The 288,358-nt window shown below is 39.4% G+C and overlaps 1 protein-coding gene across 6 annotated transcripts; it reads right to left on the reverse strand.

The window, feature by feature from the left end:
* Nucleotides 1-39,812: 39,812 nt before the first annotated feature.
* On the reverse strand, nt 39,813-219,867 carry LOC126035234 (nipped-B-like protein). Of its 6 annotated transcripts, XM_049793480.1 has the most exons (48): nt 219,542-219,867; nt 189,623-189,685; nt 142,438-142,581; nt 139,484-139,649; nt 138,145-138,275; nt 129,754-129,853; nt 128,017-128,168; nt 126,800-126,960; nt 123,451-123,544; nt 111,228-111,860; nt 96,878-98,383; nt 83,784-83,966; nt 79,277-79,474; nt 79,062-79,133; nt 78,887-78,976; nt 77,606-77,709; nt 75,914-76,000; nt 73,284-73,515; nt 72,829-72,980; nt 72,554-72,634; nt 71,386-71,486; nt 69,380-69,518; nt 69,088-69,170; nt 67,922-68,054; nt 66,849-66,992; nt 63,283-63,372; nt 62,849-63,063; nt 62,646-62,748; nt 61,536-61,634; nt 61,286-61,432; nt 59,956-60,090; nt 58,405-58,503; nt 56,453-56,506; nt 55,174-55,282; nt 54,484-54,620; nt 52,705-52,845; nt 52,302-52,395; nt 52,037-52,191; nt 51,683-51,773; nt 48,185-48,358; nt 47,452-47,642; nt 46,633-46,740; nt 45,059-45,259; nt 44,438-44,584; nt 42,675-42,970; nt 42,176-42,350; nt 41,355-41,540; nt 39,813-40,794 (listed from the first exon to the last, which is right to left on the reverse strand). In XM_049793480.1, exons 3-48 carry the CDS (start codon nt 142,499-142,501, stop codon nt 40,429-40,431), a joined length of 8,319 nt encoding a protein of 2,772 aa, XP_049649437.1. In that variant the 5' UTR covers nt 142,502-142,581; nt 189,623-189,685; nt 219,542-219,867; the 3' UTR covers nt 39,813-40,428. The 6 variants fall into 6 exon arrangements, with proteins under 6 accessions (XP_049649437.1, XP_049649436.1, XP_049649438.1 ...); XM_049793479.1 differs by lacking the exon at nt 189,623-189,685; XM_049793481.1 differs by lacking the exons at nt 189,623-189,685; nt 219,542-219,867 and adding an exon at nt 218,798-219,533.
* Between the last annotated feature and the right edge of the window lie 68,491 nt (nt 219,868-288,358).

Consider the following 288,358-nt stretch of genomic DNA (forward strand, 5'->3'; position numbering starts at 1 on the left):
TAGAAAAGGGTACTTTGATTAACTTCGTCCCACCATCCGGCCCCACTGCCTCTCGGAGAGGTACTTGTAAAGCTGTTGAGGTAATTTTCTTCCTAGTATGGTGTATTGGGTCTGGCTGAGATGGAGTTAGTACTCCCTATAGCAGCCCTCATAGCACTGTGCTCTGCAGCTCTGTAGCTAGAAAGGTGTTGATAACACACCAATGTTTTGGCTACTGCTGAGCAGTGCTGGCACAGCATCAAGGCTGTCTCTCCAACATTTTTGCCCTCCCCTCAATGGCAGGCTGGGGCAGGGCAAGATCTTGGGACGGGACATAACCAGGACAGCTGACCTAAACTAACCAAACAGATATTCCATACCATATGACGTCAGCTCAGATATAAAAGCTAAGTGAAGGGAGACGGAGGGGGGGGGGGCATTTTTGTCTTCCGGAGCAAGCACTACGCGTACTGGAGCCCTGCTTCCCAGGAAGTGGCCAGACATCGCCTGCTGATGGGAAGTAGAGAGTAACATCATTTGTTTTTGCTTTGCTTTCGCGCGCAACCTTTGCTATCATTTTATTAAACTGCCCTTATCTTGACCCACGAGCCTTTCGTTATATTTTTCTCTCCCCCGTCCAGCTGAGGAGGGGGAGTGATAGAGCGGCTTTGGTGGGCACCTGGCATCCAGCCAGGGTCAACCCACCACAGTCCTTTTTGGCGCCCAACGTGGGGCACGACAACGGCAGTTTTGCATTAAGCGTTCTATAGCTAGTTATTAAGTGGCAAGCTCCTGTGCAGGTCACAGAGCTTGTTAGCTGCTTGCTTATCTCTAGCTTGCTGAGTTTGGGAACATGTTAATGCAAATAATGGCTGTGTGCTTTGTCCTGGCACTGATGGCTTTGTTGTGCTGTGGGAGTTATCTTGTGTGGAGAATGAAGGAACGTGGGAACGTGCTAATACAAATAGTGTCTATGTGCTTTGTCCTGGCAGTGATGGCTTTGCTGTGTTGTGGGAGCTATCTTGTGGAGGAGATGAGGGAACACATCTCCCTCTCCCTACCAGGCATTGATGTGAATGGTTTTATTATGCAGGCTCCCGAGGTCCTTGTTCACCCTTACGTGAGCTGTTCAATACTAATAATTAATACTGGTGGCATATTATGGGTATTGTGGAACCTGGTCTCTTCCTGGTATAAGAGGAGGCAAGTTTTAGGTGAGGCAATATTGAAATGTGCCCTCAAGCGACCAGTCCCTGGGTGGCAGGGTATATGGAAGGATTTGGGCAGATTCCTAGGACGGTTATCACCTCCCATAATCTGGGATTTTACATCCGAACAGGCAAGTAACCCTGGCAAACTGACACGTCACCTGATAGAAGGGTGCCTTGCCTATCCCAATGAAAACCAGCAGCTTCTCGCACTGTACTGGGGCCTGGCCTATGCCTACCGAGCCACAGTTCAATACTCTCAGAGGACCATGGTTGAGGCAGGGACCCAGACTGCATCTAAGGACACGATGCTCGAGATAAGGACCCAAACAACAACTACAGTAATTGCCCCAGTATTGAAACTGAAACAGTGGACAAGGAGATCAACGTGTCCATACCATCGATTAGTGAGGGAAGAAGAAGAAGAGGAAAGGCTTGATTTAGAAGCTGGTCCTTCGATAAGGAAATTGGAGGAAGGAGTGAGGGAACTTAAACAAGAAGCAGAAACTACCCGGTCCCTGACGTCCTCAGAACTTCGGGACTTGCGGAAAGATTACAGCCGCCAGCCAGGTGAGCGGATTGCTGCCTGGCTGCTCCGATGCTGGGATAACGGGGCTGATAGTCAGCTACTGGAAGGCAAGGAAGCACAACAGCTGGGATCCCTCGCTAGAAACCGGGGAATTGAAAGAGGAATTGGGAAAGAGGCAGCAATTTGCAGTCTCTGGAGCCGGCTCCTCTCAAGTGTGAAGGCAAGATATCCATTCAAGGAAGATCTTGTAAATTCATCAGAAAAGTGGACTACTGCAGATGAAGGCATTCAGTACCTGAGAGAGTTAGCAGTGGTGGAAGTCATCTACAGTGATCTAGATGACGAGGAAGTTTCCAAAGACCCAGAGGATGTCCTGTGCACACGGGCCATGTGGCGAAAGGTGATTCAAGGTGCCCCAGCATCGTATTCTAACAGCTTGGCAGCAATGTATTGTCCAGATATGGAAACACCAACTGTGGAGAAAGTGTCGTCTTGGCTCCAAAACTTTGAGGAAAATCTCTGTGTCTCCTCATCCCTACAGGACAGTGCCTTGGCTGTTAGGGATGCTCCAAGAAATCAGTCCTCCCCTGCCCCGGTGTCCTGGGTTCAGCTGGGATAGAGTTAATTTTTACAGGAACCTGGGAGGTGGGGGGCATAGCCGGGGCAGCTGACCTGAACTATCCAAGGAGCTATTCCATACCATGTGACATCCTGCCCAGTATATAAATGGGGAGCGGGCCGGGGGGTGGTCTCTGTTTTCGGTGGGGGAAGTGGCGGAGCGTCGGGTCCCGGGTGGTGAGCAGTTGCACTGTGCATCACTCTTTTTGTATACTTTTTTTTCATTAGTGCCATTGTTGTTGTTGTAATCTCTTTGTGTTTGTCCCAGTAAACTGTCTTTATCTCAACCCTCGAGGTTCCAGTTTCTTTTTCTTTTATTTCTCTCCTCTGTCTCCTCCCCATCCCACCAGAGGGGGGCGGAGGAGTGAGCGAGCGGCTGCGTGGTCCTTTGTTACCGGCCGGGCTGAAACCACGACACCCGGTCAGAGGGAAAGGGAGCCCAAGGCGTATGCCACGTGGTACACTCTGGTTCTTCCTGCGTGACCAAGGGGAGGACATGAGTAAGTGGGATGGTGAACCCACCTTTAAGCTGGAAGCCCGCGTACGTGAACTGAGAGGGAAGACAGCTGTTAAGAAGGGGTCACCCAAGAAGAAGGCTGTCAGCGTAGTTGCTGTAGAGGCCCAAGAAGGCACTCAGCGATCCTCCAGGCATAGAAGAACTGAAAACACCTCCCTTGATTCTGGTGAGGGGACTTCTGGTCTCGTACCGCAAGGATCGGACAGTGAATATTCTGATGAGGAACAGCAATAGAGGGTCCCTGCCTTCGGCCAGGAGAAGGAAAGGGATGATCGGATATACTGGACTGTGTGGATTCGATGGCCTGGCACATCAGACCCACAGAAGTATAAGGCTTTGGTAGACACTGGTGCACAGTGTACACTGATGCCATCAGGATACAGGGGCACAGAATCCATCTGGATCTCTGGAGTGACAGGGGGATGCCAAGAATTGACTATACTGGAGGCTGAAGTGAGCTTGACAGGGGACAAGTGGGAAAAGCACCCCATTGTGACCGGTCCAGAGGCCCCTTGTATCCTTGGCATAGACTACCTCAAGAGAGGGTACTTCAAGGACCCAAAGGGGTGCCGGTGGGCTTTTGGTGTAGCCACTGTAAATGCAGAGAAGATCAAACAGCTATCTACCCTGCCTGGCCTCTCGGAAGATCCCTTTACTGTGGGATTGCTGCAAGTTGAAGAACAGCAGGTGCCTATCGCTACCAGGACAGTGCACCGTCGGCAATACCGGACAAACCGAGACTCCCTGGCTCCCATCCATGAGCTGATTCATCACCTAGAGAGCCAAGGAGTCATCAGCAAGACTCATTCACCTTTTAATAGTCCTATATGGCCAGTGCAGAAGTCTGATGGAGGATGGAGGTTAACAGTAGATTATCGCGGCCTGAATGAAGTGACACCGCCATTGAGTGCTGCTGTACCAGACATGTTAGAGCTTCAATATGAACTGGCATCAAAGGCAGCCACATGGTATGCTACAATTGATATTGCCAATGCATTTTTCTCCATTCCTTTGGCAGCAGAGTGCAGGCCACAGTTTGCTTTCACATGGAGAGGTGTCCAATACACCTGGAATCGGCTGCCCCAGGGGTGGAAGCACAGCCCTACCATTTGTCACGGATTAATCCAAATGGCACTGGAACAAGGCGATGCCCCTGAACATTTACAATACATAGATGACATCATCGTATGGGGCAACAAGGCAGAAGAAGTGTTTGAGAAGGGAAAAAGAACAATTCAGATTCTTCTGAAAGCTGGTTTCGCCATAAAGAAAAGTAAGGTCAAGGGACCTGCACAGGAGATTCAGTTCTTGGGAATAAAATGGCAGGATGGTCGCCGTCATGTCCCTATGGATGTGGTTAACAAGATAGCAACTATGTCTCCACCAGCTAACAAGAAAGAAACACAAGCTTTCCTAGGCCTTGTGGGGTTCTGGAGAATGCATATTCCAGGTTATAGTCAGCTTGTGAGCCCTCTCTATCGAGTAACGCGGAAAAAGAACTATTTTGAATGGGGCCCTGAACAACAACAAGCCTTTGAGCATATCAGACAGGAAATAGCTCGTGCAGTAGCTCTTGGGCCTGTCCGAACAGGACCAGATGTACAAAATGTACTCTACACTGCAGCTGGGGAACATGGTCTCACCTGGAGCCTGTGGCAGAAAACACCAGGAGAAACCCGAGGTCGACCATTAGGGTTTTGGAGCCGGGAGTACCGAGGATCAGAAGCTCACTATACCCCGACTGAAAAAGAGATATTAGCAGCATATGAGGGGGTTCGAGCCGCTTCAGAAGTTGTTGGTACAGAAACATATCTCCTCTTGGCACCACGATTGCCCGTGCTACACTGGATGTTCAAAGGAAACATCCCCTCTACACATCATGCAACCAGCGCTACATGGAGTAAGTGGATAGCATTGATCACGCAACGGGCTCGACTGGAGAAATCTAACCGCCCAGGAATTCTGGAAGAGATCATGGAATGGCCAGAAGGCAGAGATTTTGGAGCATCACCTGAGGAGGTGACTCGTGCCCAAGAGGCACCACCATATAATGAGTTCTCAGAAGATGAAAGGTGTTATGCTTTGTTTACTGATGGATCCTGTCGTGTGGTAGGGAACCATCGGAAGTGGAAAGCTGCTGTGTGGAGCCCCACACGACAAGTCATTGAGGCCACTGAAGGAGAAGGCGAGTCAAGTCAGTTTGCAGAAGTGAAAGCCATCCAACTGGCTCTAGACATTGCTGAACGAGAAAAGTGGCCGGTACTCTACCTCTATACCGACTCCTGGATGGTGGCTAATGCCCTATGGGGGTGGCTACAGCAGTGGAAGAAGACCAATTGGCAACGGAGGGGTAAACCCATCTGGGCAGCTGCATTGTGGCAGGACATTGCTGCCCGTGTAGAACACATGACTCTAAAGGTACGTCATGTAGATGCTCACGTGCCCAAAAGCCGTGCCACTGAAGAACATCGAAATAATGAACAGGTAGACAAGGCTGCCAAAATAGATATAGCTCAGGTGGACCTGGACTGGGAGCGTAAGGGTGAGCTATTTGTAGCTCGATGGGCCCATGAGACATCAGGACATCTAGGGAGAGATGCAACATATAGGTGGGCTCGTGATCGAGGGGTGGACCTGACCATGGAGGCCATCACACAGGTCACTCATGAATGTGAAACATGTGCTGCAATCAAAAGAGCCACCAGAGTAAAGTCTTCCTGGAACAGAGGGCGGTGGTTGGGCTTTCAATATGGCGAGGCCTGGCAAATTGACTACATTGGACCACTGCCACGAACACGCCAAGGCAAGTGCTACGTACTCACCATGGTGGAAGCAACTACTGGTTGGCTAGAAACATATCCTGTAAACCATGCCACTGCCCGAAACACCATCTTAGGCCTCGAAAGGCAAATTTTATGGCAACACGGTACCCCAGAAAGAATTGAATCAGACAATGGGACTCATTTCCGAAATAACCTTATAAGCTCCTGGGCAAAGAAACATGGCATTGAGTGGGTGTACCACATACCCTATCACCCGCAGGCATCTGGAAAAATTGAGAGATATAATGGACTGTTGAAGAGTATGTTGAGAGCGCTAGGCAATGGGACATGGAAGCATTGGGATGCAAATTTAGCAGAAGCCACTTGGCTAGTTAACTCTAGAGGATCTGCTAACCGTCCTGGTCCTGCCCAAACAAAACCCCTACATACTGTGGGAGGAGATAAGGTCCCCGTGGTGCACATGGGGAAGTGGCTGGGGAAGGCAGTGTGGATTGCACCTCCCATGGGAAAAGGCAAACCCATTCGTGGGATTGTCTTTGCTCAGGGACCTGGGTGTACTTGGTGGGTAATGCGGAAGGATGGGGAGACCCAGTGTGTGCCTCAAGGACGTTTAACCTTGGGGGAAAAATAATCTGTGATGTGAGTTGTATGTTGCAGGAAGTAATGTAGCAGGAATGACCTGAACTGCAGAGGAGTGAACTTCGCAAGGAACCAGACAAGTGCATCGGTGACCCAAACCAAGCCGACGTTGGTGCCCAACGATTGAACGTACTGCTTCTCCTGTCCTGACCACTCATCTTGATGGATGGGGCCCAAGTCATAACCTGTGTGTGAACATCTGAAGGAGTGGAAGAAGCCCCTGGAATATCTATCTCTTAAAGGACAAGGGATAGTAATTAATAAGAATGTATAAATCTGTACGTTGGGTATAAAAGTTGTTTAAGTATGTAGTTGCAGTTGTAAGTGTTGGTAAGAAAGGATTTCAGTAATGAGAATTAAATACAATAGTATGGTTAGAAGATATCTGTATTAAATTATGTGGGACCTGAGCAGGACGCAAATGGTATGGAATAAGGGGTGGAGATTGTATTGGGTCTGGCTGAGATGGAGTTAGTACTCCCTATAGCAGCCCTCATAGCACTGTGCTCTGCAGCTCTGTAGCTAGAAAGGTGTTGATAACACACCAGTGTTTTGGCTACTGCTGAGCAGTGCTGGCACAGCATCAAGGCTGTCTCTCCAACATTTTTGCCCTCCCCTCAATGGCAGGCTGGGACAGGGCAAGATCTTGGGACGGGACATAACCAGGACAGCTGACCTAAACTAACCAAACAGATATTCCATACCATATGACGTCAGCTCAGATATAAAAGCTAAGTGAAGGGAGATGGAGGGGGGGGCATTTTTTGTCTTCCGGAGCAAGCACTACGCGTACTGGAGCCCTGCTTCCCAGGAAGTGGCCAGACATCGCCTGCTGATGGGAAGTAGAGAGTAACATCATTTGTTTTTGCTTTGCTTTCGCGCGCAACCTTTGCTATCATTTTATTAAACTGCCCTTATCTTGACCCACGAGCCTTTCGTTATATTTTTCTCTCCCCCGTCCAGCTGAGGAGGGGGAGTGATAGAGTGGCTTTGGTGGGCACCTGGCATCCAGCCAGGGTCAACCCACCACATATGGGAAGATACAGGACTGCTCAGGGGGGTTGGAGTTCTATCCGAGTCTGCATCCTGTTCCTGTGGTTGAGGGGGAGGCTTAAACAAATCAGTTAGATCTTGTTCTGGTACCTGATGAATTTTATTTGTCTTTGTACATCTTTGTCCAATACTACGTGCCGAACAACACCACCTCAGTTTACCTCTAAGCTCCTTGTTGGTCTCAACTGCGAGCACTATGGGGTCCTGTGGGGGTACCATTCCACAGTCCCTTTGCCACTCTGGATGATTTCAGAGGGTGAAAAACATGTCTGCATATGAAACCTCATCCCATTTTCCCTCTCTCCTTAAAAACAGCATTAGTTGTAATAGAGTATTATAATCTAGTGACCCATTAAGTGGCCACGTAGCATCACCTTCTAACTTATACAATGGCCACCATTGATTGCAGTATTTAATAAGGTTCTTTTTACTTTCCGTACCTCCAGTCCCAACAATATCTTTCGAGAGGGCAATTACACAACCCAGAGGACTCTTCCTCAATACTCCTTCTTGATTGTTTCCCATTTTATAACTCTTCCTAATGATTCTTAAGTTTGATCTTGGCTTCTCCTTTTAATAAGCTTCCATGCAAATTGTTTCTTACACTTCTTTATAGTCTTCCCCCAGTTTTCCTCCCACACGTCCCAAATTTCTGGAATTAAATTTTCCTTTACACACCAATCTCACTATTTTGGATTCTTAGTGAGCTCTTTCCCAATCATAAAAGTGTGGAATTTGGGGAAAACACTCAAGGCAGTCTGGTTTCTGTCTGCTAGATGTACAGTACCACCTTCTCCAACAAGATTTACACTTCAACGAAACCCAAGCTGGATGCCAATTATTATATAGTCCAGTTGCAAGCCCACATACAAAGCAGGGAATCACCCCTATTAATACGTAAAGACATTCACACATTAACAAACATACATACACCTATAAATTTGAACATATCATTTCCACACACCCACACAAAATCTTTAACATAAATTTCCAAACATTCACATCATACAAGCATCGCTCCAGTTGACAACCTTCAGCAGCTGCAAAAATAAACCAAGCGCAATTGCGAGGGGGTGCGCTTACCATTCTCCTGCCCCTTATATACCAGTCATCGACAGGTCCGTCCTGGCTCCCGATACTGGGATGCAGTGGTCACCCTGGATTTGCTTGATCTACCCCCAAGATTTCTGGCGGCCACTCTATCGGTCAGCAAATCCCCCATACAGGGTACCCTCCTCCCATACGGGGACTATGCTGCACGCCAGACATCTCTGTGTGATTTACCAGCTGCCCTGGCATGTACGATTTACAGGGTCCCTCTGAGACACATACTGTTTGGTCCGCGGCTTCAGGAGGTTCTTGTCTGCTCCCGCAGTGAGTGGCTGGCAGCGGAGGGTCCTCCGAGGAAAGCGCTCAGGGCGCGCTTAGGGGCGTCCCACAGCCGAGCAAAGAGTCTCCTGGCTGGCTCGCCAAACTGATGTGCGGAAAACAGACTCCACAATCAGTAAGATTGTAAACTAGGTATGTTCATTCAGTGCTGGGCAGCACAGGGGGTAGTCCCACCAAAGTCGTGCGCACCCAACTCGGCAGTTCGCCTCAAGTTTATACAGTCAAGTATTACATATTCACAATACACCTATACATATGCATGACCTATCCCCGCTTCATATTAAAATTAGCTCCGAGAGGTCATTTCCATAGTCTCTTCTCAACTGCGCCTGCGCAGGGCCTCTTTATGGTGGTCGTCTGGTGGTCGCAGAGATGAAGATAGATGACTTCTGTTCATCACCGCTAGTAACCTCTTTCCTTGCACAGGCTCAGTGATTTCTTGGTATTCACCCAAGCCGCAAGACCAGTCTTGGCTGGCTCTTGGGGCCTGCTCCTGTTTCTTATCAGGAACTGTCTCTACCTCATTGGCTGGTTCTTGGGACCAGCTCTTCTTATCAAGGACTGTCTCTACCTCAGCTAATTTCAACAATGTAAGCACTAAACATCATCTTTCATCCCCCTTTAGTATGTCTACTGAGATTCTTTTGACTCCCCTGTCTCACTCTGATAAAAGACTGCTCTGTGATTCCAATTAACAAGATTCCTTAGAAGAGAGTCTCCCAATGATACATGTGAAAACATCAGCAGCTGCTGTCCATACTTCTTTATGGCTGTTTGTTAGAACAGTTATACAGGGATGGATCTTGAGCAAAGAGCATAAAATTTAAGGTAAGAAAGAGGTTGGGATTGGTGTCAATGAAATCTGTGAATTAGTTATGCCAGTAAAGAAAATCACACACATCTTTTACCTCATAGTTCCATTCTCAATAAAACATGGAATATTGATTAGTAGCCTTCCCTTTAAGGGTTCCTAGGGAAAGAGAAACATCTCAGGAATACTGTTCTGCTGAATGGCGGCATTCCAAGTAAAAACACAGACTCCAGTCTAATATATAAAAGTTAATATGCTTTAATATATATATACACATATATTATAGTAATAATCAAAAAGGAAAGATAAGTAGAGTAGCGATGCATCAGTTTATTACTGTAAAGCAAGGCAGTGATTAAGAAAAGGATACATCACCAATTACCACTTCAAAACCATCATCCGGGTTCACACTTAGGCTGGAAAGCCCCTTGGCAGCTGGCCCCTGGAGATCCTCTGTAATTGGGAAGGTCCTACGCCGTGCATCCACCTGTAGGTGAGGCTTCAAGAGTCAACCCGAGAGTTTCCTGCTTTTTATAGCAAGTAACAAACACCTTACGTAAGTCTTTTTGGCAGTGTGAACGTGCAGACTGTTATGCTTCCCTTATCAATCCCATCTGGAACACTGGCCAGGTGTTCCGGGTGTGACTGAGAAATGAACCATGTCCAGTCAGCACACAATAAAATATTGTCCAGAATGTGATGGGTTGACCCTGGCTGGAGGCCAGGTGCCCACCAAAGCTGTTCTATCACTCCCCCATCCTCAGGTGGACAGGGGAGAGAGAAAATATAACAAAAAGCTTGTGGGTTGAGATAAGGACAGGAGAGATCATTCACTAATTACCGTCACAGGCAAAACAGACTCAGCTTGGGGAAAATTAATTCAATTTATTACAAATCAACCAGAGTAAGGTAATGAGAAATAAAACGAAATCTCAGAACACCTTCCCTCTACCCCTCCCTTCTTCCTGGGCACAACTTCACTCCCGGATTTCACCACCAAGCCCTCCCAGCGGCACAGGGGGACGTGGAATGGGTTTTACGGTCATCACATGTTATTTTCTGCCGCTTCATTATCCTCAGGGGGAGGGCGCATCGCACTCTTCCCCTGCTCCAGCGTGGGGTCCCACCCACAGGAGACAGTCCTCCACAAACTTCTCCAACGTGGGTCCTTCCCACGGGCTGCAGTTCTTCACGAACTGCTCCAGCATGGGTCCTTTCCACGGTGTGCAGTCCTTCAGGAGCACACTGCTCCAGCGTGGGTCCCCCACGGGGTCACAAGTCCTGCCAGAAAACCTGCTCCATGGGCTCCTGTCTCCACAGATCCGCAGGTCCTGCCAGGAGCCTGCTCCAGCGCGGGGTTCCCACGGGGTCACAGCCTCCTTCGGGAACCCACCTGCTCTGGCATGGACCTCCCTGGACTGCAGGGGGACAGCCTGCCTCACCAGGGTCTTCACCATGGGCTGCAGGGGAATCTTTGCTCCGGCGCCTGGAGCATCTCCTCCCCCTCCTTCTTCACTGACTTTGGTGTCTGCAGGGTTGTTTCTCTTACATGTTCTCACTCCTTGCTCCGGTGGCTGTTTCTCCCCGTCTCAACTTTGTTTTTCCTTCTTAAAAATGTTATCACGGAGGCGTTACTACTATCGCTGATTAGCTCGGCCTTGGCCAGCGGTGGGTCCATCTTAGAGCCGGCTGGTATGGGCTCGCTGTCTCTCGAACACAGGGGAAGCTTCCAGCAGCTTCTTACAGAAGCCACCCCTGTAACCCCCCCCACCCCGCTACCAAAAACCTTGCCACACAAAACCAATACACAGATGTTCATGGTGCTATTTACAGAGGTGGGTAATTATAAAAGCAGTAACCAATCACAAGCAGTAATCAACTTATCACAAATACTGGAATTCTGTGTGTAGGAAGACTTTGGTTTGAGATTAAAGTGCTCTTTGCAATTCCTGTTTAAAATCTAACAACTCATTTATCTAGATACCAGATTATTTGAGCAAATGCTTACAAGTTAAATCATTGTGTCTAAAACTAGACATCAACTTTGAAGAAAGCTATATTGGAGATGATAGACTATGGAAAATCAAGACAAAGAACAAAGAAGTAGTTTCTCTGAGGAGACTTGAATTTAGATTTATTTGTCTTTGAGGACAGTACAGATACAGTCTGACTAAAGTATTTAAAGTAGCTGTGGATTGGTGAAAAATAAATTTTGCATTTCCATCTAATACTGTTAGAGTTGGAGAATGTGTGTTAATAGAAAAAAAGAAGATATTTGCCAAAAGAACCCAATGAGTATTGCTTTATTTTATATTTAGGAACAGCTGGATCATTTATCATTTTTAATTAAGTCTACATGAAAGGTTTTTTGGGGGAGTGGGTTGTGGGGGGTTTTCGGTTTTTTTCTTTTGAGAAGGCTTTTCTCCCACATCAAAAGAGATTTTTTTTCTTGGTTTTGGTTTGCATTTTGTTTTTTGACAAGTGCCGCTTGTATTTTAATTACAACTTACTGCCAAAATGTTGTGCGTGCTTCGACCTATGCATGATTATGTATGGGGGTTTTGCCTCTCATAATGTCTTCAGTGATAATAATTTGGAGTAGTTTAATACCAGTTTTGTATTACTGGTGCTGAAGGCCAAATCTTATTGTATATCTTTGTATAGAGTATATTTAATCGTCACATAGCATCAGTGAGAATTGATGCTTAATTGACGCTGACAAATATCTCTTATTTCATGATTCCTTTAGATAATTCAGAGGACCATTGCTTCACAATGCAAAGGGGCAAAACTCAGGAGAGTTTTATTTATCCGGGTGTGACTGAGAAATGAAACTGAGAGTTTTATTTATTTATCTCCATCTCCAGAACGGAGATGGAAATTCCATAACCTAAAGGCATTTGTGACATTTCATCTTCTGCTGCACTAAAGAAACAAAAGATTTTTGGTATTAGTATTCTAAGACATTGGTGTGTGTCTTCTCTGACAATTTTTTTTCCTTTTTTTTTTAAAGGAAGCTTCTGTGAGGGAGATAAATGTATTCTTGACCAGATGATTTTGAAGTTATGGTGCAGTTTATGCCTTCCATTTTCTTTTTGGTAGATTAGGTGTGTTGGTTACATTTTTCTGGAAACAGCCTATCTGAAAGACTGACTATTAATGTCAATAAAATATTACAGATATACAAAAAATAATATTAATCTTGGTATATTGGCTTTGCGTGGCAAGGATTTAGTAGCAGGGGGCTACAGGGATGTCTTCTGTGAGAAGCTGCTAGAAGCTTCCCCTATGTCCGATAGAGCCAATGCCAGCTGGCTGTGGTGGTGCAGCCCCTCTGGGCCACATTGCGATGTCAGGACCAGCCAACATTGTGTTCTTGTGCAGTGAGTTGGGACAACCTGGTACTTTTTTCTTGGCTACGTTACAGTGAGTTAGGATGATTAGGCACTCCCTAACCGTATCTGAAACTCCTGTGCCTGGATCATGGCCCAGCTTTGAGGGTGCCTGACAAGAATTACAGCCAGAATGGAAATACACTGACCAAAGTCAATCACCTTGCGAACTTAGTGATCCTGAGACCCTTTGAGCTCTCCTGGACCGCAGCAGGCTGCGACCAGCAACTCCCTTTGAGTGGGACGCCTCTCAGAGCTTGCGAACTCTCCAGTTAGTTTGTGAAATTTGGAGGACTGTCACTGAAAGCTGATGATGGGACCTGGGCTGAAACCCTTCACTCCTTGAGGCTCAACTTTTGCCCGTTGAGAAATGCCAAGACATTTTTAAGTGAATATTTCACTGAACTCATGGAGTCTTTATATATATATATCTTTGTGTCTGTGTGCGCGTGTGAATTGACCTAGATATCCGATAGCAAGTATAGTAAAAATATTGCCATTTCAAAGCTATAATCAAGTCACCGTTGTGATTGTAGTAAAGTATACTTAATCACTTTGTAAATGTTAAATTAGTCAATGATTAAGTTCTGCTAAATCTTGTGATCCACCTTAAACTGTGAATGAACCTTAGACTGCTGCTAGACACATATAATCCCTTAAGACATAAACCATTGACCAAGTCTGTGACTAGGAGTTGATCCAGCCACACCTAAGCTCCATCAGGAGTTTAGAAAGCAAGGGGGTCTTCTCTGAACCTCACAACTCAACAGGAGGGTCTCCCTTACCCTTTTGTGTCTTCGGTCTCTGTATAAATCATTCTAGTTTTATTCTAACTTGATTTTCCTTTGTACGCTTCATCCATGTATTAAGTAATAGAGTGAACTTTGCCATCGAACTTTGTGAAGTTGTGCTTTTATAAACTCCTGTTAAATCACTTTTGCTAATACCCTTGATGGTGATTCTTTGAGCAGCTCAAACCACTCATTCATGACATGAACTCCAAGATGGACTCGCTGCTGGCCAAAGCTGAGACAATGAGCAACAGTGGTAGTGCCTCTGTGATAACATATTTAGGAAGGGGGAAAAAAAATATTTAAAAATTGCTGTGGAGCAGCAGCCGGAGGAGATGAGTGAGAATATGTGAGAGAAATAACTCTGCAGACACCAAGGTCAGTGAAGGAGGGGGGAAGAGGTGATCCAGGCACCAGAGCAAAGATTCCCCTGCAGCCCGTGGTGAAGACCATGGTGAGGCAGGCTGTCCCCCTGCAGTCCATGGAGGTCCACGGTGGAGCAGATATCCACCTGCAGCCTTTGGAGGACCCCACACAAGAGCAGGTGGATGTGCCTGAAGGAGGCTGTGACCCCATGGAAGCCTGTGCTGGAGCAGGCTCCTGGCAGGACCTGCAGACCTTGTGGAGAGAAGCCCATGCTGGAGCAGGTTTGGTGGCGGGACTTGTGACCCCATGGAAAGGACCCACACTGGAGCAGATCATGAAGAACTGCAGCCCATGGGAAAGACTTACACTGGAGAAGTTCATGGAGAACTGTCTCCCATGGGAGGGACCCCGTGCTGGAGCAGGGGAAGAGTGTGATGGGTCCTGCCCCTGAGGAGGAAGGAGCAGCAGAGACAACATGTGATGAACTGACCGCAACCCCCATTCCCTGTCCCCCTGCGCTGCTTGAGGGGGAGGAGGTAGAGAATTTGGGAGTGAAGTTGAACCTGGGAAGAAGGGAGGGGTGGAGGGAAGGTGGTTTTAAGATTTGGTTTTATTTCTCATTATCCTACTCTGATTTGATTGGTAATAAATTAAATTAATTTTCCCTAAGTCGAGTCTGTTTTGCCCATGACAGTAATTGGCGAATGATCTCTCCCTGTCCTTATCTTGACCCATGAGCCTTTTGTTATACTTTTTCTCCCCTGTCCAGTTGAGGAGGGGGAGCGATAGAGAAGCTTAGTGGGCACCTGGCATCCAGCCAGGGTCAACCCACCACACTTGGTTTAAGTGAAATTTAGAGAGAAAATTTACATGAACATTGATTATATCACAACAGTGTTTATTTTACAGTTACATACTAGCCTGCAATCTGAGAGGAACAGCATACTTAAACTAAAATTCAGATACTTACATTATTTCTACTGTTATCTTTTTTAATTGCAATTACCAGACTGTCTACAAAGTCAAAATATTTTTATAAGAAGGAAATTAATCATGAGAATTATTCTGTACCTCATATGACTGAAGATCTTAATGAAGTGGGACCATTTGTTCAGGAGTTAGACATAACTAACATCAGAAAGTGAAAGTTTGTTTTTATGGTATATCCTTTTACTATGGTCTGATATATAAAACAGTACGAGTTTTGCCTGAATAGGATTATATATCCCTCTATTTAATCAGAAATGGAAATGTTTTCACTGTTCTATTGAAATTATTATTTTATTAATATTGTATCAGTTTTATAAGTAAATTTTATACAATTGCTTTCTCAAGACTTTTTGTGATCATTTTTTCACTTATGTAACTTTGCTATAGAGATAGGACAATGTGTATTAACAAATTACTTCTCTTATTTACTTTCGTTCAAAATATTCATGTGAATGCAATTTGAAAATGGTAAGAGCGAGCTGAGCATACATGGATTAAGTTTATCATATTCATACCATGAAAATAAGCCTTTTTTTTCTTCTGATGCATGCATCATCACTAGTAATAACACAAATTTTGAATTTGCCGAGATCTCTCTCAACCCCTTTCTCCTCGCTAGGGGAAAAAGTGGACTAATATGGCCAGTTGACAGAAATCACATAACAATGCTGTATGTCATGTAGTTTTCTGATTTAGAGTAATTGTGTTTATTTTGTAGAGTTCTTTGAGGAGCTATATGAAGCTCCAGTATCTCTGTCAGGATCAAACCTGTAGAACATCAAAGAGGAAAGGCAAGCTACTATCTTGCATAGAAGTGGCAAATTATTATGCATACTCTTAATATATTTAAGAAATGGAAGACTTAAAACCTTTAGAATTGGTGAAATTGTTTCCCTACTTAAATGAATAATAAAAGTCACAAATAAACAGTAGTAAAGTGAGATCTGCTGTGAGCACTTTTGAAAACTGATTCATTGTAACTAAACGTGTGTATATGCCTATATAAACATTATATATAATTACATTAAATCTATATAATGTATAACACTATAAACATATAAGATCATGCATGCACACACATATACAAAAGCATGTAAATTAAAAAAATACAGATGGTCTTCTGGTTAATAGACCAGATTCTTATGTGTATTTTGTTGTATTAGCAAGCTCTATTAACAACTTTTTTTTCTTTAAAAATGTGTGCTGTCTCTGAAGTTGTCACAGGGTGATTAAGTAAAGACTCTACCACATGTTTGCTTGCTTGTTTTTATACATTTACTTTAAAGATGTTTATTTTGCTCCTGTCTGAAAACTCAATCTGGATCTGTAAATGAGCCTTGTTCTCATGCATCATCTTTGGTTATAAGTCTCCTGTCTTTCAAATTGGCTAAGGGCTATTATGCTGAAATGTGAATTGCAATAGCATTGGTTTGCTTACCTGTAGTACTCTAGATTCAGTGCAGTTAATAATAGGATTAGAAACAATTAGTGTATTGTGCTCTTAATTCTACAATGCATTTTATTATTGTGAATCTCTGGCATGTGTAAAATCATGCATTTGTTTTTAATTTCTTAGTTTGTAAATAGTTTGTGTAAAATAGGGGGGTTTGGGTTGTTTCTACATTTTCATCCTTACCTAGGAGGTGTGAGATTAGCAGAGTATATTTCCAAGGTACTATATGGATATGAATTTGAAAATAAAAACTCATAATAATGACTTAAAAAGATGCTCAGATGAATCATTAGGATATCTCCTTATTTCTGATCTGTAGCTGTCCTCTGAGAAGTATGTAATTTTGACTATTTTTTCAAGTGGCTGATTAATCAAAAAGTATGTTTGCCTTAGGCTAATACAATAATACTTTATTGAAGCAGAAGGGGTATATAAAACTATACAACTTCAGGTGCATCTTTTTATATTCCAGCATGTCTCCATTTTGGATGTAGATAGTCCCCAGGAAGACCAAAAGGTGGAAAAAAACAAAGGAAGGAAAGGCTGAACAGAATGTGAGAGAGACTTTTTGTTGTTTTAATATTTTAACTTTGTTTAAAAATCTAAAGTATTGTTAATTATGGAAACCAGTCCAATCTCAATGGGTTCTTGCTGTTGTTTATAGCAACAAAGTCATAGTTTGAAACAAAATTTAAGTAATCTATTTCACATATACAAAGTGCTGGATGGATGACTGGTTATTTTAGTAATGAGCAAATAAAAGAGGCATGGTTTGTGGGAAGGTGTAGTATTTTATATCTGGGCAAAGGATAGAGAATAAATGGAAAAGCTTTCAGATATACAATTCATTCTCCAGATCTGAAATAGGAGCAGCATCTTCAGGCTAAATACAGGTGGAGAGCTGTTATTCTAGGAAATTTAGCAGTTAATTTGTTACACAATTTAAAAGAAAGAGATTGGTGTCTAGGAAGCAGAAGGCAAGCTAAAAATGGATAGGTTAGTTTCTGAAAGAGGGAGGGACGTATTTTACACAACTTAAGAAATTCAAGAAATTTACTTCATTATGAGTTTTTTTTAATTTCTGTTTTAAAATATATCTTTAAATTTATAATATAATGTATATAAAATTATAGAAAAAGTCCATAAACCTGATTGTCTGTCATGGTTTAATCCCAGCCAGCAACTAAGCACCATGCAGCCACTTGCTCACTCCCCCCCCCCCAGTGGGATGGGGGAGAGAATCGGGGGGGGGGGGGGGGAAGTAGAACTCGTGGGCTGAGATAAGAACAGTTTAATAGGACAGAAAGGAAGAAACTAATAATGATAATAATAACAATAATAAAAACCAATAATAATAGGTTCTATATATATTAAAATATACATATATAAAATGAAAATAAACCACATAAATTATTGTAGTGTTTACAATACTAATTTTTTTCTTTATTTATAGCATGACTGAAGTTGTTACTGGCACCATTTCTCACTTATTCTCTTTAGAACAAGATGCAGAAGTTCCCAGGTAAGATAAACCTATAATGTTTTATACAATAAATAATGGACTACCCCTACTAAATTTTCAGTCTCAAGTAACATAATGTGTAGATCTGAGTACAAAATATTTGCAGGTATAGTATATTGTACCTGCAAACTGTAGTACTAAGTAGCCTTTTCTGAAACCTCTTTGTACTGTAATCCTTGAGGATCATATACTCTTTCTTGCATGTTGTCCAGAATATCACATGAATCAATCAAGTTAATTCAGAGCTACCAGATTTCGAGAGAAGTGATATTCTTGTTCTCTGGTTCCAGACAGAATCATTATAATTATATAATATTATTATAGAAGATGTTATTGGTTTATGTAACAATACATTATAAAATTATATTAATTTTATTTAAAATTAATAAAATGTATATGTCTACCGTAGTTTAAGCCCAGCCGGTAACAAAGCACCACGAAGCCGCTCGCTCACTCACTCCTCCCGGCCCCGGTGGGATGAGGAGAAAATATAAAGGCAGGCTCGTGGGTTGAGATAAGGACTGGGAGGGATCACTCACCACTTATGGTCATGGGCAAGAGACAGGCTCAACTTAGGGAAGAAACAAAATCAATTTACTACAAATCAAATAAAAAACAAGGATATTAGGAAGTAAAACCAAACCTCAGAACACCTTCCCCCACCCCTCCCTCCTTCCCACCTCTACTCCACTCCTGGTTCTCTCCACCTCCTCCCCCCCAGCGGCGCAGGGGGACGGGGGATGGGGTTTGGGGTCAGCTCGCCACACCTTGTCTCTGCCGCTCCTTCCTCCTCAGGGGGAGGACTCCTCACTCGTTCCCTGCTCCACCGTGGGGTCCCTCCCACGGGAGACAGTCCTTCACAAACCGCTCTGGCATGGGTCCTTCCCGTGGGCTGATCTTCAGTCACAGACTGCTCCAGCGAGGGCTTTCCCATGGAGTCACAGCCTTCTTTGGGAGCATCCCCCTGCTCCAGCATGGGCTTCTCCATGGGCTGCAGGTGGGCATCTGCTCCCCTGCTCACCTCCATAGGCGGGGGAACAGTCTGCGTCTCACCATGGGCTGCAGGGGAATCACCTCCTCCAGTGCACCTCCACCTCCTCCTTCTCCGACCTTGGTGTCTGTATAGGCGTTTCTCTCACATGCCAATCTCCTCCCCACTGTAGGTTCCCTGTTGGGAAGTGGCTTGCTGAAAAAGGACATGGGCCTGTGGAAAAGTTGTGCGAGCAGAGTTCTGTGTGAAAGAATGTCAGTTTGAGCAACAAGACTAGGCCTTGGCTGAAAATAGCTGGCTTTGCTGATATCAGGAGAAAAACAACAGCTGGTCTCGCTGTTATCAGGAGAAAGACAGGGACGGTGTGACCTTGGCATAACTTCATAAGTAACTTTTGAAGAAGTTCTCATGAGAAAGTTACTGAACACACATAGCTGCAAACTACAAGTGGGTGTGTTTTAGTAATGAATAAACATTAGCAATGTACCAATCGTATTAGGACTAGTAGGCATAATTATCGCAAACTGTATAAATATGAGCTATCCGTGCAAATAAAGTTGAATCACTTCTATCACTCATATTGGGTCGACTTATATGCATTCCTCCGCCACTCCAACAAATGGCGCCCGAACGGGGACCGAAGAAAGGGGAATTGGAGCGACGGACACTGAGAAGCACCAGTAGCAGCGACCGGGGGCAAAAGATTAACCGAACGCTGATCGTCTTGGTTGGTGTGTTAACTCTCGTGCCTGGACCGTCCAAAAGGGGTTCGCCGTCAGTGAGGGCTACTGGAAAAAGGCTGCAAAGACTTTTTAACCGAGGTGCCTTAATCAAGGTAGCACCCAGGAGTATCAAGAAGCCGGCCGGCAATGGATCAAGAGGTAGCCCTAAAATTATTACAGTGCTTTTTAGAAAAGCGGGGGGTAAATTGCGTTAAGCAAGTTTCGGGATTAGTTGCTTTAGGTCGTGTTAAGGGATGCTTTAAGAATCCGGGTTTATTATTTGAGGAGAGTGAATGGCGTAGATTAGGAGATGTATTATGGGATATGGTAACTGATGATGATAAATCAGCTAAAAAACTAATGAAGCAAGGACAGAAACCTTTCAATTAGTGTGGGTACAGCTTTTGAGCTTAGTACCTGGAATGCTATCGGAACCTCCCTATGGGATGAAATTAGTGACGGGTCTAAAGAAGTTAAAGATCTTGTAACTTTATGGAAATTGATTAAGACAACTCTGTAAGAAATGAAAGCAGATCGTAAAGCGTCTGCGTCTGCTTTTGCTGCTCTCTCTCTCCAACCGCAAGCGAAAGGGAAAAGCGGGGAGAAAAACATAATGCAGCGAGAGAGACTTTTTGGAGCTTGTTCGCCTACTCTCGTGCCCTTGACTTCTGCTCCGCTCCCTGGGACTGCCGATATTAATCAGCCATCTGACAGTTCCCAAGCCTCCCTAACCGTACGATTAAAGGAAACCCTACAGAATCAGGGAGTGAGTAAAAATCTGCCTACGAAAAACCAGCCCTCAGATACCACCGTTCAACATGAACAAATTATACCTAGCATACACCCTGATTCAAATAATGCAAACAAGGACTTGGCTACTCTAATAATAGAACAAAAAGAGACAATGTTAGAATTGTTAAAGGAAATGGGGAAAAGAGACGGGGAAACCAACCGCACCTGTGATAGACGCGGAGCCGCCTGTAATAGCCGCTGCAGAAGAAAGGCAGAGACATTGGAGGGGTGTAATAACAGATGCCATTATAGAAGGGACTATGCTCTAAGCATTCCCAGTTATTGCATCAAATGGACAGAAAAAATGGGAGGTGTTTGACTGGAAGGTCATTGAGAAATTAAGGAATGCTGTGAGTCAGTACGGAATCAAATCTGCGTTAACTCACCAAATACTGCAATTCATTTTTTCTGCTGATACGCTGATACCTCAAGATATTAAACAGCTAGCACAGTTGATTTTGACACCCGCCCAAATGTTAGTGTTTTTCCGGCAGTGGGAGACGTTCTGTGATAGGGAACAAGCAACATCACGACAACAAACAGATCCCTTACGGGGAGTAACCACGCAGATGCCGATGGGTACTGGGCCCTTCGCATCAGGGAACGCTCAGTTACAATGTGTCACTGAGGTTCATCATCTATCACAGATCTTGGCGTATCAAGCTTTTCTTACCATACCAAACAATATGCGCAGCCATGCTTTTACCCAGGTGAAACAGGAGTATAACGAAGTTTTTGCACAGTTTATTAATACACTGCATAGGGCAATCTATGACCATCCTGACATGAACGAGGGCATGAAAGAAAACATGTTCAAAATACTCGCTTTTGAAAATGCTACTGAAAAGACACGCAAAGCATTGTGTAATTTGCCGAAAAATGCAGACGTCGTTGATATGATAGAATACACGGATCGATCAGTGGACTCACAGAAAGTAGCCTATGCTGCCACAGCTCTCCAAGGAGCTACAAAGAAGCACAAGGCCAGTAAGACACCCTTGGTCAAGTGTTTTAACTGTGGCAAACGTGGACACATTAGGAGCAAATGTACAGGTACTGTTAACAGTAAGTGCTGCAACAAGTGTAAGAAAGATAACCATACCACCAAGAATAGAGGAAGAAGGGGAACTTTACACCGACCGCGGAGACCCCTCGCGCGACGACACGAATGCAAGGGGCTTGAGCTGCCAGCCCTCAGGCAGCCTCGCAACCACCAGATCCGCCACCGCAGGAAGCTCCGGAGTGGATGTGGAAACCGCAGTCAACATAAAGGGACCATTGGGGTTTGGACTTAGTGCATTTTTAATGGGGCAATCTTCAACAGCTCTAGAAGGAATTCTGGTGCTCCCAGGGCTTATTGATGCAGATTATTGTGGGACTGTGAAAATTATGATTCATGTTTTAATCCCTCCTGTTTCTATTCCTAAAGGTACCAGAATAGCACAATTAGTTCCATTCAGGTCGTGTGTTCCGAACCCAGGTGAAGTACAACGTGGAGATGGTGGATTCGGCTCCACAGGGAAACCGCAGGTATACTTTGCCATGGACACAACAAGAGGTAAACCAGAAAAGGTAGTGCAATTGGAAGGGCCCGATGGAGTTGTTGTCAAGAAACCGATGACAATCAATACAGGAGCTGATGTTATGATTATTTCACAATGCATATGGCCTCCATCATGGCCATCGATCAATCCAAACTTTGGTATTGCAGGGATAGGGGGCACACAAGCCACCTTAGTAAGTCAGCTACCGATTACATTTGTGTTCCCCGATGGTGAACACATTACGATGTGTCCGTATGTCATGACTACCCCAACTGAATTGTTTGGCCTCGTAGGCCGTGATTTATTGAACCAAATGAAGGCAATGTTAGTGATGCATCCTTTTTAGGAGCGGTCACTGAGGAGTAGCCAATCCTGAAAATTAGCTGGAAAACAGATGACCCTGTTTAGATTGATCAGTAGCTGCTAAATTCTGAAAAACTGCTAAAAATACAAGAGTTAGTTGAGGACCAATTGAGACCGGGACATGTTGTTCCTTCTACTAGTCCATGGAATACATCAATATTTACCATTCCCAAGAAAAGTGGGAAGCGGAGACTGTTACATGATCTCAGAGCTGTGAATGCGGTGATGCACAGTATGGGAGCCCTGCAGCCAGGTTTGCCGTCTCCAGTTATGCTTCCAGAAGAATGGGATTTGTTAATTGTAAATCTAAAAGATTGCACCCAGATGGCGCTGAACGGTTCGCCTTTTCGGTACCATCGATTAACAAGGCAGAACCCTATAACAGATAACATTGGGTCGTGTTACCGCAATGAATGCGCAATTCCCCCACGATGTGTCAGGTGTATGTGGCCTGGGCATCAGAGCCTGTAAGAAAGCAGTTTCCTCAGTAACTTGCCACAGGATGAGATTTTAACTCAATTGCAGGACATCTTAAGCCATCGCGGAGTAATAATCCCTCCTGAAAAGGTGCAAAAGGCAGCACCTTGGAAGTATTTGGGGTGGCACATAAATGCTAGTAATGTTAAACCTCAGAAGGTTCAAATAACATGAGAAATTTCAATGTTACATGATGTCCAGAAGCTTGTGGGAGATATCCAGTGGGTGCGGAATCTTTGCGGTATCACTAATGGCAATATGACCCCTCTGGTAGAACTCTTGGGTATGAGAACACTGTGCAGATGAGAAACGGGAAATGACAGAGTTGACCAATTGGTTGCAGCGCCACGGGAGCCTCCTCCAGGGAATCGTTTTCAACAAAGCACGGCAATCATATGCGTTCTTGCACCAACCCGCTAGGATGTTAACAAAGCAATTTGACTTACCACTTACTGATGCCCAAGGTATCATTAAAGCATGCCCTGATTGTCAAAAGGAAGGGCTGGGCTTGGGCCGTGGGGTTAACCGATGAGGTCTTTTGCCATTGCAGTTGTGGCAAATGGATGTCACCCATGTCACGTGGTTTGGTGCAAAGCGTTCTGTGCACGTGTGTATTGATACCTATCCTGCTGCCATGTGGGCCACGGCATGAACTGGAGAAAAGGCCTTACATATTGAATGACATCTTCATGCTTCTTTTGCAGTACTGGGTGTGCCTAAAGAAATTAAGACGGACAACGGCCCAGCCTACGGTTCTACACGATTTGCTCGATTTTGTAATTTGTGGGGAATTCATCATGGTACCAGTACTCCACATCTTCCCACAGGACAGGCTATTATCGAATGGGCCAACCAAACCCTAAAAGAACATGCTGCAAAAACAAAAAGGGGGAACCCAGGGCTTACTCCCAGAGGAACGATTGGCCAAAGACTTATTTGTGCTAAATTATCTTAGATTGACAGGTGATCACAAAGACCCACCAATGGTAGTGCATCATGTTCTTTTACAGGCAGAAAGGACGCAACAAAGTACAGGAATCATGGTAATGTATAAGGACCCAGAATCCGGGAAATGGTGCGGATCAGCAGAAGTAAAACTTACTGGGAGATCCCGGCCAAGTGGGTCAAGCCATGGCTTCGCACTGATGCTGGACCCGGAATTGTCCCAATGGCGACTGGCACGGCACCGGCGGGTGCTGAAGCCACTGATCCGACAGATTCTAACTAATAGAGTATTACTAGCGGACACTGAGTCCTTCAGAGAGGTTTTTAGAACAGCGTGCCTTATTGTATATAGAACTTGCTTTAGGTAAAAAGTGTGTTAAGCATAATTTGATTAAACATAGTGTGATTACGGGAAGACAGTGTGGGGTAAATGTAAAAGTTAGTTAAAGCCAAAATCAGGGGTAAGATCTATTTCCATTAATAACCTGGGAATGAGGTTGATTGTGTTTCCACAGATACAGGCCCACGACGGACTCCTGTTCGATTTGCACGACCATCATCATCTGGAGCATCATAGATGATGTGGCAATATGAATACCACCTCAGCCAAAAACTAATGTATAGGTCACCTTGGCTAACATAACAGGTCAAGATTCTCTGTGCATCGCAACTGTATCGTAAAGCCCACGAACCAATAGACAAGATGGCTATGACTCGTGCAGCGCGCCTGGCCAGCGAGCGCATGCGTCATAGATTGCAACCGAGGCGGACTTTTGGCACCCGCTGGCCACGTGTGCTAAAACCCGTTCCTCTGCAAATGTATAAATACCGGGATTTTCCGAAGAGCATCGAGCTGGTGTACGGTGAGGCCGTCGTTGCCTCTGTGGGGACGCCCACGGAAAGCTGGCACCTACCGATTGCTGGGCTGAGTTCGTGGAGCAAGATGGCACAAGAATGTATGGATGGTTCATTTTCCTCATAGTCCTCATGGTCTGGGTCATTAGGGGTAACAGGTTGGCTCAAAGAATTATGGGCATTATTGTAGTTACTGTGATTGTAGCTATTGTAATAGTTTTACCTTGTTCAGCTTATTAAGGAAAATGGCATCCCAAGTTATTAAGCAAGCCTGGATTGCTCAAAAACAAAAAGAGGGAGAAAGATTTAAAGGGAGACCTACAGTGGATTCGACCTTATTGTGATATTACAAATACAGACTTACAGCCGCTGCTGGATTTATTGAGGGGCAGCGATAGCCTAACTTCTACAAGACAACTAAGTGCACCGGGATGGCAAGCCTTGACAGCAATTGGACAAAAAATCACATCATCCATGTCTGGCAGATACGTTCCTGATTTACCCATAAATTTGAAACCTTATGCTGAGATTGATATGGAACACACTGACTGTAGTAAGCAGCATGACAGTGACACCGGTGATTGATCCACATCGGTTAACGCCATGGGACAGTAAGAATGTTTGGGTGTCACTAGCTAAAGCTATTAATCAAACCTCTTTTTGTGTGCTTATGTATTTTATTAGGTATAATGTTGTTTTTACTGTGTTTAATTAATTGTGTTCACAGATCTTTGCAAAGGGCAATACAGCAGGTGTTAAAATTTTACCTCAATCTATTCACAAACAGATAAAGTGGCTGAAGAAACATACACAAAGATCCAGCAAGAAACTAGTTGGTTTGATGGGGTGTTAGAGTCAATATTTGGTGGGATAACACCACGGCTAATGTCATTGATTAAGGAAGCCTTACGATGGTTGGGTATATTGATATTAATCTGTGTAATAGTTAAAATTGCGTATGGGTACATGATGAGAGGAGTCTCAAAGCTGACACACCAAGCTCTACTCGCACAAAAAGAAAAAGGGGGAATTGTTGGGAAGTGGCTTGCTGAAAAAGGACATGGGCCTGTGGAAAAGTTGTGCGAGCAGAGTTCTGTGTGAAAGAATGTCAGTTTGAGCAACAAGACTAGGCCTTGGCTGAAAATAGCTGGCTTTACTGATATTGGGAGAAAAACAACAGCTGGTCTCACTGTTATCAGGAGAAAGACAGGGACGGTGTGACCTTGGCATAACTTCACAAGTAACTTTTGAAGAAGTTCTCATGAGAAAGTTACTGAACACGCGTAGCTGCCAACCACAAGTGGGTGTGTTTTAGCAATGAATAAACATTAGCAATGTACCAATCATATTAGGACTAGTAGGCATAATTATCGCAAACTGTATAAATATGAGCTATCCGTGCAAATAAAGTTGAATCACTTCTATCACTCATATTGGGTCGACTTATGTGCATTCCTCCGCCGCTCCAACAGGGCACGAAGAGGTTGTTGCTGTTACCAGGCTGATAGGAAGAAGACTCAAGGGGAAATGTTTTTTGTACCTGTATCTGTGGTTTAAAATGTTGCTATCATCTGGCTGTTTGCTATATACTGTTTGTGAAATGCTTTGCTGGTTACACAATGAAACTTAATAGGTTACTGTCTGCACTGCATATCATCACTGTTAGGAGTAATTTCAAGAAGGGTTACACTCTTTTAATATAATTCAAGATATAAGCTTTGATTCTGAATCCAGTGATCAGCAACATTTCTGCTGAAGGGATATTTTATTTTGTTTTGCTAAGTATGTTATTTGTGACTTTTGAAATTTGATTTATAATTCGTTGATTGCACAAACACTTAAACCAGTTTGTTTAAACTGCATGTATATCTTTGTTCAGTTCTTATATAATGTCAGTAGAGTCCCAATGCTTCACAGATCCATGCTTTCCAGGGAAGAATTAATGGCATCATTGCATCTAGAACAGAACACTTGCTTCTGATTATGATGCTTTTAACTCTGGCAGTTGGAAACAGACTGTAAGATGAGTTTTTCACTTGAAGAAAAACAATTGATACATAAGTAACTGTAACTGGAGTTTAGAATACCTGTTTTGATATTATTGGTTGAAACAATTGAAGATACAATTGTTGTCATAATCTACTTATCAGATATTAAAGAAAATTTGCAACTTTTTAAGTAAAATAGTTAATTAGAAAGTTTCAATGATATCAGAGGTTTGTTTTTTGCTGGAGTATTTCTTATATATTCCTACAGGCATTTTGTGTAGTAATGTGTTTTTTATTATACACAAAATATAGATATGGAATATTATACAGTTTGTAATATTTGATATAAATAAGTTATTAGACTATTAACAGATTTTGGTGTGATTGAATATTTTTATGAGGTCCTGCAACAATTTTAGGTAGATTTCTGGTAGGCAAAAGTAATGTTTTGAACTGATCTGTATGCAACAGTTGTGTTTGTCTTTTCCACTTTTATTTCAGTGTATATTTCTTCATAGTAATATTTCTTAGAAAACAATGATAGATATTTTTATTATTTCAGTGCAGTTCTTATTTTTATTTGTAATTAATATGTTGACAGACAAAAGAGGCATGATAAAAAACAAATGAAAGAGAAGGAGGAAAAGAAGAAACCAAGTGTATCCTTCTGCTCAGATGACTCCATCATCAGTATTAGCAATACAGTGATGGTTGTTGAATCAGAGACTGGGGTATAGAAAAATGTTTTTTTTCTTTGTCTTTTTCCATTCAAATATTAACAGGAAAGAAAGAAGCAGCAAACTATAAACCAAAACAATCATGTAAATCTCTTCCAGGCTCTACCCTAGAAAACAGTATACATCTTTCATTCATATACTTGCATTTCCTGTAAACAAGATTTATTTTTATAAAGTATTCCAAGGTTGCTTTTGTTTTTCCTGGGACATGAACTTGTCTATTTTGATAGGATATTTGTCTCTATGTATGTTTAAAGTAAATATACACACAAACACTAATTGCTAAAAAAAAAAAAAGTTTAGCCTAGCAGTAATTCTAGGACAAATGTCCCAGGTTTTACTCTTTTCACATGAGGCTAGATGATGACAATATAAGAGTGAGGGTGGGGAGCATGAGGTTTCAGTTCTGTCTCAGCCAAGAAACTGAGAAGAGAAACACTTCCTCAAGCTGGGTTTTGATTTATACAAATCTACTGTTTGTTTGTGTCCTGGTTTCAGCCCGGCCGGTAACAAAGGACCACGCAGCCGCTCGCTCACTCCTCCGCCTCCCTCCGGTGGGTTGGGGAGGAGACGGAGGAGAGAAAAAGAAAAAAAAAATAAAATGGAACCTCGAGGGTTGAGATAAAGGCAGTTTACTGGGACAAACACAAAAAAGATTACAACAACAACAACGGCACTAATGAAAAAGTATACAAAAAGAGTGATGCACAGTGCAACTGCTCACCACCCGGCACCCGACGCTCCGTCACTTCCCCCACCGAAAACAGAGACCACCCCCCGGCCCGCTCCCCATTTATATACTGAGCATGATGTCACATGGTATGGAATAGCTCCTTGGCTACTCCAGGTCAGCTGCCCCGGCTATGCCCCCACCTCCCAGGTTCCTGTAAAAATTAACTCTATCCCAGCTGAACCCAGGACAGTTTGTCTAGGCCTTTTTGATATCTTTTAACATCTCTGAGGGTTATCCTTGCAAGTACCAGATTTAAAGCTAGGGTGTTCACTACACAGAACAGCAGGCTCTACTTCTGGTCCATACCGTACCTTCTTTGAGACTTCCTTGTTCAGCACAGCAGCTGGAAAGCCTCACCAGAGCTGAGAGATGTTAATTATGATACAGCACATGCTCAAAGAAGAGTGAGGAATTTGTGTTACTGTCACCTCAGATTTACTGTAGATCCCCCCAAGGTACATACAAGAATGAATGTTACTTAGTAATTCCACTAAGTAGGAATGGATCAGAAGAATTAAAAAAAGGGGTAAGAAAAGTACGTTAAAATTATTTTTTTCAAATCATTACTCAAAGGAGGTATATCGGAAAGTTAACAGCATCAAGAAATCCTTTAATTGGGATTGGAACTATTTTTTAAGATAATTCTTTTTCTCCTTATATTGGGATCAACAAGCAAAATCTACCTCTTACCTTTGAGATGATTTTTTCATTTCAATGGGCAAGTACAAGTATTATTAATGCTTTGAGTGCTGAAATAAAATAAATCAAGGAACAGAAGTTTGTTAGATTTCAAAGGAAAATTCTATAGTAAGACAATTCAACTTGTGTAGTCTTTGGGAAATAGAAGCTACAGCATCATGGCTTATGGGATCTGTCCCCAGAAAATTAGGAAAACCTTTCCAGATGTACAACTGATATTCAGTCCTTTTTTTGGGATAGTCAGTCTTTAGGGTATTAGTGTGGAGAGAGATGCAGGCAAACTTAAGATCTTGTATCAATTATGTGTAAAATCAGAATAATTCTCCTGAAAATTATAGAAGTATTTTAAGATTTCTTAAAAATAAGTTATAATCTTATATTTATGTTTATAAACAATGGACTTCAGGAAATAATGAGAGTATGTTGGGTGAATTTCAGTGACTATGGTTCACAGTGATTTCTGTTCATGAGATTAATCAGAAGAATGCTGTAACCAATGCTTTCAAATTCTAAATCAGTTTTATTTGTTTTTAAAAGATATTCTTCCAATTTTATTTGCCTGCATGTTCTAATGTCATGAAACTTAAGGCTCTTATATTTAAAAGAAACTGAATGTTTACAATATTTCTAGCTTGCAAAATGAAGACCATATATAGACCATATAAAGACTTATTTCTTTCTAGCACGTTAATACAGCACAATATTTAGTCCTACCAGAGGAAAAAAATGCAATCCATTATCCAAAATTTGGCCTTGGAGAAATAATGGAATCCCTTTGGCAGCAGAGTGCAGGCCACAGTTTGCTTTCACTTGGAGGGACGTCCAGTACACCTGGAATCGACTGCCCCAGGGGTGGAACCACAGCCCCACCATTTGCCATGGACTGATCCAGGCTGCACTGGAACAGGGTGAAGCTCTGAAACACCTGCAATACATTGATGACATCATCATATGGGGCAACACAGCAGAAGAAGTCTTTCAGAAAGGGAAGAAAATAATCCGAACCCTTCTGAAAGCCGGTTTTGCCATAAAAGAAAGTAAGGTCAAGGGACCTGTGCAGGAGATCCAGTTTTTAGGAATAAAATGGCAAGATGGACATCATCAGATCCCGATGGATGTGATCAACAAAATAGCAGCTATGTCTCTGCCAACTAGTAAAAAGGAAACACAAGCTTTCTTAGGCATTGTGGGTTTTTGGAGAATGCATATTCCAAATTACAGTCTGATTGTAAGCCCTTTCTATCAAGTGACCTGGAAGAAGGACAATTTCAAATGGGGCCCTGAGCAACAACAAGCTTTTGAATAAATTAAATGGGAGATTGTTCATGCAGTAGCCCTTAGACAAATCCGGGCAGGACAAGCTGTTAAAAATGTGCTCTACACCACAGCTGGGGAGAATGGACCTACCTGGAATCTCTGGCAGAAAGCACCTGGGGAGACCCGAGGTCGACCCTTGGGGTTTTGGATTTGGGGATACAGAGGATCCGAGGCCTGCTATACTCCAACTGAAAAAGAGATCTTGGCAGCATCTGAAGGAGTTCGAGCTGCCTCAGAAGTGGTTGGTACTGAAACACAGCTCCTCTTAGCACCCCAACTGCCAGTGCTGGGCTGGATGTTCAAAGGGAGGGTCTCCTCTACACATCATGCGACTGACGCCACATGGAGTAAGTGGATTGCACTGATCACACAGCGGGCTCGCATAGGAAACCCCAGTGACCCAGGAATGTTAGAAGTGATCACGGACTGGCCAGAAGGCAAAGATTTTGGAATGTTGCCAGAGGAGGAGGTGACAGGGGCTGAAGAGGCCCCGCTGTATAATAAACTGCCAGAAAATGAGAGGCAATATGCCCTGTTCACTGATGGGTCCTGTCGCATTGTGGGAAAACATCGAAGGATCGAAGGTGGAAAGCTGCTGTATGGAGTCCTACAAGACTAGTCGCAGAAACTGCTGAAGGAGAAGGTGAATCGAGTCAGTTTGCAGAGGTGAAAGCCATCCAGCAGGCGTTAGACATTGCTGAAAGAGAAAAGTGGCCAATGCTCTATCTCTATACTGACTCATGGATGGTGGCAAATGCCCTGTGGGGGATGGTTTAAGCAATGGAAGCAGAGCAACTGGCAGCGCAGAGGTAAAGCCATCTGGGCTGCCACACTGTGGCAAGATATTGCATCCCAGCTAGAGACTCTGGTTGCAAAAAGTACATGTGGTGGGTTGACCCTGGCTGGATGCCAGGTGCCCACCAAAGCCATTCTATCACTTCCCCCGCCTCAGCTGGACAGGGGAGAGAAAAATATAACAAAGGGCTCCTGGATCGAGATAAGGACAGGAGAGATCACTCAACCAATTACCATCATGGGGAAAACAGACTTGACTTAGGGAAAATTAACTTAATTTTTGCCAATCAAATCAGAGTAGGATAGTGAGAAATAAAACCATATCTTACTACACCTTCCCCCCACCCCTCCCCTCTTCCCGGGCACAGCTTCACTCCTGGATTCTCTACCTAACTCCCCCAGCGGTGCAGTGGGAAGGGGAATGGGGGTTGCGGTCAGTTCATCACACATTGTTTCTGCTGCTTCATCCTATTCAGGGGCAGGACTCCTCACACTTCCCCTGCTCCAGTGTGGGGTCCCTCCCATGGGAGACAGTCCTCCATGAACTTCTCCAATGTGGGTCCTTTCCATGGGCTGCAGTTCTTCACAAACTGCTCCAGATTGGGTTCCTTCCATGGCGTGCAGTCCTTCAGGAGCACGCTGCTCCAGCATGGGTCCACCGTGGGGTCACAGCCTCCTTCAGGCACCCACCTGCTCTGGCATGGGGTCCTCCACGGTGGATATCTGCTCCACTGTGGTCCTCCATGGGCTACAGGGGGACAACCTGCCTCACCATGGTCTTCCCCACAGGCTGCAGGGGAATCTCTGCTCCGGTGCCTGGAGCACCTTCTCCCCCTCCTTCTTCACTGACCTTGGTGTCTGCAGGGTTGTTTCTCTCACATGTTCTCACTCCTCTCCCTGGCTGTAGTTTCTGTGCCTGCCATAACTTTTTTCCCTTCTTAAACATGTTATCACAGAGGCACTACCACTATTTCTGATTGGCTCAGCCTTGGCCAGTCTTGGAGCCGGCTGGCATTGTCTCCATGGGACATAGGTGAAGCTTCTAGCAGCTTTTCACAGAAGCCACCCTTGTAACCCCTCTGCTACCAAAACCTTGCCACACAAACCCAATATAGTATGTCACATAGATGCTCACGTACCCAAGATTCGGGCCACTGAAGAACATCAAAACAACCAGCAGGTGGACCAGGCTGCCAAGATTGAAGTGTCTCAGGTGGATCTGGACTGGCAACATAAGGGTAAATTATTTATAGCTCAGTGGGCCCATGACACCTCAGGCCACCAGAGAAGAGATGCAACATATAGATGATCTCCTGATCAAGGGGTGAACTTGACTGTGCACACTATTGCACAGGTTATCCATGAATGTGAAACATGCTACAGTCAAGCAAGCCAAGTGTTTAAAGCCTCTTTGGTATGAAGGACTGTATTGGATTTGTGTGGTGGGGTTTTGGTAGCAGGGGACAGGCTACAGGGGTGGCTCCTGTGAGAAGCTGCTAGAAGCTTCCCTGGCTCCAAGTCAGACCCACCTCTGGCCAAGGCTGACCCAATCAGCAATGGTAGTAGCGCCTCTGAGATAACATATTTAAGAAGAGGAAGCCTGCGGGGGGGAGTGGAATGTGAAAGGAACACCTATGCAGATACCAAGGTCAGTGAAGAAGGAGGAGGAGGAGGTGCATCGGAGCAGGTGATTCCCTCTGCAGCCTGTGGTGAGATAGCAGGCTGTCCTCCTGAAGCCCATGGAGGCGAGCAGTGGAGCAGATGCCCACCTGTGGAGGACCCCATGCCAGAGCAGGTGGTTGCCCCCAAAGAAGGCTGTGACTCCATGGGAAAGCCCTCACTAGAGCAGTCTGTGACTGATGGACTGCAGCCCATGGAAAGGACCCACATTGGAGAAGTTCATGGAGGACTGTCTCCCATGGGAGGGACCCTATGCTGGAGCAGGGGAAGAGTGTGAGGAGTCCTCCCCCTGAGGAGGAAGGAGTGGCAGAAACAATGTGTGATGAACTGACCCCAACCCCCATTCCCTGTCCCGCCCTGTGTGCTGGGGGGAGGAAGTACAGAAAATCAGGAGTGGAGTTGAGCCCGGGAAGAAGGGAGGGTTGGGGGAGGAGGAAGGTGTTTTTAAGATTTGGTTTTATTTCTCACTATCCTACTCTGATTTGATTTGTAACAAATTAAATTGATTTTTGGTTTTGGGTTTTTTTTCCCCAAGTCAAGTCTCTTTTGCCTGTGACCATAATTGCTGAGTGATCCCTCCCTGTCCTTGTCTCAACCCATGAGCCTTTCATTGTGTTTTCTCCTTCCCACCCCCCTGGGAGGAGGAGTGAGCGAGCGGTGCTTTGTTGCTGGTTGGGCTTAAACCACGACAAGGACAGTGGCTGAAATATAAATATGGGGAGGCCTGGCAGACTGACTATATCACACTCCCACGAACACGCTAAGGCAAGTGCCATGTGCTTACAATGGTGGAAGCAACCACCGGATGGCTGGAAACATATTCTGTGTCCCATACCACCACCCGAAACACTATCCTGGGCCTTGAAAAGCAAGTCTTGGGGTGACATGGCATGCCAGAAAGAACTGAGTTGGACAACGGGACTCATTTCTGAAATAACCTTATAGACACCTGGGCCAAAGAACATGGCATTGAGTGGGTATATCACATCCCTTATCATGCACCAGCCTCCAGGAAAAATGAAACGATACAGTGGACTGTTAAAGACTACATTGAGAGCAATGGGGATGGGGGGGGACACCTTCAACCATTGGGATACACATTTAGCAAAAGCCACCTGGTTAGTCAACACCAGAGGATCTGCCAATTGGGGTGGTCCTGCCCAATCAGAACTTTTACGTACTGTAGAAGGGGATAAAGCCCCTGTAGTGCGCATAAAAAAAATATGCTAGGGAAGACAGTCTGGGTTACTCTTGCCTCAGTCAAAGGCAAATCCATTCATGGGGTTGCTTTTGCTCAAGGACCTGGGTGCACTTGGTGGGTGATGGGAAAGGATGGGGAAGTCCAATGTGTGCCTCAAGGGGATTTGATTTTAGGTGAGAATAGCCAATGAATTAAATTGTATGATGTTAATTGCTATATAATACTGTATGTCATCACTACTATGGTTGCTATATGCCATATCAACAGTATTACAATAAAAATTACCCAAATTAATGAAGGATGGACTTCAGTGAAACTGGGCAAAGCGCAGTGATGATAGAACTGGAACTGGCTTCAGCATGCAACAGTCCAACACCACACACCATTGCTCCTGCCCTGAAGGACTACTGTGACAGATGGAGCCCAATGTCATGGACTAAATGAACTCATTTTTAGAGGGAAGGCCCATAGACTAAGGGAATGATATCTGTGTGTATATATCAAAAGACAGGAAAGGATGCATTCGAAAAAGTGTGGGACCTGGGCATGATGTAGATGGTGTAGAATAAGGGTTGGATATTGTCCTGGTTTCAGCTGGGATAGAGTTAATTTCTTTCCTAGTAGCTGGTATAGTGCTGTGTTTTGGATTTAGGATGAGAATAATGTTGAAAAAATTCTCATGAATTTGAACCAAATTGATTTTTCTCAAGGATTTATTACACTTTGTTTGCCTGTGCTCACAGAGCATATTTAGTCTAAGCAAGAAGCACAAATCCATTGAATTGCTCCTCTACACATGTATTTCTGGCTTATAGCGATTTAAGTGCGGTTCAGGTTTTGTATTATTTGTGTACAAGCATAAATCCTAACAAGAGAACTAAACAAGTAAAAGAGAAAGACTGTTGTCCAAAGACAGCATAAGTCTTCAGTCTGTGCTTGTGAAGTCAAAATGAGAAACAGATGATTCCTCAAAACTAAATTAATTGTAGTGACAGACTTGGGTTGTTTCCAACAAATTTTGTAGTCCTCTATAATTGGGAAGAGTATTGCAAATAAGGGATAAGTAAAACAAATTCAGAAGTTATTTTGGGGGAAGGGTAAGGAGGAAGTGCTTTGAAAATTAGCTGATTGACAAAAAAAAGCTTTGTGTATGTGTGTGTTACACCCAAACCTATACATGGTTTAGTGCTCATAACTAACAGCTTCCAAAAGACAGAGGCTACATTACAAACACAGAAATAGTATCCTGTTTAATAGTCAATCCCCTGGGGAGGTGGAAATCAGCTAAATCATCATTCTAGCTTTTAGCAACTAGGATACTTGTTTTCAAAAAAAAAAAAAAAAAGAGCCTTTCAACACAGCTTCACTAAGTAAGTACAGTTATGGAGAAAAGCTCTTTTGAAGTCAAAACAAAAAAAAATTATTTTTAATAGTCACTGAAATACTGAGAAATACTTGCCACTCTATGTCACAAACTGTAACTGAGACAGTCAGTTATTTGGTAACATACTTTCACAACTCCAGTGTTGTAGACTCCCTTGCCTGGACAGATGATTGCTGAAATTCATACCACACATTTGTACAACCAGTGCCCTGGTGTTTGGTTGCCCAAGCTATTGCTGTTCTGCACAGGATAAACTTGCCTCTCCCACCCCCTCACTTCCCCCAAAACCAACACTCAGGTTAAGGACTTTTTTGAAGACGATGTTTGGAAGAGACATTTAACATGGTAGCTGCAAGTAGTGTATGCAGTTGCATGTATGGCAATGAAAATTATTCCTTCCTAATATAGAGAAGTCCAAAATTAGGTGGGAAACCACATTTGACTCATGTAGAAGCTAGAAACTACGTAGTTATGTTGGATGGGTTGAACATAGACTGGCAAGAATTCCCTCAGAAGAATTAAAAAATTGGTTCCCTGGATGCCTTATAGGTGCCTCAGGTATAATTTGAGCATTGTGAGGACAATGAGAAAGGAATCAACAAAGTATGCACATTCTAGGATAAAAACTTGCAAGTTTCATTTTGGAAGGATCCAAACTAAGCTCTTACAACATTTATATTAAATAAATGAAATATGAAAATACTGTGAATTTATTTGTATATAACATTAACTTTAATATTTAGTCAAGGAACCATGAAATCTAAAAACTTACTACTTACATTAAGAACTCACCCATTACAACTCAGTACTTTAATGATGACAAATTCTTTGAGGGATATGGAAACACTTGTATGATTATGGTTTGTTTGCTGGTTTTGGCTGGGGTAGAGTTAATTTTCTTCATAGTAGCTAGTATGGGGCTATGTTTTGCATTTGTGCTGGAAACAGTATTGATAATACAGGGATGTTTTCGTTATTGCTGAGCAGTGCTTACACAAAGTCAAGGCCTTTTCTGCTCCTCACCCCACCCCACCAGCAATTAGGCTGGGGCTGCACAAGAAGTTGGGAGGGGACACAGCTGGGACAGCTGACCCCAACTGACCTGAGGGATATTCCAGACCACATGACATCATGCTCAGCATATAAAGCTGGGGGAAAAAGAAGGAAGGGGGGGATGTTTGGAGTGATGGTGTTTGTCTTCCCAAGTAACTGTTACACATGATGGAGCCCTGCTTTCCTGGAGATGGCTGAACACCTGCCTGCTGATGGGAAGCAGTGAATGAATTCCTTGTTTTGCTTTGCTTGTGCACATGGCTTTTGCTTTACTTATTAAACTGTCTTTATCTCAACCCATGAGTTTTTTCACTTTTACTCTTCTGATTCTCTCCCCCATCCAACCGAGGGGGAGTGAGCGAGCGGCTGTGTGGTGCTTAGTTGCCAGCTGGGGTTAAACCCCCAGTGTGGCTCTTTGGTGAGTGGAAGCAAAACTTGTGCCTTGGGCTCTCGCTCTTTCTAGTGCATGAGACTTAGGAGTGTCAGGCACATAACAAAAGCATTAGGTGTTTGTTTGAGTTCAACTCCATTAATATCTGTCTGGGGCTCAGAGTTAAAATGTGTTATCTTTACAGTAAGGATCAATTGACCTGATCCATTCATTACTCTGGAATATTATTAACACCTGCATTTAGGCAGAGCATCTTGCTGTTTAACTAGGACCAGATGAGTCAGACTCAATTACAAATTTTTTTTTTGTCATGAGCCACAAATATATTGAAGAACTATTTCAGTGCTACATGGTATTTCATGTTAGAGCTAATGTTTAGCACAATCCAATTATTTTACAGTAACAATATTCTCACTAGTGGCACAACAGCAAAACAAAGGCTAAAGTTTGGCTTAAATCTTAAATAGCTTTTTAATGGCCACACCTCACTAAAATACTTATGCTGAATATTGCCCATGCCTACCTTTATACATGTTAGAGTTATTAATATAAGCAAGAGAACTTAAAAAAAAATGCATTACTGAATAATTTAAAAAATACTTATTTGTAATTAAAGTTTTGTCAAAAACTATTGTGATCTTTTATAGCTGCAGATAATGAAAATACTCAAGAATTATTCTGCAATTTTACAGTATTGAAGTGGAAGATTAAAAAAATAATTTAATTCTTATTTAAATTGTGGAAGTGTCCGTGTTTTCTTAAAGAGTACAATATGGTTAGTGTTAATTCTAAAAGCTTGACAATATCCCTTTGTTAGGTAAGCTACTGCAACAAGTTTCCATGTACAGAACTTGTACTCAAAGAGAAAAAGCAGTAAGAATAAAAAAAATCAATAATTATAGTTATGTATGTGAAAATCTATAGCCATGCAGTGAAAAAAATACTACAAAGCTATGTCAACATGAAGGAGTAAAATTCTGTTACTGTATCAATTACTGCACTGCAGCACTTTTTTAATTTTTATTTTTTTTTATGTAACCCCCCCCCCTTATCTTGATACATGCAGTTGCCAATAATGTGGTTCATGTTGGTAAACCCACGACTGCTACTCAGAGGCTACTGCACAGATTACAGCTGCAGCCTCAGGCTTTCTATTTCATATCTCTGAAAATCATCAGCCCGTTATATACAGCTAACAGGAATTTGTTTCCCAAAAATGAACTCTGCTACCTTTTTCTTTCATAGTAAGTAATATCTGAATGTTTGTGATAGGCAAAACAAAACTAGATATTACTCTGGGTAGTACAGAAGGGGAAAATTCAACTCTTAACTAGTGAGAATCTTATTCAAATTATTCAATAATCTATAATTAATTTTAGAAATCTATATTATATATTATAGCCAACAGATCCCATCAAGGAGCATGTATGCCCTTTGGCATATTATGCAATATAGTAATGGTCCAAATCCTCTCAACTAAGACAACTTTAGACTTCAGGTTTCTATTGTTTAATTATAATTTCTTTCTAATAATTTTATTCTAATAAATACAAAACAAATTGAAATAAAAACCCCTCTGCTATCGGGAAAGCCACATGATCAGGAAACAATTTGTTTATGAACAAGGAAACATTTGTATTACCTATTAAAAATAAGATTCTTTAATATAAATAGCATCAGAAATGGCTAACAGACTAGTGACAACATTTTAGACTGCATCTGTATGAAATTCTTGTTTTTAACCATTTGGGAGTTTTCTTGTGAAGTACTTTCAACTTTCTACTAGTAACATGTGACATGTCATACAACCCCCTCTATTCTCAAAGTATGAAATTCCCACTATAAAAGCTGCTCCTGGCCCTGAGAAATACAGTATTTCATCATTTGCTACAAAAATGTCCTGCTTCCAGAGCTGCAGGAGTGATTTCTGCTTTTTCTACTTCTCCCTACTTTAACAATACCTATCTTAGCACAAGATGTGGCTTTTTGTACAGTGAAGAAAACACCATGAACAGTGAAAACAAAAAGGTGAGAAAATATTTCTGTTTAGAAAATTCCAGTGGTGAAACAGCAAAAAGGCATTTCCCATGGGAACAATTACTAACTAGATTCTGAGGAGTTATTAATCAATTCAGTTTAATTTTTTTTCTGTACATGAGAATATTTTGGAATACTGTTACTATTCCTCACAAATCGAATAACGCATTAGAATTCTGCAAGCTAGTTTCATAAAAACAGCCTCCTACCATAAATTAAATTCATAAAAGAAAATAAACATAAGAGAAAGATTTACTTATTGAGGAAGACCTGTTTTAGATAAACACATTTGAAAACACAGCAGGGTTTAATACTCCCCTAAAAAGTTTAGTTTTAGATTTTTTTCTGTTTGCAAATCTGCTGCTTTTGTTACTCTCTAGAAAGGCAAACTACTTACGAAAGGCTTGTGGCAACATAGTCAAAACAAATGCTTCTGAAAGCTTTCAATAGCATTTTTTCAATTTACAAAATGTGAAAACATCTTTCAATTAGTAAAATATAGACTAATATACAAACATTTTTTTAAAAATTAATTTGTGAAGGAATGTAGCGTAATTATCTAGATTCATACCCATTCACTCCTCAGATACTGGTAGCTATCTCCTTTTGACACAAACCTCTCTATATTAACCCAGAGAAATGCATACATGGCCAGTTAGCCCAAGCAGAATAGTCATTCAGCTTTCCCCAAATTTAAACTATCATAAATTACCATTTGGACAGCATTAGAAAGAAATTGAAGCATACAAGGAATAAACTATAGTTTCTTTTTATATCAAAATGTACTCTTGAAAATGTGTTTGGCACAGTGCTAAATCATATAGTTAATACTAAATATTGCAGGATACAATAAAACCCTGGAGTTAACTTGTGTTTACACCCTTTAAGGGATAAAAATAAAAAGATACCAATTATTCAGAAGTCAGCCTATACAAACTGTATAAACAATATTTTATGTCTTGTTTTGAAAACCACTAATATAGTAAATTTTACATAAAAGACTGCAAAATAATATAAATGGATTTAAACAGATCTTTACAATAAGAAATTCAAATGGAAACAGACAAGTAACAAAGAGAAGTAAAAAAATTTATTGCAGTATTCGTTCCACCAGATTTGCTGGGGATCCCTTTTCTTGTATTATTTCAGGGTGACCTAATACATCAAAATCTACATTTACAAAAACTCCTCCTGCAGATAGGTCATAGATACTGCATGCTTTTTTTTCTTTTTTTCTTCAACAGAATAAATTATATATCCAGGAGATTCTGCCATTTTACAGTCTGGAAAAACAATGCTTCCCTGGAAACTGGGCTAAGCTAAAGAAAGCCATCCGCTGCTAGGTTAAACTCCAAGAACACTTTATTAAGAACATTAACAGACTACTTTCCAACATTCACTTGTTTATTTTTTTAAACAGAAAGGTTTTTTTCAAGATATAAACAATTTTTTGTTAAACTATAATACAGTGGGAGTAAAAATGAACTGAGAAGTTTCTGCTGCACAACAGCGAAGGAAGCTCCCACATAAATGTTTACCAAACATTTCCTTCTGTTTTCCTGCGTCCCAGGTTCCATTCTTACTCTTCATTTAACCGATTTTTTTTTTTTTTTGCCAGAAAGTTGATATTTCAAGTTTTTCTGTTATTTAAATTTCTGTAAATTTGGCTGCATGTACAAATTCATTAGCTGGAAGTTCCATCCTTGGCAGCATACAGCGATCGTAAAGTCTGAACAACTTTATTAGTCAGCTTATTAGCACTCGTTAGAGCAATTTTTTTGTAAATAATGTCTGACTCTTTAATAGTGTCTACCCAAGGCACCAGTTTGCGGCCATCACGGCGCTTAGCCTCAGTCCAGGAGCCACTGTAGGAGCCTGCCATCCACTGAACACTGAAGCCATTGCTGGTTTTCTGTACTACTCTTGCAATTTGTGGTCGGTCTTTGTACTTTGGACAGCAAATAGCGATGACATCCATGACATCAACACTTTCATTCATCTGTGCTGCCAACTCCGTAGAGTCTGAATTTCGTTTTGACCTTCTCAATGACTAAAACATTGGGGGGGAAAAAAGACCAAGTGTTACACAAGAGAACTTTAGTGAAATTATTGCTTTTATTGCTTTTAATCCCTTGACGCCGGGAGTTGGGATTTCCCGGCACACATTCCATTGCCGGCAATGAGACGCACTGCGACCGCCAGCGCCAAGGGGTTAACATATCCTTGTAAAACCACATACTCTTAATTTGTACCCGTGTCTTTATCTCTTATTGATATATAAAATTATATATACACACGAATCATAAAGCTACATAAAAACTTGGCAACAATAAAAAGGATAACACACAGTACATTCCAAAGGAAAATTAATAAATTTTTATACGGATAAATCTCATTTTCTAGGTTTTTTTTTTTATTGTCTTTTCTGTTAAACTTTCTACAAAAGTTGTATAAACGGTTAAGTAGAGAATCTCTATCTACAAAATGCTTTCTTTCATGTGGATTACATTACTTGGTGTACATTTAATATAATAGACTGACATTTATAAGCACATAAAAATAATTTTACGTAATACGCTGCGAAATACGTTGACTCCTCCTCCGCCTCACCCCTGAAGTGCCTCCTCCTCTATCCTCCCCATCACTTTCATCGTCCTCTGTCTCAGCTGCATTGTTTTTAGGGCTGCCTCCTCCAAGCAGCGAGGTAATTGCTTTGTTCCGAGCATTTGTGCTAGCTGACACCTCTCCATCTTCTTCCTCTTCATCAGGATCCAAATGTTCCATAAGGAGCTTGAACTATAAAAAAACCAAAACAAAACAGATCAGTCCACATTCTAACTTTAAAAATAGACATTCATATCACACTACATTAAATAAAACCAAATGAAAAGATAAAGAAACAGGGTAAAACATGGCAGACAACTTCAAACTTCAACAGCTTGTGGTTTTGTTATACAAACTTTTTAGTTTCATTTTCTAGTAGATATGTAAAAGCTTTCTTTCTGTGTTTCCAAAATTGCAAGTTTTTTCTAGTTAATATTTTAAAGAATTGGGGGAAAAAGAAAAAAAAAAGGTAAATACACTAGAACTAGTCTCTGTTCCTATGATGGAAAGAGTCAGGGATAAAATGAACAAGTTATATGGTAGAGGTATACAAGATGGATACCAGAAATTAGAAAATACTCTGTAAAGATGAATATCCTTTAGTTGAAATTAATTTTTATTGTGTTTAAATTTATTAGAAGACTTTGAAAGATAATCCTGCTAAAAATTCTGAAAGGAAATGGTGAGTTATCAGTATATTGCATAAGATTACCAGGAACTTAACATTTTGAAATGTCCATCCAATACATCAGCATCTACTTTCAAGTTTATACTGTGTTACCTAGTCTGAAAGGATTTCAGATTTTCTGCAAAGCAACTTTACTTACATCTAAGTACTGTTTTACTATACTCCTCTTCACTTCTTCAGTGATCTTGGAATTAGCCATATCACTCCGCAGAAAATCCAGAGTTTGTTTTGGATGGAAATGTACTCCTGTCTTCCTGTTTATTGTTTTATCATAAACTTTTGCAGATTCAGATGGAGAATATTTCTGAATTTTACTGTTTAAAGAAAACAAAAGGGAAGAGCTTTTAAGGAAAGTCCAAAGCAATTTCAAGGAAAAGCTTTTAAAGTCTTCAATGTAAGTAGTTATATTTTAAACATTCTGTATACAAAGGACATCCTGATAAGAAAAGAAATCATTGCTTTTTCTAAGCCAAAGTTTCATTACATTCAACCTATTACATTTATGTTTTTTCTCTTATACAAATCTATTGCTTAAACAATTATTAAAAATCAACTTTAACAAAAAAACAAATTCCAAACTTAATCTTTACAAAAAACTCACTAGATAACAAGATGGCCTATTATCTAAATATCCTTACCTATCAGAGAATCCACAGAGGTTCTTTAAATGCTGTTTCAGCATCAAAAGTAATAATATGCCTTGGGAGACATTTGCAAATTCAATTAAAGGAGCTGAATTTTCTGGCAAACATTTCATCACAGCATTTATATCATTTTCTTCATCAGAATCTGAATCAGAGTCTACTCGTTTCCGTAACTTCCGAGGCTTAGAAGCTTCCTCCTCACTTTCGCTCTCACTACCACTGTTACTGTCACTCTCAGTCTCCTCGTCTGATGAAGGCTTTCTTTCCTTTTTTTTGTCTTTCACCATAGACTGTGAGACAGAGAAGTTAACACACATTCCAAAATTAGGATAAGTAGCATCATGTACGTTTCTAAAAAATCTTTCCAAAATCATTATTGGCTTAAATTAGGAAGAATTCCCTGAACAATGTTATTAATTCATAACTTGACATTCAAAGATTAAAATTATTTATGGCAAAAAGATGCTGAATTATAACCAAAGGCCTCTGAAAAATTGATCTAAAGTCCACATTTTTTTGCAAGGTGGTTACAGAAGGAACTGAAGCAATAAGTACTCCACTGGCATGTTATTCTTAAAAAGACTGCTCAAGTTTGTTAGCGGAGAAGGTAAAATGCAAATAGAAGGCCAAATACAATAAATCAGGAAGAAGATTCCATTTTTGTTTCACCTAAATATAATTTTTGCATGTTACATATATTTCCATATGTACTTTGGTACAAACTAGTCCAAGCTTGTTTTAATCCTTGTCTCTGTTAAAATTTTATGACACTAATTACACTGTTGGCCAGAGAAACTCCCAAGTCATCATATACAGTATTACTAATAATCAGTTTTACTACTTGTAGAGCTACAGAATTTCACACTTGCATTATTACTGCACATAGTATGATTTTTCATAACACAGAACTTAAGATGTCCCAAGTAGGATCTCATCCTCTATGTGCTGGTGCTACACACTGGTCCCCCATCTAAAGAATGTACTGCCTCTTTCTAGCAGATTAAAAATCAACTTTAGTAGGGTGACAATTCAAAGCAGTGTACCTTCCAGGTATCAACTCTGACTTGTACTTGTCAGATTGGAAATTCTAGAAATGTGTTTGTTTCCTGACAGTTTGGACCTTCTACTGTTAAAGTTGTCCAGGAAATGAAGACACTGAAGTCTTTAAGAAAGAGAGGCCTTTTTATTACAGGGTTGTGTATTGCCATAACAACAGATACTATATCATTATTGGGGTTCTTATATGCTACCTTAAGACAAGACATATTGAGCACTCTTTTCTTGCAATAAACAATGTATTTAAAGTCTCCCAGGTGACACACATGCAACTGCCATCAGCTACTTGACAACAAAAGAAACAGCAAACTGGATTTTATTATTAAAATTATAAAAACAACCACAATAAACCAATATTTCATGATGATTCTGGGTTCATGTACTTCCCATATGCATGCAATTAATATTAATTCCAATTAATTCAGCAATATTAGGGAATGATATAGATTTAATATTAAGATCTCAAAAGTTATCATTCTTTTTTAATAACATAAGCAGCAATGTAAGGAAAGTTTTTAACTAGCATCTACCAGATGCAGGCGAGAACAGAAAGGGTTGTTTGTTTTTTAACTACTGGTTACAAAGTAACACTACTGGTCCATATCATAATAATGGTACTGTATTCACTGAAAAACTGACCAAATTATAGAGAAGCTTATGTTGCCACCATAATAAATATACTAAAATATAAATGAACATACCTCTTTAAATGACTGTAGTAGGTTGCTACCAGAAACTGATAGTGTAATGTCTATATGATGCATTATAAACAGTGGCTCTTCCTGCGTTTGATAAGGAAAACAGGCTAGATTGTCTGCTATATACAAGAGCATATTCACCTCTGTTTTCTGGAAGTTTTAAAAAAAAGTACATATAAATATACATACAAATATCTTAGATTTATACACTGTGTTCCTAACAGTCTAGAGCAAAAACATGATCACAAATTTTATTATACTGTCCTGGTTTCAGCTGAGATAGAGTTAACTGTCTTCCTAGTAGCTGGTACGGTGCTACCATGACATCTACATACCCCCCAAACCCACTCTAAACAACATGTATATATGCAAAATTTAGTCATACCTGAAGATACATTATTTCTGATCAATCCAAACTGAGTACAGAAAGGTACAGAATGATGCAAAAGTAACAAATGCATTCTATTATATAGGTAAATACCTTATATTACAAAGCAAAACAAAGTACCTTATGGAAATAAAGTTATCAATAATTATGTCATAAAAATACATTGTAAAAGGAGAATTTAAGCTTGTGTTGCTATATTTTATTTTCATTTTAAGTGAAGGAAATGTGATGCTTACTGCAGTATCATCAAAGAGGTTGAGTAAAGAAATTAGAAACGCTCGTCTGTGTTGACGGTTCCCTCGGATCATGGAGTATAGGTGTGAACACAATGCATTGGATGATTCATCGTGTCTAAAACCTCTTACAGGATCCTTTGGGGTGGTATTGATTGCCTGTTGTACCTGGTAAGACATCTTCATACCAGCCACTGCTTTCATCTGAAATGGAAAAGTATTTATTTTTATTTAAACCATTGCTTTCAAGCAGTAAAACTGAAAGTGGAAAATTAAACAAATGCCTGTCAACAGAAACTGCTAGCTCATTTTTTAGCTTATTTCCTTTTAAGTGGATGCTCATCTGAAGTTTAATTTTCAAACATGCACTGAGGTGCACTACTACCTTTTGAGTTGGCAAACAGATTAAAACAGAATTTGTGGCAGAGATCAAAATGTCTTGTGAACTGCTTTCACCATAAATTCTATGTTAGAAACATACAGCTAATCTGTTTACCCACTGCAGCCAGGTATTCTAATTTAAACAATTTTCAAGAATACTGAAATGTTTTCATACGTGAACAGAATATTTTACCAAATGTGTATGCTTGATGTCACTCTTAGTGAAACCAACAACTGAGTCCATATTAGTACAATAGGACTGTCAAACAGGAAATGAGTTTTTTTGCATATATTCTCTAATTTCCAGCTGATTTTACTTACTTCAAGGCTCCTGCTCTTGTTTCAGAACAAACAATCTCTAGCTAGGCTGCATATCCAGCTCTCCTCATACCACCTCTGCTTCTGTTCAGTGTAGTTGTCTCTTCATCTATACATTGTCTTAAATCTCAGCTGCCTACATATCAAATTTCATCTGCTAGCCTTCACCTACTGGATTAGGTATCTGTTTGGATGCCATGAACAGTGCAATGCTCCAATTTCAGTGGAATACAATCAGATTTGGGAAGTCCCACAATGTAGTACATGCACTGAACCAAGACTGGGGTCTTCCGAAATAAGGAGAGGGTGCTGCAGCTCAATTTCAGATCTTAAGCAGAACTAATGGCACTATGCCACAACTCCACAAGTCCTCACTTAGCCCTCAGATTTTCCTTTCAGCAAGATCCCTCAGTTCTTAACACCTTCCTATGCTCCTTCTGCTTAGATTACAATTTATAAAACCTTGGATGCCTTAACATTCTAATACATATACACTAAGGACCTCTACTTTTACAAGGTGTTCTCTTCCCTAGTCTACTGATACAGGAAAATCATTGCTAAACATTATGAAACAGTTGTCCTTGCCTCTTATCAAATAAATGCTCTTATGTACTATTCAGTGAGGAAAACACTACTGTGAATTATAAATTGAAGGATATTTTAGACTGGAAGAGATGTTTCAAAATATTATATCCTTTCTATTTCTAAGAACAGAAATCTCCAAACAGGAGAAAGAGTTGGGATCTTCTTTATAACTGCTTATAGTTATTGTTTATTTGTTACTTTATATTCTTTTTCTGCAGCTGAGGCCTATTCAAGTGTTAAGTCACCAGAGAACGTAACAGTATTTTGTAAAATGATAAATTAGAATTACTTACGTGAATGAACCCAGCATATTTTTTGTCTATTTCCACCAACTGCTGGTCAGCTTTGTTTCGCATAGAGGGCTCTGGATCTGTGCCCATAGCAATTAAGTATGGCACACACTTGAAAAAACAAATGAAATGAATATTCAGAGTCATTGTACCTCCTCTTTTTCACTCTTTGTTCTTCTATTACACTGTTGTTCTTGTTATATTCTGACTACTGCAGAAACTAGAATAGGAAGCTCTATGCAACTTACTACCTGACTACTTTTTGCAAGCAAATAGTACAAAATACACAAGAGACCAGCATTATAAATGATAGAAGTTGTGTGAGGTTTCAGGTAGTATTTCCATTTCTCTGAAACTCTAAAGTCAATTTACACTAAAAAAAAAAAAGCCATTTTAAAAAAAAGATAACACCACTTATGACTGGACATGCACAATGGCTGTGGTATAAACAAATAATTACAAAAATATTATGTAAGCAAAGAATAATGGAGATGATAACCGAAGTTCTGACATTGACTCTGGAATTCCTTAGTGTTTGGAAGACATAGGGAAATATGCTCCAATGTACATTTCTAAGCGTTCTTTAGGCACTGGCTGGGCTTTTACGTCTTGATCCAAAGACAAGAAAATACAGCATTTGGAATCTCACTGGCTAAACAACATAAAACAGATTTCAAAATATGCTTTCTGTAAAGGCCCCTTGCTACAATAAGAAATTACTGTAACATAGCTGGAAGAGAAAAACTAGAAATGTATCTAGCAAGCATAAAAACCTCTGAAAACCTGAATAACAAAAACTACCATCATAAAAGCCTGCCATACCTGAACAGGATGGATGAGACCCTGGTTTAACGTCAGTGCGATGACATTTAGAGCAAAGTGGCGTACGCTAGACTGGGTATGAAAGAAAGCCTCAAGGACCTGTTTGAGATATAGCTGCATGATGGAACTACTCATCCCTGAGGAAATATCACCCATTTCTTTCAGGTCTTCCTGCTTTGCTACTTTTTTCCCTGTAAAAAGGACAAAAGCAATAGCACACTCACCACAGTATAATCATTTACTTTGCCATTATTTGATGCGTACTGATCTTTAAGCTTTAGAATACATACACATTTCAGCTGTCTTAGAATGGGTTTATGATCTCATGAAACATAGAACAGTCTGATGGCAAATACACTTCGAAAAACTAGAGACATGACTTTAAAGTCTTGTTCCTCAATAAAGGTTTTAATTTTAAATTTTTTTTATTTAATTTATTTTGTATCTGCAAATTAACCTTAGAGAAGATTTTGATAAAAAGTATTACTACCATCATTACAACAATTATGCATTCTGGATTGCTTTCAGGATTTATACATCTTGAAAGTAAATAATAAGCTACACTTCTCAATATACCTATGCACATAATGAATTTTTGAAAATTATTCTAAGATACTTTGTGTACATTATTGATTAGATAACAGTCAAGTGACTCAGTTCATGTATACAGTAATTGTATGCAAGAAAGTTAGGTTTTGCATGCCTCATTAGCATAGAAGAACTCAACACTTACAGTCTCTGTCTGCCTGCTGCATACGTGTATCCTCCTCCTGCAAGTAGGTCTGGAGGTTTTTTAACACCTGGATTTTTAAGTTTACTGAACAGTTCTTGTCTGAAAGAATGCTGTTGTACAGAGTCTTCACTTCCTGTTCGAACATTAAACTTGGGTGTTGTATAAATGCAAATCCTAAGGGTGGAAGAAAAGAGGAAATATTCCATGTTATTATCTAGAAATTGTATTTCTGCTCTTTAAGTCTTTCTTCAAAATAGAGGTATAAAATTTCTATCCTCCCAACAGCATAGCTTTTTCATATGGACACCATTCTAAGCTTATAAGGAGTTCTATTAGCCATGACAGTTCTATTAGCCATGACTCTGATAGATAAAGATGGGGTGCCGACCCAGGACAGTTGCACTAAGAAGAGTTATACAGGTCTGGAAGCACGTCCAGTGTACTGGTCTGCATCTGAATGACTAGGAGGTCTCCCAAGAGCAAGGGAGGAACATTGCTAAAAATTACCCATTGTTTTTCTAATACATTTGGAGAAAAACATTCTGCTGAAACTGTGAAGAGTTATTCATATGGAGGCGGAGCAAATGTGGAAAAATTGATAAATATGAGTATTTAAAAAATAAAATCTTAAAAGAAAAAAAACATAGTGAGAACAGTAAAATAAAATTTATACCTCTCACTGTCCTCACTGTCATTATTCATATACTTATTAAGGTATTCTCTTGAAAACTATCTGAAGCATTCCCATGACTATATCTGTTGGAAGATACACACTATAGAACCGATTTTAGCTGCAGCCCTACTCTTAACAAAGAACTGGTTATTCTTAGTCAGGGAAGTCTTTATTTCATAAAAACTTTGATCTAAATTAGTGACAGTATATATCATTTTAGATCACGTATGTAGATTTAGAAGTGCTGCCAACAAACTCTTACAGAATATCATAAAAAAAAAGTAATGGGAACATAACTTCCCTATTTAACCTATGTTTAACTACTTGATTCTTTTTTTTTAAGACTGTGAGAAAAGCAGACATTAAGTGTATTTTTCATGACCACAGGAAACTAAGATTCTGAATGAACACACAGAAAATATATAAACATAAAAGAAAAATGGGGGAAAAAAATGAAAGTAAATAAAATTATGCAAAAGCAATGTATAAAAGTGGCTGTAACAAAGGGAAGACTGAGTCAGGTTTTTAAAACTGGCTCTGTGCACACAGAAAAAACAGTGTAGGTAAAGGCTAAGTCTAGGACAAGACCTCAGTGTGTTTAAGATCTCATTTCAGTCTCAAAACAGGAAGAGGAGAGAAGGCAGGGGAGACGGAGGGGAAAGAGGTGAAACAAAAAGGAATGATGCCCCTCTTTGGAGTATGTAGTATAATTGTGCACTCTATACAGGTGTATATTGAGGTTTATAACTTGACCACCTCTGAGAAAGTCCAACCCATTTCTTAAGGTTAATTTTAAAAATGAAAAGCACTTGCATGTATGTGTAACAATCCATAACTCTTTCTTTCCTTCATTCACTTACTTAAAAGAGTCTAAAACCACCAGTATTCTCAGGGAAATTCTTATTTTTCCATCCCCTGTAAGCGGGGAAGAAATCTTACTTGGCATAAGAATTTGTCATAGGAGATGTAAAAAGGCATCTGCTGTGTTCCTTTAAGGACTGACTTCATATCTCAGGGCTGCCCTCACACCACTTCTCTCCATACCTTTGTTTTCACTCTGTTATGAGTAAGCACTGGACTTGGCTGAGTAAGACATTATCTGTTAGATACATACAGGTTTAGTTAAAATTACTAACAAAATTTTGTATCTGCCTTGCAAGTACATATCTGGAAGAGAAGCATAACCATAAGCATTAAGCTTATAGTTAGGCTTAATCCCTCAATAGCAGTGACACATCCCAAAGCAAAGGCTAAAACTGTTGAGTGTCCTTACTGAAAGGACACACTAATAATTATCGATAGGAAAGCACACACTCTTCAGGTGATGCCTTCACTGTATATAAATGTTGAATTAGCTTGTTAGTCATTTTCACCTTATTGCTGCACACAAGTGTTGAATGGATTTGACAACTTGGGTCAATTACCAGCCTGTAAGGTAGAACTTTGCACTGCCTACCACGTCTCTGTACATCCAGCAGCTACCCTCAAAACAGAACCAGTACTTAGATGAGATTAATATATCACTGAAAACAGTTGTCTGAGGTTTAATTAAAATAAAGACTGACATTCTTACGGGCAAAGAAAAAAAAATAAAAACCTGAAGAATGCCTACAGATAGCCACCCCTGTTTTCCCCTCTTCCCCCAAGCTGATCACAGTTCAGTCTGTAATTTAGAAACATTTTTGACAAATGCAACATTCTCGGCATCCATGAGTAAAGCAATCATGTCTATGGTTAGGAAGACAGCCCCTATCCCACATGCAATATTCTGTAGAGGACAACTAAATTAGAATGGACTACAGTAAGTGTTGTGCATCTTGATACAATGCCTAGAAAAACCTCCAGCTAGTCCAGAACACTGTAGCATTGCTCCTGCAACAGAGGCAACTCTAAAGCCATTAATCCCACTCAGCTGTCTGAAATGGTTTCCTCACAGAATATCAAATCAAGATTCAGTCCTTATCCTCAGAGTCCTCCCTAGCCTGAACTGAAGCAGGATATCTAAAAAGCCACCTAAACAGCAGCATAAGGAGGCAAATTCTTGTCCACAGTTAAACCATACAATGCAAGCTCACATGCATGGGAGATAACTTTCTTTAGACTAAGCTATAACCATGAACCGAACTCTTCCAGAAACCAAGCCCTATCTGCCCAAACAAGATTCACTCACATGTACAGTTTTGGTCCTTGAGCAGAGGATGAACGTGATACAAACCACTCAATGGCAGTTCATGCACTACTGCATGTCACTGAGATACCATACTAATGCCTTCAGATAAAGAATCTATTTAAAATTGAAATACTGCCAAAATTCCAAACCAAACTGTAATATTTAGACTATGACATCATCTCAATGCTTCGTGAAATCTCACAGAGCATCCCCCAGTTGGTATAAACTGCCAGAGTTCCCTTGACTCCTGCGGAATATCTGCCCCTACACTTAAAATTCTCAAAGTTTTTGCAGCATTTTTTCTAGTTATTCTTTAACCATACCTTGTGGACTGAAAAACAAGATTTGAAGTTACAACATACCTGCATGTGGGAAAAAACCCCCACCTCCATTACTTTGGAAACTTGATGCTTTTTAAGACTTGGTCACACATCAAAAAGGCATTCACTGTCAAAAGCATCCACTCTGCTGCAGAAGTATGCAACTTCAAAGTATCCCTTTGACTACATTTCTATAGCCAGTTCTCAAAAAAAACATGCAGTGAACTTTGATTTTAAACAAACTCCCCTGCCACTACACAAATAAATGAATTCCTGCTGAAATGCATGGATTTTTTTACTATAGCAGAATAATAAAAAGTATTAATATTTCTTACCAAGGCCAATAATGGCTTTTGTCTGTACTTCTTCATCTGAATGCTTTGTAAAATACATCAGCAGTTCAAGTACTTTATCCTTAATGTTAACCTGAGGAAATCAAAACAAAAATAATAGCTATTTGAAGATGAAACATGTTTTTAATCTCTTCTAAAAAGCATAAATATCAAAAAGGAGAAACACAATCTTACTGCACGGCCTTTGCAAAACCATGTATTTACAAACCAAAAAGCTATACTGTATGCATTATGAAAAAATACATAGCTTTGAGGGACTAGGAATACTGTGCTTTCAAATTGAAGTGGAGCATTCAATATATATAAGACACGGAGAGTAAATACAAGTTATTTTACCTTACTGTTGCCCTTAAAATCTTCCTGATCAAAATCAAAATGCCGACATAATGCTCCAACAGTGAAAAGTGATCTAAGGAGTGCTGGTTTATTGGCAGTAAGTATTGTACTGTTGGGGTCTTCCTGGTGTTGACTTTTTAATTTCAAAAGTGCACCTACAGTAAGATAAAAGTTTTGATCACAGTATTTAATCATGGTGTATCCCTGAGACAAGACCTGTAGCCAAACCTGAAGAGTGACAATTACATGTTGTGATTTTACTTACCATAGTATCTATTAAAACAGGCCCACACAAATTTATAGTTCTGGGTGACCTTGTTCACAACAGCCCCAAGGCAGCTCACACAATGCTGAACAACCTAGGATCAAGAAAGAACAAATGAGTTATATATTTAGAAGTTAAAACTGAGATGTTTGTGAAGCTATGTAGAACTAAAACTAACGATAGATACAATGTCCATCTCCTTGACTGCTCTGAAAACCTGCCCAAACTTATAATTGTTAAAATATAGCAACAACACATACAAACACCAGTAAAACAAGAACATTGATTTTTTTCATGGCTCAAAAGTTATCTTCATAATGAAGACAGACCTTTCTTTAAATCAAAACCATGTATTTCACAATGTGAAATGGAATCAACTGAACAGTAGCAATTAAAAGCTTACCGTCATGCCATATTTGATGATGAGTTTCATGAGGTCTTCCTCAATAGTGGCAAGAAAGGTCTCACTTGGGTGCTCCATTAGTGGCACTACAAGTTCTAAGATTTTTGCAACATTGCAGATCACCATGAAATCATTCTGGGTCTGAAACAAGAGTATTTATCACATTTAACATTTCTGGCTGTTACCTATAAGCTAAGTATTATGAATATGTATTATGTAATACATACATATTAACATTACATAATACATATTAATACAATACAATTACATACAAATACATATTAATATAATGCAATTACATAATAGTATAATACAATTATGTATCTTATGTAAGATATTTGCTAAAGATTTAAAAGAAACAAAACAAAACAAAACAAAAAACTGTAGAAGCAGAACTTCACCTCTCATCAAGGCTGTGACAGACCCAAAAACTTTTGGTCCTGATAATTTTTTGGAGTCCTACAACAAATCTAGGAACCCTTCCTGACATATGCACACTAGAGAACACACAGCACCTGGCAACAGGTATTGGCAACAAATGAAGTTGTGCTGTGGCTGAATGTGGCTTAAACAAAATAGATAATAATGCACACAAATATAGAAATCACACTTAAAATGATTACTGCTTTGCATTATCATGACTGTATATATATTGTGAGGAATCTATGGAAAACATTTATATATTAAATATACATCCTGCTAGAAATTGACTTTTTTGACAAATCAAGCTCACTAATCATGATAGGACAATTCCCAAATGCTACTATCAAGCTATTTAACATATTCGAGCTGACGGTGGTAATTCTACAATTCATCTCAACCTGTATAAGTACAAAACTTATGTAACACACTAAAGAGATGTTGCAGCAAGTAAATAATCAGATAACCCTTTCCTATACTGTTTGATCAGAAGCAGCTATAAAAGTCTGTTGTATATGCGCCTAGAGAATGCTCCAGGACTGAACCTGTAAAATGCTAGGCTATACCTACAAGCTAAGCCAATAACAAGTATTCTCAAGCCCACCCTTCCCTGGGCAGCTGACCTAACATAATGGATTGCTGCCACCCACCCAGCCAAGCTCTTCCTTGAGCCATGGCTGCATGATCCTGCCTTGCTCCTTCTGCCAGATCAGGGGTTCAACACAACCTTCACTAAGCCAACTGTGCTAATCAAAATGGCAGAAAGCGACACAATGTTTCAGAGTAGGGGGTCCATTTTACCAGAGTAGGGGGTTCAGCATTATAACTCTCTACCATTTTTGTGAGCTAAACTGTCTTACAGGGGAATACAAAAAAAACAGAGCTAGGGAAGGGAGAGGTGACGTGCTGAAGCAGACAAAGCAGGACATTTTCCTTCTGATATATTTCCTATATGTTAGATCACTCTATCTTATGCACCATACCTTTAGCGTTAAGATTCATATGTTAAATCTTAACTACTTTAAAGACTGTGACTAGAAAACAAAACAATTTTAAGAAATTATATCATAACAGGTGAAAAACTGGGTTTTAGTCCTCAAGGGAAAGAGGCAGCACAGGTTTCAGTTTCATTGGGCTGTAAAATGCAGAGGTAGAGGAACAGCATCTTAGAAGCTACAGAGATCATTAAAAGGACCTACTATCTTCAGAAGATATAATGCTCATGAAATAGAAACACAATTTTTATTTCTCTTTTCCTATCTTCAATTTTATCAAGCATACAAGACAGCCATTAATTTCCATGCTTAATTATCTGGGGGAAAAAAAAAAAAGACTGATTTTCTAATTTTCTCTACTTACACTACATTTAGTGGTCAGGTATGGCTGCATGGTCATGGCATGTTTGACCATTAGCTGGGGCCTGATTTTGCTGAATAAGAACAAAGTGGTTATGCAAGCAACCAAGCGACCAGAATTCACACCTTTGTTGTCAGAATCTGCAAAAAAATTAGAAAATATACAAAGTAATGTTTGAGCAATGGCCAAAACATCATAAGAATATCTTTCATAACATATCTTTCAAGATCAATACAGAATATTCTTATTAGATTAGAGATGAGAACATAATGTGTTAACATTTGTACGTGATCACAAAATATGTGAAATAAGAAGCAAAGATGCTTCAAAGACATCACTAGTTTTTAAACTACTTACTGTACACAGAACACTGGCCCAGCCAATGATTCCTATTACAACTGTAGAACATATTAATGCAAATAAAGCTTGCCACATTTGTTTTGATTTTAGTGATTTAAAAGTTTGAACAAGTTATTTTAAAAGTAGTTCTGTTATTGTGGTTAGCTAGAGAAAATTAGGGAAGCTTTATTATACAGTGCTCAAAAGTTCATAATGAACTTAAATGCAATAATTCATTACCATCAGTTTTGTAATAGGAATTCTGTAACAGTAACTTTTCGCGATAGTAATTTGAACCACCGCTGTTACAGTATCATATAAAATTCAAAGGAGCTACTGGATTGTAGACATTACCTGATAAGGATTCCTCATATTTAAGAATGTGCTCAACCAAATTGTCAACAAGTTGAGTACAGGCTTTCTTCACAGGTTTATATGAGGCATCCTCTTCTGACTTCAACAGCTATAGCAGATGAAATAGAAAATGATTTAGTATTAAGGGTGCATTCATTTATATAGGATACATGCTGGTTTTATAACAATTACTACAGATACACAAGGATTTTGTACTACAAAAGCATTTAACTTCTCCATAAAAGTTATGTGGTGAAGAAAAAAATAAGGGATGTAAAAAAACCCACAAAACCAAAATGCAAAAGAAGTAAAGAAAAATTAACTGCGACAAAAAGACAGAAGACAACAGTTCTACTGATTTTTGCATTGGGATGAAAACTAACTTTATGCTTAATGAAATAATGCAGAAAACAATAATGTAGTCATACTTGCTAGCAGTAACTAAAAGGAGTTAGGTAGCTTTTAAAAATGCTTAGGAAAAAAAAGCAAGTTCAAAAGGAACGTTTTTGACACTAAGCAAAAATATCAAACTAAGATGAAACATAGCTCTATGAATATTTTAATCAGTTAATTTAATTGAGCCCATACTATAGCTTTTTCTTCAGTGCAGGCATTAAGAGGCACTTTGGTTTACTTGGCTACCTATTTTCATGGCACTCCAAGCTAAAGTAAAATCTTTGGAGACCTCTAATTCCCCCATGCGTGCTTTTGTTAATTTTGCTTGAAAATTAACGAGTGCATACAAGTTGTAGAGGAAAAAGATAACACAGGCTAAGAGATATAAACAAAGCAAGCTCATTTCTTAGAAAAATCAGAGTAAAATATAATGTAGAAGTAAGCTATACTCTGAAGGTTCACTGCTTCTATAAACTATGTAACAAATATATTGGATGTGAAAATACACTTATCTACCATTTTAAAAAAATCTATATTACACTAGAGGCCTCATTTCAGAATTAAGTATCTTAGCTGTGGACTTCATGTTATGTCACTCATTATTGAAGAGACCATGAAATTAAAACCAACCAAACAAAAACTGTCCCCAAAACAAAAAGCGAACTATTTTTAAAACAGATCATATGGAAAGAAAGAAACTAATGCTGGAGACAAAAAAAATTACACCAATGAAGATTTTAAAAAAGGTCAGATGTTTAAAGGGCATGAATTGGTCTACTGTAAAGGACTGCTCTTGTAGTCTCCCTTCAATGTGTTTTAATACCAAAAGAAATGTTAAAATCCTTACAATGACTGTGCCATACATTCAAAATTCATTACTTACATTTTGAAGAAGCTGTTCAAACCAATCATACCCTGTATCTCTACAAGCTGCAACCTAAAAGTAGTTTTGAGAATAAACTGGTTAAAAAAGGCATCTGAAGAAAAATTACTTTAATACAGATGTCATCTTAAAAGATCAGTAAACATGCATAGATATATTTTCGTATACATTCAGTACAATATCTTTGGAGATCAGAAACTGTCCTTTGCATTTGAAAAACAGTTCTCACCATTTAAGTGATCCCAGAATTTGTATCCCATACAACACAGGGCCTACACATTTTACTGGAGATTGCTGGCTCTAACGTAAACCAAATTTTGGGTTCGTAGAACAACATTTTGAACAGATTAAAGCACAAATACAAGCCTGACATTAAAAATGAACATATGTGTGTGTATATATATATGCATATACATATTTTTATATAAACAAACTAAGCCTTCACTGGTGTCATATGTCAGGAACAGCTTACAGGTGCTCCAAAATAGAATTGGCAGGAGAACTGAGAATTAAGCTGAAGTCAAATCAACTGACTTCTCAGTCTGGAAAAATGCACACTACAATACCATTTAGTAAAAATATTGAAAAGCAGGATGGAGTTTAAAACCATAATTTTAAGTAGTGAAGGGAGTGCTTTTATTTGATATTTACATCTTGGTATAATTGATTGCCCTGGTTTTGGCTGGGATAGAGTTAATTTTCCTTCTAGTAGCTGGTATAGTGTTATGTCTTGGATTCAGTATGAGAAGAATGTTGATAACACTGATGTTTTCAGTTGTAGCTAAGTAATATTTAGTCTAAAGTCAAGGATTTTTCAGCTTCTGATGCCCAGCCAGCAAGAAGGCTGGAGGGGCACTAGAAGCTGGGAGGGGACACAGCCAGGGCAGCTGACAAACTGGCCAAAGGGGTATTCCATACCATGTGATGTCATGCCCAGTATATAAACTGGGGGGAGTTGGACTAAGGGGGATCACTGCTCGGGAACTAACTGGGCATCGGTCAGTGAGTGGTGAGCAATCCTTTTATTACTACTCTTGTCATTTTATTAGTGTTATCATTATCATTATTAGTTTCTTCTTTTCTGTTCTATTAAACCGTTCTTATCTCAACCCACAAGTTTTACTTCTTTTTCCCGATTTTCTCCCCCATCCCACTGGATGGGGGGGAGTGAGTGAGCGGCTGTGTGGTGCTTAGTTGCTCGCTGGGGTTAAACCACGACATGTGTATTCCAATCCTTTTATTATTGTTGTTTTATTAGTGTTATCATTATCATTATTAGTTTCTTCCTTTCTATCCTATTAAACTGTTCTTATCTCAACCCACGAGTTTTACTTTTTTTTCCCCTGATTCTCTCCCCCATCCCACTGGGTGGAGGGGTTAGTGAGTGGCTGCGTGGTGCTTAGTTGCTGGCTGGGGTTAAACCATGAGACTGATATTAAAATATCTTCTCAGCACAGTGGTTTTACACAACACTTTTTCACTACAAATGTATAAGCATTTTATTTGAAACAGGGATATTTTTTTTTTGAGAAATACTATTTAATTTACTGCTCCTAAAAAGTAGATAAATTTATGCAGATACTAGTTTACCCTGGGTGAGAACATGATCCTGTATTTGTTAAAACAGCTTATTAACCTCTCAAAATAAATGTTATCAATTGAGGAAATTTTTCTTTTAAGAGACAACTTCTTAGTTAGGCTTAACTATATGCTGCTATAATGTGGTCTCAGTTATCACTGCCAGCAGATTAGTGAGCATTCCTACAGCCTGTTCCATCAGATGACTAATTCTAGCATAAATTAAATGTCAGGAGACATATAAAGAAAACCATCAGATAATTAAATTACTTGCATATTTTTTTGTATTCTAAAAGACTAGAGACAATATTTCAAAGATACTAAAAACATAATCAAATTTTGCATGCAACTTAATTCAAATTTGTTTAACGTACCACATCAGTGATGTTTAGTATTTTCCTGGTCATTGCTTCTTTGTCATGGTGTGGAGTTGGAGTAAACCAGAGCTTCTGGAATGTCTCATTTACTAATTTCTGAAGGAAAAAAAAAAATATTAGCAGAAATAAATAAGCTTATCTTGGCATGTAGGTATTATTTCTAATACATCCATACAATAGATTTGTTGACAATACGTGACATTTTGTAAGGAATTATTCAACTTAAGTGAGACTGTTGTAGAGAATGTTATCTGAGACAGACACAGATCTACTATTACAGCTGCTATACCGGCCTCTAAGCAAGCTTCACTAAAATGATCACTGGGAACTGATGCTACAGAAAATGGATTTACTACTTTCCTGCACTAATTTGCATTCCTCGGGAAAACATTGTACCCTGAGAAGCTAACAACCGAACACAAGATTATAATTTCTATAGCAGAATTAGCAGCAATTGTAGATTACTTTGGCATTTTCAGAACAGCTGTGACAAGGTGGGGAAGAGAGAGAAGCCAAGTCTCCCTACCCAAACACAGGAAGTTGGTTCCCTTCCAATGTTTTTGGATGGAGGAAAAGATGGAATAGAATGAAAGTAAACTAATTATTCCCGAATTATATAAAGAATATGGTTGTAAGAAGCATTCCTCATCCATGGAGACATAAAAAAATACATTGCAGATACTGCCTCATCTTTCTGAGATTGTTGGAAAGGCAAGGGAAAGGAGGAAAGAGAACAAGGTCATCCTCCTTTCCTAGCAGCACCTTGGATCCAGCTGTTCATCTACTTCTTGATTAACAGTCTTCTCTGAAAGCCACTTGGCATTAATGTATCTCAAGTGGTTAAAATGTATGCTGCAGCTTTAAAGTTGCAGATTTCAAATCCCACTGAAAGTGTGATACAAAATAATTACAGGTATATTCTTAATTACCCAGAAATTTTAAAATTATTTTTGCCAAATCAAACCAAAACCATCAGTGTCAGGTTTATGATTCAACACATAATCTTAGTTTTATGCCCTTCTGCATATACATTGCACAAAGAGAAGAATATGATCACATAAGTAACGTTTTAGGGGGAATAACTGATTCATTAAACATTCAGAATTAATGCAAAATTAGCACAGATTAATACTTTATAATTTTTATACACAGAACTTACAAGTCTGGCATATACTAACATCAAGTACTTAATTTTGACTTAAAGTTTATTTTGTTTGCAGAAAGGAGTTTCATATGCTAATTTTACTTGTTAGAAAAGAGAAGTACGAGAGACAACACTTGCAAGAAGAAAAAAACCCTCTAGACAATAACTTTTTAAAATCTTTTGATTGTCAGCATGAACTTGAAGAAAATAGAAGAAAGAAAAGAAAGAAAACCAAGTCAGACAACAATATAGAAAGCTAAGATATTTGCTCTTAAAAATTAAAAGTGAATAAAAATCATAAAAATTACAAAGGAGCAATGAAATACTTTTTTTTTTTTTTTTTTGGTCAAAATATAGAAACACATTATGATAATTAAAATCCTGAAGGATATGTTTCATTCTACCTTAATGCCTTCTTCATCATTGACTCTCCGAATCATTTTCACACACATCTCTGTAATTTTGGGAAATGTTGGTTGTTCAATGCAGATATCCCTAAGTATCTTTATGACTCTTTTTCTGACACTGATACCCGTATCCTGTGAGGAGAAAAGCATTGTGCTCTTGAAAACAAATCAGACACATTAATTAATGTATGTATTATATGAATTAATATTTAAAGATCACCCAATCTGACCTGCAAAACGTATTTAGAAAAGGCAGCTAAAATATTCTGGATTGCATTTATACAAAAGGTCAGCATAACTTGTACCACTTTATTTGCAACAATTCTAAAGGTTCTGGCTGAGTCCCCAGAACACTGAAACGCTTCCTCCATTTATACCCTCCCATTTAAGAGCTCATAATGTTGCAAATGTATAATTCCACTTCTTAATTCAAGAGCTTACAAGCTAGATGTGATGATGCTTTAGCTACTTTGTTGGAACACACAAGACCCTTTGTAGATCTGGACTGTAATACTTCAAAAGACTTTGGATAAAGCTTATGAATAAGAGACGTGCAGCAAATAATTTCCATTTTCCTAGGCTTCATCTAAGGAGAAGGATGAGGAGTTTTATTTCATATTACCTTATTCAAAATCTGTTTAATCTGAATGTCAGGATGAACGACTTTATGCACGCTCATATGCACATCTTCAAAACCCTTCGCAAACATGTTTTATCATGTAACTATAGCAAATGAGTAGTATTTGACTAAAAACCTGACATGGATGCTAAAAGCTAGTGGTATCTTACAGTTAAATTAACATTGTATTTTATCTGAACATCCAGACAAAACCCACTTTTTATACAAAAACTCTAATAAGAAGCCTTTTAAAACACTAAAACATAGCATAGAAAAAAAAAATAGTTTTATCTTTTTTTTCTTTTGGATTACAAATAGCAACTTTAGATTACTGTGTTGTAGATCTTTCTTTATCACTCACACTACTGAACTGCCCTCAATAACCCATATCTCAGACTTCAGTGATGTGGCAAAATTCCTCATTTCACCTAATTTGTGCCTTAATAAAGGAATCAAAAGGAATATAATCCTGGTTCTGATGCGGTACAACTTTCTATGTATGTTTACCTTTTGATGTAACAAAGCCTCACTGGAAACAAGTGATGCATTTTACAAGGTTGGTCTTAAAAGTACGATGCTCCCCATTAAAATAATAAGATATAATTTACTCTTGGGATCATAATTCCATATTATTAAACATATAAACTCAGTTGAAAACAAGTTTTCCAATGACACTTATTTTATCATATATATCACAAGTCACCGTACCAATATTCTTTCGATCAGCATGTCATAATACTGCTCAGCAAGCTGAGGACGACAGAGCACAAATCGGCCAAGCAGCTCCACAGCTGCTTCTCGTACACTAGTGGAGTTATCCATTAACCGTCCATGAACACCTCGTTGCATATCCAGCTAAAAAGAACAAATAAAACACAGATCCAAAATAAGAAATAAAGATTTCTTTCAAGTATGACAGAAGACCGCATGTGCATGATGGATATTTCATTTTTTTTACCCTGGCTAGAATACTGGGGTCTACAGCAACAACCTCAGACAAACACTTCATGGCTTTTGTTCGAACAGCAATTGCATTTTCACCAAGTACACGCAGAATCTAAGAGAACAAAAACAAAGATTCAATTGCTTTGGGAAGGTAGCAAACAATGTTTAACAGGCAAAAATGCAGCAGAATAACATGCAAATGATTTAACTAAAATAAGAATATCGGTCTACTAAAAATTGTATATATCTTCTCAGACAGTAAAAAGGTGCATGCAAGTAATGTTCCATGGCACTGATAACTGAGCATGGATATATACTAGGATTTGCTACATCTCTAAGACTGGTCCAAACAGGATTTACACAGGGTCCCTATGTTCACTTTAAGTCCCTTCATTTTAAACTCTACTTTTGCCATTCAGTTGTGGCTTTCACCATGGTTCTTTCAACAGGAGAGTTGGATTTGGGCACTATAATTTTAAGAATGGCTCTGTATGCAGTTCAATATAAGTAACACAACCTAAACTAAACTAAACAATTAAACCAGTACTGGAGTTCAAATATGTCACCATGACAACATGTTAGTGCTCTTCTCCCAGAAAAAGGAAAGAAACCACACTGGTCAAACAGCTTCCAAAGTGACAGTAACATGCACTGCAAGCAATGACCAAGTTGGCTTGTATTTTCAAATCAAATTAAGATAAATTAAAGGAGTTAATATTACCAAATGAGCATGCATCTTACAGAAACTGTAAAAAAGATTTCAACATTTTGTAATTATCCTTTTACTGTGTACATCTAAGATAATAGAATCATAGAATCATTTAGGTTGGAAAAGACCTTCAAGATCATCGAGTCCAACCATTAACCATGCCCACTAATGATTTTGCCATATACATACATGGACAAATAAAATAATGTATGTACAATATGACATATGAAATGTATGCAAGAAAAAGACATATAAGCACTTATGTCATCAATACAGTATATGAAAGCACATGGTGTTATCATGGCCTGTTAAATACCTGTGCTCAGCAATGAACAGATATTGCACACTACCACAAGTGTTTGGAATCAGAAACCAACTGTGTTTCACTGTACTAAGACTTCCAGCACAGTTTACCTGTGTCAAATAAATATCGAAGCTCTGAGCAAATGGCCTCATAGAGGCCAAGTAGCGAACAATCAAACATGCATCTTCATAGTCCACAGTATCAGAATTCATCCTGCAACAAATTCAATGTTTTAATTAGGACATGTTTATAAAAAATTATTAAAAATATCAAATGCATGGTTAGTAAAGAAATCAGTGGTGCTCAAACGTACTTTAATGTACTGAACTGAGATGGAGCAGTTTTAATGATGCTGCGAAGAAACGTTTTGCGACTTTCTGCTCTATGCATGATTTGTCCTGTGGTCTCAACGTCTTTTGCGTGATGAGTTCCTTCAGATGAATCCTCATCCTTCTGAGATTTAATTGCTTTCTCTGTCTCCATAGTTGTATCACGGAACCACTGTGCTATATAAAACTTCCGAGAAAACTGGAGAAATACAGCAGGATACACAGAAAACCAACAGATACAGAAGAGAGAAATTAACACATTTATAATGAGATTAAGTGAGTCTAATGCATCAACCAGTATATGTTAGGGTGACAATTTAATTGAAGCACTAATATGCATGACTGAAAATCATTTTATTCAGTACATGTTACTGAAATTATTTTTATATACACTTGACATCAGAAAGCTGAAATTTACCACTAATGATGCATCAGTTTCTGTGTTCTCATCCAGATAATCTAGCAAAGCCTTTTGCAGCTGTTGAATTTCATCTTCTCCTCCTGAAACCTATCAGAAATATAGTTATAAAATAGAATATTATAGTGATAATTATAATCTGAAAATCTGCATGTCCACATATAAAATACACTGAAGTTAATGTTCTGCAATTACCAATATAACTAACAATTTTTTAATCAATTACTTCTAAACTTTATACAGACTAAACCAAATTAGACTGTGGCTCCAAAGTCTAAAAAAGATTAACAGTATAAGACTGGTTTTAAAACAGACTGACTGATTTGATTGATTTTCCTTCTATGATCTTGTGTGAAGACCCTCTGTCCTTGAGAAAAAAAGAAGGGCTGAAATCACACATAATAGACTGACACAAGGTTTAACCTATAAAATTCATCATTAGCTCTCTCACCAATATTCAATACTGAAACAGTGACTTCTCAGGTGAACAAGGGATAAAAGGCAAAAATGTCAAATGAAAATAAATATGAAACACAGACAACAGTAAAAACATATGGGGAACATCAAAGAAATAAAAATAACTTATCCCTTTGCAAAAATATTTGGTATAACTGTTTTCAGGGATAAAGCATCCATACAGAGAAAGCATACAGAGAAAGCACAGCAAATATGCTCAATCCATCTAGGAAAGAACTTACAGAGGTTGTTCCCAAACACCCCTGAGCTCTAGCACTAAAGAATCATGCTCTCTGAGACTCAACTAAGTTTCTATCAGTGAAAAACCTTGAGAACAAACATACATTTTATAAAAATGCCACCTAGTGCATAAAGCCTATCTACAGAATAGGGTAATATTAATTTTCCTGTGAAGCACTTTTAAGATGCACAAAAAGGATTATATATGAAATATTAATCTGAGAACTAGTGCTAGAGACTATGTATCAGATTTGTAAATATCTAAACTGTATGAATGTTAAAAACAGAATGTATTTTTTCTATTTTATAGGAAATATGTATATCCTGATCTCTTAAATAGTTCTAGCCTATGTAAATTGAACAACGATTTTGTATATGACCATCAGACAATGTACTTCTCCCTATATAGGGGTTACAGAGAATAAATCAGTATCAATTAACTTGTTAATGAATCAGAAACTAACTTTCTCAACACCTACAAGACAGCATAAAACCAAAAACATAAACCACCCATTTTTCCTTAGTATTATACTGAAATTGCTGATGCTACAGCAGAAAAAAGGAATTTTTTTTTTCCAAAATAAATGAGTTCAAGAATTCAAAACATGTCTACAGTGCACATAATACTAATATAGCTTTATTAATATATATTTGACACACTAATATATGTGCAAATTGTGATTTGAAATTCTGGCCTTCAACCAACATTAAATTCTGTGGATAAAAGACGGGGGGGGGGGGGAAGGTTGCTTGATGAACCTTAACTGCCTAACTATTTTCAAACAAGTAAAAAACCCAGAACAAACAAAAAGAAACTGTGAAGTCTGCAACAAATCATATTCAATATTGATAATAAAAGTAGAAGAATAATTTCTGGGTTAAACTTCTTCAGCTACAAAACATTTTTCTTCTTTGGCAATAAAACTTGTAACTTATAACCATCTTAACTTCTGTACGAACAGCATAGATTGAGAATCTTGTCACAAATGCAGCATATAATATAGCTTGCAAACATCAGCAATTGGAAAAAGGTATAGTTACAAGTCCAGAAGATCAGCGTATCAAGAGATAAACTAATGAAAAGCATGCGCAAGTGTTAAAATCAACTTGACAATCTATGACAGATTTCTATGAAAAAAATCTACTGTTTAAAAATGTCAAAACAGAATAGATTTTCTCCTAAATCTAATTCTACAGTTCATGAGTCCAAACCACAGTAGACAGTTATAAGCATTCATCGATCATTGGGGAATATCCTGGTAATGATATCAGAGGGTAGAAGGAAATATTCAACAGTCTAAGTATTCAATTCAGCAGGAAAGAAAAGTCTGTAGACGTATAAGTTTGTTTCTGAATGAAAACAATAATTTAAGATCTTTCTGATAACTAAAGCTGAATATGTCTATCAATGGATCTTATTTTCTTGCCATTTGAACAACAAAGTGAAGCTTATCTGTCATGTACACATTTCCAAGTAGTTATTTGTCTGTATGTTACAAATCATTTATAAACAACACACTGTCTACCCTGACTGATGGTACCATATAGTATACACCTTCCACAATGTATGGATGGTACTAACATCATTGATGTTAAGCTTCTGAAGTAACTGAAAAAATGCTTTTAGCACTCAATTGCCCACAGCAATTTTATTTTCTGTAGATGCCAATGCCTAGTTACTGCCTGATCCTGTAAAAAAACCAAAATAAATAGAAAAATTCAGGTCACCACTCAGGTATGCATCTTTTTAGAATATCTTTCAATACTATTATGTAACTTCTCGAGATAAGGAAAGAGAAAAGGGTTCTTCCAAAATATTTCCCTACGAAGTCTAATGTAGAATTGTCAAAATCACTGCCAATGGAGGAGAACTATAATCCCTTAGCACATAGAAGTATACGTTATATTAAGCCACGGACATAAAGATTTGATGTTATATGTAGTACAATATTCTAATTGACAAAAGTTATGGGAAGTATCAGCCTCATAATGGAGTAGATAAATTTTGATTTCCTATTTGAATGCCTATAAATTGTACAAGTTTTTCCTTCAACATAAATCTGTAACAGTCATTATAAAATAAATATAATAGATCTGGAGTCTTTTCAGGTAACTGAAAGGGAAATGAACTTGATATGACTACTCAATTTTAGATCTAATCATGCTGAGAACAATTAGTAGTTCAGAAAGAAATTTATAGCATCCATAAGAAATGTGCAAGTCCACATTTTTAAAAGGTCACATAAGACCTGAGATTTTCTCATCATACTATGTACTATAGAGAGCCCAAATGCATACATTGCTTTGTTAATTGCTGCCACCCTTGCAGATTTGGAAACATTTTGATAAGCAGCATTAGCAGAAATGCAAATATGCATTCTCTAATGAAAGATATATGCAAGTCCAGTAAAAAAAAACAAAAAAAAACACACAAAAAAAACCCCAATCAATACCAGCTACATCACATAAAAACTAACCTTACAGGCCTAACAGTTTAACTATCTAAAGCCTGTGTATGAGCGCCATAAGCTCAATTACCACTTTGCAATAGCAAATGCACATACATACACACATATATATATTTTTAAGGCCTCTTAAGATAGAATCCAACTGTCACTCCATTATTTCCTCTATATTGTCACAAGAAAACTGTTTTTACCGTTGTAATTAACCACTTAATATGATCACTAGGGAGATGGTTTGAGAAAGACATGAATTAACAAATGTGTACTTATAAATTGAGTATATTTGATTCAGAAATCTGAAAAACAATGAAAACTCCACAATGCCAGTTTTTTTAACATCTTTAAAATGTTCAAATTTTTAAATGGATACATCTCAACCCAGCTGGCACGGGATCTCTCACACACCTGTTTGAGGATTCTGGCTATAGACCCTTGATCCATTTTGCTAGTGACTGCATCTTTCCTGAGTCTTGCAGCTACAGTTCCAAGATAGTCAAGTGATGCAACTCTTAATGCCATTTCTGTAGATTTGTTACTGAACTGGTGAACCTAAGAAAAGCAGAATAAATTGTTATAAAAAATTATTTATTTATGCAACTGAGATTCTTCTCACAAGACATTGCTTGACCTTATTAAAAATTCCACCTAATTTCCATGCTGCATAAAATTATGTAATTTACTTTTACATCACAGATACACTCCTTACTTTCCATTAATGTTTTTCCTTCATTGGGTCTCTCTCTCTCTACAAATATGCCTGTTAGAATTTTTTTTAAAAATATGTATTTTTATAAAATAAAATGGACATCTAGTAGAGTAGATATCCTTTGCAATAGCATAGATCTTAAGCACCATAATGCAACTTCCTCATTATTCACACAAGTATAAAGAAAGCTACATTTTACCAAAAACAGGACCATAAAATATTTTTCCAAGAAACAGCTCAAATTACTGTGTTAATTACATTGTAATACTGAAGAACAACTCTCAAAAACCATGTCAAGGAAAATATTCACATTCTATAAAATGTCACATTCCATAAGGAAACGTACTATTATTGGTAAAAGACCAAACTAAATTTTTTTCAGGTTCTGTGCTAAAGGAATAGCTCAGAGAAGTATATAACTTGAATAATTACAGCTATTAGTCTGAATTTATTCCCAATTAATATCTACACTTATTAGATGCTATAAAATGGCATTTTTTAATGTGGAAAATGTCATGGAATAGTAGAAGTGGACTTCCATGAGAAACTGTATACATATGACCTTTACTAAGTTCCATATCAATGATCTTCTGACCTAAATTTTATTTTCTATGCATTTCATAATAGTGATACATGTAAAGAAAATCCTTAAATGCTGCATGTGTGTGCTAACAATCAGAAAGCATTCCTGTGATAGTTTGAGCTGAAATAAACAAGTTTCATTGTAATAAGAAATAAATTAATATAACAGTTAAAACCAAGAATCCCTTACCAATAGCCTTCCTAATAAGCTAAGTAGCAACTCTGCAGCTGGCCATTCTGGTTTATTGACTGTGGAAAGAAGATCTTGAATGAAGTTCTCAAACAGTGGTCTGTAATCTTCTTCTCCTTGTTTACTGCCACACCTGTTTAAAAGAAAATGCATTTTGTATGTGAATTTAAGAGCCATTTAAGCTTTTCTTCTGATGCAAACAGAAGTAATCCTATGTTTAACCAGAAAACCAGTTTTATGCAATTCTAAAAAAAAAAATCCAAAATATTAGCAGAAAAAATTGTATCCATTTACAGACAAATAGTTTAAACAGTTATCACTCCAAGTTGCACTGCAAGTAAAGCAGCTAATCCAGGATAGTAGAATTTTGTTCCCAAGATTTTTTTATTTATTGTTTTCAGTTAAAGTCTGCATTAACTTGGATGGACAAAGTAAGTAAAATTTTAAAGCTCAAGCTAGAGAGGGGTATTTAAGAGGTGTTGTGTCCTTAAGCCTGGTCTGACTTATCTCACAATGATAAGACATCTCAGCATTACGCTCCACAAAGGTTAAAATCAGAATGTAAAAAATTCAAAAGATAACATACCTGATAGTGTTTCACTTATATGCGGCACCCCTAACTTTAATGATATCGGAAGTATGCAGAGATATGGTTAGATTGCTTGTAAATAGCCTTTCAGCTTAACAGTAGAAATTAACGCGATAAAAACCTCAGGACTTTTTGTTACAAATCCTTTGATTATTCAGGTGGGGGTTTTTTCCCCTGTTGAGCTATTGACATTCCTAACTTTATCTAAATGAAAGTAATTTTAGGTTTTTTATATCTTTGTCATTCTGATGACTGAAAGAATCTGGTTTCATCACTTAAATATTTACTCAGTCTTCTCTTCCATGCTTCAGATGAGTAAAAGACCCCTGATAAAAGGACCCTACATAAACTATCAGACAGATTCTTAAATGTGTAAAGAACTCTCTGCAGAATTTCTGTTCCATAAAAATTTTTGTCCAGACAGGTAGCTCTCTTAGGGATCTATAAAATACATTGTTATAAGTAACTTTATTAGTAGGCATTTAGCATTGTGAAGTGGTTTGGTTTGTCTTAAGGTGTAACAGATTTTATTTGGAGATGGTTTCATCAATACGCTAAAGAATGCAACAGTACTTACTTCTTCAGGAAAACAGAAAGGAAGTTTTGTGCTGTTCTCATGGCTGTTTCATATGAGTTAGTAATAAGCACATCTTGATCCACCTAAAAATAACAAGATTTATTTGTCTAATATTTTAGCATACACAGAAATACGATTTCCAGATCAGCATTTCTCATTCACCAAATAATTATGGCAGACATAAAATTACAATGCTTAATTACTAGAGCACCATCATAAAATATTATACCTACAAAGTTATTCCTGCACAAAAAAAAAATATAATTATGGTTCTCTAAAAAAAAAATCTTACTTTTTTGTTTGATTCCTCCTCTGAATTAGAATCTTTTTCTGTAGATGGCAAATGCACCACACACTGAATAAGCTGCAGAACTAGTGCTGTTACCATCTGAATATACATAGGCTCTCCATCAGTGTCACTGCTGTTTAACCTGTTAATAAGAAAAGAGAGCATTAACACTAAAACTAAACAAAAACCACAAAACAGAACAAAAATTTTTGGTCCTAAATAACATCTTTCTAAAATTATTACCACAGCTAGAAATATGTGTTCTAGACATTTATCTAGTCATTTGCTTCTCTCTTATGCAGTGAAAGATTTGGTCTAACAAAACCAGTAAGTATTCTCAGGCTGAAGAGATGAACTGAAACAGCTCATAGATGGGCTATCAGAGTATCTGTGAAGTTCAGCAGCTGAAAAATCTACAGAAATATTTAATAAATCAAACACCTAAATGCTAAGGCACTTACTAATAGGCTTATTACGTATAATGCCATATCCATTTCCAACGCAACATTAAAAAAAAATAGACCAAACTTGTCCTAATAATTTGTTACTTATATATTATTTAATATATGTGAAATGTGCAGGACTTTTAAACAAGAGAAAATAGTGACCACAACCTGGACTGACTTCTACAAGAGTTACACTTATGGTAATCTCAGGTAGCATAACAGACTATAAACTTCAGCGTACAAGAGTGTCTTTAAGTTGGTATGACCAGTACGAATACACTCCACCTCACATTTCTCCCCTTCCAAGTGATTTAACCTGACAAATAGTACAGTGTTTACTACCCATACGTACATTAACACCACTTAATTCTACCCTTAATGATATGAAAAGGTGATAATCTCTGACATCATTCTCCTCAAATTATCAAAATAATAAGTATGCACAAAACAGATTGCAATTATTGTCTTTATGAAGTTATCTTTGACTACTTGTACAGAGAAAAATCTTTTCACATCAAATTTTAAGTAAGCTGTACCCTTCATGACTGTAGCCACAGACAGGGAATGTCCTTCAACAGATCAGAGCTAGGACTAGAGATAAACAGTGCAGTCATCGTGGCCTTGAGATAGTGACTTCCTTCTAGTAAAGGTCCTAATTCAAAGAGGGTATCTACCATTTATGCTCCTATGCCTACCACCTTCCTATTTGCTAGATCTCTCTGATGTCTATAACCAAACAATAGGAAATACTAGGAACAAGCACTCATGTTAACGTTAGGGTTGCTGAATTCAACTTCAAAGTTTCAGTGAATTTCTTTTCCTGGATATTTCCTGTTCATCCACCCTGGATTGGACAACCTATTTCATTGACAATTTGTCTGTCTCCAGGGAAAAGATGTATGCAAGCAAGGAACAAAATCAATGCCAACAACAAATGTTTTAGAATCATTTAAAGTGTCTAACCTCAATTTTAACAGAAATCCAGTTCAGGTCAGATTCTTTCTCAAGTTGAACCTGAACCTATACTATTATTCAGAAGATGCAATGAAATCCAGCTGAAGTGCTTAAAAGACAGTTGAAGTGAACCGAGAAGTTCCTAAATGAAACTCATTCAAAGGAGTATTAGACTGATTTCCTGGAAAGAGTGCTCTGAGCGTGTCCTCAAAGAAATTCAGCCAGAATTTTCCTATTAAGCTTTAGCAATGAAGAAATTATATAAAATCCATATAAACAGAACCAAAGATTTTCCAACAAAAAACCTTTGAATGCACACTAACATTACACTCATTTACATCCTCAGTGAGACAAATAATAAGATATTTCAATTATTTTTGTAAGCAGGCATAAATATGATGGCATAAGAAACAGTGATTATTACAAAATACATTTGTCAGGCAATTCTGCTCTCACTGTAGAGGTTTTTAAATATCAAACTCTAACAAAGTGCAGCTTGTGAAGTCACAGATTTTTAAAGAATGATTTAATATTGAAAAGCCTAAAATCCTACAGCTACAAAATGTAAATGCTACTGCCTACAAATTATCAATCTATGTCAGAAATTACCTGAAGTTTCTCAAACTCCTCTTGCTAGTTGGTAGTCTCGCAAGGGAAGTGAAAATTTCTTCTAGTATTAACTGTCTATGTTTTTCATACCTGGAGAACACCTATTTAACAGTTACAGGATTGTTAAAAAATTATTTATTGTTACATAAAATATCACTTGTTAAATAGATTGTTAAAAATTATATATAGAAACATACACTTTACATGACATTTAAATAAATTATTTCAAAGCAAGCATTTCTTTATAAAATACATAAAAACTTTTTTAAATATAGATTTTAAAAAATCTTCAAATAGCTTAAATGTGTAATAGCTCTTAAAAATACGGTATGTTTTAAAAATTTCTGCCAATGGTACAATACACTGTATAAGAAAGTCAAAAAGTGTAATGCTAAGCTTTCAGACTCCAGTATAGAGCAAAACTCTATGGTAACATAAATTAACATGAACACATATATGTTTTTAGAGCACATTTGAGAAACCAGTTTTACTTCATATCCTAAGCTTTAGTGTTTGCCTGACACAAAATATTCTTTCAATTTACAGGGTCAGGATTGTAGAGTTTGCCTCTCCTTTTGTTTAGGCAGAATTACTTTTATAAATACTGGAGTACATCATCCTTACAAAGATGGAAAACTTCCACTTGAACAAGCACATCTGTGTTGCACTGCAGTTTTCCTGAAATAATATTTTATCTGCCCCATGAATTTTTCACGTAGCTATCTCTTCTGAGGAAAAGGACTTATTCTATTATATAGAAGTATCCTATAGCAGAAGGATTAAAACACCTATTTAATGGAATAACCCACTGCATAAATTCAAATCTTAACAAAGGAAATAAGGAAAACCACATTGTTAAGATTTCTTAAGACAAGAAAGAACAGGTAAGAGGAAGGGGTTTGTGTTTACACTTTAAACAACATAACCAAAATTAAGTAAATTCTTTGGCTTAAGTAGGCTATTTCTTCCTATAGAGTACTCTGCAAATAGGAGGAGGTCAGATAGATTTAATATTGTTCCTAGATTATGATACCAAACTGCAAAAACATGCAAGAATAAAATTAGTTCTAAACTCCAATTCTCTACCAGCAAAAATACAGCCGATGTAAATGCCTTAATAATTCTCAGAAGTACAGGAACATGAAACTGCAAATTAAAAATTACTTACTGCAGTCACTAATTTGATGGCACATAACTGTAGTTCACTGACATTTTCTACAAAGAAAGGTGTTATTCCCATAGATGATACCTATCAACAGAAAGAAGTTATTGCAAGTATATACTTTTCTTAAGTGTACAATAAAAACCATTAAAGACTTGAGCATTAAATGCTCTTCTCCTGCAGATTACATACTACACAACAAACTAGTCACTGATTTTAATAATTCAAAAGTTTGTACTGATTTCATACTTCATGACAGAAATTCTTCTGATAAAACTTACCTGAAGAATAGTTGTATCGGTAAGAAGCTGTATCTCTAGTAACTCTGACAAACTGCTGACAATGTCACAAACTTTGTTATACAACATCACTATAACTCTTTGCTTGTGGGTGGAACACTTGGCACGTTTTGCTTTTGAACTTAAAACACCACCTAGAAAATAAAAAATATCTTTATTATTTTTTTCAGTGTTTCACATCAAATATTAGAAAGATGATCATCTTTCTCAAAAAATGTCCCCAAAATAACTCCATGACTACAGCTTTGTAAATGCAATTGCTTACAGAAGAAAAACTATTTAGTAGAATCAGCTGGAAAGCAAAAATTTCATATTTTCATAATTGCTCTGACTTCTGGATCCAAGATTTTTAAAATCGTTCTTGAAGTTGGACACCCACATCTGAAGGTATGTATATGACAACAAAATGCTAAATGCAAAATATTTAGCATACTAACCACCATGAGGATCCACTCTATACACAGGATCATACTGAGGATAGAGAGTGTTCTGCAAATGAAATTTTGTGTATTGAATAACTCTTTCTATTACGTCCTCAATATATACAGCTTTAGGCATATTTGGTGATGTCATAATATTGATAGCAGTAAGACAAGCATCAGCAGATTTTGTCACTCTCTCCATAATAAGATCTCTCCATAATCTCTCCTCATCTTCAGTGTCATTGTTCTGTAACAGGCAATAAAAAACAAGATAGTGTGAACAAGAAGTCATATTTTTATCCTTACCAAGTAAAAGATAACATTATTTTAATATACTTAAATACACACACGTACAAAATGATGTATTTCCTTTATGATACAAAAATAGTTTGTTTTAGAAATCAACTAATGTTTTTTTTTTACTAGCAACAGGTTTGTAACCCTAAGTTACAAGTCTTCAATATCTCACTGTATTCTTCTGGTAAAACACAAAGAAGCTTTCTGTGTATTGTCGGGAAGCACTATGAAGGAAGACTGCCACGTTCTCTACTTAAGAATGATGTACCTTAATCAAAATCTAAACTCATTCATCTAGTGTTTTCTTCAGTGGCCTATGCACACCAGTTGCTGCTTTGATCAGTCTAATTTTTGCCACTAGAGGGAATTCTTACACAAAAAGACTGTTAAGTCACACGAAACTCATGAGAATATTACTTTCTCCAAAGACCGACTCATCTATTATCAATGGGTTTAAAACATGTCTTATCAAATATGACCATTTAGATTTATCACAGGGTATAGAAACTCTGTATTTCTGTGTTTGTACAAGTTATAAAAACAAACATACATGAGGTTAATTATGACCACCCAGCACTACTGAAATATTGTAATAACATTATTAATACTAAAACCAGGTGGAATTTTTAATAACTTCTCTGATACAGATAAAAAGAATCTTTCCTGCCTGTATAACAGCACAGTTCAACACTGTTGGCTTTCCTTGTAAAAATAAGGGGTTGGTGAAACCATGTCAACTTTTTCCCTTTGGGGTAAGAGAATCTAAAAATATCACAGTGCATTATATATATGAGAGAGAGCAAGACATTTGAAAAATCAACAGAAATCTGCAAATCAGGAGATCCCTGTAAATTTCTTGCATAGAATGGCTTTAAATCATTTGTTCCTTAGATAAAGGAGGCTTTAAAAAAAACCCCACAAACAAAACCCCACAGAACAAATACCCAAGTGGTTTTAAATCTTTTCTATTTTTTTTTTGCTCATTAATCTTGGAAATAAAACAAATCTGCAAGTGCAATCTGCCTCTGAAAAATATCCTGACACGGAGGTAGGATATTTTCACTGCACTGTAAAAGAAATAAGCTTATTCCTTAGCAGAGGCTTTCTTTGTCATAATGACCTGAATCATTTTTAATGGGTTTTAAGAAAAATCTAAAACTTGTTTGGCTAAAGACTGCTTCTTTTTTAATCCAAGCTTTGTCTCTGAATTGCAATCATTGGACAATTTCATTAACTGCTTAATAATCTTGAGTTTTACTACAAAAAAAATAAAAGAAAAATATCACTTTAAAGGCATTAGCATAAAGACTCAATCATATTGAATTAGAGCTGGTAAACCAGCACCTTCTTTTCACTTATTTTTCATACTGCTAAAGACATTCAGAACCATATACTGAAACTTTGAAAACCCAACAAACTATCTAGATGAAAATATTTAGGTAAAAATAATGTGTCTCTGATTTTCATTTTCAAATTCTTCCTTTCTGATATACATAATTACTATTTCTGCAGCTCCAAAATTTAAAACATCTAGCGACTGCTCATACACAGAAGGTTCCAGGACTGAAAGCTGTTGCTGGCACTCATCTTCTCTTTGCAGCCCTCTCACAGCCCCACTAACACGGGCTCTGCGCTTCCCTAGCCACCAAACAGTCCCCTCTGTCTCACTTTTTTCCCCATAAAAGTCAAGAACTCTATTCTTGCTAGAATATCATTTTGACTAGAAAGTGTAGAAATAAATAAATAAAAATGTGTAATATCACATTTCAGCTTCATAAAAAACTCCGAATCCCCATGTAATTTTAGGTATAGCAGACCCCCCCCCCCCCCCCGTCTTAAATTTCCTGTTAATTTTGTTTATGTTGATAACTTCAACTTTGCAGCACAAGAGCAGACCTAAATAAAGCACTTTCTCAGTTCTTAATGCTCAGAAGAATATGCTCTACATAAAAGCTGTAATACTTTTTCCACTGTGTAAGGGATGTTTTATGGACACATAGAAAAATAGCAAAGAAATGTCCAATGGTGCAAGTTACACCAGTTACCATGAATATTTAAGGATGAAACTATAATATTTAAAATTAAGTCATAAGACAAGTCAATTGCTCCCAATACATCTGTTAGTTATCAGGACTATAGTTAAACATGTTTAGTATTGAAAGAATATAATGAATTGAATTTTACTTCAAATCTTAAAATTTGGCAATCTCTTAATCACATACGTATTAAATCAGAAATTCCTTTCTCTCACACACACACACAGTATTTGAAACTATCACTATATGGGACTCAAGTGAAGAAAACCCTATTCTACACAATGGTGTGAAATGATGTAATTTGAAACTCACATGGTTAAGTAATGTAGAAAGCTTTGATCCATCTTGAATATTCTTCTCCAAAATATTCAGGACTTTTACTGTTTTATCTGTTGAGAGCTAAAACAAGAAACAAAACACATCAAACAACTGTAGGAACATAAAGGCTTCCAAATTGCTGAAAAAAATGTCCATGGATGAAGGATAGAACATGTTATGTAATCTGACAAACTTAAATTAGTAAGTAATCTGAGATAGGGAGTGGATCTTCACTTGTCTGGTTTCAGACACAGCATGATTGAGAATGCTGATAATAGAATTAAACTAGTGAAATATGTTCTAAGACTGCAATCAAACTGCATTTTTAACCAGCAAAATCCATAGAAATGTATTTAAAACTGCATATCTGTAATTAATGTTGTATAGTTATACACTTTTGCTTCTAGAAACAGAAATTTACCAAATCCAAGTATCAATCACAAATTCTAACTGACCATATAGAGCTTTATTAAGAGAAAATCCAAATTCTACGGACAAGCAGAAATAAAATTCCCTGATACTTGAGTGGTAATAAAAAGGAAATGTATTCTTAATAACTGTGTTAACTTTGAAAAACTAGCATGTTGAAAAAAAAGTAACTCAAACTCACTTACTGATGTTCTACAGAATTATAATTAAATAATCTGTAGAATATGCTAAACTCCAGGAAAGTCAGTTTCATTCATCCAGATACTATTGGTGCTCACCTTTAGAAGCAACAAAATTCTGATTTTATGTATACATGTATGTATATATGTATGTATGTGAGAAAAACAGAGAACAGAGGTTAAGGGTGAGAACTATCAGGAAAGAGAAACACTCAGGCTGATAACAGGCTACAAAGGAAGGTAGGGAGATGGAAGAAAAGGCCAGGAAGACTATCTAAATCTTGGATTAAAGAAAACCCTTCAGAGTGACTCATATAATAAGTGGCTTCACAGATACTTCATAAACATAGTAAGTGGTCATGAGCAGGCAGAGTAAGAATTTAACACAAGACTGTCCAAAGCAAAGAGTTCTAGGAAGATAAGGAAAGCAAGAACATTGTTTCTAGAGGTGTGATACCAACAGTTTGTGCCAACAGAAAGTTCCCTCGAACTGAAGTCAGGAAGAGCATGGCAAAGAAACCACAATATGCAGTCTACAGAAAATTGATCTTATTATCACCTGGGGCATTAAATGTTCTAAGTTTGAAAGGACTCTTTGGAAAGAGGAAGGAAGTAGGCAATTCAGTGTGATGCTGGATGGACATCATACATTTACATTGCACTAATGGCATATATCAGAAAGGGTGGGGTTTTTTACTTTGCCAGCAGGTTCTGTTTTACCGTGGTTGCTCAACACTAGCTGTAAGGAGCAAAGTCGATAAGTTGATGTGCTTTTGTGAAAGTAGATTAATTATTTTAGATTTTACTGCTCAGGCATGTGTTACCTCTTGGCATATAGTGCTCTGAGTCAGCGCTAACACAGAAGGACAATTCAACAAAAATGTCTCAGCTTCAGAGACAGTAACAGTTAAGATGTGGTAACTTTTTAAGCACTTCAGCTAAGTCAGCAGAAGCACAACTGTTCACAGTATCTGTCACATACACACCTGAAGAGGGTGGAATATTACAGGGGACACAAGTTTTTGTATGTTTAACAAAATTAAATGTTCAAAAAGAGTTAAATACTATGAAGATGTACCTTGTCCATAATGCCCATTGCCTTGATTTTTGCAGATTCACTACCCAACTCACTAAGCTGATGCTTTCCCAGTAGCAATTCCTGTGGAATCTCATCATCATCGCCTTAAAAAAAAAATAAAAAAATAAAAAAATTAAAAAATTAACAATCATATTTCTAATAAGACTTCAAGGAAACCAGTATTTTACAGCCAATATGAAAAAGCCAACTGAAGAAAAAGAACTGATTTTCCAAATAGCTAGCATCTAATAGTTCCATCTAATGAAGACTGATGATGACAACTTTTGGTTGTGTTAAAATGATGAATTGTTAAATATGACTGAAAGTCATAAATTAAAAATATTTTTAATATAGCAAAATCCATTTATTGCAGCTCTTGTGCCATCACCCTCATTTCAGTAAAACAAATATTAAATGATTGTAGTCCTAATTCTAAAGTTCAAATCTGGGGAAGGGCAATAGATGAAAAACACATAGGAAATTAAGTACCTTGGGATACACTATGTCTTAATCACATTTACCCTTACAAAAAACCCCATGATGTTACAAGACATAGAGAAAGAACCAATTACTTCACTTTTTAATCCAAGGTTGTAGACACCATTGTTGTAGTGATTTGTTTACTATGCTCCTCCCCTTGTTCTAATCTTGTAACAAAGATGGTAGGAAAAAAAATTAACAAATGCTCCATTATCCATTTCAATAGAAAGTCATCTTGGTCAACCTGAACTACTTCATCAGACACTTATGCTAAGCTGGCTTATTTTCCACTGAAATGGATAAGGAGCATACAGTGATTCAGTGCCTCACGCATAAGTGCATAAGCACTCTGCTGCTGAATTGAATAATGAAGCTCTGTTGAGCCAAAGGCCACAACAGATGCAAAATTATGCACCTCAGACATTACTGGCAAGAGAACCATCCCATCTTATATTAGTGTTGTTTACAAAGATATGTTTAACAGAAGATAACACCCTAATGACATCACAAAGAGGTATGTAACCTTTCCACTCCAGGAGACTATTATTTGTCTCACTGTGATTTATATCCCTTTTAGATTCTGCAGGGAGGAAGAAGGAGGATCTTCTTGTAGCAGCAAGTGAAATCGGAAAGGTAAAGGCCCCCACTCAAGGTAGAAGACATATAAATGCAGTATACTGTAGCATGTATCACAGGCAATTAAATCACAAAGAAGGAAGTTTGAAAATACTGAGATGCAAATTTTTTTGTTTCTTGTGTTTATAATTGGGGGAAGCATTTTGAAAATTTCTGACATATTACCAAAAGCTGTAAAATCCATGTCTTCTAAATTTTCCAAAATATTCTCTATCGAAGCAGTAAATCTTTTGAAAGTTGAAGAATCCATCATTTCTGGTGAAAAAAGAAATGTGTATATAATTATTTTCTATACAAACCAGAAAATACAAACTGTAGAAAATAAATCTTCTAACATTACCTTCAGGTGTTAGTTTAGGTTCATAAGCTTTCCTCTTCTTTTGTTTTTCTTTTTTCTTCATTTTTCTAGCCACTAATTAAGAGAATAAATGATTGTTTACATTTTTAAGGCTTATATTCAATACTGCATGTAAAGATGTTTATTTTAAAATGTTTAACATATCCTTTAAAAATGCACTAGTATTATGGAAGAAAATTTTTAAAATACTCATTTACCCTCACTGAGGCTAGGAGGAGGAGAATAATCATCCATATCAGAGTCATCGGGACTGCGATTACGGTAACGGCCACTACCAGAAGTCCTCCTTCCTTCATGATAATAACTACTTCTCCTATGGTCACCAGAACTTCTTCTGTCATGTTCTTCATACTCCCAAGCATCATCTCTATCCTTTTTATGTCTTTTACGAGAAGCTAGAAATGAAATGCATTTTCATTATAAGTACAAAAATTCTACTTTAATAGCTCAAAATTATACATCTGCAAGTTAAACACCATCATATAGATGTTCTGTAAACCAAGTAAACACTCTAAAACTATCATATAAAATTCTGTTATGGCATTATTCTAACAATTTATTTTGAATTACATAAAAACTGTGCCTGAAACTGGCAAAGACACCAGCAAACATTTAAAAATACAAATTTACAGGGCATTTGTCCTTTTAAACAAAGTCAGGAAAGTAGAACAAATCAAAATAATTTTCATCCTTTCATAAGAGAACATTGAGATAATTTCTTCAGTTATCTAAATTGTGACTATTAGTGGGTGTCCATGTTCCAACTCAGTGATTGCTTTGCCCATCTAACACAGCAAGTTCCAATGAGACTTGGCAACCTAGTTGCTTAAAGATACTCTGTTTTGCCAAGACAACTAAAATTTTGTCTTGATATATATTGCAGGAAATTCAGTGTAAAGGAGAAAGCTGGAGTCACAATTCTGGGCCAGGCAGCGAGTATATACCACAGAAGGTTATTAGAACCAGTTTTAAGTCAGGACCAAAAAGCCTTGCAGAACTGAATGTTAAAAAAATTGGGATAAATGTTCTGTACAGAAAACAGAAATTTGGTGGAAATAAAGTATGGGGGGGGGGGGGGGGGAATGGAGAGTTCTTTGTTGTTTTCAAAGACAGTCTTGAAGGGGAGAGGGTGCTAAGATGTAATAGAAAAAGGATATGGAGGAGGAGGTAATTTCATCCATGAAATCAGCCAACTCTCCATTATCTAAGGTAACTGGGCTAGCAAAGAGATGTCAACAGAGACTGTGCTGTGGAGATCAAAATGGCTCCAAAACATTACAGTCTAGACTAGCAGAGTTTATTATTCTTGTGAACTTGCATATAACAGCCCTGACATCTGTGTGTCTCTACCAAAGTCTCCTGAAGTTTAGAGGTATGACTGTATATAGGGTTGTTTCTGAGCAAAATGGCTCCAAGCGTTCAGACAGAACTGGAACAGAACTGACAAGTTCTTTCCACAACCCCAGTTTACTGAGAAGCATAGGAAACATACCAGGATATACTCACACCTGGTATAGTACCAGGATATAGTCAATAGTCAACCCAGGCTCAGAACTAATAAAAGCAACATTGAACCTGTGGTGATACTAATGCTCTGCACTGCACCCTAGAGGGCTCCCACTTCTGAAAACATAGTATGAAATTTCTGCACAGAGGTGGTCCAAGTGTTTAAGGTAATAACTTAGTTCATGCTTTGAGCTGTTCTGCTTATGGGCCAGACTTGCTTCTGGAGGCAGTACAGTCATGTTCACAAGGCCTGAGCTATTAACACTGTAGTTCTAAAATGGTTGAGAGTTAACTGTGAAGAATCGGAGAGATGTCAAGGATACTTGAAGTGAGCATATTGGAGAAGAAAATAGGGGGTTTATGGGAAAAGACTTTACACATCTTAACTGATTCTTTTCCCCCCATGAGATAGTATTTTGTGGAGGTAGATGAAATCTGTCTCCACAGTTTACAAATCATCAGTATCAATTTAAGCTCTGTAGGACAAATTCTGAACCCAGCTACATCTCCATGAGAAAAGTAACTTCCAATATTGCTTTCCAGCAGAAATTTAAATTGACCAGTTTATCAATGCTGCACGACACAACAGAATGTGTTACAGTTGTGTTGGCTCTGCAAGGCAAATAAGATGAACATGGGAACAGCTACTCACAATCAGTCATTGCTCTACAAAGTTTATTTTGAAGTAGATAAAAATTACTAAAAATGTAAGTATTAATAATATTTCAAGAGTTATTATTAATTTTATACATAAACAAAGACTATCTGGAATATAAACACCCAATTTCCTTCTGAATTCTGCCAAACATTTATGCAATAACACATTTAGCACTAATTGTATGAGAATGATTTAATCAATTCTTAATTTCTCATCATTTAACGGACTGCCCCTACTTCATGAGATACTCAAAGAAATTCCTCTTCTATAACAATCACTATTTCATATTTTTTACAGTTCAATTTTAGACAACCAAAAGAATTCTGAAATACATATTTGTAACAGTACAAATCTATTCAGTGTACTTGTCACAAATCTTTCATTCTCTTGATCATTTTGTCTCATTTTAACTCAGTTCAGTTCTACAGTATCCTTTCAGAAATATTATAATTTATTTTTAAACCAGATGTCCTCAATGAATTGTTTAGAATGATGGCCAGATCTCAAGTGGATACAGTGAACCTAGAATCCCTTAAAACATATCATTACTGTGAAAGTTTTCCTTAATTTGCTTTACTTTGTATTTAAGAATTTCAACAGCCACTGTGGCTAATAGGTAGATTAAGATCTCTCTGAAATTCCTGACAATCCTCTCCATTCCCAACCAACTTAAATAATTTTGCTTTACTTATTCTTTTTTTAATTCACTGTTTCAGATTATTAACATCATTAACAGGTGAAATGATACAGTAAACAGAGAATATAGAATCCTGAATGAAGCAAATCATCTGATTACAAGTTACCTCAAGATCTCATACTCATGGACACAGCAGCATTATTCAGTTATATTTTAAATGAAAAACAAACAAACAAAAGGACATTATTTTCTGCTTCTTTCATAAAGATCAGAGGTATCACTATTATAATTTTTACGTGTATGTGTGCATACGTATTGCATATCTGTTGGACAAGAACTTGAAATGTATTAAAAAAACAGGACAAACAAATCTTTCTCTTTTTGACCCTAAGAAAGACTAAGAAGCAAAACATTATGTTTTACAAAAGTTCAGTAAGATGTTTAGATAGGCAAAGGTGAAAAGAGTCTAAACTTGGAAAAAAATCATTATAAGCAAGATGCCTTCTGTCGTGGTTTAACCCCAGCCAGCAACTAAGTACCACGCAGCCGCTCACTCACTCCCCCCCATCCAGTGGGATGGGGAGAAAATTGGGAAAAAGAAGTAAAACTCCTGGGTTGAGATAAGAACGGTTTAATAGAACAGAAAAGAAGAAACTAATAATGATAATGATAACAATAATAAAATGACAACAGTAGTAATAAAAGGATTGGAATGTACAAATGATGCGCAGGGCAATTGCTCACCACCCGCCGACCGACACCCAGCTAGTCCCCCAGCGGCGATTCCCTGCCCCCCACTTCCCAGTTCCTAAACTAGATGGGACGTCTCATGGTATGGAATACACCGTTGGCCACTTTGGGTCAGCTGCCCTGACTGTGTCCTGTGCCAACTTCTCGTGCCCCTCCAGCTTTCCCGCTGGCTGGGCTTGAGAAGCTGAAAAATCCTTGACTTTAGTCTAAACATTACTTGGCAACAACTGAAAACATCAGTGTTTTATCAACATTCTTCCCATACTGAACTCAAAACATAGCACTGTATCAGCTACTAGGAAGACAGGTGAACAGCAATAGGCACTTCTGTAGCCCTACATAGGTAACCGAGCTAAGATGTTACTCAGACTGAACTGATTCATTCCATTTTAACGGAGTTTCTTTTCAGTGTTGGCTAACTGCACTACCATAGAGACAAACTAACTACACTCTTATTTGTAAGTAGGAAATCCCTTCCTAACTTAGAGGCATATAACATGTTTTTGACACTTATGAACTTTACCTGATTGCACAGCATAAGTCTAACTACAAACTTCCTCTTCCTTTGAAATCACTTAATTCAAAAATAGTACCATCAGTAAATGCTATTTTGAGAAACCACTGGCAATAATTCCAGTTTTTCAAGCAGTATAGCATGGAAATAATAGAAGAACAAATATTTTAAGAAACTTCTGGGCACTAACATTCTTAATTTATCATGTCAGAAAAATTCAAGAGGGGATCATTTGCTTTTCTTACCAATGAAACTCAGAATAATTTAAAATGTATTTACTGAAATTTTTCTTTGCATAGCTTTGTGTGCAAGTTTTCTGAGCTGCTTTACAGGATATTTTCTCTGATTGGTTAAAAATGTTTCATTGCACAACTAAAAAAAAATCTAGGCAGTGGCTTCCCATAAGGTAATTAGGGGAAGAAATTTAACAACTAGCTGCTTTTCATCTTGAGTAACAAATTGAAACCAAGTAATTTTTCTTTTAAAAGAAAAAAAGGTTCTTGGCCAAGTAGTTGTCAGGACAGCAAATTTGTGTTCTTATGTTTTAGGGTAGCCAACAAAAAAACCCCAGTATATCTTTTTGTAAAAGCAAAATATTAGCCTTCTTTAGGAGTAGGAACAGAATGATGTACTACTTACATTCAAAAACTTCTTCACCGTCATTGTCTTCATCAGAACTGATTTCAGCATATTTTGGTTTCTCATTAACTGTGCTACGTTTGCGCTTGTTCATTTTCACACGTTCACAAAGCGGCATGGTGGATTCAATCTCTGCCAGGAGCTCAGGAGGCAACTCCTTTAACACTGACTGATCTATGCTACCTATTAATGGAGAGCAAGAAGAGTAAATGTGAACCTGAAGATAATAATAAGGGCCCAACACTACAGTCCTTTCTCAGGAACTGCTTACGGTATACCCACTAATAAATAATACCACAGTTAGATATACTTGGATGTATTTGACAGCCCTTTATAAAGTTGCATTTATTGTTCACACTGCAATTAGAAATTAACATAATAAATTGCATACACATCTTCTTCAATAAAATATTTTGTCAGGCACATAAACAAATTCAAATTGGTGAATTTCCTTTGTAAAAAACCATCCTTGCTCTACTTCCACAAAATTTATTCTTATTTTGGTTCATCCTCTGAATTCACCAGGTTTTCTAACAATGTAGGTAAATTAAGGATTCATTATGCCTCATTAACAGTTCTGTTTATTCTCATTCATATTATTTAGTGTACACAAGACAGTAATCTTCCCTTTTCCAGTAGGTAGAGACAATCTGTGGCAGAATCTCTGGGGCCTTATCCCTAAATACAGACCAAATCACTGACATCCCAACCTCTGCCTCAGATTTTTTTTCTTACCTCCTCCTAGTAGTTTTATAATGCAACCCAAATTTTTGCTTGATTTTGTTACAAAGCATAGTTGAAAGATTTTTATTTAATATAAACAAACAGCAAGCTGAACCACATCAGGTTTCTTTTCCACAGAGGTAAATAGTTAGACATGCCCATATGCAGTCAGTATGAAGGAGATTTACAGTCAAAATATTTTACAAGTGACACAAGGAAACCAAATTAATTTAAAAGTATTTCTTGGGGTTTTGTTTATTTGATGTCTTACCTTTATTTATCAAAGAATCTATTGCACAGATTTTAAGATTATCGGACTAAACTGTTAACCGTTTTCCAACAACAGAACAAATGCCTTTGTCATAAGTGCCTCTCTCTCTTTCCCAAGGCATACTATATTATTTAGACAGAGAAGAAATCACCTGCCAATTTCTATACACACACAAAAAAATCCTCCAAAAAATCATCTTCTGGATGATAATTCACTTTTTTAATTACATTTACTATATCACTAACATAATTTTCTAAAATTTATTTCCATTTTTACACTAATATCCCATCTTCTAATCCAAGCTTAGTCTTCCCCCCCCCCCTTAAACAACTTTAAGTGGAATTAGAAGAGCCTTAATATGAGAAAATAGTTTCCAGCAACAAAATTTTTTTTAAAAGTCTCATATATTGCTGGCTTCACATACCTCTACATCCATAAAAACTGCCTGTAAGCAATGAAACTAATGATGAGAAAATTATTTTTCTATAATTCTCAGGTATGTTCACAGCAAGTCATCCCATTTAAGTGCATTTTAAAAAAAAGATTTAACTTAAAATTCTGGGGTTTTCAAACTGAGGTAGGGAAATATCTATAAAGTAAAACTGATAGCAAAAGTTGTCCCTGCTTCCCCCATGCTGTGGTCACTCTTATTTATTTGCTTTAAGTCGCCATCCTTTGATAATCACCACCTGCCAAAGTTACCCAAATTCTCAATATTGCTTTCAAAAATGCTAGAAAACATTTCACAGTGTGGTTTACCATGGCGCTGTGAAATGATTATTCTTTGCAGGCTGGGCACTTGATTGAAGATAGGCAGAGGTATGACAGCACAGACAGATCATTTCCTCTGTGTGTACCACCAGCTGACTGGATGCCAGCCAGGTCTAATCTGGATGCTGCATAGTCACGTCTCAGCAGTGGTGTCCCTACACTAATACTCCATGTCTCTTTGTACACCTATACAGTGTCTGAAGAGAGTTAGCTTACATTCAGCCCCAGACTGGAGGAAAATTTGCACATATATGTTTTAAGACAATTTGCACAGGTGAAATTGCTAGAGGACCTCAGATCCTGTTTTTTTAACATATTCTCAATTTCATGCACTGTTGGTAATTTCATTGAAATCAGTGGGTCAACACACAGAGCATAAAGCCTACAGCAAATCTGGCCAAGACACTGCAAAAAACAGCTACAAGTAAAGGAACAAAGGTTGCATTAAGATTCATACAGATGCTTAAAAGCTAGATGGGCTAGATGCACTTACACTAACAGGAGTATTTTCTACAAATATATCTTTAAGCCTCTACCAGTCTACAATGAAAAGTAAATTTAAAACCAGAAAAACTAGTAAGATTGCTTGGAGAGGAAATCAGAAAAGGAAACAAATCAGTAATGGATTGTATACCTAGCTTGGCAAGAGTTCCATGACCAAATTGTAATTCTATTTCAAACTCAATTTCAAAACTATGTCTGAGTGTTTCATGATGTAATTTTAAGATTGTGATCATTGCTTTGAGGAACTGTTAGAACAGAATTTGTTCTTTATTTTCCTTATACTGTGCACAAAGAACATCTTAGTAAAATGAAAGGTGATATATTTTAAGTAAGAAAACCCTTAAAAACCAAAAAACTCCGAAACAAGAAACAAAAATCACAGGCTACTTTCTTACCTCCTAGGAATATCTATTCTTGCTTTCCTTACTGATTTTGTTCCTGGGGTAGAACACTACTCAATCTTTAAAAATAAGTCAATTACCACAGTGTTAATTAGACATCAATGAAAATAAAAAAGCAAGTACTTTAAATATTTGGAAAAATAACTTTATTTCCTTCTCAAAAGTTCCAAGTTTTCTATGTTCTCCAATGCTAAATTCAACTAATGCTTAAACTGCACCCTCTCTTGTTACAGATATTTCAGATGACAGTATAAGCTTCCCCCTTTTTCTTTTATTAGGGAATATGAAAAGCTTTCTTTATTCAAGAAGGGAATAGCAGAAAAGAGAACAAATAGAATTACTGTAAAGTGCTCTATAAGCCATCTATAAAGTTTTTGTTTCTGTCACAATGTTCCCTGGAACAAGTCTGCTGCATGCCCAGTTTCCTTAGCTGCTGAGGACTATAAATAACTACTACTGCTACTTCCATAACTATAATGGACAGTTAATACAGTGGAAACAATCCATATCAGTTTGCTTATATGGTTACTTTAAAATACTCATGACATCAAAATGGCCTGTTTGCACATACATCTATTGCAACAAATGAAGAAGTGCTTGAAGAAAAACTGCCCCTGAAGTTAATTTCAAAACTAAGGTTTATGTTAATGAAGTCTTTTGCATAAATTAGCTTCCCATAAATATTGTCTTTTCCATTTCTGTGTGCTAATACTTTGTAATAAGCAAAACTGTAGTTAATACAATTTCATATTTGTAATCTCTCTCTATACCTTGCATTTTAAAATGCAACTTTTTCCAAATATCAAGACATTATAGAAAAGAACACACAAGAGTCTAAGAGGGAACAGTGCCACTCGTTTAGGGTGGGGATATGAATCTTAACTTTGCATTTCTCAGTGTTTAGAAATTTAAGTTTAGCCACTCCCCACATTCTGGAACTTCTACACTAATGAATTGCCACAAATTTTCATTTTGACAATAAAAATAAAAACTTACAGATTACAGCTCAATTTTGCCCCCCCCCCCCCCCCCCCCCTTTTAGACACAGAAGACATTAACTGCCTACTGGACTCTTCTTATTTTGCTGATGACTAGTATATCCAGTCTTGCTGTTATTCCACAGAGGCCAAGCTCACCTTCCTTACATGTCCTCTCTGAGCATTTGATAGAGGATGTTCCAGTGGTTTTGGGTCTACCTCCCTTATGTATCACCAGCTTACTGTCTAACTTTCTCAAGTCATTTTGGGTCACGCTGATAAAACCCCCTGTGTCAGACAAATATACAGGAAGGAAAGCAGTTTCTTTCTGGATTAGCTCAAACAACCTTCAAACTCTGTGCTAAATAAAATATACTCTTACTCCGTAACAAGAGTGCCGCCTTTCTTGTTGGATAGCTGTGTCATTGTAACTACAACAGCACAGACTCACAGCTTAATTCTACTACAACCATTCATGCAGATAAGGTTCTATTTTAGATTAAGAAGTAAAAGAAAAAAGAGGGGATAAAAGTACTTCCCTACTTTATAAAGATGCTTGGAAAATAAACACCCTTTTAAAATAGTTAAGTTCTGTTACAGTATAGCACTCAGGCTCTACAGTGCAAAGGGCCACATGACTACCTGTGATTGATTAACAGCGTACTGGTTAAAGCTGAAAATTTTCAGCTATCCCTTAGTGTACAAATTTAATTATATCCTTTCCACTCTGCTCTCCCTTAAAATGCTCCAGTATGTTCTTTATATCTGAGTCCTTGGTGATCAGAGTCCTTTGCCTAACAGCATCACACTCTTCCAAATAATTCTGTGCCCTGGAGAGTTTTAAGAACAGAAGGGGAAACACAGGGAAATTGCAAACCTTTTCTCAAAGAGGAATTTAAGGTATGAGGAAAGTACATCTGCTCATAAGACAGAAGTTGTGCTTTTATCTCAATACCATATCATCAGTTGAAAAACACACCATCAAGATGAATACTGATGAAAATAATCTGAGTAGTCATCCATTTACTTCAGTGGCTTTCCTCTTTCCTCTCCCATTCTCTTCCTTAAAGTTTGTGGAAGGGTATACAGCTACATCCTATGAACAGGATATAACCCTCTATTGAGCCCTTTACCCTCACCTTTTGACTACATCCATGAAGGGATAACTGCTGAGCTCAGCTCACACACACACGCTTGAAAGAGGGCGGGAGACTGAGATCCCCTCGCCACTGCCCAAGGGACTGCGCCCACAGGATTCTCTGCTGCAATGGATTTGGCAGGAAAGAGAGTAGTGTTAGGAAGAAGTATGTCCTATATCATTCCATAGAACCTGCTTGAACACATCTTTCAAAATCATTTTTCCTCATCTACCCTAATACTGGCACAAAGGGAAGGCTCTCAGCCTTGGGCTAAACAAAAGAAGAGGTTCAGGCTCCCTGGTTATATTCCAGTCCTTGGCTCTGGCCTTGAGAAATGGGACCCAGCCAGGTTGGTGGGTCAGAGAAGAATCTGGACACAGCAACTGAATAATTCCATGATGTAGCAGAGGTCATCGTTGCCCATGGCTAAGCAGCACAGATTCAAAAAGGATTTTACAATAGCACAAAATACTCTTAGAAGCAAGAAACATTTTTTGACAGAGGGAAGAGATCTTCAAAGAGCACCCTGAAGGATCCAAACAGATAGCAAGGAATATACCCAACACACACTCTCCAAAGATGCCAAGAAGCATGAGAACTCACATTACATTGGCATTAATGATTTCCTCAAGCTATCCGATTGCTGCAGCAACTATAGCCACAAGTTATTTTATTCCTTATTGCTATTCACTGACTTCTCGTCTTTATAAAAATCGATAGAAGAAGGCTAGAGCAGTCTAGTTTTGCAAGACACTTCACAAAAAATATAGCAGTACTCAGAGTAAAATGGAGCAAGATCAGCAATTGAAATAAATGCAGTGCTGCACGAAGAACCTCACTTTTATGAATCAGACTGTCAGGGGACTGCTTTTGGATTTCATTGTCATTGCTTTTGAACATATGCATTGAAATTTAAGCCAACACAATTTATTGTATTAAAAAGTTAAGGTGTTTTGTACAGTTGCAAAACACAGCATGTAATTTTCTGTTACTATTAATGTTTGGAATCTGAAATTTATGATTGTTGCATTTTCCCAGCCATGTATTCTGATTAATTTAAAAACTGAGCCATGGGGCCTCACCTAAGAAAAAAGACCTCCATTAAATATAATCAAATTAAACCTCAATTTTTCTTCTCATAAAAAGTCCTATATAATCAATATAATACAACCAAGATCTTTGCAGAGAACAAGCAAAACAAATACCATGATTTATATCTGATTTGTGACTCTAGGCACATCAAGAAGATCTGCATTTACCTCACTCTATCATGGAAAGATTCTCAGCCTTTATCACTGAAATATCACATGAAGCTACTCTTGTTTTGCTTCTTCAAAAAACTTAATTATATTAACAACAAGAATAAAAAATTGTTGATATTTTAGCTTTTAATATAAAATACTACAGGAAAGTTGCTCAGAAGATAATTATACAGTAAGTATATTTAAGGAACCTTTATTTGATGCAAACAACAGTTCAGTAATTTGAAGAACAAAAAAGGTCTCATCCTTTTCTTTTATTGTTCATTGGTAATATTTCCATGGAGCAAAAATAAATTGCAAATTTCAAGTAAATAGTTTAAATTTTCTTACACAAAAACAGTCACCTAAAATGGTTGAAAATGTCAAGCAACAGAAAAGTTCATTTACCAGAAGCAAATGTGAGGCTTTCCCCATTTGTATTTTGCCAAATTTACCCTTTGTCTAGAAGAAAATTCAAACCAAAAATTTTGGTCACATATCCCTGCACATAAGCCAAGAAATAACATCCATATTTAGATACTTAGACACATGAACAGGTCTGCATTGCATATTGTAATGTCAGACAAATTCCTGGCCCACATTTTTACATATTGCAATGCACTGTTGCAAAAATCATTTATGCAAAATAGCTTTAGCTTTTCCCAGAAATAAGAGGAACCTGATCAAGCATCCAAGCCCATGAACCAAAGGCAGTTTCAGACTTTCAACAAATTGCTCTGACAAATTAGGTAATAAATTTCTATCGCTTACATGTGCCAAAGTAATTTTTCAAAAGTGAACTAATTAAACAATGCACTCCTAAATCTGCAAACAGACAAAGCAGCATATTTCGGATGAACCAAAGTACAATGAAACTAGTAGATTTGGTCAAGTTTATTGTTGCTGCTAAGAACTAGATGTGCAACACGTAAAGTTCTCTCTTATTATCCAGAAAAGACTTAACAACTGTGAAAGCAAGAATCAAAATATTTACCTTAATGGCAAAGACAAAAATGGGAAATAACTCAAGCAGCCTCCAGGCAAAGCACTGTGCTAAAAATGTCTCCTATTGTACTGGTAACAGATCAACACAAGAAAGGACTCCAGCGTGCAACTGCTGAATTCCTGCTGTCTACCGATAGCAGTTCATCCAACATCTACTTCTGAAAAACTAACGCCAAAAATTAAGGCCCCAGAGAGTACATACAATGCCCACACACATCCCAACATACTTTTTGGGATAGGACAGACACACCATGCCTAAAAAAAATCCTGCAAGTAGGAACAATCCAGGCTAGAGAACTGAGATCTTCCTAGACTATTGGATTTAACTGGTTATATATAGTTTGGTTTTGGCTTTTGACTAAACAATGCCTGGAATATTTTTAAAACTATGAACCTGTTCAGTCCAGAAAGGAGAAAAAAAAAATAATCAGGGCTAAATGTACAAAGTCTATATTAAAATGGATCCTCAGCAAACACAACATATCTTTAAATACTTCTAAATGTCATGAGGGACAGCCAGTTCCTCTTCTAGACTAGTTAAGTTGAAAAGAGGTAGTCACTACTATCTCAGAAAAGAGGAAAACCAGGAAGACTGTAGAATTCTCATGAAAGTGATGTTTTTTCTACAAATTCAGTTAAATTTAGAGTTTAAGATAAGCTTTGAAGGCTTCAGCTGAGAAGAATCATGATAAACTCCTTGCTGTAAACCATGAAATATATCCTTTACTTCTCTGAAATGTGGCATAATTTACTAGAGAACTTCAGAGAAAGTTATGACATGCTTGATCCACCTGGCCGTTCATGCACATGCAAGATGCTTAGTGGGTTATTACTCGGGCCTTCCCACATGCAAATGCAGTTGCTCCAGGAACTCTAAGACAGTGATTCCAAATTTCAGATTTGTGGAATTACAGACTGTCGTGGTTTAACCCCAGCTAGCAACTAAGCACCACGCAGCCACTCGCTCACCTCCACCCCAAACAGTGGGATGGGGGAGAGAATCTGGGGAAAAAAAAGGTAAAACTTGTGGGTTGAGATAAGAACAGTTCAATAGGATAGAAAAGAAGAAACTAATAATGATAACAATAATAAAATGACAACAGTAGTAATAAAAGGATTGGAATGTACAAATGATGTGCAGGGCAGTTGCTCGCCACCCGCCGACCAACACCCAGCTAGTCCCCAAGCGGCGATTCCCCACCCCCACTTCCCAGTTCCTATACTAGACGGGACGTCACATGGTATGGAATACACCGTTAGCCAGTTTGGGTCAGGTGCCCTGGTTGTGTCCTGTGCCAACTTCTTGTGCCCCTCCAGCTTTCTCGCTGGCTGGGCATGAGAAGCTGAAAAATCCTTGACTTTAGTCTAAACATTGCTTAGCAACAACTGAAAACATCAGCGTGTTATCAACATTCTTCTCATACTAAATCCAAAACATAACACTATACCAGCTACTAGAAAGAAAATTAACTCTATCCCAGCCAAAATCAGGACACAAATTTTCACAATGGTTATCTTTACAAAAGCACAATCTGTAGTAAGCAAGCTGAGTTGTAGCCTTTTCCTTTCCAAAGGAAATATGCTTTTACTCCAGTTATTTCCTTGCAGCATGGCTGTTTGCCCCACTGATTTCAGTGAGTACAAGAGTACGTCTGTTTCAGCATCAAGAGATTGTTATTTTGGAAATAAAATTGAGTTGAACTCTAAACTTTTTTTGATGAATTAATATCCATAAGCTATTTTTCTCAAAGGTTTGCCAATTTTGTCTTTGTAGAAGTCCTATACATGAAGGATTTAAATAAATGTTTAAAATTGATACTCCCTTTTTGTCTACAGTTTTCAGCTGTACCAAAAAGTATTGGTGAGTAGTTCTGCTGTGCTGCCCAGAAGACTGTGAGAAGCATCAGAAGTTGGCTCACTGAGCCAATGCAATCTGGATACAGCTTTTCATCCTGGAATACTCCCTTTCTTGTCACTCCTACCTAGAAGATGAGCACCTAATTGATTACTCTGCTTCACAAGTGAGAATGTTTCCAGCAGTGCTGGAACTCAAAGATGGACCATCATGTTACACAAATGCTGTGGAATTTTACACTGCTACAACCTACCACTGATTACAAATTATAGTTATTATAGGCTCTGAAAAGTCATCTGGAATTAAAAAAAACCCAAACACACAAGCATAGAACACAGAAAAATCTAGAAGCATTGTTTTAACTCTATGACATAAAGATGATTAAGCAGCAGTAAAATTTTTAGTTGCACCTGTAAAAATATGAAGAGGACCTTTGAAGAAATGGCAAATCTTCACTCAAATTTCAGATCATAGCAGCAGAGAACACAGTATATTTAGGAAGACTTGTGTGAGCAACGAAAATCTGCGTTTAAAGTTCTGTGTTGTTATTATAGGACTTCATTATCTGTACAATCTACACAATGAAGTAGCATTCAGCATTAGATTCTGCAGTGAAATTATCACTTCTTTTTTTTTTTTAAACAACAAAGTCTTTTTAGGTGATATTTGAAGACCCAAAAGGCGTTTCTGCACAAGTCTTAAAAAACATGCACTCATCTGTCCTAGAACTAAACACTTGCATTACATATGTGGTGCTTATTTTGGAAAACCAATCCTCCAAATATATTATGAATCAACTCAGACATCTCCTTAACACAGTTACAGTTTCTCTCATTACTTATATCTGTTTCATACTTTAACAAAGTAAAATTTGCCTTGTTCAGAATGCAGTAACTGTAAAACTGGTAACAGCTCCCATCTCAACATAGCTGATCAGTATAGCTATAAGAAGCAGCAGAGAAGGTATTTGCTGAAGCTCTGAAAAGAAAGGATAGCAAACATGACCTCTTCATTGCAGGCACAAACTCGAAGCGAAAAGTTTCATGGATTCCCCAACAACATACATTTGCATTAAAACCAGGATAAAAGGCATTCACAGATGTTAAAACCAGAAGAAAAAAAAGTGTTACAATTCATTCTGACCTGGACAAAACAGGCCACAAAATTTCACCCTTAACAATAATACTATGAAAAAAAACTTCCATAACTTTCCTCTGAGCTAGAGTGCATCTTTCAGAAAAATGCTCAAAGATCAGGAGAGAGAAAAAAATGTTGCTGCTTCCTTGTAAATGCCAAAAGGTACTGTTGGGATGGTTCAGTCTTAACAATCACGTACTATGGCTATCCCATTCATATAATAGCTTAACAAAATTTCAAACCTGTCTATAAAATTTGATTAAAATGTTACTTTTTTTTTCTTCAGTACAATGCAAGGCTTATCCACGTGCACAATAAAGGTATGATTTTCAAATTTAAAGTTTATTGAAACAATGTAAAAAGTTGTATAGACTTTCAGTATACATAACATTAATTTTATATTAAAACAAGTGAATTTTACTGAGTTTTATAATGAATGGGCATTAGTCTCTTAAGACAGAATGACTATCTAAATGGTGTTTTGAACTAGCTGACCTAATCCTATTTTAAACTGGATTTCAGATAAATCACAGCAATGATGTACGTGACAAAGCCAGGAGAAGACATTTTCTTGGGGGAGGGATGGATGAGAAAGGAAAAACAAAGGACAAGAAATACAAGGAGGTAAAAGAAGGAAAGAGAAAGCAAAACATACTAAGCTACATGGAATAAGAGGGATGCGAGAAGTAGAATAACGATGCTAAAAGGCAACACTAGAAAAGATTTGCTACAACCTATTAAGAAATATAGGATGAACTAAATAAAGAATGTTTATGAAAATTACATCTCCTAGTGTATTAAAATGTTTATAACTAAAAATGGCACGGAGTAAAACAGTGAATGCTATTTCTCTCAATTGGAGTGAGGACATTGTGGAAATGACATGAATATTTTCTATATGAGTCAGTTGTTGACAAATAGACTTTGGCTTATGAACAGATATCTTTATGAATTATGAACTTTTTAAAACACAGGAGCTCACCTAATTATTTAGCATAATATATTCTAGGAAGTAGGTTACCAGGAAGTTGGGCAAAAAAAAGTAAAACTAAAAATACACATGAAAAATCTGAAGTTCAAAGACAGTTTCTCCAAAATCTGCCTGGATAAACACTCAAAACTTGATTTGTAAGAGAAACACAGTTACAACGTTATTCTTTCCACTAAACTTATTTCTAGTATCATTGTAAGAATCTTATTCTAGATACAATAGCAGAGACTGATATCAGATTCAAACTTTTTTTTTTCCCCAGGAAAATATGTCCCAAGTTATTTCAGAATATGTAAGAAATATATGTCTTCAGAAAACACAAAATACACAAAAACATGCCAGAAAAGTTATAAACCTGACTTTAAAATGAATGCATTGCTCATGTGTGACACAGCTACTAGAGTCATGCCAATTGGATAAGAGTCATTAAAACCTTTACACATTACTAAAATATACTATATAAATAACCACATACAATACAGACTACAAAAAAGTCTACTTCAGAAACATTTTAGAAAGCATACATGCAGTGTATATGGCTCTGAGGGCTCTCAAAATTACTGATTTTCTGCACATAATTGTGTGAATTCAAAGTCTATACTTTTGAGACTAGAGCTGAATTCCATCAGAAAGTTTTCAGTATTCCCTATCAAGAACATAAAAGTTTAATCTGAAATCTTTAGACTAAGCTGACAGCAAAGATGTCATAATTTTATGTCTGACTCTAGATACCTATTATTGATAGAAATGGAAATTTTGCCTGTTCTGAACCTCAAAAAGGAAGAGGGGAAATTTCATATTTCCAGGATAAAGAGAAAATATTTAACAAGGAGGCTAATATTTTACAAATAAGTAATACTCATCCTGAATTATTAAGTCTTTAAGAGTCAATACAATCAGGTTAGTAGATAAAGAACAGATGTAGCACAATAAATTCATTATACAGATATCAACTCTGTATACATGCACATAAACATTCACAAAGATGATTTCTACATCATTTCTTAGCAGATCAACTTTTTAAGAAAACATTCTCGAATTCATGAGCAATGATATACCTGGAACTGCATTCATAAATAATCCTGTATACAGCTGAAATCCTCTCCCCTGCCACTTTATTTGTCTATTTTTGAGACATGACAGCTCTCTAAACATAACTATGTAAGAAATTTAAATGCTTTAAATGCTAAACATTAAAAAAGAAAGGAACCCTGACCAGTTAGTAACATTGATTTCACAGCGTGAAATGATCTACTTCAGTCTGAAACCAAAGAAGCAAAAATTATAGCACCAAGAAGAAAAGCAATCTTATAAAAAAACCTGTTAAATCTGCAGATGAGACAATCAATCAAATATTAAACCTACAAACTATTCTGAATAATCTCCTGTTCATATTAATAATTTGAAAATGCCAGCCCATTGTTTACAACTTCCTTTCCTCTTTCCACTGGATCATAGAGACAACAATATCTGACTTCTAAAGACAGAACCTTTTTGTAAGCTTATTGTCACACAGCCTAAAGTGTGGAGCCTTCCCAACAGAGTTGTATTTATAGTGTAAAAGAGGCAGATGGGACTTTGTAACTGCCTTCTTATTTCATCATGTCAAAACATCCCTTGGAAAAAACATATTTCGTTTCCAACTAAAAAGATACAAGAATCTTAGGGCTTGTATACGCAGTATTTCCCACCACTCCAGCTACATTGATTTAGTTACAGTAGTACCAGTCCCTTATACAGACACACTTAAACCAGTTTAAATCATTCATATACCAGTTATGCTTAACTAGATAAATTACCAGATTAAACTAATATAGCTGAAGTACAGCTTAAGACTATTTAAGTGTTCCCACATTAGGAACTTGCATTGGAGTAAACAAATCATTTCAGTTACACTGTAGCAAGATTTCCAATAACGACAATCCCATAGACAAGTTTCACTTTGTTCCCCAAAATCACCATATAAGCAAGTATATAAACTATCAAACATTTGTATTTAATTTTTAACCACAGGAGTAGCAAATCTAAAAGAATAGGAGTGTACAAGATATAATGCAATTAACATTAAAAAAATCTTACCTTTATTAGATTTGGATGACTTGTTCTTGTTTGGTTTAAAACAAGAGCCCCTTGATTTATCTTCTCTATCCTTAATAAATTTCTGCACATCATCCAATGAAAGCTTTTGAAGGACAACTACAGGCTTAGCTCCTTTATTCAGATCTTCAACTAGCCCAATCTTCTCTACTTTGTCCTTCTGTTCACCTTTAAATTCAGTTTTCCTTAACTCCTGAGTGGCATTGCCATCTTTATCACGCTTGATTTTTGGAATGACAAAATGTTTCAATGCACCAGATCTTGCCCCCAACAAATAACTGGGAAACTCTGCTTTATTGTCAGCATGTGCTTTATTACTATCTACTTTACTCTTATTACCATCTGTCCTTCGTTCATCCTTGCTGTTGGGTGATTTAAAACCAGGTTTATCAGGTCTTGATTTACTAGAATCTCCTTTACCTTCCTGTTTAATGCGAGGGCTGTCAGGTCTTGATTTCTGATCTCCAGAAGAAAACCTTTCCCTTGATTCACCAGACTCATGTCTATGTTTCCTTTCAAATTTCTCAATCTTTGAACCATCAGATTTAATACTATGCTTAGAATCATGTTCATTTTGTTTTGAGGATCTCAAATATTCAGGCCTTCTAATCTTGGATGGATCTCCTCTGTATCTCTCTGACTCCTCCCTGTCCTCAGATCTTTGTTTAAGGCTATCATGGTCACGCCTCGGTGTATCAGAAACTGAATGCCCATCAGGCCTTTGTTTTGTTGGATCAGATCTACTTTCAGATTTTATCCTTGAAGGATCAGATTTCACATCTAGTTTATGCCTAGATATTTCAATTTTCTTATCTGACAATGGTTTACTCAAGTCCCTCCTGTTATCATGTCTATGTTTTGGTGTTTCGGGCCTGCCTTCACTCTTCTGTTTTGTCATTTCAGGCCTCTGCCTTATTTCCTGCTTGCCATTATTTTGTTTTCCCTCATTTTGTCTCATCTCCATTTGCCTGCTCTCGTTTTGTTTTGATTCTGTCTGTCTGTTCTCATTGTGTTGCACTTCCATTTGTCTGCTTTCATGCTTGCTTTCATGTTTAGCTTCTACCTGTTTGTTCTCATTGTGTTTACTTTCCAACCACCTGCTCACATTTTGCTGAAATTCCATTTGTCTGTTTTCATTTTGCTGTATATCTGTCTTTTGACCCTTGAAGTCTGACGTTTTCCTAAAAATCTCGGGATGGTTTTCAGGTTTAAATTTCAGAACTCCAACAGTGTCTTCTTGGGGAACACACACAAACCCATCATTATACTGCTTAATTTCTTCAGTTTTTTTGATGGTGTCCAAATCCTGAGTTACTGTTGCCTGAGAGTCCGCTCTTCCTGCTTGCTGCAGATCAATACTAACCATCAACGCTGGCCTCGCCCCATTTCCTGCAGAACCTGTCTCCTGAGAAGCTGCTCTATTTCCTCCAGTAGTACCTCCAGCCTCCTGTGGTTTGTTTTCTTGTTTTCGCTTCTTCAGAGGCTTATCTGCAAATTAAAAGAGAAAAATTACAAATGCTGTATGTAGAAACAGGTAAAAGTCCAAGCGAAAATGTCCATTCCCCTCCACCCCCACCAATTAATCCTCCTCAGCATGTATGTGCACATACAACAAAACTCATTGAATTTAAAAGCAAGAATATAACTTCTCTAATACTTTTTAATGTATTCAGACTATCATTTGTTGTCAGTCTACCACATGTGCCAATTAATCATTAAAAAACACCCTCAAAACATATGAAATCAAAGTCCCTGTAAAATTCCAAAGAGAACCATCTAAGAAAGCAGCTGCAATACATAACGACAAAAAAAAAAAATATCAATTTACACTTGAAGCAAGTTTTGAGGAATACTACTATAAAAGATTATCTTTTGCAGATTCAGCCTACTTCATTATACATGAACTAAGCAACGATCTGCAATGACAGAGGTTTTCCCTACTTGGTTCAGTGCATCAGTTGGACTTCACACATATTGTAGCCACAGAACACATGAGCAATGAACAAAAATTATTAAAATAACTCCAATACTCCATGCTTCTCTTTGAAACAAGGAGTATATCAAGAATTGGAATCTATACCATAACACATATGTATTAGGTGGGGGGTCACTACACACTTAAAAGCGTATTTTCCCTTTGCAACCATAATGCTTTTCATGGATGAAAGAAAAAGTTCAGTGATAATTTTAAGTAGTGTCAAGAGCTTGACTCTGCAATAATCCTTTCAGTTTACACTAAAAAAAAAAAATCATTAAGAGTAGAATACAGAAAAATAAAAAGTGAGCCAACCACACACCCTGTAATTTGGTAGAATTCATAAAATGAGAAGCACATGGAAATATCAAAAAGAGTATGTTCTATTAATTTAAAATACAACCTATTTATATTACCAACATGGTACTCTAAAATTAATTTCTGCCATGAAACTAAAAAGCCCTACCTGCACTAAGGCTTATATTCTCATTCCTCAACTATCATTTTGTAATTTGTCAAAAAACCCAATGATTTTCTCCGTAATCAGGGAATATGATTTTAAGTCTAAGTAATGACCAAACACAGGTTGGAAATTCTGTTGTAGATCTGTTGTCAAAATGTCTAGACCACAAATGCAATATAAGAAAAATAACTTATTTTGTGCCTAGATTTGTGGTGCCTTATCACCAGATGCAATGAGACAGCTCTTTTTTTGGGAGCAGGGGAAGGGTAAGGAGGATGCAATCAAGGAAGAGGGAATTAAACTCTAAGGAAAAAAACACCAACCTCTCAAGTTGTAAACCAGAATTATAACATATGACTTCTAATTTCTTCCGTATTTGTAGAAGATTCTTATTCAGAAGAATTAAAACTTTGAAGGATCATCTCCGAAATTAACATTAGAACACAGTAACGAGTAGCAATATGGTCAATTCCAGTGACGTGAACAGGTTTGTGGGGTTTTTTCCATCATTTTCATTCTCAAATCTATTTGTATATCTCTAACTTCCTAAAACTCCAAAATTATGTACTACATTTAATGGCTGGAAGACAGTAAAGACAGATACAATAAACTCCATGCAGAAACTGGTCAACTGCAAATAAGGAATTTTTAAAAGTTCAACAAAAACCTGTAGGAATGCCTGCCAACTTTATGGTAGACATGTGAAGCAAAATAAATTTGCCAAATCGAAGGTGCAGCTTTTTAGCATGGCGATTTTTGCTTTTTCTGTACAACAACTACTGTTGGATTCATATGAGAGCTTATATAGATTAACTTCCCTACACTACTTATTAAAACAAATGTATTTTTTTGAAATCTTCATGCAGTGATAAAAATTCTTTTTCTCCCTGTGACTAAAAGGGCTTTGACCTCACTGAGCTTCATGGCAGGTCTTAGGAATGGCCATGAAGTAGAAGCTTCCAGACTGACAGATTTCAAATTTATTTTTTTTAAAAAAAACATATACATTAATATACATACATACACACACACATATCACTACCTTATTTCTCAATTAAAACTCTTTAAATTTTGAAACACAAATTGAAAAACTTGTGTTCTTAGGAAAAAGTCAGTCAGCTTTTTCATTTTAACCCAGAAATGTCAGCCACACTGAAAAAGTCCTGTAAAGCTCTGATGGTGGATCTAACATTAGCCTTTAAGACATTACTGTTACCAGTTATCTGCCCCGTTCCTTTAACTGAAGTTATCACCTGTAGCAGAAGGGAACACACATTCACATTTCCACAAGTGCATTTCATTGTCCAGTGCATCAGCTTAAGGCACTAGTGAAGATGGTTTGCATTAACCTACCAGACTGAACAAGTCAGTTAAGAGCCAAGTAAACGTTTCTTTCTGCTACCCCTACTGTAGGAGCAAGGCAAATGGCCAGGAGCTGTGATGCCTTAAACTGCTGTAGCTGGATCAACCAAAACTCACCTTTCAGAGCCCTCACGCTGAGGGCTCCAAGATTAAACAACCAAAACAATTCAGGTAGGACCAATTTTCTCTCTTGAACTTCCATAACTGACCAGGCTCAAAATGCTGCTCTTCATCATCATCCAAAATGTCAAATTGTAAGTTGAGGACATATAAATAGATGATCACATCACAACTTGGCATATTCCCTCTAAATACAGAGCTCTTTTGATGCACCTTCTTCATTTCTCTTGACAACTGAGTACTGATGTTTTAGTAAGTTATAACCACAACCTATTGACATCTTATCTGAGAAGAAAGGGATGCCTTCAAAGTTTTCTTTTCCTAAATGACAAGGTAATTGCAGAAGGAGTTACAGATTTCTTCATATTTCCAGTGCATCTTGATGGTGATCCTCAGAACTAGACTTGATCATTACTGTTTTGCCTCTATGAGATTTCTGGATCTAGGACAAAAAAGCTGGCCCAAGTATATGAAAATATCAGGTTGAACTAGGGCATTAAAGGTAGGATGAGTACATAGTACCACTATCTTCATTGAGCATAATGGAAAAACTCCACTGAATGAGCACAAAAACTTTTTAGGTTGCCATCATAGCTGCAGAAATATGAAAGGTGAAAAACACCATTGGGCTTTGAGGGCTTTAACAAATCTTGAACTCACTTTGAACTATATGAGGATAATCAATAGAGTATCAGAGAAATGAGGAGAGAATAATTAACCTCTGAAAACAGATGTCTTCAGGTCTTCTCTTTTACAATCAAATATATGCAAGTTTGCATAAATCTGCCTTGTTAAGGCATGAGTCCCAAGACCCCTTAGGGTCTTAACAAACAGATGAACTTAGGAACTTTTACAATATCCATTCAAATATACTTCATATCCTTCAAGGCATCAGCATCCAAGCTTCGTCCACTTCATTCCAGAGACAGTAGAATTTCTTTTTATTATCAGTATCTAGGACTTTGCCAAAATATCAGACTAATATTTTTCTTTCAAATGCTGCAGACCTAGGTTCAAAGCTTGCCACAGTTCTGAACAGGTAGGCTCGCAAGCTCTTGAGACCAATAAAATGTGATCAGGATCTTTTTGCTTTACTCTTTGTAACAGTTTTCATAATAAAAGGAATATGTAGTAAGCCACAGAAGAGCTTTCTGACTATATTAGAGATCAGGCATCCAAGTTTGTTGTTTTCAGATTCTTTTCTTTTTAGAAACATTATTCACTCCTCTCCCCCAAGAATGTAGATACATCCAAAATGTATCTACATTTTGTCCAACTCCTTGAACAAATTTATGACAGTTCAGAGTACAGTCTGATCCCAGTTATTCTCCTATGTATGCATTCTTTTGGCTTGGCAAATCTGCTTGGATGTTCTCTTTACATTGCAACATGCTCACCAAAAAGCAGTACCTTGGTACTCAAAGCAAGATCATAAGCTACCTTATTCTAAAAAATAGCAGAGATGTTCTGTCAAATTAAATGGGTCACTGTGGTGCAAGAAACAAAATTTTACAGGAACCACAAGTTTGAAATGGAAAAAAAGGTTAGCTGGATTTCCAAGCAGTTATGTCTCACCTGTCCTGTTATGAACAGTATTCCTGGAGACAGGTTGTGGCCTTCATCTTTGGAAACATCTGTGTGTCAAAACAATGAGTACTTTCAGATTTAGAAATTAATTAATTACTGCAGAACCTTTGTGCAAAAACACATTGCACTGGAATAACCACAGATACCTTTGAATACATTTCTGCTGAAACTACAAGTTAATCGTGATTTGAAGAATATCCATCCTGAAAACGGATATACTCGGAAGCTGAGCAAGTATTAGGGACAGCAGCTGGATGAGGGGAGCTGTATTAAAGAAGTATCTCCATTCTTCCATTTAATCTGAAATCTTTCCAAAGCAGCAGCCAGAACACCACTAGTGCTGAAGTCTCCGATGTTACTGCTTTCTTGCAAACCCGATGATTGTCTTAAGTCCCAGATTAAAGTCTTTCAACAAATGAGTATAATGGGATGATAGCCTAAAAACTTCTAGAACTGCTTGTCCTAGCAAACTGAAATGGACCTTTTGTAAATACCTGTGAAAAGGTAACAAGTCTAAATAAGAACCACATGCATAGCTGCTGAGCTTTGTTTTAGCAGAATAGTAATACTCCGCTCTATTAATACTGTTTGGTAGACTTTAAAATCCAGAGATTTCTGAATGATCTTGAATGATCTTGAAGACACGACAGATAAATTACCACTTCCCCATTTATACCTTGTAAGGGATTCAGTTGGAGACTTCATATCCAAGATGGTTAAATGTGAATGTACTCCTCTTCAGAACCACAAAGAAGATTGATCCTCTAATGCTGAATTCTGGATGAACCATTTTGATGACTCCAGTAAAAACTTTCTTTTTTTAAAGCATAACAGTTAAGAGTTTAATATTTTAAAGCTCTAACACTCTTCAGAGATTATTGGGATATGCCTCCACTCATTTGAAATACCACTTATTTGCATTATTTAAATCAGCAATGAATAAATTTATACCAAATATGCCAGTCCTAAGCAGTTATTACTTATTGTCAAACCTTCCATTTTTGAACATCAAAGACAAGTCAGCCAGAGGCCAATTACAAGCTTATCTTATTTAAGCTAACAGTCAAGACTAGGAATTTTCAACCAATAACACATAACCATATGGCTAAATAACAAATCTATGTTTACTGACAGCTGTTTTCTTTTCCTAGTTATTTTTCACAGATCTCTTCAAAGCTGTCCAAGCACCCTGTCCCCCCCAACCAACAGTGTTCTGTAGACAAGAATCTAAACCAATCAATATAATCTGGATATAAGGAAGATTTAAAATTACTTTAATGGTACTGATGGATGACCTATCAATGGAGTGAGGGCAAATATCCATTCTTATCTTTCTACTCTTTCATGAACATTCAGCATTACTGGCTATGAGAGTTTGCTCTCACCTGACTTCCCCCCCAAACCATATTCTAATCAGCAAAGAATTAAACCAAAGAGACCCCTTCCTATCAGTAGAAGAGATTCCCACAGCGCTAGCTCCAACCTTTGAAGGAGAGACTCAGCAAACATAAGTAAAAAATTTTAGTCTCACTGCTTGCTCCCTTACAGAAGAAACTAAGAAAGTACAGTCATGATCCTGGCATAGGAAGCTTTATAGAACAGAATGTAATTCCAAAGGCTCCAAAGTAGAGACCAGAGGGCTTCCAGCTGCTGCAGTTCAAAGGAAGGGATTTCTGAGAATCTGAACAGAAACAGCTGCTAATTTTTAGCAAACTGTTAAGAGACTTTATCAAACTTCTGGTCGCTATGCAAAAAAGAAAGCCCATCAGGAGGGATGTCCAAACTAATTAAGGAAAAAACCCAAACGACCAAAAAAACCACCAAAAAGACTACAGGAGTATCTGACATGCCTTAGGGTGTAGCAGAATTCAGAATCTTCATTTTGGTAAAGTTCTGCTTGTTTTCTTAAATATGACAATAACGTAATCAGCCTAACTGGAGAATGAAATATGATCTTATGAATATTTCTACTTAAGGATGTTTGGTAACTCATTATTCCCTGTCAACTATAGTAATACAAAAGAAATATTACACTAGAAAATAACAAGAATTGAACTACAGCAAATTATAATCAAGCATCTCCACTTGTTTAGAGATTAGAAGCTGTAATTTAACCTCCCTGAATTTAATATTGCTTTTACAAACAATATGATTTCAATGTATTTATGAGATAGATTTTTCTGACACAAATTCTGGGTTTTATCCGTGTGACTGTTTTGTGAAGAATTACAGTTTTGTAAACTCAATTGTTAAAAAACCTGAGCAAAACCTGAAGTGTAATTACTTTTGAAATACATGTAGCACCTAATTTCACAAGAAAAATGCAACACACTAACAGAACACTTAATGAAAACTACTTTTATTTTATGTATCACTTACAGATTAACATATCCAATTAGTTTCAAATTCATTTGTAGGAACAACAAACTTTAGAAATAAGCAAATGAATTTGAAATGTATTGGTGAACACTTTTAATCTACCTTCCAGATGTTGATTTCATTCTGACATCATACCTTGCATTCAAAAATATCTTTAATTAACTAGATCCAGTAACATTTATACAGGATGATAATGAAAAAAAGACTGTGTCATCTTAGGTTGATGCTGGAGTGAACTTAGTGACTATGAACTATAGAAATGCCAGGCTTAAACTGTTAATAAGCTTTATTAATTATACATGCCGTTACTTTATCAAGATTTAAATCCATTATAGAGAAGTGATTGTCCCAGAACAAAATTAAGTCATTACTGGGTAAGTAATATTATAAATCTTCCCATCCATTTAAGAGGTACAATCAAGGGCATATGCTACATGCAAACTGTATTTAATTTTCTAATCTTAGTTTACACTACAGATAAAAATAAAATACACTTCTTACTAAACTTCTGGGTTTTAGTTATTTTCTACACCTGCTTACAAGAGCAGGTTTCTGTGTTACCCCACGTAAAGCACAACCTGGGATAAATGTGGGAATTTGCTTTCATGTTACTCAAGAGCACCAAAAGAAAGTAAATACCATTAAAAAAATGTGCCTCTACTTTTTTTTTAAAAAAAACATATTTTTCACTCAATCAGTATTTCATTCTTTACAAAAATATAAAAGAAAGTAATTTTTCCTAGATAGATGGAAACATTGCAACACTTCATTGCAATTTCTCTAGATAGAAGAAGAATTTCTTCCCTTTACTTTTCTTAAAACACATCTGAACACAAACCAAAAAAAGTCCCTCATCTATAGGAACTGAACGTTGCAAACCTGCTTTTTCTTGGGAAAGCTACATGAGGTGCCAATTTCATCCATTATCTAACACTACAAAATGCAGACCTAATGAAAGTTTATATACACAAAATACAGGATACCTGATTCTCACACTGTCCTACTACATAGAGACACAGTCATTTATATTTTACACTGTCTCATTTCATCTTCTGGTATTAATGACTGTAATCTTCTGCAAGATTACTATACAAATGACTACACTCGTATCTCCATTTTTAAGTAAATAAAACCCCTATAACATATTTTTGGAAATTAATGGTAATATACTGGTTATAATTACACATTCTGTCATTTCATTCATTGGCTACATAAAATTAGATGCAAACAAACTATGAATTCTTAATAGTGTTCTTCTGTTAGTCTCCTCTTTGGGGGACTTTTGGGGGGGGGAGATGGGTAATGGGGAGAAAGGGAGAGGAGCTGGATAAGAACTTAAAAGGTAAGAGAAAAAGTTTACTTACCTGTAACTGTAGTTTTGAGTTTTGCTCCGACAGATTCACACTCTTGGGATGTGTTTGTCTGCTGCTATGGGCTCAGAATGAACTAAAAAAGAAGGGCCCACAGCAAGCATCCAAATGCCCCCTAACTGATCCAATTATTAGAAATAAAGTTATTACAGCTTCACTTCTTCCTAATTCAAAGAATCTACAGTAAGATTCCAAAGTGGGTAAAATGGATCCTCAGAGGTAAAATATACAGGGGAAAAAACCCCACAGAAACAAGTAGGTTTGTCTCGTTTAAAAAAATGCTTCTAATGCTTTTAAGTTAAAAAAACCCAAAACACCAAAACCAGCCTCCCAATGAAACGGTTAGTGATTAATGATTTCATGACTCTTCTCACAAACTCCAGAGAACAGTGCCTTTTACAAGTAAAAGTAGAACTCCTTAATCTGTTAAGACAGCTGCATTATATAAAAGTGTCTTTGAAGTAGCCTAAAATCTAACAGTGAACACACAATACTATGTATGGAAGAGCTAAAACTAAAATTTAGCAAATCTGAATAAAATAAAAAGCTAAAACAATTTGAAAAAGAGTCTCTGAAAAAAGATGGGTTGCTTTCTGTTTTTTTCAAGTAATTTTCAAGGTTATCTTCCCTTTTCCCCTTTCTAGAAGACTCAGAGCTCCTTTTAACATTAATATCTTAAATATTTTTGATTCACAGTATTTGGGGTTTTTAGAAAAGCATGAAAGATCTTGAGGTAGAAACCTTGAACCTGAAAATTAATTCAGTAGCAGGTCTAAGTCTTTATGAACAAGAAGAACTTAATGTAATGTTCTGGGAAAGGTTTAGACTGAAAGTGACTGACTAGCTTTGAAGTACTTGACTATAAACAAAAATAACCCACTTGTATCTGAACAGTAGCAAAGTATGAGTTAATGCAAAGAACTGAGGTTACCAAAATGAAATTTCTCCCTCAACACCTCCCCCCCCCCCCCCCCCCCAAGGAATAAAAGATTCCTGAGAAGAACAGAAATTCCCAGGACATAATTTTCTAAAACTCCACAGGATTCCCTGTACTTTCTTGGTGTAGTTGACTTCAGAATGTGAACTAAGCACAGCTCCAGTTAAGTGAACAAAATAGGTTCAGAACATGGACCTCTGCTTGTTTTGAAAGCATTCAAGAGCACCAAGTAGTACAGGAAATGTGACTACTGGCAGTGATTATAAGAAAGTATGCATGAAGCTTCATTATTTCTACTTTCTTTAGAAAGGTAACCTGATGTGCCTAAGCAGAGGATGCTTCACTTGTTGTCGACTGTTGTGGAAAAAGATAATCCCTTTCTGTATTAACCCTTCTGAATCACTTTTTTTCAATTCAAATAATCTGAGTGTTGATAAACAATAGCTGGATCTATCTGTGATGTTACACATCGTTTCAAAAGAGAAGATATGATCTAGTATTGATTGACAACTTGTACCTGATGAGGGTATAGAGGCCATTGTGAGGGAGGCAATGGGAACTGAAAACCTGAGGCTTGTCATGTTCCATGGACTTATTTATTTGTTCTGAGGCTATTAAACATAATAGATGTATTAGAATGTAACTTTTGGTGCTGAGTGCCTTGATCTCCAAACAAGAGATACAGATACAGACAAATTACTTGCAAAATTAATCCATACAGAGAGACTTTCTTGATAGAAAAAGTAGGAAGAGGGGATGGACTCTTGTCCTTCCACACAGAGGACAAGGACAAAACCAACTTTTTCAAATTTTGCACGTCTCTATCATGATGAAAAGACCATATAATCCACTTAATCCAAGATCCAAATAGACCAAAAGGATAGAACTATAAAAACAGAGCTCTGAAAAGCACTCCGATATGGAGGCAAAAAGTCTATATTATAAAATCTCTCTTTATGTATATCTGATAGACATTAGGTCAAACCTGCCAGATTTTGCATTAGTGATTTTTGCACTAAGAATTCTTTTTTCAGAAAGCAAACGCATGCCAATCAGGTTCCAGAAAGATATGCTGCTTTTCAAAGAAAGCAGCGCTTCTGCAAAACCCTGTGTTAGTTCTACCTCTGGAATGGAGACTGCCTCCTATTTTGAGAGACTTTATTTGGTGGAAGCTAAATATTTTAACAGTTTTGTTAGAATTAGGAATTTATTACAGAAAGTAATATAATTTCCAAAGGATTCCAATCTCCATTTCTCACCTGTACCAAACATTATAAAAGGGCCTCAGCATTAAAAAAAAAAAAAAAAAGACCTTAGCATTGCCTTAGGCAAGTGTAGTAGTTGTATAATTTTTAGCAAGAACCTCCCCAAAAAATATCTCCACCTCTCCTCTGGAATAAACAGTTCCACTGCACTACTGGTTCCCAATCTCAGAAAAAACATGTCATATCCATCCAAAGCCTTATTGTTAAAAAAGAAGCATCTGAAAACCTCTGATGAAGCATAGTACTGTAGAGATTTCATATCTAAAAAAGGACAGAAGAGACCACTAATCTTATATCAAAACTTGTGAGTACAATTCTACTCAAAGTAATTTATGGAAGACAACGTGTGCCTACACAGAGCATGTAGTGTGACTGTAATATGTATTCCCATGCCTCAATTACAAAAGTAGCAAAGATGCTTTCATGCAGATTTTAGCATGTGCTAGCATCTAGAGTAAGATCTCTATAGGGACGCTTGCTACGTACAGCAGCAGCTAGCACTATACATTCCCATTCTAATTAGACTGAGTACATGCTACAATCACACTATTTTCTTGACATAATGTGATCTGAAGTTACAGTATATGTACTAAAATGCACAAATACCAGGTTTTGCATAAATACAGTAAGCAACTTCACAAAAATGAATGACATATTTAGGAGTTACTGGATATATTTCTAACAGACATATTCCCATAGGAACAATAGAGGAAGCTTCCTCCTGCAGTCACACCAAACCAAATGGCTATAACTACAACAATCCCAGAGTGTATCAACTTGCAGACATAGTACAAACTTACAAGCAAGGGCAAAAGCGTTACCAAAAAATAAGAATCATATTTCTCCAAGGTAACAGCTTTTCAGGAAATCTGTCCCAAGACTGCTAAAACTCCTTCTACTCAATACTATTCATTCATGGCTGAAACCTCAGCAGCCAAAGTGAAAAAAGCTGCTGTCTAGCACAGGGGCAACTTACCACCAGTGAATAAATGGTGATCATTTGTCCCAATATAAGGCAGCAACTCTTGCACCTGATCCATAGCAATTGCAGGAACTCAGGAAGAACTGAGACCTGGCAGAGGATGCAGGTAGAAGGGAAGCATAAGGTTGGAATCCTTATTTGGTAAGAGGGTTATTGAGCAGTGGTGAAAGGGAGAGATCACATTCTATAAAAATCATTCCTTTCCCCAAAAGAAACAAATTGAAGCCTGCCCATGGCTATGTAATTATGGTAAACAAACTTCACAACTAATGTTCAACATCTCCTGAAAGCCAGAACAAAAGAGAAAGAGTGTTTTAGTTTTGCTCTAAGTGTTTGAAGGCTGCTGTGCACTATCAAAAATACACTGCATTTTTTGAGATGCTTCTCAGCTAAAATGTGCTGGAGAATCTACTCAGTGTGGGGATATAAAAGTAGCTTTTTAAGTAGTAGGAGATAAACTACAAGCTCTCCATAAATAAATTTAAAATTAGTAGAAGAAATGTAAGCAAAGTAACAAATTCCGCCATTTCATTAAATCAAAATTAAAGGCAGTAGAGATCTCTATTGAGGTGAGCACCCATTTTCTCCATATATTCACAATGTTTTCTAACAAGACTTGATTTAGTTACCAAATAAGAAATACCTTTTAGTAATTGCAACAAAAACATTTACACACACACACAAACACAAAAACCTCTCTCTCTCTCTCCCCAGGCATTTTTAAAAACAAAAAAATTATATCTCTGAAAAGGGAGAAAACTTGTGCTCTCTCTGCTGGTTAAAGACCCAAACCATATGTAAATTTAGTTGCCTGCATGCAAGTATGTCCAAAATCGACCATCTTCACCTATGAACTTTCAAAATCAGAATCTGCGCCGTTTTCTACTCTGCAATATTTTTCTTGGGAGTATCTAATAAATTAGCATTATACTATAAAAGATTTTTTCCTCAGAAGTTAAACACAGTGCAGAGGAAGCTTCTGAAGAATATATATGTTAACCTATCACTATGTACTTTATAAACCACATCTTGTCTTCAAGATTTACATGTGAGTTTTGCATCCACTTTTGATATTTCTGAAGCCTAAGACCTTCAAACCAGTTAACAACGGGGGGGGGGGGGGGGGGGGGGGGGGAGGGGGAAGAAAAGAAATCAAAGAGGATAGATTCAATGAAATCAGTTAAGACAACCAGTACAGCTACTGAAGTGAAGAGCAAACATTTCAGAGGCTCATCTGGTTCTGTGCTAGAGACCATATAGATATATGGTAGTTCTCTAAAACTTGTAATGCCTACATAATAATGAATATCCGGTTGAACAAACATTGGAGACAATACAGTAGTATATATTACTCAATCATTACAGTGCCTTTAAAAGAATAGATGTGATTTTAGTCTAACACTGCCTTCACATTACAGTCAAATTGGGATATGAATAGAAATGGCATAAAAGAGTTTTCCTGTATTTTCTTAAATTAGGCAACATAGAAAATTAATTAATAATTCAACTATCAAAACTTATTACAAATTTTTACTTATGGTACTGCTGGGATTTTAGAAACTATAAACAATGTCAATTGTACTTCATTCACTCTCATGGTTCAAAATAAGTGTAGCTTAAAAAGAATTCTGAAACATAAGAACTTCACTTTCCATCCATTAAGATCCCAAATAAAGAATACCAGATATTAAAAATGTGCATATATGAGAGATTACAGTTCATTGTTGGAGGGGAATGGAGATGAATGTTGTAGAGCTACCTACACTAAGTAAACAGAATTGAACTATGTGACAATGACAGGAAGGTTTTTATATATATATATATATGGGGTTTATATGCATATATATATTTATATTATATATATAGTGTATACACACACACAATCCTTTTACCTTTATCTTGCACTTCTTTTGAAAATCGCTCCCTTTCAATAGCTGATTCACGTTCTATCCGCTCAATTTCAGCCAATGCATCCAATTCTACTTCATCATATGACGTTATAGTTCCTTGTTGCGAAACCTGTTGCTGTGTCTGTACCACAGGAGTTTGAGGTTGTTTTTCAGCAACTGAAGTGTTCTGTTGTAAAACAGGCACTTGTTGTGCCTGAAGGAAAGCTGTCTGTTCATGCTGCGGCAAACACTGAGCAGCGTTTAGTGGGCGGTTAACTTCCTGTGGAGTAACGGGTGTTTTAGAAGTCTGTCCTGGGTACTGCACATTAAAAGGAATATCACCCTCTGACATACTGCTGTTTTCCAAACCAGAAAGCATATCATCCTGCTGGTCCATATCCGAAGATCTTACACGAGAGAGTCTTAATGTAAGCTTAGTGGAGTCCTTGGAAGGAGAACTAATGATATCATACATTGCAGCTTTTTCAGTCTGGTCTTTTTCATCCTTGCCTAACTTCATTTTCTTTTGTTTCTTTTGCTTTCTTTCTGGAGAATCTAACAATATGTCTGGGGGAACATCTCTAGGTGATGAATAAGGTGGAGGCTGAGATTGTTGGATTAAAAGTTGTCTTGATCCTAGAATAATAATTCAGAAAAACTGAACAGTTATGTTGTTCCATGTTTATATCAAAACACACTAAATATGACCTACATAATTTTAATATGTATTTGTACATATATCTGTGTTCACAAAAGGTCTAAGTGAGATTGGTAGGAAGCACATCATTCCTAGATCAAGATGCAATCCAGATAGTTGCAGTGTATTTCCTAGGAATTTTAGCTTTCCAGTGCAGGTAGAGAAGGGATCATTTCAGAGAAGATGGAACAAAAAACCCACCACCAAAAAAAGTATAAATTAAAACAGTACCTGCAGGTTCAGAATATCAACTATTAGAAAACAGTCAATGAAAGCAAGTTGACTAGAGAAAAAGGAAATATCAAAAAGATTCTTAGTAAGGTCCAGTGATAAAGACATAATTATCAGTGTATAGGCATTAGCCATTTCAGCCACACATTTTTAAAGTAATTAAAAAATATATATATTAAAAAATCAAAACATACACAACCTCCTTAACTTTGATTCTGACAGTTCATTTTCAATCTGGTTTTTTTTTTTAAAAAAAAAAAATTTAGTTAAACTCATTCCCGCCTCCCCCACTCATTACTATCTAAAAACCACTAATTGTCTTAGGGCATTTTTCTATCAGTTCCTGCCTCATCTCCCCTCTTTTTTTTTTCTTTTTTTTTAAACGTATGAATTTTTACTTCTACATGCACCCATTTCAGGCTTTGAGTATATCTAGAGAAATTTTTTAAAGAGGACATTTTTTACTAAAAGCATTCTCCAATTAATCACATGAAACCTTTTGTTCCTCAAATTAAACCAGCTCCCCATAAATGTTAGCCCAGAAAAAGCTTTGAAAAACAGATAAGCTTTTCAACCTGTCCCAATTATAATTTTGAGCTATAATTTTTGGCTTAAAAAGGAATACTGGTGTGGGGGAAAAAAAAAAAAGAAAAGCCTACTGGCTGGACCAATAGGGCCAGCCTCCTCTTGTTAAACAAAGCAAACATCTATCTGATCCCATTCATCCACTGGGGAATACTGATCTTCAGAAAGCAGTGACTGAGATTATTATTAGTCATTCTGTTTTAGGTCATCATAGGTCAATACATCTAACAACACTCAAAAACTAATTGGAATACAAGTCCCCATGTGCTTCATTCAAGATACACCACTAAACAAGAAAGCAGCTTTATTCTTAAGTTTAAATTTCTATCAGATATTTCAAGAAATATTAAGGATCATTAAGCAATGTACTGACCTGTAGATGAAAAAAAGAATGGATACCTCTAGCAAAGCTTCAATTCAAATGAAAGATGTGCCTTTACTGATTACTTCTTTGCACAGACTACGATACTTATTTTTTTCTCCCTAGTACATTCCGTGAGAAGTCCTATAACCTCTGTATGTAGAGCAGGGTATAAAATGGGTTTATCTTACCCTTTCTTGACCATCAGCAACAACTCCATATTCTGCCAATAAAATCCACAATGTTGGGAAGCCCTGATTTGACTCATCCTGATTCTCAAGATCTCTCACTACTCCATCTCCCCTCCTCAAATTAGACACCACACTCAATCACTAGTGCTGAAGACCTGGCTACACCCTACGAAGATCTCTCACTTGCCTTCCACCAGAGATTCCTATTCTTGTGATGCCCCCTCCACACACACACTTCTCCTAATTACTGTCTATTTAGACAATAATTTACAAGATTGTCTCAGTGTAATGTATAGCAGAAACTGTTAGCTACTAATTTCTTTTAAGGCAATGACTACCACTCACTGGAAATACAGGCTGCATTTTTATTTCTACAAATATTAGAGGCAGCTCAAAACTTTTCAGAGAGATCTTGCTGACATCTTGCTCTTACACTTTCTCTTAAATGAATACTTCTGAAGTTGCAACAATGGAACATTTACCATTTTTCACAGTTACACTTCAAATAGGGGACAGATTTGATTCTCCCTTGTCCTAAACTTTTAAGTAAATTTGACAAGATTGTTCTGATTTGTATTCATTTGGTATTTCTCATGCTGAAAAATAACACTGCAGCAACAGATAAGGGGTTTCTTTTTATCTTTGGGTAGACTTGAGGAAGTCAGAAGGATTTCAGTGCATTCCATTGAACATACTTAGAATCCATTAAATAATAAAAAACAAAATAAAGTTTTCCCTCTCCTAGGCAGCACTACAAATAGCTATTTGAAAGTATCTTCCTCCTGAAGGAAATTCCTTAAAGGTGTTGATAGTAAGGCCTATAAGTTGCATTTTAAGAGTACATATTCTGGCAATAACTTCACATATTTCTGAAATGTCTAATGATGGCTAAGCCTCTGGCAACAAAGGGGCTTAGAAGCTACAATACTTATGTACTGAGGTGAAAAGAAATTGAAAAAGATGAAGCATTCTGTAACAGTTTCATTCTACCACAGACATTAACAGTTTTGAATAGGTATCACACATTGAACATGTACCACATTCCGTTGGATGCTTAGACTTCAGACAAAACATCACCCATTATACAGAGAGAGTTGTGCCTATTACTGTTGAAGTCAGTCTGGAATATTTCCTACGGGAAAAGGCTTGAGCCATTATACATCTGAGAACAAAGCTCTTACAAGACTTGCTGGTAACAGAAGAAATGTTTTTATGGAAAGAATACACAGACAGACAGGTATGATCTGTTTGCTGAACCAGTCAAGATTCCAAGGTTGAGAAGGTCTGTTCTACAAAATGCTATCAATGTAGTAAATCATATAATGATCTTTGGAAATTATCTTTGGGAATTAAGTGAATTTCAGAATATTCTTTTAAAACAGAGAAATATGTAGGCAGATTTTGAGTCTAAATCTAGGGCTGTGTGGTAATTCAGGAAAAAATAACTGACTTTCTGTAGCTGATCTTCCATAGTATCAGTAAAAGAACTTCGTCCAAACTCTTTTTCTGTGGCAGGAATATGCAAAACTTGTGAGAGAAAAATATTCTCCACTGATTTGGGAAGGTCACTGTATCATTACTGAACAGGAAATAGTGATGGTCATCCAGATAATGCCAAATGTAGCTGCGAAGCAGGTAACATCATCGGAAATAAAAGCCTCTACAGAGATCAAATACACCCATCAACAATACCTCCATATTCTTTCAGTAACAACTATCCTGACTATCCATGATAATCTGGGACTGGTTCTCTGTACTAATTAGTTTTCCTATTGATTCCTAGTGGTAGATGGCACTGAGTATGGAAGAAGTTTTATCAACTGCTGTAGCGATTTGCAAACACTTTTTTTTCTGTGACTCTTGACTGATTTCCTATCACATCCTTTATAATGCAAGCAACTATAATATGCATTGCATTAACAGTAACTTAGCCTTCTTAAAAACATAAAGTTTCAAAAACACTTCTTGTTTGTTTACCATGGAATAGCTTCACTTGCTCATTGTACATCAGTAACTTGGGTAGCAAACAAATAAGTTTCTGTCTAGGGGATTCCACACATCACTGACATCTAAATCTTACAGTTTCTGTCTGCACACTTTCTAATTATGCCACAATACTCTGCACAGAGCTGTAAGAGGAACCCCTCCTTGCCCTCTCAGCTACCTTTACAGAATAGGTATGAGGCTCTGGGTATGGTAGACGAAGCGCACGATGAGATAGATGAGGAGGAACCTATGCGAGTACTCTCACCAAGGTCAGATCAACCAACCCCTCACAACAAGACCTGCATTAAGACCAGCACCGAGATAAAACAATGGTGAGTTATGGTCATCGGTGACTCCCTCCTGAGGGGAACGGAAACACCCATTTGCAGCCCCAACCCTCTTTTCAGGGAAGTTTGCTGCCCGAATCAGGGATGTCACCAGATGACTGATGAGCTTAGTACAGCCTTCAGACTATTATCTACGCCTGCTCTTTCATGTGGACACTAATGACATTGCAACAAGAAGTCCAAGGTCGATTAAAAGAGATTTCAGGGCCCTGGGAAGAATGCTAAAAGATTCAGGAGCGCAGGTAGTGTTTTCCTCAATCCTCCCAGTAATGGGGAGAGACTTTGGAAGAAACAGACAATCCCAGGATATCAATACCTGGCTCCAGGACTGGTGCTTCTGCCAGAACTTTGGGTTTTATAACCATGGAACAGTCTTTGAAACACAAGGTATGCTGGGGCCTGACAGGATCCACCTGTCCTGATGGGGGAAACACTTTGCTTATAAGCTGGCAGGACTGACTGAGAGGGCTTTAAACTAGAATTGATGGGGGAAGGGGATACCATCAGGAGAGCTGAAGGTAAGCCAAGGGATGGCATAGCATCCCCTGAGGGTGGCAATGCTAGTGGGAACATTTACACTGCTCCAGGGAGCACAGAAAGTTCAGGAGCACATCTGAAATGCTTTTATGCCAACACACACAGTATGAGAAACAAACAGGATGAACTGGAAGCATTGGTCAGTTCCCAGGGCTATGATGTCATTGGTATTAGCGAGACTTGGTGGAATGAGTCCCATGACTGGAGTGCTGGGATGGAGGGCTACAGGCTGTTCAGGACGGATAGGCAAGGCAGGCAAGGTGGAGGAGTGCCACTGTATGTAAGAGAGAGGTTTGACTGCACAGCCCTTACAGTTAGCGATGATGTGGTTGAGACCCTCTAGGTGAGGATTAGAGGGATGGAAAACAAAGGAGATGTCATAGTGGGTGCCTACTACTGATTGCCCAGCCAGGATGACAGCACTGATGAGTTATTTTATACGCATGTCCTGGGTTCAGCTACGATAGTTAATTTTCACAAGAAGCTGGGAGGGGGCACAGCCAGGACAGCTGACCCAAACTAGCCAAGGGCATATTCAATACCATATGATGTCATGCTCAGTATATAACTGGGGGAGCTGGACAGGGGGAGGAGGCATCGCAGCTCAGGAATGGGCTGAGCATCGGGTTCTGGGTGGTGAGCAATTGCATTGTGCATCACTCACTTTATATAGTCTTTTATTAGTATATTGTTATTATTATTTCTTCTCTCCTTGTGTTGTCCTATTAAACTGTCCTTATCTCAACCCACAAGGTTTTACCTTTTTCTTCCCATTCTCCTCCCCATCCCACCGGGGAGGGGGGGGGGGGAGAGTGAGCTGGGCTTAAACCACAACAAGGCAATTAGGAGAAATCTCTGGATCAGTAGCCCTTGTCCTTATGGAAGATTTCAACTTCCCAGACATCAACTGGGAATATCATACTGCTGTGACAAGCACAAGCACATCTGGGCAACTGCTGAAGTTTACAGAAGGTAACTTCTTGTCACAAGTACTCAGGGAGCCAACTAGGAAAGATACCCTCCTAGACTTGTTTGTGAATAGAGAAGGACTCATGGGAGATGTGATGGTAGGTGGCTGTCTTGGCCACAGTGATCATGAAATGGCTGAGTTTAAAATGTACAGTGTACTGAGAAAAAAGGTCAGCAGAGTTGCTACCCTGGATTTCAAGAAAGCAAACTTTAAGCTACTCAGGGAGCTACTTAGCAGTGTCCCCTCAGAATCTGCTTTTGAGGGCTTAGGGGTTCATGAGTGCTGGTCAGTTTTTAAGAACCACCTTTTAGAAGCACAGGAGTCAAACATGGATGCAGCATTCCAGACTTTTTACTGAAAAAGTCTTTTGAAAGAGAGGCTTTAATGAATGCATATTTTCTACATGTGGATTATTAGACTTCACATCTGAATAATTATTCTGTAAATAAGTTCTTGAGGGCAGAAGCTGGAGAAGGAAAAGACTAGAGTATCCATATTGCACTCATACTGATGTTTGTTGGAAAAAGCTGAGAACCTGGTGATGACAGATCCTGAGGAACATTTACACACTACTGCCAAATATTTTAAGAGACTGCAAGTTACAATGTGTAAATGGAAAAGTCTCATTTGATTTAATACAATCCTACTGTATTGGGTCTGGCTGAGATGGAGTTAACACTCCCCATAGCAGCCCTCATAGCACTGTGCTCTGCATCAGTAGCTAGAAAGGTGTTGATAGCACACCAGTGTTTTGGCTACTGCTGAGCAGTGCTGGCACAGCATCGAGGCTCTCTCTCCAACATTTTTGCCTCCCCTTCAATGGCAGGCTGGGGCAGGGCAAGATCTTGGGAGGGGACATAACCAGGACAGCTGACCTAAACTAACCAGACAGATATTCCATACCATATGACGTCAGCTCAGATATAAAAGATAAGTAAAGGGAGACGGAAGGGGGGCATTTTGTCTTCCAGAGCAACCACTACGTGTACTGAAGCCCTGCTTCCCAAGAAGTGGCTAGACATCGCCTGCTGATGGGAAGTAGAGAATAACATCATTTGTTTTTGCTTTGCTTTCGCGCGCGCGCGACCTTTGCTATCACTTTATTAAACTGTCCTTATCTTGACCCATGAGCCTTTTGTTATATTTTCTCCCCCCTGTTCAGCTGAGGAGGGGGAGTGATAGAGCGGCTTTGGTGGGCACCTGGCATCCAGCCAGGGTCAACCCACCACACCTATTTACCACCTTCACATAAATGGAGTGTTTTCATGAAAATGGGATCAGACAAATTCACTCTGGAACCCTGGCTAAACCAATCTCAGAATTGATAATAATCATCTTGAGAATTTGTGCCTCCAGCAGATTCAAAAAGGGAAAAACAGTCCCTTCAAAAGGATGGTAAAGGACTGCCCAGAGTATTATATATAGTCTGTATGATTTAAGTACATACTAGAAGAATAATTTCTCTATAAGGATTGAGATAATAATAAAGAGGTAGTATTCCAAAGTAAATTTGTTAAGAATAAGTATCATCAAATCAAAATAATTTTATTCTGTAAAGCAATAGGCCTTGTGGATTAAGGAGAACTGAGTGTCATGCCTGAACTTCAGCATGGCTTTCTATATAGCTTCTCATAACAATTTCACTAACAAGATGAGGAAGTATGGTCTAGACAAAAATACTGCAAAATTGCAGTATACGCTATTGCAAAATTGTGTTCAGAGTATCAGTTGTTCTTGGTAAAAATGGGTGAACAGAATATAGGTGAACAAGTGCAGCTTTCCAGAGCACTGTCTTAAGAATAGTAGTATAAAATATTTGTCATCAATAACTTTTCATGTAACAGAATTAGAGTATTTTATTAATCTAAAGATCATAACAAGCTTTTGGTGTCGAGTGTTTGAGAGAGAGGCCCACAACTGCTTTTAAAAACAGAATCAAAATTTACAGTTTTCTTGACTAATTGCAGCACAAACTTTTTATTCATGTGAGAAAGAGCAATTTTAACAACATGAGAGGAAGATAGATAAGCTCTATGGAAAAACAGCAATATGTTTATAACAGCTTGCAACACGAATCTGAGTTATCACCAAAGAGCAGCTATATTCATATATATCAGTAGTATCATACAAGGTCGTCTACAGTACTTTTCTGACTACTCATCCTTGTAAGTCTTCAAGTAGAGTTGCATCTACGACTTATGGCAGTACAACATCAAGACAAATGCAAACCAATTAGAATTCAGATAAAAACATCAGAGAATTAAAATCTCAGAAATTATTACTTATGTAAAGATGATAGAAAGAAACCACACTGTTCAGTCTGTAGAAGATTAGATTAATGCAAGACACGATAACATTCTTTGATATGTAAATGATTGCTATAAATTAAAAAAAAAAAAAAGGGATGTGAATTGTTTTTCCTTGCCTACTGTAAAGAAGTCAAGAAGTGTCATGCCTAACAGCAATAAAAATTATTCAGGCTAAGCATTAGGAGAAAAGCTTTCTAGCACTAAGAATTTGAACAGGTTGCATGGCAAGAGAAAGGAAACTCCGTTACTGACATTTTCACAAAAAAAAAAGATGGAAGTTATTGGGAGTGATACTGGTACAGCTCATCCAACATGAGGGTAAGAACATGGGAAGCCCCCAAGCCTTTTCCTGCTGTATTTTCTAAAATCACAGAATCTTCCTCTGGAAATCATCCCCAAGTTTTGTACTAGATATAAAGAAATTATTCCTTATTTTGATTAACAGACTATATTGACATTCGTTTTCAAAGAGCATAACTTAATTTAAAATTCAAAATTAAAGGGATAGCATATGACACAAAGAACAACATACATTTGGGAGGTTTTTCGGGACAGATTGTATTCACTTTCCACATACTCTTCCAATAATTTTCAGGGAAGAGTCCCACCACTTTCTCCAGAGCTTCAAATGCCTCATAAAAAAAACTCAGCTTTGGCTGTTCTATCTTAGACCTGCTGTATTCAGAAGCATCCTTGTGTAAAGTTAAGACTTGAAGAAAGAAACAAGAATGAATGTTTATTTTGGCCCTGTCAGAAAATATCTTTGAATAAATTTCTTCCACCTTTCTTTTGAAGGAGAGAGGGTGAGATGATAATTTTTCTTAACAAGTACCTTTGAGTACACCGAAGTCTGTACTACAGATTTGAGAAGATTCCTAATTCTTCTTGCCACCCACTATACATTCAAAGACCAAATATAGAGGAATCTCTCTGGAGAAGTCCTATAAATCCCCAAGAAAGTAAAAGTAATCTTTCCAAATTTTTCAGAAAATAATCAAGTGCCCATTAACAATTTTTGGAGGGAATACAACTTATTTCTGCTAAAGAGTGCAAAATTATATAGTTTCATAAGGGTTGTTGCTATTCCTTACAGATTTTTTTCTCAGGAGTTTAGGAAACTGTATGGAAACAGGACTGTAAATATATGAACTCTTCTCTTTGGAAAGCAATGGACTAAAAACATTGTGGAAGGCTTTCCTTTATACAGATCTTTAGAAGTTGTCTTAAGTAAAAAAAAAAAAAAAAAAAAAATCTTTTCTGAGATTCCAGAGTAGTGGGAAAGTAGACCAAATGGATAAAGGATTTTGCTGAGTAATTGATCTTGAGTAATGGATACCACAGAATATTTTATGAGCTCAACAGAAGGAAAATACTTCATGTTAATTCTTCATAGATGAATTCATAGAAATGAATTTTCTATGAAAGCAGATGTGATAACAGATGACAGCATGAAAGCAGAGCCACTATTCTGTTTGCATAGCTAAAAATATAAAATTTACATAAAAAAGAAAGGATAAAGGCCAGCCTAGAACTTCTGGATAAAACTTCAGCTACCTTTACTGTAGTAGAAGTGAGGCAAAAATTTCTATAACAGAGAAATTCTACTCCATTAAGTGAATACCCAACCAAAAGAACAAATATTACTTCTGCCATCTCTCAAATATTTGCCTGAATTGCAAACAAAACTTCTTCCTCATTCAGATTCTGTCAATCAGACAGCTATCATTCAGTCTAAAAGTAATTCAAGGCCGTACAATCACATTCTCCAAGTCTCCAGAAGTCCTTGCTACTTCTATGTCAGAAGTACAGAAATGCAGTCTGTATACGTACCTTCAGCAATTGCCTCACATTTCTATGTTATATAAGAAAGCTTGGATATTATAACATCTTTGCTGTGATCTTTCTCTGGACTGATGATGTCTAGTGCCATTCCTCCCAAACAAACAATTAAGTATTTTGCTAATTTTCTTTACCAAACTTTCAAGGACTGAGAGTAGCAACAAAAAGCTCAGCGTAGATACTTGCTGTTTGTTCATCACTGGAAAATTTATCAGCATAACCAATCGCTTTTACTCCAAATCACAGACCAAAAACTCACTGTCAGGGATCACATATTCTAAGTAACACTGTAATTATCCACGCCTCTTCAATACATTTCTAAAATGCAAGGTTAGAGGAGGTAAATGTCCAGCAAGATTCTTGCAGCATCAAGAACTGGTTCTCTCAATCAAGGTTCATTAATCTCTTTAAGAAGGCAAAATGGTAGCACCATTATTAACAGTATTTCAGTTGTGTGCTTTATCAATGAGAAAAGTAAAGCTAACATACAGGTAAATAAATCAAAAAGCTCCTCTTGCACTTTTTCAGCCCCTCTAATGCTGAAACATTACAATCTGAACTGTACAATCAGACTGTTTTCAGAAATAATCTGAAAAGGTATCCCTTAAAAATGGGTTCTGAGACAACCAATTGAAACAGCAGCAACTTTAACCAAAAAAATAATTCAAATATTCTTCTGGCTAAGTGGTAATCATATACTTGAGTGGAAGTAGCTTAGATTCACAATGTTGTTAAACTGATCAGCTCAACAAACATTGATTTTGTGTACTGAGTTAAAGAAAAACAACCGCATTTAGTCTTTGCCATTCACACAAGTCTTACAAGTCCTTTAGCACAAGACCTCCTAAAATACTGATGCTGTTGGCATGCTATACAAGTACTTCTCACTTGCATTTGAGCCACATTTCTTCTATCACTGTTTAACACAGTATATGCCTACAGAAGATGAACCACAGAGATCATTTAGCAGTCACAGGATCATAGGATAATTCAGTTAAGAAGGGACCTCAGGAGGTCTTTAGTCGATCCTTGTGCTTAAAGCAGGGTGAGCAAGGCCACATTATGCAGGGCTTTATCCAGCCTGGTCTTGAAAACCTCCAAGGATGGAAAATGCACAGACTCTCTGGGCTTTTCCAATGCTCGACTGTCCTGACAGCTAAAAAGTTTTTCCTTATACCTAGTCAGAACCTCCCTCCCATTTCAATTTAAGTCCATTGTCTCTCATCCTTCCTCCACAACACTGTGAAAAACCTGACTCAAGTCTTCCTGATAATCTCCTCATAGGTATGAGGAGATTGCTCTAAGGTCATGTCTATCCATTGTGTGTCATCCCGTCTGTTCCCCCCATCAGACTTCTCTTATCCAGGCTGCACAAGCCCAATACCCTCACCTTCTCTAGAATCTCCCCCTTCTCCTGTTCTCCCTCTCCACCTAACCTGACCATCCAGAAAGACTTAATTTTGTTTCAGGGCTAGAGAGAAGAAAGCACTGTTGCATCTTTTTACTATTGCCATGTAAATACATAAGCACTGAAAACCTAAATTAGCAAGAATATGCCCAAACCCCTACCTTGCTAAGTCTCATGTATCTCAGTCATTGCTTCTTAGAGATAATATTAAAAACAGCAGTATGCATTCCATATTTTAGCATAAAGAATTATTTTCGCAGCTGACTGACAGTTCACCCTATTCCTTCTCCACAGCTAAGGCTTTCAGGCTTCATTTATGCTATATATATTGCGTTCATTGAACTACTTTTAATTTCACATTCTTAAAATTTGATGATTGCAATCAAGACAAGTGTTGCATGTTAAAACACTTTTGAGCTGGTTAAGAGTTCAATATTCGTAATGCTGCCTTTAAACCATTTCTTATGTAGAGCAACTGAAAACGTTCTTATAAAGAATTTAATCCTCATATTGGAAAGGATTTAAAATTCTTCTGCCCTCCACAAATTTGAGCTTTGTTTTGAAATATGATTAATCAATTTTTGGACCTTCAGAAATTTCTTCTGGATCAGGGCTCAAAATAATTTTGTATCCAAAACTTAATGACGTACTCTTTAGTACTATTGGAATACAGAAGTCGGGAGAACTAACTAAATACCTCTTTAAACTCTCTGTTCTTTAAAATTGGAAAAAAAAAAACATTGATATATATGACTGCTAGACTACCTTTAAGGGTTCCATCACTTCCAGCTGGAGAGCAGACTGACTGTGGTGACCTCAAGGAAAAAGATGCAGCATTCCTTACTGAAGGATCGCCATCCTAAAGTGACAATGATAAAAAATTAACATTATGAACATGAACACTTGATAAAATAAAGACTGAAATTAGTACATATACTGATAAAATGGATTGGATGAAAAAGCATACAACAAATATTAGAAAAATATTTATTTATATAAAAATCTTGTAATTTAGACTGTTATTAGACTACTATATAGGCAACATTCCAGAGCCTTAAGAAGAATCTAGAACCAGAACATGCACACAAAAATAAATCTATGTATATGTTCTAGCTAAATAAGCACTTTTGGGTGACATTAAGATTCCATTTAGAAGTTTTTTGTTATATGCACTCATAGTAAAGAGCTGAAAAGCAGAAAGATGAACTCTATACAATACCAACTGAAATTGAGTATAAAAAGATTTTTTTAAAATCAAACTCACCATTTTTTCACTTAACCTACCCTTAAAGTTTATTAGAATGCCATCTTACTTTTACAGTTAAGCGAACTAACACTTTGTATTTATACCCTCCAGCATACACACATCGGGACTGAACAAAAACTGTAGCACTCCCATTTCAGCAGCTGAGATGGATGGCAACTACACACTCCCTCTGACAATGGCCAAACAGCCAATTTCCACATGCATAGCAGTAGACTAGCCACCATATACACATTACGCCTCGTGAAGGCGTAGTTCACACTGCTTAGGGAAAAGGAAAAAAGTTTGATATTTATGGACTGAAGGTGCTTACAAGGCAAAGAATATAAATCCGTAAGAAACCAGATTTCATCAGTTTCACCATCCATGGGCACTTAAAAAAAAAAAAAAATCTATTCGATTTTTTTTTCCCCCTCCCACAGTAAAATGAAGCTAAAACTCATGCTGTGCTGTTAATTACTTATTTTTGCAACGGTACTTGCAAAAAGACTTGTTGCCTTATATGAGGAAAGCCTCATGTGCAAAGAAATCTAATATTCAGATTCAATGCAATAAAAAGAACTGAACCTAAACTTACATGTGTTTTATTGCAAGTCAAAATGAATTAATTTCCTGATGTATGAGTTACTCATTTATTTAATACATTGAAATTATGGAGCTGATTTTTTTCAAACCTGACTTACCTTTGAATTGTAATAAATCTTAGAAACCCCCAAATATTGGGGGGGGGAAGAAGCTTAGTAACTTTTTAACATATATGTTTTATTAGGACAGGAGAGGTCCTCTACCCATGATTGCCAAGGACACAGGCAAAGGGCAAAGGCACCTTTTATTAAATTAACTAAACAGACTAACTAGGTAGATGACCTTTCAGGTACACATGCCATTCCTACTGTAGCTGACAAATTTTCAGAAGTGCTCATTTACTGTTTCCTAGTTCACAACTTCATCAAATGGTGAAATGTAAGCACAAACTTATATTCTAGGAACATTCTTAAGTTTATCAAAAAATGGTCCTTAAATTGAGTATATGTGCAGTGAGCCTTCAAGGGTATACTTGCTGATTTTGTAAAATCATATATTGCAAATACACAATATCCTGTAACTATTCATAATTTTTAAAGCAACAAAATCCTAAAAATAAGAAAAAGACTAAACAATAATTAAAGTTTTTTAAGTTTTATGATTTAATAATCCTCATTCATAACTATCTGTGCCAAAGGTCACACTGCTTCTGAAAAGGCTGCAACATTATGATTAAGCTTATTATTCATACATAAATGCAAAACTTTAATTAATCCAAATTCTTCAAATTGTTTTCTGCATGATAGCTACTAAAATCAGCTTTTAAAGTTATAATTACTTTTTACCTTTAGTATTTCTCCAATTAAACCAAACAATGATGGTATGTTTTATGTTTTCATAGTCTGTCAGTTCTGAATGAGTTTCATTTCTAAGTTCTCATGAACTAGGATGTGGTTGCATTGCTTGGATCACAAAATTAGGAGTGAATATTTTAAAATACTTCCTCTTTAAATACTGTGAAATAAATTATTCTAATATTAGATTCTCTTGAAAGTGTACTTTTAACATAGTTGGGGAATATACATACACTTAATGCCAAGAACAGCTTCTTATTTTGATGCATTTGCATTGCTGAAGCAGAGACTGAAAAAAACATCTGACGATTGTGTATTATGATAGATTCCTTCATTACAAAACTCTCTTGTTTAAGATACTACTTCTTAGCTAATATTTTTAATCAGCATAATTCTTGCATTAAAAAAATGACTACTAATAAAACTAATAACTCTCTTGGAGTTCTAGTGTATTAATCCTGGTAAGGGATTTAGGGAGCCTGGTGTTAATAGTACACTTGTTGAATACAACACTTTATTTTGCTTTCACAAGCTAATTTAGGAAGACAAGAGTTGCCTACAGTTTTTGTAAGCTAAATAAAACACACACACACACACACACACACACAAAGATAAAAAAAGGCCTGCTTGCTACCAGGTTTTGATGAAGTTTTGTAACTACTGTTATGCCTACTGTTGTAGGCATCACTATGACCAAACTGTTCAAAAAGCTAAAGTCAAAAAATAAAAATGGAACTTAAGTGCTCTCCCCTTAAGAGCTGTTAAGAGACTGTGCCAAACTTGTAAAGAAGAATCCCAACATGTTTCATCCACAAGATGAGATGCTCATTAAGAAGAAAATGAAGAAATTTAAAACACTGTGGGAGAAAGTTGCTTGTTTTTTCCTTTAGATTCAAGATTTCAGCAAGAATTTCTCCCACATGAACTAAAGTCACTATGGGAAAATGTCTTTTAAAGAAACCAGGCCATAAAAGCGCATAATAGACTAGTAAGAAATAGTGTCAAAAGGAATTTCTGCCTTTGACAACACTACTATATTACCCAATAGGTTATTCAAATATGTAAAGTATAATTGACAGTTATGGAAATCTTCAGAAAGACAAGTTAACTATACAACTATTTAAAATCTAGTATTTTTTGCATCAATATATTGCTATAATAATTGCAGAGATACTCTACCATTTCTTTAAAATAAACTCACATATGAGTAAGATTTTTTACTTTTCATAATTTCATCAGAATCAATGTTGCAAACTGATCCAAAGGAAAGAGAGATCTAGAAAAAATTAAAACTCACACATTAAAGTTGCACAGCTGAGTGTACACATCTGAAACTGAAATATATTTTCAGTGGTTTTACTCATCAACAACAACATAGTAAAATATCTGACTTCTAAGGCAGCTAAACACATACTTGCTTTATCATAGTAAATATTTGCTTTATCATAATAAACTGATCTAGGTAACATACATCACTACTTAGCCTGTGCACCATCTGTAGGTAGTCTTCATTTGAGCCATGTCTAGAATTATCAGCATGATGATTAGCTGAATTTCCAGACAATTGACTTGAAACTTTATTTTCATGGAGATTCCTCATCCCAGCTGTGACAATGGGACTGGATACTGAAGCTGAAATACAAAAAAAATATAAATAATTATACTGATATATTCACACAGTCGTTAGCTCTCAAAAATTTCACAGAAAACACCATAATAGCGGATATTAATGAATTGGATGCAAGAGGTCTAGAATCTGAACAAGAATCCATTTTCTTGATTGAATCCTTTTGCCACAAATACCTTGAATAAAATCAGATATCTAAGATTTGAATTTTCAAGAGGATTTAAAACCTAAATTCCATGTACAGATTAGCCAAGCTTCTCTCCACATCTATCCTAATTACAGTCAGTATCATATTCTTATAGGTTATAGAAAACTTTATTTTCTTCTATATCATTTGTATTCACTATCTTTAGTAACTTCCAAGGTATTCATGAGACACACAACATTACATACAGAACAGCTAGATAAATTCTAAGCACGTTGCTAAACTTTAAGAACAGATGATTTAAAAGAATCAAACAAGAATTCTACTTACAAAAAAAAAAAATGCCTAGATACTTAACAGTGTTCATGTTGTTCAAGACTGTTTTTAAAAAGGGAAGCACAAAGAAATCCATTTGTTCTGAAGGTCATCTTTGCCAGTTACTGCATATCTTGAGCATAATTCCAGCCAACTCAGTCTAGTCTACACTACAAAGGTTTGGTAAGGCTAAATAACCTGGCAGCAAAACTTACGTTACACTGGCAAAAATTAGGTTTTTGCTAGTACAGATAAATGATTGCCATAGATAACAAATAAAAGTTTTTTGTTTGTTTTTATTTTTCTGTTGTCATGTATACATGACAACTATACAAAATGGGTGTACATAGAGGAGGAGCAGTGTAACATGAACATGTGTTTGACTATTTCTTCTTCCTTTTTTTAAAAAAATAAAATATACCACTCTGTACAGTCAGGAAAGCAAAGCTTAAACATACCCCCAAAAATTAAAATTCCCTATCAACTCAAAGATTTGCATTAAGCATATGACTCCTTCAAAGAAATTAGAGAGCCATGAAACATGCACATGAAGGTAAAGCTGACATGAGATAGGAGAATAAAACAAACATCACAGACTTACCTTGCTGCATCTGAGGATGTGGTGTATAACTTGGAGGATGTGAATATGGCATGTATCCTGCAGGACTTTGAGGAGCATATGGACTAGGCACTGGACTGTTCTGTTGTGCCAAAAATCTGTTACCAGAGCTTGTCTGTGGTGGCACAAACCGGCTAAAAATAAAATTTAAAAAGTTTTTAAAAGTTGGAAAAGGAAGTTTAGACAAATTTATTATTTCCTTTGGAATATTATAACTTTGGAACATTATAACTTCTGTAAGAGACAAAATTCCAATGCAATCAAGAAACCCCTTCAAAAGCAGTATTTTAAGCTATCAATACCTTCCCAGCTTCAATTACTACTTAAGAGCCACAGCTTGGGTACTGCATTAGTAAAAGTAAAGAATAGAATAAAAAGCATTCATAAGACCTCCACCTAGGGAAAGGAAACAATGACACAAATATTTATTAAAATAAGATCTGCAGATTTACTAAAACAAGATATGCAATTTCCAGAAGTTAGTCCTAGAAGCTTGAATGAAAGTGACAGCTAAGGTTTAATTATCATATAACAACTCGCTAGCTAGGATTAACAAGGAGCCATCTACTCTAAATATGATTTTTCCAGTAAGATTTCAAAGAACTTAATCTAACAGAACTATACTGCCAAGATACAGGAATGTGATAGGCAGTTAGGTAGGAGCTGACCCAAAGTCCACTGAATACAACTTATTCTTTCACTGGCTTTATCTTAGACTCATCCTAAAGATAGGAAGCCATAAAAATAAAATAAGCTTGTAACAATAATACATGTACATTATAACTTATATTCTTATATAAGCTTTTCAAAATAAAAACAAACCAAATAAATACTTCAGAAAGTACAATACATGCTTTCACAACTCTCAGTTCTAGACAGCAACTCTATGAAGGTAAGCTTCCATAGAAAGAAATAGCAAAGTATATAACACAAGGATTTTGCAAGGATTTCGAGAAGACTTAGCACATTGTAATATTCACAATTCAAAACAACTTCTTCAATATCACTTTTAGATATAAAAGTAAAAAAGTGTACTGGTTTTTGTGCAGATACAGAGCATTTAATTTGCCAAAACAATTACATTAACTTGAAGTGAAATAAGTTTATTTTAATAATGATATCTAATAACTGGAGATGAAATCTGTTAAAGCCCAGTAACTGGGTTGAAACTACATACAGAACTCTCTCCTCTAGTCCAGAGTACTTTATTATATTAACAGAGACCTAGAATATAGGTACATGCTACTTGCTGACACTCAAAGTTTGAAAAAGAACCAGAAAGTTGATGAGGAAGCTGTTGGAAGACTGGCCAAACTACTGGGCCTAGCCTCCTCTGAGCAGCCTTTTGCATAACTGTTACAGCAGTACTCTGTGCTTTTACAAGCCTTCTTTCCCACCCTCCTGTCACACTGGTACTGTTATACATGCCAGAACACATAGCCTCTCCTATCCTCCTGCCACCAGTCTCAGCCTCTGCCACAGGTAGAGAATAGCTGGAGAGAGAGTGGGGAATCATGACTAGTCACAATACAAAGATTAGCTCACTAACAAAAAGATGTTTCTTTGCCAGCTGGAAGAAACTCACCCTGCTGTCAGACAAATACAAAATTTGTCTTGACACTGATCATCTTCCATTCACATACTTGCAACAAAAACTGTCACTGTAGGAAGAATTTGCAGTTTGCTGCCCATCCCACCCCATTTAAAAGAAAGCGTTACCTCGAAGGGCTATGTGAGATAGTGGTTTGTTGATAATTGGAAGATGCAGGACTACCTCGCATGGAATTCTGAGAAATATTAAACTGCGACATCATCATCCCTATTAAGAAGAAGAGAGCAGCATTACTTTACATGCATTTCCTTTTTAATCAATGAAGTCTCTGATTTTAGAAATTATTATATACAAAGAGATTCTAAACTTTACAGACATTAACATCTACCTACAACTGTTAGAAAACATTAAAAAAGATTGATTCCATGTAAGATGTCCATTTTACACCGTGACATAAAAAGAGTGTTCCCTAAAGCAGTATTAATTCAATTATAAATATCAATGGTAGTTCCTTCCTCTGTTCCTTAGCCAAAAACCTGCTAGTAAAGAGAAACATTTTATAACAGAATATATGCTCCACACCTCAGACTGGTGTGTACAGTATTCATTGTGCCAATAAATAAAAGATTTGGAAACCTCACAAGTCAGAAGAACACAGAAAAATTATCTCCCATTTTTAGAACAAGTACAGCAAACAATCACCTATGGCTGAGCGGTGCAAGATATTCTCCCTGCTCCCATAATGCCTTAGTGGTTGCTTTCTACCCAGGGACAAAAGCTTTCTATTCCACCTCCACCACACTTATAAGGAACGTTATCAAAGAAGGTGCTGAAATATTTTCAATTGCAAAGAACCACCAATATCCCACCTGTAGACTCCTACAACCTGTAGATTCCCACAGTCACGCTTTGGAAATTCAGGAGTTGTACTAGATGGCAAGCCACAAGTACCAATGTGCTTGAAACTAACTTGCATCTTTATTAGGGAGAATTTAAAGGGATCTTTTTTTCTTCTCCAATACAGGTATAAAGAATTTCCTAACCACCACATGACACTGGAAGTTGAAGTGGTACAGGTACACAAAAACTTATATGACTTTTAACCAAGCGATTTTAATGACAGAATTTAATGTCTTGCAGCTAAAACAGCATCAGAATTCATGTGCACACTGCAGCTAGAGAAGCCACAGCAAGTGATCCACAGCCCTGGGTAAAAACACATCAGTAATGCAAATATTTTAAAACAAAGGTTAGATAGAAGGCTGATAGTAGTCCCCACTCCAGAGTGTTTGGGAGCCATCAATCCTTGAATTATTATCACTGATTTCAATTACTGCAACATTCACACAAGCAAAGCTAGTTTCAGAAATCCTCCCTGTCACCCTCTTTTCTCTTCCCCTCTCCCCAGCAAAGAAGAGATGGGATAATCCCCCAGGAATGCAGCCATTACTACCTCCCAGTAGGTATGAAGTGCTGCATTCCAAGTACATTAGCACAGGCAAACTAGCCCAGAGCAAGAGTGAAAGACCCACATTGTGCTGAAAAAACAAACAAACAGAGACCTCCATACTTCAGTACAGAGAACATTTCATTGTCCCGAGTAACAGAAGGGGACTCCTCAACTCCTGCAAAATTTGTTTAAATGGACATTGGTTGCCTCACACAGAGGCCTGTGAGGAAGAAACTCCAGGGGTTTTGTGTTAGAGGTAGCACCCGGCATGTCCACTGCCTGCTCACCTCTCACAGCCACTCTCACAACTAACTACTAACCCTTAACGTTCATGTACAGAAAGCTGACAGAATGTGCCCGTATGAGTATGAACTATACAGATGAAGCTTCATTTTATGCTTAAAGCAAAGACTGTACTTTTAAAATACTTTAAAAACATATCTATTTGGTTTTTTCTCCCTAAATTTTAAACACATTTTGAACAACAGATGCAGTAGTTTTTACTTTTAGGAAACTCCCTGGTCTGCTTTGGCCCTCTGATTATTATCTGCTATTGGTTATGCAGGTGGGCAGTGAAGAGATTGCAGAGAGAAGTCCAAAAGCAATCAAAAGGGACTTCAGGGCACTGAGACGATTAGTGGAAGGATTGGGAGCACAGGTAGTGTTTTCCTCAATCCCTTCAGTGGCAGGGAAATACACTGAAAGGAACAGGAAAACACACCTGGTTAATATGTGGCTCAGAGGCTGGTGCCATCGGTAGAATTTTGGGGGTTTTGATCATGGGGAGATTTACACGGCACCAGGCCTGCTGGCAACAGATGGTTTCCAGCTATCTCAAAGGGGGAAAAGGATTCTCGCTCATGAGATGGCGGGGCTCATAAAAAGGCCTTTAAACTAGGTTTGAAGAGGGAATGGGATAAAACTAGGCTCACCAGAGATGAGCCTGGAGGCGGCATGCCAATGTTGGGAGTGGAATCGATAGCCCAGCTCAAGTGCATCTATGCCAATGCACACAGCATGGGCAATAAACAGGAGGAGCTGGAAGCCATTGTGCAGCAGGATAGATATAACTTAGTCGCCATCACAGAAACATGGTGGGATGACTCCCATGACTGGAGTGCTGCAATGGATGGCTACAAGCTCTTCAGAAGGGATAGGCAAGGAAGGAGAGGTGATGGGGTGGCTCTCTATGTTAGGGAATGTTTTGACTGTACAGAGCTCCACGATTGTGATGATAAGGTTGAGTGCTTATGGGTAAGGATGAGAGGGAAAGGCCAACAAGCAAATACCATGCTGGAAGTCTGTTATAGACCACCCAGACAGGTTGAAGAGGCAGATGAAACATTCTACAAGCAGCTGGCAGTAGTCTCACAATCGTGTGCCCTTGTTCTCATGGGGGACTTCAACTTTCCGGATGCCTGCTGGAAACATAACAACACGGCAGAGAGCAAACGGTCTAGGAGGTTCCTGGAGTGTGTGGAAGATAACTTCCTGACACAGCTGGTAGGTGAGCCAACCAGGGGAGGAGCCTTGCTAGACCTGCTGTTTACAAACAGAGAAGGACTGGTGGGAGATGTGGTGGTCGAAGGCCATCTTGGGCTTAGTGACCATGAAATGATAGAATTCTTTATTCTTGGTGAGGTAAGGAAGGGGGTCAGCAAAACCACTACGATGGACTTCTGGAAGGCAAACTTTGGCCTCTTCAAGGCACTGGTTGAGAAAGTCCCTTGGGAGACAGTCCTGAAGGGCAAAGGGGTCCAGGAATGCTGGACATTCTTCAAGAAGGAAGTCTTAAAGGCTCAGGACCAGGCAATTGCCATGCGCCGCAAGATGAACTGCCGGGGAAGATGACCAGCCTGGCTGAACAGGGAGCTTCTGCTAGGAGTCAAGAAAAAAAGGAGAGTTTACCATCTTGGAAGAAAGGGCAGGCAACTCGGGAAGAGTACAGGAATCTTGTTAGATCATACAGAGAGGAAATTAGAAAGGCAAAAGCTCAGCTAGAACTCAATCTGGCCACTATTGTAAGGGAAAACAAAAAATGTTTTTACAAATATGTTAACAACAAAAAGAGACCCAAGGAGAATATCTATCCTTTAATGGATACAGAAGGGAACGTAGCCACCAGAGATGAGGAAAAGGCCGAGGTACTTAATGCCTTCTTTGCCTCAGTCTTTAATAGGGACACCAGTTATCCTCAGGGTACTCTGCCCCCTGAGCTGGAAGACAGGGATGGAGAGCAGAATATACCCCCCCCATAATCCAGGAGGAAATAGTGACCTGCTATGCCACCTGGACACTCACAAGTTTATGGGACCAGATGGGATCCATCCAAGAGTACTGAGGGAGCTGGCAGAGGTGCTTGCCAAGCCACTCTCCATCATTAAACAGTGATCCCAGTCAACAGGGGAGGTCCCAGAGGACTGGAGGCTTGCCAATGTGACTCCCATTTACAAGAAGGGTCGGAGGGAGGATCCAGGGAACTACAGGCCTGTCAGCTTGACCTCAGTACTGGGGAAGATTATAGAACAGTTCATCTTGAGTGCGCTCATACGGCATGTGCAGGACAACCAGGGGATCAGGCCCAGTCAGCATGGGTTCATGAAAGGCAGGTCCTGCTTGACCAACCTGATCTCCTTCTATGACCAGGTGACCCACCTAGTGGATGAGGGGAAGGCTGTGGATGTTGTCTACCTGGACTTCAGCAAGGCCTTTGACACTGTCTCTCATGGCATACTCCTTGAGAAGCTGGCGGCTCATGGCTTAGACAAGTGTACTCTTTGCTGGGTAAAAAACTGGATGGCTGGATGAGCCCAGAGGGTTGTGGTGAATGGGGTGAAATCCAGTTGGCGGCCAGTCACAAGTGGTGTTCCCCAGGGCTCAGTATTGGGGCCAGTTCACTTTAATATCTTTATCAATGATCTGGATGAGGGGATTGAGTGCACCCTCAGCAAGTTTGCAGATGACACCAAGTTGGGAGGGAGGGTTGATCTGCTCGAGGGTAGGAAGGCTCTACAGAAGGATCTGGACAGGCTGGATCGATGGGCTGAGGCCAATTGTATGAGGTTCAACAAGGCCAAGTGCTGGGTCCCACATTTTGGTCACGGCAACCCCATGCAACACTACAGGCTTGGGGAAGAGTGGCTGGAAAGCTGCCTGGCAGAAAAGGATCTGGGGGTGCTGGTTGACAGCCGGCTGAATATGAGCCAGCAGTGTGCCCAGGTGGCCAAGAAGGCCAATGGCATCCTGGCCTGTATCAGAAATAGTGTGGCCAGCAGGAGCAGGGAAGTGGTTGTCCCCCTGTACTCGGCACTGGTGAGGCTGCACCTTGAGTACTGTGTTCAGTTTTGGGCCCCTCACTACAGGAAAGACATTGAGGTGCTGGAGCGTGTCCAGAGAAGGGCAACAAAGCTGGTGAGGGGCCTGGGGCACAAGTCTTATGAGGAGCGGCTGAGGGAACTGGGGTTGTTTAGCCTGGAGAAAAGGAGGCTGAGGGGAGACCTTATTGCTCTCTACAACTACCTGAAAGGAGGTTGTAAGTGAGGTGGGTGCTGGTCTCTTCTATCAAGTAACTAGTGACAGGCCTCAAGTTGTGGCAAGGGAGGTTTAGAATGGATATTAGAAAAATTTCTTTACTGAAAGGGTTGTCAGGCATTGGAACAGGCTTGCCCAGGGAAGCGGTGGAGTCACCATCCCTGGAGGTGTTAAAAAAACCACGTAGACGAGGCACTTCAGGACATGGTTTAGTGGGCATGGTAGTGTTGGGTTGACGGTTGGACTCGATGACCTTAAAGGTCTTTTCCAACCTAAACGATTCTATGAGTAAAAGAATGACAGAAAATATATAAATGAATCCATTTTTAATGCCATTTAAAAAACCCTAAAACCTATTCTATGACAAACCTCTCTATCTCTGTTGGGGTAGGGGAAAGGGGTGACATGGGGGACACAATCTAGATAACTTAAAAAAAAAAAGAAAAAAAAACCCAAAACCCCCACAACCCCTCCCCCCCAAAAAAAACCCCAGCCAAACAACAACAACAACAAAGACCAAACAACAAAAAAACACCACAGCAGTGTCTCCAAAGTTTCCAGACAGATAACAAGTCTGCCTAGTAATGATGTAATGAGGAAGGAGTAAAAATAAGCCCCAAACATTTAGTCTAAAAAGGAGTTGAAATTAGTCTGTGGCCATTAACACTAAAATATCTTCTTGTACATTATTTACATTGTTGTCATATGACTAAGCAGCAGATTTATGGCTCTACTGTGCGTTTCCATACCATATAAGAATTTCTTTTAAATGCAACTTTAATTTTGATTGTTGGTAATATTCAGTTTTGAGAAAACATCATCCTAGTAATAAGATTCCTAGAATGAGTTTCCTTGACACATACTCCCAGTCTCGACAATATATATTTTTTTTGCTTGGAAAAAAGTGATGCACACAAATCCATTTTAGCATTCCTACTAAATGCCAAAGAATGCACTATGTAAACACAGCTCAAGATCACAGAAACTGCACCCAGGACACAAAGCAAAAGTGTCCACATAATACACCTTTCTTGCACTATTTGTTCATCATAACTAAGAACAATTCTCACTCTAAACTTAGTGTTGAGCTACAAATCAATATGACCTTGGAAAAAAACATCAGCACAGAATTCTGCTTGTGCTTTACCTTATATTCACAAGTGTTCAAAACATAATATTTAGCTTTCTGAAGATGCCTTTATTTCCTGACAAATTGTACTGAACCAAGAATTTTATTCCATGTTTAATGTATAATTCTTTAGCCAGGTGGTCTTGCTGTTCTTGTGTTAGAAAAGAAGGCTGGGAGAAATGAATTTGAGTTCAGTTTGTCCATACTAACGCTGGAATTGACACTCAAGGAATCATGGTGCAGAGGCCCACCACAGGCTGAGTAAATAGACAGGAAGTCCTACTGCCTTCATTCCTTCTCAGTTCTGGGCAGTACAAATATTGGATCACAGTACCCAGCGCTGACTTCACCGCATGCTGGACTCAACAGAAAGCAGAAGGACAATATTCAGAAGGAAGACAGTAAGGAAAGCAGAAGAGATGAATTTGAAATACTAGAAAAGAGCCTAAATTTCATTCTTCTAGCTGAAAAAATGCATTACATAAGATCTCTAGCAAACCCCCAATTGTTCTACAAATCATGACTCTACAGAGATTACAATATCTGTTTAGAAAGCAAAAGAAAACCCAACCTTTGCTGCCAGAACACATCAGTATATCCTCCTTTGGCCTTGGGGATCAGAATGGGATGTATTAACAGCTAAAATAAGGCTACCACAATTTGCCAGCATCTAGCTTAAAGATCCCCCTATTTCCAGATAAGAGTGTGGCCTTTTTCTATAGAAAATAAAGTCACACTTTGCCTAGCTTTTCCAAACATTCATTCCAGAGCCTTCTTCCTCTCAAAATACTTGGTTTACAGCTATGCTTTTCCCCTCTTCCCCCTTTCTTTCAATTTTTCCTGATTTCACACTGACATTGCAATGTTTGCACTGGTACATTTATTCAGAAATATGTAAAATAAAATTAAATAGTCAAGGAAGTTTTAAAGTCTGATCTCTTCTGGTTCTCTGAAACCACTTTTTTAACTTTATTAAAATAACATCAACTATTCTTTTAAGTTTCATGTTGAATTATTTTTAGTTCTGTACTAGTACCTTCCTTCAAGCATAGGCCAAAGCACGTTTACTAAAGATAGAGGTGCTTTTATTTCATTAAGGATTATTCTTAACCTATTGAATCAAGCTGCAAAATTGTTTCCTTCTCTGAAGCACAGAATTAGCAAAAATTAGAAAGAAATCAACTCACTTTATCTTCTTTCTTTCAAAAGCCTCTGCTAAAACAAATAATTTCAAAAACAACATCTCCCTTTTGCACTGGCAAAAAAATTATTTTACTCTACAAAACTGGTGGAGAACTCTGATTCAAGCATATGTTCTTTGTGGAACCACCCTGCAAAAACTGGCAGGACAGTCACAACTCTTCCCACAGTTGGAAAAATCATACTCTGCCATGGCTACCACCAAACCCAGAATCTGGAGACTGCTTTCAGAGCTTAAATTTTGGGATATATGTATCAATGAGCTACTGAATATTTAGCACTACCTTTCACATTTTCATTCCAGGAAATTTCTGCATTCTTTCAAGGAACATTATGTGTTCTGTCCTTAGCAAGTTCTTTTCAAATACTGTATGGCTTTTTACTCACTAGCCTAGGTGAATGAACTTAATAATCTCATTTTATTATTTTTCCCCTCCAAAAACACCCTACACTTTCTATCCCCTGTGGACTCCAGTAACACTTCTATCTATATCTCTACAGTGCTAGCAAAGCTTTGTCCTCACACTGCAAAAATGAAGAAAAAAAAAAAAGAAAAATTCTCCTACTCATTTCATAGTTTAGTATTTAAAGAAAAGATTTCAGGTGTAAATGAAGAAGTCTCCAGATCTACAAGCAGAATCTGTCCGATTAATCCTTTGCTTGGTCTCTCCCCTTCTCCATCTTTGCTATCCAGCAGTATATCTTACTAAACCTCAGAAAAGAATTAGCTGTCGAAACAGTAAAATCTGTAGGGCATCACAAATTGCTGAGAAGAGGAATGGCAGGGAGGAGCTGTTAAGTATGGGTCATTCAACCTTATTCCTTACCCCAGAACTCTTAAGAACTACCACTACAATGATATACTATAATTGTACAGATTTTCAGTAAGATCAAGGCATATTTTCCCAACTTCAATTATTTACTAAGACAAATATATAAACCTAGCTATAAAGAAATTCAAATAAAATTACTTTAAAATAAAATCCAATCACTCATGCTAGAAATTAAACACTGTAGTGAAATTAAACAGGTTTTTTTACAAAAACACCCAGTAGAGTTTATTTCCATGCTTATTCTAATACAATTGCTCTTAGAAGATGTCAAGATACATAGCTTTATATCACTATCAAATACAAGGTAAGGCATAAATATCACAGTTGTGCTCTCTATATATTTGTGGTTAGTATCAGTCCCCTAAACTTATACAACAACATAAAACACAATCAATAAATAATCAAAAATCCTTACCGCTTTGTACCCCGTATCTGTTTTGCATGCTTTTCTCCCTGAAAACATTAGGATTCCTTGCCAGGATAGCCTGCAGCAAGACTGGTATATCTCCCTCTGGATCATCACTGCCAAGGTTGTCTTTCAATTCTCTGGAATTGGAGAAGTAAGAAAATAAAGAGAATAAAGAGATAAATGCATTTTCAAATTATAAGAAACCATGAGTCAAGTAAAAAAAAAACAACACCAAAAAACCAAAACCCACACAACAAAAAAAACCCAACCAAAACAAAACAAAAGATGATAATTTACTGTTAAAATATAGAAAAAACCCAAGTCTGCAAAGTACTATTCCCTGCCTCTTTTTTTCCCTCTCTTGTTTAAGGAATGGAAGAACAATTATTCCTACTAGCCTTCAAAATTATTTGTTAATAAGCACTTATATATACATGGCTGTCAGTTTCAGACTATTATAAAAAGTTTCTTATGCCCACTTTTGTATCGTGATCTTCTCCGTAAAAGAAGAACACTTTGGCATAACATCAAGAAAGTATTATTGTAAGAGTGAAAATAAGATATGCGTGAATGCATAACATTCAGGTTGCAGCCCAACACTTTGAGAATCTTTTATTTTAAAAAGGAAAATTGGGATATCTTTGACATCACAGGATTCCCTTTGAACCATCAAAAATGTAATGGATTTTCTATAAATGCATCTATGCTTTCACTTACTGTTTGCTTTGAGGACTTTTAAAAGCTACTTCCATTTAATCAAAACAATTGATTGGAACATGTAGGAAAAAGACAGGGCTGTTAACATAAGACAATTCAAAGGACACCAGGGAAAAATGAAAAAAAAAAAAAAAAAAAGCATATTAATAAAAAGAGAATACGTTAGCATACTTGCTGGTTCAATTCTTAAAATATTTAAGTTCAATATCTAATCAGAACTGACATGGGTTTTACATGGGTGTCTCAAAAAAGTATCTTTTTGTGTAATACTGGGTATATAATTTGTCTATGTGCATTATTAACCAAAGTGGAACACAAATGACTATTGCACAATCGATACCACAAAGTCTGCACTCCTAACTAGCAAGAATGGAACAAGCAGCACATCTATTAAAAAAAAATAAATTAAAAAATTAGTTATGCATAAGGGGTGTCGGACAATTACTAACATTCTGATTGACTGAAACAATTGAGACTTATACACAGTGGTAATCTGCTAAACTAGCCTAATAAAAAATGTGCATGTTCTAATTTTCAGATTCTCACAAACACCCTTCTCAATTCAGTTCATTTTAATTTCAAGGAATAAGGATGGTGATCTGATATAGCTGAAGTTCAAAATACATACATGTGATCTGTTGACACCTGATTGAGACTGTGGACAAGCTGTGAAACCAGATTTTCATCCCTGCAAGCCAGAAGGCAGTTCACCTCTTCAGCTATCCGTCCATTGAAAAGCAGGCTTTTTGTTGTTGTAGCAGGTAAAGGTGATGGAAGAGGCAGCTGGTTCAAAACTGTTATCAGGAAACAAAGTAATTCAGAATCATTTCATGAAACACGAGCATACAAAGATAGACACCTTCTTACTCCCTCGTGATTAAGAAAGAAAACCTGACAACGACATTTGAAATATAGGAAAGATTTCTGGATTATTTTTTTTTTTAAATCATGAACACACATGCACAAAGGCTGGACTCCGTTTTAAACAAAGTAATGCAGTCAAATCCATAAGTTATATTACTATATTATTGTAAATATTTAACTGTGCTAAGGCAAGTATTATGAATTAAAACATACTTTTAAACATTCCAGAATATTAAGGTATTTAATGTTATAGCAGTTTTCTCTCGGAGCTGAAAGCATGGATAAAGGGAAGGAAGGAAATGCAAAATCCCTGTAGCTGCATGCAGTACTTTAAGTGCATTGATCATATACTTTTAAGTTTTCTACTCTGACCTTCATATTTAATTAGTGTTCCCACTTTGTATGGTGAGGGTAGATTAAAAAAAAAAAAAAAAACAACCACAAACAAAAAACAACCCAAAAACCCAAACACTCCCTCCAAAAAAAACACCACCAAAAAAGCCTAAACAACCCAACAACCAATTTAAGCCACTAATTAAATTCTCAGTTTATTCTTCTCCTGTTGTATTCATTTTTATGTAAGTAATCTTCTCAAGAAAAGGCTAGTATCGTTGGTTGGAATGATCACCAAAATGTCAATTCAGTCAATACCTATTCACAAATCTTGGTAAAAAGATTTGTTTAATGAAAACACCTATCACAATATTTCAATCAGATTATAAACGAGCATACTATAATTTCAGAGGGCATTCTTAGGTCTACAGGCATAACAAGGAAGTGTACCAAATAAGAAGCCTTGACCAGATGATTTGGCAGGGCTACAGAGATGAGAGTAAGCCAGAAGAGGCCAAAAAGCCTGCTACATAGGAAAGTCACTTTCATGGGTCCACAAAAATAAGCTGACTCTGACCTCAGGTTCCCAGGCTGATTACATTAGAAATAGCTTCAGAAAAACACAACTGTGAGATATACTCTTTTGGCTCTTTTATATTTTGAAATTATTTTTCTTTTTTTTAAAAAAAAAGGGGGGGGGCAGAATTCCAATATTTTTTCCCCCTATACAATGTATAACATTACTGTATTTAGAAATAAACTCCAATACAAATAAAAGCATATAATATATTAAAATAGCTACCTTTCATTACTTGCATTAGATTACCTTGAAACTTGGAAAAATTAGCAAGATCAGCAAAACATATTTATTAAAACAGTATGAATTCAGCTAGTTAACTGAGCCTACTCTACTGCCTCTAGTCATCACGTCCTCCATGTTTTTAGGGCAACAGGACTTGTCCATTCCAGTACCTTCTTTTCACATAGAGAAAAATAAGGTGAAGCAGTGACAAGCCTTTCTTTCACCTACTCCTGAGTTTCTAAACATCAGATAAATACAACAGATGAAGAAGCAAATGCACCTAACACAAGGGCTAATCCCACAAAAGGTAGTTCAGTGTTTCAAGAAACTCTTGCGCCAGGACTCTGGCCAATGACCTCTACCATTTAAGTATTTTGACTCCTTTAGAACCTTACCTGCAAATACTTAGTGCTGGAAAACTGCCCATAGCCCAGAAACTTATGATTTGCATCCTAATGGCCTATTATTAGACACACATAATGATACATATATATATACACATATAAATACATAAACAGCATCTTCCAATTTGATATTTCAGAATATCAGAAAGACATGAAGAAGTGGGTTTTTTACCCTCGAGTACATCTGCTTTTTTTACTGTAGGCAATTAAATTCAATTGCTGCGTATATACTTTCAGCATCTCTTGGAAAGTCTCCAAATTTCAACAGTATAATAATAAAAACAAGAGCTCAGAAGAAGCACTCAGGTCAGTGAGTCCAATTATCCTCAGACAGACAACCGAGCTATAAACTCTTGCTTATACTTTATAAACAAGATGCATCTTTGTCCCAACTTCTCTTATTGGAATGGTTGTTCTAGGAGCTCATTATAGTAATCATAAATCTCCTCTTAGTTTCCACTAGAAATTTATTTTTGGTCAGATTATAACCATTTGGGTTTGCACCAGTATCAGCTTTTAACGTAAATAGTTCTTTTCCTTTCCTTGCATTTGTCTTCCTGATGTATTAAGACAGCACACACACCTCATCTGCTCCTTTTGTAGGCTGAACAGCCAAGAAAGAAGCCTCATAGATTCAGCTGCTTATTTCCATTCTAGCAGCCATTCTTTGCACCTGTTAATTAGAGCAACTTTTTTGTACTTTGTCCAAAACTAAGGAACTAGGTTTCAAGTATATTCAGCATATTCCACAACTCACTCTAGCTGAACATCAGTCTAATCTCTCTCTCTCTCTCTCTTTTCAGTGAAGATGATGAGATGTATGTTTTAGAGAAGTATTTTTTCATGTATATGTTTTTCTTTGTGGGGTACCCAGATATGTTACTGAATGATATTCCAAACAAACAATGAATTCTTATATTTTGTGTTTCGGGTTTACTTAAGGGGTTTTTTTTTAACCTACATTTCATTTCATGTTTAAATTAGCATATTTTGTTTGAACATATTTTTTAAATTCAAGCAATGACAAAATTAACATTTTTAATACCAAATCTGATTTTGAACAGATTTACTTTTAAGAGCTTTAAAAATAAAAGTATTTTTAGTATTTTGAAAATGCAGGTATTTACTGAAGAGGTAGAAGGGAACATAGCAAAGACAAAAAAAGAGAAGAGTACTTACGGTCTGTAAGACTAGCAATCCCTGCAAGAGTAGTGATGGGAACATGAGGCATATCCCCATTCATCCTGAAGTTCTGGGATGGTAGCGCCTACACAGATATTTTAGTTCAGGTGCCAGCTATCATTACTTCCCATCTCCCAAGCACTAAAAAAACAAAAACAAAAACAACAAAAAAAAAAAAACACACCCACAAAACCAAATTAAAATTCTTGGTTTACTTAAAAGAATTTTAAATTCAATAACATAAATGAAACACAGACCATAACCTCAGCTGCACACTAAGTAAATTTTGTCAAAAGTGGGTAGAACAATATAGAATTTAAATATCAAATGGCATTAAGCAATCAAAAGGCAAGCTTTTGGTCTCAGAAGCAGAGCCCTTCACCAAAAAAGATGCAAGATAAGGCAATCAAAAGAAAATTTGCTCAGGTTATTCAGTACCAACTCAAAAATTGGTAACAAAACTTCTATTGGTTCATATTGCAGTGGACAGCACTTAATCCATAACCAGATTAAGTAATTAGCTGCTATATTCACTTCCCAGTTTTGGAGGAGATATTTTTCATATAAGAAGCTAGCAAAACCAAAAAGGATCATTTACAGATGCAAAAGTCAAGTAGTAAACAAAGCAACAAATAAAAAATCTTAGTATATTTTAAAAGTAGTAGCTATTTCAAAACTGATCTGAAAATATCTCTTTAATATTAAACACTCTTTGGTCAAACTACTACCAGGAACTGTTTTAGCCACTCCACAGAAAGAAAAGGTTTAGTCACCACTGAACTAGCTCATTTATTTCCTGTAAAACAGCACAGTTTATATTCAACTACTGAAAAGGAATTTGTTCATCCAGTTTTCACTAACTATAAAGATCCCAATTGTAAGGAAGTCCACACTATTAAACAAACAAACAAACAAACCCACCCTCCAGCATCAACCCCCCACAAAAGATCATCACAATAATTTCAACTACAGTGCCAAAACCAACAAAAATTTACAAAGATCACACGTTACAATCCACTGTTGTTATACTAATGAAATGACAGAAATTGAGCATGATGTTTTCTGAAGCCAAACAAAATAAATTAAAGGAACTTGATATATATACATTTACCTATTATAGACAGGCTCCTATGTTAATAGTTCGTGAAATAGTAAAAAGACTTCTGTCAGCATTTATGTTGTCTACTGAAGATTCTGAAATCGTGATTTGCTTACGCTTACTTTACAAGCCAACATTTTTGCAAATTACATATACAATACATATAAACCAAAAGATCACTGTCATTTCCTTAGTAATTTTTATCTCATTCTTTCTTATGCCACACCAATAACAACATATAAAACACCACTGCTAATACATATGTACAAATTCCAAGCAAGACAAGGAAACTGAATAAGTCTTTTTCCTGCTTAACATTTTCCTGAACCACTGAAGTTAACATTTCAAAGTTTCCCTATCTACACACAATTGAATTCTTCGGGGGAAGGGGGTGGTGGTGATGGGAGACACAACCAACACAAAAAAAAATTCCCACCCAACACTGAGGTTAAACAGAACTGACAATGAGTTGACTTCCTTTGCTGCACCTGCCACAGGCTCATTCCCACCATTAAATTACATTTCTTATAAAAAATATAGTACATTACAGGTGCAGAAATCTAGTTAAGGAAACTGCTGCAGATAGATATGCTGCGTGGGTTGTTGTGTTTTGGGTTTTTTTTAGTCCAGGAGAAAACAGCCTTCAAACACAGAGCAGTTTCAAATACTACTTGATATTGGAGTTTCTTTACCCGAAATGAATACCAATATACACAGAATTTCAGTGGTTTCTTAGTTCCATAAATAAGCAATTCTTAAAGAAAGAAAACAAAACAACAAACAACTAACTTTTCCCACAATGAGTCTGCAACAGCAAACCCACAAGAGCTAACACTTTTAGAATTTAAGTTTTCATTGAAAGGTAAGTAGTTAAAGAACACCTTTCACAGATAAGTTCTATATAGAAGAAAAAGTTCATGTCTGATGATCTCTCCTCTCCTGACTGAAATTGCATCAAAGCTGACTAAGGCCACATCACTAGTCAGTATTATTTGAAATCCTGTATGTAACAGAAACAAGGGGGGCAAATCTGTTCACTTTCCCTTCCTGATCACCTGGAAAAGCTGTAAACATCAGCAGCAGTCACCACTAATGCAAGTTCTTTCCTGTTATTACTGAAACAATAATTAAATTATACAGCTATTCAATGGGAAAAATTCCTCCAAAACTAGACACTTAAATTAGAAACCTTCTCCACAGATACATGATAAGAAACACAAACTGGCAAGATCCAGATCTGAGAGTGGAACAAGTGCAGAGAGCTAGGATAGTCAGGGGAAGAGTAAGCTTTCTAAGAGCAGAGTAGAAGGGGTTGGTTTGTTTAGCTAACAAGAAAAGGTCAAGAGGACATGCAGTTGCTCTCTCTAAGGCAGTCAAAGAAGGTTACGAAGGAAGAATGCTACAGGGCAATGCTAACACAATTAATGGGGGCCATAAATGCAAGCAAGAAGAAAATCGGAATGGAACTTCTCACCATCAGAGCTGCCACTTTCTGGAATAGCCTTCCATTAGGAGTAGTAGCACAGATAAGCAACACCATTACTTTAAAGATGGATCATACAGATGTTACAGAAGGGACAGGATGTGGTTGCCTGCATCTGTTATACAACTGGCAAACAAGGCGGGATTCAATTCCAGAACTAGAGACTGAGGTCCAGTGAAACTAGAACTCAAATTTGATGTCACTGAGAATATTACTAAACTCATTTAGAGAATTCAAAATATCAAGCAGTTAGAGAAAAAAAATTGACAGTGCAAGACAAGATACATTCTTTCATACAAAACATCAGAACAGCATAGAACAATTAATGGCTTGACTGACAGATAAGTTTTGTTGTGTTTTCCTTCTAGTTTTGTTTTTTCATTCCCCAACTGTAACAACAGTTAAAAGTAATATATTTTAGCAGCTTACAATCAGTCAAGAAGAAACAACATTTATTAATATTTAGAAAATTTTACAGTATCAGCTTTGTACAGTAGCTATTACCAGTAGTACAGCATTTCTACCTCTAGATTGAAAAAAATGAAACTGTTAGTTAATATTAGCTGAACTAAGGAAATCAAAGAACTGCTGCATTGGAAAGCTTTGAAACAATGCATCAGAGTGTAGTAGTTCAAACAGAGAAGTAGAAACCCAATTTACATATATGCAAAGGAGGTCTTGCATATTCAGTATATACATATTTAGACTCTTGCTGCTTTATAAGAAACAACACATATTGTAAAAGACATTCCAGGCAGGAAGAAACTACAGTCTACGAAGGAAGTGATACAAATCCCTTAGTGAAAGGAAAACAGTGAAAGAGCAGCATATATGGAGAATAATATCAAAAAAGCTATCATCATAATACACAATTATAAAAGTGAAGCCAAGCCAAGATAGCAAGGAAAGTAATGTTAAAAAAGTTTATGCTATGGATAATAACTGCACATTGAAAGTGCTACTTCTGTATGTTATCTTCTTCCCTTTTTTTTGTCAATTATGTATATTCACTTTTACTGCAAATTAACATTTAAAAGAAAATTGCTATCAAAATGCTAAATTTAAAATGTCACGGGTTGTTCCGTGTTTTGGTGGGGGGTCTTTTTTTTCTTCTTTTTTTTTTTTCTTCTTTTTTTTTTTTTTTAAGTAGAAAGTAAATATGTGTGTTATGGTTTAACCTGGCAGGCAGCTAAACACCACACAGCTGCTCACTCACTCCCCCCACCCAGTGGGATGGGAGAGAGAATCAGAAAAAAGGTAAAACTCATGGATTAAAATAAAGACAGTTTAATAGGACAGAAAAGGAAGGGAAAATAATAATAATAACAACAATAAAAGAATATACAAAACAAGTGATGCACAATGCAACTGCTCACCACCTGCTGACCAATGCCCAGCCAGTCCCCAAGCAGCAGGCCACCACCCTCTGGCCAACTACCCCCCAGTTTTATTGTTCAGCATGACATCATATGGTCTGGAATATCCCTTTGGTCAGTTGGGGTCAGCTGTCCTGGCTGTGTCCCCTCCCAAATTCTTGTGCACCCCCAGCCTCCTCGCTGGCAGAGCAGTATGAGAAACTGAAAAGCCCTTGACTTGGTGTAAGCACTGCTTAGCAACAACTAAAACATCAGTGCGTTATCAACATTATTCTCATCCTAAATCCAAAACACAGCACTATACCAGCTACTAGGAAGAAAACTAACTCTATCCCAGTGGAAACCAGGACAATGTGTTTGGTAAAACAGTCCATAACATGGACGTGGAAAATACTGACTGCCTTCAGTGGCACAAGGTTTGGACCATGTCTTGCAGATCCTCTCAACAACTCATCTCTTTATATACTGCGTTTCTCACTGTAGTGCTGGGTTAATGGCAGAGTAGAAAACTAACATGGGGAAAAAAAAAAAAATCTCGTTAGAGAGAATGGACAGGCATGGGTAAAATTAAGGGAGGAAGAGAGGACAAAAGTAAGTTGTGAACAATTTAGGTAAAGAATCAGTGATCATTCAGTGAAAAGACAGACTACAACCTGGGAAGAAAAACAAGCAAACAAAAAAACACCCCGCACCAAACAAACAAACCACCACCAAACAAAAACAAAAAAACCCACCCACAAAAAAGCCAAGAAAAAAGAAACAAACTGCAATTATTTTTTTTTCAAATATTGCAGCATCTGACTATCAATGGAATGACCAGAGGACTCTGACCACTAGTTACCATATGAAGGTTCAACAAGCTCTGCATTTATGAAACATTCCTCTTAGTTTAAATACATTCTTGTCTCCTCAACAAAAATAACAGTTCTTCCATGGCTTAGCTACGTACATGCATAAGAATGGTGGAAAACAAAATAAAGAGAAAAATCTTTTTATGTGCAGTAATACACAGGCTCAGTAGTAATGCAAAGATAAGTAACACCTCAGGATTCAGAAATGTATTATGTACATATAAATGTTTCATTCCCCATACTCCAGGGTATTCTTTAAGTTATTATATCTTTAGATTTAAAAAATAACTTATATATGACTTACCTAATATATTTCTGAGAAGATTAGAGATAAAATTAGGTGGATTAAAATTAAATTTTAAAGAAGGACTAGGGTATTAGGTCTCTCTAGTTTTCTTTTTTTAAAGCATTCTATTAAAGAGAATACTTTAAATAGTTATGTTTTATTTAGTTTAGATTATGAAATCTTTAGTTAGAATGAAAATACTTTAAAAAGTGGTTTTAATTTTTTATGTTGAGTAGCATTGTATTGATGTAACCACAGCACCATGATCAAATTTGATTTCTGCAGCTGCACAAAGTAAACTAGTACAACTCATTTATTAGCTACTTTATAATTTAGGTGAGCAGTGGAGTTTTCTTTTAAAACAGCAAACATGCTATTATAAATTTAAGAAGGCTTGCCTCATAGCCAGTTTTAAGCTTCCACATTTTGCAATAAACTTTTCTTGTTAGATACTACATGAAGCTCTGCTAGTTATCAGTCCATAAACTGTCCTAAAAAATATAAAAAATAATAGGAAAAAATCACTTAAAGAATGAGGGAGAGAGGCAGAAAGAGAATGAATCAATATCCTCTAGTTCCCATTCAAATAAGATACCACGACTGAGTACATCATACAGGTTTACCCACAAGAGGGCAGATTTCTGGTTTCCATACCAGAGCTACAGTTTGATACAATGACAGTACTTCTGTTACAAGTTTCCAGAACGAAATGCTTTTTAAAATACTTTAAAAAAATACTAAGGATGAAGATATGGTTGCCAAAACATAGTCTAACATTTAAGTTACATGGAAAAAAGTGGCATACACATTCACAATATAAAGCATCTGAACACTAATTCAATCTCAGAAAAAAGTCAGTATTGGAATTGAACAGTAATTAATCACTGATGCAGCTGCCTAACGTTAAAATAATAATGCAAGAAACCTGATACGAACCTGACTTTAACTACCGGGGGGGGGCACGCAGCATGTGGGGAGGAGGCAAAGAGAAAGGGGGGGGGGGGGGGAGGCGGTGTCAGAAATCCAGAAGACTCATTATTAATGATAAATTCCCATGAAAACCCCATTTATAAAATCAGGAAGTTCACAGCATATACAGAATAGTTTCACCTTCTACAATACTGGCTACAAAAAACTAAGTTTGAAAATAGAGATACAGAAATCCCAGAAGCACAAAACCAGATGAAATTCAGTGTACTAGTGAAATCTGTATGCTTGGTTCATAAAGTGGTCAGCCAGCGGAATCTGAGTGATGCTGACAAAGCAAGTAAAAAATTAAAAAGTCTGAGATAAAAATTATTTAGTATCATTTCTAAACCAATATTAGCATAATGTGTTTTCCTAAAACTATGCCAATAGTAGCTGCTCAAATCACTGCAAACTACAACTACTGTAAGAAAAGAAATCTTAGTGAAAAGTACTGTACTGGGCCCAGTGTAAGTTATTTCTGAATATAAAGCAAGCGTTAGAAAAAAAAAATTAGAGCAACCAGCTTCTGCCTCTGTGGCTACTGCCACATTCCTTTGGTCTCTGCTGTTCTATTCAATAACAATGACACTGATGCCTCTGCTGCCCATGTGCTAGTAGTGGCAGTGACACCACAGTAAATGGCAAGAGAAACCCCAGTAAAGGTGGTGGAAGCATACACAGCATAAGAGTCTGTGGATTCAAGGAAAGATGCCCCCTAATGCAAGAGCACATACACAGTTTCTATGAGGGTAAACTAACATAAAACATAATTGTGCTTAGCACCTGTAATAACTCTTCCTGGGGGATGAGAGGAATTGACACAATCAGACCATCACACAAAAAACCCAACCAAACAAATACCACCACCACCACCCCAAAAAAATAGACTAAGCCATGTGCAGAAAGCAGATACCTATGGGTAGTATGCAGCTTCCCTGATCTACACTACGTGAATGGCTAGCAGGAAATGTTTACCCTTCTTGCTACCCTGCAATCACAAAGGGTGAAAATTCATTAGAACACAGTTTCCTGAAAAGAAGGAATAGGTCCCCAACAGCATTAGCACCTTTTTCTGTTAAAGCCATGTCCTTCTTGTAAGCACGGGAAGATTTTCCTTTTTATTCATTTTATTTTATATAAAAATTAAAAAGCACTTATAAACAGTGTTCTCCACTTAATAACATCTCAAATATTTAATTCAGGTGCCTTAGCACCAAGAACTCTTTAAAATGAGCCCATATCAAGTCCTTCATATACAAATAAGACATTTAAGCATCAAGTAAAAGCCTATTCATTAGGGCAACACAACCGTCCCAAAAATTTGCAGAAAACCAAATTATATTCGCAAAGTGTTGTGATGATCAACAAGCGTAGATTATTTCAGCCAAAGAGGAAAATGCAAATCTCAGAATTACTGATTTTCAAGGAAAATACCCAGTGCATTGATGAAGCTATGCAAATAACCAAGAATACTGTTCCTCAGAAAAGCGTATTTCCTGTTATTTCATTAGAGAACTAATGCAAAACAGAATCTGTTTGAAGAGCCTTACTGTTAGGCAGCTCAATTGTCATCTTAAAACATGGGGATTAAATTTAAGTGAATGGAACAGAAATCTTGCACCTGGTTCCAAAATAAGATACTACTGGCTCCTTCTCATTAGAAAAGTGATAGAAGATCGATCAAGTCCTACTGATAAGGTAGCAAAACCTAAACCAAAGAACTGGTATGTTTCAAAAAGTTAAGCTGTATAAAATACACATTATTTTTGCAGGCACAATAACATAAATAGCTATTAGATATGAAATACCTTAGCAGGGTAGTTATGTTCACCAGTTCTGCAAAATAAAGCAGCTAAAACTTCTGTCAGGGAGAATCCAGTTATTCAGGGAGTTTATTACTGCTCCTTTACATCTTTTTAAACAATAAATATCCTCTTTATGAGCCTCTCCACATCAAAGATTCGGACACTACTGAGAGCTACTGAATTCTTTCTGTTCTGCAGAAGCAACCATAGAATTAAACTGTAAAAACCTAACTTTGCTTGGAAGCAGTCATGATATTAAACATAGCTGAGAATTTCAAACATAAAGGGAAAACCCCAAGCTACTTCAGTATTTCCATACATTTATTTCCCATCTGCACTACATATTCCACATGCAACTTTTATTGCAACAAAGAAAGTACACCTGTAACCATGCTCTTTTTGGTGAGCACAGCCCTTTTATTCAGGCACAGAAGCAGCAGCTGATATTAGATACAATTCATTTTATGGAAAGAAAATAGCTGAGATGTGTAGAAGAGCAAGAGCAATTAAAAGGATTTGGTAGGTCAGCTCTGTCAAATGGAGAACACTTTAGGTTGCAACACATCTTTATTAACTGTCCTGGTTTAACCCCAGCCAGCAACTAAGCACCACGCAGCCGCTCACTCACTCCCCCCTCACCCAGTGGGATGGGGGAGAAAATAGGGGGGGAAAAAAGTAAAACTCGTGGGTTAAGATAAGAACTGTTTAATAGAACAGAAAAGAAGAAACTAATAATGATAATGATAACACTAATAAAACGACAACAGTAGTAATAAAAGGATTGGAATGTACAAATGATGCGCAGGGCAATTGCTCACCACCCACCAATCGACACCCAGCTAGTCCCTGAGTAGCGATTCCCTGCCCCCACTTCCCAGTTCCTAAACTAGATGGGACGTCCCATGGTATGGAATACACAGTTGGCCAGTTTGGATCAGGTGCCCTGGCTGTGTCCTGTGCCAACTTCTTGTGCCCCTCCAGCTTTCTCGTTGGCTGGGCATCAGAAGCTGAAAAATCCTTGACTTTAGACTAAACACTACTTAGCAACAACTGAAAACATCAGTGTTATCAACATTCTTCTCATACTGAACTCAAAACATAGCACTGTACCAGCTACTAGGAAGACAATTAACTCTATCCCAGCTGAAACCAGGACATTAACAAAATAGTTGTAACAGGTATGAGAGAGGAAGCAGTAACTGGTTTTTTTCAACTTTTTCTTGAATGTCTCATTTATGTTAGCTGGTAGTAGTGTTACCCTTTTCTAAAAACAACTGTGTATTTACATTATTTATATTTTAAAGACTTTTCTTTCTTTAATTAGGTTGGATCTTAACCAGGCTGAAAACCTAGTGACTAAACACTGGACCAAAAATCTATTTAATTCAGGAGCCTTTTCCAACTTTTAATCTTGCACTTCTGTCCTTGAATTCTCTCAGATGATCTATAACCTTAATAAAACAAAACTGGGAAGAAATATACCTGTTGAGGCAGTAGCTGATTTTGCACAAGTCTTGCAGTAACACCATTTTTGCCTTTTTTTTGTTTTGAAAAAGAATTAAAATACCTCTAAGCTTCTTTAATACACACTAAGAAAACAGATGCACAACGATAACATTTCTTTAGATCCACAATAAATGCCAATGGAAAACTCTATATAAACAGGTTTAGTGTTGCATTTCAAAAGCGGCTCACTGCTTTTTATATTGGAGTTAATATTGACCTGTGATATGTAATTCCCTTTTATCCTAATCTTGTTGCCTGTTGTATTGGCTTTGCGTGGCAAGGATGGGGGGGGGGGGGGGGGGGGGTTACAGGGGTGGCTTCTGTAAGAAGCTGCTGGAAGCTTCCCCTGTGTTCGAGAGACAGCGAGCCCATACCAGCCGGCTCTAAGACGGACCCACCGCTGGCCAAGGCCGAGCCAATCAGCGATAGTAGTAATGCCTCCGTGATAACATTTTTAAGAAGGAAAAACAAAGTTGAGACGGGGAGAAACAGCCACCGGAGCAAGGAGTGAGAACATGTAAGAGAAACAACCCTGCAGACACCAAGGTCAGTGCAGAAGGAGGGGGAGGAGATGCTCCAGGCGCTGGAGCAGAGATTCCCCTGCAGCCCGTGGTGAAGACCCTGGTGAGGCAGGCTGTCCCCCTGCAGTCCAGGGAGGTCCACGGTGGAGCAGATATCCACCTGCAGCCCGTGGACGACCCCACGCTGGAGCAGGTGGGTTCCCAAAGGAGGCTGTGACCCCGTGGGAACCCCGCGCTGGAGCAGGCTCCTGGCAGGACCTGCGGATCTGTGGAGAGAGGAGCCCACGGAGCAGGTTTTCTGGCAGGACTTGTGACCCCGTGGGGGACCCACGCTGGAGCAGATCGTGAAGAACTGCAGCCCGTGGGAAGGACCCACGTTGGAGAAGTTTGTGGAGGACTGTCTCCCGTGGGTGGGACCCCACACTGGAGCAGGGGAAAAGTGTGATGAGTCCTGCCCCTGAGGAGAATGAAGCGGCAGAAAATAATGTGTAATGAACTGACCGTAAACCCCATTCCCCGTCCCCCTGTGCCGCTGGGAGGGTTTGGTAGAGAATCCGGGAGTGAAGTTGTGCCCGGGAAGAAGGGAGGGGTGGAGGGAAGGTGTTCTGAGATTTAGTTTTATTTCTCATTACCCTACTCTGGTTGATTTGTAATAAAGTGAGTTAATTTTCCGCAAGTTGAGTCTGTTTTGCTCATGATGGTAATTGGTGAGTGATCTCTCCTGTCCTTATCTCGACCCACAAACTCTTTGTTATATTTTCTCTCCCCTGTCCAGCTGAGGAGGGGGACTGATAGAGCGGCTTTGGTGGGCACCTGGCATCCAGCCAGGGTCAACCCACCACACTTGTTTTTCAACTTAAACTCCATACACATCTAAGAGAGAGGCTGTACAGCACTGTAGGTGGTTAAGATGCTTTTCTTCTGGATTAGTGTATTATTCCCCCTCATCCCCTCACCACAATGATGCAATTCCTCCATCCAAAGGCTCTACAACAGCCCTTTGTAACACACCCAAGTTTCCTCCCCTCACATCAAATCCACTCCCACATCTCTGAGCTGCTAGATGGAAGAGAGAGGGCACATGCTGCAGCCTCTTCCTCAATGGTATCTCCTCTATCCAACAACCAATTTTCACAAATTAAACTGTCTTAAGACTTTCGCCCCCTGTAAAATATAACTGAAATTAGCTGACGCTTTCCAAAAACTTGCAGATAAACAAGTGCCATGACTGTTAGGCAGAAAATGATTAAATAAATCAGTGTTTTTACCGACTATGTGCAGAACCACACAAAGAGCTTTGGTTGTACTGCCCTATTGTATGCAGTTGCACAATTACTGGTAACACAATTATTTTTGTAATTTTATAGCATTCACTATCCAAAATTTGTTCTGTTTGGTTCATTTTACAAGAGGTAGTTTATATTGCTCATGCAACATATAGATAAGATATACTCTCTCTAAAGTATGCTAACATTATTAAAAAAAATCCCCAAATAATCAATGGAATTTGACATTTTAATTAAGATTACTAATGCCTTGCTAAAACACATTGCTTGGAAAGATTGAATGAGAGCAAAAGTAACTTTGAAAAAAAACCTGCAGTGTTAGTGTCTAATAAATAAAATAATTGTATAAGATATTTCAAACATATAAAAAAATTCAACTCTTGATAACTGATTTTAGTTAGCATTTATATTCTAAAATTCAGGATTACATAAACTTTTTGGCACACAATATCCTATTTAGCAATCCTAAAAACATAGAGCTCCATGATTTTGTGACTACAAAAGTATGATCAGTGTCAGGAGTCCCTGACTCTTTACTTTATGGTATTTATTTTTTTTTATTATCTTCCAGGTAGTCATTCCTATTAACATTATAAATAAAGAGATTATCAACTGCATGTAAAACAATATCACTAGTCAGCCAAGATATTCCTTTTTCCCAACTGCACACGGTCTGGTGACTAAAGGCTTTTCTTCATATGAACATTATAGTCAGCTAAACTTTTGGAGCACAATGAACTCAAAGACATAGCGTAGGAAACAAATGGAGGCTACAGCTAAGAAAGCACACGTATTCGAAGTTGCTAATAAGCCCCGAAGCATACAGCACACAACATCTAGAGGTATTGTGTTACAATTACTGTTAATCAATTAAGTTCAAATGATGACCAGGTCACCATGAGCAACTGGGGTTAGATTGTAACAATCAGGTCTCTCTCAATAGCTAGAAAAATTATTATATTAGGGTATGACATTTGTAGGTCTGGGGAAAGATTCATACAGTTACCTAGGAAAGTGTCCAATGTCATCCTGAACTTCTGCTGCTATTGCTGGTTCTCCTACGTCTGCAGCACAAATGCGATAGAAGTTTCTTAAACTCACAAACCATGCTGAAGAGAGGGATGCAGTTCCAAGAAAAGTATTTCTCTAAAGCAGTGTCTCTTTCACCTTACTGATCATTTCTATATCCTACTCTTGATAGGCTGCAGATGTCACAAATCTAAACCAAAGCTGTTACTGATTGGTTATTGATTATGTTATTGACTAGTTAGTAGCTTTGATTTGTTATTGATTTGGTAGTAGTTAGAATAAATCATGTTTAATAAGAATATAAAATGGTAAGAAGTAGTTTAGCAAAGGTATCTCTATTGTATTTGCACAACCAACAGCTGTTGTGAAACCTTTTGTATAAACCGGTACCAAGGCTGGAGGTATTGGCCAAAATCATTTAACAGGAACATTTAGAACTTAGTTAATAAGTAATAGGAACATATAGAACTAAGGTAACAAGCTTGAGATTTAAGATGATTTTGATATAGTGTTTGTCAGTAGGAGTATATTATAACAACCTAGAAGAATGGAGAAGATGTCAGAATTCTAAATTAATGGGAACTAGTAAGAGTCGAATGAAGCAACTTGTAGTTATTTGCCAAGAAATAGTTAGTTACCTGCCAAAGACCAAACTGCGCAGAATCACCTGAAGGAGGTCAAGAAGCAGACAAGTGAAGAAGACTATGAAAGACCACCAGAGGACTCTAGAAGACCACCAGAGACCTTCAATGCGCATGCGTAAAGGACATTAACATATGCTAATAACTTCCCAGAAATCTAATGGATATGTATAACCTTTCTCGGAAATCTAATGAATATGAATGAATAAGTTCAATATAAGGTGTATGATTTTGGTATTCAGTGTGCGTGGTCTTTTGAGAGGACTCACCCATGCACCCGGCCGTTAATAAATAAGTGTCTGCTTATCTGCACTAAATTGGTGTTGATAAGTTCTTTATTCCGAGGTTTTTCGGCAACAAAGCTACCTGGCAATTGCAGCAATTGGTTTGCAAAGCTGCTCACAGGCTATGATCGCTTCAGTCAAGCTTAAACTTCTCAACTTTCAAATTTTCCAAAATTACCAATGTCACAGCATAAACAAATGTTCCATCAATAACAATCAGGTGGAATCTCAAAATTATGATGGCTGCACACAAAAAGGCTCGGGGATTTTTAATGTTTGACCTGTCCATGTTAAACACTCAGCTCATCTCCAGTGGGTACTGCAGGAATAATTCTACAAGGCATCAAGCCCAGCAGCAAGACAAAGGAATATGAAATAGCTGTTAACAGTGAAAGCATTCTTGTAGAAGTAATAATTTGGAGCAAAACAACAGCTAAATATTTGTGTGAAAAGGACTACCACAAGCCAGTTAGTAGAAAGCAAGTACAATGAAGGACATTATTTTGAAGAAAATATCCTTATGCATAGAAATTCCCAAAAACACTAATCTGATTTTTTTTTTTTTCTTTAACAGATTTAACCAACTCAAACCAGGTGGAAATTTTCTTCAAATTATATAGAGTTCATTCAACACAACTTAATTTTACAGTAAAATAAAAACAACTGAATTCAAGCTACTGAATATCAACTCAAATGTTTAATGTAGCTCAACTAAACCACTTTAATTTCACCTATTAATTTACATTAAAAGCCTTAAGTACCTTTACATAGACAAGGTCTGAGTAATCCCTTTATTTCTAACTACTTGGACAAAGTCACACATCTTGAAATAGTTCAGCTGAACACAAATAATGTCTGTGATCTAGCTTCAATTTTGGTTTCCCAAGAAATAGGGAAAATTCAAAGTATCACACTGGAAATTTCTATCATAACTTCTGGTATAAACTTATCAATCAGAATAAAAGTAGGTAGAACAAATAAAAGAAACCAGGAGATTCATTATGACATTTCAAGATTGATCCATTGTCAATCTAGAGGGAGAACAATGTCAAAACCAAGGCATATCACTGGAGACCAAGTAAAAACACTGCAGGTCATATAAAGAGATTAGACTGTGGGCAATCAATCCTGGATTTTATTTTCACTGAAAAGAGCAAAGCAGGACCATAATCTATGACACAAAAAGCTGAGAAACTTTCCCACTGAGGAACTGTGCTAAAAGTTTTCACTTCATCTGCAGACTACTTTGAAAAACAGAACAGGGCACTTTTATAATAGCTACCTCCTCCTTCTACATCAATTCCAGAAGGCACAAGGCTAGAGGAGACAAAGAAGGCCAAAGAGCTTACAGAATAGTCTATGAAACTTACTGTGATTACCAACCAAACAAGTTATCCTTCACTGCCCTTTTTCCCACCCAAGGTTTTGTTTTGTTTTAATTTCATGTCTTTTTATTCTAGCCTGGTTTTGTTCTGCTCCTTTACGTCTATGTTTCGCCAGCTGTCTTTCACAATTCCCAATTATGAGGCTGAATCACAGAGTTAGAAAGCAGCAGCTCAGTTCCTCAGACAGGTGTGCATGCATACATGCATGTGCACATATAGAGACTGGGGAAGAATGAGTTTAAATACCTGCAATCAGTAACTACAACTGGGATTCCCGTCCTCTTATGGAACAGGGCTTCTGCTGAGTCAATGGACAGCACAAAGACAAATGAGTCAAATGGAAGACAGTTACACTTGCCAAAACTTTTCGAACACAGCCTTTTAGGTGACTGAAGGCACAACACACAGTCTTACTTTTTCCTGACCTGCTTTTCTCCTGCCCCAACTACTTATTTTCCTCATGTCCATGATTTATGTATTAAACCCATTCCTCCATAAAACATGGTCTGCCCATGCAGATATTTCTGTAGAGCTCTCCTTTTCAGCATGCAACACAAGGAACAGCAGAAAACAAGTTACTTCAAATTTGACGGGACTAAAAATTACCATCAAGCTAACACTGCAACTACTCTCCACCGCACTGAACAATGCCTTTTAGTACCAATGAGGTAGATAGTCCATGGCAACAAATACCAAAGACATTGCATATACTCATTTTCCCTTCTCTCTTCCCTCCCCACACACACACACTTTGAGGGGGAAGGAAGGAACAGAGGACTACTAATGTTGCCTCAAGCCTTCGAAAGACTGATTAACAAAGAAGGTGATAATTTAAAGAAAAAAAAAACACTAAAACATGAGAAGTGTGGTATGCTTGCCATTCAAGGACTGTTTAGATTACGTGTACTCAAGGTAAAGCTTATCTAGTTTAAGATTCTGCTTACAATAGAGGATGCTTAAAGAGTCACAGACTTGCTAATTAAGGACATACATCCTCCTTCCGCATTAAGAAACAAAGACCCTGGTGTCCTCCGATGACGCATGACCATAAAAGGACAAAAGGAGCAAAGGTATTCTTCCCCAAACGACCACCAAAGACCACCAGAGACCCCTGCACAGGCGTAGAAGACACTGGGATGATTGCTCAACATGATGAATATGCAACAGTTAGGCGGACCATATGTATTAGATAGGCGTGGTGTTTTAACTGTAATATATAAGTATGGACTGAAAACCTCAGTAGGGGTGCTCCATTTGTGGAAATCTTCCACCTTGCACCCTGCACAGAATAAAGCAGTGTCTCCTCTCTAAACATACTTTGTGTGTTTCGGGAGTTACTTTCTGATCAGGTAACACTAATGTGCACATGCATCCGTGATTTTGTGTATCTCACTGCTTTTTTCCCAAAATCGCAGAATGGTTGAGGTGGGAAATGACCTCTGGATGTCATCTTGTCCAACCTCCTGCTCAAGCAGGGACACCAAAATCAGGTTGCCCAGAAACTGGGGGGGGGGGGGGGAGAAATCTGTGTACTCAAACTGACTACATATTTTATTTTCTTTAGCAGTAATCTTTATTATACATGGCATATAACTACCTGACTTGCTCTATAACAAAATTAATCCAAAAACAATTCAGACATTTATTTAGACAACATATTTTATTAAACTGAGGAAGAAAGTACTTCCCAAAATCTGAGGCTCCCTATTCCAACAATAAAAGTATAAACAAGCCATTGAGCAACATTATATTAACAAAATTAATGTTTTCAACAATTGTAGAACACTTTATTTTTTTCAAATCTTCCTCTAAAAGTAGGCATTTTCTCCATTTTAAAGAAAAACAGTTAGACTTTTAGATTACAAAGGCCCCAAGGAAAGCTGCATCTATCATTTCTAATCTTGACATTGACAGTAACAAGGCAAAAACTTTCCCTGAAGTTCACCACACTAACCTCTTTAGACCGAGTAAGTTACAATTAACACATAACCACACACCAAGAGTGCATACAGCTATAAAAGTCATCACAAGGTAAGAGAGCATCAGTAATCCAGAAATTGCACTAATTCTTTGCAGAATTTAAGTCTACACTTAAGTTTACTCATTTCCCAAAGCTATTCCATGTTGTAGATTTTACTTTTGGCTTTTATTCCTATTTGCGTATTACTTTGATGGAAGGCAGAATCTAAGTTACTTGCTTGAAGAGAGTTGACATGTACACAGAATAGTCGTATTTAAAAAAAAAAAAATCCCTTTTAGTGTAAGAAAGAACAAAACCAAACAAACAAAAAACCCAACACAAACCACCAGAGGCTTTTTAAATGCATCTTGCAAAAAGAAACTAGTAACTCGACATCTCCAACTGGAATGGTCTTTTTAAACAAAATTAGAAGTATCCATAATGACAGAGGCATTTCTTCCTATGTGGTCAGTGGAAGTAACAAAGTCATCACTACTCTATTCACAAATTCATGGAAGTGGAAAAGATTCAGCTTCCAGCTTTAAGTGCCAGTTATATTGAGTATATGAGCCATGGGCTTCCTATTCTTGCTTTGACAAATATGCAGACCTTTGGATAAATAAGCTCTCTGCAACCAGATGAAATGGATGAACTAGAAACACTGGATCCAAGGATCCAACTTTTCTACTTCCTCAATTAGACTGTAGCTATAGTTTAGAACAGCCACTACAATGATTCAACCAGGATGAAAAACAGGTATGTTAATCCCCAAAGAATGTATCTCCAACCAGCAAAGCCACGTCCTTTCTAATGGGAGGAAAAAAAAAAAGGCAGTAAAATAGTTGTGTACTATACTAAATTGTCAGTCTGCATTACAATAGTTTAAATATAAAACTTCTATTTCATTAAATTTTCATTTAATACACCTGCAGAGTCTTACTGATGATAACCTACCCTGAATAGCACTACAAAGCTGAGCCTTAAACTTAAACATAACATGACATTACCATTACAAGATGTTATCAATCACTACCTAATCAAAGCTAACTACTTCATCTGCTATTTCTGATGTACTTTCCTCCTGTTTATCTTCTTTTGGAGAATACGCAATACAGTTTGCGAACATGAAATCATAATAAAAAGGGTAAAATCTTAACTACAATACCTGCAACTTTGTTATGAATGCTAAAAGAAATGAAAAGCTCCAATAAGATCAAACCATTTCCAATAAAGTGCAGTGCTGGATAAAGATGAAAATCTATCTTTTCCTAAGATTTCTCCTTTTCTGGTAACCCTTCTCTAAGATCATAAAAATACAATGCCTTTGATCTGCTGAAGTAACCATTATTAGCACTCAGCATACAGATTCCCAAGCAAAAGGTTTGCTTCCCAAGCCTGGAAGGAACAAAACATCTTTGCCAATTGCTCAATTCTTCCAAAGTACTTTTACTGCATGTGGCACACCTGAAACTTCTTTGCTGGTTTCAAAGCAATGGTCACAGCTTTTGCAACTGTTTTAGAAATGTATATGGCTACTTGTAATGATCATCTGACTTCCCTTTACTGACTTCCCTCAATTCAATTCAGTCTTCCAGCAGGACTTCATGAGTACCTTCTCCCAAAGGAAATTATTGTTATCAGTCACACGAAACTTCACAGTACATCATCCAAAGCTTGAATGATGATGAAAAGCACATCCTAGGTTTAAAAACAAGCAAGCAAACAAACAAACAAAACCACAACACAAAAACCACATACGCAAAAAAAACCTTAAGATATTGGTTCTTAGAAATGCCTTTACTAGACCTCAGTTCCTCATAGAAGAAAGTCCTTCAGAATCACTCCTCACCACAGATTTTGAAACTAGACGGAAAAAGGACTGGGACTTGCTATAGCTCTTGAGCTGATTCCAAATTCTTAGTTCAGAAGGCAATTTTGGTATCCAGCTTTCACAAAGCATGCAAAACCTCTTATACAAGTGTTACTTCAGTATCCAGGATATTATGTGAGACAGGCAATTTTGGAAAGCTGTAAGCAGTCAATCGTTCCCATAAAATTTCCATTATGTTTTTCTACCTCTTTTGAAGTAAATTTAGTAAGAAAGACCTCACTGCTTATTAAATACATAATGGACAAAAAGGAAAGTTGAATTCCATTGCATATCATACAAGAATAAACTCTAGCTGAAAATCAATTTGAGATAATAATTTGAGGAAACTGGAAAGGTGTGAGACTGAAAGAGTTAATGTCTCAAACATTGTGGTGGGGCGTGCCAGAGGGTACACAGCTCCATGTTCTGATATGCTGAGCAGGGCAGCTCACCATACATGGCCAAAGATCAAACAATGGTCATGTCTGCAGGGAAGGAGAAGTTACTCCCCAAACGACCCCCAAGCCCACCAACCCATTTCCCAAAGGTTCTGAAAGCACAAACTGCTCATGACACCTAATTAGCCTAATGAGTTCGAGTACCTGCCCGAAGGAGGGGCAAGGATGATAAAAGGACACAAACTGAAGCCCCATATGGGCACACCCACTGGAACTGGACCTTTCGACTGGACCAATGCTGGACCCAGGACCAGTGAAATCTTTCCTTTTTCTCTCTCTGTCTTGCTCTCTTTTTCTCTCCTTTTTCATAATCCCTACACCTCATCCCTTTAGACATAAACCGTTGACCAAGTCTGGGACTAGGAGTGGATCCAGCTGCCCCTAGGCTCCTCTCTGAAAGGGAGTCTAGAAAGCAAGGGGGTCCACTCTGAACCTCATGACTCAACGGGAGGGATCTCTTTATTCCCTGAATTAATGTATATGGTTACCACGGTTTACTGAGGTAGTTTCATGCCAATTCCTGTTGAGAGAAACCCCACCATCTATCATTATGCTGCCCAAGTTCAGGTTGCTTCTGCCATGAATAAAATGTTTAACTGATCGTTTGGTGTCCTTTCACCTTAATTTAGCCCGAGGGAATTCCGAATTCACCATGACTCATCCCTGGTCTGTCCAGCCCATGTCGTGACAAAAGGTTCACACTACCAAAGTGACAATTCCCTCTGTAGTCATTTAGGGCATAGCTCTACTTTGAAAAGCATTTAGGAGACCTAGCTTAGCTTCTTTTTTTCCCAAATAAAGAATGACTATACATACTATATCAGTAAGTACAAAAATTAGAGAGTATAACCACTTCTAAAGCAGAATTTTCATCAAATGTTAAGCTCCAAAGAAATATAACAAGACCCAAGATAAGTTTCAACAGTTCAATAGCAATGGTTTTTTCAGCACTGTTCATGAGAAACACTGCAACTTTTCTCAGTTTTCATGAGTTATCAGTACCATCTTTTATAACTGTGTTTTCCTTTTAGAATTAATACATCTTCTGCTACAATAAAATCAGACATAAGTCTAAATCCAATTTCTTATGTTTATTACTTATAATGAAGTATCAATACAGACTGCATACATAAGGATGGTAGGATGTGGCCCTTTAAGCTCAAAGCACTGTTTTTCCTCTGTGGCAAAAAGCGGTCATCACAATGTCCACTAACACACCTAAAAAACTTTAAAGCTGATGCTTTAAATCAAAATCCCATTAAAGAAACTTGTGATAGATGCCACTGACTCAGAAGGATCCAATGGAAACAGATGGTCAGCAGCAATTTAGTTATGACGTTAAGAATATTCTTTCTAATAAAGTGGTTTATATTCTCACACTGCACAAGCAGCTCTAAAGCAGGAACACAGACAAAACCAAGCCCCCAGTAACTTATTGAATACTTAATGGATTTCCAAGGAAAAATAAGAGGACTGAAAGAGATATTTTTAATTAGTAAAATTTGCACATGTGAAAAGACATATTTTTAAATAACACCACATCCCATAAAGCTTCCTATATGTTAATGCAAGAGCCTTAAAAGTAAAGGGGTGATAAAGTATCTAGGCAATAAATTGCCATTTCTGAACTATATGTGGGACAAGAAGCAGATTTTGCATTTCCTGGCAGTAAAATATATGTGAAAGATAAGTTACTGAAATCAGGAAGTAATACTATAAAAGAATTCTGTAATAGATAGCTGGCACTTACCAGCTGTGATGACATGCACAATGTGAGTACATTTTTCTGTCTTAAGGGAGTTATGTATCAAAAAAATAAATATCATAGAATGGTTAAGGTTGGAAGGGACCTCTGGAGGCCGTCTAGTCCAATCCCCCTGCTCAGAGGGGGGGTTAGCTACAGCAGGTTGCTAAGGGCTGTGTCCTGTCAGATTTTGAACAACTCCAAGGATGGAAACTCCACAACCCCCCATATTCCAATGTTTAACCAGCCTTAAGAGCCAAACAGTTTCTCATATAAATGGAATTTCTTGTATTTCAGTTTGTGTCCATTGTCTCTTGCCCTGCCACTGGACACCACTGAGAAGGGTCTGGCTCCATTTTTTTTACTGCCTTCCCATCAGGTATCTTATCAACACATTGATAACATTCCCCTGAACCCTCTCTGCCCCAGGCTGAACAGTCCCAGCTCTCTCAGCCTCTCCTCAAATACCTGATGCTCCAATCCCTTAATCTTCATGGCCCTTTGCTGGACTCACTTCAGCATGTCCATGTTTGTCTTTGTGCTGGGGAGCCCAGAACTGAACCCAGCACTCCAGATGTGCCTCACCACTCACGAGTAGAGTGGAAGAATCACCTCCCTTAATCTTTTGGCAACACTCCTCTTAATGAGGCTGTTTGCCCTTCTTTGCCACAGGGAATATTGCTGGCTCACATTCAACCCTGTATCCACCAGGACCCCCAGGTCCTTTTCTGCCAACCTGCTTCTCAGCTGGTTGTCCCCCAGCCTGTACTGTTGCATGGGGTTATCCAACCCCAGGGGCAGAACTTGGCATCTCCCTTTGTTGAACTGACTGATGTTTCTGTCTGCCCAGTTCTCCAGCATGTTGAGGTCCCTCTGAATAGCAGCACACTGATCTGGTGTATCAACCACTCCTCATTTTGTCTGCAAACTTGCTGAGAGTGCACTCTGTCCCATCATCCAGGTCATTAATGAAGATGCTAAACAGTATTGGCCCCATTATCGGTCCCTGGGGTACGCCACTGATGACTGGCTTCCAGCTGCACTTCATGCCACTGTTCACAATGCTTTGAGCCCAGCAGTTCAGCCAGTTTTTGATCCACCTCACTGTCCGTTTATCTAATCTGTACTTCATTGATTTGTCTATGAGGATGTTATGGAACACAGTGTTGAAAGCCTTATTAAAGTAAAAAATGAACGTGCCCTCATCCATGCTGCTAGTCATCTCATCATAGAAGGTTATCAGGCTTATAAAGCACGATCTCCCCTCCATAAATCTATGCTGACTACTCCTGATCACCTTCCTGTGCTTCATGTGTTTGGAAGTAGTTTGCAGGATTAGTTGTTGCATCAACTTTCCAGGGATCGAGGTGAGGTTGACTGGCCTTTAATTTTCCAGATCCTCCCTCTTGCCCTTCTTGAAACATGGGTGACATTTGCTTGCTTTCAGTTCTCCGGTGCCTCCCTCGATCACCTTGATCTTTCAAAGACTATTGACGGTAGTCTCACAATGACATTGGCCAGCTCCCTCAGCATTCATGGATGTATCTCACCAGGTCCCATGGACTTGTGCATGTCCAGTTTGTTTAAATGTTCCCTAGCATGACCGTCCTCCACCAAGGGTAAGTCTTCATTGCTTCAGACTTTCCCACTGGCCTCAGTGCCTGGGATTCCTGCAGGCCAGTCTTAGCAGTTAAGACCAAGGCAAAGAAAACATTGAGTACTTCATCCTTTTTCATGCCCTTTGTCACCAGGTCCCTATTCCCATTCATCAGTGGGTCCTCATTTTCCTTAGTCTTCCTTTTGCTGCTGATGTACCTGTAGAAACCCTTCTTGTTGCCCTTCATGCTTTCACAACACAGGTCCGGATAGGATGTGGCTTCTCTAACCCCATCCCTGCATGCTCTTGGGTCACCTGATCCTGCTTACACTTCTATATTTCCTTTTTACATTTGAGTTTTGTCAGGTCTCCACGCAGACCTCCTGCTACCCTTTGCGTGACTTCCTGCATGTCAGGATGGACCATTTTTGAACTGGGAGAAGGTGATCCTTGAAAAATCAACCACCTTTCCTGGATGTCTCTTCTCTCCAGGGCTGTATCCCAAGAGATTCTTCCAAGCAGACCCCTGAACAGGCCAAAGCCTGCTCTCCTTAAGTCCATGGTTATGATCCTGCTATTTGCCTTGCTCCCTCCTCTTGAGATCCTGAACTCTACCATCTCATATTGCTGCAGCCAAGGCTGCCCTAACCTATATCCCCAATCAGTTCTTCCTTGTTTGTAAGGACAAGGTCCAGCACAGCATCTCACTCATCAGCCAGTCAGTCACCTGTGTCAGGGAGCTGTTAAACTCTAGAAACCTCCTGAATTACTTGTGCCCTACTATGGTGTCCCTCCAACAGATACCAGGGTAGTAAAGTTCTCCATGAGGACCAGGGCCTGGGAATGTGAGGATTCTTCTAGTTGTCTATCCTGGGTTCAGCTGGGATAGAGTTAATTTTTACAGGAACCTGGGAGGTGGGGGCATAGCCGGGGCAGCTGACCTGAACTAGCCAAGGAGCTATTCCATACCATGTGACATCATGCTCAGTATATAAATGGGGAGCGGGCCAGGGGGTGGTCTCTGTTTTCGGTGGGGGAAGTGGCAGAGCGTCGGGTCCTGGGTAGTGAGCAGTTGCACTGTGCATCACTCTTTTTGTATACTTTTTCATTAGTACCGTTGTTGTTGTTGTATTTTTTTTTTCTTTGTGTGTGTCCCAGTAAACTGCCTTTATCTCAACCCTCGAGGTTCCAGCTTCTTTTTCTTTTCTCTCCTCCGTCTCCTCCCCATCCCACCGGAGGGGGGCGGAGGAGTGAGCGAGCAGCTGCGTGGTCCTTTGTTACCAGCTGGGCTGAAACCGCGACATTGTCTAAAGAAGGCCTCAGCTGGTACTTCTTCCTGACTTTCTAAATCCAAGAATTATGTAAACATGAAAAGTATTACTACAGATGGTGCTTTTGAGTGTATAACTTACAACAGATTTCAAATTGTATCTAGAATGACCCGTAAGAGACTTTATAATAGAAACTGGTGATGAAGAAGAGGGAAGCAGTTAAATTAAATCCTCAATTCTATGAATAATATAAGACATCTAAATACATTTATAGCCTTTAGATAACAGCAGCACTGATGAGTCCTGTACAGAAATATCAGGAAATCAAAAACATCTCCAGGTACGGAAGAATTTAGATTACTATATGAATTTCACACCATCATTAGAGTCTCAACAACAACTGTAAGACAGTTTCCCACTTATTAGCACATTTTATTGTCAAATACAGGAGTCCATCCAAAATACAGGAGCTGCTTCAAGCAGTGTGATTAATGACAAGGATTTGGTGGCATTCATCTGAAAGTTTTGAAAGGACTGAAGATCAAAGAACAAACTGAAAAATGCAAATGATCAAGAACAGGTCTCTCAAGGGATGCGTAGTGGTCAAAACTGCATAGCTTTTTCAAAAAGGCACTAAATGACCTTCTGATTTTTATAGTACCAACTCCTACTTTCAGTATCTGAAAAAGTAGTTCAAATGTCCATTAAAACATAAAACTAATAAACATGCAACTATGATACTAAGAAACCAAACTCCACAACTCATGAAGATTCCAAGTCATAGCACTTTAACTGCAAGAATTATGTAAGCATGAGAAGTATGACTACAGATGGTGCTTGTGAATATATAGTTTACGTACAACTGATTTCAAATGGTTTCTAGAACAACCTGTAAGAGACTTTTTAATAGAAACTGGTGACCAAGCAGAGGGAGACAAGTAAATTAAAAGCTGATTAAGGCACAAAAACTGAAGAAAGAGTAAATGATCAGAGCTTAGCATAGACACTTATCAGGAACTCAGCAATACTTTTAAAGGCATTATCAAAATCTGCTACACATTGCTTCCTTATCTTGCTTTAACTACATCATTCAATATTAAATGTATTTCCAAAACTAGAAAACTAGCAGAATGACAGATGGAGATCAATACAAAAGAATAATAAAAATAGTAAAAATCAGAAGAACTCTAAGTTATTTCTATAAACTAATGATTAGGGGGTTAAAGTGAGGAAGAAACAGTCTATCCTTCACTGCTAAAATCTGACATTTCCCTTTTTCATAGTCCACTGCTGAAGAGTGCAGAACTTCCCAGTCTGTCTTTAACTAGTACAAATAAATACAAACTAGGGAAGAGAGATACATCGTTACAAAATGTTCCAAAAAAAGAGCAGGCAGTCAGAAAGTAATCAGTTTTCCTCTGATTACTGCTTCAGTCAGCATTTAAGCTTCTAGCTATAAAAAAGCACATTCCCTAGTTCAACAACTTCTGTTAAGAGCACATTTTTTTATATATTTTATATCAATTCACTGACAGAAATTACCCATCAGCAAAATCTGCACCTTTACTAGGACCACCAAGAAAACATCACACATATATAAATTCATAACAAATGTGTCTGCAAAAGTTTCTAGTGCATACTCCATCTTAGTAAACTACATGACAAATTAATATTGTCTCCTTATCTGAAATACTGCTTTCCATTTAGAAATCTAATTTTACAAAGCAAAGAAAGAAAAAGGCCAAAATAAACAAAGTTATAACCATGAGGACTTTGCAGAGGTAACCACTTAGGTAAAAAGCAAAATGCAGCTGGGAATTGCAATATGCTTATTCCATAACAAGAAAGACAATTAATTAAAAGGGTTAAAAGCTAATAGTGTTGGTTTAATTCTTTATTAAGCTAGAAAAGCAAATGTTACACATTACTGAAGTAAATGAGCTAAGAATGAAAAGGTCATAGTTGCATTTAAATATCTAATTTTTTAGTGTTATTTCACATAATTTAATTTCAAGAATTACCAGATCATAAATTCATTATTAAATGACTGTTAGGGTACAGCAATGTACTACAATAGATTTTTAAAACTTGAAGGATAAATACATACTGAAATATTCTGCCCCCAAAATAGAAACTTCCCCCCAAAAAAATTACTAAAGAAAATGTCTCTTGAACAATCAGCTGCAATAGGAACAGATTTACTGGTCCACAGAACAGTTTTGGCATAGCTACTGGAACTACTAACCACCAGTCAGGACCTTTCATAGCTGTGTAACACAAAATTCAGCAGCAAAGTAGCAAGGGCAGTGCTCTTACAGAGAAGAGCTGGAAAGTAAGTTAAAAAACTGCAAAACAACCCTACAAGAATACCCTGCCATCCATCACCTCTCTATCCACTGTTTTATACTTGCATCCCAAATTGTTTAATATCTTGCTCTACTAATAATTCTCTGTTTCTACAGGTAATATTGTCTGTATGGTAATGCTGTCAGAATGAAATTATGAGACAAACTAAAACAGTACATGGAGTGAATTTTACGTCGCTTCTTCTGAGGTAGACAACCATATTATCATTATAGCTATTGCAGGAGCTAAACTTGATGACTCGGGTAGCCCCCACCAATCCTATATCACCCTAATTTCTTGGGGAAATTACAAGGAGCAAAAGATATTTTTCCTTGACTTATCAAACCAAAACACACTGTCATTATACAAATTAACATTTTAAAGGTAACTTTAAGAATGACTCTGTCCTCTACCCCTGCTTCAAACATGACATTTGTGTACCGTATAATAACAATTTTCCAAACATCCATGAGGGATAGGGAAAGGATTGTGAATGATGACAGCAGCCTGGCAGGACTACATAATACAAAAGGTTATAGGGAACACTGCTGTACCAGGGATTGGAATATGTTCAGAAAAGCACAGGATGCTATGCGGCTCTGTTGGGTGCACACTACAGGACGGCAGTAATAAATTCAGCATTTCCATGTTGCATGCTAAAGATGCATGAAAATCATATTCACGCTTCCCCCCCGCAAAAAAAATAAAAGGTTTTCAACCTCACATTTAAACGGACTGAATTACAAAAATAAACAAATATAGCTGGAATAAATTAAATCACTAACATGTATTTGCAGGTGTAGATGTCAAGAGCTTTAGGTGTTCTATCCCTTCCAGCACAGGATGATTTTTGATGGAGAGGTGAAAGGCTTTATCCAAACATGAGCATTCGAGAGCAGCATTTAAACTGGAATATGTGGCCCATTGTATCTGTGTACTAGACTATTGGAGAATAGATGCTTATACCACCAGCTTGAGGCTTTATTTACACATATTTTCCACAATTCAAAGGGTTTAATTTTGCAGGAAGAGAAATTAAAAAAAAAAAATACTCAGTTCCTTCCTAGTGACCTGAAAGTGCTATGACTCCTCACACAGAGCAATTCACCTAGTATCACCTGAATAGAGGTTTACATGTCTAACCTCCAACCAAAGGGTTAGGTATCTCATTTAAATTGCTAAAGAAGTTGTGTTTCTTCTGTGGATTTAAAAAGAGAAAAAAAATCTAAACTAAAATTAAAAATCTAAACTCTTAGTATAGGTAATATTTTAAACAGTCAAAACAAATCCATAGAAGAAAAAAAAGTGTGAACAGCATCTGGAATAAATAACTTCTCTCTAACTAAATGACTATTAATTAGGAAATGCTTGAAAGACAGTTTCAAATATTGTTAAGGTGAGCTCACGCCTTCTAAACCAGCATCTAATGAAGAGCCTCAAACTGCCTTGTCTTTACTGCCAAAGAAGATGGGTTTGGGGGTTTCTGGCACTGATTTCAGAAATGGAAATGGGTATATGACAAAGGGTAATAGTTTTAAACTAAAAGAGGGTAGATTCAGACTAGATATAAGGAAGAAGTTTTTTTACAATGAGGGTGGTGAAACACTGGAACAGGTTGCCCAGAGAGGTGGTAGAGGCCCGATCCCTAGAAACATTCAAGGTCAGGCTGGACAGGGCTCTGAGCAACCTGATCAAGTTGAAGATGTCCCTGCTCACTACAGGGGGGTTGGACTAGATGACCTTTAAAGGTCCCTTCCAACCCAAATTATTCTATTATTATTATATGGAGATAGTGATGGAAAATGTGCATCCACTATCAGTTTTTCATTTTAATTATTTTTTATTTAGCTTCAGAAGTTAATTGAAATCATGCTAATTCCTTCCTATGTTCTTCTCTCAAAGGTGTTGCAACCTTGTGTTAGATAAAACTGCATAAGAATAAACTAAGTGTAGGCCACGATAAAACACGCATTACCTAAAATATATTCAACTGAAGTTTTTTCTGGCCAATGAGTACAGAGAAAAAACAAGGAGCTCCTTTCCAGAAGCCACTACCATGTCACCACAAACACACTCGCATAGGTCCATGTAAGCCTATTAAAAACATCTCTACACATGCACAGTATAACATCTTCCAGCAGCTATCTTTCTTTTCTTGTGCCTGTACTGCACATCACAGCTCTTCAAAACATCAGCATGAGACAGAGTGAAAATATTCACATACACCTTCTACAGTTCTGATTCAGAAAACATGCTGACTGCAAAGGATTTTTTTTAAAGTAAGACTTTATGCAAAGAGACAAGCAAAAAAATTGCAATAGGTATCACGCAGGAAAGAAATTGGTCTCCTAAATACAATCTAAGGTGTCTTCAAATGCATGTGGTATGTCTTCTAAAAGAAGAAAATCCATTATAAGGTATAGTCTTCTACTTCTCCTATCAGTTCATGAAGTTCTACTTGACTTCAAAGTTCTCACAATTTCCTTTTTTGTTAAAGAATGACATCACAATTACTGGCCATAATCCAGAGGCACCCAGGCTCAGTACGTATGCTTCCTTTGCTCTACACAGGGAAGCAACAATGCAAACTTCATCCAGACAGCAAAGCCATGTATAAAAAGAACATACAGTGAGCAGAAAAACTATCTACAAAGGCTTGCCATAAAGCAGATAGGGGAGGAATGTGTAAAGCAAAAAAGGAATCAAAGCCACTATTTTAAAATTTAACGTCCCTACTTACTCCATCTAAAACAGAGACTTTGGCTTAAATAGAGTTGATATTTAGTTAGTGAACTACTTCAGTTTCTTAATTGTTTAACAACATTTAATAGGTAATCTGAAAGGAAAGAGGTAACACTAACCTTTTGTTCTCTTCAAATGATCTTTAACTCAGAAATTCACTAAAATATTTTCCCACAATAAAATGTAATTTGATGAAAACACTGATTGCCAACAGTTTAGAAAATAAAATTGCTCACTTTAACAGAGCATTAGTTATATTGGCAAATAACAAAATCAAAGATCAGAAACACTGTAGAAAAAGGCAAAGGCTTCTGCAACATGCATGAGATCTCAGGCTTTCATACAGCAAAGATAAAACAAAAACAGAAAGCACTGTGAAAGAAATGCAAAATTCTAATATGCAGAAACACTAATAAGGAATCTCACTGAAGTGTTTGGCTAATGATATTGACTCATTTATAATAATGTGCCTTTCAATAAAGAAGAATCTCTCAGAACTTATTTCATTTTACGAATTACAATACAAAATTATTTTGTCCCATGCTTCACGTTCACTGTTATGTAATAGATACACAATTTCTAATTGCAGGTAAATGCAACTTCTCCAGTAATTCTCGTTGGATATACAAGGCATTTAAAAGTTTCAGGTTAATATTACTATCCTTCTGAACACTGAAATAGAATTAGTAACAATCATGAACAGCCAGGATCTCTTCTGAGATGCTGAATCTCTTATAGCTTTTCCATGCAACTGAAATCTTGTCTTTGAAAACCTCTATGGAATGGATGATAGATCCTTTAATTTTTTATTATCTACTTAAGTTCAATTTCCCACCAAAGCACCAATTGATTCTGTATCTCATCTGATAAAGAATGTCTTATAAGAGGGAAATTAAGTGTCTCCTCAGGTTTGATGCTGATCAACTTATAGTAAGCTTCATTCTACATCTTTCAGGTATCAATTATCTACGGATTAACAAAATGTTAAATCCTTCCATTTTCTGAAGAGATAATCCTCAGGAATCTTGTTTTAATAAATACCTATCCTAAAAATCACAGCACTGGCTCCTTCTCTGGGTATGGGTAAAGCCATCAGATATAGTTTAAATGGGGTTAAAAAAAAAAAAAAAGAGAGAGAAATGTCTGTATATATTAAGTAGTCAAGATAAAAAAAGTTATTAAAATGTTTTAAGTAAACCAGTAACATAACATTTAAAAACAATAAATAATATAATATTTAAAGACAATAATTCAAATAAACTAGATTTAATCCTCTCATCATCTAAACTTATAAATACTACATGCAAAAGGTATACCATCATGGATGATGACAGTCTATATTTTTAATTTTGATAATTTTAAAAATAAAACATTCATTTTGCTTGTTTACTATTTTAAGACCATAATGCATAGGCTACATGTTTAACATCTTATGAAGTTTACACTAATGATAACTCACACAGTTCTAGCTGCCTGATCACAAGTCAAAACCGAGGAAACTAATGCAACTCAAGATTTTACAAGCTGGGAGGAACTTATAGTAGAAAAAAATAAAGACTAAACTTGCATACTTTGACTATACAATTGAAAGTCATTAGCAATGCAAATTTTCAGTGGGTATCCCAGACAAAGTAAAAACCAATGGAAGTTATACACATGATCAATGCAGTTTAGAGTATCAGTAAAACATACAACTTACACAAATTCATGCTATCTAGATTTTTTAAAAAAAAATATAAGATGGTAACATTGTTGCAATTTAAATATTTTAAGATAACTAAAAGATTTCAAGAATATAGTGTAGAATTATCATGTTGGAAATGGAAACACAACGCATCATTTCCAATTCTACCTTACATGACAGCTAAAGCACATTTAAACCATGGATGGCACAGATGATGACAACAGCGGTGAGTACCAATGATTCTTCAAGATTTTTAATGTGAGGGGAACTGCTGTTGGAGAATCCACAGTTAAGTCATCTGCTCCTCCTCAAAGTTAGCTATTGTACTCCTCCATTGCACAGTCAATTCATCTCCCAACCTTCACCTGGCAAGTGCCACAAAATTAATTCTTGCTCAAGCTGAGTGCTGGGAAGTTTTCAACATCATGAAATCCTGAAGCACTTGCTTTTTGTAACAAATGCTACACACAGTAGGAAAGACAGGCAAGTCAAGGCAGTTTACCTTAAAAAATACCCTTTGCTACCAATGAAAACTGATAGTAGTCACAGTTGTAAAGGAGAATGGATTTTTTTTTTTTAATAATTTTAACACCCACTTAAGAGTTTAATGCAAAAAAACCTCATCAAGTTGAGCAGAACTCTGTATGTAAAAAAAGTAACCAGAAAAATGGAAATTAATGTCTTCATAATTTGGGTCAGAAATGTTCCTCCATTATAGACTCAATTTTATTACAGAGTAGAAGGGGTTTTTTTAGATTTTAGAAAGAAAGCATGTAAGAATTTAAAAACTGTATTTCAGCTCTGTAAAACTGCTTCAGGTTGGGGGGGGGGGGGGGGGGGACAAGGGGGGATGGACACGACAGACACAACACAACCAACTGTTTTGATATTTAAGTATACCTCCTGGTAGCAAAGTAGCCTAAAATTGCAAGGTTTGCCCTCTCAAAGTGGTGTCCCAGTATTGCCAGAACAGTTTAAAATCAACTAAGGTTTAAGCCTGTAATCTGAGAATTCTGGCACACTTCATAGAGTCCAAATATTTTGCCAGGGATGGAAAGAAGCAAGGCATTATCATCAGAAGCTCTAGATATGACCCAAGATACTTTCTCTGCTTCTCTCCCTGGTACAGGGAGATACAAAGAACAAAACAAGCTGTTCCACATGCAGCAGAACTAAGGAGAACTTGTTTCATGCAACTTTGTATCGTACCTTCACACTAACTTGAACATCATCCTCTAACCTTTATCTATCTAGATATACTATATATAGACACACAACATCCTACTCCTAATTCAGTGCTACATGGATGCTGGTCAATGCTATAAAGTGATGTTATGACTGATTTTATTCTAAGATAACATGGCAGAGGAGGACTAATTGGGGCTTATACCACATTCAGTCAAGACACTCTTCATGAAGCCTGCAATAACAAATTGTCTTAAAACTTAAGACTTGTACTCCTCTTCCAGATACAGCTGATACTGGCAGAGAAGGTTCAGAATTTGGTACAACTGTGCTTCTTTCTGTAAGAAATCAAGCTAAGGAATCACATAGCACTCACAATCGTAAGAAACATTTATCGATAAGATAGGGAAATACTACAGTAAGTGACTGTCATGGTTTAACCCCAGATGGCAACTAAGCACCACACAGCTGCTCACCCACTCTCCCCCAGCAGGATATGGGAAAGAATTGGAAGAGTAAAAGTGAGAAAACTCGTGGGTTGAGATAAAGACAGTTTAATAAGTAAAGCAAAAGCTGTGCACACAAGCAAAGCAAAACAAGGAATTCATTCACTACTTCTCATCAGCAGGCAGGTGTTCAGCCATCTCCAGGAAAGCAGGGTTCCATCACACGTAATTGTTACTTGGGAAGACAAAATGCCATCACTCCAAACATCCCTATCCTGGTTTTGGCTGGGATAGAGTTAATTTTCTTTCTAGTAGTTGGTATACTGTTATGTCTTGGATTTAGTATGAGAAGAATGTTGATAACACACTGATATTTTCAGTTGCTGCTAAGTAATGTTTAGTCTAAAGTCAAGGATTTTTCAGCTTCTCATGCCCAGCCAGCAAGAAGGCTGGAGGGGCACAAGAAGTTGGGAGGGGACACAGCCAGGGCACCTGACCCAAACTGGCCAACAGGGTATTCCATACTGTGTGACATCATGCCTAGTATATAAACTGGGGGGAGTTGGCCTGGGGGGTGGATCGCTGCTCGGGAACTAACTGGGCATTGGTCAGCAAGTAGTGAGCAATTGCATTGTGCATCACTTGTTTTGTGTATTCCAATCCTTTTATTATTGTCATTTTATTATTATTATTATTTTCTTCTTTTCTGTCCTGTTAAACTGTTCTTATCTCAACCCATGAGTTTTACCTTTTTTTTTTTCCCCCAGATTCTCTTCCCCATCCCACTGGGTGGGGGGGAAATAAGTGAGCGGCTGCGTGGTGCTTAGTTGCTGGCTGGGGTTAAACCACAACAATCCCCCCCTTCCTTCTTCTGCCCCCAGCTTTATATGCTGAGCATGATGTCATATGGTCTGGAATATCTCTTTGGTCAGTTGGGGTCAGCTGTCCTGGCTGTGTCCCCTCCCAACTTCTTGTGCACCCCCAGCCTCCTCACTGTTGGGGTGGTATGAGAAGCAGAAAAGGCCTTGACTCTGGGTAAGCACTGCTCAGCAATAACGAAAACATCCCTGTATTATCAATACTGTTTCCAGCACAAATCCAAAACATCGCCCCATACTAGCTACTATGAAGAAAATTAAGTCTATCCCAGCCAACCAGCACAGTGACATATGATAGTCAGCAAGTTGAACATACCAGCAATTTAAGTCAGAGTTAGAGATGACTTATCAAGTCCCCGATTCAAAAGAACAGGGCTCATGATGAAATGCTGTTGCAATTTGGCAAGTCGTGAAAATGAAGGTGGTATAACCAACAGTAACCTAGAATGTTAAAGTAATATAATCAAAGTCTCATTCAACTCCTATTCATTTGTAGCTTTACTTCACTGATACAACTGAAACTGTGTATGAACTTTTTGCAAACCTAGAAATTTTGTTGTTTCACATGAATTTTATAAACTTCAAGAACGTTAAATATTTATCTTTCTGTAACTGCCAGACTTAAAAGTTTTTCTTCTAAACCAGTTCCAAATAATTGCCAACTACTCAAAAAAACTTATGAGGGATAAAAAAAAAAAAGCATATCAGAAGCAGTTAGTATTTTAAAGTTTTCATGCTTTTTCTACTGCGAGGGACAGAAATTGCATACTGCTGACTACAAGTGGTTCAGACAAAATGAGTAATACTATCTGAAACTTTCATTATATTAACACCGAGTAAAGAATAATGATACAGCCAAGTATCATGATGCTATTCACTCTAGTAAGTTGTTGGGACTGGGGAATTGGAGAAGTGTCTTCCACTCCTCAGCTGAAGAGCTCTGACCTTGCTGAGGAAGGAAGGGAAGATTCATCACCAAGTCCTTTGCCCTTGTTACAGGGTTACAGTCCAAGGTGGTAATAAAACATATGTTCTCTGATTTTCATAGAGTATAGGTTTCTCTATCATAACCAACCCATTCTTTGGCTCCCAGCATTTGGGCTGAAATCAGCAAAACAATGAGGCTCCAAATTGGGCCAGAAAGACTGTGGTTCCTTTTTTGACTATGAATTCATTTGCTATGTGATTTCAACCTCGCCAAATTAACCTCTTGGTGCCTCAATTTTTCTTCTGTCTTTATCCCTTTTGTCTACATTTCTCTTCAAATTTGAAGAGAAACGGAATGGTACACCTGCTCGAGACTCTAAACACTTCAACCATAAGGTAAACAGGAAACAAAAAAAAAAACACCTCCTCAGCCTCCTTCATCCCCTCCACACTCTTACATTTCTAAAATCTATCCAACATGGTCATTCACAAAACCATTCACAAATAAATGTCCATTCTGAAAAGTCATGAGGACAGACTAAAACTATTTTGGACTAGAAATGAAACACACAAGCCTATTCCTTTGAAAAGAAGGAATGTACCTTCTCAAGAAAAATAGTTTTGGTAGAGAGAACAAATAATACAACATGCATTTAGAAAGTAAGCCTTCCAAAACAGGGTCTTGCCACACAGAACCATAGAATGGTTTGGGTTGGAAGGGACCTTAAAGATCATCTAGTTCCAACCCCCCCTGCTATGGGCAGGGACACCTTCCACTAGATCCAGTTGCTCAAAGCGCCATCCAACCTGGCCTTAAACACTTCCAGGGAAGGGGCATCCACAACCTCAATGGGCAACCTGTTCCAGTGCCTCACCACCCTGTCATGGTTTAACCCCAGCCAAAAACTAAGCACCACGCAGCCGCTCACTCACTCCCCCCACACACAGTGGGATGGGGGAGAAAATTGGGAAAAAGAAACAAAACCTGTGGGTTGAGATAAGAATGTTTTAATAGAACAGAAAAGAAGAAACTATTAATGATAACGCTATTAAAATGACAACAGCAATAATGAGAGGATAGGAATGTACAAATGATGCGCAGGGCAATTGCTCACCACCTGCCAACCGACACCCAGCTAGTCCTCGAGCAGTGATTCCCTCCCCCACTTCCCAGTTCCTATACTAAATGGGACGTCACATAGTATGGAATACCCTGTTGGCCAGTTTGGGTCTGCTGCCCTGGTTGTGTCCCCTCACAACTTCTAGTGCCCCTCCAGCTTTCTCCCTGGCTGGGCATGAGAAGCTGAAAAATCCTTGACTATAGTCTAAACACTACTGAGCAACAACTGAAAACATCAGTGTTATCAACATTCTTCGCATGCTGAACTCAAAACATAGCACTGTACCAGCTACTAGGAAGACAGTGAACTCTATCCCAGCTGAAACCAGGACAGTATCCACCCCTTATTCTATACCATTGACCTCATGCTCAGTTCCCATGCCTTTAGTTACATCCTGGTCAATCATCATCACCTTTTCTATCCCTTTGAGACATATGAACAATGAGATATATATATATATATATATGTATACACACACAGAGATATCATTCCTTTAGTTTATGAGTTATGTTCATTAAATGTTTGTTGAGTTCATTTAGTTCCCGACTCTGGGATCCATCTGTCATACCAGTCTTTCTGGGCAGGAGGAATGGTGCAAAGTCCTTTCATTCAGTAGAGGAGAACTGGGCTTCAGTGCGGTGTGACGAGCGGATGACTTCTGACGCTGCAGGAGGATGGTGTGCACCGTTGGATTGTTGCATGCTGGAGTCAGTTCTGGTTCCATCACTACTGCGCTTTGCTCAGTTTTATCACAGTTCTTTCTTGCTTGATCTAAGTGATTCTTACTATAAGTACTATGGATATAGCCTATAACAATTACAGTAATGATAACATACAGCAGCAGGGTTATATAGCAACTAATATACAGTTTAATTCTGGCTATTCTCACCTAAAATCAAATCCCTTTGAGGCACACATAGGACTTCCCCATCATTTCCCATCACCCACCAAGTGCCCCAGGCCTTTGAGCAAAAGGACTCCATACAGCAGCCTTCCACCTCCGATGCTTTCCCACAATGCGACAGGACCCATCAGTGAACAGGGCATATTGCCTCTCATTTTCTGACAGTTTATTATACAGCGGGGGCTCTTCAGCATGTGCCACCTCCTCCTCTGGCGACATTCCAAAATCTTTGCCTTCTGGCCAGTCCATGATCACTTCCAAAATTCCTGGGCGACTGGGGTTTCCTATGCGAGCCCATTGTATGGTAGTGCAATCCACTTACTCCACGTGGCATCAGTTGCATGATGTGTAAAGGGGACCCTCCCTTTGAACATCCAGCCCAGCACTGGCAGTCGGGGTGCTAAGAGGAGCTGTGTTTCAGTACCAACCACTTCTGAGGAAGCTCGAACTCCTTCATATGCTGCCAATATCTCTTTTTCAGTTGGAGTATAGCAAGACTCGGATCCTCTGTATCCCCGACTCCAAAACCCTAGGGGTGGCCTCGGGTCTCCCCAGGTGCTTTCTGCCAGAGATTCCAGGTAGGGCCATTCTCTCCAGCTGCAGCATAGAGCACATTTTTACCACCTTTTCCTGCCCGGACTGGTCCAAGGGCTACTGCATGAACAATCTCCTACTTAATTTGTTCAAAGGCTTGTTGTTGCTCAGGGCCCCATTTAAAATCATTCTTCTTCCATATCACTTGATAGAGAGGGCTTACAATCAAACTGTAATTTGGAATATGCATTCTCCAAAACACCACAACACCTAAGAAGGCCTGTGTGTCCATTTATTAGTAAGTGCAGACATAGCTGCTATTTTATTAATCACATCCATTGGGATCTGATGACGTCCATCTTGCCATTTTATTCCTAAAAACTGGATCTCCTGTGCAGATCCCTTGACCTTACTTTCTTTTATAGCAAAACCGGCTTTTCAGAAGGATTTGGATTATATTCTTCCCTTTCTCAAAAACTTCTTCTGCTGTGTTGCCCCATACGATAATGTCATCAATATATTGCAGGTGTTCCAGAGCTTCACCTTTTTCCAGTCCAGTCTGGATTAGTCCATGGCAAATGGTGGGGCTGTTTCCACCCCTGGGGCAATCAATTCCAGGTGTACTGGACACCCCTCCAAGTAAAGGCAAATTGTGGACGACACTCTGCTGCCAGAGGGATTGAGAAAAACGCATTAGCAATGTCAATTGTGGCATACCACTTGGCTGCCTTTGACTCCAGTTCGTATTGAATTTCTAGCATATCTGGAACGGCAGCACTCAGCGGTGGCATGACTTCATTCAGGCCGCGATAGTCAACTGTTAGTCTCCACTCCCCATTAGATTTCCGCACTGGCCATATGGGACTATTAAAGGGTGAGCGAGTCTTGCTGATCATTCCTTGGCTCTCCAGTTGGCGAATCAACTTGTGGATGGGAATCAGGGAGTCTCGGTTGGTGCGATATTGCCGCTGGTGCACTGTCGTGGTAACAACTGGCACCTGTTGTTCTTCAGTCCTCAGCAACCCCACAATCGAAGGGCTTGAGAAAGACCAGGCAGGGTAGACAGCTGTTTAATTCCCTCCGTCTCCAAGGCAGCTATACCAAAAGCCCATCGATACCCCTTCGGGTCCTTAAAATACCCTCTCCTGAGATAGTCTATGCCAAGGATACACAGAGCCTCTGGGCCAGTCACAATGGGGTGTTTCTGCCACTCATTCCCAGTTAGGCTTACTTCAGCTTCCAATACAGTTAACTCTTGGGATCCCCCTGTCACACCAGAAATACAAATGGGTTCTGCCCCCTTATAACTTGATGGCATTAAAGTGCACTGTGCACCAGTGTCTACTAGAGCCTTATACTCCTGTGGGTCTGACATGCCAGGCCATCGAATGCACACAGTCCAATAGACCCGGTTATCCCTTTCCTCTACCTGGCTGGAGGCAGGGCCCCTCTAATTCTGGTCAGAGTCTCCAGTATTCACTTTTTGTAAAATTGGCTCAGAATTCCCTTCAAGAGGATCAAAAATTAGATCAGCCCTTCTACTCTGTTTGGAAACTGGAGCAGCATTTTTCCTGGTAGAATGCCCTTTTGTGGTGGTTTTTCCTCGCAGCTCATGTACCGGTGCATTTAGGACCGAGGTAGGTTTTCCAACCCATTTCCTCATATCCTCTCCATGATCACATAGGTAAAACCACAGGGCACCTTGCGATGTGTACCTTCTATATTCTCTCTCTTGGGCAGAGGAACGCTCGCTCCTAATAGCTGAGACTTTGGTCCTTACAGGTGGGGAGTAGGACATATCCTCTTTGATTTGTTGGACATCCTGGGACAGCTTCTCCACAGCCGAAATGCAGGCTTGTAGGGAGGAGGAGAGATTTTCTTCCTATTGACGGAGTTGGCGAGCCACTTCATCCACCTTCGGTGCCTCTTTGTCTTTCCAGGTCATTATTGCCAGTGAGTTGACATAGGACGATGGTGCATTCCGTACAAACTTCCGCCACGTGGGTCGTGTGAGTTGGATTTTGTCTGGGTCTTTGGGTAACTGTGCATTTTCTGGGTCATAATAAATTATCTCTAGCAGTGCTAATTCCCTCAGGTACTGGATATCTCTCTCCATGGTGGTCAACTTGCTTGATTGACATATAACATCTTCCTTAAAGGGGTGCCTTTCCTTCACACTTGACAGGAGTCACCTCCAGAGACTGAGGGCTTGTGTCCCTTTTCCAATTGCCTTGTCAATGCCACCTTCCCTGGCAAGCGATCCCAGCTGCTTGGCTTCCCTACCTTCTAATTCCAAGCTATTAGCCCCATTGTCCCAGCATCAGAGGAGCCAGGTGATAATATGCTCACCTATACGGCGGCCAAAATCTTTTTGCATATCCCACAGCTCACTCAAGGATAGGGACCGGGTTATTACCTCTGGTTCTGCCTCTTCCTCCTGTTCCCATGATGACCCTGGTTCACCTTCATCCTTCACTAAGCGAACTGATTTTTTTGTATATTTCTTTTTCTGTACGGGGGCAACTGATACTGGTGCAGGTTGGTCCGCTGGTTCAGTTGCAGTATCGCTCGCCGGGTTTTGGATAACCGCAGTGTCTGTCGCCGAGGTTTGGGTAGCTGCTGTGCTCGTTGCTGGGGCTGGAGGGGCTGCAGTGCCTGTTGCTGAGGTTTGGGTAGCCACAGTTCTCGTTGCTGGGGCTGGAGGGATCACGGTGCCTGTCACCAAGGTCTGGGTGGCCACAGTGCTCGTCACCGAGGCTGGAGGGTCCGCAGCGCCCATTGCCGAGGTTTGGGTGACAGCAGTGCTCATTGTTTTGTTGTTAGGTCCAGAGACATTCTCTTCCCCTTTAGGGTACTGAGTGGTGTCGAACAGGGCTCGATAGGCACGGGCCAGGCCCCAGCACGTTGCAGTGATTTGTATCTCTCTGGAGCTGCCGGGGTGACAGCATACCTTTTCCAAATATTTTACTAGTTCTTCCAGATTCTGCACTTGTTCAGGGGTGAATTTCCAAAACATTGGAGGTGCCCACTTTTCTAGGTACTTGCCCATACTACCCCACACACCCTGCCACTCATAATTATCCAGCCTTGGGGCAGACCTCTGGGTGATCTTCTTAAATAGCTGTTTAACCTTAAACAAGAGCTGAACCACATTCAGAAGCATGCTAATTCCTAGCAGCAGGGCTAGGACCGTGCTGGTCCCAACATCCCAAGAGTATTCAAATTTTTCAAAATTCTCAAACACCATTGTAACTGGACTGAAGGAGAAAGGAGAGGGGAAGAAAGGTACCCCACCCATAGACTGGTTTTCCATGGAGGAAAGGTAAAGGGTGTAATTATTAATAGTGTCCCACAGATGGCTCCCGCAGTATAAAGGTGACAATGCTGAGTGCAAATACTGGATTAATCCCACAGCCGATGACTTTATCATACCATAAACCAGTGTTATACAGTACATCAAAGTGAAAACCTTAATCCACCTCCCACGGATGATAAGCAGCAGAAGAGGGACTACATACAGCAAGCGAGGTGATACATAACACAGCTTTAAAAACCAGAGCAACAACTCTATGAACACATAAATCAACAAAAAGACCAGCGACTATTAGACCAATATAATGAATGCTTATAACAAATTTGTTTTAACGAGTTCTGGTCAGGTTTGTCGTTATCTCAACCCTTCGTGCCCCACGTTGGGCATCAAAATGGACTGTCGTGGTTTAACCCCAGCCAGCAACTAAGCACCATGCAGCCGCTCACTCACTCCCCCCTCACCCAGTGGGATGGGGGAGAAAATCAGGAAAAAGAATCAAAACCTGTGGGTTGAGATAAGAATGTTTTAATAGGACAGAAAAGAAGAAACTAATAATGATAATGATAACACTAATAAAATGACAACAGTAGTAATAAAAGGATTGGAATGTACAAATGATGCGCAGGGCAATTGCTCACCACCCGCCAACCAACACCCAGCTAGTCCCCGAGCGGCAATTCCCCGCCCCCACTTCCCAGTTCCTATACTAAATGGGACATCACATGGTATGGAATACCCCGTTGGCCACTTTGGGTCAGGTGCCCTGGCTGTGTCCTGTGCCAACTTCTCGTGCCCCTCCAGCCTTCTCATGCCCAGCCAGCGAGAAGCTGAAAATCCTTGACTTTAGTCTAAACACTACTTAGCAACAACTGAAAACATCAGTGTGTTATCAACATTCTTCTCATACTAAATCCAAGACATAACACTATACCAGCTACTAGGAAGACAGTTAACTCTATCCCAGCTGAAACTAGGACACACCCTCACAGTAAAGAGTTTCTTCCTGACATCTAATCTAATGCCCTTGTAAAAAGTCCCTCTCCAGCTTTCTTGTAGGCCCCCTTTAGGTACTCAAAGACCACTATAAGGTCTCCCTGGAGTCTTCTCCTCTCCAGGCTGAACAACCCATCTTCAGAACTTGTATTTAATATTAACAATCTTCTAACATTTAACACTGCTTTACAATAAAAGTGCATTCCTTCTTGCACTTACCTACAAAATGAGATCCTATACCAACATATAACTTTTCAGTAGTTAAGAGAATAAAATATGTTCTTTAGAAAAGATCAAATTATATTCTTTAAATATCACAACTGTGAAAGAACACTGAGTTAAAGCTATACAACAGCCTCTATCTATACAAAAAAGTCCATCCATAGGAACAGGAGACAAAGAATAAAAATCTTCTGTAGCAACTGAACTTGTAATTATGATTGCTTTGAGTAACACCCTGTAGAAAACACCACTGCGCAAGATACTTCAGTACAACTATTCCCACTCTTTCTTTCATCATTTAAACACAGAATTTCAGAAACTGGATATGCAAATGCAGTAAGTTAAATACAGAAATTTTAAAAGCTACCTTTTAAATAAGCATCTTAATCTAACTGAAATATTTAATTTCATCAAATCCATGAGAGCTACCATATAACTTATCTTAGACAGGAGAATAACTGCCAAGTATTGTGCTTAAATGAAACTTTATGTTCATGCTTGGATTACATTCAATATGTCATCCAAGTAAGATTCAACTGGTCCAGTATTTTAACACTGCTTTCCCTCAATAACTCCTGTTGCTACACAAGTATAGATAATGATTCTAAACAGAAATTACCACCAAATCTTAGATCTATTTAGGCTTAGAGGGACCTCTGGACCAACCCTCTGCTCAAAGTAGGAGCAACTTCAAAGTTACATCAGGTTTCTAAGGGCCTTCCCAGTCAAGTTCTGAATATCTCCAAGGATGGAGATTCATTGTGAATTTTTTTCCCCTTAAATCCAATCAGTATTTTCCTTACTGCAACAGCAGCTGTTGCCTCTTTTGTTGTGCACCTCAGAGGAGCTTGCCTTCACTGTCTATATAAACACTCATTAGCTAAAGGCAGCATTTCAAGCCCTCTTAGCTTTCTCTTCACCAGGATAAACAAACCCAGCTACCTCAGATTCTTCTACATTTCATGTTCCAGCTCCCTAACCATCTTAGTGGCCCTCTGTTACACTCCCTCCAGTTTGTCAGCATCTTTTTTTTTTTTTTAACTGATCACGTCATTTACATTCTGGTTTCAGACTGTCCTCACAGGCTACAGCATACTTCATTGTTAGAACTGTCTTCTAGGCATTTTGAGTCCACCTTTTCATCTTGTCCCTTCAACCAGCTTCCATTTCTACACCACTATGTTACAGCTACAAGACTTTGCATGGGTTTTTCCCCACTTGATGTTACACATCACTTACACACTGTCTCACAACATGGTCCATTTCACCTCCTCCATGCTGTCAACAAGGCCAGCTCCCTCTACCATTAGCCCCTTTCACACTAACAGCCAAAGGCCTTGTTTTGTCTTCTGTATACAAAATACATTTCCTGGTCACCACAAGTCCTTTGCATTCTCCACCATGAAATCTCTTGTGAACAATATTCTCCTTGAAAAGCATGGAACACTTGTTGATTGTCATACACAAGGTACAACTTATATACCCTATTTATATAAACTTGTAAACATAACTGTATTTCCCCACTTCATATACCCACAAATTACCCCATCTTTCCTGAGACTGAAAGGTTATTGCAGCTTTTAGTTTAGAAGGCAGTTACACAGCAGAGGTAATGAGCTACTCTCTCACCATTTTTTAAAACTGCTTATTTCAGGAACGACTTATTATTTTCCTGATGAACTGCTGAATGAGTTTTAATTTAGTTCAGTACAACAACTGTGGTCATCAAGATTTTGTCTATCCATATATTGTCAGTATTCTAGCTTAGGGCTGCTCTTCAGGCTACTGTGCATCAGCTGAGCTATGGTATTTTGGATTTGTGTGACGGGTTTTGGTAGTGGGGGAGGGGGCTGCAGGGGTGGCTCCTGTGAGAAGCTGCTAGAAGCTTCCCTGGCTCCAAGTTGGACCCACCTCTGGCCAAGGCCAAGCCCATCAGCGACGGTGGCAGTGCCTCTGGGATAACATATTTAAGAAGGAAAACCTGCAGCAGAGGAGGGGAGTGGAATGTGAGAGAAACCCCTCTGCAGACACCATGGTCAATGAAGGAGGAGGGGGAGGAGGTGCACCAGAGGAGGTGATGCCCCTGCAGTTCATGGCAAGACGGCAGGCTGTCCCCCTGCAGCCCATAGAGGTGAACAGTGGGGCAGATGCCCACCTGCAGCCCATAGAGGACCCCACGCCAGAGCAGTTGGATGCCCCCAAAGATGGCCGTGACTCCATGGGAAAGCCTGTGCTGGAGCAGCCTGAGCCTGAAGGACTGTAGCCCACGGAAAGGACCCACGCTGGACCAGCTTGTGAAGAACTGCAGCCTGTGGGAAGGACCCATGCCGGAGAAGTTCATGGAGAACTGTCTCCTGTGGGAGGGACCCCATGCTGGAGCAGGGGAAGAGTGAGGAGTCCTCCCTGAGGTAGAAGGAGCGGCAGAGACAATGTGTGACAAACTGACCACAACCCCTATCCCCCGTCCCCCTGCACCACTTGGGGGGAGGAGGTAGAGAAAATCAGGAGTAAAGTTGTGCCTGGGAAGAACGGAGGGGTGGGAAGAAGGTGTTTTAAGATTTGGTTTTACTTCCCATTATCCTTGTGTGATGGGTTAACCCTGGCTGAACACCAGGTGCCCACCAAAGCCGTTCTATCACTCCCCCATCCTCAGCTGGATAGGGGAGAGAAAATATAACAAAAGGCTCGCGGGTCGAGATAAGGACAGGAGAGATCATTCACTATTACCGTCACGGGCAAAACAGACTCAATTTGCAAAACATACTCAATTTATTACAAAATCAACCAGAGCAAGGTAATGAGAAGTAAAATGAAATCTCAGAACACCTTCCCACCACCCCTCCGTTCTTCCCGGGCACAACTACCCTCCCGGATTTCACCACCAAGCCCCCCCAGCGGCACAGGGGGACAGGGATGGGGTTTATGGTCATCACACGTTATTTTCTGCCGCTTCACCTCCTCAGGACGAGGGCTGATCACACTCTTCCCCTGCTCCAGCGTGGGGTCCCACCCACGGGAGACAGTCCTCCACGAACTCCTCCAACGTGGGCCATTCCCACGGGCTGCAGTTCTTCACGAACTGCTCCAGCATGGGTCCATTCCACGGTGTGCAGTCCTTCAGGAGCACACTGCTCCAGCGCGGGTCCCCCACGGGGTCACAAGTCCTGCCAGAAAACCTGCTCCGTGGGCTCCTCTCTCCACAGATCCGCAGGTCCTGCCAGGAACCTGCTCCAGCGCGGGGTTCCCGCGGGGTCACAGCCTCCCTCGGGAACCCACCTGCTCCGGCGTGGGGTCCTCCACGGGCTACAGGTGGAGATCTGCTCCACCGTGGACCTCCCTGGACTGCAGGGGGACAGCCTGCCTCACCAGGGTCTTCACCACGGGCTGCAGGGGAATCTTCGCTCCGGCGCCTGGAGCATCTCCTCCCCCTCCTTCTTCACTGACCTTGGTGTCCGCAGGCTTGTTTCTCTTACATGTTCTCACTCCTCACTCCGGCGGCAGTTTCTCTCCGTCCCAACTTTTTTTCCTTCTTAAAAATGTTATCACAGAGGCGTTACCACTATCACTGATTGGCTCGGCCTTGGCCGGCGGCGGGTCCGTCTCAGAGCCAGCTAATATGGGCTCGCTCTCTCTCGAACACAGGGGAAGCTTCCAGCAGTTTCTTACAGAAGCCACCCCTGTAAACCGCCCCCGCTACCAAAACCTTGCCAAACAAAACCAATACACCTTGTTTTGATTTGATTGGTAGTAAATTAAATTGATTTTGTTTTTTCCCCCAAGTTGAGTCTGGTTTTTGCCTGTGACCATAATTAGTAGGTGATCCCTCCCTGTCCTTGTCTCAACCCACGAGCTTTTCTTTATATTTTCTCCTCCTCACCCCACTGGGGAAGGAAAGGAGTGAGCAAGTGGCCTTGTGGTGCTTTGTTGCCAGCTGGGCTTAAACCACGACATATGGTAACTGCATGTGACTTCCTGCAGCTTTGCAACTGATATATAGTAAAAGTGTAAAAATGCCTCTGTCAATATACAAAAACATTATGCTATCATACTCTGACAGTGTAAGTTTAGCCCTATAAAACATCTGCTTTATACATCAGGAAGCTTTCCATTTCATTTACTTTTGCATTAGCATGGTAATTTTATCAAAATATCATGGAATATCTTGAGTTGGAAGGGACCCATAAGGATCAAAGTCCAACTCCCTGCTCCCCACAGGACTAACTAAAACTAAATCATGTGACTAAGAGCATTGTCCAGACGCTCCTTGAACTCTGACAGGCTTGGCGCCGTGACCACTTCCCTGGGGAGCCTGTTCCAGTGACCGACCACCCTCTCAGTGAAGAACCTTTTCCTCATGTCCAATCTGAACTTCCCCTGACACAGCTTCATTCCATTTCCTCGTGTCCTATTGCTGGTCACCAGAGAGAGGAGATCAGCACCTCCCCCTCTGCTGCCCCCCTTGAGGAAGTTGTAGACTGTGATGAGGTCACCCCTCAGCCTTCTTTTCTCCAAGCTGAACAAACCAAGTGACCTCAGCAGCTCCTCATAAGTCTTGCCCTCGAGGCCTTTCACCATCTTGGTCACCCTCCTCTGGACACACTCTAATAGTTCGTTGTCCTTCTTATATTGAGGCACCCAAAACTACACACAGTACTTGAGGTGGGGCTGCACCAGTGCAGTGCAGAGTGGGACAATCACCTCCCTCGACCAGCTAGCTATGCTGTGCCTGATGCACCCCAGGACACGGTTGGCCCTTTTGGCTGCCAGGGTACACTGCTGACTTATATTCAACTTGCCATCAACCCAACCCCCCAGACCTCTTTTTACGGGGCTGCTCTCCAGCCTCCCGCCCCCCAATTCGTATGTATAACCAGGATTACGCCATCCCAGGTGAAGAATTCGGCACTTGTTCTTGTTAAATTTCACATGGTTGGTGATTGCCCAGCTCTCTAGTCTATCCAGATCTCTCTGCAAGGCCTCTCTTGCCCTTGAGGGAGTCCACAACTCCTCCAAACATAAATTAACAGAAATTAATATAAAAAACAATAAGTACAGGACAACCTGAGAATCAGAGATGCTGAGTGAAAGTAATAGCACTAAAGGTGCTGACATAAAGCACAGGATAAAGTTCCATGTAACAGCTGAACTGTTTCAGTGGCTTACTGCCACTGAAAGCTACTGCTCTCACAACACTCTCTGATTCGTTATTCATTTCAATGAGAAAGGACAATATAGTAAACAAATAAGAGGGTAAGAATGAGATGACCTAATCTTATCCTGAAAGGTAGTACTCAAGAAGAAATCTTTATTTTAAATTTCTAATGCAATTAAGAGTTGGACTGAGAAATGGGAGAAAAGCACTAATCGTTTATCTCCCTTTGCCTCCTCCTGTGCATTTTCAACCGCTAGAGCAAAACCAAATATGCCTCCTTTCCTACTACTGTTGCTACTGGCAACTCTTCAAAAATACTGTTTTGCAAAAATCTTTCCTCAAATTCAAGTATTCTATGTCTTACTGCTTTCCTATTCTCTCAGTTTTACTCATTAGCCAGGTTTCCTTCCACACTGTCCCCACTGCTTCATAAAACAAAACAAAACAAAAAAAAACCAACCAAACCAAAAAACAAACCAACCAACCAAAAAAAAAAAAAAAAAACCAACCAAAAAAAACCCCAAACTATTACTACTGAAACACCAAGAAAAACTAGGATTAATCCTGCTCCTTTTCTCCCTCAGGACAGTAGAGCAACACTGTAGTGTACTCAATATAAGTATTAATAGAAACAGTGGTGAGAAAGTGATGTAATCTTTGAGAGCACAGATGTGCTGAATTCTTCCGTCCAGTCTGCCAATATTTCCAAATTCTTAAATATTATATGGTAATAATTTAAACTTGAGATGTGTACCTGACCCCTAATATATATGAGCAAAAAGCTACAAAAAAAAAAAAAAAAAGGGGGGGGGGGGGGGAGACAGAGAAAGGTCATGGGAACTTGATCATCAATGATGAAAATGACTGTCTAATGAAAGGCCTCTCATCTCCAAGTACTACAGAGACTATCTGATGATCTAAAGTAGATTATTTTTTTGTTTCACGTGTTGCTACTATCTTATCAAGAGTTGGTCTACACAGGGAAATTGGTCACTTCAAACACTCACATCCAAATGTTCAGTCCACTGTTAAACACCCTACTGGTCCCACGCACCAGACAAAAGTCTTCAGCTATTCTAGCCCAATCCTAGGGTTACCTGTACCTCTAGCAGGATAATTATATAATGACAAGCATCAGTATGTAAAAAATCACATGCAAGAACAATGTAAAATAAGCTGGATTTAAAATAACACCATATACTATATCCACATCAAAATAAATACATACAATCACTATAACATCCACTATTCAAATTGATTTAGGTCATTGAAGAATTTCTAACATGCTGTTCTGCAGAATCCATGAAACCTTACCTTATACCTTCTGCAATACAGCAGCATAACACTGGCAAGCTCTGGCCGTTTTCACTGGTACTACTGTAAAGAAAAGACATCTAAGACTTAACGAAGTTACTACTATTTCTATTTTTATACCGTACAAGAATTACCCATGGTGGTCTCTGGAAAACCAAACTAACAGACTCAAACTCCAGCTGATGTTTTACTTGCCAACAAACCCAACAAATGCCAACTTCAATGGAAGTTTTGGTCTACTGAATAGACTGACTGAAAACAACTCACAGCTGAACTCTAAAACATCTGTATATATGTAGATAGTTAACCCATTGTTGTGGTTTAACCCCAGCCAGCAACTAAGCACCACGCAGCCGCTCACTCACTTCCCCCCCACCCAGTGGGATGGGGAAGAGAATCTGGGAGAGAAAAAAATAATAAAAAATAATAATAATTAAAAAAAGGTAAAACTCATGTGTTGAGATAAGAACAGTTTAACAGGACAGAAAAAACTAATAATGATAATAATAAAATGACAGTAATAATAATAAAAGGATTGGAATATACAAAACAAGTGATGCACAATGCAATTGCTCACTACTTGCTGACCAATGCCCAGTTAGTTCCCGAGCAGCGATCCACCCCCCAGGCCAACTCCCCCCCAGTTTATATACTAGACAGGACATCACATGGTATGGAATACCCTGTTGGCCACTTTGGGTCAGCTGCCCTGGCTGTGTCCCCTCCCAACTTCTAGTGCCCCTCCAGCCTTCTTGCTGGCTGGGCATGAGAAGCTGAAAAATCCTTGACTTAGCATAAACACTACTTAGCAACAACTGAAAACATCAGTGTGTTATCAACATTCTTCTCATACTGAACCCAAAACATAACACTATACTAGCTACTAGAAAGAAAATTAACCCTATCCCAGCTGAAATAAGGACACCCATTATGTAACATTGTGTAGACAGCACTCATGAATATATAGCATACTTCAAATTTAATCCTCACTGTCCACTAAAAATGACTCATTTTGTACAGGTTCCTATTTCAGATATTAAGGGTAAGCTCTTCTCTAACTTGAATTCTATTCAGTGGACAGCCTGACCTTCAACTCCAAATTATGCATACATGCCTTCAAAGCAGTAACAGCTTCTGGGTGAAACTTCAGGAAAACTTTGGCAATGCCTCCAACACTGTCAGGTAATCCTCTTCAAAAAGCTTAATGACCCAAGATGATTTATGATTCACGAATAACAGCACTAATAAATACTAGAAAATAAGTAGTACTTTTATGAAGAGGCCCAGGTTTGAGTAGCAGTATTTCTCAGAAATATTTATGGGTCTTGCAGACTTGTTCACTGGCCTGTCAAGGAGCAGAAAGTTGCCTGGGTTTTAGAAGGTAGTAGGTAAAGATATTTGATCAATAGAAGATGTGGTGGACAGGGAGACACTTGTCCATTATAAACTGCAGGTAGTTCCTTCCAGTTTTTAGCAAAAATTCTTATGCCTGAATTCTGCAAACAAGGAATATGGCTTGTACAATGACAGCATCCTTAAACCTCTCTCTCCTTTCCATCTTTTTGGAAATTACCATCACAAAATTAAACATATGATCAAATTTATTAAGAACAAGCATTTTCAAATTCCATAACTTCTGATATGGTTTGGTTTTGTTGCTTTTCTTCCCCTCGATTACAAAGGGATAATTCTGAACACAACATATGCAATCTGAAAGTTGCAATATTAAAATATGAAAAAACCTTCTCTGATTCTTAGTTTAGGAAAGAAAAAATAGTAAAGAAAAACATTGCACATGAAAATGTTGTGGTGTTAAAAATTCAAAGTACATTTAATAACAGCAAAATATTGGAAACAACTCTTAAAGCAAGGTTCTCCTAAGCCAGTAAGGGGAAGCCTTAGAAGAAATGACATCACCATCTCAATCAGGATAATAAAAGAGAAAAAAAAAAAAACCTGCAAATTTAAACATAACAATGACAGGAAAAGCCAGGGAAATATGCCAAAGAATTAATATAATACATTCATAAAGCTAAATTTAATGTATCAAGGTTTAGGGTTGGTTGTCTGTTTACATTTGTACTTTTTTTTTCTTAACAGAATTTTCCTCATATTCTGTCTAAAATTGTCAAAGCCATAAGCCACACTAGTGTCAGAGGTAAGAATGAGCTATTCTAAGTAAATAATTTATTCCTAGGTTTGCCACTCCACCTAAATTGCTAAGTGATCCCACTTTTAACAAATGACAGCAATCCAAATTGAGTGATCATACCCTAACTTGAAAGACAGCAGCCTGTCCACACCATTAAACTAAAAATTACCATATAATTAATTAAACATCACTAGCAGTTGCCGCTCAAAATAGGCTCACGTTCTGAATAGCAAAAGCACTTCAGCACAAGACTGACAAGCACAGATAGAGCTACAACAATAAATTTATAGAATGCATAATTCTCATCTTCTTACATTCATTCAACGTAGGTCACGTAACAAAAAAGACTGTACCAAATACTTAAAAATGTTACGAACATAACAGAGCAAAACAGGACCTGCCTGTTAAGTAACTTTTTAAATTAAAGATTAATACCTGCAGTTGCTTATATTTTCTGCATTGCTGTTTGTAGCATAACATATTCAAAACAATACTAATCTTTCAGTCGGCATGAGCAGTAAGAAGAAATGGAGGCTTTTGCTTGAGTAGGACCAAAGATACCTCAAACCTATCCAGGCACATATGGCACAGTTTCAGAATTATGACTGCTTTGTGAAACTGCATTAGTCCAGCAAATGATTTAATCATAGGCTGTGTCAGTTGTTATACTACTCACAGTCAGATACAGCTCCACTAGCAACAGAGTTCAATTAAGAATAGATTCCACATGTTAGGTAATGCACAACACAGAAGAAAACACCCTTCTTACCCAAAAGCTTTTCATTAATTTTTTTTTTTTCCAGTTAATTCTTATAATACTTGTTTGTGGTTTTAATACCTCTGAAAAGCAATTTCATTGCCTAGGTCAGCTAAGAAAGATTTCCCTCACTTTTACCAGATTCAGCCTGCATACTCCAGCACCTGATGCTTCTGAGAAATTATGAGCAAGCATTATAAGTCCATCTTTGGTTGTAGAAACTGAGAGAATCTTTGAAACCGCCTAGATCAAGTACCGCTGACAGTTCTGGAGATCAAAGTATACTTTGTATAACCTTACATAGAAATTCAGTGAGACCTACTAAGCAAATGGCAAATTCAAAGTTAAATTCAAAATATATGGTTAAGGCAAAGCTTAACCAACAGACTGTAAGAAAGTGGTTTTTTAAAAATATCAATATGTATGCCATTTTCCAAAAACAGTGTACTGCAATTCGCTGGTGTTGTTTGTTTGGTTTTTTTTAAGTTAACTCTTGGTTAACTTAAAAAAAATTGCTATCCTATTGTCAGGATTTCTGCCACAACGTGACTGAGATCTCTCGACCAGTAGGTGGAAAAGGCATTTCTTTACAATTTAATCTCAGTCATCCAATTTCAAGAGTCATAAGGCACAAGCTGTGTATGATACCTGACTAGATAAAGGGTGCAGAAATGCTCTCTGCTGATAAGGTGCTGGAAACTTTAAAAGTTGCAAGTCTTTAGGTTTTTTTTCTTTTATAATACAACCACCTTCTACATCATCTTACCATGTTTTAGCCACCTGCTCTTCTAGCCAGGAACTTAAAAAGCTAAGAAATTATACTGCACAGGTAACGAAGTACAGAGAAGAGTTATGTGATTACTGTTAATATTAAGGTCTGGTCTTGTACTATCTCAGCGGTTTAATGCATTCAGTCGGATGGACAAATCCTCAAAAGAGTGGAGGGAAGAAAAAAAAAAAAGGTAATTTCCAACACACCAGGACACCTCCTCCACAGTTTCAGAAAACAGACCGAAAGGCAACTGTCATCATACTAAAACAATCAAATATTCTGAAAGACTATTTTTTAGGAATCAAAAGGGACATTTTTTTCTTAGTCACAACTCGACTGCCTGCCAGTTGGGTTTTTTTTTTTTTGGCTGGTACTCAAATTGTTGTTCAAATTATGCATTTGTCAGGTTTTTTTGTATTATATATAGACACACTCATATAACACAAGCAGGATTAATGCTATCAAGTCCATCAAGAAAATTTCTAGCCAGTAACACCTCCCCTGTAACAGTACCTAAATTAACAACCATGTTAGTTTAGGCAAATTAAAGCTGTAGTTACAGGCATGGCTGGACAAGCAATATCAAAATGAGGTTTAAGAGAAGAAACCTTGTAAAACTAGAAAATCATTGGAGGATTTCAGATTCCATGAGTGTTTTTCTCAGTTAAACTCTTGCATATGACAACCTATTTGGTAACATGATTTAAAACAAACATAAAACCCTACATTTTCCACCTCAAACACAAAACAAGGGAAGGGAGAAATATAATCCAGAATGGACTCTTCAATCAATATGTAATGATTGCATGCAGCAACACTATCACAGATTTTTTTAAACTACTTTTTAAAGACTGTCCTTTTCACAGATATAAATTAAACTGCAGTGTTAAGGAGGGTTCTTACCACAAAAAGTAAACAAAACTTGATAGAGAGGTTTTATTAATCAATTTTAAATAAAAGTATTTTTCCTTACTTTTCCAGTTCTAGAGAGTCAGAAGATCATGGCCCTGTATATCAACTATTTCTCATTACAATTCAAAAGCTTTGAATAAACTAGATTTATACAATTTTAATAACTTTCAAAACTCCTACTCTACCTATTGTGGAAAAAGCATTACTGTTCAGGTAAACAAACTAAACTGTTCAATAATTTAGGATAAGGTGTGCACTTGACTAAGCATGGTCACTCCTAATAAGCCCCTATACTCTGAAAACAAGATACCAACTTAACTTTACATTGTCACTGTGCTGGTTTTGGCTGGGAAAGAGTTAAATTTCTTCATAGTAGCTAGTATGAGGCTATGTTTTGGATTTGTGCTGGAAACAGTGTTGATAATACAGGGATGTTTTCATTATTGCTGAGCAGTGCTTACACAGAGTCAAGGCCTTTTCTGCTTCCCACCCCACCCCACCAGCAAGTAGGTTGGAGGTGCACAAAAAGTCAGGAGGGGACACAGCTGGGACAGCTGACCCCAACTGACCCAAGGGATATTCCAGACTATATGACATCATGCTCAGTAATAAAACTAGGCTGGCAGGGGGGGCTGCTGCTCAGGGATGGGCTGTTCATCAGTTGGTTGGTGGTAAGCAATTGTTTTCATTTGCATCACTTGTCTTTCTTGGGTTTTATTTTCCTCTCAGTTTTTTACTCACAATTTTTAAAAAATTATTATTTCTTCTTAATTATTAAACTGTTTTTATCTCAACTCACAAGTTTCTTTCTCACTTTTACCTTTCAATTCTCCCCCCATCGCATGGGGGGGGGGGGGGGGGGAGGGAGTGGCTGTGTGGTGTTTAGTTGCTGGCTGGGGTTAAACCACGACACACACACATTATCCACAAAAGCTTATATTAATGGGTTTTATGCTCTCCAAGTACTACACTATCAAACTTGTATAACTAAACTGCCAATTTTATAATACAAGAAATTAGAAAATTCAGCTATAAAACTATACTTTGTTGGCTACTATAATTTCCCTAGCTGGCCTTGATTTAATCACTGCATGTGTAGTATTTTTTTAAGCTTAAGGAAATTTAGATGTAGCAGTCTTGAAGACAGGAAGCTGTACAACCATGTGACCATTGTCCTATCATACGAACCTGACAAAAAAAGCACAGTAGGTAGGGTTATGGATGAGAGGTGAGAAACTGAACTATAGGCATCTTAACCCTCTGTGTCTTGCATTTTCTAAATTCACATCTGGTAAAAAGAGAAGTTTTGTTTGCTAAAGGAACATCCAAAAAATCCACATTAGTACCAAGACAACTGAACTTCCTCCAAAAGTCCTAGCCATCTCCTGTATCTTCTTAGTATACCTGCTTATTTAGCAAAATTTAAAATAATCCATGAGATCAAAGCTGTCTAAAGCTCTCTGAAGTGGACTGTGGTAGGATCCAGAAAATAACAGGAAAAGCAAGAAGCACATGCAGGATCTGCAAGAGATCTAACAGCTACTATCTTATATATGTACAAAAGAAAAATCATTTGATAGCCAGAAGTTTAAGAACATTATTCAGATTACATTACAGCATATAAGGCCCCTACAAATAAAGTACAAGGAAGAAACACTGGTGAAAATTCCACTTCTTTCACCATTAATGGCTAGAGAGAAAGGATTTATGTGGATCCTTGCCCCCAGATAGCTGTCCATTAAACTGAATGAGAAATTTTTAAATTAGAAAGTTTCACTGTCAAAGTGGACATAGAAAATGCTTCCATTTAAACAGATTTTATTTTAAAATAACAGAACTAAGGTGTTTCTATTTTATACCATTAAAATATTTCTAAAACAAAACAGTTACATTCTAATTTAAGGTTTAGCACACTTTGATTTTATTTTCTTCCACAAATATCACTATGTTGTTTTCAAATGTCAATCTAAATATTTTTACTGACGTAACTTTTCTAGAAATTTGATCAGAGATACCACACATTGTTTTTATTTTCCTTTGGAGTAGAATATCATTGAAAATTGTACAACATACCATACAGAGAGAAGGTTCACACTAGTTCACATTATTGCTAAAACTAAATACAAGTAAGCAAACAAGACAACATATTCATATATGCTAATCCATACTTCCCCAAAAGCCAAGGAAATAAGAGGTATATTGAAACAAAAAGATCCATGCAGAGCTATGTGTTCTATTACACTAACATTTGTAAGTTGTCAACATCTTCCAATCAGCCAAAACATTTCCCAGGACCTATTTTAGTAACACGCTTTGAAAGTCAGTATTCCTAAATAATTTATAAGTATTTTTAATCAAACACTACAATACTGTAAAACAATGAAATTATTGCAAATCAACAAACATTCCTCCTCAGAAAACCCTCAGAAATCAAGTTTTTTCCCACAAACTTACCCAACTCACCCAAGCTGAAACATATCTGTTCATATTTTGCAAGGTGAGAAAGGGACTAAAGCCCTTCATCTTGTTCAAATCACACACTTGCAAAGCTCTCATTTGTTAATCTGTTATAACACACAAACCAGAGAAAGACAGCCACATTCATACTCCACCCAACCAACCTCTTCTGTCAATGCTCCAAAGTAAAACAGGACAAGAATTCCCCCCCCCCCCCCCGAGGTCTTTCATGATGGGGCTTCTTCACTGCCTTATGAGAGTTAGTGATTAAACAGCCAATTTCAAAATTGGGGGGAGGGTAGGAAGGGGGAGAGATGAGTAAGCCTTTACTAATTAAAAAAAAGTAGTTTATCCTTTTTCAAGTAGAATATTAAAAATAACATCAATGAAATGCAAAAATCTAAGTCTCAGTGTAAGAGCGGCTTATTTTGGTTTAGTAACTTGAGTTACTGAAGTTGGAATGTGGTCTTTCCAAAAAGCATATTCAAATTATATCACATATACAAGCTCTCACTTACAAAAGCAAGGAGATAATGAGGTTGACAAAAAATATGGCAAAAAACCTACATAGTAAAAGAAAAAAGCACTCTTAAAATTACTTTTTCAAAGGAGTGACTGGTAAAATCTCAGAGAGGATAAATGCACTACTACTACTTCACTATTCATTAATATATGACAAATATTTTTTCATGATTTACAAGAGTAAGTCACACCTTCCAATATGAGAAAGTTGGCCATCAATTAATGACTGAAACAGCAAAAATTGCATTTTCCCATTTGTGAATTTTCTTTATTTGTATGAGTTGCAGATATCATTTTATTGATTAAATAAAAATCCACATGCATCCTATAAATACATCTCTAAATTCTAAACTGATATGCTAAAATAAAAGAGAAGCAAGTCTTAGGGCTGGGACACAGTTCCAAGTTACTGACTGAACTGCCAAGCTGACTATGTTATGGGCATATGAAGAAGGTCCAAGAACTGTTCCATGAAGTTAGATCAGTCCTCACAGGATCACACCGACAATCCACACTGAATCCTTCCATCTCTGCCTGTATCCAACCTACAGATGTTCTGCTTATCCTCTATGTACTTTATTCTCCAGGCACTTCACTCCAAATGACTACCATCTTCTTTTCTTAAGGATCTAAAACTCACTACTGTGGAAGAGAGGGCTAATTATAGCCCTCCATTTCTCTGAGGCTTTAATACAAAGCTTTCTACTACAGAATTCAAACAGCACTATTGTCCTGGCTGTTGCCAAGGCAAAGGTGGACTGTGGCCCATATGCTAGACACATGAACAGCCACAATTGACCATGCAGATAAATCAAATCAATAAATAAACTGAAGACTAGATTAGTCATGCTTAATTTTTTAGTTTTAATAGAATTTACACAATTGCATGCTGAGCACTTTATTTTCCTAATTTGTTCAACTGCAACAATTTGCAATGAAGTATGCAATGAGGATGGATTTTAAAATGCAGATAAGTTATATTTGAAGTGTCAGTTTTATGTATGTTGAAAAAAACCCCATAAAACCCCCACTGAAATGCAATTATCATCACTATATCTTTTAATTACTTAAAAATTAAACATTTAAAAATATCCTAAGTGTTATGTATTTCAGGTCATCCTGTTATGAGAAAAATAGTTATAGCTGTTTGCCTACCATCATTCGCTGACAAATGAAAATGAGTATGTACAAAGAAAGATGTGAAGCACAGCACTGCTATATATATGTAGGGCAGTACCTGCAAGGGAAAACTAAAGCTGATCTTGGCAGTCTTCCCTGGGATGCAGGTGATATACACCCACCTTTTAGAGAGGTAGCTCAATCTTTCCAGTGTGAAACATTATTTCACAAGTCACAGGCTCATTTTGGAGAAGATTCTCAGTTCTCTACAGCTTTGCTATTGTAGAAGGAATAGAATCAATTTGCTTTTTTTCCAAATTGGAGATTACTTTAGCACAAAGGAGACCCAGAGACTACACATCTTTATAGGAATATTCTGGCAATACAGAAGCATTAAAAATGAAGCATGGTACCCTTCTAGTTTCATTCACGTGCTATTTAAACAGAGACCAGAAGCAGCCAAAATGGATCAGGCCTCAACTACCTTAAACTTGCATCAAGACTGACGTATACACTCAAGTAGCAATAAGGAGTAGCTAGTTCTCAGTTCCCTGTCTTCTTTTCATTTGACACTGAGGCACCTATATGGTTAGGGACACTATCTTTTGCTAGCTATTCACCCAGGCTTTCAAACTACTGAGTTCCTGTCCTGTTTTCCAGTAGTGTAATATCTAACTTGCCACCATCCTCTGTGATAAAACATACAACTGAGAGGAGAGAAGCTAAGAAGTAGCAACAAGGAAAAGATCTGTTCCTGTGACAACAGGCTGTTTACCTCCTCAAAAAAAAAAAATTAAACTCTTGACATTAAACTCACAGGACATGATCCAGGGACACATCTCGGATTCATAAACCTTTTTTCTCTCTTTAACATTTGCCATGGGAGACCATAAATTAAAGCTTGCAGAACCACAAGTGGCCTTCCCAGTCCACATATTTGACATGACTTTCTGCATGCTTTGGCATACATGATAACATTTATATCCGAGACACAAATTTATACTGACAGTAGTATTCTGTATAGTACTAAACTGCTATTTCACATTATCCAATATTCATTTACATTTGTGTTTTCCAGGTTCATATTACAAACAACTTGAGCTCCCCCCACTGCTAATTATTCCTAATGTTTACTCACAGCAAACATACTTTTCTAGATCTTCTAAGACATTTGCTGTCAAGTAGGTGTTTCTTATTTCTAAAAGTTTTAAGGCAAGTTTTCAAACATGACTCTGTCCTTTTCAGTGGAAAAGTATCTGGGTTATTATCCAATCATATATATAAGCCTTTTACACAGGTGATTATAAAAATTCTCTCATTATCTGAAGCTAATTAACATACTGCTGATGAGTATGTTAGTAAGCTACATGAGCATTGAATTTATTAAACTATGTTCAGAATTCAGAAAGTTATTGCAAAGAAATCACAAGTGGGAGCCTACCACTGCATATTAGCAATTAGCATTCCAGGCCACAACCCACTCTACCCCAAAAAAATACAAACATCTTTAACTCACAAAGATTCATAAAATGCTTAACAATAATTTGGGTTTTGTCATAATCAACCACAAGAAAAATGCTAACTATGATAGAATCATTAAAGCTACTGTTGGTCTTAACAGAGTAAATCTAATCTACAAAATTATTATATATTATTTAAAAAAAAAACAAAACAAAAATGCTTCTTAAATAGTCTTGTGTGCACCAATTTATAATCATTGAGTTCAGTGAATAAATATTTTACTATATTTGAATACCCTAAGATTTAGGGACTAGCCTATTTAAAGTCCAACTGAAATTCTAACTTATTTCAGGAAACAAATATGTTGATACATATCAGTTTCAAGTAATTATACCTATGTAAACCCACTGAAGGCAATGCATTTGCAGAAGTATAATTTTAAAGCATTATTTGACACATAACTCCACTAATGAACCTGTATGCAACTTGGTTTACAGAATATTTATTTGTCATAACCATGCACATTAAACTGAATTCTTTCTATCAAGGTGAATGTCATTTTACTAATAAAACCTCTAAGTTCTGTACAGCAAATTTAGCATCTTTTATAACTGATACTATTTCTATAGGGTCACTTTTAAAACTAAACTACATCTATCTTCTAATTTTTCTTCAGTTTTCATTACAAAACAGCATAAGCATGTAAGCTTCATGATCATAAAACAGATGAGGTTTTGTTGTTGTTACTTAAAAGTTATCTGCATATATCTATAACAAGCTTTGTGATATATTCTAACAGGATTTCAAAATTAGTGTATTTTACAATGAGATATTACATCCATTTTTACTGTCCTTCCCAAAACATTTGCTCAAATTTACACCTGTATCAGTAATTAGGTGCAGGTAGGAGACCTTCAACAGTTTTGATTGATTCAGACAAATATCCTTCTCTCCCAAAATTCGCATAGGGTTACACGGAGTCTAAGCCACATTTGGGCAAGTTGATTAGCCCAGACTCTCAAGTTACTGTGCATCAGCTGACTTTCAATAATTGTGCATATACACTTAGCCCATGAAAAACACAAACTAATTCAACCTTCCTTAGCCAGCAATGAAACAGGGTTAAATTAAATCAAGTTATGTGCAATTGCCACAGGCCACATATATACAACTGAACATTCACTGTAACTGAGCATGCAATAACTTCAAATTGCCAGGACTTAACTAGTTATGTTGAATCCTCAGAAGTCCATCTACAGAGCTTTTTATAAGACTTCATTGGCTAATTATTTATCAAGATGTGATTAAAAATTTGCTTAATCCCATGACATCATATGTCTACTCTGAGCCTAGAAAAAAGGATTTGTCAGAAATAAACACAAACATTTACAGAAAAAGAGAGAATTCCTGAAGTCTACCAATTCAATATAATTAACATGTCACTAAATAAAATAAGTAGCTTTCATTATTCTTCCTCCAGGTTGTAAGCCAAGATTACAGTGTAATGTGAAAACTGAAAATGTTTACCTTGCAGTATTATGATGGATCGTTTGTGTAATGATATTGAGAGAATTACAGACAAAACAGTTTTTTTAAACTATACCATTTTTACTTCAATTCCTAAAATATTTTAGTGATATTTTCCATGGTAAAAATAAATGACCTATTTCTGTAAATAACACGACTAAACTTTACATCATGCTAGACAGAACCAGAGGGAATTGCTACTACTCTAAATAATCTTTTATAATAGTGACCTTAGAGTGTACAGTGTGTCCCTACAACTCTCTAAGCCATTAGTCACCTAAATTATCACAAGGAAAGTTCACCTACAGGTTTGCTTCAGTGTATGCCAGAACTGCCACTATTTTTGCAGAACTAAGCAGCTCAACGTCTGTTTTACACCTAAGCCTGGGCAAGATCCTCAGAGTAGGAAAGTCCAGTCATACACACATGCCTTGAACATGCCTAACACACAAAACTGAGTACTTTGTACTGCGTACTAGCCACCGCCTCCATCCCTTCACTCAAAATCTCAGCAGGATAGAAGAAGGGCACTTGCTCAGGATATCACACACCCAGATACTAACATCCTCCTCAGTAGCAGGAGGTTCAAACATGCATTTATCACTATCCATTAGAGTCTTTGATTGGCTCTAAGATTTTATGGGGTAGTGAGCACTCCCTTCTCCCCTTGTTGAAGGAATACTACGTCACAGTGCAAAGAAAATTAATTAGAACAGGGAAAAAGCCTGAAAGAGAGAATATGATTATCAAATAAATTGATTTAAACTCTTTCAGGAGGTAAATATATCTTCAATGTTTTCTATTCACTAACCAATATGGATCCTTTGCTCAGTACCACATGAGTCGTGAGTTCCATTTTGCATGCTCGCACATCTCAAACTTGTGATTGACACTCAGGGGCTGACCTGTTCAACAGCAGTATCACAATGAAGTCCCTTTTTGATCTCACTCCAATTCCTTTTTATGATGCAGAAATCAAGATTACAAATTTTACTTACTGCACTGTGACAGCTGGTTTACAAGGCAATGATTAAAAAGATATATTAAATGTATTTCCATATGTTAAAATTCATATAACTAAAACTGATGTTGAAGACCTGACTTTTTAAAAGCCATCTAAAACAGAACACTCAAGACCAAAAACTTGATATCAACAAATACTCAAACATTACTTTTTCTGTGTATCAACTCAAAGCTTTCTAGACTTCCACCAGAAAATCCCACACACCCCAGCTAAAGATCACATTTGCAAAGTCAATCAAAAGTTAATAAATGTCCCTTGTGCTCAAGAACTCTAACACAGACTTCGGATTCCATAATTGTGTAATATTCCCCTCCCACCCCCGGGGCCCAATCTTCATTCAGCTTACACGAACGATGGGCTCTGGAAATGAATCAGAGGCTATTCATAAGGCTATATGGTCAGTTGTATACAAGACTCTCCAACTTCGAGGAAAAATGAAAGAGAAGTACGAAATGAAAGAGGTTGCAGATCAGATCACAGGAAACAGAAAAATGCTGCTCTTGGGAATCTCATTCTATTTCTATCACTAATGGTAAATATTTCTGTGTTCCTGTCCTGGTTTCAGCTGGGATAGGGTTAATTTTCTTTCTAGTAGCTGGTATAGTGTTATGTTTTGGGTTCAGCATGAGAAGAATGTTGATAACACACTGATGTTTTCAGTTGTTGCTAAGTAGTGTTTATGCTAAGTCAAGGATTTTTCAGCTTCTCATGCCCAGCCAGCAAAAAAGCTGGAAGGGCACAAGAAGTGGGGAGGGGACACAGACAGGACAGCTGACCCAAACTGGCCAACAGGATATTCCATACCATGGGACATTACATCTAGTATATAAACTGGGGGGAGTTGGCCTGGGGGGGATCACTTCTCAGGAACTAACTGAGCATCAGTCAGCAGGTGGTGAGCAATTGCATTGTGCATCACTTGTTTTGTATATTCCAATCCTTTTATTATTATTATTGTCAAATTTTTATTATTATTATTAGTTTCTTTCTTTCTGTCCTACTAAACTGTTCTTATCTCAACCCACGAGTTTTACTTCCCCCCCACCCCGATTCTCTTCCCCATCCCACTGGGTGGGGGGGAAGTGAGTGAGCGGCTGCATGGTGCTTACTTGCTAGCTGGGGTTAAACCACAACAGTCCATTTTGGCACCCAACGTGGGGCCTGAAGGGTTGAGATAACAACAAACCTAACCAGAGCTTGTTAAATTTGTTACAAGCATTCATTATATTGGTCTAATAGTCACTGGTCACAATGTTGATTTATGTGTTCTTAAGAGTTGTGGCGCTTGTTTTTAAAGTTCTGTTTATCACCTCACTTGCTGTATGTAGTCCCTGTGCTGCTACTTATCATCCATGGGAGGTGGATTAAGGTTTTTGCTTCGATGTATTGTGTAATACCGGCTTATAGTATAATAAAATTATTGGTCATGGGACTAATCCAGTATTTGTACTCAGCACTGTCGTCACCTCTGTACTTGGGGAGCCATCTGTGGGAAACTATTAATAATTACACCATTTACCTTACATCCTCGGAGAGCCAATCTATGGGGGAGACACCTTTCTTCCCCTTTCCCTTCTCCTCCAGTCTAGTTACAATAGCATTTGAGAATTTTGAAAAATTTGAATACCGTTGGGATGTCAAAACCACCATGGTCCTATTGCTAGGAACTAGCATGTTCCTGAATGTAGTTCAGGTCTTGTTTAAGGTTAAACAACTATTTAATAATATCAAAGATATGCCCCAAGGTTGGATAATTATGAGTGGCAGGGTGTGTGGGGTAGTATGGGCAAATGCCTAGGGCGGTGGGCACCTCCTTCAGAACTTCACCCTTGAACAAGTGAAGAATCCTGAAAAACTAGTAGAACATTTGGAAAAAGTATGCTGTCATCACCCCGACAATTCCAGGGAGACACAAATCATGCAACGAGCTGGGGCCTGGCCCATGCCTATCAAGCACTGTTCAATGCCATTCATTACCCAGAAGGGGAAGAGAAGGTCTCTGGATATAACAAGGCAACAGGCACTACAGCCACTCCAACCCCAGTGACAGGCACTGCAGCTGAACCAGAGAACCAACCTCTGCCTGTATCAGTTGCCCCCATACAGAAGAAGAAATATACAAAAAAATCAGTTCGCTTAGCAAAGGATGAAGGTGAACCAGGGTCATCATGGGAACAGGAGGAAGAGTCAGAACCAGAGGTAATCACTGCATCCCTATCCTTGAGTTAGCTGCAGGATATGCAAAAAGATTTCAGCTGTCACTGAGGTGAGCACATTATCGCCTGGCTCCTCCGATGCTGGGACAATGGGGCTAGTAGCCCAGAATTAGAAGGTAGGGAAGCCAAGCAGCTGGGATCGCTTGCCAGGGAAGGTGGCATTGACAAGGCAATTGGAAAAGGGACACAAGCCCTCAGCCTCTGGAGATGACTCCTGTCAAGTGTGAAGGAATGGTACCCCTTTCAAGGAAGATGTTATACACCAGGCAAGTGGGCCACCATGGAGGGAGGTATCCAGTACCTGAGGGAATCAGCAATGCTAGAGATAATTTATTATGACCCAGAAAATGCACAATTACCCAAAGACCCAGACAAAATCCAATGCACACGACCCATGTGGCGGAAGTTTGTACAGAGCGCACCATCATCCTATGCCAACTCACTGGCAATAATGACCTGGAAAGACGAAGAGTCACCGATGGTGGATGAAATGGCTCGCCAACTATGGCAATAGGAAGAAAAATCTCTCCTCCTCCCTACAAGCCTGCATTTTGGCTGTGGAGAAACGGTCTGAAAAAATGATCGACTTGATGGAATGTCCTATTCCCCACCTGTAAGGACCAAAGTCTCAGCTATTAGGAGCGAGCGTTCCTCTGCCCAAGAGAGAGAATATAGAAGATACACACCACGGGGTACCCTGTGGTTTCACCTGTGTGACCACAGAGAGGACATGAGGAAATGGGTTGGAAAACCTACCTCGGTCCTAAATGCACAGGTACGCAAGTTGTGAGGAAAAACCACCACAAAAAAGGATTCTACCAGGAAAAATGCCGCTCCAGTTTCCAAACAGAGTAGAAGGGCTGATCTAATTTTTGATCCTCTTGAAGGGACTTCTGAATTAATTTTACAAGAAGTGAGTAATGGACACTCTGACCAGAATTAGAGGGGCCCTGCCTCCAGCCAGGTGGAGGAAAGGGACACCCAGGTCTATTGGACTGTGTGGATTCGATGGCCTCGCACATCAGACCCACAGAAGTACAAGTCTCTAGTAAACACTGGCGCACAGTGTACTCTAATGCAATCAACTTATAAAGGGGATGAACCTATTTGTATCTCTGGTGTGACAGAGGGATCCCAACAGCTAAGTGTACTGGAGGCTGAAGTGAGTATAACTGGGAATGAGTGGCAGAAAAACCCCATTGTGACTGGCCCAGAGGCTCTGTGTATCCTTGGCATAGACTATCTCAGGAGAGGGTATTTTAAGGACCCGAAGGGGTATCGATGGGCTTTTGGTATAGCTGCCTTGGAGACGGAGGGAATTAAACAGCTGTCTACCCTGCCTGCTCTCCCTCAAGACCCTTCGATTGTGGGGTTGCTGAGGGTTGAAGAACAACAAGTGCCAATTGCTACCAGAACAGTGCACTGGCGGCAATGTTGCACCAATCGAGACTCCCTGGTTCACATCCACAAGTTGATTCGTCGACTGGAGAGCCAAGGAGTGATCAGCAAGACTCACTCACCCTTTAATAGTCCCATATGGCCAGTGCAGAAATCTAATGGGGAGCGGAGACTAACAGTAGACTAACGTGGCCTGAATGAAGTTACGCTACCACTGAGTGCTGCTGTGCTGGATATGTTAGAACTTCAGTACTAACTGGAATCAAAGGCAGCCAAGTGGTACACCACAACTGACATTGCTAATGCATTTTTCTCCATTCCTTTGGCAGCAGAGTGCAGGCCACAGTTTGCTTTCACTATACCTGGAATCAATTGCCCCAGGGGTGGAAACACAGCCCCACCATTTGCCATGGACTAATGCAGACTGCACTGGAAAAAGGTGAAGCTCTGGAACACCTGCAATACATTGATGACATCATCATATGGAGCAACACAGCAGAAGTTTTTTTAAAAAAAGGAAGAAAATAATCCAAATCCTTCTGAAAGCCGGTTTTGCCATAAAAGAAAGTAAGGTCAAGGGACCTGCACAGGAGATCCAGTTTTTAGGAAATGGCAAGATGGATGTCATCAGATCCCAATGGATGTGATCAACAAAATAACAGCTGTCTCCACCAACTAATAAAAAGGAAACACAGGCCTTCTTGGATATTGTGGGTTATTGCAGAATGCATATTCCAAAATACACTTTGATTGTAAGCCATCTCTATCAAGTGACCCGGAAGAAGAATGATTTTAAATGGGGCCCTGAGCAACAACAAGCCTTTGAACAAATTATGCGGGAGATTGTTCATGCAGTAGCCCTTGGGCCAGTCTGGGCAGGACAAGATGTTAAAAATGTGCTCTACACCGCAGCCGGGGAGTATGGCCCTACCTGGAATCTCTGGCAGAAAGCACCTGGGGAGACCCGAGGCCACCCCTAGGGTTTTGGAGTCGGGGATACAGAGGATCCAAGGCTTGCTATACTCCAACTGAAAAAGAGATCTTGGCAGCATATGAAGGAGTTCGAGCTTCCTCAGAAGTGGTTGGTACTGAAACACAGCTCCTCTTAGCACCCCGACTGCCAGTGCTGGGCTGGATGTTCAAAGGGAGGGTCCCCTTTACACATCATGCAACTGATGCCACGTGGAGTAAGTGGATTGTACTACCATACAATAGGAAACCCCAGTCGCCCAGGAATTTTGGAAGTGATCATGGACTGGCCAGAAGGCAAAGATTTTGGAATGTCACCAGAGGAGGGGCCGACGCATGCTGAAGAGCCCTGCTGTATAATAAACTGTCAGAAAATGAGAGACAATATGCCCTGTTCACTGACGGGTCCTGTCGCATTGTGGGAAAGCATCAGAGGTGGAAGGCTGCTGTATGGAGTCCTATACGACAAGTCACAGAAACTGCTGAAGGAGAAGGTGAATCAAGTCAGTTTGCAGAGGTGAAAGCCATCCAGCTAGCGTTAGACATTGCTGAAAGATAAAAGTGGCCAGTGCTCTATCTCTATACTGACTCATGGATGGTGGCAAATGCCCTGTGGGGGTGGTTACAGCGATGGAAGCAGAGCAACTGGCAGCACAGAGTTAAACCCATTTGGGCCGCCACACTCTGGCAAGATATTGCATCCCGGCTAGAGAATCTGGTTGTAAAAGTACGTCACATAGATGCTCACGTACCCAAGATTCGGGCCACTGAAGAACATCAAAACAACCAGCAGGTGGATCAGGCTGCCAAGAGTGAAGTGGCTCAGGTGGACCTGGACTGGCATCATAAGGGTGAGCTATTTATGGCTCAGTGGGCCCATGACACCTGAGGACATCAGGGAAGAGATGCAACATATAGATGGGCTCGTGATTGAGGACTTCACCATAGATACTACTGCACAAGTAATCTATGAATGTGAAACGTGCTGCAATTAAGCAAGCCAAGCAGTTAAAGCCTCTGTGGTATGGAGGGCGATGGCTAAAATATAAACATGGGAAAGCCTGGCAGATTGACTATATCACACTCCCACAAACTCACCAAGGCAAACACCATGTGCTTACAATGGTGGAAGCAACCACCGGATGGCTGGAAACATATTCTGTGCCCCATGCCACCATCCAGAACACTATCCTGGGCCTTGAAAAGCAGGTCTTATGGCAACATGGCACCCCAGAAAGAATTGAGTCAGACAACGGAACTCATTTCCAAAACAACCTCATAGACACCTGGGCCAAAGAGCATAGCATTGAGTGGGTGTATCATATCCCCTATCATGCACCAGCCTCCAGGAAAAATGAAACGATACAGTGGACTGTTAAAGACTACATTGAGAGCAATGGGGGGTGGGACCTTCAACCATTGGGATACACATTTAGCAAAAGCCACCTGGTTAGTCAACACCAGAGGATCTGCCAATCGGGGTGGCCCTGCCCAGTCAGAACTTTTACATACTGTAGAAGGGGATAAAGCCCCTGTAGTGCACATGAAAAATATGTCAGGGAAGACAGTCTGGGTTATTCCTGCCTCAGGCAAAGGCAAACCCATTTGTGGGGTTGCTTTTGCTCAAGGGCCTGGGTGCACTTGGTGGGTGATGGGAAAGTCCGATGTGTGCCTCAAGGGGATTTGATTTGAGGTGTGAATAGCCAATGATTTGAATGGTATGATGTTACTTGCTATATACCCCTGCTACTGTATGTTATCATTACTATAATTGTTATATGCTATATCCATAGTACTACAGCAAGAATCACTTGGATCAAGCAGGAAAGAACTGTGATAAAACTGAGCAAAGCGCAGTAGTGATGGGACCAGAACTGACTCCAGCATGCAACAGTCCAACAGTGCACACCATCCTCCTGCTGTGCCCAATGTCACCCAGTTGCCACGCTGCCCCAAAGCCCGATCCTGCTCTGCCAACTGAGCGGACTTTGCACCATCCCTCCTGCCCAGACAGACTGGTATGACAGATGGAGCCCAGAGTCATGGACTAGATGAACTCAACAGACATTTTATAGGGATGGCCCATAGACTAAGGGAATGATATCTGTGTGTGTGTGTATCCATATACATCTGTCCTGGTTTCGGCTGGGAGTTAACTTTCTTCCCAGTAGCTGGTGTAATGTTATGTTTTCTATTCAGTATAAGAATGTTGATAACACACTGATGTTTTCAGTTGTTGCTAAGTAATGTTTAGACTAAGTCAAGGATTTTTCAGCTTCTCATGCCCAGCCAGCAAGAAGGCTGGAGGAGCACAAGAAGTTGGGAGGGGACACAGACAGGGCAGCTGACCCAAACTGGTCAATAGGGTATTTTATACCATGGGACATCGTGCCTAGTGTATAAACTGGGGGGAGTGGGGCTGGGAGGGATTGCTGCTCAGGGACTAACTGGGCATCAGTCAGCAGGTGGTGAGCAATTGCATTGTGCATCACTTGTTTTGTATATTCCAATTGTTTTATTATTATTATTATCATTTTGTTATTGTTATTATTATCATTATTAGTTTCTTCCTTTCTATCCTATTGAACTGTTCTTTTCTCAACCCACAAGTTTTACTCCTCCCCCCCCCCCATTCCCTTCCCCATCCCACTGGGGGGGGGGGGGGGAGTGAGTGAGCAACTGCATGGTGCTTAGGTGCTGGCTGGGGTTAAACCATGACAGTTCCTTTCTTCCTGCATGCTCTGAAGCCCAATTTGATGAAGCACTGATTAGTCATATTCATAACCAAAATTAACAAAATCTGTTATAATATTATCACACACATTATGATACCAAAAAAGTCAAGTTAATTTAAAATTCAGGTCCTACAGTTGCTCCAGTTGGACTTCCAAAGTTATAAAGACCAACTTTTGCATCTCAGTTCCCAACCTGCATGATTAAATACTCTCCTCAAAAACATTAAACAAATAAGTATTTGTGAAGCATTCCAATATTACAATACACATCACAGAAAAGCCTGTGAGAAAATTAAAAATTCTGTCTCTGGAGCAGGGTGTAATGATGTGATTAAGATACACATTGAACACCAAGAGAAGTCAAAATATTTAATCATAAAAGACAAGACTGGAAGCAATCTCAAGTCTATCCCTTTCCCCAAGGCAGGATCAACAATATCTAAAGCCAAGCCTAGGAGACATTAATATAACCTAGGTTGTTTGGGTTTTTTTTTTTTTGGGGGGGGGGGGGGTGGTTTTGTGGGGGGTTTTTTGGTTGGTTGGTTGTTTTTTTAATCTCTCATTAAGGAGGCTACATTCATTCTACACAGTCTGTGAAATAGGCATCCTGTTCTAGGAAAAAAAAATAGTGATGACAGACTTAAAGACTACCACAATGCATTCACAAAGATGCCAAATCCAGACTACACAGGTAATCTGCACTACAGGATTCCCTACCATTTGCTCTTACAAGAAGTATTCCACATTTCTGAGGTGGGTTTTTTTCCTACTATGTGATTTCCTCAGGGGAAAAAAAAAAAAAAAAAAAAAAAAAAGACAATTCAAACAATGCATTCCTGTGTGTGAAATAATGCTTCTTTGCTCAGACAATCCTCATTTTATACTTCTGGCTTCTTCTCAGGCAATTTGTTCTTCTTCCCCTCTCTGGTCTCTCTCAGTACATAATTCCCACCCATTCCCATCCCTAAAGTGTTTCCCTTGACTGTACACCCAATTCCAGAGTACCCTTCTATCTCAGTTTCTTGCTAAGGCTGTTTTACAGCTCTTCCTGTATCTTCACTAAGGATACTTTTATCTGCCCCACCAGCTGTTTTATCTAGTCCTCTCAGTTCAGTTATTACTTCCTTAGGAACTCCAAGCTCCTACTCTCCTCCCAATTCCTGCCCTTCAAACTCCCATTCCCTCCCCATCTGTGCAAGTCTGGTTCCAGTCCACCACTCTTCTCCATGTGTTCACCCTTCCAGCCATCTGTAACCTCAGTTCTTGTCTTTTTCACATTCAAATGAATCAGCACTGCAGATAAGCAGGGAATGGACACCAGAAAACTAAGAGTATGTACCACATCTCACTGCTTAGAACCAGACTTATTAGGAAAGTCCTGTTGCGCATACAAAATTTTTCAGCTTTAATGCCTACAATCAGAGAAGTCAGCTAATTTTTCAGACACTAATAACTTGCCCAATTTTTGGACAGATTTTCAAATTGCAACAAAATGCACATCCCTAATGCAAAAAGTCACCTCACTCAAATTTTAAGTTCCTCTCCCAAAGAATAGGGGTGTTCAAATGACTTGAAGAAAAGGTCAGAAATTATTTTTTAAACATTTTTTTCTCTACCATGACCCTTAGGAGCCAGTGAACTATTTTGGCTTTAAGCTTTATTAAAAGTGTCAGTCAATAAAGGGCAGTCACCCAATGTGGAAAATTTTGCTAAACTTCAGTCATTCGGGCCAAAGTCAGAAGTAAAAATCAGTGCCTTTAAATAGTAAGTGTCAAGAAACCGAGAGGAATCACTACCAGCCTCACCTATACAAAACAAGCAGGGAGCAACATGCATTCTTAAAGTTGACTAGCAACTCTGTTAAGCAATGTTTCAATTGCTTATAACTGCCAAATTTTAATAGGATACACTGAAGTTTTTCTATGTTACAGGTTATGCCTCAACAAGAGTTTTTAAGGAACCTGCCAGGAAGAACCTATCATCACTGAGAATGCTAGTAGAAGAAAATTCATTTCCCATTATTTAAAAAAAAAAAAGAACCAAAAAAAAACCACAAAACCCTAGCACCCACTGTAATAAAAAGCAATCATATCTCCTTAGTTTGAACTAGGAATTTAACAGACAAATCATCAGGCAGATTTTTAATTTTCCCTTCAGAAAATGAAATTGAAGTTAAACTGATTTTAGATCTCCACAAAGCACTGTCCATGAGTTCTCACCACAGTCTTATTAGAGTCTTATCAAAATTTTCCCAGCTTTTAGACTGCAAAAAGCATGTTCCAGCTTATTTTTTCTACAGGTGCTAAGGTAGTTGCTGTACGTATCATCCTACGAGGGCTCTCTAAAGTTTCCCTCCATCATTAATATCTAGAAAGCATATCTGAAGAAAAAGAGGAAGCAATATATCTGAATGGAAAATAACATACAAGACAGTTGGACAGTCTATTAAAACCTAAGACCTGAAAACAAAATTTCGGAGACAAAGTATTTGTAACCTCATCCTTTCCAAGTACCTGGTCAACACAGAGGAGAGACTGTTAGCTCAATCATGAAAGGGGTTGCACTATCACAGACATGCATTTACATTCAAGGAGCTTGCTAAATTACATTATAAAAAAGAGAAAAAAGGTTAGAACGATAAAACCAAGCATTAAAGTAATAAGAAATGTCAGAATTATGGTTGCTTACACCTACAATTCAGTCCCTTGTGCATTATAATAGTCATTCATTAAATGATCATATATTGGTTTTGTTATTCACAGGATCCCTGTCTCATATATGGCACATGACGTATATGTCATGAAACAAATCAGAGTTACACAGTAAAAGGAGATGCCTTCTTTGGGACATTACACTTTTTTACTAAGGAATTTGAATAAAACATAGTTAATAAATCCAATCAATCAATTAAAAAAAAAAGTTTCCCATCCAAGAGAACTTTTGCTGGAAACTGCCAGTTTGTAAAAAACAACTCTTAAAAAAAAAAAAAAAAAAAACACACAGCTTATTTTCACAGAAAACTTCCATCACAAGGAAAGAAAGAAATAAAAATTCTACCTGTTCCATAATATACCCACAGCCTCAGGGTCATGCCTAGAGCATACAATTAGAACAAAAAGCCATATAGGGGAGGAAAAGCTCAAGAACTTCTCTGCCTGATACAGATCAGGCATTTGAACTTGGACTTCCTACATCCCCAAAGCAATGTTCTGGCTAGGAACATGCTTACTACACCTCTGAATAGTCTTGCTTTCCTAACAGAGCTGTACAGCAGCTGAACAGACTGACATTACAATGAAATGGTCTGACCACTAGGCTGCAGAGGTTTCCATTCAACCAGTTTACATCAACTGCAACAATTATCAGTTTAAGAGGCAGAGTTTTATCCCTAACAGCCAATAACCAATACTTAGGATACTCTCCAGGGTTGCTAGTTCCTGCTGGAAGTTAACAGAGTAATATTTTGAATCTCTGTCTCCAATATTGCAGGCAAGCCATTTAATTACTTGCAGGATTTGGGTTGTTATCTAGTTGTTTTCTCTGTTATTCCTGATAAACTTTAAGAGATTTTGGTTTCTTCACAATAAGGAGGATGATTTTTTATAATTTTTTGGGACAGGAAATCTATTCTGGTCCAGCTCTTGGCATGATCAAGACAGCTAAAACTGAATAGATGTTTAAGACCATCAGCAAAAAAACATTCTATACTTATTAGGAATCCACCATGAGAAACAATGAGCCTGATATGTTGAAACACAGGGCACTCACAACCACAAATAAAGTCAAAGAAAACAACGTTATGAAGTTCCTAAGTGCTGTAAAGTAACTCTAAGAGCCTCAAGAATAACGCATGTCAAATTACACAAGATTTATAAGCAATTTTCAAACTCACTGACTCAGTTTCAGTCTTCCATCTGTAAAATGGAAATAATATTTTACAGATGTGCAAAAAAACCCCTCTAATGTTTGTGAAGTGCAGTTATGCATTTTGAGATAATTCCTACAAATGAATAAATGAAAACACTTCAGCATTCATGAAAGATTTGAATGGTATACAACAGATAATAAAGCAGTAGGCTACACACTGAATGACAAAGAAAAACAAATATATCAACTAGGTTATAACAGTATACCATTCAGCTACAATTTCCCAGGCACTGTATGAGGCATTGAATTAGGGCCACGAGGGTAAGGGGGAAATACAGTAATATAGTTAAAGGCCCAGCGTATGGAGAAGGGGGCTGGATTACGTTTGTTTCTGCAATCTTAGTCTGCTGTTTCCTTATCCAAGTCCCTGATTTTGCAGCCTAGTGTTTTTTAAACACTGTTCCTGTAAAATGCATTGCATGTCTACACATACACACTCCTGCAAAAAACAAAGTGCTTCAAATCAAGCCACAGCAATAATCTGAAAAATGAAAATATCTACCTATATAAAGAATTCTGAGATCTCTGATTGGAAAACCACTTAGAACTGATACACATACTAAAAGCAATAAAAATAAACTTTTCTAGAATTTTTTCCTGGTTTAAAGAGTTTAACATGAAAAAAGTTCTTCAATGTTTATTTTTTTTAGTTATTTGTGTGAACCAAGTAGTCACCTTCAAGTACAGTATCAAAAACTCTGTTCAATTTGACTGGAATTCCTTTTAGTTTCTACATAGAGCTGGGCCAAAATCCTTTCTCCCCTCACTTCTGCTAGTGAGATTTTCCATAGTGAATAGTAGGGACAGGAAATGAGATACAAATCATAGGTCCTGTACAATCTCCTCAAACACAATTTCCTCACTCCTGGGGTGCAGTAGATGTCAATATAAAGCACTTTCTCCCACATACTTTGGAGGTCAGGATCAGCTACAAAGAAATATGCATGTAACACTAAAAAAATAAACACACAAATATAGATGAATTATATTAAAGGTTTTTAGAATACAAGCCTTTAACAACTATCATTTCAAAAGGACTTCATTTTTCAATTATTAAAAAGGATCATTATTATACAGGGTTATTAGCAATAATACACATGTATCACCAATTTCAAGCATTTCCTTGTGGGTTTCTCTGTGCAACTGAGTGCTCGTTACTGATGATGATTCAAAATCAGAAGCTAAGCTAACCTGTACTACTTCTAATAAAGGCATATGAAAGGCAAAATTGAAAGTAAGCAGTATCACATTCAAATGGACAATTTTTTCAACTGTTAAATATTTCTAGTGATGTATTTTGCAACACTAAATAGCTGTTCTAACACTGGATGATCCACCACACACCTACCAGACAAACTCTAAAGTTATCACGACTCATATTTTTTCAATTAAGTATGCCCATAACTCCTGTCAAAATGTCCACACATTGACTCCTCTATAATAATTCCTAGAAAGCATAAATTTCTGAATGAGGACTTAATTTCTTTCCTATGTCTAGATATTCAGAAGAGAAGTATATTTTTTCCTTCTAGTTACTAGCAACTGTTGACTAACTTTGCATTTATTGTGCAATACTTATGAAGTAAACGTTAATATAAATTTAATATCATGACTTTAACACTTTTTAATATAACACACACATAAAAGTACCACACTTGCCACTGAACACACAGAAAATTGCAATAGGAAACTTGTTATACCACTTCCTGGCTCAAATCAATTCACACTTTGACTATTTTTCATCTAGTATCCTTCAAAATATAGTTTATTTATATTATAGAGGAATATATACATGAAACATTTAGGATTAAGGCTGTATTACCTTAATCACCTGTATTGGGTTTGCGTGGCAAGGTTTTGGTAGTTGGGGGGCTACAGGGGTGGCTTCTGTGAGAAGCTGCTAGAAGCTTCACCTATGTCTGATAGAGCCAATGCCAGCCAGCTCCAAGACAGACCTGCCACTGGCCAAGGCCAAGCTGATCAGTGACAGTGGTAGCACCTCTGGGATAACATATTTAAGAAGAGGAAAAAGTTGCTGCAGAACAGAAACTGCAGCCAGAAAGAGGAGTGAGAACATGTAAGAGAAACAAGCCTGCGGACACCAAGGTCAGTGAAGGAGGGGGAGGAGGGGAGCAGAGATTCCCCTGCAGCCCGTGGTAAAGACCATGGTGAGGCAGGCTGTCCCCCTGCAGCCCATGGAGGTCCACGGTGGAGCAGATATCCACCTGCAGCCCATGGAGGACCCCACACCAGAGCAGATGGATGCCTGAAGGAGGCTGTGACCCTGTGGGAAGCCTGCGCTGGAGCAGGCTCCTGGCAGGACCTGCGGATCTGTGGAGAGAGGAGCCCACCCTGGAGCAGGTTTTCTGGCAGGACTTGTGACCCCGTGGGGGACCCACGCTGGAGCAGTCTGCTCCTGAAGGACTGCACCCTGTGGAAGGGACCCACGCTGGAGCAGTTCATGAAGAATTGTAGCCCGTGGGATGGACTCATGTTGGAGAAGTTCATAGAGGACTGTCTCCCATGGGAGGGACCCCACGCTGGAGCAGGGGAAAAGTGTGAGGAGTCCTCCCCCTGAGGAGGAAGGAGTGGCAGAAACTGTGTGATGAACTAACCACAACCTCCATTCCCTGTCCCCCTGCACCACTCGGGGGGAGGAGGTAGAGAAAATCACAAGTGAAGTTGTGCCCAGGAAGAAGGGAGGGGTGGGGAGAAGGTGTTCTGAGATTAAGTTTTATTTCTCATTACCCTGCTCTGATTTGATTGGCAATAAATTAAGTTAGTTTTCCCCAAGTTGAGTCTGTTTTGCCCGTGATGGTAATTGGCAAGTGAACTCTCCCTGTCCTTATCTTGACCCACAAGCCTTTCATCATATTTTCTCTCCCCTGTCCAGCTGAGGGGGGGGGAGTGATAGAGCAGCTTTGGTGGGCACCTGACATCCAGCCAGGGTCAACCCACCACATCATCATACAAACAACAAAAAAACCCACAGTCATTTCCTTGGGTTAGAACCATCTATTGCCTTGATTCTGCAAGAAGAGTCATATGAACATTAATGTACACGGAGTCTCAAACATGCAATGAGGTTGCACCGGGGTACATGTACTCCTATGTAGAACAGGGATCTGCGAATGGTTTCAGTGGTATAATTTTACTTCTCTAATCCTGTTCTGTTTCTCCCAAATCAAACTGTAAAAAAATGCTTTAAAAAAAATACAAAAACAGCTTTAAAAGATAGCAAAGGCTAAAAAAATAAAACCTGTACACAGGAAAAATTCAAGATGTACAAGGTATTCAAAAGCACAAAATAAAAGATAATAAGAAGAAAATATTTTCCTCTTTCAGTTAAAATAATTGTTACAACTAACACCTCGAGAATAATTAATTTTGTATTTCTGTAACATTAATAAAATAACTACATCCTCCTTAAGCAGCTAGCTCTTGTGATAACAGTGGACCAGTATAAACTCCTAACATTAGGGAAAAAGGAGTATGAAAGCGACAGTCCTGCTTCCCACACACACTTAAACATGCTAAAAATACAATCTAAATCAAAAATAAGTCATCTCAAACATTTCCACATTAAGTATTTCTGTATTCCAAATACATTTTTCTGAGATAAAGAAATTTACAACTGCGATAATGCAACTAATTCAGGATTAACCACATATGGCTCAGAAGAACAAAACCAAAAAAACTCATTACAAATAGGCAGCACCTTAAATTTCCCTCTATAAATACGCCTATTTTTCACACCAGAAAAGTGCATGCTTTCTGATTTAAAAAAAAAAAAAAAAAAAGCACACACCATAAACACAACCCTGGCAAGATAAACTTGACAGGAACTACATAACTACAGTAGCTTATTTCCTGCTCTTATCAGGTATATTTAAAGCAAACCTCCTTAATTGAAAAATAAGTCAGAGAAGTTCACTACTGTTAGCTTAACAAACCCATTTTTGTTAAAATGAGAACTGTTTGAAACAGACAACAAAAGAAACGCTGGAGCTCATGTCGCTTCCTGATGATGAAAACTACCCAAGAACTACAACTACTTCTGCACAGTCCTTTCTTTCCTGTAAAGCAGAGTTACACTACGGACCAAAAGAAAACAATTATTCAGCGACACACAGAGATAGGGACAGTTAGAAACAACTAGTGGCTCCCTCTGCAATTCACAAAGTTTAAAAATAAAAAGCTGCTTTTTCGAAGTGTAAATGGTTCCTCTCCACGCACATAGGCCTGAGGCCCTGTTGCAAACAGTGTCTAACAGGACCAGGCAGCACAAAGACAGGAATGGGAGATTAGTGGGAGGGAGGCCGGGATTGGGGCTCAGCAGGATCTTCAGGCTTTTTAAAATTCAAACTGCTCCCTGACCAATACAAATCACTTACATGCTACTGACTACTACACAGATTTACAGCATTAAAAACGCACCTTCTATGTGACAGCTATATTAACTTCACCCTTTTAAACATGTATTAGGGCGCTCAGAAACATGATAGCACAGTTTATAACTCTAAACATAATATACCAACAAGTTACTTCATTAGATACATTAACCACTTATTATTACAACAGATCTGCCTGAACAACTAAAAAAACCTACTGAAAAAAAGACAAATTATGTAATGTTGATAATTGTTTGCCATTTACAAATTTCCTTTCTATATGAAAGATGAAACTCTGTATCTTAAAATTTCCCTCAATTATGTAATTTCTGTAGGAGTATTTTTATTAGTTCACAGGGTGTTTGTTTTAAATCTACCTCAATTTTTAATAACGCTCTCAACTCTACTGTACAGTAAGTCCAAGATTTATTTTACTGTAAATTAGCTACCATTTATAAAGACCTGACACTTAATCAAATGTCATTTACAAAACACATTTGACCTGTTAAAATGACACCTAATTACATATTCAAACATCACGGACACAAACAGCCAATAACAACCTCAGGATCTCAAATGATATGGCCTGACAAGAAAGGATGACACTTTTTAAGCATTCCTTACTTTTCACTTAATTAAATTTACTCTTGATTCTCAAGTACTTAGGGTAAGATCTCATCTTCACCTTGACCCCTGAAATGTCATAAATGTAGCACTTTACATATGACCCCCTCCCGTTTTCTGTTTGTTAAGAGTATAAAATAGTATTTCGTCTGAATTTAGTACATATTCACATAACACATACAGCACATAAACACTGAGATTGTGTGGAGTACCTCACATAATATGCTTGTCTATCTGTAGTTCCTGGGTCTGCAGGTGTCCATGTTGTGTCAATCATCCCACAAGCGCTAGTTTTATGCCATAAATATACTAAGTGATTAACACTAATCAATCACTATATTATTTAGAGATTAAACCTCTGGCACATTATAAATCCATGTGCATTCGAACTTTTTAATGTTCACAATAGAGTTGGTTAGAAGGAGAAGGTAACAGCAAAGAGAGCTGATATTTTTGTTTCTGGGTATTTATATTGTCTCTCTTCCCCTATTCCTCCACCTACTCCTTCCCCACTTCAGAGGGCTGTCTGTGCTGGGACCTTCCTTCCTTGCCCTGGTGAAGTTGTAAATACGGCAAAAAGATAAGTGCACATTTGCAGCTAATTTTATTGTTTCCTCTTCCTCCTGCTCCTCTCCAAGTTAAGGCCTGTTACTGAGAAGCCGCTTATGCCTTTCTAATCCCCGAGCTAGAGTAAAGGCGCTGGCCGGCGGGCCTGCGCTCTCTACCGGGCCTAGGCCTCCCGGCAGCCCTGGAGGAACCAATCTCCTCCGCCAAACCCGAGCGAGCAGGAAGGAGGGCTGCGAAATAAACATCTCCGGTTACCACTTATTCCCCTCTACCCCGGATAACAGCTAATTCCCTCTGCACCCAGCAGCGCTGGGCCGCCTGGGCTAGGAGGCCCAGCCCGCTGCTGGAGAGGGCAGGGAGGGGAAGGGGAGACAAGGAGGGGGGATTACCTGAGCAAATCGGTGTCTGAATCCAACAAGAATCCGAGAGAGGGGGAGAGAAATCCGCCCCCTCCCTCCTCAGAGGAGCTGCTGCCGCCGCTGCTAGGCCGCCGCCACCGCGGAGCAGGAGGAGGAGGGGAGATAATATAACAACAATAATCCGGGCCGGGAGGGGGGCTGACTCCTCTTCCGTCTCCTCCTCAGTGCAGCGAACATGTAGAGCTGGGGGGTGAGCGGCCGAGACAAATCCCTTCCCTCTGAGCCTGCTTCACAACATCAACCCGGGCTGGGCCGAACCGAACCGGTTCCGAGACACACTCCGAGCCGCAGGGGGATGGCCGGGGAGGGCGTGGGGGGGGGGGGGGGGGGGGGGGGGGGAAAGCAGCTGCCAAGGGGCTGCCGCCGCCGCTCCCTCTGTATATGCGAGTGCAGGAGGATGGGGGAGGTGGTAGCCTAGGCCCAATGAGTCGGTACCGAGCGGGGGGGTAGGGGGAAGAAGAAGAGGGGGGGAGGAGGAGAAAGGAAAGGATCGGATCCTGTGTGTGTCTCTCTCGCTCCCTCTCAGAACAAAATGCCGACCGGAAGTGCAGCTACAGGAATGACTCCCTCCACCGGCGCCAAATGCCAACAGCCTCCCCCTTCCCTCCACTACCTCCTTCTCAGTCGTTCAACTAGCGTCGCTTCCGCCTCTGCTACTGCATTGCTCCACTCCGCTCGCTAGAGTGGCTCCCTCTGCCTTGCCTTGCCTTGCCTTGCCTTGCCTTGCCTTGCCTTGCCTTGCCTTGCCTTGCCTTGCCTTGCCTTGCCTTGCCTTGCCTTGCCTTGCCGCGGGCACAACTGAGACTCCGCTGCGTGGCTGTCTCTCCCCTTCCTCACCCCTTCAGCTGCTGCCTGAGTTTCTCTCTTTTCTCTCTCCTTCTGGTGTGCGGAAGAAAACCGGAGTTTACGCTTAGGCCTGCGCTGAGAGGAAGACAATGATTTGTGATGAAGCGGCCGTTGAAAAAAACACACATTTTGGGTTTTATTTTTGCCTTCCTTAAGGATGGTGGGAAGGAGGACTGCAAAATGCCAGGTCGCAGGAGGCAAACTTATAAAGGTATCTTAAAATGAACCCACAAAGGTGGCAGTCCTGTCCCGTCCTCTCGCCCCAACGGATGAGATGTGTCAGACTTGGGACGCTTGCTGGAGTTACTGTTATCGTTCATGTCCGCCTCTGTAGGCTGCGTCGCAGGAACTGAAACACCCAATGCTGAAAGCATTGCTGGGGTGAGGAATTTCCAGCTGGACATACGGAACTGGAGCGGCTTTTAAAAACAACCTTTTTGGACGAGCACGGGGGAAAATGCTGATGTTCAGATGAAGGGCCCTTTGCTGGAGGCTGATGCTCACCACCACCACCAGATTTACTGGAAATATTTTAATTGTGGGTTGTGAAGGAGTGTTTGGTGAAAGAGAATGTCCTAGTCTGAAAGATTTTCTGGTTTTCCTCTGTACAGGTAAAACTGTGAATAATCATAGAACGGGATAATAGCATTTATATCTGATGAGTTAACTATGTCTTTTCCTACTCATGTCGTTTTGCTCCTCAGTACTTTGATTTTTAGAGGAAGCCTTCCTTGTCTGTGGACTTCAGGATTCAGCCATACAGTTGGACACGGCTAACTTTAAATACCCTGTGACATATAAACACACCCTTTCAGCTCTGGATGGATATTATTTGCACAAAGGGATAATATCTTAATGCACTTGAATCTTTCCACGTCTTAGGATTTCCTGAATAATGCTCTGTCTTTAATACAGATTTAAAATGCCTCTCTCAAGCTTAAAGAACTATTAAATTTGTAATGTTGGATGAATCAAAGTTCGTTTTACAAGTGTATGTGTTTTTGTTTGAAAGTACAGAAATGAAAATGGCACTGGAGAATATGGTAATTCAGTACTGGAAATACTAATATCTAATGGGTACATGCTCATGTAAGTTTAATGGAGACAAACTGGGCTCTGAAAGAAATGTATTATATACCTTTGTTACAAGTTAATATAAAAGGTCCCAATCCTTTAATTGTTTATTCATTCACAACTTCAAGTTATCCATTTGAAATAAAGATAAATAATTGGTGCAATAAATTAAGTATGTTCATAAGTCTTTGTGCTTAATTTAATACAGTGCAACTCTATAAGTCAAGGGGGAAAATATTTATCTCCTTTTGGTGACAAACTAAAGTTTAATAAACTACCTGTTTAAAGTTCACATACATGTATGTATGTGGACATATACACCTATGAATTCAAAGGAAAATGTGATTCTAAAATGACAACGTTGGCCCAGGAATACTACTTCAATCTACTTCTAACTGACTGTTACCAATTCATGTTGATGGACTCTATGTGATTTTAGTAACTTATTTATATAACAATTTTTTTTTCTTAATTGGTGATTTAGTGTGTAAATAAAATGTAAATACTGAAATTTTGCTTTTCAAATGCCAGGTATCTTCCCTATCAAATAGGGTTTAGCCAGTACAAACATCATGGTAAAACACAACACCTATTTGACTACTTTGTTTCTATTGGAATTTTCCAGTGAGAATGTCACTGGACCATTTTATGCTTCCAAAATCCCGTTCAACTAAAAGAATTTGTAGAAATGGCTATTTTGTCTGAGTACTATGTTATTACCTGCACAAGAAAACAACTAATTTAAGTCATTAGTTCTTTTAGAAGGTGGTGTTGTAACACACATGAGCAAATCAGGATATTTTTTTTCATTAAGGGAAATTAAATACTTAAATATGTTTTATTCCATTAGATATTACTGTAATCCACTTTTAAAAAGGAAAGTGCAAATTCTTCAGTTGCATTTGGACAAGTGGTCCCTTGTATTCCTTTTGTCTTCAAAGGTCCACTCACAACAATTTATTGCAGAATGAAGGCTCACTATGTTCCTAAAAAATATTTTAGTATGCATGGGGTTCATCTCATTATGCCTGAAGTTCCCAGAAAAAACAAGTATTTCAGAATATTACCAGAAAGCATATAAAAAGATACTTTAAACCTTATTTCTGTTCCAGACCTTAGTCATGGGGTGGAGGTGGCCCTAATCTGTATGGGAGGAGCTATGAAGTCATACAACCATGACTGTGGCACACTAAGGAGTGTACACTGCACTAAACAAAGCTGGTGGCAGTGCAAAGGAAGGTAAAGCTCTGAATTCCCCTGACAAATCCACACCTATATAGTCCTGAAAAATGAATTGCAAGTTTCAGGGTAAAGCTTTAGAATCTAATCCCGCTCCCTTTGATGTCAAGGGAGGATGTGTCTTTTGCCCTAAACAAATGACTGGGCTCCCATAAATCTAAGCTATTTCCACAGTCAGTTATTCTGAGACTAATTTCTTGTTCTTCAAAGAGAACCAATAATTCAGTATTTTTAGTGTAACTTTAAAAGGCAGGAATTAAAGACCTTCATGCAGACAGTACTGGTTTTAAAATTTATTTCTCAAGCAATTTTTACAAAAAAATATGTTAAGTTGTAGGTACCTCTTTTGCTGCTGTTTACAACTGTGTACTGAGATAAAAAGCTTTCTAGTTATAGACAGTATGTGTGTGTACACTGTTGAAAATAGTGAAGAGACCTCTTTGCCCTTTTCATTCTGATGTTAACTTCCCTGACAGCTACATGTTGTTATTCAGCTTAATAAATTATGGACAGCATGTAATATTACAGTAAAAACACACCTGACACCAATGTTTTCTTAGAAGTTGCTTGTTGCCATTTGATTTTTTTCTATAGAATGAATGAAAAGTATATTGTGCTTTTCTATTTTTGTCTCTTTAAGGGCTGGTATAACATACAGGTACCTGTCTTTTTAAGTTACTGGGATGCACAAACATTGTTATATTTACCCATTCGTAATTTATAGGTAGTATGTATTTCTGGGCAGAATTTTTAAATAAATGTGATGTGTCAGTAAAATATTTTAAAAATTAACATTATGATGGGATTTATTTTTTTTTAATAATTGAAAGGAACTCAGCTCATTATCTGAATGTAATATAGTAATGCAATCATATAGCTATCATCCTAAATTTAAGTATTCAAATGATTGGGAATTTGGTGTTAAGGCTGGACTACAACAGTGAATAGGAAGAATGTAATGATTAATGCTGTATGACAAGTAAGATAAAGTTATGTTCTTTGCATTGACTTTAGTTCAAAGGAGCAAATAATAGCACCATGTAATTAATTCACTGGGGAATATTCATTGTGAGAAGTAAGCAACCTAAATATCAGATGAGGCCTTCAGTGGTACAGGTAAAATAAAAAGCCGAGGAAGCCTGCAGATTGAGGAGTAAAATATTTGTATAGGTACTTGCTCTAAGTTTACAACTTGATGGTGACTACTGATTTTTATTTTTTTTTCCTGGTAAGCCAGATGGAGGTTTGTTTTGGTTTTTTCTTATTCTAATTATTTAGCATAATTTACGAACAAGAATTCCATATGGAATGAAATAATACTATTTCATTTTTAAATTTTTTCTAAGTGACAAACTTGCACTATCTCTACCATGTTAAGATATGTGCTTTTGTTTGTATGAAGAAGGGATATGAATTTTATGGCAGATATATCTTTTAAAATGTATGCTTGTAAAAAACAGTTCTCTATGGAGGAAAAATGATAGAAGACAAAGCTCTAGTATTTTCATTTGAATGTTACAGTCAGTTTTTGATTATGCAAGGTACTAGGGATTCTGAATAAAGTTAAGATATAGATAATATAAAATATGTAATTTAGACTATAAAATATATATAACAATAAAATACATTATATAACAGAAAAGGAGATCAGTGATAGATTACTCTGCTGGACAAGTAGACTGTCCCAGTACTGTTATATTAGGGCTGTAAGAACAGACCTAATAAGAGTTGTTTTTGTAGGGAAGATAAATGGTCAGTTATACATTATCATTGAAAGAAACCTGAAATCTGTCTAAAGATGCTCTTTAGGCTCTTTTCTGTGGATTCACTATTGGTGGGTGAACTTCAGAAAGGAAGCAAGTACCATTCCTGTTATAACTTCCTGAACTTCCCACAATTTTTTTTTTTTCTTTAATCTGAACCTCATATGTCTTTATCCTCTCAAAAGTCTTGTTTTGGAAAGGCACTGGGAAAGCAACTTACTGTCATGTTTTATAATAGAGATATAGAACTGCACGTTAGTTACATAACAAATCCTGAGCAGTTTCATACAAGAGCTGTGAGGGCCACTATGGATTATTTTGAGAGATTAAGATAAAAACATTTGGGCAATTTTATTCTTTTTTCACTTTTTAAGGTGTAAAGGTAAATCGATACAGCTTCATGGGCCAGCAAGTTAATGCGGACATTCATCTTCTGGCAAAGGACAGAAATTAAAAATTGGCCTAATGGACTGTTGTATTCAGCGCAAGCTGAAAGCCACAAGTGTATGGATTAAAGAAATCCGAGAACATCATATCATGCTTAAAATGTCTTGCCACTCCCTTTTTAATGAATTTGCCTGTCAAAAGAAGATTTAAGACAGAGATATGTTTATCTAAATCATGTATGTTAAAAGAGCTTCTTGGGCTTAGGCCTTTAAAAACTGCTTCTTTGAAAGAAAGCAGAATTTTTCCATTTTTCAGATACTGAAGTGTTAACCATCTCAGCCAAAAGATTCAATGGCTACATATAAACTAATAGGTTAAACATGCCTGGGACTGTTCTCTGGCATTGAGGCTGGTAGCCATACAATGTTTTATGCCTTTATTATTAAACCCTTTTATTCTTCAAAACAGGATAGTCACATGCATCTACTGCCCATTGGGAATGGTTCCTGACTTACACTAACTCCCAAACTGTGCCCAGGAATTGTTTGGGAAAGTACTAGCTGGCATGCTTTTAGCCTGTGCCAAGGTCTGTTCGAACATTTTAATACACAATTTTTAGACAAATTATTTCCAATGTCTGTGAATGTTTTGTGGTGGTTTCATTTACATTGCATTTTATAGACACACCTAATGCAGTCTCCTTGGAGTGATTAGCCAAAAGGAAGGTAAATAAGAGGGATCTGTGGTCCCCCACCTAGAGATAAATCACGTTCATATTTCCAATTAATTCTTTATTGAAGCAATTAATCACCTAATTTTTTTATCCAGAAACCTGACAAAAGAAAGTTGAGTGGAATTTGGCTATCAAGTTAGATATTTGTTCATGTGAAGACATTTTAGAAAGTCCTATATGGTGGCTAAAACAGCCTTCTAACCTGCAGCAGATGCCCCTCTTTCTTTTAGACATCCTGTGGCCCTTATGAAAGGATGTTACAGTAAAAACAGGAACAGAAAACACACATTGTGCAATAAAATGAAATAAACACAAGCAACTTTTGCACTCCTTTAAATTATGGCTGTTAACATCAATTTGTAATGAAAATAGCTTCTAAAATGTAATTTATTGTTTTTAAGATAAAAATGGAAAAGGAGTAAGGATAAATAAAACATCATTGGGTATTTTCTGAATGCTGAGTATTCCTCTTATAATTTCTTTAAAAAAAATCCATTTTGTAACTGGACACATATTGGCAACTTGCTTCTCAGTGTGGTCATAGGGACAAACATCAGTCCATCTGCTTTGTCAGCACTTCAGAAGATGTATGGGTGCTCCATTAGTGAGCCAGAAACCAGTATTAACTTGTCACAGATTTAATTTCTCAGACTTGCAATACCATGCATTCTGACACACAGAGCCTTTTTTTTTTAAAAAACTTTTGACAGGGACAATAAGTGGTCCATAAAATTGAATTGTTAACTTGGAGAAGCTGCCTGGGCTTTTACAATGCAATTAAATACAGATAAACGTCTTTGCCTAGGTGATGCAACTCAGTTACAGTAGGAAAAAAAAAAAAGACTGAGATAAGAATATACCTTTTAGGAATGGTTAGCATGGAATTTTCAAATAGCCATATGTAGGGCACAAGAGGATTTTGTTACAGTAACCCAGGATAGTTCACCTCCCCCATCCGAGTATGTAGAGTCCCAAGCACGTTTTATCTTGTTGTTACGGTAACCTGGGATAGTTTGCTCTCCCCCCCCCCCCCCCCCATCTACACATATCCCTGCACAGGCGCCAACGAGGGCGGCCAGCTGCAGATCTCGGAATTCGGACAACAGCACCTGCATTACATCAGCTAGTTTGCTAATGAACAAAACAAGGCATTTCATATGTATGATATGTTAATCAGTGCAAGTTTTATTATCCATCCCTGCAGTACTTTCCTTTGAGCTTCACTTCCTAGCAGGGCTCCACTGCGTCGGGTATATATTTGGAGAAATAACAGGATAAGCATAAGCAGTTTTCTTAAAGGTTATAGGTAAGCGGAAATTGTTTACAAATCTTGACTATAATGAAAGAACACTAGTATGCACAGCATTGTTAATGTATGTTAATTTATAGTTTTGAGTTATTATTAACCATTTTGTAGGTTTGCCAACTTTCTCTACTGTATTCCTAGTAAAGATTTCAATCCAGTGCAAGTACTCATATGAAAGATGATATAGTGACTCTCCTAAAGAGGCTGTAATATGTATACATCTGCTTTTGCTAGTATGTTTTTCATGCAGAGTTCAATGTATTAAGATGGCCTGTTATCCATAACATTGTTGTTAGATAAAACATATTACAACTAGTTATCATAGACAGTGCTCTTTAAAATCACTGTGAGTAGTTAAACTTTCTGGAACAAGAACAGCCTCCATGAGAACATGGGTACATGTCGCCACCCAAATGGCACATGTGGGCAGCACATGTTTTATTGGATATTTGGAGGATAGGCATGTGTGAGAAAAAAGATATAAAATACCATAGAAACAGATGCAGAGAAGACACAGAAACCCATACACAGGCCTGAGTAATCACTGGGAATGTAGCTCTAAGAAAAATGGAGCAAGAGATATTCAAGATGACTGTCAAGCAAAAAGGACTTGAGACTTTGAGTGAAATTTTCCCATGGTTTCAAAGGAAAAGAATGTATGCGCAATCTTTATAAATAGAGTGCATCAAAATATCTGATGCTATCATATATTTTTTCTGACAGAGACAATCCACTAGCCATTCAAGTCAAAGCATGTAAGAATACATTTCCAATTTTAAAGACAGTTGCCTTCTAAATAGATCCATAAATTACAATAACCTGGCAGCATTCAAAATATGAATTTTCCTGACAGGAAAATATATACACATGCCCCATAAAATATATTTTATACTTTCATTCACTAGATATTTTCCTGAAGTTACTCATTACTTCCATACCTTCCATGGTTACATTGCAGTTTCCCCTCATTTCCAGACTTAAGTCAGTCTTGTGTTTACTCCATGCTATGCTAAGGATCACTCTCTTCTGGTCAAAGTGCTTGTTTCTTCTGCATTTCCTTGGGCATTGTTTATCTTTTCTCTGCCATTAGACTGTGTTTTCCCTAATGTTTTGGATTGTTTCCTTCTCACTTGCTCCCAATGATAGAGGCAGCATATAAACCCTTGCTTTATTTTCCTATTTTGATTCTTCTTCATCGGCAAAAATAATCCAAAATATGAATCTCTACCTGTTTCTCGTAAAGAATCCACTGGCTTAAAAGAGGATCTCTCTATAAGCAATGATCTTACTGGTTTTATTTTTTCTCGTAATCATGTTTACAGACTAGTCAAATGCCCATAGAGGCAAAAAAAGAATTTACTATGTCTTTGAGTAGAAGGTGAATGTAAAATTTGCTTTGGTGGGTATGCCATTTTAATACAATAGAAAAGGCATTTGTGTTGAATAATGTTTGGATAAAAAAGTCAGTTAAATAAGGGATAATCTGTTGGTGAAGAGATTAATTGTAAAACCCCTGCTATAAAATTTACATTTAAAGTATAGTATAGCATAGCATAAAAAGTACTTACATGAAAATACTGTTTCAGAAAAATTGTTATATATGTGCAGACTTGAAAATATGATCTTTCCATTTTCAGTTTTTTCACACCTAGTTTCAGAAACTTCATTTAGACTATAGAGTGCAAATGTTTCATTTCTTTTTTTATTTAAAATGTAATTGTGCTGTGTTTATGATTGTCTGTGAAGAGCTTAGCATATTACTTTTATACTATGAAAACTTGGATGTTTCCATGTAATCTTCTGAAGTTGTACTGAAGTTGACTGTCCAGTCTAGGAACATGTTAATTAGAGTTGTACAGGCTATGTATTTTGATGTTAACCTCATCTGAGGTTTTCCTTAAGAATGCAGTTTCATGAAAAATTGGTCATCTAAACAAGTACTAATAGAAGTTTGGGGATTTTGTTTTGGTTTTAAAATCTAGATTAATGAAGGTAAATGCAGCTTTTTCTAGTCCATTTGCATTTTGAATGCAAAGTATTGGGATTTATTTTACAGTTAGTCACATGATATTCTTATGATCCCCTTATTTTCTAAATCTTCTCATTAACACCAGCTAGAGTTTGAAAAGAGAAAAATGCTTAGTATTCCTATATTGTTGATGATTAACTAAAAAATATAACATGGCCTATGGGGGAAGGAGTGTCACATACATATTTTATAGCCTGTGAGGCTTTGTTTCATTATCATGAACATTGTGTTACACAACACTCTGATGACCTTCATAGTGTTATGAAGTTGGTATAAAACTGCATAACTGTTGAACATTCACAATCTATCAAACTGATTATGCTTAGCAGTTACTTACACCTTTTTTCTCCTTCTCACTCCTTTAATCATCTTCCCTCCCAACAATAAAAACAAATGTGTATATTTAAATGAAGGTTTTTCTTACCAGGCCTCGTAACAGCTTTACCCTCTTCTAAAAGCAGTTCAGAGATGTCTATATAAGACTTCTTTATGGCTGGTGCTCTTCACATGTAATAAATATAATTTGTCCAGTTCCCCAAAATTTCATTCAAAATGCTATATACTGATGCCAAAATGCCTGAAATAGAAAATTTCACGTGTAATTTCAGGGAAGTTATAGAGCTGTAATAATCAGGCTATAGAAATACAACTACATGTTTTGGTAGCTATAGAATAATAGCTAATTATTGCCTTTAGGAATGTTTTCTTTTCATCTGCAAAAATTTAAAGGACAAATTCTTACAACTGTGTATGTGCCAAGCAAAAAGTTACAGTATTATTAATCTAATAGGTTTCTTCCAGCATACACACTTCCTTTTGACTGCAAAAGCATACTGTAACTTTTTCTTAATTAAATGCTATTTTTGGTTATGTGTTAATGTAGAGCTCAAGAAAGGTTCTGGATTGTTAGCTTAGTGCACTGAAGTCCTTATTTATCCACAAAAAAAAACCCAAATAGCGCAGGAACAATGATTAATGCAAACTTCCTGGTGCTGTTTCACTGGTGTGCCCCAGAGGGACCACCATTGTTATAATGTAGTTCAATCTCTTACATCTTTCTCTTTAGTATGTGGACTCTCCATATATACCATGTTACCACAGTATTACTGCTTATACTACTCAACTGATATTTAGGAGTAATTGGGCAGACAAGAAATGTTCTTATTAATTATATAGAAGAAAATATCACATAAAAAAAATTAATTGGGCTTCCCAACGGCGATACCCCTCCTATTCACCTCATTTTATGCTCCTAATTTGTTTATTCTGTGTGGTTTTGATTTGCTTTTAAGTTTCAGAGTTTCTCAGAGGAAGTGGGCTTGGCATTTTATAGTTGCCTGGGAAGCACTGCACATGCTTATGATTCTACAGAAATATTTTTAGTATGATGGAAAGCTCTCATGTTTATCACTAATAGCTGCTCTTACACCAGCTACTTCATGAACATTTTAAGTGCCCTCAGTTTCCTTCTGTCTAGGTGCAGATCAAAGAACCCAGTTCCTCACTTGCTTGAGAAATTTTTATTATGGGCCTCTAAATCAAAGATGTCACAGTATAGTCACTTGATAGCAAAAAGTATTTTTTGTATACACTGGCATTTTAAATCGATCTTACAGAACACAATCAATGTATCTAAAATACTCCAAAACATTAGTGTAATCAGATGTCTGGAGAAGCACTCAATGCCCAAGCATGTTCCTGAGAACTACCTGTGGTTGGTCTCAGTCACTCAGCCCCTGGTTCTTTAACACTTTGTATGAAATTTGGTCGTTACTTGCAATTATGCTTAGGACTCCCGTTAGCCAAGCCTATTTGTTACACCTCTTCTACTGAGCAGATTTTGGCTCAGTACGTCAGATTATATTATTATTATTATTTGCACTAAAGAAAGCCCCTGGACTCCTGACTGAGCGGCACCCCGGGCTGCCCCCGCAGTGGCCGCTGCCAGCGCCTTTGTCACTCCAAACCCCATCTCCCATCACTATTCCCGTGCCTTCCCTTTCTTCTCTCCTCCCAGTCCCGTTCAGGTAAATGAGGCCTGTTATGAGCAGCCACAGCGCCAGTGAGGAGGGAAGCTCTGGTGATGCTGGAAGGATAAATAAAAGTGGATCTAAAAGCTCCTAAAACTCCCAGCTAGCCCCAAACACGCTACCGAGGTGTCACCTCGCCTCCTCCCTCAAACCAGTCTGCGACACTAACCCGGCTGCTGAGTGGAACTTGCCTACGCAGGAGAAAGGAGAGAGGTGCCCTCAGGATTTTACCTCAGGTTCACCTCTTTTAATTCATAGATCTCCTCCTCGTGCTTTATAATGACTGTTTATCGCTCTCCTTTTGAAATTTTGTCATTAATTTTATAGCGAATAATTAATAGCGTGGAAGTAGATTTCCCCCTCCCCGGGTAATGGAACAGTCCGCTGGGTTCCTCGGCGCCGACACTTAACTTTTAACTCCTTTTCTGCCAAATCCCAACCTCCCTCTGTAGAAGGTTATTTCTTTCAGAGACTTGTGATATAGAGAACTAACTACTAATTGCTCAATGATTGTCTCTCTATAACTTTACATACGAGACAAAGACTGGTGTTTGTAAGAAGGAACCATGAACAATCACAAAATCTTGTCGAGAAGACACAAGTAGAGGCCTTGCTTGAATAGATAGGGCTGGCAAAGATACGAACTCCTGCCTTTGTTCTCGTAACCATATGATTCTTGTAACACTGCTTACCAAGGACTGGTGTCTGTCAAGGATTAAGCATGTCAGGGACCGGTACTCGTCAAGGACGGATGCGTTAACCAAGGAAGTGATAACAAGAACTGAAATATAGGTCTAAGATAAGGTGTATGAGAAGCAACCATAAAACTGTTATAATTGCCTAGTAAGAAGAGAGCATGCGTGAATGACTAAAGTTCATCTAAAGGACAGAAGAGGAAGAGGAAGATAGAACCCCTGAAGAAGTAAATGACTACCAGAGACAAATCTGAGCATGCGCAATGATGACATATACATTTTAGAATTGCTGACACAAGCCTTTTTAATTACTCCGCCTCACTTATGCATATGTATGTTTTTGTATTGAATAACCTTATGAATATGTATATTTACATTGTATAAATTTCTGGTAAATTGTGCAACGGTGTGCACGATAGGTGGAGCGATCCCCCGTGCAACCAGCGCTGTCAATAAAGAATACCTACTTAATAGTTAATCAAACTATTGAGTTAATTTCTTTGAATCAATCGGATCCTGCCTCAAGCTCTGTCACACTTAAATACCACGGACAGGTCAGGGTTGTAAGAACTGTCTCATATGGGCAGTGTGAAATGGGGGAAACGACTACTGACTCTCGAGATGGACTTAAATCCTCAGTGCCGGCTGGAGGTCCAGAGATCCCACGGAGACCTCGATGTTCAAAGGCAGTGTCCCATCAGGGTCACCAAATTTACTGAAAAAGCCCATCAAAGAAACTCTCTAAGACTCGATTTTGGAGTTTTAGAAAGCAGGCATTCTTTATTGCAGCACTGGGTGCATGGGGGATAGTTCCACCTATCGTGCACACCGTTACCTACAACAAGCAGAAATTTATATTATTCCAGTCATACATATTCATATTATCATTTACATAGTGTCCACCCTTTGGTCACATGCAGTGTGGGTAATCTCTTTCTCCTAGTTAACTGGCCTTGGCAAGTTTTAATTACAAAAACTCAGCAGAACTCAAAACTTATCATCAAAGCCCAAGGCTTCTTGTCTGTTGATGCACTTCAGGCCCGAGGCCTCCTGTCTGTTGGTGCCTCCAACACATACCATTGACAAAGCTCAAGGTTTTTCCTATCTAATTAGTACATACCAAAATTTTGAAGTTTTCAAGCAAGCAAAATTCGTTAGTACAGCAATACAGTAAAATTTTCCTTCTCCTGCCTTTGTTCAAGGCATCAGTTTTACATATTTAGTTTCCAAAGTTCTTCCCCAAAACTACTATTGGTAGTTGCTTATCAACCATAGTTTCTATTGGGCTAAAGTTTTCCCCCTGCTTCGAATTAAAGGTACAGTGTTGTTTTATTCTACAGCGCATGCTCAAGGAGAGTGGGGGGGTAAGTCTTTTTGGTCTTGAATTGAGTCGGTGGTCGTGATCTCCCCCTGCCGCTTTTACCTTTCTCCCAGTTACCGAAGATCTTTGCTGACTTCATGCCTATTAGTAATTATTCAACTTTCAGTGCCTCCTGGGGTAGGATGTTCCCTTCTTATCAGTCTTTTAGTTCTTCTTCAGGGGCCCAGTTGTTAGCAAGGCATGCATTGTTTATACAAAGGATATCCTGTTTCACAAGACCTTTGTGGCCTTTTTAAGGTGGCTTAAGTACATCACTGGTATTACATTTCCTATAACTAGGCATTAGAATATTTAAATTTATTACAGCTGTATAACTTCTTGTCTGAAAAGTGTTTTGCACGTTTGGTTTATATTTCAACATTAGGCCTAGTTTTCTAATCTAGAAAGCACACATGATGTACAACTGCAACCGCAACCCTTAAAAGTAAAATGAAACCATTTTGCAAAATAACAATAAGTTGCAAGATTTTGTTTAATACAATGCATATGAGAAATATCTGCTTTTGCTTAGAGAACTTGTGCAAGTTTTTAAAAAAGGGTAAACGAGGGTACTGTATTCATTCTGAATTTTGTTGTTTGGTTCTCTTCAGTCAAATGTAGAGCTTTCCTTTTCATATGAGGAAGTGTTGGGAGCACTGGGAACTTTTGAAGTTCTGGTTGATTCTGTTGACCTGATCTCCTCTCCAGTTAGACTCCAGAAAGGACATCTTTTCTCTCATGCTACAGCCTCACAGATGGCTATGATTCTTTGGGGGGTGGTTAAAATCCACAGCTTGTTTTTCTTCCTTCAGAAATAAACAAGGAGATAGATAATATAAAACCTTTGTTTCTACTCTGGGTTCAGTCTTTCAGAACAGCCATAAACCTTTCCTTGTAAAAGGCACCCTGGCCACCTTTGGCCTTGGTTGATATTTAAGGTTGTCCATACCAATGCTTTTTTGCAGTGCTTTAAACTGAATGTCCCTCATGGCATCTGTCAGCTTCTGTCTAGTTCTCATGTCAAGAAATTCAGTATTAGGATTATATTTACAAGAAATTTAGGTATGGAAATAGATAGCTAGGTCAGAAAAAGAACTCTAAACTCTGTATTGACATGTGAAGAGAGAAATAACACCCTGTCGTGGTTTCAGCCCGGCCGGTAACAAAGGACCACGCAGCCGCTCGCTCACTCCTCCGCCCCCCTCCGGTGGGATGGGGAGGAGACGGAGGAGAGAAAAGAAAAAAAAAACCTGGAACCTCGAGGGTTGAGATAAAGGCAGTTTACTGGGACAAACACAAAGAGATTACAACAACAACAACGGCACTAATGAAAAAGTATACAAAAAGAGTGATGCACAGTGCAACTGCTCACTACCCGGGACCCGACGCTCCGCCACTTCCCCCACCGAAAACAGAGACCACCCCCCGGCCCGCTCCCCATTTATATACTGGGCAGGATGTCACATGGTATGGAATAGCTCCTTGGATAGTTCAGGTCAGCTGCCCCGGCTATGCCCCCCACCTCCCAGGTTCCTGTAAAAATTAACTCTATCCCAGCTGAACCCAGGACACACCCTTTAATAGTTTAAATCTAGTTTGGAAGCATGTACACGAAAATACCCTAGCCCCAGTAAAATTTTCTGAATAATTACCATGTCCCTTTATGTCTCTGAAAATATCAATAAATCTTTTAAATTTTAGCCCTATTTTATATAAAATTTGTCCTGAAATCCATTTCTTCTTTATGACTTTGTTAGAGTTATTGCTTTAAAGTTGCAAAAAGGGAAATGTGTTACAATTCTTCCTCTATTCTTTGAATTTTTACCCCAAAGACATGTTTTTCCACAGTGTCTTCCTCTTGTCCTTGTTTCAAGGGTTGAAGGGTTGAGCAAATTATGTCCAGTTGTTTTATTTCCCTAAAATAATCATGCCAGTTTTGTGGCTCATTAATTTACAAGAAACCCATTATTTGTAGCGAATGTTTACTCCCAATAACAGCTAGGGAACAGTTTCTAATTTTTAACCTCCATGCATAGAATTTATGGCATTCAAAAATACTCTGATTGCTTCTGTCCAAAATGGCAAAAGGTTAGAAAAAGGTGATGTGCCCAGAGCCGTTGGGCTGGGTTTTTTGAACATCTCTGATCTAATGTTCAGTTCAGTCTCCTATCTGAGAGTTAACTGATGTCAGGATATAAAGATTCAGATAAAGCAGGTACTGTGAAATCCATCAGTTAAGGCATTCAGTCAAGAACCTGCTTTCATACTCATGAAGTTCAGATACGTTATGTGCATATCTGTGGAATGTGACGGGAACTGAGTGTATTTCCAAGCACTGTTCACAGGAGCAGAGTCAATAGAAAGTAATCACTCCGACTGCTGGTCCACAGCCACTGCACGGTCCTCCAGCACTTCCTGTTTCTTCCCCACTAGACGGTGATAGAGAAAAAGCTCCGGCTTCCCTATTTGAAGGACAGCAGGTTAATCTCTTATGGGCTAGCAAAAAGCAATACATTCTCACTCATGCATAGTCTCTTAGATATAAGCGGACAGTTAAAAGTACTTTCAAACAATCTTCTTTCCTGTTTTGTAGAAAGTGCAGTCTATGATAAGATTATCAAGAAGGATGAGCTTGCCTAAGAGAGAAGGTATTTGAGTGTGAATAATAAAATAATGTGTAAATATGTGTGGTGATAATACTAATGTGCAAAACTTATTTGTAGGGTTCAATTACATGGAACTTAGTTACTGGGCCTGAAAGTAGCTCATGGTCGCAGGAGCATTCCAGACGCCTTTAGAAGGCCTTGAACAGAATAAACAAGACAGAAAAAGAAAGATCCCAATAGGAAGAGCACGGATGCACATTCCACGATAGGGGGAACTTGGCACAGACAACCTCAGTTTGGCGGTTTATCTTGACCAATTGGACTGAGACAGGTTTCGCATGCTCTAGTTGGTGTGGCCAATTGTGTCCTGTGTTTGTGCGCGTGTACAGAGTTAGTGTGGCCAACTATGTCTTGTGTTTGTACGCGTGTGCAGTGTCGATATAGCCAATCACATTTTATGCTTGTGTGCGTGGACACCAAATGCTTGCATGCAGCAGCCAATCAAAGCTTCTTAGGAACTTAGAGAATTGTATAGGAATGATCAGCTAGGCTCAATAAACTGGCGACTTTGATCATCATATTGGTGTCCTGTCGTCCGTCCCCGCATGGAATTTCTCTACACTTATTAGGACACATTGGAGGAAGATATATTTTAGAAATTTGACATTCTAAATAGCATTAGTCAATCTTTTGCCTAACTAAAAAAGAATGGCTCAATTCAGCAATCCATGGCACGAATGATTGCATGGAAGGGCCTTAGTTATATCAGAGAGAGCAGTGTGTGGAGCTGCTTGTCGTACAGGGACTTAGGTATATAAAGACAGCAGCAGAAACTGGAGCTATGAATATATTTATAAAGACAGGTATTTATAACAAAAAATACATAATATAAGCATTAGGCAAATGGATGCTACAGAACTGGGGGAAAGTAATGGTACATATGGAAAGTAACTGGTAACAATTCAAAACCTCACACTTTTCTCACATGTGGAACTTCAGTTTCTTTAAAATAAACAGACAAAAATTCTCTTCGCTTGAGCAGTTTTATAAGTGTGGGCTGCATGCAAAAGATTTACGCCACAGCTCTTACTCCCCAGTAGTTTTCCTCCTTCTTCTTCTGATCCTCTACATGTTATTTAAGTGCTTATTCTCAAGGCCTGGTACTTCTAAAAGGGTGTTGGTTATCTGAGATGCAGGCTACACCCATGAAAATATAACATGGTATATAGGAGCATTGAATAATAAAATTGGTTTGCAAAGCTTGGGTTTGGGGCCAGAAAGATAATCTTGCATTTTAGTAAATTATCTAAGTAGAGGAGAAATCTCTAAATACAGGCTGAAATTGAGAACTTATCATAGTTAAAGGGCACTTTCACCATGGTCATCTCTGAGACAAGGATATCATTCATAATATTTTCTAAAAAAAAAATGAATCTGAGAAATTTTACAAGCCATGGGCAAGAACATGTAAGATGTTACTCTGCAATAGTTCAGTGTCTCTAAAATAGGGAGTCAGGTTTTATTCCTACTTTGACTTGCTCTGGTTGAAAAAGAAATCTGAATCCTGTTGTTGTGGTTTAAGTCCAGCCGGCAACAAAGCACCACGAAGCCGTTTGCTCACTCCTCCCCGCCCCCTCCGGTGGGATGGGGAGGAGAATCAGAAAGGAGAAAAAAAAAAATAAAATGGAACCTCGTGGGTTGAGATAAGGACAGTTTACTGGGACAAGACAAGGAGAGAAGCTACAACAACAACAATAGTACTAATGAAAGAATATACAAAAACGAGTGATGCACAGTGCAACTGCTCATCACCCAGAACCCAACGCTCCGCCACTTCCCCCCACCGAAAGCCGAGAGCTCCCCCCCCAGCCCGCTCCCCAGTTATATACTGAGCATGATGTCACATGGTATGGAATAGCCCGTTGGCTAGTTCAGGTCAGCTGTCTTGGCTGTGCCCCCTCCCAGATTCTGTGAAAATTAACTCTATCCCAACCGAACCCAGGACACCTGTCAACCAAATGATGGAGACATTAATTTCCCTTCCTATCTCATAAGGCCTCATGAATAGCTAATATTTATGCTGTTACATCTGTGTTTATGTAATATTTGTGTTTATAATACTGTTTGTAAGAAGTATATACTAAATTTGTAAAATAGTTTAAGCCTGAATTGAATATTTTAATAAACAATAGGTAACTCTGAATTCAACGTGCTGTACAAATTCAAAAAATTAACAGTGGAGAGAAAACTAGAATTAAATATATGCCACAAAGTTAGTATTTTTGTGGTACTGTAATAACTTAAAATTAGGTTATCTGAAAGACTTTTGTTTAGAAAGAACAGACTTTATAATAGTTTTCATTATCTTGCCTACAGAAAAATTAAAAACATCTGAAAAGGTTCCATAGAAAATTTTACACTTTCAACATACTGCTATCTGAAAATCAGTACATTTATTATTCCAGAATTAGGTATACACACAGAATTACTGCTATTTTAATTAATGTTTTCTATGGGTAACACTTTATGTGTGACCCTAAACCAGATTTTATAAGGTTTGTTAATAATTAGTAAGTTAGAAGTTTTTATGGAGAGGCTAAATGAATTGCTCAGAGTGGATAACTAATCAAACAATAGCTTCACTCCCTGCACTGAAAAATTTAAAGTGGGCTTTGCAGTTTTCCTTGTCAGCATCTTGTTTTATTTTCTGAAATATTAGCAATTGTTGAAAACATCACAGTACAAGTTGTTGCTATCAGAAATAGGCAGGAAGTGAGACATTTTAGGAAAGAAGAGATTTGCCAGTATGGATTGTTTTGTTATCAGTATGATTATTAACATCAGATACCAACACATCCTGTCTGAACCTTATCAGTTCAGACCTTCCTTTTGGCTTCCTTGAGAGTTACCTTGATGATATCCTTCATCCCATCCTACCATATCTCTTCACAACACTGATAATTATTACATCTTCTTTGCAGGCAGCAAAATGCCTTTTTCTAGAGAAATCTATAAGCATTTTTCTCTATTAGTATTGCCCTGAGCAGGACCAGATGACATGGTCATAACACCTGCATCCTGCCTCCACTGTAGTCTCCATTGTTAGAAACACCAGTAGAGCTGCATTAGTGGAAGGAAAACAATAAACAAAGAAAAAAAAAAATCCCATACAGGCATTTCTTTAAGGTCGTGGCATATATTTGCTGGAATTTCTACATACAATTTCATTTCCCCTCTTACCTTGACTGATACGAGTGGTCAGACATCAGCTACTGCAGAATGGTCCTGTCCACCTTCTTACTCTGGGAACATGTATATTTTTAGCACATTTTTCTAATGCCCTACTTAGTTCCCACAGTAATTTCTGCTTCTAATCCAAAGTTTTTATTAATTTTTACAATGTACTGTAGTCTTGCATTTGAGAAAGAGCATTTCAAGAGACCACTAAATACCCTCCATTAAAAAAATACAGGTAAAATTAAAATTCCACAGTCTCATCACTGATGAGACAAGGGGAGTAAAAAGAATCTTAGTAGACATAATAAAGGGGGGTGAAAGATGATGTTTAGTGCTTACATTGTTGAAATTAGCTGAGGTAGAGACAGTCCTTGATAAGAAGCAGGAGCAGGCCCCAAGAGCCAGCTAAGACTGGTCTTGCGGCTTGGGTGAATACCAAGAAATCACTGAGCCTGCGCAAGGAAAGAGGTTACTAGCGGTGACGAAGAGGAGTCATCTATCTTCATCTCTGCGACCACCAGACGATCACCATAAAGAGGCCCTGCGCAGGCGCATTTGGGAGGGGAGTATGGAAATGACCTCTCGGAGCTAATTTTAATATGAAGCGGGGATAAGTCATGCATATGTATAGGCATATTGTGAATATGTAATACCTGACTGTATAAACTTGAGGCAAACTGCCGAGTCGCGCACGCACGACTTTGGTGGGACTACCCCCTGTGCCGCCCAGCGCTGAATGAACATACCTACTTTACAATCTCACTGATTGTGGAGTCTGTTTTCCGCACGTCAGTTTGGCGAGCCAGCCAGGAGACTCTCTGCTCGGCTGCGGGACCGACTGCGGAGCGGATGCCCCTAGGCGCGCCCCAAGCACTTTCCTCGGAGGAGCCTCCGCAGCCAGCCGCTCACCGCCGGAGCAGTCAACAACCTCCTGTGGAGCCACGGACCAAATGGTATGTTTTACAAGGGGAGCCTGTACAAGTACGGGCTGGGGCAGCTGGTAAATCGCACAGAGACATCTGGCGTGCAGCGTAGTCCCCGTATGGGAGGAGGGTACCCTGTATGGTAACAAGGGGGGATTTGCTGACCGATAGAGTGGCCGCTAGCGATCTTGGGGGTAGGTCGAGCAAATCCGGGGTGATCGCTGCATCCCAGTATCGGGAGCCAGGACGGACCTGTCGATGACTGGTATATAAGAGGCAGGAGAAAGGTAAGCGCACCCCCTCGCAATTGCACTTGGTTTATGGGGTAAGTGGACCCCCTTGCAATTGCGCTTGGTTTATTTTTGCAGCTGCTGAAGGTTGTCAACTGGAGCGATGCTTGTATGATGTGAATGTTTGGAAATTTATGTTAAAGATTTTGTGTGGGTGTGTGGAAATGATATGTTGAAATTTATAGGTGTATGTATGTTTGTTAATGTGTGAATGTCCTTATGTATCAATAGGGGTGATTCCTTGCTTTGTATGTGGGCTTGCAACTGGACTATATAATAATTAGCATCCGGCTTGGGTTTCGTTGAAGTGTAAATCTTGGGGGAGAAGATGGTACTGTACATCTAGCAGACAGAAACCAGACTGCCTTGAGTGTTTTCCCCAAATTCCACACTTTTATGATTGGGAAAGAGCTCACTAAGAATCCGAAATAGTGAGATTGGTGTGTAAAGGAAAATTTAATTCCAGAAATTTGGGACGTGTGGGAGGAAAACTGGGGAAGACTATAAAGAAGTGTAAGAAACAATTTGCATGGAAGCTTATTAAAAGGAGAAGCCAAGATCAAACTTAAGAATCATTAGGAGGAGTTATAAAATGGGAAACAATCAAGGGGGAATATTGAGGAAAAGTCCTCTGGGTTGTGTAATTGCCCACTGGAAAGATATTGTTGGGACCGGAGGTACAGAAAGTAAAAAGAACCTTATTAAATACTGCAATCAATGGTGGCCGTTGTATAAGTTAGAAAGTGATGCTACGTGGCCACTTAATGGGTCACTAGATTATAATACTCTATTAAAACTAATGCTGTTTTTAAGAAGAGAAGGAAAATGGGATGAGGTTTCATATGCAGACATGTTTTTCACCCTCCGAAACCATCCGGAGTGGTAAAGGGACTGTGGAATGGTACCCCCACAGGACCCCATGGTGCTCGCACTTGAGCGAGAGAACAACAAGGAGCTTAGAGGTAAACTGAGGCGGTGTTGTTCAGCATGTAGTATTGGACAAAGATGTACAAAGACAAATAAAATTCATCAGGTACCAGAACAAGATCTAACTGATTTGTTTAAGCCTCCCCCTTGACCACAGGAACAGGTTGCAGACATGGATAGAACTCTTCCCCCCCCCCCGAGCAGTCCTGTATCTTCCCGTACTAGGAAGAAAATTACCTCAACAGCTTTACAAGCACCTCTCCGAGAGGCGGCGGGGCCAGATGGTGGGACGATGTTAATCAAAGTACCCTTTTCTACTGCTGACCTAGGGGAATGGAAAAAGGTTGCAAAAGATTATAGGAGAGATCCGATAACTGTAGCTAAGCATTTCCAATTTATTGTGAAACAGCATAACCCTGATTGGAAGGATATACAGCTATTATTGGAATATATGACCGAGACAGAGAAACAGCTGATTTTAAAAACAGCAGGGAACCTTGCTGAAGATCATTATAAGATTACAGGAGGGGACATTAAGGAATATTTCCCTCTGCAAGACCCAAAGTGGGATGTTAATAGATTTGCACATATGGAAAGATTGCAGGGGTATCAGGAGTGGATAACAAAAGGAATGGAGAGAGCAATTCCCAAAACTATAAATTGGTCAGCTTTATATGCAGTTAAACAGAGTTCTTCTGAGTCTCCATCCGAAATCCTGGATCGACTGAGGGATGTAATGCGCCGCAGCACACCGCTGGATCCTGGGTCAGAGGTAGGAATACAACAATTAGTCTCCCTGTTTTTGGGTCAGTCTACAGGGGATATAAGGCGCACACTTCAGAAATTACGCCCTACAGAGAGTAGGAATTTAGAAATATTGTTGGATGAAGCATGGAGAGTATTTAGTAACAGAGAAGAAGGATATAGGCAAGGGCAAAGGAAATTAATGGCTGTTATTCAGGAAGAAAGAGGAAGAGGGCCTAGACGAGGCTTGCCCTGACTGGGCAAGGATCAATGTGCTTTGTGTAAGAAATTCGATCATTGGAAAAGGGAGTGCCGAAGGAACAAGGAGGATCAGAGGGCTCAAACAGGAAGAACGGTAGCCCCTGTGAAGGGAGACTGATGGGAACCTGGGGAATCTACCCTAGCGGATCCACTGGTTATAATTAAGCTAGGGGAAACACAACAAGAGGTAGAATTTTTGGTAGATACAGGAGCAACATACTCAGTTTTGAATCAGGCTTTGATGCCCCTGGGAGATGATTATGTCATGGTGAAAGGAGCGACTGGCCAAAGTGAAAAGGCATATTTTTGTAAACCTTTAGAATATAAATTAGGAAAACAGTGGGGAATTCATAAATTTTTATATATGCCCAACTCCCCAAAGGCATTTTTGGGAAGGGACTTGTTGGAACAGTTGGGAGCAAAAATTGTATTTGAAAAGGGAGAAATTACTCTGGAGGTAAAAGATCAGCAATATATTCAAATATTGAGCCTAACCTTAACCAGTCTCCCCCTAGAAGGAAGCATTAACGAGGACATCTTAAACCAAGTGTACCCGGGGGTATGGGCTACCGATGCACCTGGAAGAGCGAAAAGTGCTCCACCTGTTGAAGTTAGGATCAAGGAAGGCCAAAATCCGGTAAGAATTAAACAATATCCCCTAAAGAAAGAAGACAGAGAAGGAATCCGGCTGGTGATAGAAAATTTTTTGCAGTTGGGATTATTAAAGAGTGTGAGTCTGAATTCAATACCCCTATATTACCTGTTCGGAAGCCCGATGGATCATATCAGGTGGTCCAAGACTTATGGGCAGTGAATAAGATAACTGAAGATCTTTACCCAGTAGTGGCGAACCCATATACCCTGTCGACTGTATTAACACCTGAATTGACTTGGTTTACTGTTTTAGATTTGAAGGATGCTTTCTTTTGCCTCCCTGTCCATGAAGCCAGACAAAAATTATTTGCATTCGAATGGGAAAACCCCAAGAGTGGTCGAAAGACCCAGCTCACTTGGACGATGTTGCCACAAGGATTTAAGAATAGTCCTACTATTTTTGGCAATCAGCTTGCGAAAGACTTAGAATCCTGGGAAGCCCCGTCTGAGGAGGGGAAGCTGTTGCAGTATGTGGATGATATCCCGATCGCCACCAAAACAGAGAAAGATTGTATGACATGGACGGTGAGTCTGTTGAATTTCCTGGGACTCCAGGGGTACCGGGTATCCAAGAAAAAGGCACAGGTAATGCAACGCAAAGTGAATTATTTGGGCTATGAAATTAGTGCGGGACAGAGAACTTTGGGACAGGCCCGTAAAGAGGCAAAATGTCAAACTCGGAGACCTCAGACAGTAAAAGAGTTACCGACTTTTCTGGGAATGATGGGGTGGTGCCGATTGTGGATCTATAATTATGGATTGATTGTTAAACCACTGTATGCGCTGACAGCCACTGAGCAGAAACACCTTGAGTGGAATAAGGAGACCGAACGAGCCTTTGAGCTACTGAAAAAGGCTTTGATGTCAGCCCCGGCCTTAGGACTCCCAGATGTGAGTAAGCCATTTCTTCTTTACTCCCATGAGAAGCAGGGCATTGCCCTGGGAATATTAGCACAAAACCTGGGCCCATATCGACGGGCAGTTGCCTACCTCTCCAAGCAGTTAGACACGACTGCAAAAGGTTGGCCTGGATGCCTGCGGGCAGTTGCAGCTGTGATACTGAACATACAGGAAGCCCGAACATTTACTCTGGGCCAGAAAATGACTGGTTTGGTGTCTCACACAGTATCAGCAGTACTGGAAGCAAAAGGTGGACACTGGCTCTTTCCACAAAGATTCCTGAGATATCAAGCTATATTGCTAGAGCAGGATGATGTGGAGATTGTAGTCACTAACATTGTCAACCCAGCTTCTTTTCTCAGCGGGAACAGAGGAGAACCGGTACATCATGACTGTTTGGAAACCATCGAAGCAACATACGCCAGTCGCCCAGACCTGAAAGACAGACCCATGAAAAACGGGGAAACTTGGTTCACAGACGGAAGCAGTTACGTCCTAAATGGTAATCGACATGCGGGATACGCCGTCACCACCAGCCAAGAGGTAATAGAATCAGGGGCTTTGCCCATGAACACCTCCGCACAGAAGGCAGAAATAATTGCTCTAACGCGCGCCCTGGAATTGGCCCAGGGCAAAGTTGTGAACATTTATACAGACTCAAAATATGCCTTTGGAGTTGTACACGCATGTGGAGCAATTTGGAAGGAGAGAGGACTATTGAATTCCCAGGGGAAAAATATCAAACACGCAGAAGAAATTCTGAAGTTACTGGAAGCTGTCCAGCTCCCTAAGAAAATATCAATTATGCATATTAAGGCACAGCAGAAAGTGACTCAGATTTGGAAAAAGGGAATGAGCTGGCGGACAGAGAGGCAAAACAAGTGGCCAAAACAAAGGTAAAAACAGAAGGGGCCTTAATTCCCGATAGGCAGATTTCCCTAGAAGGTAAGCCAGAATACACTAAGGAAGATCAAAAGCTCATTACAGATTTAGAAGGGTCATATAATGAAGAGGGGTGGGCTCATACCCCACAGGGCAAGCTAATCGTTCCCTCTTGCTTATTATGGCATTTGATAAGGGAGGAGCATAGGAAAAGACATTGGGGACAGAGGCTCTGTATAAACATTTGATAAGAGAAATTGTGGCTAGAAATTTATACACCACGGTGAGACAAGTAACACAACAATGTGATCTTTGCCTCCAGACTAATCCTAAGAATACCCCCAAGCTGGAAATGGGCCAGGTTGGAAAAGGCAATGGGCCTGGACAACAATGGCAAATTGATTTTACAGAACTTCCAAGAAAAGGGGGGTATCGATATTTATTGTTATTAACTGATACCTTTTCAGGTTGGCCGGAAGCATTCCCAACAAGAACAGCTAAAGCTCGGGAGGTAACTAAAATACTGGTACAAGAGATAATACCATGTTTTGGGGTTCCAGCAACCATATCCTCTGACAGAGGACCACATTTTGTCTCAAAAATAGTACAACAAATTAGCCACCACTTGGGTATAGATTGGCAGCTTCATACTCCATATCACCCGCAGTCGAGTGGTCAAGTGGCAAAAATGAACCACTTAATCAAACAGCAAATTGTGAAACTGGGACAAGAAGCAAATCTGACATGACCTCAGTCTCTCCCTTTAGCCCTTCTGCGTATACGAACAAGACCAAGGGCGAAAGAAGGACTGAGCCCCTTTGAAATGTTGTATGGATGACCCTATGGGATACAGAGAGGTGCGTCTGTACAAGCGGGGGATGAAATTATGACCTCTTATATGGTGGCATTAGGTAAGCAATTTAATAAAATCAGGAATCATGTGGTAGGGACTCGAGGGAGAGGTTTGGATGGGCCTGTGCATAATATACAACCAGGAGATTATGTGTATGTAAAGTCTCTTACAGAAAAAACTCTGGAGCCGCAGTGGGAAGGACCATTTCAAGTACTACTTACCTCCTTCACCGCGATTAAGATCAAGGAACAGAACGCCTGGATTCATCACACCAGAGTGAAAAAGACACCCAAAACTCCATGGAAAGTCACCACAAAACCCGATGGACACTTAGTTTTTACGCGGTAATATGGGCAACCGTGGGGACAAGGAGCGTAGCATGGGATGGGAACGTGTTTGTTCAACTCATAAGATGATACTTAATAGAGATTTGGTGGGACTACCCCTCGTGCTGCCCAGCGCTGAATGACCATACCTACTTTACCATCTCACCGATTGTGGAGTCTGTTTTCCGCACGTCAAATTAGTTGCTGTTTATTTTCTCTTATTTATCTCCCTTGAAAAATGTTGATGGAATAGTTATGCACTAAGCGTTGGTTTAGAATCTATAGTATCTTTAAGACTAATGCATTTTATTATGTCTTTGGTTTGAAACTAGCTAAGATCCAGATTCTTCCATCCTTCTTCATGAATGCCATTGGAATCATATCTCCTAATAAAATAATGTTTAGTTGGGAGCTAACTAGAGGAACAGGAAGTTCATACAAATTTTTTTCGTGCTGTAACTTCAGAAGTTTTTAACTGAGACGCCTGCATTTCTATAGCAACTTCTTTCAACCTTTTTTTCTGCAGGGAGGAAGGAGAACAACAAAATATTGACTTTAAAGTTATGGATGCCTTATATCTCCGTATTTTTTATACTTCAGAGGTAATAAGCAAACTTATAGTTTGGCAGGATTTAAAGCATCAGTATCAGATTGTTAAGGTCTATGAGGATGTCTTAGTACTCTATCATAGGTGATACATTTTCTTTGTGCTACTTAAAGTTAGCAGGTTTATATCTAGTCAGGTCACAGAATGATTTAGCAAACTCAGATAGAATACAATAGCACCTAGAAATTAATCCTACTAAATAAATCGATGAACGTTTATTATAGATTGTATTACTATTAATGTAGCTTATGAAATAGAAAGAAACAAAAAAACCCCAAGCTATTGAAATATATAAATAAAACCTGATAAGTGTAAACCACTCCTCAGAGTTTCTTTAATTAGCTCAAGTTGAGACTGATGAAAGAGGATCTGAGAAATTCCAAAAAGCAACTCAAGCAATAAAGACTATGGAACACTTTGTAAATGATTCAAACAATCACTTAGTCAGGTCCTGACTCCCAGTCCTTATCTCTCACTGCCTATGCCTTCAGGGCTGGATGGGATGTTCACTGTTTACCACCTGGGGGGGAGGAAATGTATATCACTCATCAAAAAGCAAACAACTTCAAACAATCAAGCAACACTGACGGACTCTTTGGCATTATCTATATACAGTGGCCAAGGCCTTTGTATAGTGCCAAGTGTCATTGATTTCAGTGGAACTAAGCCAATTTACACTAATTGAGGATTTGGTCTGATATGGCTGTTATAAAGCTAGCAAAGAAAAAATGAAGTTTCCATTAGCTAGCTCCAGATTATCTTCCCTGATCACTATGGAAGAAAGGAGTATACATTTCTTTCAATGTTGTCTTTGAAACCGCATTGTCAAACAACCTGTAGAAGATGCTAATGATGCCATAATCCTTGCATTTTGGTAAAATAACCTCGCTCTAGCTACGATGAAAGAGACAACACTGGTAGGAAAACCTAACAATAAACTGTTGTCTCCAGCCAAGTTTGAGAGTGTTTAGTTTGCACTGCAGCTCAGCGTGGCAAGGGTGTGTACTATTAGAAATTGCTGATGTGGTCTGTATTCCCACCTGTGAACATCTGGTGGGACTTCCTGATCACAGCATTGTCTTAGTTTAGGATGAGATCTTCAGCACCAACGATTCAGTGTTGTTTTCAGTAAATAATCACCAGAACCTGAGCTTACTTCTACCCTTTGCATCTGTGTCTGTTTTCCCAAAGGGTGTAAGATCTCTCACAAACCAGACATCTCCACTCTTAGTACTGAAACAAGCTTGTAATGCTAGCAGGCATGGCAGCTTCTCCATTCATTGTTGATGAGGTTGTTATCCTAAGTGTTGGGAATGAGTCACTTCACAATTAAATAAAATGTTTAACCATATTGTTTTCATTTATGTTATACCTGCTGCTTTGTTTTGGTCCTTGTAGCTCTATGCTATAGAAGTAAAAAAATCACCAAAAAGACACTCTCCTCAGACCTCAACTCAGAAATTAAAAATACATGGTAGAAGCAGCTGAATCAATTTATTTTGTACCACAGGTCAAGGTAATTTATTTGCATTCATTTTTCAGTATTACCGCAGCTTTGCCCACTCCTCTTTTCAGAGCTTGCTTTGTCTCCTTTGAAATTCAGTGACTGCTCTCATATTGCCTCAAGAGCTTGGAAAAATCTCACTTCCCATGTGGAAGGATTGTCCCTGTCTCTCTCAAAATACACCTTAAATCTTACCTCTTTTCCCCAAAGTGATAGGAAAAGAGCCATTTATGTTCTGATTTGCAAAAGGCATCTAGCTTTAAGGAGAGAAGAGACTGCCATTTCCACACAAACCTGACTCCTCAGAAGAAATTTATTGTTCTTAGTTTCAGACCTTGCAGTTGGAAGGAGTCATAGTAAGGATATTAGCATTGGTTAAAATATTTTTTTGCTCTATATATTTCTCAATAACGTTTAAGACTTTCGCTGCACAGGCTGTGTAAATGCAGGGTAGCTGCAATCACAAAAATAAATACACACACTGTGGTGCCTCTTTGAAGCTCTGCAGTTTCTGTTATTGTTGTTCTCTTCATCCAAGTATATGTCTTTGTTTCAAGTCTGCAGGAAACATAACAACACAGCAGTGAGTAAACAATCTAGGAGGTTCCTGTGTGAAAGATAACTTCCTGACACAGCTGGTAGGTGAGCCAACCAGGGGAGGAGCCTTGCTAGATCTGTTGTTTACGAACAGGGAAGGACTGGTGGGAGGTGTGATGGTTGGAGGCCATCTTGAGCTTAGCGACCATGAAATGATAGTATTTTCAACTCTTGGTAAGGCAAGGAAGGTGGTCAGCAAAACCACCACTATGGACTTCCAGAGGGCAAACTTTGGCCTCTTCAAGGCACTGGTTGAGAAAGTCCCTTGGGAGACGGTCCTGAAGGGCAAAGGGGTCCAGGAGGGATGGACATTCTTTAAGAAGGAAATCTTAATGGCTCAGGACCAGGCTATTCCCATGTGCCGCAAGTCGAACTGCCAAGGAAAACGACTGGCCTGGCTGAACAGGGAGCTTTTGCTAGGACTCAAGAAAAAAAGGAGAGTTTATCATCTCTGGAAGAAAGGGTGCGCAACTTGGGAGGAGTACCGCCATCTTGTTAAGTCATACAGAGAGAAAATTAGAATGCAAAAGCTCAGCTAGAACTCAATCTGGCCACTATTGTAAGGGACAACAAAAAATGGTTTTACAAATATGTTAACAGTAAAAAGAAACCCAAGGAGAATATCTTTCCTTTAATGGATACAGAAGGGAACGTAGCCACCAGAGATGAGGAAAAGGCCGAGGTACTTAATGCCTTCTTTGCCTCAGTCTTTAATAGGGAGAACAGTTATCCTCAGGGTACTCTGCCCCCTGAGCTGGAAGACAGGGATGGAGAGCAGAATATACCCCCCCTTAATCCAGGAGGAAATAGTTAGTGACCTACTACGCCATCTGGACACTCACAAATCTATGGGACCCAATGGGATCCATCTAAGATTACTGAGGGAACTGGTGGAGGTCCTTGCCAAGCCACTCTCCATCATCTATCAGCGATCTTGGTCAACAGGGGAGGTCCCAGAGGACTGGAGGCTTGCTAATGTGATGCCCATTTACAAGAAGGGTCAGAGGCAGGATCCAGGGAACTACAGGCCTGTCAGCCTGACCTCGGTACCGGGGAAGATTATGGAATGGTTTGTCTTGAGAGGACTCACATGGCAAGTCCAGGATAAGAAGGGGATCAGGCCCAGTCAGCATGGGTTTACGAAAGGCAGGTCCTGCTTGACCGACCTGATCTCCTTCTATGACCAGGTGACCCGCCTAGTGGATGAGGGAAAGGCTGTGGATGTTATCTTCCTTGACTTCAGCAAGGTCTTTGACACTGTCTCTCATGGCATACTCCTTGAGAAGCTGGCGGCTCATGGCTTGGACAAGTGTACTCTTCGCCGGGTGAAAAACTGGCTGGATGGACGAGCCCAGAGGGTTGTGGTGAATGGGGTGAAATCCAGTTGGCGGCCGGTCACAAGTGGTGTTCCCCAGGGCTCGGTCTTGGGCCTCGTTCTGTTTAATATCTTTATCAATGATTTGGATGAGGAGATTGAGTGCACCCTCAGCAAGTTTGCAGACAACACCAAGTTGGGAGGCAGGGTCGATCTGCTTGAGGGTAGGGAGGTTCTACAGAGAGATCTGGACAGGCTGGATCGATGGGCTGAGGCCAATCGTATGAAGTTCAACAAGGCCAAGTGCCAGGTCCTGCACTTCAGTCACAGCAACCCCATGCAGCGCTACAGGCTTGGGGAAGAGTGGCTGGAAAGCTGCCCGGCAGAGAAGGACCTGGGGGTGCTGGTTGACAGCCGGCTGAATATGAGCCAGCAGTGTGCCCAGGTGGCCAAGAAGGCCAACGGCATCCTGGCCTGTATCAGAAATAGCGTGGCCAGCAGGAGCAGGGAGGTGATTGTTCCCCTGTACTCGGCACTGGTGAGGCTGCACCTCGAGTACTGTGTTCAGTTTTGGGCCCCTCACTACAGGAAAGACATTGAGTTGCTGGAGCGTGTCCAGAGAAGGGCAACCAAATTGGTAAGGGGGCTGGAGCATAAGTCTTATGAGGAGCGGCTGAGGGAACTGGGGCTGTTTAGTCTAGAGAAAAGGGGGTTGAGGGGAGACCTTATTGCTCTCTACCACTACCTGAAGGGCGGTTGTAGTGAGGTGGGTGCTGGTTTCTTCTGTCAGGTGGCTGGAGATAGGACGAGAGGAAATGGCCTCAAGTTGCGGCAAGGGAGGTTTAGGTTAGATATTAGGAAAAATTTATTTACTGAGAGGATTGTCAAACACTGGAACAGGCTGCCCAGGGAAGTGGTGGTGTCACCATCCCTGGAGGTATTCAAAAAGTGCATAGACAAGGCACTTCAGGACATGGTTTAGTGGGCATGGTTGACGGTTGGACTTGATGATCTTGAAGGTCTTTTCCAACCTAAATGATTCTGTAACCTCATGGAAGAATTCTGTATTGCATCTCCTGTTTTGAAGTGGAGGGCTATAGTGGCTCTTTAGTTTCAGGTCCCACAGCCAGTTTCCCTCTGGCAGGCTGACAGCATTCTTTCCATCTGGAACTTTCAGAGATTAATAATTTCTGAATCTTGTTGTCCCAAAAACTTGGGTCTGTTACCTAGTGTGCATCGCCCAATTTACACACAGAGTCAAGATATTTTCTTTTATTACGTAAATGCGCAGATACAGGTGCATGGCACAAACTAGCACACTGTCGGTACAAACTGACAGTTATTTATACACAAAATTTAGTCAGCTAGTACATATTCATTGTTATTCTATTAAATGATTGGTTAAGATTCTTCACCTATCATGTAAATAACTATGCATGCCTGCTATGATTTTTGAGACCTTTACTTTCTTAACCTTTTGGGTCAGTGAGTTTCTTGAGTCGGTGGTTCTTGAGTCGGTGGTTGTGATCTCCCCCTGCCAGAATTACCTTTCCTCTAGTTTCACTTAAATTTGGCAACACTAAGCAGTCCTTCACGGATCTTTAACAAAGCAGACTATCATTCAATATGGGGTTTTGTTCTTAGACAGCAACATCCTGGTTTACAATGCCAAAGTATTGTTAAGGTAAAATGAACTAAGTTAATCTTTACCGATATCAATCTCACATTAATTTCCAATATGCCTATCCATATCTCAATACATTTTTGGTTTTACTCCTTCTGTTTACAATAAAAATGCACATAAAGCTTCAGTAAATATATTAACAACATGGTATGTGGAGCACATTATACCATAAAATCACAGCAATCAGATTAGAAAATACAGGAAGGAATATAGAGTAGAAGAAGATAGGAGGAAGAGGAGGAGAAAATGCTTCAGTTATGAATGCAAGACAAAAGCAATAAGGTCTATAATTAAATTATTCTTCCATTAACTTGTTATCTATACAGTATTTTCTCATATAATGTGGTTTCACTTAATGTTGTGATCTCTTCTCCCAGGCTTTTTTCTGATTTCCAGTATCTTAATATTTTTCCACTCACAATGCTTATAGCTATCTATGATGGACATTGACATTGTTGCCTGAAAAGCAGATTCATTACCCAGTGTGCAACGAGCCAATAGTCGCACACTCAGGAGACACTGGTCTCCTGCCTGGTGGGTGTGATTTTTAGTATTATAATGAGGGTAGTTCGTTAAAGAATGCAGTTTAGCTAGCTATCCAAAGTCAAGTATAAACATGATAAATGGAATATGTATAGTTGACATATTTTCCAGGATATTTCTCCTTCAAGGATAGCCAACTCCTGATTAGAAGTTCTCTAACTCATCGCTTCTGACAACCTCAAGGACGGTCGTCCTGCTCCTAGACATTGTGTACATATTTGTTTTTCTTAGTATGTGCAATATCTAACTTCACTAAATTCTTCATAAATTTTTAACCCTCTACTTGCTTAGATAACAACATGGCATCAATTACACCTGTTTTACGCTCGAAACAACCTCCCACTTTTCTTCCAGAGCTCTCACTTCATTCTTCACATTCTTGCTGCAGGAATCTCTTACTCCCCTATCTGACAACCTAAGACTCTCCAAAGACTCTCCCTTCTGACTGCTCTGTTTGTAACACAGGCCTTGATCCAACAAAGTAAAAATAAATACAGTGTATCATGAATAAGTGAAAGTACATGGAGTCACATATGTACATTGGTTTCCACTGAATCAGACCTTACTGTATTGTGTGAATAATCAAGACATTATTGCATAGATATTTGTATTCTTCACCACAATTCAAATGCACAAATTGCACATGACTGTTCTTCTGAAAACCTGACCCTAATCACAAGTGTATATTTCAAAGTTCAATTTATCAGATTTCCATAACAGGATGTGGTACTTATTACTGGTAGTGTCATTCCGCAGGTATTTTTGGTCTCATGAATCTCTAGTTCTCAATTTTGCACTGAGGTAATTAAAAGAGTTGAGTTAAAATGTGAAAATTACTTTCATTATTAGAACTCATAAAAACTAGTAGATTGAAACAACTAACAACAGCTTTTTCCTGTTGCTCCTAAAATATTTTATTTTTAACTATATATTCTAATTACTTGTCCAACATGCATTCAACTAAGTCCATATTCTCCTGTTCAGACTTCAACCGAATCATGAAATCTTTATTATGCTAGTAAAGAATGAAGAATTGTACTGTAAAACAATGCCAGTCCTATATATTTACTAATTCTTTATTAGCATAGATCCAATATTGAGATAGACCCAAGATAACACCGAGAGTTGAGTTATTCTGTTAAACATAGCTTACAGCACAGTGGAGATCTGTATCATTCCACTGGAAAGAGCAGGAATGCAAAGTAGCCCTTTCCATCCTCAGCTACAAAAAGGCTGTAATTCTACTTGACATTTTCATGAGCTGCCCAAGGCAGGGAGAACTCCTGAGCCATTCTTTCCTCTGCTCATGTGTAAAAGAGAACCTAGCTCCAAGCAAGCACCTGAAGATGTGGTTCCCTAAGAAAGGTACTTTGCCTTCATTACAACTGGTAGAAAGAAACAACTTCCAGTTGTCTTTTGACTCTCAAGAAAATTATTAACTAGGTCAACTTTTAAAAGAAAATCAACTGTGTCCTTGAAATGAAATAACAAATAGAATAAAATGTTGTTAGACGTTCCTTAAAAGAATCCTATTTTTTCCTAAAAGCATATGTGGCTTTGCTCTGATAAAGTTCAGTCCTTCTCATCTGCAAAAAAGCAAGTCACCTAAGACTCAAGAGAATCATAGAATCATAGAATCATTTAGGTTGGAAAAGACCTTCAAGATCATCAAGTCCAACCGTCAACCATGCCCACTAAACCATGTCCTGAAGTGCCTTGTCTATGCACTTTTTGAACACCTCCAGGGATGGTGACACCACCACTTCCCTGGGCAGCCTGTTCCAATGCCTGACAACCCTCTCAGTAAAGAAATTTTTCCTAATATCCAATCTAAACCTCCCCTGGTGCAACTTGAGGCCATTTCCTCTCGTCCTAACACTAGTTACTTGATAGAAGAGACCAGCACCCACCTCACTACAACCTCCTTTCAGGTAGTTGTAGAGAGAGATAAGATCTCCCCTCAGTCTCCTTGTAACTGTACAGAGGAAGCTTTGTCTATGAATACTGAGTATTAATATTAGATCTAATCCTATAGAATAGTCTATTAGTATCAAGCAGGATGTTTAAATACTTTCCAGTTTCCCTCTTAACAGGATTATCTATCAAGATTACATTTTATCTATTTCATTATTCAATCTGGTGATGAAACTGTCTTCCTCTCCTATCACAAATGATCTGCAAATATCCAGGCTGGTCAGTGGTGATCAACAGTATGTCATTTCATTGTGTGCAGATGGCAACAGTATCTGGAAGCAGAAATTCCGCTGCAAACTCTCCTGAGAGTAGCATATTAAAATATTGCCTTTGTGGAGGGTTGATGTGGATGTGGTATGCCATTTACCATTTAAATAAATGTTGACATACTTAAAGGTTTTAAATATATCAACATTTAATTTACAAAATGTCAGGGGAGTGTGTAATATGTATACACTGGTACTATAACACACCATGGCTGTGAGAAATAAAAAGCAGCAGTTAATGCTCCATGTGTAGAAAACATATGTTATTTCTGTAGCTGCTCCTTGAGTATTGTGCTATTTTTCTAAACAACCTTAACCATGAAAGTCTGTAGGATACACTTAATATATTCAAAACACAGAAATGCTTCTTCACCCTGCTGTCATAGTGTCATGGTATCCAGAAGGAAGGCATCAGGCAAAGAACGAACTTCTTCAAGAACATTAGCATTTTCTAATAAACAGTTAAAAAAGGAGGAGGAAAATGAAGTTGAGACTTCTGAAGTGCAAACATGACAAAAGGGAGAGGTGCCATATTCAAACACTACTGTTGCAAAAAAATGTGAGTACCAGTATTTGCATTGAGTAGCTTATAGCCCGGAATAAAGCCTCTATGTTCTTTCACTGAATTTTCTTCACTACAGTGTAGATCCAATTTAAATAAATGGAAAATGGTATTTTCATAATAAAAAAACCCAAAAAAAGACAAACAGGAGGCAATAGATCTTGCTGGCTACCATGTATCTCACTAGGGTCAGATATATGTGTGTATAAAACACTTACCATAAATAAGGCCAAAATTGGGTCCTGAAAGGATGACTTTGGTGTTCACAAAATCCTCTGAACAAGACCCTGATAATGAAAATGACCTTCCTGTTTGTGAGGAATATCTCACTGCTGTAAATGTATTCTATTGGTAATTCTAATAGCACATTTTTTAGCACAGGACCTTGCAAGTCAGACTGATTTCCTGAATCTTCCACAAGAGATTGGGTGTGTCTGTTCCGAAGAGTGCAAAATTAAATTGTAATGAATAATTAGCAGCACACCTTGAGAACAGAGAATCCTCTTTTGCGGTGATACAGTAGTTTTCCAAGTCTTATTGTCAGAAGGTGTATTGGGTCTGGCTGGGATGGAGTTAATTCTCCCCATAGCAGCCCTCTTAGTGCTGTGCTCTGCATTGGTAGCTAAAAAGGTGTTGATAACACACCAGTGTTTTGGCTACTGCTGAGCAGTGCTGGCACAGCATGAAGGCTGCCTCTCCAACATCCCCCCCCCCCACCCCCTCACTGGCAGGCTGGGGCTGGGCAAGATCTTGGGAGGGGACATAGCCAGGACAGCTGACCTAAACTGACCAAACGGATATTCCATACCATATGATGTCTGCTCAGCTAGAAAAGCTAACTAAAGGGATGTCGGGGGATGCAACAAGTCTACGGAATTCCTGACAGTTCGAGAACAGCACGACCTTGAGCAGCTTGTAGTATATCCTTGAGAAGTCTGGAAAGATCCGAGAAGACCAGTACGAAAACAAGATAGTGATAAGGAGAACCGTCCTGACAAACTCACCAATCATGAATTGTTAGTTACTAACTAAGCCAATCATATACTAACACATACTCTGAAGAAGGGGATAAAAAGGTGTGTTAGAACAATAAAGTAGCCACTTTGCATGATCTATTACTTGTCGTGTCCGTCTCTACCGCGACAAATGGTGACCCCGATGCGCCTGAGCGAACAGATCATCTAACGGCGATAAATCCAGCACTAGCGAGAAGTATACCAGCGGCGACGAGAGCTGCGAAAGAGCATACCGGCAGCGAGAAAAGCTGCGGAGACGGAGCCTGGTGAAGCTGAGAGCAGTGGAATCTGCCTGGTCCGGACCTGAGCCTAGACACCAAATAAGGTGAGCCACCGGGGACTAAACTGTTAGAATGGGGCAGCAATTAACAAAAGAAAAGGAGACGATTTTGTCTACCTGGAAAGCCCTATTAAAAAGAAAAGGGGTTAAAACCCCAGAACAAAGCCTGGAAAGGATTTTAATACGGTGTAAGATGCAAGGCTTTGCAGCCACAACAGTTACTGCATTCAGTGTGGATGCATGGCAAGCAGTGGGCTGGAAAATGTTTGATGAGATCTCTAAAGGACAGAAAGAGCTCTGTAAGTTGGCGATCGTATGGCGTCTATTACGTGAGACCCTGAAGGAATGGAAAGCAGAATGTGATGCGAAAGATCAGCAAAAGAAAGATGAGAAATCAGAAAATGTTATCAATGAAAAAGTTTCTGCTCAAGTAACAGCTGTGGCCGATGCTGCAATATCAGCAGTTGCGGGCAGAAAACCCCTCACGAGCAAAATCAGATCATACCCTTATTCACCTCCTCCTCCTCCGCCATTAATTACTTTACCGGACAATGAGGGGCCCTCCTCACCTACTGGTGCGGCAGCGGAAGGGGTGACTCCATCAGCCCCCCCCCCCCCCCCAGGAGAAAAATGCGGTGACTAACACCGAGCCGGAAAGTGCGGGCCGTAATGAAATTGAGGGCCGAAAGGACGGTGAGAGTCAAACTGAATATGAGGGCCGAACGGAAAGTGAGAGCCAAAATGAAACTGAGGCAGAAAAAGCTCTAATTGACGCTATGCGATCTCTGCAGCTCGCAGATAAAACCATACCAGAAGAACCCCTGCCATGGACTCTCCCTCCATCCACAATAACTGTAGTCCCGAGATCCCCTGATCAATTTTGGGAGGGAGTTAGAAGATGTGCTGCCGACTGGCAACTGGGATCTAGTAGAACGCCTCAGCCCGTGCTCTCTAACACCAGCATTTCTAAAGCCTCTAGATAACACAGCAGAGGCTCCTGTTACATTTCCTGTTTTCAAAGCTGCTGCAGGCACAAACCGGCACGATGAGCACAATCCAATAGGCTGGAGAGTAGTGCAGGATTTGCAGAATAAAGTACAAAAATTTGGAATTAATTCTCCTGAGGTAATGCAGCTTATTCGTATAATCAGCACAGATCTGCTGTGTCCATATGACATTATGCACCTTGCGCAAGTGCTGTTTCAGCCCGTATAATTGCAAGTATTTCAATCCACCTGGAGGCAGATGGCACGCGTGGTGGCGCTGCATAATTCACGACTGCCACAGGGTGACCCGAGATTAGGCCTTGGAGAGGATGCTTTGCTTGGTGAAGGGCAGTATAGTAACCCTCAGCTGCAGGCTACATGGCCTCCGATAGCTCTCAAACAAGCCCAAAATATAGGCCTTATGGCAACAAAGCCATGGATATGGCAGCTCCAAAGCAAAAATACATCACTATCCGCCAAGGCCCCACAGAACCCTTTTTACAGTTTGTAGAAAAAATATCTGCTGCCCTGGAAAAACAGGTAGAAGATGAGGTCTTAAGACAAATGCTATGCAAGCAGTTGGCAAAAGATAATGCTAATGAGGACTGTCAAAAGATCATACAGGCTTTACCAGGAGATCCTTCTGTTCCTGACATGGTAGCTGCATGTTCTAAAGTTGGGACACTGGAACACACAGTGGCCACCCTAGCCAATGCTATGAGAAATTCTGGAAAGTGCTTTGGGTGTGGCAGTGAAGGGCACTTCACGGTAACTTCTCCACACAAAACATCACCAGGTAAACGACCGGTGCACCACTCACCGGAGATTACTTGCAAGAAATGCGGAAAATTAGGACATTTTGCAAAACAATGTCATTCCAAATTTCATGCTAATGGACAGCCGCTACAGGAAAACCACAAAACGAGTGCGAGAGGGCGCGCGAGGAGAACAAATCCCCTCCCAACAGCCGGCCAATTCCTCTCTGTGAACAATTGTCAGCTGCAACAGCTGGCTCAGCAGGGTTGGATGTATCCACCGCCGACACAGTAACTCTAGCCACGAAAGACATCGTTAAGGTCCCTCTTAATGCAAGGGGTCCTATAGGACGGGGACTGAGTGCATTGCTACCGGGAAGATCAGGTAGCACGTTGAATGGAATAATCGTGCATGTGGGAGTTATTGATGCTGCTTTTACAGGTCAAATTTGCGCGATGATTTCGACCCCCTACCCACCAGTACCAATCCCTAAAGGTACTCGCATTGCTCAACTTGTTCCTTTTTCGAGTTCTATTTCAAAAGCAGAACAGCGACTGCGATGCGATGGAGGCTTCGGCTCCACGGGACCCCCTCAGGTCTGCTGGTCTCAGACTGTCTCATCATCCTGACCACATATGACGTGCACACTGTTGAATCACGGAAGATCTCCGACTACAGTAAGGCTTGCAGGGCTCCTGGACACCGGAGCTGATGTGACTATTATTGCCGATTATCTGTGGCCGTCTACCTGGCCAACAGAGGAGGCTGGTATGGGAGTAGTGGGGCTGGGAGGATCCACACGAGCAAAGATGGCAGCCACTCCAGTTCCGATTACCAATCCTGAGGGCCAACAGGCAGTTATTAAACCATATGTGATGGCAGCTCCCCTCAATTTATGGGGGAGGGATTGCTTGTCGCAGTGGGGGGTGAGAATTACCACGGATTTTTAACGGGGGCCACTGTGCTGCAGGGTGTTAGACAACCCATGCTTGTTTTAACTTGGTTGACAAATAACCCTGTGTGGGTGGATCAGTGGCCCCTACCAACTGAAAAAATTAAAGGCCCTGCAAGAATTGGTAGCAGAACAACTAGCTGCCGGACACATTGAACCATCTCACAGTCCGTGGAATACTCCAGTGTTTGTGGGAAAAAAAAAATAAATCAGGAAAATGGCGATTTTTGCATGACCTGTGGCAAGTCAATGCTGTCATGGCCACGATGGGGGCTCTGCAACCAGGCATGCCTTCACCTGCCATGACCCATCAAGATTGGGAAATCATTGTCATGGACCTTAAGGATTGTTGGGGTTTTTTTACAATTCCATTAGCTTCCCAAGACAAAAAAAAATAAAAAAAAAATTAAAAAATGTTTGCATTCTTTGTGCCTTCTATCAATCATGCAGAACCGGCAAAAAGATATCAATGGAGAGTTCTGCCGCAGGGCATGAAAAATTCACCAACCACTTGTCAATCGTTTGTTGCACAAGCTCTGTCACCTGTAAGGGAAAAATTCTGTACTAGTTATAGTTATCACTATATGGATGACATTCTGTTAGCATCAGACAACAAGGAACAGTTGAATGGCATGAACAATTTGGCCACGAATTCGCTACAACAATATGAGTTAGTTATTGCCCCTGAAAAAGAGCAAAAAATAGCACCCTGGAAATATTTGGGAATGACAATTACAAATAAGCAGGTTGTGCCCCAACCCGTGAAACTTAAGCCTGCGGTTAAGACACTCAGTGATGTACAGAAATTAATGGGATCCTTGAACTGGATCAGGCCCTATCTTGGACTGACCAATTCGCAGTTACAACCTCTATTGGACTTATTAAAAAATTCCAATGATCCAACAGAACCCAGAATATTGAATAAGGAAGCGTTAAATGTAATTCACAGGGTGGAACAATGTATACACAAGAAATTTGTTTCTCAAATTGATCTGTCTCAGTTGGTACAATTCTTTGTACTAATTGACAAAACTGTGCCATTTGGTGCTTTGGTGCAGTGGAATTCTGAGTGGGATGACCCATTACATATTTTAGAATGGATGTTTTTGTCATTTCTGGACACAAAAAACTGCTCCTGGCTTGTTTGAACTTATTGCTGATGTAATCATAAAAGCCAGAAAACGATGTGTAGAACTAACAGGACGTGATCCAGCTACGATTGTTTTACCTGTTCAAAATTGGTACTTTGAATGGTGTCTGGCAAACAATTACAAGCTGCAAGCGGCTATGGCGGGTTTTCAAGGACAGATCTCGTATCATCTATGGTCACACCCGCTCCTGAAATTTGCTCGAGAAATACCATTTGGTCAGAAAAGCTTAAGCCAGCCGGAACCTGTGAAAGGCCCTACTGTCTTCACAGATGGTTCTGGAAAAACAGGTAAAGCAGCAGTAGTATGGTATGAAAACAACAACTGGAACAGCAAAGTAGTGTATCAAAATGGTTCTCCACAAATAGTAGAGCTGCGTGGACATAGCACATTGAAGCGGCTGCTTCAAAAACAAAAAGGGGGAATGATTGGGGAGCCACCACAGGCATGTTTAGATAACGTAGTTTATGTTCTTAGCTTTCTCTATTATGGGGATAATTCTTCTCTACCTCCTTTTTTCAACACTTCTCTTTTTTCAACACAGAATTTACAAAGAGGCATCAAAGTACATGTTAAAGATTTAGTTACTGGTCAGTGGAGTGGACCATGTGAGCTATTAACCTGGGGGCGAGGTTATGCTTGTGTTTCTACAGATACAGGCCCACAATGGACTCCCGCTTGATTTGTACGACCATCATCATCTGGAACATCCCAGAGGGTGCGGCAATACGAATACCACCTCAACCAAAAACTAACGTGTAGGTCACCTTGGCCAACATAACAGGTCAAGATTCTCTGTGCATTGCAACCGCATCACAAAGTCCATGAACCAATAGACAGGATGACTATGACTCATGCAGCGCGCCTGGCCAGCGAGCGCATGCGTCATAGGTTGCAAATGAGGCGGATTTTTGGCACCCGCTGGCCACGTGTGCTGAAATCCGTTCCTCTACAAATGTATAAATACCGGGATTTTCCGAAGAGCATCGGGCTGGTGTATGGCAAGGCCATCGTTGCCTCCGTGGGGACGCCCACATAAAGCTGGCACCTACCGATTGCTGGGCTGAATTTGCGGAGCAAGACAGCACGAGAATGTACAGATGGTTCATCTACCTCACAGTCCTCGGATGGACGTAGTCATGGATACCACCGCAAACCAAAGAAAACATCTGGATGACCCTGGCTGACATGACCGGACAAGATTGCTTATACCTTAGTACAGCAACACCAAGCAATCCCTTTTTCACAGGTTTAATAGGGGGTTCCACTGACATCAACAAAGTTTAAGAACTTATTGATGGAGACCCCTGTGCAGCAGGTCATGGACTCAATGGATGGGAATGCCTGGTTTTCACGGATCGGGCATTAACCCTCATTGCCACCCCAGGAATCACAAATTCTGGGGTCCCTGAATACAGACTGGTGTAGTATTATCAGATTTACTGCTAGACATTGATAGTGTCAGACATGCTACGCTATAAAATAGAGCTGCAATTGATTTCTTGCTTTTAGCACAAGGACAAAGATATTTGAGCGTTGGGGACTGTCTGGATGGTTGATATCTCTGCTCAAGACTGTGGGGGTAGTGATCTTGATTGTGATAACTATGCTCCTAATGTTGCCCTGTCTTTTCGGCCTTCTGCAAAGGGCCCTGCAGAGGGCAGCCGGGATGATATTTTTAGCACAAATACAAAAAGAGGGAATTGTCGGGGGATGGTACGAGTCTACGGAATTCCTGACAGTTCGAGAACAGCGCAACCTTGAGCAGCTTGTAGTATATCCTTGAGAAGTCTGGAAAGATCCGAGAAGACCAGTACGAAAACAAGATAGTGATAAGGAGAACCGTCCTGACAAACTCACCAATCATGAATTGTTAGTTACTAAGCCAATCATATACTAACACATACTCTGAAGAAGGGGATAAAAAGGTGTGTTAGAACAATAAAGTAGCCACTTTGCATGATCTATTACTTGTCGTGTCCGTCTCTACCGCGACAAAGGGAGATGGAAGGGGGGGCATTTGTTATCTTACATTTGTCTTCCAGAGCAACCACTACGCGTACTGAAGCCCTGCTTCCCAGGAAGTGGCCAGACATCGCCTGCTGATGGAAAGTAGAGAATAACATCAATTGTTTTCCTTTGCTTTCACGCGCAACCTTTGCTTTCACTTTATTAAACTGTCCTTATCTTGACCCACGAGCCTTTTGTTATATTTTCTCCCCCCATCCAGTTGAGGAGGGGGAGTGATAGAGCGGTGTTGAGGATTTCTTGGCTGGGTGAGGGCATGTGAGCAATCCAGCCGTTAGGTGGGAACGAAGCATAAGTTTACAAAGTGCTGGAGCAGACAAGGACACTGGGTCCTTGTACGCTGGGAAAAAGGAAGATAAGAAGAGCCTGACAAGCAACTCCTGGATGCTGAAGAATGAGATAAGTAACTGCTGGACACCTCGTGAAGAAGCTTGCACAGCCAATAGAGGATAAGATAGTGTCGCGTGAACCGGGGTATTGTACCAATTAGAGTATTGTATAAGGCGCGTGCACAAGCACATAAGGTATATAACTGTGCTAAAAGTTGTAGTAAATGGACTTCACTTGATCACATTGGTCTGTGCGTGATTTCCCCTGTGGATCCTCCGCAACATTTGGCGCCTGAACAGGGACCCTCAGATCAGCACTTTATCGTCTCTATGGGAATTTCTGGTGCAGCTGAACCGACGAGGAAGCAGAGGAGCCGGCCGAAAGTGTTCCTGTTGCCCCGGCAGGATGGCATGAGCTTCAGCTAAGCTGGGAAACATGACATGAGCTTCAGCTGAGCTGGGACGCGCGTAAGTTTGAATCTTGCCCTGAGCTGGGAAAATGAGGAGACGCGCGGAAGCTTGAATCTTGCCCTGATTAGGTGAGCGGTCAGAGAAGGAGATGGGGTTGGACAAAAGGCAGGAAGCAGTCCTAAAGCTCCTTCTTAATTTTGTCTCTGAGAGAGGACTGAAAATCGATAATTCTGTGTTAAAGGGGTTACTTTTATGGGCCTGGGAGAAAGAACTTATCCCGAATGTAAATGTCGCATTTGAAGAAGCGACCTGGGATAATATAGGCAAGGCGCTGTGGGACGCTGCTAACTGCAAGGGGGGTAAGGTAAAGGAGATGAAAAAATACGTAGCGCTCGGGAAAGTAATTCGAGACACGCTGGAGGCAATGAGGGCAGACCGGGAGGTAGCCGCCGCTGCCCTCGCGGCCGTGACCCCCTCTGCTGCCTCCACGGCTGCCGCGTCAGCCCACCCCGCTGGAGTTGGGGGGACATTCTCTACACAACTATCTCCACCCCCCCCGACATCCATTTCTGTTAACGCTGAGACGCCTGCACAGACGCAGCCTTTGCCTATACCCAGCCAGGCCGTTGGCGCCAAAAAAATTCCCCCGTCTGTTACTCCGCAAGAAACAGGGGAATTAGGGGGGGGGCGATTGTCGGCCGACAGATCCGAACCCGACAGACTCGGGGGTGACTAATGCGGATAAACAGATTGCGGGGGTGAGGGAACCATCTCCATCGGGTAGTGCGATGGAAGAGTTGAGGGAGGTGGTGCACCAATTACAAAAAATGACAGTACGGTCGGGAGAGCCAGAAGTGAGGGAGAAACGTTCATCCTCCCGAAAGGATGAACCGAGAAGGCAAGAGAATGAAGATTCCGGCCGTATACCAGTCCCGCTCCCTTCCCCCCCTTCTCGCCACCCCCCTCCGCCCCCTCCCTCGGCCCCTCCCCTCCCGCCCCCTCCACCGCCCCCTCCCGCCCCCTTCTCCCCGCCCCCTCCCTCGGCCCCTCCCCTCCCGCCCCCTCCCTCCTCCCCTCCCTTCCCGCCCCCCCCTCCGCCCGTTTGCAGCGGCGCGTGTCAGCCGGCCATGGAGTGGCCGCCGCCAGCCGCAGCCGCGGCCGGCCCCCGGGCAGAACCGTCCGCGCCCCCGCCACCGCCCGTTAATCCATCCCCCGCCTCTCGGGGCCGGAGACCGTGAAACCAACCGCGCCCGCGATAGACGCGGAGCCGCTTGTAATAGCCGCTGCAGAAGAAAGGCAGAGACGTTGGAGGGGTGTAATAAAAGATGCCATTATAGAAGGGACTATGCTCCAAGCATTCCCAGTTATTGCATCAAATGGACAGAAAAAATGGGAGGCGTTTGACTGGAAGGTCACTGAGAAATTAAGGAATGCTGTGAGTCAGTACGGAATCAAATCTGTGTTAACTCACCAAATACTGCAATTCATTTTTTCTGCTGATACGCTGATACCTCAAGATATTAAACAGCTAGCACAGTTGGTTTTGACACCCGCCCAAATGTTAGTGTTTTTCTGGCAGTGGGAGACGTTCTGTGATAGGGAACAAGCAACACTACGACAACAAACAGATCCCTTATGGAGAGTAACCACGCAGATGCTGATGGGTACTGGACCCTTCGCATCAGGGAACGCTCAGTTACAATGTATCACTGAGGTTCATCCTCTATCACAGATCTTGGCGTATCAAGCTTTTCTTACCATACCAGACAATATGCGCAGCCATGCTTTTACCCAGGTGAAACAGGAGTGTAACGAACCTTTTGCACAGTTTATTAATAGACTGCATAGGGCAATCTATGACCACCCTGACATGAACAAGAGCATGAAAGAAAACATGTTCAAAATACTCGCTTTTGAAAATGCTACTGAAAAGACACGCAAAGCATTGTGTAATTTGCCGAAAAATGCAGACGTCGTTGATATGATAGAATACACGGATCGATCAGTGGACTCACAGAAAGTAGCCTATGTTGCCACAGCTCTACAAGGAGCTACAAAGAAGCACAAGGCCAGTAAGACACCCTTGGTCAAGTGTTTTAACTGTGGCAAACGTGGACACATTAGGAGCAAATGTACAGTTACTGCTAACAGTAAGTGCTGCAACAAGTGTAAGAAAGATAACCATACCACCAAGAATACAGGAAGAAGGGAAAATTTACACCGACCGCGAAGGCCCCTCGCGCAATGACACAAATGTAAGGGGCTTGGGCTGCCAGCCCTCAGGCAGCCTCGCAAACACCAGATCCGCCACTGCAGGAAGCTCCGGAGTGGATGTGGAAACTGCAGTAGACATTACGTTGATGGACGCAGGGGTACACTTGGTTGATAGCAACATAAAGGGACCATTGGGGTTTGGGCTTAGTGCATTTTTAATGGGACGATCTTCAACAGCTCTAAAAGGAATTCTGGTAGTCCCAGGGCTTATTGATGCGGATTTCTGTGGGACTGTGAAAATTATGATTCATGTTTTAATCCCTCCTGTTTCTATTCCTAAAGGTACCAGAATAGCACAATTAGTTCCATTCAGGTCATGTGTTCCGAAACCAGGTGTAGTACAACGTGGAGATGGTGGATTCGGCTCCACAGGGAAACCGCAGGTATACTTTGCCATGGACACAAGAAGAGGTAAACCAGAAAAGGTAGTGCAATTGGAAGGGCCTGATGGAGTTATCGTCAAGAAACCGATGACAATCAATACAGGAGCTGATGTTACGATTATTTCACGATGCATTTGGCCTCCATCATGGCCATTGATCAATCCAAATTTTGGTATTGCAGGGATAGGGGGCACACAAGCCACCTTAGTAAGTCAGCTACCCATTACCCATTTGTGTTCCCTGATGGTGAACACGTTACGATGCGTTGTATATCATGACTACCCCAACTGAATTGTTTGGCCTCATAGGCCGTGATTTATTGAGCCAAATGAAGGCAATGTTAGTGACCCATCCTTTTAGGAGCGGTCACTGAGGGGCAGCCAATCCTGAAAATTAGCTGGAAAACAGATGAGCCTGTTTGGATTGATCAGTAGCTGCTAAATTCTGAAAGGCTGCTAAAAATACAAGAGTTAGTTGAGGACCAATTGAGACCGGGACATGTTGTTCCTTCTACTAGTCCATGGAATACACCAATATTTACCATTCCCAAGAAAAGTGGGAAATGGAGACTGTTACATGATCTCAGAGCTGTGAATGCGGTGATGCACAGTATGGGAGCCCTGCAGCCAGGTTTGCCATCTCCAGTTATGCTTCCAGAAGAATGGGATTTGTTACTTATAGATCTAAAAGATTGTTTTTTCACCATTCCCTTGCACCCAGATGACGCTGAACGGTTCGCCTTTTCGGTACGATCGATTAACAAGGCAGAGTGCTATAAGAGATACCATTGGGTCGTGTTACCGCAATGAATGCACAATTCCCCCACGATGTGTCAGGTGTATGTGGCCTGGGCATTAGACCCTGTAAGAAAGCAGTTTCCTTAGTCAATTATTTATCATTATATGGACGACATTTTGATAGCGGGAAGGAACTTGCCACAGGATGAAATTTTAACTCAATTGCAGGACATCTTAAGCCATCGCGGAGTAATAATTGCTCCTGAAAAGGTGCAAAAGGCAGCACCTTGGAAGTATTTGGGGTGGCACATAGATGCTAGCAATGTCAAACCTCAGAAGGTTCAAATAACATGAGAAATTTCAACACTACATGATGTCCAGAAGCTTGTGGGAGATATCCAGTGGGTGCGGAATCTTTGCGGTATCACTAATGACGATATGGCCCCTCTGGTAGAACTCTTGGGTATGAGCGCACTGTGCAGATGAGAAAGGGGAAATGACAGAGCTGACCAATTGGTTGCAGCGGCATGGGAGCCTCCTCCAGGGAACCGTTTTCAACAAAGCACGGCAATCACATGCGTTCTTGCACCAACCCGCTAGGATGTTAGCAAAGCAATTTGACTTACCACTTACTGATGCCCAAGGTATCGTTAAAGCATGCCCCGATTGTCAAAAGGAAGGGCTGGGCTTGGGCTGTGGGGTTAACCCACGAGGTCTTTTGCCATTGCAGTTGTGGCAAATGGATGTCACCCATGTCACGTGGTTTGGTGCAAAGCGTTCTGTGCATGTGTGTATTGATACCTATCCTGCTGCCATGTGGGCCACGGCACGAACGGGAGAAAAGGCCTTACATATTGAATGACATCTTCATGCTTCTTTTGCAGTGCTGGGTGTGCCTAAAGAAATTAAGATGGACAACGGCCCAGCCTATGGTTCTACACGATTTGCTCGATTTTGTAATTTGTGGGGAATTCACCATGGTACCGGTATTCCACATCTTCCCACAGGACAGGCTATTGTCGAACGGGCCAACCAGACCCTAAAGAACATGCTGCAAAAACAAAAAGGGAGAACCCAGGGCTTACTCCCAGAGGAACGATTGGCCAAAGCCTTATTTGTGCTAAATTATCTTAGATTGACAGGTGATCACAAAGACCCACCAATGGTAGTGCATCATGTTCTTTTACAGGCGGAAAGGACGCAAAAAAGTACAGGAATCATGGTAATGTATGAGGACCCAGAATCCGGGAAATGGTGCGGATCAGCAGAAGTAAAACTTACTGGGAGATCCCGGCTAAGTGGGTCAAGCCATGGCTTCGCACTGATGCTGGACCCAGAATTGTCCCAATGGCAACTGGCACGGCACCGGCGGGTGCTGGAGCCACTGATCCGACAGATTCTGACTAATAGAGTATTACTAGTGGACATTGAGTCCTTCAGAGAGGTTTTTAGAACAGCGTGCCTTATTGTATATAGAACTTGCTTTAGGTAAAAAGTGTGTTAAGCATAATTTGATTAAACATAGTGTGATTACAGGAAGACAGTGTGGGGTAAATGTAAAAGTTAGTTAAAGCCAAAATTAGGGGTAAGGTCTATTTCCATTAATAACCTGGGAACGAGGTTGATTGTATTTCCACAGATACAGGCCCATGACGGACTCCTGTTCGATTTGCACAACCATCATCATCTGGAGCATCATAGATGATGTGGCAATATGAATACTACCTCAGCCGAAAGCTAATGTATAGGTCACCTTGGCTAACATAACAGGTCAAGATTCTCTGTGCATCGCAACTGTATCGTAAAGCCCATGAACCAATAGACAAGATGGCTATGACTCGTGCAGCGCGCCTGGCCAGCGAGCACATGCGTCATAGATTGCAACCGAGGCGGACTTTTGGCACCCGCTGGCCACGTGTGCTAAAACCCGTTCCTCTGCAAATGTATAAATACCGGGATTTTCCGAAGAGCATCGGGCTGGTGTACGGTGAGGCCATCGTTGCCTCCGTGGGGACGCCCACGGAAAGCTGGCACCTACCGATTGCTGGGCTGAGTTCGCGGAGCGAGATGGCACAAGAATGTATGGATGGTTCATCTTCCTCATAGTCCTCATGGTCTGGGTCATTAGGGGTAACGGGTTGGCTCAAAGAATTATGGGCATTGTTGTAGTTATTGTGATTTTAGCTATTGTAATAATTTTACCTTGTTCAGCTTGTTAAGAAAAAATGGCATCCCAAGTTATTAAGCAAGCCTAGATTGCTCAAAAACAAAAAGGGGGAATTGTTGAGGATTTCTTGGCTGGGCGAGGACCTGTGAGCAATCCAGCTGTTAGGTGGGAACGAAGCATAAGTTTACAAAGTGCTGGAGCAGACAAGGACGCTGGGTCCTTGTACGCTGGGAAAAAGGAAGATAAGAAGAGCCTGACAAGCAACTCCTGGATGCTGAAGAATGAGATAAGTAACTGCTGGACACCTCGTGAAGAAGCTTGCACAGCCAATAGAGGATAAGATAGTGTCGCGTGAACCGGGGTATTGTACCAATTAGAGTATTGTATAAGGCACGTGCACAAGCACATAAGGTATATAACTGTGCTAAAAGTTGTAGTAAATGGACTTCACTTGATCACATTGGTCTGTGCGTGATTTCCCCTGTGGATCCTCCGCAACAGAGCGGCTTTGGTGGGCACCTGGCATCCAGCCAGGGTCAACCTACCACAGAAGGAATAAGAAACCATTAGAGAAACCAGACCAATAAACCCAAGCCATTCATTGCTACAGAAAGTTTCTGACTTTTCTACCTAAATCTGATGGAAATTAAGTTGTTTGTGAGTGTAACATAGCCTTACAACAATTTCCTGGGAATTGTGAAAGATGGATACTACTTTGTACAGAATGCCATCGTAGGGAGCAATTCCATCTCAGTAACCCCAGTACATTTCTCTGCTTCCAAATGCTTGGGAATTTTTCTGTTGAGCGTCTATCTACAATTTCTCTCTTAAACTCTTCAGATTGGATCATTATGTGTTTTTCCTTTGAGATTTTCAAATTTTGCTCTAAAAACTTGGAAGTCTTGAGTTATATTCCCTTCAGAATCCTATTCAAGCAGTTCCTTGCTTTCACTATTTGTAGTGATTCAAAGAAACTAACTCAATAGTTTGATTAACTATTAAGTAGGTATTCTTTATTGGCAGCGCTGGATGCACGGGGGATCGCTCCACCTTTCGTGCACACCATCGGGCCTAATTGTGCAGGTTAAGTACATGTTCTACATACATATTCACTAGATTTCCAAGAAATGTTATACATATTCATTAGTTTTCTGGGAAACTACTAGCATATGCAAATGTCCTTTACGCAGGCGCATTGAAGGTCTCTGGTGGTCTTCAGGAGTCCTCTGGTGGTCTTCCATAGTCTTCCTCACTTGTCCGCTATTTGACCCTCCTCAGGTGATTCTGCGCAGTATGGTCCTTTACATGTTTTGATACATCAATGCTTGTTAGTGCTCTTATTATCTAAGTTTTCATTAGTGGTGTAGAACCATATGGCTAGTTTAAGCTAAATTATCTACAAGGACGAGAACAAAGGCAGGAGTTCTTATCTTTTCTGGCCCTATCTATTCAAGCAAGGCCTCTACTTGTGCCTTCTCAACAAGATCGTAAATTCATCAAGCATTTAATTAAGTTTTGTGATTGCTCATGGCTCCTTCTTGCTCATCACTCCCAAGTACCAGTCTCTGACAGGCTTAATCCTTGACAAACACCAGTCCTTGGTATGTAAAGTTATAGAGAGACAACCATTAAGCAATAAGCAGTTCGTTCTCTATATCAGTAGTTAGTTGTCCTGGTTTCAGCTGGGGTAGAGTTAACTGTCTTCCTAGTAGCTGGTACAGTGCTATGTTTTGAGTTCAGTATGCGAAGAATGTTGATAACACTGATGTTTTCAGTTGTCGCTAAGTAGTGTTTAGACTAAAGTCAAGGATTTTTCAGCTTCTCATGCCCAGCCAGTGAGAAAGCTGGAGGGGCACGAGAAGTTGGGAGGGGACACAGCCAGGGAACCTGACCCAAACTGGCCAACAGGGTATTCCATACCATGTGACATCCCATTTAGTATAGGAACTGGGAAGTGGGGGAGGGAATCGCCACTCAGGGACTAGCTGGGTGTCGGTCGGCGGGTGGTGAGCAATTGCCCTGCGCATCATTTGTACATTCCAATCCTTTTATTACTACTGTTGTCATTTTATTAGTGTTATCATTATCATTATTAGTTTCTTCTTTTCTGTTCTATTAAACGGTTCTTATCTCAACCCACAAGTTTTACTTCTTTTTCCCAATTTTCTCCCCCATCCCACTGGATGGGGGGGGAGTGAGTGAGCGGCTGCGTGGTGCTTAGTTGCTGGCTGGGGTTAAACCACGACATTAGTTGAAAATATGCCTCAGAAGTTCCTGTCTGTGCTTGCTTTTCACATTTAACAGTCAATTCTGTAATTGCATTATCATTTTCTGAAATGTATATGGTGCTTTGCGCAAATCTAATAGGACTTCCAGTGACCACAGATCCAAGAAGCCACTTAAAAAACCTAACAATTGTCAGTTTTCCTGTTTCAGCCATTTCTTTCCATTTTACTCAGTACTCAGCAAACATAAACAACTAGATGATGTTACAAAAAGAACTTCCATTCTGCATGTGCTTACAATGATTAAGATTATAGGATTCCTTTTGAAATAAATTCAGAATACACAGCTGGTTTTCAAACTGGTTTTTAAAACAGTATTTCTTTCAGTGTTTCTCCTCTTCACCTCATTCACCTTCTGTAAAGCCAGTCCAAGGAATTTTGAGGGAAGCATTTAGTTTTAGCAAATAAAGGATGAATTAACTGAACTAAGTTAATAGGTATCATGAAGCTTCTATAATCTCTCTTGTTTTCCACATGTACAATACTCTTCACCTTTCTCCTGTGCCTTTGTTACTAAGCATGTTTCAAATTCATCTCGTTCCGTCCTGTCTGGCATTTGCTCCTCTTCATTGACAAGTTCTTTTCTTTCATACTTAGCAGAGCATTACACAGCCCACCATTGTCATCAAGTTCATCACATATCAAGAACTCACTGATATTTATTCTCACCCTACAAGACCCAGGTCAGCATGCCTTGCTACTCAGGCAATACTGAAGGAAAGTCACATAAACAAAAACATATAAAAGAGAATTGGAAAGTGCACCTTTTCGGTGTTGGGTTTTTTTTTTTTTTTTTTTTTTTTTTTTTTTTTTTTTTTTTACATAACTGATGCTGCCCAAAATTTTGCTTGCATGCATGGCTAAAAAAATCTCTCCCCGAACAATTTTCAAGATGTAGATGTAATGCTCATATTTAAGGACCTTACTCTGGCCTATAATAATTCTTATCTTATCTGGTTTTATCATAAAGAATGTCCAGTAACCTAGCAGCATATTTATTTAATAGCTATCTCACTATCTTGGCAAACACAAAGGTGTTTTCATTTCTTGGTGACACATGAAAATTATGTAATACATTTCTTGGTGTTACGTAAAAGTCATGTAATTCATAATTCCTTTTATATCCTAATGGAATCCTTGTTGATTGGAGATACTATATGTAACGTATCCTGGTTTATAAAAGTCATCCAGTCCTTAATGCTTATTTTTTGCATCCTGTACTAGGCAAGTTCTAGGTCTGTTGGATAATACTGTATCCTTCAACTTACTGTCCCGGCCTTTCCACTCAAAAGAGTGGGATTTCTCCATTGAAGTCATGTCAAATTCCTTTGACATTCAGGTGTCTTTGTGTTACTGTATGAAACAACCCTTTTCATCCAGGGCATTGTAATCTTCTCATCCCGGCTTATTTTTTGTGGTTGGGTGCCTATCTGGAAATGCAGGCCATAACTTTATGTATGTCTTGAGCCAAATAAGCCAGCAATGCTGCCAAACAAGCAGTCTTACCTTCGCATTGTTCCCACCTCTGCAACATTTTCCTTGTCCTGGCACAAGTGCTTTCCCAGCCACAAAGTGAAGCACCTGGCAAAACTAGCACAGGCAAAAAGTAATGTTAGTTCACTGGCTGATAGGGTTCACTGACTGCGTGAACACCTGTGCTAGGACAGACAAAGGGCTGATAGCAGCAGTGAATTAGGAGAGCAAGACAACTTTGTTTTGGCAATGCTAGCTTATGCCAACTTAAACCATCTACCTCAGTTTCAGTTAGTTTATTTCTGGAGTCACAAACCACTCTTCAGTCAAACTTTGTTTGTCAAGAAAACCAACCAAATCTTCATTGCTGCAGGCTTATCAGAGCTTTGTCCTACTGCTCAGTATCAATGACTCTGCAATTCTTGGAAAACTGTGGAGAAAAACTAGGTAGTTTTATGCATTTGTTTCTTTTATTAAAAGGACACAACAACCCTCTTGCCTGACACCGCTGATTTGTGTTGTGATCTCTCCATCTCTTAATGAAAAATGTTTGTCCTTGTATCCAATCATCTTTCATGTTCTATTTTAATTAGATGCACTCCTCATTTTTTATAGCTCACAGAATTTTATTTGCAAAACACAATTCTTACTATCCTTGCAAGTGCTTGCTATTTCCAAATTCATGTCCATCTTTCCTATATATTATAATTTTACATTAATACCTAAGTCTCACAGAAAACTTCACTCAAAACAGTTTGTAAGATTTCATCCTCTTCAGCATTTCGGAAAGGCAGTTTTCAATTCATTCTGTCCGTATGCATTTTCATTTTGAGAAACCATTTTCTTTCAAAAAACTTAAGGGATTTAAAATATCAAGTAATTTAATTATTGTAAGAGGTCATGGCAAGAGAAGTCAACAGCTACCTACTTTCTGAGGCTATTGCTACTCATGTTTGCTTATACCACTTGGCTGGGAAGCATTAGCTAGCACCCCTGAGTACAAGGAAGCTTATCTCTACTGTAGCACAGCACATATGAGGGTACCTTAGGCATGTCCAGGTTTGATAATCCATATTGTTGATTCCAACAGCCAGTATATTCTTCTCTACACTGGTGCTTCAGCTAGCGCTCCAGCCACACCTCCCAAGTCGCAGAAGGCAAAGGCAGGGACTGGGAGAATGAAGAACTGCCCACCATAGGAGAAGATCAGGTTCGAGACCATCTAAGGAACCTGAAGGTGCACAAGTCCACGGGACCTGATGAGATGCATCCGCGGGTCCTGAGGGAACTGGCGGATGAAGTGGCTAAGCCACTCTCCATCATATTTGAGAAGTCGTGGCAGTCCAGGGAAGTTCCCACTGACTGGAAAAGGGGAAACATAACCCCCATTTTCAAAAAGGGAAAAAAGGAAGACCCAGGGAACTACAGGTCAGTCAGTCTCACCTCTGTGCCCGGCAAGATCATGGAGCGGATCCTCCTGGAAACTATGCTAGGGCACATGGAAAATAAGGAGGTGAATGGTGACAGCCAACATGGCTTCACTAGGGGCAAATTGTGCCTGACAAATTTGGTGGCCTTCTACGACGCGGTTACAGCATTGGTGGATAAGGGAAGAGCAACGGACATCATCTACCTGGACTTGTGCATAGCGTTTGACGTTGTCCCGCATGACATCCTTGTCTCTAAATTGGAGAGACATGGATTTGATGGATGGACCACTCGGTGGATAAGGAATTGGCTGGATGGTTGCACTCAAAGAGTTGCGGTCAACGGCTCGATGTCCGAGTGGAGACCAGTGACAAGTGGCGTTCCTCAGGGGTCGGTATTGGGACTGGCGCTGTTTAACATCTTTGTCGGGGACATGGACAGTGGGACTGAGTGCACCCTCAGCAAGTTTGCCGAGGACACCAAGCTGTGTGGTGTGGTCGACACGCTGGAGGGAAGGGATGCCATCCAGAGGGACCTTGACAGGCTAGAGAGGTGGGACCGTGCAAACCTCATGAAGTTCAACAAGGCCAAGTGCAGGGTCCTGCACATGGGTCGGGGCAGTCCCCAGTATCAATACAGGCTGGGGGATGAATGGATTGGGAGCAGCCCCGCGGAGAGGGACTTGGGGGTACTAGTGGATGAAAAACTGAATATGAGCTAGCAATGTGTGCTCACAGCCCAGAAAGCCAATCGCATTCTGGGCTGCATCAAAAGAAGTGTGGCCAGCAGGTCGAGGGAGGTGATTCTCCCCCTCTGCTCTCGTGAGACCCCACCTGGAGTACTGTGTTCAGCTCTGGGGCCCCCAACATAAGAAAGACACAGACCCATGTCCTGGTTTTGGCTGGGATAGATTTAATTTTCTTTCTAGTAGCTGGTATAGTGTTATGTTTTGGGATCAGTATGAGAAGAATGTTGATAACACACTGATGTTTTCAATTGTTGCCAAGTAATGTTTAGACTAAAGTCAAGGATTTTTCAGCTTCTCATGCCCAGCCAGCAAGAAGGCTGGAGGGGTACAAGAAGTTGGGAGGGGACACAGCCAGGACAGCTGACCCAAACTGGCCAACAGGATATTCCATACCATGGGACATCACGTCTAGTGTATAAACTGGGGGGAGTTGGCCTGGGGGGGGGAATCGCTGCTCGGGAACTAACTGGGCATCGGTCGGCAAGTGGTGAGCAAGTGCATTGTGCATCACTTGTTTTGTATATTCCAATCCTTTTATTATTATTGTCATTATATTATTGCTATTATTATCATTATTATTATTTTATTCCTTTCTGTTCTATTAAACTGTTCTTATCTCAACCCACAAGTTTTACCTTTTTCCTTCCGATTCTCTCCCCCACCCCGCGGGGGGGGGGGGGGGGGGGCGCGTGAGTGAGCGGCTGCGTGGTGCTTAGTTGCTGGCTGGGGTTAAACCATGACAACCTGCTCGAGAGGGTCCAGAGGAGGGCCACAAAGATGATCAGGGGGCTGGAGCACCTCTCCTATGAGGATAGGCTGAGAGAGTTGAGGTTGTTTATACTGGAGAAGAGAAGGCTCCAGGGAGACCTTATAGCGCCCTTCCAGTACTTAAAGGGGGCCTACAGGAAAGATGGGGAGGGACTCTTTAACAGGGAGTATAGTGATAGGATGAGGGGTAACGGTTTTAAACTGAAAGAGGGTAGATTTAGATTAGATATTAGGAAGAAGTTCTTCACTGTGAGGGTGGTGAGACAATGGAACAGGTTGCCCAGAGAAGTTGTGGATGCCCCCTCCCTGGAAGTGTTCAAGGCCGGGTCGGATGGGGCTCTGAGCAACCTGGTCTAGTGGAAGGTGTCCCTGACCATGGGGGAGGGCGGGTTGGAACTAGATGATCTTTAAAGTCCCTTCCAACCCAAACCATTCTATGATTCTATGATTTTCAGGAATAGACATGAGGCTCTTTGTGCTTCACCAGCTAGATCTGTTTCTCAACATGCTGTTGGAAAACTTGTCTCTTCTTTCTGTATCTCTTAGTGCAAGTGATTTCAGCTCATCTATATATTTTAGATGAAAGCCAATAGCTTCTAACTTCCTGTGTGAGACCTCTTCTGTGAGATGCCACACTGGCTGGTCCTTGCTGCATCTTTACAGCTTAGCTATGAATGTTGAACAAATTGAGAACTTTCTGCTACTTCAGATGCTCTTCTGGAAAACAGATTTGGTAGTTGAGACTACTGGATTGTGGCAGGTGATCTACGACATAAATTCCCTAGCTAGACTGGACTTAGAGTGGTGTGCTCTAATCTCCTTGGACTGTCCTGACTGGCCTACAGTTACCTGCTGCATGAGACGGTTGCCAGGATCCTCTCTCTTGAATAGGATTGCATTTGGGATGCCATAAGTGCATTAAATCTAGGCTCCTGGCAGACGAGAGACTTGCTCTAGACTAGCCAATCCCTCTGACAGTGAAGAAGATGACAATGTGGACTCTGGTGGTTTGGCAATGAGGGTCCTTCCCCTATGTCCTTGGTTTCCTTGTGTCATGGTTTAAGCCCAGCCGGCGACAAAGCACCAGAAGGCCACTCGCTCACTCCTCCCCCCCCCCAGCGGGATGGGCAGGAGAAAATGTAACGAAAAGCTCGTGGGTCGACACAAGGACGGGGAGGGATCACTCACCAATTACGGTCACGGGCAAAAAAAAGACTCAACTTGGGGAAAAAAACCAAAAAACAATTTAATTTGTTACCAATCAAATCAAAACAGGATAATGAGAAGTAAAACCAAATCTTAAAACACCTTCCCCCCACCCCTCCCCTCCTTCCCAGGCTCAACTCCACTCCCAATTTTCTCTACCTCCTCCCCCCAGTGGCGCAGGGGGACAGGGAATGGGGGTTGCATTAAGTTCCTCACACGTTGTCTCTGCCGCTCCTTCCTCCTCAGGGGGAGGACTCCTCACTCTTCCCCTGCTCCAGCGTGGGGTCCCTCCCACGGGAGACAGTTCTCTGCGAACTTCTCTGGCGTGGGTGCCTTCCGCGGGCTGCAGTCCTTCAGAAGCAGACTGCTCCAGCGTGGGCTGTCCCACAGAGTCATGGTCTTCTTCAGAAGCAGCCGCCTGCTCCGGCATGGGGTCCTCCACGGTCTGCAGGTGGGCATCTACTCCACCGTTAACCTCCAATGGGCTGCAGAGGGACAGCCTGCCGTTTCACCACAGGCTGCAGGGGAATCTCTGCTCTGGCGCCTGGAGCACCTCCTCCCCCTCCTTCTTCACTGACCTTGGTGTCTGCATAGGTGGTTCTCTCACATTCCACTCCCCCCTCCACTGCAGGTTTCCCCTTCTTAAATATGTTATCCCAGAGGCGCTACTACCGTTGCTGATTGGCTCGGCCTTGGCCAGAGGTAGGTCCGACTTGGAGCCAGGGAAGCTTCTAGCAGCTTCTCACAGGAGCCACCCCTGTAGCCCTCTCCCGCTACCAAAACCCCGCCACACAAACCCAGTACACCTTGGTGTCAGTTACCGATGACACCCTGTCACAAAATCACAGGGCTTTGGACTGTCAGAAGTTCAAGTTCAGCTCCTTGCTGAATATCTTATACAACTTATCACAGAATTGGCAGGTAAGCTGAGTTCTTGTCTTCTTTGTAGACATAATACAGCCTTGAGTTTCTTTGTCAGTTATGTCAGTCTTTATTTGTCAGTTTATGTGAAGATCATAGAATGATAGAATCATTTAGGTTGGAAAAGACCTTCAAGATCATCGAGTCCAACCATCAACCATGCCCACTAAACCATGTCCTGAAGTACCCTGTCCACTCGCTTTTTGAATATCTCCAGGGATGGCGACTCAACCACTTCCCTGGGCAGCCCATTCCAATGTTTGATGCCCAGCTTCAACCCAGTATCTTCATTTTATTGCCTGGGAGCTTTCCCAGCAGTAGAGACCTATAGCTAGGCACAGTCCAGACAAGCATTAATCACACCTCAGGTCTCATAGGTTGTACTCCTCTGTGCCAGCACTATAGCTCCTCACAGACGCAGATTAAAAATAACTTCTTTGTGGACTGCTAGGCACAGCCTTTTATAGAGCCCTCTGGAAGATGTGGCCTGCAGCTGTGGAGAAGTGGCAAGAACATGAGGACTTGGACTCCTAGCAGCCCACAAGGCCTGCAGAGTTACTCTTGGAGGACTATAGTAGGCAAAGAGTCAAATTTGCTGAGGGCCACTCTATCGGGTCTGGCTGGGATGGAGTTAACTTTCCCCATAGCAGCCCTCATAGTGCTGTGCTTTGTATTTGTAGCTGGAAAGGTGTTGATAATACACCAGTGTTTTGGCTACTGCTGAGCAGTGCTGGCACAGCATCAAGGCTGCCTCTCCAACCCCCACCCCCAAAGGCCAGTAGGCTGGGGCTGGGCAAGATCTTGGGAGGGGACATAGCCAGGACAGCTGACCCAAACTGACCAAAGAGATATTCCATACCACATGACATCGTGCTCAGCAATAAAAGCTAAGAGAAAGGAGGGGGGGGGGGCATTCATTATTAAGGCGTTTTTCATGTTATTTTTCTCCCCCCTGTCCTGCTGAGGAGAGGGAGTGATAGAGCGGCTTGGTGGGCACTTAGTGGCCAGCCAAGGACAACTCACCCACCACAGTCCTTTGTGGCTCCCAATGTAGAGCATGAGACAATGGCAGTTTTGAATTGTGTGCTATAGCTATAGTAGTTATTAAGTGGCAAGCTCCTGTGCAGGTTACAGAGTTTGTTGGCTGCACTGCTTCTCTCTTTATTTTGCTGAGCTTGGGAACACATTAATAGAAACAATGGCTACGCACTTGGCCCTGGCATTGATGTCCTTACTGTGCTGGGGGAACTATCTTGTGGAGAGGATGAGGGAATACACCTCCCTCTTCCTATCTGGGATTGATGCGGGTGGTTTTATTGCACAGGCTCCTGAGGTCCTTGTTCACCCTTCTGTGAGCTGTTTAATGCTACTAATTAACACTGTTGGCATATTGTCAGGTTTGTGGAAATCTGGTGGTGTCCTGGCGTAAGAGGAGACAGCTTTTGGGCGAGGGGATACTGAAACTTGCCCAGAGGCAGCCAGTCTCTGGGTGGCAGGGTGTATGGAAGGATTTGGGCAGGTGCCTAGGGCGGTTATCACCTCCCATAGCCTGAGTTTTTACACCTGAACAGGCAAGTAATCCTGGTAAATTGACATGCCACCTGATAGAAGGGTGCTTTGCCTACCCCAATGAAAACCAGCAGCTTCTAGCACTGTACTGGGGCTTGGCCTATGCCTATTGAGCCACAATTCAGTACTATCACAGGACTGTGGTTAAGACAGGGACCCAAACTATCTCTCAGAATGCCGTGACTGAGACCGGGACACAAACTACATCTAAGACCATGATAGCTGAGACAGGGACCCAAACTACATCTGAGGACATGATAGTTGAGACAGGGACCCAAACAACAACTAGAGTAATTGCCCCAGTAATTAAAAAGAAACAGTGGACAAGGAGGTCAACAGGTCCATATCATCGTTTAGTAAGGGAGGAGGAAGAAGAGGAAGGGTTTGATCAGGAAGCCAGTCCTTCAGCAAAGAAACAGGAAGAAGAAGTGAGAGAAATCAGACAAGAGGTGGAAACTACCCGGTCCCTGACCTCGAAAGAACTTTGAGACATGCGGAAAGATTACAGCTGCCAGCCACACCAACTGAAAAAGAGATACTAGCAGCATATAGAATCATAGAATCATATGAGGGGGTTCAAGCTGCCTCTGAAATTGTTGGTACAGAAGCACAGCTCCTCTTGGCACTGTGATTGTCTGTGCTACACTGGATGTTCGAAGGGAGGGTCCCCTCTACACATCACGCAACCAGTGCTACATGGAGTAAGTGGGTAGTGTTGATCATGCAACGGGCTCGACTGGGGAAACCCAACCGCCCAGGAATCCTGGAAGAGATCATGGACTGGCCAGAAGGCAGAGATTTTGGAGCATCTTCTGAGGTGGTGGCTGTAGCCCCCTCCCCTGCTACCAAAACCCCGCCACGCAAACCCAATACATAGGGTCAAAGAAATGTGAAACAAAATAAAAATGGTTTAGTCATATCATTTTCTGATGCTCTGCATTAAAAAAGTATGATGACTCTCGTTCAAAGTTCAAAGGAAGAGACTACTTTTATATTCAGTGTACATCTTGTAATTTCTAGGCAGAGGAAAAATACCAGTGCTGGTTACAATAGTACTAAGCCAAAGTGGCAGAAGAGTAACCTGGTATCTGTCTTAGCTACGAAAAGAATACTGTAACTTCTCAATGTCAGGTATTCTTTTGGAACAGAATTGGGATGATGAAGTATTGTGGTTTTGAGAGGGAGCACTGTTCTGTGGGGGATTGGCTGAAATGCTTTGCTTTTATACTTTTTGTTGTAGAGGAGAGACACCAGATGATTTAATCTGAGCAGTTTTACAAATTAGTAGGCAAGCTGTATGAGAAAACTAAAACATACTTTATCATTGGTTGCTAAAGAATGATAATTTTACCTTACTAGCTTTTGCATTTAATAAGTAAGTTGATTCACCACGTAGAAGCAGATACAACATAAAATCTGGTAAGTGCCATGTTTTAAACTGAAGCAGCAGAAATACAGGGGACTTCTGGGTGTGTTTACAACACAAATCTTACAGATAGATATGCAGTCAAGCAAAAGGAGACCCAAAATTAATCAGATATACTTTTCTGTTACTGCTACCCAACATGCCTTATTTATGCAAGCATATTTGCAAAGTGAATATCATTTATTTATTTATTTATTTATTTATTTTAATTTATTCTGGCCACAGAACAACACCCTTTCAGTATTCTCTTCACTATAATCACATCATTACCTGTTATAGTCCCAAGCTAAATCCTACTAATTTGAACAACAGCAGACTGGGGTTTTTAAGCTCTCTTCTGTGGGTGCAGAACACCTATTCTCCACTCCACTCCTCCTCAGACATCAGCTCAATAATGTCTCTTTCATCTTCATTCATAAAGAGGCATATATTGGACATTTCATAAACAGCAGAAAGCCTATACCAGCAGTGTGAAATAGGTTGCAAAAATTAGATGTGATGCAAATTATGCTGATCTCATTCTCCCCTGATTCTGAAAAAAATCCACCTTGAGCTTCACTGCATAATTTTGATGGTCTACAGTTGGAGTGATAATCAACTTCTGTGATGATAAACTTCAGTGGTTTGCTTGCTTAGATTTGTTTGTTTATTTGTTTCTGTAGGCTCTGCTGGGGTATATGATAGGTTATACTTAAGAATGAGACCATTTGACACATTGAAGAGAGGCAGACTGTTAAAGCTCGAGAGCCTTTGAGGGGTTCGATTTGCTTATTTTAATCACGTTAGGCTAACTGGGCTGTGTATCCCAAATTGTGATATTTATATGGAATGATGTTGGTGATTTACACCACATAAGGGAATGTCAGCTTACATTTGTGTTTGAGGTCTATACGTGATAAGGAGGTGTTAATTACTAGGATTATAGCAATAAACTGTGAGAATAAGATTGCATTTTGCCTTCATCCACCTGAGAATTACATCAAATATCTGACTATTGCACATCTTGGGGCAGCTTATAGCTATTATAGTGAATCATCCTTTCATTTGGGAGAAACAAAATGAAAATGGAAAGTCTGTAAGTAATGGTCACCTCCCATTTTTAAAATATTTACCATTTGTATTTGCTGTTTGTCAAATACAACCCTTTGGAGCAGCAGTTGTTGCACAGAAATCAATACGGGCCTTTTATTCCATAGCTACTGAAAAGTTCCAAATTAACTTGTTTCCTCCAAAACAGCAAAGCAAAATGTTTGAGGGGGCCACATACTGCTGCTGAAGAACCCTCTCTGCACGTGGAGTATTTTGAAACTGTCATTTTGGTTTTCTGTCCATAACTCTTCTCATCCCCAGTTCTTACATGGTTTTATATTACCTTTTTCTTTTCTCTACCCTGTTTTTCCCCTCTCCTGCAGCTACTACTGCAGACAGTGTTTGCACATGTCATTCATTGGTGTGTGATTTGTGATTATGTCTCAGCTGAGCAGGGTTGAGGACTGATACATGGCTGTCCCAGTCAGCAATTGGGATGTGGCTTTGTAAAGCCAGTGTGTGCAATTGTGTTTTCAGAGAGGTGAATCAGAGCTTGTGGTTTGCACTGGAAATGTGATAGATGTATTCTGGTATGATGCCCCCTCCCTGGAAGTGTTCAAGGCCAGGTTGGATGGGGCTTTGAGCAACCTGATCTAGTGGAAGGTGTCCTTGCCCATGGCAGGGGGGTTGGAACTAGAGGATCTTTAAGGTCCCTTCCAACCCACACCATTCTATGATGAAATATGGTTACATATGAGTACAGTGCTTGCCAAGCTTCTAGAGCCTAGACCTTCACCATTTACTTTGAAGATTCAAGATACAGTTCTCTCATAAACTTATTAATTGCTATTCAATCTACATGTACATATGCACATAGAGCATCCAACATATGTGTACACATGCATTCAGTCTTGTGAGAACTAACACTGGGGTTTTGCCAGATCTCTTTTTACATCTGCAAAATCTCTTGGGTGATATCTTTAAGGCAGCTTGTAAGAAAATTACTGACTTGCACAAGGAGGAATTAATCTTTTGTAGGAACCTCTTACAGTCTCTTTTGTTGTGATTGAAAATAAATATTTTGGGTGTTCTAAGAGAAAAAAAAATTCTTTAGTAACATTTTCAAGCTATGGGCGTAAACATTAACTTCAGAAAAGAATATTTAACAATGTTTTTAGGACATGCTCAGTTCCAAAGATCAAGGGAAATTGTGTCTAAATGCACTTAGTGATATTTGGGATGATGTGGGACATCCTCGACTACCCATCTGAAAAACAGAGGGCCTGTGCAATAAAATCTGTGGGAGCTTCTGAGTAGAGGATCTAAATTGAAGGTGTTTGCAGATTCTTCAGCTACTATTTTCTAAATCAGTTCCCTCTCAGATTTCTCCCAGAACTTCTTTAATTCTTCTTGTATTGGTTTTGTTTGGCAAGGTTTTGGTAGCGGGGGGGGGGGTTACAGGGGTGGCTTCTGTAAGAAACTGCTGGAAGCTTCCCCTGTGTTCGAGAGAGAGCGAGCCCATATTAGCTGGCTCTGAGACGGACCCGCCGCCGGCCAAGGCCGAGCCAATCAGTGATAGTGGTAACGCCTCTGTGATAACATTTTTAAGAAGGAAAAAAAAGTTGGGACGGGGAGAAACTGCCGCCGGAGTGAGGAGTGAGAACATGTAAGAGAAACAAGCCTGCGGACACCAAGGTCAGTGAAGAAGGAGGGGGAGGAGATGCTCCAGGCGCCGGAGCGAAGATTCCCCTGCAGCCCGTGGTGAAGACCCTGGTGAGGCAGGCTGTCCCCCTGCAGTCCAGGGAGGTCCACGGTGGAGCAGATCTCCACCTGTAGCCCGTGGAGGACCCCACGCCGGAGCAGGTGGGTTCCCGAGGGAGGCTGTGACCCCGCGGGAACCCCGCGCTGGAGCAGGTTCCTGGCAGGACCTGCGGATCTGTGGAGAGAGGAGCCCACGGAGCAGGTTTTCTGGCAGGACTTGTGACCCCGTGGGGGACCCGCGCTGGAGCAGTGTGCTCCTGAAGGACTGCACACCGTGGAATGGACCCATGCTGGAGCAGTTCGTGAAGAACTGCAGCCCGTGGGAATGGCCCACGTTGGAGGAGTTCGTGGAGGACTGTCTCCCGTGGGTGGGACCCCACGCTGGAGCAGGGGAAGAGTGTGATCAGCCCTCGTCCTGAGGAGGTGAAGCGGCAGAAAATAACGTGTGATGACCATAAACCCCATCCCTGTCCCCCTGTGCCGCTGGGGGGGCTTGGTGGTGAAATCCGGGAGGGTAGTTGTGCCCGGGAAGAACGGAGGGGTGGTGGGAAGGTGTTCTGAGATTTCATTTTACTTCTCATTACCTTGCTCTGGTTGATTTGTAATAAATTGAGTATGTTTTGCAAATTGAGTCTGTTTTGCCCGTGACGGTAATAGTGAATGATCTCTCCTGTCCTTATCTCGACCCGCGAGCCTTTGTTATATTTTCTCTCCCCTATCCAGCTGAGGATGGGGGAGTGATAGAACGGCTTTGGTGGGCACCTGGTGTTCAGCCAGGGTTAACCCATCACACTTCTAAAGAAGTTTCCAGGAAAAAAGTACCTGGTATGTAACATTGAGCAAGAAACCTGTAATAAGCTTTAACTATTTTAAAATTGACGTGTAGGTGATAAAGTTGTGAGGAAGATCCACCTTCCTGTATCTTGAAAAGAGCTTTGCATTCATTAGAAGTACTTTATCTTCCACCATTCTAAAACATGACTAATATTTCCTTCTTATGTTTCTGTGCATGGTGTTTTTAAATGCAGTCAGTCAGTCTGATTTGGCTCTGTAGTCTAACTGCACTTTACTGCTCTGTAGTACTCCCATATTTCAGACTTCAGGAATTTGTTCAACATCACTTCTGTTTTTATAAAGTCTGTTGATGATCCTTGTAGATTTCTTGTCATCAGACAAGACAACACATCTTGTCATCAGAGGCAGCAAATACTCTAAACTCGATAGATAGCTTACATGTTTTTAAGACATTTTAAAAATTATAGCAAATATTTCCAGAATTAATTACCTAGACAAAGGCACTTTTTTTTCCGAAGAAGATAAATAAAATGGGATAGCTTTAGTAAGTGTAGATGACTTGCTGAAGTAAGGCTTTAGGAGAAGTGAAAAACCTTTCACTTTTTACATTTTTCTTTTTGTCAAATCCCTGATCAGTTAATCTGAAACTTTCCAAAAAGCTCATCTTCAGCATATTATGTTGCTCAGAAATGAGAATATGTCAGCAGTGACTTTGTAATACAATATAAAGTTAACACTAAAATAACTACGCTACCACCATGGTATTTGGGGACTAAAGAATATTGTTTGGGGCAAATAGATAATTAAAGGGTAAAGTTCTTAAATGATAAGTGTTCTTGCTTTTTTTGTTTTCTTGGATTACTCTTGTTTAATATTACCATGCGTGACAGTGCTACAAAAAGTCAGAGTGCCGATAGAAAAACTTGCTTACAAAGTTTGACAGCAAAAATGATTGGCAAACTTTTAAGGCTCACCAGTTTGAGATGATAAAAAAGAGGGATGCAAAAGTTGGTTGTGACTATGTATTACAGCCATGAAAAAGACAAATTTAGCCTGCCATGGATCAGATAAAGCATTCCCTACAGCAATAGGGAATAATTAGTATACAAATAAAAGGCACTTATGAGCCATCATCTAGGCCACTCTAAGCAAGACTGGTCTCCCATATTTATGGAAAATGAACTAAATCTAGCCGCTTCTCGGGAAGCAGGGCTTCAGTACGCGTAGTGGTTGCTCCGGAAGACAAAATGCCCCCCTTCCGTCTCCCTTCACTTAGCTTTTTTATCTGAGCTGACGTCATATGGTATGGAATATCTGTTTGGTTAGTTTAGGTCAGCTGTCCTGGTTATGTCCCCTCCCAAGATCTTGCCCTGCCCCAGCCTGCCATTGAGGGGAGGGCAAAAATGTTGGAGAGACAGCCTTGATGCTGTGCCAGCACTGCTCAGCAGTAGCCAAAACACTGGTGTGCTATCAACACCTTTCTAGCTACCGATGCAGAGCACAGTGCTATGAGGGCTGCTATGGGGAGTATTAACTCCATCTCAGCCAGACCCAATACAACTAAATAGGAGAAAATTCAGAGGTTTCTAACCATTAAAGAAATGAAGTTTCATGGCAGCTTTCTAATAGTAGAAATGGTAGTGAGCAACCTGTCTCCTTTGAAAGTGGAGCTTGGTAAATGTATGAGAGAATATATATTAATACTGAGTTTGAAATCATACTTTTAAAAGGGCATCACCATTTCTTTAATGCCTGGACTGTGGTTGTGGTCTCTTTAAAGCTGTCATTTTTCTGTAGATGTCCCTGAGATGTACCCAGCCATTTTCAGTGCTGGAGCTTTATTCTTCTTAAGCAGTTATTGATGTAAATTGGTAGAACTGAACAGGAATCAGTGCACTCATGCATCTCTGAGACTTGTACAAGTACAAAAGAAATCTCTTTCAAAGAATACATCTGAACTGGGGACAAAGGCAGTTTCAAAATTGTTATATGATAAATTTAAATAACTAACCAAATTATCCTTGAATTTCCCTGTAACAACTTTGAAAGATTCTGCCTTTGTCATGCATTTCAATGGGAGAAGCATTCCACGAGTCCCATGTACTCCATTACTCTGTCAAAATGGCAGTATCCTATTTTATTGCTAATTACTCTTTTTTGTTGTTGTTGTTATATGCTAGCAAAGACACTTTGCATGTGGTTTTAAAGTGATTTACTCTTCTTTGTAATTAGATGGCATGATTAAAATATACTTTAATATTATGTCACTGTTTCTTTTAAAGAATGGCATTTATGTTGGGGGAGAAGCAGCTCATAAAATAATGACAACCTGCTTTGACAGGATCATCCCTTTAGTGAATTTGTATGGTATCAAAAGGCCAATAATTTTTCTTTGCTCAGAAGTCACACTGTAAAAAGGCAATCTACATTTAAATAGTATACTGTAAGTTATTTGAGAGCTCGTAAAAATGCTTATAAGATATGGACTTTATTAATATTCTCTTAGAAAACACAGCTTACTAAGGGAACATAGGAAACTTTTTTGGCATTCTCAGCCAGTTTATATGGACAGGTATTTTCCCATGAATGACTCATTTTCAGCAAAATGTTAGGCACCTGCTTAGAAGCAGCCTATCAGTTTAGGATTAAAAAAGAGAAAGACCTAAAGGAATAAATGGAAGGCAGGACAACAACTGAATTACTACTGTCCTTGAAAATTGAGCAGCTGCAGAAACAGTTACAGGAAGAAAAAGGGAAAAAACAAAAGTTAGAGGAAAAGGTTGAAATGATGCTTATGCAGGCTCCCCATCCCCCTGGCATCGTACAAATTAGGAAACTAATTGTAGCCCCTGAAGAACGGGATGGAAACATATGGGGCAACCCTGATGATAACTATGTAAAACAAAATGATCCTCCATTACCTTTAAACCCCCCTGAATATGAGGCTAGGCCCATCATAAAAACAGAAGAAACCACTGGACCTTGGGGTGGAGGAGGGGATCGTACCCGAAAAACAACCCCATCTGATCCAATTCGAATGGCCAATTTACAAGAACACTACGGCTGTTAAGCCAGGCAAAACTGAAACTGAATACCTATGGCGAGTGTGTCTAACTGAGGGAGATAGAATTTTACTTAGCGGAGATGAAGCCAATGGATTTTGGGGCCCTGGTGTCTTTTTAAATGCTGGACCCGCACCCCCAGACGATCCTGCTCAATAACAAGTAGAGTGGCATACTGGGCTGGTGGAATAGATGTTTTAGAGAGAGGAGAGCCGCTATTAATACCTATTAAATCCTTGAATGAGCTCTCTACAGCTATTACAAAAGCTGCCTGTATCCAGGCCATGCATGAATGCAGCCCTCTTAATGTTCCCGTATCAGCAACTGTGGATCCTGACATGCTAAAGCCTTTAATCAAGGGAGCCCCTGCTATGCTTAAACCCTACCTCATTGCAAAAAGAGATGAAATTAGGAGAGACGCAAACTTTAATGCTCTTTTGGCCATAAGAGAAGCTGCTGACAACGAGGAAGAGGCCCTAGTGCAAAGAAATCTCCCTACCTGGGCTACATTAATGCACGACATCATAAATCATGGACGAGAAATGGGATGGGATGGTCTATCAGATGAAACCAAAAAGAGAAGTCGTAATGTTAGGCAACTTAAACAATCAACCCAAGATAACCCCCCAGTACAGGAACCCACCGATCATCAATCCAAAACTCAGAAGTGGAGAGAATTATACAATCAAGCATTGTTACTAGGTATGCCCAGAATTGCAATTCAAAGACAGAGAGTGCCAGTGCTATTCAGAGTCTAATTAATTCATACATTTCAAAAATATATTGATGACAGTCAGAAAGGAAATATTCCAAATACTCAGACACCTACCCCTCCTCCGAGAGGGAGTAATAACCCTTTTTCTCCCAAAGATTCGGAAACAAAAAACTAGTAATGCCTGGATGACGATTGGGTCTGTCGGTCCGGCAAGTGGAATCTTATCAATGGATTGATAACAATGGCCCATACATTTTGATTCCAATTGGTCCTCGACAACAATTAGTAAAATTCCTAATAGATACAGGAGCACAAATTTCAATCTTAACACAACATGATGCTGAGAAGCTGGGTGTACGACCTGGACGGCAAAGAGTTAAAATCATCACTGGAGTAAACGGAGCCAGTGTTCTGTGTCAAACTGCAAAAGTAAATTTATGGCTCCCGGGCGAGAAGTGTATGTTATCTACTCACTTTGCTATCAAGAATCACAATGAAAATATTTTAGGCTTTGATATTTTGAACGGCCAAACCTGGCACCTGCCGGATGTTAGTGCGTGGTCATTTGGTTCAAACCCCAACCCTGACCAAAAACAGGAGGCTACTGTGCATGTACTCCACGCAGCCCCTGCACTTCCTGATTCAAAGATCACTGATGTGCCACAATACCCGATTTCTGCTGCGGCACGAAATGGGATTTCAGAAGTAATAACAGATTTAGAGAAAAGACAAATTATCTCTAGAACTCATTTCCCATATAATTCACCCATTTGGCCAGTCCGTAAACCGGATGGGAGGTGGTGCTTAACAATTGATTATCGGCACTTGAATGCCAATACAGTCCCGTTAACAGCTGCTGTACCAAACATTGCAAACTTAACAGCTACTTTGCAAGCAGCTGCACACCCGTGGATGGCAACATTAGATGTGAAAGACATGTTCTTCGTGGCCCACTTGCTTGGGAAGCTACTGATAACAGTGGTGCAAAACATAGAATCAGTGCTAGGTGGATTTATC

This window comes from Accipiter gentilis, chromosome W, assembly GCF_929443795.1.
Source record: "Accipiter gentilis chromosome W, bAccGen1.1, whole genome shotgun sequence".
NCBI lineage: Eukaryota > Metazoa > Chordata > Aves > Accipitriformes > Accipitridae > Astur > Astur gentilis.

Coding starts and splice junctions, on each gene's coding strand:
- LOC126035234 (XM_049793479.1), bottom strand. CDS start 142,501: ATGAATGGGGATATGCCTCATGTTCCCATCACTACTCTTGCAGGGATT. Junction 83,967..96,877: donor GTCATCCAAATCTAATAAAG/GTAAGATTTTTT, acceptor CTCCATTAATAG/GTAGCATAGATCAGTCAGTG. Junction 61,635..62,645: donor TCGATATTTATTTGACACAG/GTAAACTGTGCT, acceptor TTGTTCTCTTAG/ATTCTGCGTGTACTTGGTGA.